This window comes from Miniopterus natalensis, chromosome 3, assembly GCF_054644295.1.
Source record: "Miniopterus natalensis isolate mMinNat1 chromosome 3, mMinNat1.hap1, whole genome shotgun sequence".
Lineage (NCBI taxonomy): Eukaryota > Metazoa > Chordata > Mammalia > Chiroptera > Miniopteridae > Miniopterus > Miniopterus natalensis.
The window spans coordinates 67720442-68008799 of NC_142083.1; the positions used below are offsets into that span (position 1 = coordinate 67720442).

General features: G+C 41.4%; 2 protein-coding genes across 5 annotated transcripts; both read left to right on the top strand.

The window, feature by feature from the left end:
• The first annotated feature begins 1871 nt into the window (after positions 1-1871).
• On the top strand, positions 1872-29178 carry LOC107540893 (zinc finger protein 474). The gene is made up of 3 exons (XM_016217754.2): positions 1872-2980; positions 25905-26085; positions 29027-29178. Exons 1-3 carry the CDS (start codon positions 1955-1957, stop codon positions 29176-29178), a joined length of 1359 nt encoding a protein of 452 aa, XP_016073240.2. The 5' UTR covers positions 1872-1954.
• A 67909-nt stretch (positions 29179-97087) lies between these two features.
• On the top strand, positions 97088-236449 carry SNCAIP (synuclein alpha interacting protein). 4 transcript variants are annotated; one of them, XM_087815512.1, is made up of 12 exons: positions 97088-97205; positions 172799-172901; positions 185073-185145; positions 203375-204243; positions 205869-206048; positions 211328-211441; positions 218973-219098; positions 222726-222895; positions 225539-225631; positions 226177-227245; positions 228480-228550; positions 235829-236449. In XM_087815512.1, exons 2-12 carry the CDS (start codon positions 172842-172844, stop codon positions 235911-235913), a joined length of 2910 nt encoding a protein of 969 aa, XP_087671638.1. In that variant the 5' UTR covers positions 97088-97205; positions 172799-172841; the 3' UTR covers positions 235914-236449. The 4 variants fall into 4 exon arrangements, with proteins under 4 accessions (XP_087671638.1, XP_087671639.1, XP_087671637.1 ...); XM_087815511.1 differs by lacking the exon at positions 97088-97205 and adding an exon at positions 97722-97806; XM_016217761.2 differs by lacking the exon at positions 97088-97205 and adding an exon at positions 98312-98387.
• The last annotated feature ends 51909 nt before the right edge of the window (positions 236450-288358 follow it).

Genomic DNA, 288358 nt, shown 5'->3' on the forward strand with positions numbered 1-288358 from the left:
TCAGACCTTTCTTGGCACTAAAACACAGGAACTGGGTACAGATCTCAGAGCTCTTTCGGTCCTTTATCGAGCACAAAGCCCAAACGGAATTTTGATGTTACTAGCACTGCCATCCTCGCTCTGCCCGAACTCAAGTGTCTGGCATGGTCTAGTGTCTGTGACTGGAATGGACGCTACAAAGTCTCTACTCCAGGTCCAGGTCATCCTTCAGGAAGCAATGATGGTCCTAAGACTTCTGAGAAATAATCCTCCTTGGGGCTAGATTGTAGGGCCTGGGTAAAATTTTCTCATGCCTTTCCCCAAGGTAAAATCTCCTAGGCTCCTGCCCATAAAGAATGAGATCTTATCAGCCCTTTCTGCTTTGTTTGGGAAGACCATTGGCCATGTTTTTATAAAAAAAATATTGTGGAAGGTAGGTAGATAGATAGATAGATAGAAATATATAAAATAAGATAGTGAGCACAATAGCTATTAAAAGACCATCAAAGTGTGAGCTGCTTTATCTCAGGGAAGATCTGCACATATCCCACCAGGAAGAGTATGGGCCTGAGTTGCCATACTTTATTAATACTCAATTCCCATAAGAAAAGTGGACACTTGGCCCTAGCTGGTTTTGCTCAGTGGTTAGAACGTCAGCCTGTGGACTGCAGGGTCCCAGGTTTGATTCCAGCCCAGGGCACATGCCTTGGTTGCAGGCTCGATCCCCCGGCCCGGGGGTCGGGGTGCGTAAGGGAAGTAACCAATCAATGTGGCTCTCTCACATCAATCTCTCTCTTTTTCCCTCTATCGCTTCCACTCTCTCTGAAAAGCAATGGAAAAAATATCTTCATGTGAGGATTAAAAAAAAATAGTGGACACTTGGTAGGTTTTATGCCCCCTCTGAGAGTTTTCATATTTCATAATACTCTCGTGATATTCACTGTTGAATTACTTCTTCTGTAGGAGTTGTTTTTTATATATATATATCTTTTTTGATTTCAGAGAGAGGAAGGGAGAGGGAGAGGGAGCGATAGAAACATCAATGATGAGAGAGTCATTCATCAAGCCCGCAACCCGGGCATGTGCCCTGATCAGGAATCGAACCCTGATCGCCTGGATCCTAGGTCGACCCTCAACTGCTGAGCGATGCCCGGCCGGGCTCTGTAGGAATTTTTAACCTTAGAACCTCAGACACTCAAGAAGCCTGGCATATTACTCTATCTCAAATAAAATATATATAACAAAAATATTTGATAAATTATTTCAATACAATTAGTTTCGCTTGTAATAGTAAGAATTTTATTTTTTGCTTTAAAATCGTTATTCTGAAAAGAGATTCCTGGGCTTCAAAGACCTGTCAAAGGGATCCATGGCACTATAACGCTAAGACTCCCTAAGGCAGTGGGAGGAGGTCTTTCACACGATCTGCAGTTTCATTACTCTAATTTTCACAGTTCTTGGTTCTCCTGCCTATGATCTCATCACCGTGCCTCTGATGGTTTGTGTCATATGTGTCTGTGATATGCCGTAAATGTTGATATTTTTCTGGGCAAAATACTAGTTTTAATACAGTGACAGTGTAATTCATAATGGAAGTTTTCTTTAAATTTATTTCAACACTGAAAAAATCCTATGTCCTAGTTGCTGTTTTAGCCAAAGAAGATACAAGCTTTTTAAAAAATACTGCTCTTTATCAACTTTCTTTCTAACAGATGTGTGTGTATGTGTGTGTGTGTGTAATAACTTCTTGATTTGTTTCCTCCACAGATCTTGGAGGTGTCTGGGGTTTGATGGGGACCTCGCAGTGCCGCAGACTGCCCCCTGCCCTGAAGCTCTGAGTCCTGGCCTTTAGGTCGGAGGTCCCGGCTATGATGTGGAACCCGGGACAGCCCACCTGACTAACTTCTGCGCTAAGAAGCCCCAGATGAATCTGGGCTCAAATCAGAGCAAGGGCTAGAGAAAGATTTCTTTGTTAATGGAAAGAGGAAAGGAGAAAAGGGTTTCCAAAAACTTGCCACAGACTTTCCCCAGTTCTAAAGAACCTGCCTTCCTTATCAACCAAGCCGTTCTGCCTAGTGACTCCTATTCTAACCTCTTGCCAGAAACAGAGCACGTCGATCCTGGTGAAAAAACAAAGACAAATACTAAGAAAAACAGACCTGGGACTGTAATACTCTCCAAACGGTCCAGTAAGAGAATGATGTCTGAAAGCCAGCCCAGCCCCCCCGTGATCCCGTCCCGCAGGCCTGGGTTCCAGATATGCTATATCTGTGGCCGAGAATTTGGGTCCCAGTCACTTGCCATTCATGAGCCTCAGTGCTTGGCGAAGTGGCGCATTGAAAACAGCAAGTTGCCCAGGCACCTGAGGAGGCCAGAGCCCTGCAAGCCACAGCCTGTGGGCGGCGGCCTCGGGTCCTGCCCTCTGCAGGCAGCCGATGAGGGGGCGCCCCAGGGTTCCCAGGCTCAGCTGCTGCCCTGTGGGTGCTGCGGCCGCATGTTCTTGCCAGACCGGCTCCTGGTTCACCAGAGAAGGTGTAAGCCAGAGGGTGAGGGGCCCACAGCACCAAACGCCAACAGCTCCAACAATCTTACTAGTCCCAGGAAAGCTTCTGGTGCCATCCCAGCTCGACCAAGGACTCTCATCTGCTACATTTGTGGCAGGGAATTTGGCACCCTCTCCCTTCCTATCCATGAGCCCAAGTGCCTGGAAAAATGGAAAATAGAAAATGACCAGCTCCCCAGGGAGCTCCGTCGGCCCCTCCCACAGAAGCCTCAGCCCCGTACAACGGGAGAGGCGCCGAGTCCAGCTCAGCTTGTGCCCTGCCCCAATTGTAGCCGGACCTTCGCCCCCGACCGCCTTCTGGTGCATCAGAGAAGTTGTAAAGCTCAACCAAGTGGGCCACACATTCAGAATTTGGCCTTTGGGAGTAAAGGTGGCCTAAAAGAATCCACTAATTTCAAACAGCAAAGGCACACAGCAGCACCCACCGTGACCGACAAGGTAATTCATGCCACATGAGATGCACTGGGCAGACCCAGGAGTGCATTCTGTCTCCAGGGGGATGAGAGAAAACGGACCCAGCATCAACTGCCTCAACCCCTAGAGTGGTTTCTTTCAATGCCTTATTTCTGCCTCAATGCAGCCTGTTCAAGTTCACCCCCTGTGTCACTCCAGAGGCTGTATCTCTGATGGCAAAGTAGACATGAGAACATCCTTGCCTGGTGGGTTCATAGTCCTCTTGCATTCTGTTGCCTAAAACAGAGAGAGAGAGAGACGGACTTCTTTCTTCCCTGACCCCTCCTACCAATAATCCTTGGGAGAGACTGTTATTTGAAAATGAGTCATTAATGCTATGTCTACATTACAGAGCTATAATTCCAGTTCCAAAAGCCAATATTTATTACCAGTTTATTTTAGTCATCTACCTTAGGAATTCATTCTTGGCAATGCTGGGTTATGCTGAGTTTATCTTACTAAAATAGAATCTGTGTCAAAAACCCCAAATGACTTTAGAAATAATTAAACACTGGATAACTTGCAGAAATAGATGTGCTCTGCGAACACGGTGTGTTTTCTGTTAACACTTACATGATTGTAGTATGTGGGGAATTAACCCCAGCATAGACGCCCAAGCAGCGAGGGGTGTGTTCATGGTTCTGGGAAGTGCTGGGTTCCTGCTGCTGGTCTGCACCTTGTGTTGGGGTTGGACACCACACCCTGACTCGCCACTTGGGCAATTGTAAATAAGCATGGCCCCAGGGGTTCCCAATTGTATGGTGAAGTGTTGTTGGGTCTTCATCAACCAAGATTGGGGAGGGATGCTTATGAAGGTGGCTACCTGCAAAACAGGGCATGGTCCATGGGCTTTGTCCTACCATTAAGCCAGGGGGGTGGATGTGCTGTCCTGTGTCACACCATACAGAAAGTCAGATCATGAGAATTAGGAAGTGGTCAGTCTTTTTATTCTATGACTTACTACTCGAAACGCCCACCTGCAGGGTTCTTTAAATGGACTGTTTTGGGGAAACTAAGGTTACTTAAGCTATTGTAAAGGATTAAATCAGAGGGAGTGTGTGAATGTGAGGGGATCTTTTATTTTTAACCCAGTTTTTCTTCCGTACTTTTTCACTGCATTGTTTTTGGCAAATGTCTAGTATTTTCCCCTAACATCCATGTTTAAAATGAAATCATTATGGACTTGCTGGTTTAGAAGATTTCAAGACAATGGCCCTAAAGCTGAAGAGTCAGACTAATGGAGGCTGGGTAAGTTTTCCGATGAACATTGAAGAAAGAATGGTTGACTTCTTTGCTGAATGAAAACCCAAACTCTTAAGTGTGGCATGGACTGCAGGCTGGTCTCATAAACATGATCTGTTTTTCCCATCTTCTGGCTGTTGTTTTTCTTCCAAAACATGTGAGGTCTGGATTCAAAGAGCAAAAGGATCGTGTCTCATGGTCACAGTCAGAATCTCTGTTAGTGTGTGACTTTCAGCCCTGCTCCCTGATTGTATGCATTTACTTCAAATGTTCTCATTACAGATCTTGAGATAGGGAAGCGTGTGGTCAGGATTCTTGGGCTTGTTGTTATAACACATACTTTGTGCTCCCAAGAGCGGAGCCAACAGGCGCAGCACAGCATGTTCTCACTCAGTCACGACTGCTAAAAGAGGCTGGCCTGGGCCCATGGCTTCACAAGAAGACACCTCCTGACTCAGGCAGTCGTCTGGAGGGGAGAATGTCATAAGGAGAGGTCTGCGATGGCCCTCCATGACTCGTGCATTTAGCATAGGGGGAGTTCATCGGAACAAGGGCATCTGGAGGACATGGCTGTGTCAGCGCACAGCCAACTCTGCTCCCAGACGTGAAAAGGCATGTGTCAGTGAGAAACTGGCGCCCACAGCTGTCAGATGTGTGCTGGCCTGTTTGGGGACCATGCAGGCTTTAGAGGAGGTCATAGAAAGGTCATCTAACTTAGGGTCCCTTTCATTGCCAGATTTAAAGCAAGCTTGGTTTAATTACAGTAGAGAAATACCCTCGGCTTCAGCGAGATTCTTGAAGCGATGAACTTTATTCCTTAGCTAAGAAAGATGTTTGCCGTGCAATGGTGCTTTTAGCAGGAAGGCTCTCCTGGGTACTCTTTTGTTTACGATTTGATTCTCTCTGTTGCTGTTTTTCTGTTACCATTTAAAATTTAGATGGTGCGGTGAGTCATATATTTTCCACCAAGAGCACTGCCCTATGCACTATTAGATTTCAGAATTTCATCTGCCTATGACGAGTGACATTCAGCTGATGATGAAGCACACGCATTCTTTTTACAGTTCAAACGTTTGCTTCATTCCTTCTCTTGTCAATTCTAACAATTTCCCTCTAGAATCCTTGATCTGACTTCTGATTGGAATCAATGATCTTGCCCAATGTTCTCAGCGGGCTCAGTCTTGCAGTGAATTCAGGTGAGGAAAATATTTTCAGAACCATGATCACAGTGCTTGGAAAACAATTCACTCCAGTTGGGCAACAATGACTGTTTCGCTGGCAGAATGAATTACCTTCTGCTCAGAATGTTCTTCCAACATAGATTGGCTCAGTTCTCTTAGGACACAGATGCTTCTGTCACCTTTCAGTCATTTCTAAACATAAACAAATGCCACTAAGGCAAGTTTTCTTCCAAGACCATGGCGGGCATTTTGCACTCTGCTCTGTAACCACTGGATAGGCTTGAGTTGTCCTGTCGCTTCCCATTTAAAATATAGGGTTGAATTCACTCCTGATCTCACAGGAAAGTTGTGAAGAATACTAAGCAGCATGTAAGAGGAATAAAGCCCTCAGTGTGGATTTTTATTTAGAAGGTGTGACTTTCCGGGGCTTATGGCTCTCCCATGATATGGTGTTACCAGCTGCGTTAAACGGCCTTTCTTTCCTCTAAGGAAAGCCTGAATAAGCAAAACCCAATTTAGCAAGATTTTAATAGTGGTATTAATCCCAGGCAAAAAAAAATTTATTACATCTTTATTGATTTCAGAGAGAGGAAGGGAGAAGAAGAGAGTTGAAACATCAATGATGAGAGAGAGCCATTGATCGGCTGCCTCCTGCACGCCCCTGACTGGGGATGGAGCCCCCAACCCGGGCATGTGCCCCGACCGGAATCGAACCACCATCTCCTGGATCCTAGGTCAATGCTCAACTGCTGAGCAATGCCCAGCCAAGCAACCCAGGTGAAATTTTGATCCATAATATGGGAAACCATAGATTATAATTTTGAATTTTAATATTGCATCTTTTTAGTGAGACCCTTTGATGTCTGTTTTAGCAAGTTTCTTAAGTGATGCTGAGGAGTATAGTAACAGAGGTCAGCATTGCTCCATTTTAATGTGAGTGGATAAATTTTAATATTTGCATTAAATATTTGGAAAAATATTTTCCTTTTCTAGAAGCCAATAGTATTTCATTTTTTTGGCTTTAGGCCCTTTCCAGCTAATTGGAACACAAACTGACAGAGTTAATGAAATATAACTACAAGCCAAAATAAAGCCTTTGTCTAAGTATCTTTTATTGGTTAGACAATACTTGGCGTTATTTCCTTAGGATTATGCTTGTAACATGTGAAACCTCTTTCTTAAAAATCCTTTACTATATTACAAAGTAGCCATTATTTGTCTTTAGGGAAACTATCTTTTCTATAAATGGTTATCTCTCTCAACATAGTTTTAAGACATCTAGATGATCAGGCTTGAACTAAAAGTCCCTTCGGATACCTCTTTAGTGTCTGGTGCTGCCATCTGGTGTTTTCTTTTAAAGTAATGCCTTCTACACTATCAAAAATATCACTGCCTTTCTCTTTGTGTTACTTCCAAATATATTTGAGAAGGTTCCTTTATAATACAAACTCCAGTTATTGAGGGCTTCAGTTACATATTTGGTTTAATGTTATAAATTCTGTTCCATGGCTGTCTCATTCTCTAGAGGCAAAACTCTCAGTAGGAAGGCCGCCATCAGAAAGACTGAGAAGGGCAGGATGGATGTTCTCACATTGTCAAAAGTTTTGTGTATGTATGGGTATCTATTGGGTAAGAAGTATTTGGAGTTCATTGGGAGGCATGGAAGAAAGGGAACTTTTTTGAATACTTTTATAATCATGAGTACTTTATATACACAATCTCATTTTAATCTTCATAATATTACTAAAAGACAGATGTCCTTTTACCCATTTTCCTGGTGAGGCAACTGAGATTAAGCAACTTGACCAAAGTCACACAGTGGATTTGGTACCGGGTGTAAGAGCCTGATCTGTGTAGTTCCAAAGACTCATTATCTTTTCATGTCACTGAGAGAGAGGTTTGTGTATGATACAAAAAGAGCATGGCTGTCTTGCCAGGCTGTGAGTGTTAAGTAGAACCAAGAGAACAGAAGTTTTTTCATTTGACAAATACAGTGGTACCTTGGTTTTCAAACGTCTCTGTTGACGAACATTTCGGTTTGCAAACGCTGTAAACCCAGAAGGAAATGCTTCGGTTTTCGAACACACCTCGGAAATCGAACAGGCCACACGGCTTCCGCTGAGGGCAGGATCCTGAGGCCCAGCTGTCAGCTGCTGATCCCTCGGTTTTCGAACAGTCTTTCCGGAACGAATTACATCTGAAAACCGAGGTACCACTGTACTTACTGTTAGACACTGGCTAGTTACTAAATATAGAGTCATAAAAAAGGTAGACACAGTTCTTGATCTCATGGAGACTTGTGGAGGAAATATGAAACAAATATAAAATTTTAAATTGTGATATGACAGTGTCTCTTGGTGGGAGTTTACATTCAGGATCTTGGGCCAAGAAAACCTCTTAGAGGAAGTGACACTTCGGCTGAGACACAAAAAGCATGAATGCATTAACCAGGAGTAAAGATGGGGAGAGGGGTAGGCAGGAGACATTCTGGCCAAAGGAAGCATGTGTGAAGGCCTTCAAGTAAGAAAGATCTTAAAATGGAACTAAAAAGTCCACAAGTGGCCAGAGCCTAATGGAGCAGAGGACAGGCACACAAGATAAAGCTGTAGAAACAGTGTAGTTCTTTCTAGCTGCTCTGTGGACATAGTGACATCAGCTTGGTGTCTGCAGGAATCCAAGTGAAAGCTGATGATGGCTTGACCTAGGGTATTGATAGCAGAGATGGAGATAAGGTGTAATGAGCAGAACTTGGTGATAGTTCGGATGTGGAGGGATGTGGAAGGGGGTCAAGGATGACTCCCAGAAATCTAATTTGAGCAACTGCACTAGTTGTGCTATTTTCTAAGATGGGGAAGACTTGAGAAAGGGTAGCTCTTGGAGGTTAAGATAAATAGTTCCATTCTGCGCATATCAAATCTGAAATGCTTATGAGATACCTAAGTGGGTCAGTCAAGCTGAATATATAAGTGCTTGTCAAAAGAGAAGCCTGGGCTGGGATATACATTTGTGTAGTATTAACATATATTTAAAGTCATCAGGGTTATAGAAATAGGCCCAGGCTGAGCTAAGAAACATTTGCATATTTAGGGATTCGAGGGGAAGGAGCTGGAGAGTGAGCGCCTGGAGACACTAGAGGAAAGGCTGGAGTGTGGTGCCACAGAAACCGAGAGCAGAGAAAATGTCAAGAACAAGGGTGTGGGAAAATGTGGAATGCTGAGAGGTTGAATAGGATGAGAGCCAAAAACTATCTCTTTGATTTGGCGATGTGGGTTTAGTTTGATAACCTTGGAAAGAACGCATTCAGTGTAGTGGGGGGGGGGGGGGGTTGCCAAGTGTACGGTTGATAAAGGCAGGATGTGGTTTTAGAAATCTGGATTTGAAGACTAGGAGAGAAAGAATGGGTAGGCTAGAAAGAGATAACGGGTTAAGAGAAGTTTTTTTTAAAAGCTGGGAGCTTCTAGGCTATATTTGAATGTTTAGGATTGGGATCCAGTGGAGACAGGGAGCTTGAAGAAGCAGAAGTGATACGGGGAAGCATGAAACGGAAGGAGAAATGGTTGCCGGGCGTGGGATCCGTTTGGAGGGCCAGGGGGTCGGTAGGAGGGGGCACGTTTTCATTTCAGGAAGGGGCTGGCTGCCGCGAAGGCAGGTTTGTAGGTGCTAATGGAAGATGACGGAGCTACAGTTTGTTAGTTTTTATCTTCTCAGTGAAGTACCAGGCAAGCTTATCAAGACTGTCACGTGAGAAAGGGAGAGAGAAAAGGTTCATTTTAAGAGTCAGCGTAGTCCTTTGTCTCTTCATGCTTTCCGTTAAACTGAGTTCCTGAAATCAAGGCTGAGGCTCGTAGAGCCCTTTACCTCTATGATTCCCAAACACAAGAATGACTTGGAACTCTTTGGAGGTGTCCGATAGAACATTCAGTGGGATTCTTCGGGGATTTCCACCCCTATAATCGCCTTCAGTGCCCTAGCTCACCTCCTCAGCTCTGCTGATGTCATGAATACCAGCCTCGACCTCACAAACTGCACCCTGATGATGCTAGCTGCTGGACCACTAATATCCAGCCCCATGTGCCATGTCATCCCCACTTGGTGCCAACCATGCCCGTGCATCAGGGCAGCATTTTAGGATCCCACAGCTCTCGGGTGTACTAAGCAGGACTTCAAGGTAATAAGGCCAGTTCTCTTCTGCACTGTTGTTTCTAAAAACCAACCCAAAGGAATCTGTACATATACAGGGTGAGGCGACAGTAGGTTTACAATTGCGAGTATGTGAAACAGAGTTTATTTTTGTATTATTATTTATTATTTGTTGTATTATTTTCCATGTGAACAGCTGTAAACCTACTTTCACTCCACCCTGTATACTGTGTGTGGAATTAAGCGTGTGTTGGGGGCGGGGGAAGTTACAAATCATAGAGCAACAGTATCACTAGCAAAGTTGTATATCCCCTTAATATAAACATTGAAGGGTAATACTCATCCATACAAGTTGCAGCCTAACATAACTATTTTAAAAATCAGGCTCAAGTTGTAATTACCTGTACGTGATGGGAGAGACAGAGGTAGATACAGCTACTTCTCTAAGAGCCCAAAGACAGAAGCAAAAGTATGTGGCCATTACATTGGTGCTCCAATATGTGGCTTTCTGCTTCTCCAGAAAGAAAAATACTGATTGGAGCCTCTGTGAGAGGAGAGGATCATATATTATTAATTCAGATATCATTCAGGCCTAAAATGAACAAAACTATAACATGCCATGCTCTCAGAGAATTAGCCTAGCTTAAATGATTTCTCATCTTCATAAACCTGCTTTTCCCTGTCACCCCCATCTCCCCGCTCCCAGTTCCAAATACATAGACTCCCATATTTTCTAGTGATAGATGCTCAGTAAATCTTTGTGTCATGGCTAAATGGATATACTTAGTTCTTAGAAATTCGAATTCCAAGGTCAACAACTAAAATCTCTCCCCAAATTCTTAGAACTTCACCAAAAGTAGTGCAGCACAACCTTAGAGGAATCACTATTGAAACAGAGGTGCCTGTCCTGTGACTAGACTCTCACTGCTAGACGTGAAGTTCAAGTTCAACTTCATGACCAGGTGGACCATTGAGAGGATTTGACTTAGGACGCCATCTCTTGCTTCCCCTTTACATTGTATAATTCACTTCCTTTTTATATCCATTGTCTCTTTCAAATATTAGCTCTGTGACGCTGTCTCATATGTAAAGCAATGTTTTACAAATTGAAGAAAGGCCTGATCAGTCCAGGAACTCAGTAAGTTTCCAATACTCTTGCTCCAGGCACCAGCTCATAGGCCATCACCTTGTCATTTAAGGTCCCCAAGAAGCTCTAACATCCCAGGCTACCTTTAAGTGAAGAAGGTGAAAACATAAAGGTATCACTGGTCTGAACCTCTAGCTTTGGGGAATTGGAGGCAGAGGGACAGGGCGAGGATAGGGAGGGACAGGGGTCAACAACTCTGATAAGGGAAAAAACCTGTCTCCTGGGGTTAGACTTCTTTCTGGACTATCTGTGGTGATCCCTCCCTTCCTCCCTCCCTTTCTTCCTTTTTATTTTTTTTATTGGAAAGCTTATTTTCTCAGCCTTCCCTCTGAGTTGGGGGCCCTTTGGCATATAAGTTGTAAACAAATCAGGCACTGGAAATACACACCTTCTAAGTTCCAGGTTCCCTTTTTCCCTCTCTATAGTAACTGGAAAACCTGAGGGGTTGTCTCAGTGTATGGGTGTTCTTGTCTTGCTCTCATTGCTCCTTTGTTACTTCATTTCCCCCTGTGACCTGGAAGCCACCTGACCAGGAGAGTCAGGCCTTGTGCCAAACAGGAACCAAATACCAGGAACAGCCTCTGTCCATGTTTTTCAAGAAGAGTCATTCTTACAAGAATTTGCAAAGAGATTTATTTAAACACCTTATCTTCTGATCAATATCATTCTAAGTGATCAGGGGAAAAAAAGTTTTTTCTCAAAAGAGAGCAGAAAAGAAAAAAAGCTTCAGCTAAGAAACCGTATCCCTTTAAGACACAGAGAAACTTATTTGGAATTTGTTCTTTGACTTAGCTTTTCCAGCTTTGTATCTCAGGATGTGCAATTAAATAAATAAAATGCAAGCATATAGTCAAAACATCAATATTTTATTTTTAAAAATCAGGTACTTGAATATTAACAGCATTTCCAAATGAATGGCCAATTCTTTCTTATTGTTAAAAGGAACAAAACAAAACTCCAAATCACAGGTAATGGACTCTCTAATAGTTGGCCAATAGGTTAGATTGGAAAAATTCTTTTACGTGGCATCCAGTGATTTCCAAAAACAATTTTATTTCAAACAACGATCCTTCCAGATGTGACATTTGAGTAAAATTGTTTGAAAACACCAGAAGTAAATGTGAAATACCGGTGGTTTCTAGACAATCAAACTCTGCAATTGTTGAGGTTTGAGATTGAGCTATGCAGTTTCCCCTATATATTAAAATGCTCTTTATACTTTGTCTGCATGTGTAGGACATGCCTGGGGGAATGGAAACTTATACATTCATTCTCAGTCAAGTTTGTTGAAATTGTGCTTTAAATGGCCACAGGCAGAATTCTGACTTTGGGAATGAGTCTCTGGTCACGCGGCCTTGTATTCTGATCTCCTTTGTCTTTCAGCACCTCTCTGCACCCTCCCCGCCCCTACCAACCCCCCCCCTTTTTATGGTTGGAGGGGTGTTGGGAGAGCCTGGTAAACCCCTTCACAGAAATATCTCTTGTAGGATTATTGGCATTTGAAAGAAGATAAGGAGAGGGTAGTGTTGAACCCAGTGGAATGAACCTTTGAGGTGATGGAGAGAGAGCATTGTAAGGATTTTGCTGGTTTCTCTCAAATCCCACTCAGTGGCTGACTGTGTGGCCTAGAGCACGATGCTCAGCTGACCATTGATGACTTTACCCCCTGTTTCTAGAAGCAGCTGGAATCAGACAGACCTGGAATCGGGTAATAGATGCCCAATGAAACCACCTGTCATTGAGCAAATTATATAACTTCCCCAGCCTCAGTTTCCCACTGTGAGAGGTTAAATGAAAGAATGCTACAAAGGGCCTGAGATGGTATCTGAGAAGTCCTCACTTGTCAGCTCCTTCCTGCCTGCCTCACAGTGGCAGTGCGCAAAGACCCACTGTCTGAGTGAAAATCAGCCTCACCACTTAGTAACAGCTCTGGGCCTCAGTTTCGTCGTCTGTAAAATGGGGGCACTGAGTCTTGTCCAGAGGATTATGATGAGAATTATTGAGATAAAGCACAGTAAGTATAGGGCCCAACGCTTAGAAAGGGCTGGGCAATTGTTAGCTACTATTTGGTCAGACATTTTCACTATTGGAATGGTCACAAGGATTTCTAAAGAGCTTTGACTCTTTTTGCCTCAAGGATGGGGAGGAACACTTTTCCTCTTACTTCCCCATCCAAACTTTCTGCATTCTGTGTATGATATGCCCTGTGCACTTACCACAGACATTTCAATTATTTGGCCTAATAGAAAGGATCAGCAGTGTGGAAAATCTAAAACAGCAGCTCAGACCGAAATTCTTTTTTTTTTTTTTAAATACTCACCCAAGGATATATTTACTGATTTTAGAGAGAGGGGAAGGAAGAGAGAGAGAGAGAGAGAGAGATTGATCGGTTGCCTCCTATGCTCACCCTGACTGGAATCCGAACCCACAACCATCAGTGTACGAGATGACGCTCTAACCAACTGAGCCACCCGCCAGGGCCAGGCCTAAATTCCTTGTTTAATTTTGTCATGCGGAGAAAAAAACACTTATCGATGCAATGACATCCATTCTGACAGCTGCACATTCACATATCTCCCTCAGACCCTGGCAGGAAGGGCTCTGTTTTTGACAGCCTGGTATCCAGCTAGGAGTCAGGGAAGCAAGAAATACTCCACCAAATAAGTAACTTGAGGATTAAATGGTTGTTATGTGCACGTCTTGGAAATCAGTCTCATTCCTTAAAGTAGGCGCTTCTGTTGCCTAAGGATAGGCTTCAAGCCTCCTGTCAAGCTCTGTTGTAATTGCCCAAGTGCTTAAATTCAAAGACAGCAGGGAATTTTCAGTGTGACAATCTCTAATGCCTCACTGCATTTTTTTTTTTTCTAAAATACCTCTCCTACTACCTGGCAAGCTGTTTTAATTCCAGTCAGAGAGTCAGGCTTTTGACTCAAAGCACCTACTCTACAGGATATCCCAGCTAAAGCTTCCCTAGATAGGTAATACACCCCTTTTAGTCATAGGTACATTCATGCAAATTAACGTAAGTTTGGGTCATTTCTTACAAATAAGATATAAGGCAAACACTTTTTATTGGAGAAACAAGAGGGAAGAGGGAGTGGGAAAATTGGCTGCTCAAAGTCATAAGCTCAAACACTTTCAGGGCTGGGCAGGTTGAGTATTAGACAATAGAGAGTGGTGGAGCCTGTGGTATCCTGGGGAGTAAATCCCACCTAAAGATATTCATGCATAAAACTTTAAAGAACATTGTGCTGGTCAAGGAAAGCATGCCTGTCTGTTGGCTGAAATGGCTGTTGGTCCATTAGTTACAGCCTGAGATCCAAGAGTATGGGGCAGAGGGAGGTACTTCTGGTGGTTAGCCTGGGTGGGATGCTCTAAAGAGGACAGCCTCTGTCATAAGGGAACCATGAAGGGACCCACATACTTATGTAATAGTTGTGTGCAGGAGCCACTGGCACACACACTTCATGCCTGAGTATAGGGTAACTCACCCCAGCTGCCAACCCATTTGGATCACTGTGGGAGTCTCCAAAGACAATAAGGCCATTCCTGTGATCAGACATCTGGGAGTCAAACCTTCTAAGAAGTTTGCAGGGCCACAAAAAGCCCAGGAGCCTAGAGAGGTTCTACATCTGGAGAGTAGTTTTCAGAATGAATCCATTTGAGTTCAAACATACCATTGGGCAGAGAAGTCAAGAAAATGCTTCTTCCACTCAGCAGGTCCCTTTCTCACCCTGCCCTGTTTCTTGACTGATTTCAGGTGGAATGGGCTCTGTGCATGCCAAACAGGGATCTGGCTACCTGACTTACTATCCCGAAAGAGCTGAGGAAAAAGTAAGAAATAGTTCCCAAATAAAGGTGGTGAGTTCAGTACGGTCATCCCCACTGTGAGGGCCAGTTCCCGGTTCTGAACCTAACACAGTGCCTGGCACATTGCCTACAACCAGATGATTCCTCCTGAGCAACAGCAGCTGGGCTGCGAGTGTCCTGAGAGGCGGTCTTCCCTCCAGATGCGTTTCCATTCAGTGTAGGCCTCAAACTCCCGAATCACTCTCAGCTGTGTTTTCGGCATATGTCTCTGAGTTCTTTCTGCTCCCAGTGCAACTTAAGTATCAATATTTAGAATCCCATTGCTTTATTGGCTTCTGTGCAGTTGAAAAATGTCTGATTCAACCCAGATATTTGTAGACTGGCCATACCGCGCTTGTTACCAGTCACGCTCCATATGGGAAACAAAGTGCCATTAACACACAGGGCTGGTTTTAGGTGGAGTCCTGAGATGGGGTAAGGATTGTCGTGCCTATGTCTCCCGTGGCCACCACTGTAAAACTTTGTTTGCATCTTTAACCTGTACCATACAGATGAATGATCACAGCTGGGTGGTTTGAAAGTGTGTTAGGTGGAGCACCTTTATCTAATTTACTCAAAATCATGGTTCAAGCCAACCGGGACTATTCCCTTTCAAGATGCTTTCTCACTTCTGGGCTCCTTGATTCTTCTTTGACTCTTAGGTTAATGAATGAACACAGGGTATGTGGCTGTTTTGATGCAGGAATTGTTATAATGAAAACTAAAAAACAACACCATTATACTTTCTGCATTTTGTTTGTTTCCAAGCAAGGTGAGAAACATGTTACTTAGGGGAAAGAGCAGATATTTGCATATGTATTTGGTAATAAAAAAAGTCACCTTTTATATTTTGACATGGCTGCTTGGGCAGAGCCCACTGAAATGGCCCCCTCAAAAAGAACAGGCCAACTGCTTCAATGACAGACAGCAAATAAATCAGCAAACTACTGCCTCCCAGTGAGCGAACTTGGAAGGTTTCCTCTCTGTTCCCTGGGAGTAGCAGATATGTAATTGTACTTGTGACCTTCTAGAGCCAAAACTCTCAGCTCTCTCTTCCTGAGGGGAATGAGCCTAAAGAAAATAATTTGGGGCTGGAAGAAGGTCAAGGACAAAGCGGAGGAAAATATAAAGGAATGAATAGTTTGAGGCAAAGGGACCCTTTCAATATTTCTGAAATCAACTGAAGAAAGCGATTCACTGACCTTTTTTGTCTTTTGTGCACACACGTGCGCGCGCATGCACACACACACACACACACTCATATCCTAAAGGGCCATGAGGTTTCTCTTACTGACAGATGAGAAACCGGTGTCAGTTATGTTTCCAGCAGACCCGATGCCATGCCCTGGGGCACAGAGGAATAGGCCTGCTCCTCACAGCGTCCGTCTCTGCTGCGGGGCTCAGGCCTACGCTCCAGACCTGCCCTTTTCTGGATGGAATTGTATGGGAATGGCATTGCTGCCTCATGTACTTTCTCTGGCAGAATTTTAATGTTGGGGGGGTGGGGAATTCTCACTAAAATATTTTCTCATTTTCTTTTCCAGTTTTCTTCCATGTTTTTTTTCCTTTATTTTCTTTTTTTCAACTGGAAAGTTTCTTGAGAGACAAGTTAAAGGTTTAGAATCTCCATCACTTAAAATTATTCTCTAGTTCCTGGCAAAAGCCACTCGGACATATTATTTGATTTTGGAATTCCATCTGAGGATGTGCACTGCTGACTTGGAACCGGCCGCTCCTCACGAATGCGACAATGCAAAGCACTCCCCCAGCCGGGCCTGCTGGAATGGTTTTTAATCTGCTTTACTGAGAAACTCTATATAAACAATAAACTGCCTCCATTACACACGGGCAATCAAGGAGCTTCGGCTGTTTTATATACCTGTTACATCGCCACCATAATCGAGAGACAACCATTTCCATCACCCCCAAAACTTCCTTACCCCCTTTATTCCTCCTTCCACCTCCAGCTTCCAGGCAACCCTTGATTTGATTTTTAATCACTACGGCTTGGTTTGGATTTTATATACAGTGGTCCCTTGGTTTTTGAATGTCTCCATTGATGAACATGTTGGGTTATGAACACCATAAACCCAGAAGTAAATGCTTCGGTTTCCGAACACGCTTCAGAAGTCGAACAGGCCCCGCGGCTTCCCCTGAGGGCAAGACCCTGAGGCCTAGCTGTGGGCTGTGGATGCCTTGGTTTTTTAATGTTTCAGAGCTCCAACAGGCTTCCAGAACTGATCACATTCAGAAACCGAGGGACCCCTGTAAATGGAATCAGAGAGTAATGTACGCTTTTGTGTCTGGCTTCCTTCAGCAGAATGTTTCTGAGTTTCATCCATGTTGGTGCAAATAACAGCAGTTCTTTCTTTACTGCTGAGTAATGGTCCATTGGATGGTGGTATTACACTTATCTATTTATGATGTTTCCAGTTGTATTAGTGTTATTATCATCATTGAGAGTTCTTCAGTCTCTTTCAGTACAGGCACAACTAGTTCTTGTTTCTTGCATACGGACGAATCAAGATGTTTTAGTATGTGAAAACTGTAAATTGCCCCCAGCTTCTTTCTTGACCTGATTCTGTCTCATAGATATTAAATCTTCAACCTTGCACTCAGGTCTCAACAAGATCAAGACACTTTACTTTTTTCATCGCCCTCTCTGCCTGACTCCCACAACAGCACAATACCTTAATGTGGCTGATGTAGCAATCTTGACATAGAAAGTACCAGCTTCTAGGCCAAATCCCTACACAGCCACTGAACCATGGCTAGCTTCTAATGACATGAGGATGGAGTCTGGGGTCAGGACCAAGGTGGGAAGGTTGGAGGACACAGAAAAGATGCCAACACTGACTGTGCTCTCAAGGTCTGACCTGTTTCAGTCCCATGCTGAACAGACTGATTCTTGCTTTCACACTTCCTCTAATCAGTCTTTTCACTATGGACTCAATAGCTTTCATATTAATATACTAGAGCACTATTGAACAGCTGTTGAATAGATCATGTTGTTTACTTGAGGGGGTCCTCCCCACATCAGTACTGTTCTACCTATTCAATAAAACCACTTCAAATATCACCCTCTTCACTGGCTGCTGGTCAAAACTTCCCTTTTTTCCTACTTCTGCCTCCTATGGCACTCTGTCTTCCTATCATGGCACTTACAAATTTTGCCCTCTAATTTAATTAGTAGTTTGAGTGTTTGTGTTTATTACTAAAGAAAGCTAAGGATTGGAATTCCCCATAACCTCCAGCAAGATACAGGTGCTCTATTTCCATTTAAGTGCTTGTTGCTGGAAGGAGCAGATGAGTAAAGTCATGGAGACAGGAAAGCTGAGGACTGTGGCTTCTAGCTTGGGGAATGGAGCTGAGTTCGGTGTGGCTAGCAGACCTGTTTGCTTCATGGGGCTAAGGTTGGGCATGAGTGAAGTCAGTATAAAGTATTTGGCCTTTATTCTGTAGCCATGGGGAACCACAGAAATTCCTGTCACATTAGACAGGTCAAGTGTGCACAGAACATAGTGAAGTGCAGAGGGGAGGAGGGCAGGTGGGAGGCTGGAAATGTACGGTGATTTGTCAGTCCAGCCGCAATGAGTAACAAAGGACCCAAGGGATAGTGCAGTCGAGCCATCTCCCAAATTATCTTTTTGGCTGCCACTTTCAACACATGATGGCTAATACCATATGGTCCCATTTAGTTATTTGTGAATTTATTTTTTGACTAATGCAACCAAGCCAAGAAAACAAGCCTGAACAAAATTAAAATATCTACAAGAGCTATATTTAGATTATTTTATGGTTGAAGCAGACTCATGCTAAATCCTGTCCTCAGATTATTTTTCCAGGCCCTTGTTACTGCTTTTTAAAGTATTGGAGCAGAATTCTAGGACTTCAGTTGAGTTGCATCATACAAGTATCTAACTGATGTATATTCAACTATGCACAGTTGACACAATAGAATAGTATATTTGAATAATATAATTTAAGATACTATAAATATTTTCATTTTGCATTATACTTTTATTTTATGCAATGCAAAGCTGTGTTCATCTCTAATATCATTTGTAATTTCAGTGACTAGTTAATTACAACATTAAACTGTATTCTATACAAAGCCTCGACTATCATCTTTTATCAGTTCAAGGAACTTTCAGAAAGTTACTTGGGCTCCACTTGATTTTTCCTTTTAGGACTAATTTCTGCTTAAGTTTTGACTCTGGAGTTTACTTTTAAAAATTATTTTATTATTATTATAAAAATGACACAAATTCATTATAAAAACTTACGCCACTTGGAAAGTATAAAAATTAGCATTAAAATTACCCCCAAATTAGTTTGACCTTAGTGAATATCATTCCGGACACATCCCTATGTAGTTAAACATATATATAAATTAATAGACATGCAGATTTTTTCATAGAAGTGAGATCTTCATATCCAAGTTTTTGTTAATAGAGGCTATATTTAATTTTATTGAATTTGACAAAAATAAACCAAAGTATAATTGATGATATTGCAGAACTTCAGAAAAATATTTTTTCACTAAAAGAATATTAGTTTTTAAAGGGCCCACTAAAGTTAAAAAACAAAGATAAATTATTAAAGGATTTGAAATTTTTAACTCCATTTTTTAATTTTATACTGTTTTAATTGACTGTTGGCCATGAAAGGTCCAAAGAACTTAATATCATTAAAATCTTTGCCTTGCCAATTTTTATAAACATTTTTATTTGTCAAGGTATATTTCTTTTATATTCTCTTCTCTAACCATAATTCCTATAGTCATCTTGCCTTGTTCTATATTTAAATGAATTCATTGGCAGTCTTATAGTCACAGCTTCAATATTGCTGAGCAATCTCTTGATTGCTTAAAATTTAGTAGTTGATTTTTTCAAAAAGGAATGGAAGCAGCCTGGCTGGCGTGGCTCAGTGGTTGAATGTCACCCCATGAACCAGGGGGTCATGGTTCAATTTCCAGTCAGCGCACATGCCTGGGGTTGTGGGCTCGATCTCTTGTAGGAGGCATACACGAGGCAGTCGATCAATGACTCTCTCTCATCATTTATGTTTCTCTCTCCCTCTCTCCCTTTCTCTCTCTGAAATCAACAAAAACATTATATATATATATATATATATATAAAGGAATGGAAGTAGAGTGACTATATAATTTATTGACTAAACAGGGACAGTTTAGAGAATAAATGACAATGGGTATAATAGGGACTGTTTTAGGCAAAGCAAGACTTAAGATCACCCTAAAGCCAGAAGTGGTGTATTTCATAAGTTTCTACGTGCTTCATGTCAGTACCTTTGAGTCATTTAAATGGTGCCAAATGGCTCCTTATACAAAGGCACATCTATTTGGAAAAAACATTTGGCTCTGACTAAAGGCCCAAAAGCTCACTTCCTGGAGTTAATGGATGAGTTTTACAGAGTCCACCAATCATTCAAAATTATATCCATAATTCTGTATACGTGTGTATTTTTCTGGGGAGAAGATCATAGTACTCATTAGGTTTTCAAAGGGGCATATTGCCCATAATTATCACTTACTAATATCTATTTCACATCAAATCCTCAAAAAGCTACATCTTTTAATTGTGTTCTCCTAACTGTCCTACAAATAATATTGCACAACTATAATCTCACACTATTATTACTTAGTATGTACTGTGGGGTTAATATAAGAAATGACCAAATGTAGAGTGTTTCTGATCTTTTATAAAACTGCTAGTAATGACTTCAATTTTAATTTCAATATCTCTTTTGTTATGATTCATGCAATAATAGTTAATGTTAGAAATATTTTTCCTTCTAATCATTATACTTTCTCTATGAGCTCTATTTGTTATTGAGTTGTGTAGTTCACTGTGGTTCCCTTTCAGCCTAAGTTATCAGGGAGGGCAACGAGAGCTATTTGAAGCTCTCTGAAATAGGCGTCCTAGTCCAGTTTTATGGAACTATGTCCATTCTTCTTCCAGCAACACCCCTTTTAAGTTTGTTCACCAAACCACCCTCTTTCGTGGTCTTTAGTCTTTCCCCCGCGCTTTAATGGTGGTATTATAGCTATTTTTATTTATTTATGTATTTATTTATTTTAAATATGCCTTTATTGATTTCCATGAGAGGAAGGGAGAGGGAGAGAGAGAGAAACATCAGTGATGAGAGTCATCGACTGACTGCCTCCTGCATGCCCCCTACAGGAGATTGAGCCCACAACCAGGGCATGTGCCCTGACCAGCAATTGAACCTCGATCTCCTCGATCATAGGTTGATGCTCAACCGCTGAGCCACACTGGCTGGGCTATAGCCATTTGTTTTAAATTGTAAAAATGAATGGATGGATGACAGATCATCTACACTAAGTAGGAGAAAAGTTGTTAAATGTTCACTTCCCTTTGCATTGCACAGTCCTGGCCTAAAAGATTGAACACACGGTGTTCCTGACAGAGAAAAGACATTAACGGAAAGAAAAAAATGCTGCATGGAAAGTAAAATGGTAATTCCAATAGTGGCCAGCAAAGTGATTGAAAACATATGAAAGTTAGTGGATTCGAGTTGAAAGAAATGCACACATGAAAGCTTTCCCTGAAGCGTTCAAGGGCCTCTGTCTGTATCCAGCCTCAATAGACTTTCCCAGGAACAAAGAATAACCGCAAACTTGTGATGATCCCCAATAAATTTTGTGTGTAGGGCATGTGGTTTCCCTCTTCCCAGAAACAGTTCACACCTGACATAGCACTATGTCGATTCAGGATTGACTTTTTAAAAAATCTTCTACCTCAGTGTTAAAAACGTAGTACCTCTCCCCAAAAAGATCTGAAATGCTGACAGGAAAACTGTTGATGGAATCTTTGGCTCTGTAGGAACTTCAGACTTACCCGCTCCCCCTTTGCCTTCCTGCTATTGCACTTTCCTGGAGCTGGCAGGCCCTGGCAAGGTCCCGTGCAGGCAGATCCTTGTGCAAACCTTCCAGGCCCAGCCTTGCTCTGTTAGGCTGTGTCCCAAGAAAGGCCTCTGCCCCTTCTGCCAGGCCTGTGGTCTCCTCTTCCTCCCCATGCCCGCACATCCGCTTCCATCTGAAAACGGGACAGAGACTGAAGGGGAAAACTTTGGCAGTTGGGATACTGGCAAGAGCCACAAGTTGGAGCTTGTTTCGCTTTCCCTGGAAGTTTCAGATTGACAATCGTGAAATTAACGAAAAATAGAAGAGGGTCTCTTATCTCTATTCAGACCCACAGGGATTCATTCTTCTCTTCTGCTGTGTCTGGGCTGCTCGCACTCCCCTAGAGCATGGCTTAGGAGTGAGATGTTCAAAACCCAAGAATATGGAATACGTTGCAGGTTCAACTGCAGTTCAACCACAAATACAGAGCACGCGGCATGCTTTGGAAAATGTAATATAGAACATCTTAGACTTTTTATGGCATTAATTTTCTCCCACATCCCTTTAAGTTATTTTGTGCATGTCTTCTGGCCTCTGTGTCTGCCTGTTTTCTTCTAATGTCTCCTTCCAAAAGAAACCTTTTGACAATGTGACGTGAATGCCTTCATTTCTGACCCGTGCCATTTATTTCACTTATATGCTTGGTTAAATACTGGATTTGGCTCATACTTTCCATATGGAATTTTAATAAATTCATTACTCTCAAAGCAAAAAGAATAACCTCATTTTTAAGCTGAAAAACCTGCATTTAATTAATATTTCAAGTAAATAAATGTAAAAAATAGTAAGAAACTTTTGGATATTTTGAAAATTATTGCTTCTGCTTAATTCTTTCATTTAAGTCTTGAATTCCACTAATATTTTAAGTCACTTTTTAGATGTTAGGTGCTAATTGGCTAATAACAAGGAAGGCTTAACAACTATTTAGTTATTTTGATTAATCCAACCTATTGCCATAACTCAGGACAGAATAATAGAATAAAAATACTCTACATCAAATTAATGTGTTTTTTAAAAAACTTAGATCCTCAAGTGAGTGACTTCATTTTCCACTTTGCTTGGTCAATATTAATTGCGGATTTGCTCATCTAGAATCTGTTCTTTCTGCTTGGCTGTGCAGAAATCATGTTTTTTCTTCTAATTTCAATCATCCTCTGTGCCCCCTCCACTGCAGGTGTAGCCTCCAACAGTCTTAGTTAAAAGCAGGCTGATTCTAAAACACACTTTACCATGTTTTATTTCCCCAAAGAAGACCACACCACCAACTTAATTTCTGCTTTCATGCCACCCAGTGCTACTTAAGAACATACTGGAAAAGGTCACTTAATTTCACTAAAATTTCTTGCACCTCAACACACCTGGGTCTTTTCTATTATTGGGTACGTGTTCTTCCCTCATTAAATCACTATTACACTCCTCGCAGTGCCCGATCCCAGTCTTTTCCCCTGTTCTTTCTCTCAGAATTTGAATCTCTTTGTGCTCTGAAGATCCCTTTGCCTCATTCTTAAAAGACTCAGTTCAGCTTCCTGAGCTCCACGAGTGGCTCCCTCTCTGCAGCAACCTCTCCCTAACTTCATCCATTTCCTATTCCTTCCCCTTCCTCAGAGGCTACCGTTGCCAATGACACCTTTGATTACATCTCCTCCTGCCTCCTCTGAGGCCTTTTTAAAACTGGTTATTCCTTTCCTCTTAGGCCTGCAGTCTCTCTTTCTGCCAAAGACACTCCTGGCCTAAAAACACCACCACAAATCTTTCTTCGAGGCTGCTTATCTCTCACATTTCCTCTCGGCAAATTTTTTGGATGTGCATTCCTCTTCTCCTCTACCTGATGTTTATTTAACTCCTAAAAATTTAGTTTTGTTCTTACACTCCATTGGAACTGAACTCTCAAAAGTCACTGATGTATAATCTATATTTGGTAACCAAAGCTAACGATCTTTTCCAACCCCCATTCCTCACTGTAACATTTGACACCATCTTTCTGGAAATCAAAAGTGTTTTCAGAATCCTGAATGGAGTTGTTTTTTGGTCTCCATTCCCTGGTTCTTTAACAGCAAACTTGAACCTTTATCTCTTTAGACTTCCATTTCCCTTGCCCAATCTTGTAGATATTCTCCCAAAATTTTTTCTCCAAACAAACTCTATATACTGCTTTTCTGGAATTTTCATGGTTTTAGATGTCTTTTCTGTGTGAACAGTTCTGAAGCCCATCAATCCTGAATCACAGGCCTCTATTTTCTGTTTAGGCTGGATTTATTCATGTTTAAATTCTACTAAGTGAAACGCAACAGGTCCAAAACAAGTTCTAGATTTTCCTTCTTCCCCAACCTGTCTTTCTTGATGGCCCCCTTTCAGTCGTCACATCACCCTCTTTCTTGTGACCTAGAATCAAACATGGGTGTTCTCCTGGACCTATGATTTCATTACCCCCAGAGCCATGAGTGTTCAAGCTGAGATATGCGGCCCTGCTAGCCTGTTAGATACATTACAACTGGGCTAACTTTCTTGAAATGCAATGATAGGTTATTCCCCTGCTTAATGGTTTCCTATTATTTTGGTTTTCTTAAATAATTTTTACTTGCTTTTTAATCTCTCAGCTTTAATTTCCCATATATTTATGCATTCTCCCTACCTTTTCCTCTAGATCCTTTAACATAGAATTATTTAAAATAATTATTTTTAAAATAAGTATTTTAAAACCCTGATAATCCCAATATTTAGGCCATACCTGGATCTGGTTGCACTCAAGATCTGACAGTGATGGACCCTAATTTCTGTGTGTGTGTGTGTGTGTGTGTGTGTGTGCGTGCATGTGCACACTTTATAATTTTGATTGAATGCTGGACATTGTAAGATTCTGAGGTAAATTGTACTTATGCCCAGAAATGAGCATGGCTGTTCTGTCAGGCTGCGAGTGTAAGTGGTTGTGTCAATGTAGTCTGTAATTTAGCAAGGTCTGGACCTTCTCTTTGCTTCAGTTATGTTCAAAATACTATAGCCTTTAAATTCCTCCAGTGGTAAACTGCCTCTGCCTTGTACTTAGTGTAAGGCCTGGAGCCAGAGGGCTCCTCCCAGTCCTCCTGCTGCACCCTTAGGCTCCTGTGGACCCGACATGCCTGCACCAGAGTCCTTCTTATCGTTACGCCCTCCAGCAGTAGGCTGCTCTTATCTGGCATTCAGTGCAGGGCCTGATTCTCTACCTCTGCCCTCAGATTTAGGCAGGCACTGTGTTCTTGCCTTGGCAATGGTTTCTCTCAGTGCTCCTGCCTCTCTCCAGTGTCACCCGGTCACCTCCTGTTACTGGGTTTAAGACCTGGTAGATGCGAAAGCGGGGTTCACAGTGGTCTGTCCTGCCCCTTTATGAGGCAGGCAATTGCTGTCCATACTCATGTAAAGTTGGAGTGTGGGGTGTCTTCTCTTGATTCTGCTGATCCACCATCAAACTTAGGCAGTCCCTTTAGTTCATTAATTTATCTTGCAACTTAGAGTCTCCGATGGGCTCCAAAATTGTGATTCTGCAGGTTACCTGATTTGGTCTCATTGTTTAGATGGAAGCAATATCTCCTGTAACTTTCAATATCCTAGACAGAAGGAGAAGCCCCCTAGTGCATTTTGTCCTTAACTCTGCCTTAGATTTCGTTCTCCCAGAGGACAGATGCTAAGAAAAGAATTTGAGTTCAAGTAATTTATCTAGGAGGTGATCCCAGGAAACCCCAGGAAAGCAGTGGGAGGAGAGACGGGGAAGAGAAGGGCTCCTACATAGTGTGTTAATGAGCGATTGGGCTGCAGTCCCAGTGGGGACCTCTGGAAGACTCTGGAATCAGCCTTAGGGAGGAAGCTGGACATTCATCTAATTTCCACCTGTAACTGATCAGCTGCTCTCCCTATGTGTGGAGCCTGCTCCCGGTCAGAAACGGCAGAGAAACACAGAAGCTTGCATAGAAAGTTGTTTACATGAGAGGATGTGGGCAGGTGTAGCACTGTTACAAACTCTCCAGTGGCACTTATCACATTATTTCTCAGACACATGGGTGTACCAGACCCTGGTGTTTTTGAGAGGATGATTCATAACTAATTTATCATTGAATTCTCCCATCGTGGAGGAGAATAGTCAGAAGACAATATTTATTAAATGAAAAAATATATTTTATAAAGTACCAATATATAGAATTCTGCTTAGCTCATCTTTATTTTCTATCCTTCCCCCAAAAATTCACATTCTCACCCCACCCAAATTACTCAGATAATAGAACTTGGTTCTCTTAATTTCCAAAAAGGTGAACTTTACCAGCCTAATTGGAGTTTTTAAGAAACATATTGATTTTTTGGCTAATTTGAATGCATTATAACTTTAAAATCTAATTTCCTAAATATTACCTAACAGGCATTTTCTGTTATTTGCAGCCAACAATGATTAGGCGTCCACCAACAATCATTTGCTACATTTGTGGTCGTGAATATGGAACAAAATCTATTGCCATTCATGAGCCACAGTGTCTGAAAAAATGGCATCATGAAAACAACTCGTTGCCTAAAGAGTTGAGGAGACCAGAACCTAAAAAACCTGAAGTCAGGACCATTACTGGTAAGTTTTTGAACGAAAAGACTTCAGTGCATAAGGAGAGACTTTTCTCTCTAAACTTATAAGAGTAGAAGATATTCTTTTTCTCTCTGGTTCACACAACTGAAATCAGCAATATTTACTGTCTTGGCTATAGCCGAATAGGAAAAATAGTTCTGGAATGCCCGCCCAAAGTGTTGTCTTCAGATGCTGAGACATAAAGACACTACATCCTGGAAAAGCTATGCAAGGAGAAGAACCCACTGGAATTTACATATTTCTCAAAAGTTACTTTCGTATATATCAAACATAATATTTAAAAACCATGAAGCTTAAAAAACCTTTGGGACATCTGGTGACATGTTTTCAAATATGAATGCATCTTAGAGTTTGTAGAACAGGGCTACCAAACTCAAATGCTTACAGGGTCTACTAATCAGCTTCCAAAATTGAATAAATTGGTCCATGCATGAAAAAGGGGACAGTGAAGGCTATGGTGAGCTGGAAAGTGCTGGCTCCCTCTAAAGTAGACAGATGCTGCCCGGCTGGCGTGGCTCAGTGGCTGAGCATTGACCTGTGATCCAGGGGATCTCGGTTGGATTCCCTGTCAGGGCACATGCCTCAGCTGCAGGCTCAGGCTCGATCCCCGGCAGGGGGCGTGTAGGGGGCAGCTGACCTGATGCCTCTCTCTCCTCATTGATGTTTCTATCTCACTCTCACTCTCCCTTTCTCTCTCTGAAATCAATAAAATATGTTTTGAAAAAGTAAAATAAAATAGAGAGATGTTGCCCTGTTCCAGCTGGTGTTGTCATTAAGAAATTTAGCACAGTGTGGTCACACCTTTCAAAAATCAAAAGAAACTGAAAATCTAGATATCTATATGAAATGTCCAGATTTTTAAAATTTTGCCATTGGTACTTTGTTAAGCAGTACAAAAGCCAAATGAAAGTGGAACTCCATTAAGCACGCTGCATGACCTTGTTACGGAGCCTTATGCATTTCATTTAAGGTATGAGAATAAAGTAGTTCAGAGAATATTTTTGCCATACAAGCTCCGACTTTCTCATGTCTACCATTGTCATATTCTCAGTTGAACCCCTAACTCCCTTCAAAAGAATATCATTCTTGGTTTAAAGAGGAGTATTATTTAATTCAGTCATTCTCCCTATGTAGCCACAAAGTTGCAGAGCTGGAAGGTACCTTGTAGGTTATTTAGTATCATTTAGTCCAAAGCACTTATTAGAGATGTGACTAAAGAGAATTTTTAGCAACCCACGGAATGGAATTTAGATCATCATAATAAATTTCTAGATGCTTCCAGAATTCAACTATTCACAGTTCTTGCTTAGAGAAGGACTCTGAGTAGAGATGGGAAAAGAGCTCAAGATGAAAATATCCATCCACTGAAATTAGAGCATTTGCCTACAAAGAGATTGTTTGCCTTACTGGAACTCTCCTACCGATTCTCATTTGGTATCAAAAATGTGTTTCCTTCACTTAATATGTATAACTTCCTCTGCTTGAGCATAATTATCACAAGTCTAGAAGAGGTGAAAGAAACAACCATTTTGGAAGCCCTGGTGGGTTCATTCTTCTGCTATTGCCTACAGATGGAAAAACTAGGCCCTATAACTGCACCCCCTGTAATTTTCCTGTTGGCCTTGGGTTGTTTTTGTTTCTGAAGAAGTCCTTCGTCTCTAGGCCAAGAGAATTCCCATTACTACTCCACCTTGTGGACTTACTGTAATCGTAGAGTTCAAATAACCCTTCCTTCAGACCCAGAGTCAGAGCCCTCTGTGAACACTTTTAGAGGTGTGATGAATCATCTTACAATGAATACTCTGGAATTTTTAGTCCATATTAAAACTTATGAGTAAGAAGAAAGTCAGTGCCTTTCTCTTTGCAACAGTTTTCAAAGCACTCAAAAACACTCCCATATCCTATGTAGAAAGTGATACTTTATCCAGGAGAAATACTAGGTTTGCTGTAGTTTACTAAATTTTCCATGAAGAAAAAAAAAATAAAAAGAATATTAAGAGTAGGCATGTTAAGGAATCTGAGGTTTGCTATGGTTGTGTGAACCATTAGACAGAAATCATCTGAGAATTGCCTGGGCTTTAACGAGGAAATATATGCTATGAAAATGATAAAAAAAACTGTTAAATATTTTTGAGTGCCTGGCTACACTTTGGGGGCTTATTTTGGGAGACTCTAAGACATAGTCAATTTAATGTACTAAAGTCATTCTATTTAAATAAGGTTCATTAAAGCTAAATCCCACACTGTTTCTCTAAAACAAAGCCATATGCCTTTTTTCCTGCACTCTGCCAGCGAAGATTATACATCTTTCAGCTGTCTCCTTTGTTTTCCTAAGGGCACCCCTTTTCGTCAGATTAACTATTCTGTTTTCATTCTTCACTTTAATTACTTAAGGAATCTCTGAGTTTATGGCCTTAAAGACATGATAAATTTTTATGATATAATTTATCTTAAATTCACTCTCAACTGTCAGTGTTGGCCTCTAAAAACATTCCACTGAAGGATTACGGAAGGGGAAAATACAAATACATGTTCCCTTTCCTATGTAAGTTTATATTTAGAGTCAACCGAAAGAAGGCCAAAAGTTATATTTGCAAGATAATGCGTGAGCAAAGATGTTAATAATTAGTAAAGAATGCACAGCATAGCACAAAACAATGTCTTTCCGTTTTAAAATCCAGTGTGTGGAAGGCCTCTGGTTCGTAGCTAACTTTACTCAACCCTGGAGTGAACAGCACTTTTTTTTTTTTTTTTTTTTGGCCAAAGTAATAGGATTTGTTTAAAAGCCTCAGTCAACAGGTATTTCCTGAAAATGTTTTCCATAAAAAAGTAGACTATGGTTCTCCACCACGAAAACGGGCCCATTTCACCTTTCTCTTTCCCCTTCCTTTCTTTCTTGTTGTTCCTTTGTTCTTTAACTTTGCAGCCAAAGGCTTCTACGATCTCGATGCCTTAAATGAAGCTGCCTGGACAAGTGCCCAGAGCCAGTTGGTTCCCTGCAACATCTGTGGGCGCACCTTCCTGCCAGACAGGCTGATTGTTCACCAACGATCCTGTAAACCAAAAGTCGCCAAGTAAAGCCCTTTCTCCCTAGGCAGTGCTGCAGGAGTTAAATCCTTTGGAAAGAGATTTGGGTATGACGGGAAGGATCAATGAAAAGTGGAATGGATCAAAGGCCGGCTAGCTCGGGAAGCCCCAGCGTGCTGGTGGCATGCGTGTGACCACCGCATGGGGGCAAACGCTTGTGCATGTCACACTGGGGGCCATGCATGGCACACTTTTGTCAGAGTCACAAGTGGGCTGCCCTTCATCAGACCTGGCATTTTTGTCTCAAGGAAATTTCAGAGCCAATTGTTCAGAGCCATATTTCTCCCATTCTATTTTCCTGAGTGAGATTTTGAACCTCACAATCGGGACTATTCTTCAGTGAACAGAGGATTTGGGTGGCAACTTTGGGCAATTGCTTAGTCCCAGGCAAAACTGGATTCCTTCCCATCCCTGTGCTGATTGAAATAACATGCCACTCCCCGCTTCCTCTGATCCAGGGAAGTGTTTTTCATTGAGCTATTGATTTGGAACCTTCTTTTCTCTAGAAGATCATTCAATGGGAGAGACATTCAAAAAAAAGCTGAGGACTTATAACACTGGAACCATATCTAACGCATATTCTCTTACTAAAAGTGAAAAAATGCAACAGGGAAATTTCAGAACCAGTGCCAGCCTCATATGTCAGGAGATTACTGCAGTGCGATTCATCAAATGGGTGGAGGCCCCTTCCTTCTATAGGAGAAGTCCAGCGAAAGTTCTCCACGCCCTCGGAGGGGCTTATAGGTGTTTTATTGTTGAGGTCTAAATGCTGCCAGGAAGTGTTGTGCCTCCCCACCCAAGGGCCATGCACAGTAAGTGGGTTGTGAAACTGCTCTGTGTTTTAGAGTCCTTGAGTGTGGATAGAGGCAGGGCTGTCCTGGGAGGAGGCCAAGGCCGGGGAGCTGCTCTGCCCAGGAAATTCTGCTCCCCCAGGCAGCGCTGTTTCGTCTGGACTCCCAGCAGTTTTGCTTGAGACCTTTGTTCATTTTATGGCTGAATTTCAGGGCCATTCTGGATCCACTAGGTTCCTGCAAGCTTGCATTCATAGCCGTGCACAGCACAGTTAGCCCCCAATTGTACAAGCAATGTTCCACCTCATGTTTTGGTCATATATCTCTGAATTATAAAAGGTTAGGTTAAGAGAATGGTGCCAATCACTCAGTTTTTTTCTGCCTGTTCCAAAGGAAGCAAGAGATGAACTTTTAAAAAAGTCTTTAGATTTCCCTCCAAGAACATTATCATCTTGTGAAAGACATAGCATTTAATAACTCACAGTAGATGGTTTAGTTTTGCTAACAAAAGTGATAACATCTAATATATAGTAATTATACTGTGGGTCAGGCACTGTGGTTAGTGCTTCCTATACATCAGTTTAGATAAATCTTATGTTAGCCCTACATGCAGATAGCAGAATCCTTATTTTACACATGAGGAAATGGATACTTAGACTAAACAGTCTCTCTGGGTCTCACTGAGCTTGAGCTCAGGGATGGAGTAGGAAAGCAAACTCAGAACTGTTGGAATTCCAAACCCATAATCTCATCCATTGCCATTTATAGGCTAGATACCACCATTAATTATACTAATTAGACTAACATGAACTGACAAACGTGAAAAGGTTTGTACAGTGTTTAGCAACTACAGCAAATGGGAAAGTTAGCCTGCTTACTACAGTTGCCCGCCTGTCTGGATTTATCCTAAACAGAGGTTAAAACAAACATTTGAACAGTGTGGTATTTCAAAAGACACTTCTGCGTTCTGCTAATGTCCAAAGTCCAATAGCAGGGAAATAAAGAAAAAGTTCTGGCCTCAACTTGGAAAAGAATTGCCACTCAGGGTTTTAAAAAGAGGCTCTTGGGCACTTAGCTTTCACAGAATGACAAAAGATAAAACAAACCAAAACCCCCTACTTTATCTGTAGGAATGATCAAGCCTGTGAGTACTTAAAGTGGTGGAAAAAGATGAGCTCTTGTAGGAATTGTGACTCCAACTGTGAGCCAGCATGAGGTCCATCTGAGGGCTGCCTGAGGGACTGCATTTCAGGTCCCCCTCCTCTGGCCAGAAAATATTCCATGGAATTAAGTCTGGAGCAAGCTCCCTTCTAAGTGCTAACCAGGCTGATCCTGTTGAGCTTCTGGGATGAGACAAGATCAGATGTGTTCAGGGTGGTGTGACCCTCGCTGTGTGCTTTGGAAGGGGTGGTGGCAGAAGAAAGGGGGCGGCTGCTTCCGGGGGGGTCTAGCCCCTGGCCTAGTGACCCAGGGAGCTTAAAGGCAGCCCAGTGAGGTTGATGACGTTTTTAGCATAAGAATTACACAGAATTTCTGTCCTGGACTCCTGTAAAGCCAGTGGCTTGCTGGCCGCTGCCCCCCGAGGTAAATCACTGAGACAGTCGGTGTTTCCCAGTTTGGCCTGTAAGTCCCAGTGGACAGCACCACAGGCCCCATTGGCGTCTCTGCTGTGGGGCCCTGGCACCTGCAGGGGCTGTTGTTTTCACACATACTCCCTGTCCTGGAAGCCAAATAATAAAAATAATAATGATAAAAGATATAAATCTGGAGGAAGCTCAGTTGTAATGACATCACTCTAAGAGTCCCCACCATTATCAAGGCAAGTCAGCAAAGTCCCACCATTAATAGCACAGAGCTCACCTGCTCTCTGCCCACTGCCCTCCCGTCAGCTCCCATCTGTGCAGATCTTTGTATTCTCAGAAGAAAATGGTTCTGTTGACAATGGTTGGCACCTCCATGAGCCATGACTTTGAACCTTGAAATGGTTCCCTTAGATACTGTCCTAAATGATAAAGAGCAGATACTACATGAAGGCCTCAGAGCTTTTACCCTCACCCAGGCAGTTTCTGATCTGGGATGTAATGTTGTTACAGGCATCAACAACAATGTCATTCCCTCACGGTCTATTAACTGGTGCTGCACAAACTTGAATTGAATTCTCCTCTAGCTGAGGTTATTGGAAGAATTCCAGGACTTTTTGATGCTCATTTTGTGTACTGATTTCACATCAAAGATGCAGGGCATATCCTATAAAAAGGGCCCACTGGGGACTGAACAAGCATGTCCTAGGAAGGGGAACAGAAAGAAAGAATCTACTGTGAGTAAGCATGGACATCTGTTAGAGCTCCATATGGGAGGTTTTCAGGCAGCCTTATCAAGCAACCTTGGAAGTATTTCCAAGCGGGGCCCCAGTATTTCCAAGAATGGCTCCCAGATGATACTGCTTCACCCTGAGTCCTTCATGGAAAAAGAAGCTGCTACTGTCAAGCAGACCCATTTGTGAACAGGGGAGAGATTGAGGGCAGATATGCAAAGTCCGGAACCCCTGAAAACCCGAAAACAGCCGTTGGTCTTTGTGTACTTGTCTGCTTCCAACATTAGTAGCATTTTTTCTTCATACCCTTGTCTAAACCAACTCATATGGCTTTAATCCAGTATCAGATTAAAGGGCAGGAAGTTCAGCCCTTTCCCTTCCCAATGCTGAGGGGTCCATTCCCTCTTCTGGCGATGGTCCATCTTCTTTTATCATTGATTACTTTCCTACTGACTCACTCTCTGGCCCACATGAACTGCTGTGCCTGTTTCTGCCCTGCCCACTCTCTGTGAGCATTGTGACCAGAAATGGAAAAAAAAAAAAAAGATTTCCCTGCACTTGGAAGAAACAGCACAAATGAAAAGCAGTCGAGTTTCCAGTGGGGGCCAAATGGGGTATTATAGAAAGAATGTACACTGGGTAAAACTTGGCCCTCACAGGATAGTACACCTTTATGCTCAGCTCTTTTAATATTTTGTTATAAAAATGTTTAAATAGATACACTCCCAGGGAAAAGTTTCATGCTCTCTATATCCAGGCAAACATAGTTCTTGACATCCCACTAAGATTGAGTTTGAATGGTTTAAATTTCAAATACTAGTTTTTGGGTATAAGAGGAAGATGGTGGTGTCAGGGAGAGGTGCTGGGTGCTCTGAAAATGCCTTTTAATTCTACTTCTAGAAACAAGATTAAGTCAGCCTGCTTATAATCCACCTGCAAGTGTGATAAATAAACCTGACCTAGGCTTTGGGAGGGCTGGGTCCTATCATTGAGTTACACTGATCACCCTTCAGGCCAACATTTCTCATATGATTCTTAGTTGAGAGTGTGTTAAACACAATGATGGCCCCCAAAGATGTTGATTCCCCTAATCTCCAATACTTGTGACGATGTTGCCTTACACGGTAAAAGAGACTGCAGATGTGGTTAAGGTTATGGGCCTTATAATGGGAAGAGAATCTGAGATTGTCTGGGTGGGCACGGTCTAATATAATGAGTCCTTAAAAGAAGAATAAAAAGGAAAGATAAGGGTGAGAGAGATGGCAGCATCAAAAGGATTGAACACCCCGTTGTTGGTCCTGAGATGTAGGGAACCATGCGCAAGGACCAGAGAGAAGCCTCTAGGAGTTAAGGGCAGCCCCAGCAAGCTACCAGCAAGGAAACTGGAACCTCGGTCCTGTAACCACGGGGAACTGGATTCTGCCAACAACCTCGATGAGCAAGGAAACGGATTCTCTCCGGAGCCTGTGGAAAGAAATGCAGCCCAGCCAACAACTTGTTTTTATGTGTTGAATCCAGCGTTGAACTGCTGACCTACAGAACTATAATAAAATATATGTTTGTTGTTTAAGCTACTAAGTTTGTAGTAACTATAGACAACTAGCAGAAGAAGCACCTATGTGGTATAGGGTAGGACCAATAAAACTTTCTATTGATAAGAGAAGCAGAGCCCTCAGCTCCATGAGGGATGCTGCCCACCTCCACTGCTTGCATTAGTGAAGGGGGACCATAGCCAACAGTTGGGCAGAGAGCCCAAGATTTGCTACCTCTGAATACACAGCTGTTGTCCAACATGTATAAATTCTGGATGTAGATATTTAATATTTAATCACTGTAATTTTAATGTTCTGTCAATATTTTCAACCATAAAATGGATTCTGTCATGTCTACATACTTGTTTTCAAAATGAGTGGACAAATGCAGTTGAATTATTTGATGATTGACTTTTAGTGCCAGTGACCCCATAACCTCACCCTGCCCACCTATCTCTCCTTTCCATGAGCTACAGAAGGAAAATACCTGCATAAGCTGAAATAGTAGATGGTAATTTTTAGAGGAATCTCTAAATAAGGTACTGACTGAAAAATAGTCAAAACACCCAAACTTTGAAAGTGCTGATATGGTGTGAACAAATCCCAAAGTTATGATCTTCACTAGGGGTTTTCTGAGGGGCCATGTGCACATCTATAAAGTATGCTGGACCATCAAATGAATTACTCAAAGTCTAGGGAAAGGGTGAGCCAAAGCACCTGATTTGAGGACCAACATTTAGCAAATGATCAAGAAGAAATTTTCCTTCAATGCCTTCATCTCTCCTCTTTGAACCTTCTGCCCTTCCCCTTCACTCTTTAAGATTTCTCCATATCCCACCGTTCCACCTTCCACTGACTACTGCCCAGACTTCTGTTTCTGTTGGAACAAAAACTCAAGTGCTCCATCCTCTAGATATTCCCCCATCTCTCCCAGTCTGCCCTTCAACATTTCACTGCCTGGGTCTCTTTCTCAATTCTTCATTAGGTATTTCATTAAAAATAAATGCAAGAAATTCATCTATGTTAAGGCGGTTCATGGGCAACTATGGTTTAATGTGTTATCATCCTTTTCAGGTGATACAGTTTTAAAAGAAGTTTCCTAGAAGTATTATGTCTTTATCCAAAACAAACCATGTGGTGAAATTTTAGACAAAATGTTGAAGTGGAAGTCAGGAAGGCACAGGGAGTGGGCTTCTTCTTGACCATTAGTGTCCTTTATCACAATAACAAGGCGCCTCTGGTAATTCCTCATCTGAGTCAGGGCATCTCTAATAGAGTATCCATTAACAGCTTGCATTAAGGTGGGCTAGCTGCTGTAACAAACAGACCCAAAACAGTATAATGGTTTCAATAACATGGAAGTTTCTGTCTTGCTTTGAAAAGAGTCTGGGGCAAGTGAACAATTTAATGACATGTCCCTCCTTCATGAAATCATTCAGGGCCCCAAGCTGATGAATTCTCTGCCATTTTCAATGTGTGACACTCAAAAGTTGCCCTGGGAGGTCCCCTTTCAGCCTAGCCACAAGGAAAAAATAGCATGGAGTTACACATTTTGCAGGTTTGTACCACCCAGTCCTGGAAGAAATGCTCACACTCATCAGCTAAATCTCAGCCACGTGGTGTACCCAAGTGCAAGAGAGGCTGAACACGGTGTTCTCACTGCAGCAGCTGGAGGTAGAGGTGAATGGGACTTGGAGGATCCAGTAGCAGCCTTGCCGTGCACCTCAAAGGGAAAGCTATCCTTGGCTTTTTGTTAGGGGACCACTTTCCCTCTTGTGGGAAATTGACAAAATTTGGGCACAAACCCAGGAGGACAAGACACTGTTCTTACCATCAAGGCAGACAAGATTGATAAATTAAGACAAAAAGAGTGAAACTAAAAAAATTGCAGCCATTTTTATATATCAGGGAGAGCAGTATCAATTTTTGAAGGAATGATTTTTGTTGTTAATTGTTTGAGTAAACACTTTTAAGGGCATTTTAAATATGCAATGTTTAGCCCTCGGTTTAGTCTCCTGAGGATGGGTGCAACAAAGAGGAGAGAGACAATTTTGCAAAACAATGTGAATGGCTACCTTCAGAGTGGGTAGAGCTCCAATTTGGGGGAATTATTGAGTACACACTGGCTTTTCATCCTCTAGCTAAGGCCTGTCAAAAAATAAATGGGAGTTTTGGACTAGGTCAAGGGGAACTCCCACTCATAGGAAGAGAAACTGAAACTATAGCAGCATGTCAGCAAGACTGAGGTGAGAGGCAGCAAGTAGGGGACTCTCCACATTGGGATAAGGCTGGTGGATTTAGGAGCAGTGATCACTGTAACCAAGTTTTAAATGTTCATTTCCTGCATTCTAATTATATTATTTTCAAACCTTCAATCTGCACTATTGTTAGCTGTGTTGGGGTGTGGGGTGGAGTTGTGAAATAAGAGGGGAGTCAAAGAGAGAAAGCACTTGAAACTGCACGGACCATGCCAAGCGGCAGTTAGGAGCAAAGGATGGCAAGCAACAGCCAAGGCAAGTGCATACTCTCCGGTAATTCTTAGAATCGTCTGAGTAGAGAACTGGGATTTCTGATATCATCTAATGGGGGCTTAGATCTTGGTTATTTGGCTGGTAAAGAGGTACGCAACCCTGGAAGGCCGGAGAACACGGGGATATGGTTAAGCATGCTCCAATTAAACATCAGTGAACAAGCCGAGACCGTGCGTAACTGTGACAAGCGGTGGTGTATAGCCTCTAACTCCAGCAGCCAGCACAGATGAGAGAACCGCCGCTGTGAGGAAGACCTCCTAGCAGAGGGAGGCTGGAGCTGGCCCTGCAAGGATGAGCAGGTAGAGGGAGAAGTAGCACGAAAGGACACTGCAGGGAAGAAAGCCACGGACCAGCTGTTGGTCTGCTCCAGCAGTTGTCATTGGTATGTTTTGTTTTCACTCTAATTGGCTTGCTTTTCTCTATTACTCCCTGGGGTTTGCCCACAGGATTTCTTGATACCTTGATAAGGCATGTTACTTGGCCTGAACCTGGCACATTTTCTAGACCACAGCTTCCTAACCAGTGTGCCTGTTATTGATGTGCTAACACATGAATGTCTTTGGCCCTTCAGGCTGTCTTCCAGGGCCTGTGGTGCTCACTTCTGGCTGGAAGCAGCCCTACTGGCTAATACTCGTGTGCAGTACTGATAAAAGCATTTTCTAGATGTGCTGTAAAATGAAACGCAGTGGAAAGTTCTACATTCTTTATGTTGATAAGTGATATTGACCATGGGGAAGATGAGTACAGAGCCTTTAGAGTGTTGGATCAACGTATAAAAAAAGCTTAAAAAGTTATCAAAGTTCATGTTTTAGTTGCTTGCTCTGGCTAAAGCTGCCTTTTTTCTCTCTTTGACATGCTTCCCTCCCAGCTCCTATCACCAATGTGCTATTTTCCAGAGAGCTTAAGAACCCAGATCCAGAAGGTGGTAAAGCAATTACATATACCTCTTCGCACTGAGAGAGGAAAAAACCTGTGTGCAACTGGGGCAGTCGGGCAAGGTTCCCACTGGGTTCAAAAGCAGGCATGTTGTGTGTGGTTTCCGGGAAAGCACCATGAACAGCAAGACAGAGGACGGCTGGGGCAAGGACAAAGGGTGCCTGCAGGATTTGTGTGCAAGGAAGGTGAGGGCCAGTGATGGTGAAGAGATCAGAATAACCACTGGGGCTTCATTGTTCCAAGCCCTCAGCTTGTGGCAGGTGCCAAAGCAAGTTGGACAAGTCGGATGACTTGTCTGTTTTTGTTCGGGAGGGCATCGGATAAGAGAACTTCTAGAGGAAAAGTGGGGTGAGTGAACTTAAAGGTAGGAGGGTTATACATGTGCTTTTGCCATTTTGTTCCTACACTTGCCCTTCCTAATCTTCACTCTCTCATAATCTCTGCCTCTATCCCGTTTCCTTTCTCCACTTCTGCAGGCTCCTTTCACGCAGCTCTAGCCGTAGGCAGCTCCCGCCAGGAGAGGGCAGTGTTCAGAAGCAATGAGGCTGGAAATTCTCACAGGCCGGGCCAGGCATCACCAGGCAGAGGCTGGATTCTCATTTTCTGTTTCCTGTGGTAACAAACTATAAAAGGGACATGAATATACTCCTGAAGTCTTATCAAGTGACTTTTGCAATTGCCTCTCTCAACTTTTTAAAGAAATAATCATAAATATTTAGGGTATAAATATCAACTTGGCTTCATAACAGGCCATGCTTTGGCCGGTTCTGATGAAAGTTACAGAATATAGAATGCAAATATGTAGATATTGTGAGTGGTTCAGGCAAAACAGGTGCTTTGCTTAAAGTATGACTGTTTGGCCTTGGCTGGATGGCTCAGCTGGTTGGAGTGTTGTCTTGTACACCAAAGGTTTGGGGTTCGATTCCCGGTCAGAGAACATACTTACATTGGGGGTTCAGTCCCCGGTCGGGGCACATACCGGAGGCAACTGATCTATGTTTGTTTCTCACATCAATGATTCTCTCTCTCTTCCTTCTGCTCTCTAAACATATCCTCTGGTGAGGGTTAGGAAAGAAAGTATGAACTGCTCGTACTATGCAGTTGGCAAGTTAAATTTGATTTCTACCCAGTTTTATTTTTCCCCAAAATTATCATGCAGGTCATTTATTAACTTTCTCAATAGATATTTCCTGAGCGACTATAGGGAGTCGTGTACTGACTGAACAATGGGGAGGTACAGGGATGACTGCAACAAAAAGAGATACTGGGTAGTATAAATGGGTGGCATGGGCTTGAAAGAAACTGGATATTTGAAAAGACACAGAAGTTCTAAAAAGGGAAACAATGGGAAATAAAGAGGCCACCCACCCCATCCCTAGGCCCCGTAAGATGTGGGATATGGGAATCGGACACTGTCCTTAGGGACAGCTAATAAGATTTATTTAGAGTAAGAAGAATTCTTTTGGCCATTTAGATTGAGGATACAGGGTATTCTGCTGATAACAGACTATGAGGCAATAGAGAAAGGGTTAGAGTAGGGATCTGGGAGCCTCAGGAGGGTTCCACCTGTGTGGCCACACAGAGCTCCACACTTAGAAGGGTCCCATGCTTGGTTACTATTACCATTTAGAAATTCTTATTAATTTTTGAACAAGGGACCCCACATATTCATTTTACATTAGTCACTGTAAATTATGCAGCTGGAGGTCAGGGATATGTGGAAGTCTGGGTAAAGTAAAACTGGGGAATTTACAGGCCTGTCTGTGGCTAAGGGTCTCCATGAGGCTCTGGGAAGCTTGAATTTCTGGCGGGGTTTAAACAGGAATGTAATTCCCAAGGAGATTAGTACTGATGGTCCTTTAGGGAGTGATGGTTCACAGTTCTAATTAAGGAGGGAAGCCTGGAGAGCAGCAGTGTTCTAGGAGCACTATCTGGTCGTGGGTCAGGAAAGGTCGGTCTAGCCCGGATGGTGGGACCTCGCTTAGGTTTACAGGTTCTTGGTGCTCAGTCCTTGTCTTTCTAGACTGCACTATAAAGTGTGGTGCGGGATTAAAAGGAGCCTCATGGGCCCCCCTTAAATCCCACTGTAGGCAATGCCATATCTGAAAGAGAGGTGTCTTATCAGGAGCCATATGGCCAGTCCAGCATCTGACTATGGTACAATGTGTTAGACTTTTTCTTTGTGCTTTCTGAGTATAAAGTGTAGCTTAAAGACCTTTCTCCCTCACCGAGATAATACAGTACTTTAAATTTGCTCTAACAACTTTTATTTTTTTATATATAGACTTTAATTCATCTAAGATTTTATTATTATATGGTGCATAGTAGAGATGTAACATTTTTTGTTCAATGAAGTTCTCCAGTACCATTAATTAGCTTATCCTATATAAAAATGGGGCCATTTTTGATGTTCTATGCCATTCTATGGATTGGTTTTCCTATCTCTGCAATAGTATCCACTGTGTACATGCTATATCTTTAGAGTATATTTTGCTATTATACAGCAAAAGCCTGGTTCTTTTTCCTTTTTTTTATTTTTTGGTTCTTCTTACTTATTTCTTCTTCTAGATGAATTCTAGAATGAAGTGTGTCAAATAACGTAATTCTGCTAAGGTACTGATTTGCATTGAATCAAACTGATACATTCTCTTAGGAAGAATCAACACTTTTACCATATGGACTCCATTCAGGAACACAGTGTGCAATTTATGTTTAAAATCATAAATCTTTAACCCTGAAATCCATTCACCCACCCGTGCTGATTTGTTTTGCCAATAACAGTCTGTTTGCATGTCTTCTACTTATCTGTGGAACTGTTGGCATCTCCCTTTTCATAGCCATGTGTTTTCAAATAACTCTGAGGGGGCAGTAAATATACATGAATTAAGAGTTTGAAGACAATAAAAACTTCACACAGAAATTTTCTAACTACTAGGAGCCCTTGTTCATTTCTTAAATCCATGTTATTAAGTTGAATTGTTTATTTTCTTAAGTGCTCTAGAAAATATTTGCGAAGTTTTGCCTTAGACCCTGAAGATGTCCACATCCATAGTTCCTCTGTAATCCGATAGTTGAAGTGAAAAGTCATGTGAAACTAAATGCAGCCATCACTGCAAATCAATATGCAGTTGGGAAAGCACCCTGCATAGTTCACTCTACTTCTCAGAAAACAAAAACCTTCAGCAATACCCATCTTGTAAAATGAGGATATTCAGAAAGAAGAAAAATCACTTCTATTCAGCCAATTCACTTATTACACTGTCCAAGGCTAATCAAGGCATGTGATTAATAATATTCCCTTAAAATTGCATCCTGGGAAGTGTTTTCACTTAGGTTTAATGAAAAACACTTGGAAGCAATTGAGTGCTGTGGAGAAGTAGTTAGTTATGATCCTTGTTTATGAATTAGCATGAGTTTAAAGAGTAGCTGATGCTGAAGGCTAAGTTTTTATTTCTTTCATAACAATGTTCCATCTAAACTGAAACAGAAAGATTGACAAATGTCAGAGGGCCGTTAGCCTGGCAAAGAAGCCAAAAGCCAAGAGATTTGGAATCAGAGATGGTGGCCTGGGGAGCTGAGGAAAGCGTGGAGCCCAGCAGGTGGCAATAGAGGCTCTCCTCTCCCCTCCACGTGCAGGCATTTAAAGTTACCCAGCTTCTTAAACCGTCATGAAGACAAACCTAATTTCAATTATCTATGGTCTCCTTGTTGTCATGGAAACAAGAATAGGAGTAGTCGGGGTAGACTAGGAGAAATGAAAGCTTGGACATAAAATCTGAGCCCTTGAGAAGGACTTTGCTTTCCCGAGTCGCTGCGGACTATTATTCATAAAGAACAGGCATGTTTTAATAGCCTCTGTGCATGTTACCATAGGAATTTTTTTTAGTTAGAGAGGGACAATAAAATTTTAATCATCAATAGTTTTCAGCTTAATAGTCAGGCTCTTGGCAGACTGTTTGGTATGGCTTATTTGTTCAAAGGGAGCTCATTGCAATGCTTGAACTACTAATGACTGTTATAAAAAGCAAAAACTTTCAAACCCCTAGTGTTTTCTTGCAGAACATGGAGAGAACCGAGTGTTACAAGAAGGATTTGGGAAAGGGATGCTTCTACACTAGGTTGGATTAGTATTTTCAGGTCACACCTGGAAAAGAAGAGATTATTTGAATAGGTGTTTCTCAAAGATCTGTCTTGAAAGAAGACAGACCTTTCTTTTAGGGTCTTTACTTAATTTTTAAATTATACTTGATGGAAACAGCATAGACTTTGAAGCTTACAGCTTGAATCCGAACCCCACCTCTACTAATTACTATCCATGGGATTTTGAGTAAATTACCCATCCTTTTTGTGCCTCAGTTTATTTATCTGTAAAATGGAATTAATATTAGTATTTGCATCATGAGGTTGTCAGTAATCAATGTTAAGTACTGTGATACTATGATTTATAACAAGAAATATGTATTTGGTTTTAGTCTCTCTTTCTAGCACAGAGCTCCTATAAAACCTTGGAATTTCTTAAGCGACTAGAGCCAACAAAGGTGTATTTTGTTATGTTAATGAGGCAATTTTGGGACTAACACTAAGGATGGGGGCTGGTTGCCAAGAGAACCAACCGTGTGATTAGAGGGTTGGACCATTTAGTCCCACCTCCTGACCTCTAGGGACGATAGAGGGGCTAGAGTTTGAATCAGTCGTCAATAGCTAATGATTCGTGCCCATGAAATGAAGCCTCTATAAAACCCCAAAAGGATGGCATTGGCGCTTCCAGGTTGGTAAACACTCAGAGAAGCAGGGAGAAGAATCAGCCTAAAGAGAGCGTGGGGGCTCCACGCCTTTTCCCAATACCCTGCCCTATGCATGGCTTCCATCTGGCTGCTCCTGAGTTATATCCCTTTATTATAAGCCATTGATCTGGTAAGTAAAATCTCTTTGAGTTCTTTGAGACGCTCTGGCAAATTTAATCAAGCCCAAGGTGGGGGTTGTTGGAACCTCCAATCTATAGGTGGTCAATCAGAAGCACAGGTGCTAACCTGGACTTTGGATCGGTGTCTGAAATGGGGGGTGGGTAAAGGCAGGGTGGGGTGAGGGGCAGTCTTATAGGACTGAGCCCTTAATCTGTGGGATAAGACACTATCTTCAGGTAGAGAGGGTCAGAACTGAGTTGAATTGTAGAACACCCAGCTGGTGTCTGAGAATTGTTGCTGGTGTGAGACACCCACCCCACCCCACCCCACCTCACCTCACCTCACCTCACCTCACCTCACCTCACCTCACCTCACCTCACCTCACCTCACCTCACCTCACCTCACCTCACCTCACCTCACCTCACCTCAGTGGAATTAGGTGCGGAACATTTAAACGCTTAGAATGGTGTCACATAGACATACTCAACAGACATTGGCTATTGTGGCAGAGACAATTAGTGCTCAATGCTTATTCTGTTACATAGCTCAGAATCTGCAGTTAGATTAAGGCCATGTGCCTAATTACAGCCAATGAACTGGAGCAGAAGGATTGAGGCAGTTAGGAGCCAGTGTGCCTTTGAGATTTCTCTTTCCCTGATGAAGAGAACTTAGAGGCCACATGTTCCAGATGGTATAGCTCCAAATGGAGGAGAGCCACCCAACCCTCATCAGGGTGTGAGGAGAGAGACAAATAAATTGTTATGTCACTGAGATTTCAAAGTTAATTTATTACCATAGCATAGCTTCACTATGTAAGGAAGACATAAGATTTATTAGAGTTTCTTTATAAGTATTGTGAACTCTAGATAATGACTAATAAAACATTGAGATAAAATAAGTAGCAGACTAACCTCTAGTTCTTAATAAGCAGAATGTAATCTCCTTGAAAAGAGGGCTTTTATCTATCTTATTAACCATTGAAACTGCATTACCTAAAATAGTGTTTGCCACATAGTAAGTACTAAATACATAGTGTGTGTGTGTGGGGGGGGGGGGCTGTACATTTTTACAGCACTCTTCATACATTGTGTAATACACAAGAAATTGAAAGCATGGTCTTTGCCCTCAAGGAGTATATAATCCTAATATACCTCAGCTGAAGAGAGCCATCTGGGCCAAGGCCTCATTCTCTTTTCAGGGGCAACCCATATCCAGTGATTGATTGATTCTAAGGTGTAAAGGCTGGGCTCTTGTCTTAATGAAAAGATAGTTCTGGCCCAGTCGGAGTGGCTCGGTTGGATGAGCGTCCTCCTGTGCACCAAAAGGTTGCCGGTTCGATCCCAGTAGAAGTGAATGACGCCTGCAGAAGGCAACTGATCTATGTCTCTCTCTCTGTCTCTCTCTAAGCATGTCCTCATCCTTGGGTGAGGATTTTTAAAAAAGACAGTTCTACCAGGCTTCCCCACCTTCATGGTCCCCATGGGATTGTCAGAGGCCTTTGTTGTGACTGTATCACAGCCTAACATCTGTCTTTGCCCCAACTTGCTACCCTCACTTCCCCACAGGCATCAGGCATCAATTCCCAAAGTAGGTCTAATGCTTCTGCACACCCACCTCCATCTCAAAATTTGCTCTCTGACAGCGAGGGAGATAGTGAGGTAGTGAGGATGAGACAGGCTTACGGAGGGCCACACAAGCCAAGAGGAGCTAGACTTGTTGGAGTAAGAAAAAAAGAGTCACTAATGACTTTTGAGAAAGATGATGGGGGCCTGGGAAGGATGTGGCCTAGTAATGGAATGGAGGGTAGGTGGAGGCAAAAATCACTGGCAAGAATTCTGCTAAGTGTCACTGGAGCCCTTTAGTGTAGTTCTACTCTCCAGACTCCAGAATATTTTCCTGAAATGTATCTAGTACTGTGAAGTCCACTTAGGACTCTGAGCTACAAGTCTAATGAATAGAAGGGTATGAAATTTCTTTCTTGGCTCCACTGCAAGTAGGATCATTTAACCAGAGATGAGCTTGAGTAGCCTGAGTTAAAGGCAAACTCAAGATTTCTTGAAGAAAGTCAGCATCTGTGACCTTCCACAGTGCAGAACTGGGACTGTGAGGGAATGAGCCCCTGAACAGAAGATATGGCCCTCTGTGGAAAACTGGCCACAGCTGTGTCATTCTCACCAGTCTGCTCTTAGTGTTCAGAGGTAGTATTGGCCACAGAATTAAAAGCCAGCTAGCTGCTAGGGGTATTCTGTCGGAGAAAAAGAAAGCAGAGCCAGGGCAGATAGCCGAGAGGAGCTGAGCAGACGTAAGAAACTATGGAAAACTTGTTGATTGCTTGTGGTAATGTTGTCAGATACAACTTGTGTATCATTGAGGATCTTTTCTCTACACTATTAATTAGACGTTTTCTCTCTCCCCAGTTTCTTTTTACCTCATTATTGTTTTAAAGATGGTTCCAGTGGCGTTGGGAGTACCAGGACACCATATCATAGATGCTGATTGCTACTAGATTAATGCTCATTGGGCAGGAATGACATCCAAATCTAATGTTCTCAATGGAGTCTTGGAAAACTATTATTTTGATTGTAGCAGTTAGAAGTGTTGATTAAATATTTAAATAACTTTGGGGGAAAAGGGTTCTCCTTTTAAAATGTTTTTATAATGGGGCTATTAGCTCAAGTGAGCTTAGCATGCTGTACCGGTGGTCCCAGACTGATGGAGGAGATGTTATAAGATGTAAATGAGGGAATTTATATATTCAAAGGAGGGAGCAGAGATGGGACATCCTAAGGAAGGAGATGAGCAATGAATGGAATTGATGCTAATGAGCCCAGTTGGATGGGAATTATCTGCCTTCTGAGCTCATTCAACAAACATTTCTTGAGCCCCTATACCTTGTGCCAAGCACTACATGGGAATGTGTTTGGCCAACTTATGAAGAACTGGAGCTGGTAAGGCTTTCTGAATTTAGAAAAAGGGAAAAAGGAAAAGAGGCAAAGGGTTTGGAAGAGAACGGAAACTGATAATTAGGTGAGCTGAGTCTGGACTGAGTGGCCACCCTGAGTAGAATTCCCTTATGAGTTTCAGAAGTCACCAGCTGAGTCAGGCCATGGATCCTGTGACTTCTGGGAGGAGAGGCATCTATGGCATTATAAGGAGTCATTCGAAGAGTCTGTCTTGGAGTCAGGCTGCCTGAGTTTACATCACAGATCTATCACTACAGTCATTCGGCTTTGGCTGGGTCCCTTTATCTCTCCATCCCTCAGTTCCACATCTGTACAGTGAGGTTAATAACAGCACCTCATAAGACTGTTGCTAGAAAGGATTCATGTAGGGTGCTCCGCTCAATACCTTGCACTCTATAAAAAGTCCTTGAGTGGGTTTGCATGTGTTCTATGACAGTGGACACACTGTGCTTGGGGAGAGATGTCACTGGTGAAATGAAAGGGGAACCTGTCCTTGGGATTTCGTCGTTTCTAATGCCTTCCGAAAGTTCCCTCGGGGTGGGAATGGACAAATCACCCAGCACAACAGCCTGAGGAGCAAAGCTAGGATACATTCATTCTCTCTGGACTCATTTATCTCAGGGCAGACATCCATACAGACATGTAATTTCTTTTCTCTTAAGTTTATAGCTTATAAAATGTCTTAGCTTCTGATAGACTGCAGGTACCTTCTGGTGAGACTTAAGCAATTTTCTCAACTTTTGCTTAATAAGAATAATTCACTCTAAGTGCCAAGTCGGCATAAATAGTTCCTGACAGATGAAACAGTTTATAAATCCTAGAGAGCTTTCTACTATCCTTGAAAAAAACCTTTACCCATATTGTCTGTGTGCCCTGAGGGCCCATGCTAGGGGGAGGGCTCTCACTCTAAAGAACAAAGGTAGGCTTCGGTTTATAAAAAATAAAAAAAATAAAAAAAAAAAAAGCAGGCGTAATTGTCCTGCCCCACTGAGGCTCCAAAACTTCAAACTCTTGTTCGATTTTAGATTAAGTACATCATCAAGAGGGAGAGTGCCCCAGATTCCCAGGATTCCCACATCAGCGTGGCTGGGTCCTTGCATGACAGCTGACAGATGACCATTCTTGTTTTCTCTTGCAGCCTTGCAGCCTCTGACATATCTGAATTCTTGCTCTTGTATCTTCTTTGAGAATAAATAAAGCAGCTGCCTGTTAAGCAGAGCTAAAGTAAATTTTGAAAGCGTTATTTTGGCTTTCAAAAGCCCCAAATAGGAATAAAGTAAAGAGAAGTGATTTAACTTGCCCTAAATGGCAATATACTCTGTCAGGAGAGGGGAAGAGCATATGTTGGGCTTTTCTGCCCCCACCGGTGGCTCCCGCCTGATAACCCCAGCACAGTGATGAAAGCGCCGTTCATCTCCTGCCCTTTCTTCTCAGCTGGACACCTGGCTTTCCAGCTCCTCACTCATCTTATTCTGCCTTCCTGAGGTTAGTGTGTGAGCCTCAGAGAATACTGGAGGTTACCTTTGTGTGCATCTTTGCGTATCTGCTAACTTAATAAAGGCCTTGGGGAAAAAGCTTCCAGAGACTTGGCGTTGGGAAACAATTCTACCTGTGTCTCTCTTGTCTCTGCACATCTTGCAAAAGAGATACTGACTCTACTTTCTTCTCAGCCATATTTCTAAGGATGTTTGTATAGTGAACAGCCATGGAATATATGGTGTTTCCCCTTGGAGCAAAGTGCAGACGTGTGCACTGTGCATTAGAAAAGATTCTGAGTCCTTGAGCTTAGGTGCCTAACCCAGTGCACGTCCAGCTTCACTGTGACTGTCCTTGCAGTGTCTGTGGGAACTGAGCTCAGTGACGAGCATAGTAATGTTGCTGCTGTGTGTAATAAACTGTTCTTTGCCTCTGATCCAGGAGTCTTGTGTTTTCTGCCAGCCTCCATGAAACTGTGGCAAGCTAATTTGTATGTAAATTGAAATCTCAGACCCTTTCAAGTTCTTGACACGTAGTCCCAAATTTAAAATGATCCCAAGATACTCTAATGTACAAAACCCCTGTGAAGAATTCTTAATGCGTTGACCACTGTGATGCTAAACCAAATTGCTCAGCACGCCCCACGATGTTCTCTCTCAGAAACGTATCCTGTGTGTGTGTAACAGTGGCTACACTCAATCACTATTTTTCTCAGATCATTATTTCCAGAACCTTTTTAAAAGTTGGCAAAAAATCATTCAACTTTCAGACTACTTTCTAAATATTATCAGATGTTTGATCTATGCACTGAGGATTAAGGCCCTGTCAATGGCTGGGACAAGCTGTGTTTAGTGAGAACACAAAAGTTTTCTCTGTTCCCACTGCATAGATTAGCCTAGTCATTCTACCCATTCATTTATTCAAATCAATTTATGCCTTAACTTAAAAATATATTTCACAGAGATGACTAATACAGGCACATTTCTGCCTTCAAGGAACTTTTATGTTCATGGGAAATAAAATACTAAAAATAATTACATGAAAATATTGTCATAAATATTATAAATGAAATAAATACTATGAAGTGTGATAGAGAATATAATGGGGAATTTTTTTCTCTCAAATTTCAAAAGTACATAGATTTTCAAATAAAAATGATACAAAACTATAAAACTTTTTAAGTAATTGAGATTTTTTAAAATTTTTATTTTTGCCTTGGATCTTGCAGGCAAGTAAGACATAAGAACTAAAATATATGTTCTTCTCAATTTTACCCAAAGAAGAAATTGCTCCGTTGACAACCTTTGAGGAGAAGTTGAAGCTTGTTGGCCATTCTGTAGGAATTAGAAACTGGAGGGGGTGTGAGAAAAGAAGAGGCATGTTTCACTTCTCAAATCAGTCAAGTAGACTTAAGACCTGAAAGAATTTTCTCATTCCCAGCAATGTTTTCTAACTACCTTTAGGTGACTCCAGCCTGTGATTATAAGCACCTAATCTGTTAAGTATTAAATTAGTCCATTGAAATAATGAGAAAGAGGAGAACACACAGAAAACAGTGGTTAGTTATAAATACTCTAAATTAAAATTTTAGAAAAGCAGAAACGGGGGAGATTTTCTAGACAAACCTCAGCTTTATTCAATTCACATGTTGATTTGAGCAGAAAAATTGCAAAATAGCAGGGTCAGCTGGAACTCTAAACCTGTGGGGACAGGCTTTGTATCTCATCTGCCTGTGCCTCTCTCTGCATGCATGTGATGTATGTTTATCTCCTCGATTTTCTAAATAATTCAAACCTGTGTGTTTTAATTTGTGAATTATTCCAAACTGTGCAGATAATTTACTAAAATCTGTACTTTTGCCTCGTGTTGGCAAGGTTTAGTCATAAAATCCAAGAAATGAAAGCTTATTTTTAGGTGGGAATGAAGAAAGCATGGGATAGGGAGAGATTTAGCTGAGGGATAGTTAAAAAAAGAAGGTATTATTATGTTCATCTATATTGAAAGAACCTAATCCAATTGAAATTCTTCTTTTAAGGTGGTGCCAGAACAGGATTTATTTTTCTTTGTAGTAATGCTAGGACTTGAAATAACTTACCTAGTAATTAGTTACTTCATGGGAAAGAAAAATCTCATTTGTGTTTGCATTACTGAAAATGAAAGCCAAGAAGCCAAGATGTGGTAGATCAGTTCTCTTCGTCTGTCAGCAATGGTAGATGTTTATCTCTGTTTCTCCGCGAACGCGGCATGTATATCTGGATGAGACTGAGAGCTTCTGCCAAAGCACGCAGAACCGACCCTTGCTGTGCAGCAAGCGCACTGCTCCCAGCTATTGCTTCTGGCCCGGTGGACCTCGCTATGCTACACAGCTCATTTTGGACAGGGATTGTTCAATATGATTGCCCCTTGCTCTTAAAAGCACACATTACAAATTGTGATAAGATTGCTGGTTTCCTTTCAGAACACTCTCAGAAGAGTGTGTTTTCTCTAACTCTGTTGGTAGCACAAACACCCTCTCTCCTTCAACATTTTAATTTTATGAGAGTTTTAACAGTGGCCTTCAAAATCAAGGAGAAGTTCAGAAGGCTGCACTCTTTCATTTCTTTATCCCCATGAGGGAGGGAATCCTGGGGCGAGGTACGGGGGGGGGGGGGGTAAAAGGCCTTTTTGTGTAAGAAGCAAGCCTTTATTATATTGCCTGTGTTTGGAAATATCCACAGGGTGTTCAATTTCTTCCTTCACGTCCAACACTGGCAGTGTCTGGCACCTAACAGTAAAATTCTGGGGTTTCCTCTTCAGTCTTGGTAACTGCTGCTACTTCATCTGAATTACAGTTTATAAAATAACATAAGCAACGAGCTCATATTGTATTAATAAAGGAAATTCTCCTGCTGGATCCAAGTCAGTCTCACAATGCCTACACAGAAAACAATTGCAGTGGGTTTATATTGGCATCCTTCGTCCTATCTATTTCTGCAAGAGTAGATCTAAGTGATACTGCCTTGAGAAGTTTGTACACAGTAAGCCATTTCCATTTAATGACAATGGAACCTAAAGCAAATATTTTCTTCTTTAGAAAGTTATTCTACAAAGATTTCCATTGACAATTTGAAGTGTTGTGGCTCAGTGAGGGATTATAGAAGCTATGCCTTTGGTTGTGTTTTTAAGTGGAGTGAAACAGGGGCTCTTGATGGTCTGTATGTTCCTCGTATGTCTCCTAGTGTTATAAATACAGAGACATCTACCTCCAGGACTGGTTTTTAGACTAGCTACATCATAATCAGTTTGGGAACTTTAAAAATAATACAGATTTGGCCCAGCCGGGCGTGGCTCAGCAGTTGAGCGTTGACCTAGGATCCAGGTGATCGGGGTTCGATTCCCGGTCAGGGCACATGCCCGGGTTGCGGGCTCGATCAATGACTCTCTCATCATTGATATTTCTATCTCTCTCTCTCCCCCTCCTTTCCTCTCTCTGAAATCAATAAAGATATATTTAAAAAAATAAATAAAAAATAAAAATAAAAATAATACAGATTTGAAGATACCACTCCCAGGGATTCTTAGTCAGTTGGTCTGAGGAAAAGCTTTGGAATCAGTTTTTTGTTGTTGTTGTTATTTGTTTCTTTTTGTTTATTTTTTTAATTTATCTTTATTGTTGAAAGTTTTACAGATGTCCCCCTTCCCCACTCCATTGATCCCCTCCACCATACTACCCCCAGGCCTTCCCCATGCTATTGTCTGTGTCTATGGGTTTTGCATTTATGCATATAAGTGCTTTGATTAATCTCCCCCCCCCCCCACTCACCCACCCACTCTGAGATCCCCCAGTCTGTTCCAAGCTTCTGTGTCTCTGGATCTATTTTGTTTATCACTTTATTTTGTTCATTATATTCCACATATGAGTGAGATCATGTGATACTTGTCTTTCTCTGACTGGCTATTTTATAAGTCTCTTACTCAATTTTAAGATATGCCATTTTGGGAAACATTTTTTAAATCCATGAGATACTTTAGCTACTTTTTCCTATAAGGTTTTTCCATGAAAACCTGAAGAAATCAAAAAATGACATCTGATCATGCCAAAATAAATGTGCCAGTGCTTTTTTGTTGGTTTTATTTTTTTTCAAAGAGACTGTTTTGGTGGCAAAACACTAGATTGTTTGGGAAGAACCAGCTCAGGCCAACAATGTAATTTGTCAAATTTGTTTTAGCTACCCTCAGGCCCTCTCTTTGTCCATGGTTACCTGGATGTCTGTACTAGTCAGGATAAATTAGGTTATACCATGGAAACAAACAGCCCCCAATTCTCAGTGGCTTAATACAGCAAATTTTATTTACTATGGATGCTACGGATCCATAGGATTGACCTTGGCTCTGCTCCACGGTGTTTTCCTCTGGGGCTCAGGCTGACAGAGCAGCTCTGTCTAGAATTGTGCTGGTTATTGTGGCCGAGTGGCATGGAAGACATGGGAAACCATGAACAGGCTCTTAAAGCTTCTGCCAAGGGAGGGTCACACAGCCTTCCGTGAACTCCTTGGGGAAGGGTGTAAAATCCCCCAACAGGAAGGGATAGCAATACTTGAGATTCAAAGTGCACCACATAATTCTCTTTAGAGTATAAATAGTGCTGATCTTAAACCAACAGAAAACAAGTATCCATTAAGTACCTACTGTGTCTCAGACACTGGGACTACAACAGTAAATGGAAAATACAAAACCCCTGAACTATGGGGCTTTCATTGGAGGGGTGGGATGGGGGAGTAAAAATATTTTTCTCTAAGGAAAAATAAAGCAGGATCAGAGAATAAGAATGATGAGAGTGTTGGGAGTTCTGTTTAGACAGAATACTCAGAAGTGTCCTGTGAGATATTTGAGTATAGAATTTAAAGAGAATGGAGTCTATTCCAAGGCCTGGAGGAGGAGATTTTGAGACAGACCAGCAATTGTAAATGTCCTGAGGCAGAATATTTGTTGCCTGATAGGACCTACAAGAAGGCTAAACTGGATAGACACTTCCATTCCAAAAGGGAGAAATAGGCAAAAACAAACAGGTAGCAGGTCTTAAATAAGTCCAGACTACAAGGTAAATCCTGTGAGATCTTCAAGCTCAAGTGTACTTCCCTTTGGTGTGATGCTCTGCCCTCCAGGTCCAGGCCGGGCAGAGGGCCTACCTTCCAGACACTGCGGGGCAAGTCCCACCTTGTGTGGATCTTGCCCCAAAGCTTTGCCAAGCCAGGTGGGACTCCCAAGGCTCTGAGAAGCCCCACCCCCACTACTTTGACCCATTGAAAGTGAGGTGATGGTCTCCCCTTTTGGAACTAAGGAGGCAGCCCCAATGATCCCTAAATCGCCTTCAGGGATAGTCTCCCCGTATCTTGAAGAACTACACACATTCTCAGTCAAATAGCTCTACATTTCTCTTATAAAATCCTAGAAGTTCAACAGTCTTTCTTCATCCTTCCCATCTCCTTCCTCTTCAGTTCAGGCTGGCAGTTTTCCTGCTGAGGTGGCTGATTAAATCCACGGTGCACACATGTTCTAATCTCTATACCAAGGGGATGCTTGGCCATGCCCTCAATGTTCTCTCCCGAACATAGTTTCTCATTTTTTTGCAATATAAATAGACTAGAATTTTTTTCAAAATTTTAGGTTCTGCTTGCTTTTTGCTTAACTATTTCACCTTTAAGTTATTTCTCTCTTCTCACATTTAATTATAAGCAGCCAGAAGGGGTCAAGTCACAACTTCAACACTTGCTCAGAAATTGTTTCAGGTAAATATTCTGTTTTATTGCTCATGAGTTCTACCTTCCACAAAATACTAGAACAGAAGTACAATTCAGTCAAGTTCTTTGACACTTTATAACAAGGATGGCTTTTTCTTCAGTCTTCAATAATACATTTCTTATTTCCATCTAAGACCTCATCTGAATGGCCTTTCGAGTCCATAGTGCTACCAACATTCTCTTCAGGATGACTTAGGGCTTTCTCTCTAGCTCTCCTACTCTCCTTCTGAGCTCTTAACCAGAATCACCCTTAATGGTCTGTTCATAGCAATGTAGGCTTCTAACATGCACCTCAAAACTCTTCCAGCCTCTACTCACTACCCAGTTCCAAAGCTACTTCCACATTTTTAGGTATTTGTGATAGTAGCACCTGACTTGGTATCTTAGTCCATTTAGACTAAAACCAAATATTATAGACGGGGTGGCTTGTAAGCAATATGAATAAGACATTTATTTCTCACAGTTTCTGGATTTTTGATTCTCTATACTGTCCCACTGACCTATTTGTCTATTATTTTCCAATATTTAGCAATGCTATATTAAACTCTTTTTTTAATTTTATTTTTGTTTAAAATATTACAGATGTCCCTTTTTCTCCCCAATGACCCCACCCCCCTCCCCAGTCCCTCTCCCCACCATTGTCCATGTCCTTGGGTTGTGCATATATGTGTATGAATTCTTTGGTTACTCTCTCCCCCTCCACCCACCTGCCCTCCTCCATCCCTCTGACATTTGTCAGTCTGATTAAACCCTTTTTGATCATGATGTATGCTATTCTTTTCATAAAGTTCTTTATTAAAAGTGCTAATGTTTTCTGTAACTGAGTGTGGTAATGGATGTTAACCAGATGCACTGTGGTGTTATTTCACAGTATATACAAATATTGAATCATTATGCTGTATACTTGAAACTAATAAATGTTGTAGCTCAATCATACCTTAAAAAATGATAATATCTTATTTAGGGTTTTGCATCTAGTTTTTAATAAAAATGTATATTATGCTCCCTTTCTGAAAAATATTCTAATCTGATTTTGTAACAACCATAAAATATTCTTGTCCTGGCTTTTGACTATATGTTCCACGTAGTCTGTGCTGCTAGTCTATTCTACTTTTAATTTCTTGGTGCACTCTTATTAATTTATATTTCTAGGAAAGTAAATTTTTTATATTTTAAAAATTACTTTGTGTAAAAATGTTTTCTTATTTTAAAAAATCCTGTATTTATAGTTTTGATGTCTTTATCATTTAATGTTTTTTATTCTTGATCAGGTTAGTAGAGGTTTATTAGATTTTATTGGCATTTTCAAAGAGGCAACATTTGACTTTATATATATATTCTATTGTGTGCTTATTTTCTAATTAATTTCTATTTTTATCTTTTGAATCCTCTTCTTTCTTTGGGTGTATTTTTTATTATTTCTCTAGTTCATCTTGACTATTTGGTTTATCTATATTTAACATTTATTTATTAAATACTTTTAAGCCTAAATGTTTTTATTATTATTTTGTGTATTTTGAAATTTGAAATGAATAGGTTTTCTGTTTTGTTTTCTCTCTCTTTATTTTTATTTTTCTATTCTTTAGGAGTTTTTTGTTTGGTTTTGTTTTATTGCTTTTTTTTTTTTGGTCTACTTTATACATATATTTTTGTCTACTTGTATTGTCTACTGATAAAGGTTTATTAAAGTCTCCCAAATTAGGGTGTGCTCATGTTGCTGGACTAGTCCCAGCACTTACACCCCAAAATGCCTATAGATTTTACTCAGAGTTCTAGAGAGAGAGAGAGAGTTGGGAAAACAATACCTTAATGTAGGGATTTTCAACCGGTGTACCACAAGAATTTTTAAAACATGCAATACCTGATTATTTAGCCAGGGGCACTGACCTCTTTTCCCTTAGACTGTCAAATAAAAAAATGACAACAGCCAACACAACAGTAGCCATCCAGTGTGAATGAATCAAAATTATACCTTTTTTTGGTCAGATCAGCAAAAAATATAATATGCTTTTTGATGTGCCATAGAATTTTAGTAATTAGCTTACGTGTGACATGAGATGAAAAAGGCTGAAAATCGCTGCCTTACTTCGATGCCTGTTGCTTCAGCTCCTTACTTCCCTAGCTAGAGCCAAATCAGCAGTACTCTTGGCAGGCCAGACCCTCTCTGGGGTAACCGTTATGTAATTAGTGAACAAAGCAGTCTCTCTATATATGACATTTTTTATAAGATTTCCTTGATGTGATGAAGGAAATTGGAAATTCCCTGGTGAAAGTCTTTGTATACACTCTGAGCACTCATTTACTTCCATAAGATGCAAATGTCTCCTCTGTTAAAGAACCAAACAACTTGCCAATAGTACCTCTTTTACACGGGAAGGAAATTTGACTTGTGAAGAGGTTGAAAATGTCACGGCTTCAGAGAAAGTTTTCCAAAGTGAACTATAATTAAAGTGTATTATAGTTGATAGAATGTGTTCATATATGCTAGATAATTTTATACTAGCAACCATTCTGTGACTAAAGTAAAAAAGGCATGACTATCATCACCATTCTGATGGATACCATGGAGTACTAGAGATCGGAGGTGACTTGTTCAAAGTTATACAAGTGGCTCGTGACAAACTCAGTATTGGAATACACATCTTAGAACAGCAATTGTCAAGTTACTTACCCTTTATCTAGCAGTTTTCTACAGTCCTTTTTTTTTTTTTTTTTAATCCTCAAGGGTATTTTTTCCATTGCTTTTCAGAGAGAGTGGAAGGAAAAGAGAGATTAAAAACATTGACATGAGAGAGACACATTGACTGGTTGCCTACCACATTCGGGGATCGAGCCTGCAACTGAGGCACATGCCCTTAGCCAGAATCAAACCCGAAACACTTCAGTCTGCAAGCTGATGCTCTAACCACTGAGAAAACTGGCCAGGGCAGGTTCCTATAATCTCAAGACTTGATTTTCATAGGAAATTGCTCCTTGGATTTCAATTCATGTAGGTGATGAAATTTTGGAAATGAAGAGTGCTTCAGATGGAGTTGTTAAATAGATATTGGTTGATTTCATTGGAAATGTGCTGGATCTCTTCCAGTCGCCCCTCCATCCTTCTGCAATGATCCGCACACCAAGAAGCTGACTTACACTCAGCATCCTGGGCTCCCTCATCCCGTGAAATGTGTTAGGGTTGACCATGGGAGTGCAGCCGGACACCCCACAGAAGAAGAGAGTGAGATTTGGGCATATATTTCCTTTCCCTTCTTGCAGGTTAATTTGGGCTGCCATGTAACTAAACTGAAGATCTCAGCTCTTGTCAGGGGCCTTTTCCACCCGCTCCATTTTTTCCCTAGTCCAGTAGTAATTTCCACCCCTTACCCTCTCAGGCCTAGGGTGGGAATGGTTCCCTAGTGTTACTTTCCCCAAATACTACACCATCCCTTGAGGTTTCTCTATAGCTTGCTCACACCTTTGTAAAGCTTTCTTTTTAAACAATCCTCAGATTTTCCCACTTGAATTTGCCAGCTGTTTTTTTGCAAGAACCCTGACTGATAAAGGAAACAAATTACTCTTAATGTTTTATAGCTTAAGTAAAAAGAGGTGGGGTTAAGGGACAAGTTTCCTAGCCAAGCCAAAAGCTATTCGTATACTAATATCTGATTACTATGGTTTTGGAAAGGAGTTGGTTCTTTTAATATATTCTTCATTGGGGATTACATATTTTCTGGACCAAAATCATAATCAGATCCAAAAGATTTCTAATACTTTATATATTGTTAATAAAATTTAATAGTAACTGGGAAAAAAGAGAAAAGGAAACAGCCCTTCCAGTTTCCAAATCAGAGAGAGAGAGAAAGTGCAGTGCTCCTAAATCACTCTGTTTCTATGCAAGCTTCTTTGCCATACCACCCTAAGAAGTCCCTTAGAAGAGTTCGAGTCTCCTGATTCTGATTCTTTGCCTAATTAAAGCAGTCATAGGGCACTGCAAGGGCTCACTTTCCAAAATTCAATGTGAGAACAGAGTGGGAATGTTAATTACCTGTGAGCAGAGGGACTGAAACAATACATTTCCAGCAGGCATACATGTTTGCATGTGGATTCACACACACACACACACACACACACACACACAGCCAGAAAGGAAAACCTGCAGAGAAAATGGTATGATTCTCAGAATTCATTCGGTGCTTGGGGACTAGACGGGAATGGAGGCTATTACTTTCCTTCAGAGCCAGAGCAGGGTGACATGCTGACGTGTCTGGTATTTTCTGCCAGTTGGCCGTAATTTGGGTGGGTGGGAAAATGTACTTCACTCCCATTCTCCTCCCTTATTCCCCTGCCATGGGTTAACTTTTAGCATAATGCCATAAAGAATATCATAATTCAAACAGTAAGAAAGGAATCAAGCTGCCTAAGCGCTTAATCAATACAAGATAGGCCTCCGCTGTCAAACCGGAGCGGAGCGTTACCCTCCAGCGGCTTGGCTTTCCTGTGGTTTGTCCAGGAGTCGGACGGGCTACATTTTCCTCTTCTGCATTTTAATGAGAAGGGGCCTGAAAACTAAAACATAATGACTGCGGTCACTGAAGGCTGGAACGTAGCGCAAAGCAAGAGCAGGTTATTTGTATTAACAATTTCGTTTTGAAGTCTCTCTGTTGTCATTCGAGGTAATGAGATAAAGGGGTCTACTAGAAATTTAAGTTTCAAAATCTGTGTTCTTGAATTATTATGGATTGCTGTTTCCTTGGTTCCATTTTTAGCAGTGTAATATTTCCTCGGACCACCAACTTAGAGGTACAAGCATGGCACAAATTAATAATAAAACAATTTGTATGCCAGCCCTTCTAGGTTTGGAACAAGGGAGATGAGAGTAAGCCCTTAGAAATTAAAATTATGATTGCCAAAATTAAGATTTTTTCCCTAATTTCTCAAAGTGAGTAGAAATAGCTATACTTTAAATGAAAATTGATATATTGAGAACCACAGATTTAAACACATTCTTCAAAACTGTAACTGCAATTGCTATTTGAACTTAAAATAGTCTTTTTTTCTCAAATGTCAAAGGAGATAACGGCAAAGAAAGAAGATACAAGGTTTTAAAAGCAGAAAATAACATTGGTATGCCAAAAAGTCTAATATATTGGCTTAATGATAAAAGTCATGTCATACTGATCTAAATAAATCAAATGATGGAAGAAACTTTATCCTAATATCAGGCAAAGGTCAATTCAAGCTGGAAGTCTTATATCACTTTATGATACAGGTTAAAATCTACAGAGAAGTTATAATTATTCCTTATTTTTAATTAGTAAAAATATGAATAAAATATAAAATTACAGAAAAGACATATCTATAAGAATACAATAATAGTAGAAGGTGACACCTCATGTTCAATTATTTATGGATAAAAAAGGCAAAATTTAAATACAGTATATTTTCATAGTAAAATGTATGATAGTAATTAATAGATATTCATATGTCAAATATCAAACCCTAGACACAGAGAAATGCATCTTTTTTCCAAGCATCCACAGATATTCAGAGAATTTATCATGCTTTTGAAAGACTAAAACTACTACTTTCCCAAAAGTAGAAATACTATGGGCAACATTCTCTGGCCCAAATGCATTCAATGCTAGAAGAAACAAACAAGAAAATTAGAAAACAAAACTTCTGTATTAAATAATTCTCAAGTTAAAGGAACAATGGAGTCACAATTACTCAATGTCTAAAAAATAAGTGAGAAAAAAATTTAAAGTGCATAATTTATATTACTAAAAAAGAAACAATGGAAATAAGTAAATAAGGTGCTACTTGTTAAGCTAGAGAAACAAATACCAAAATAAACTAGAAAAACAGAAGAAAGAATGTTTTAAAAATAAGAGGCAAACATCCGTAAAGAAATAAATGATAGACATTATAAATTCCAGACTCGGTTCTGTGGGTGAAAAAAATCAAACATAATTATAAATAAATTGTTTACTAAATATGAGAGAGAACAAAAGAGAGAAATAACACAAATTTATAAAATAAGCAGTGAAACGGGGAATTGAAGCCAGATGATGAAAAAATCATCGTAAGAAAATCCTTTGCTAACTTTATACTAAAAGCTTTTCCCCCCAGTCCTCACCTCAGGATACATGTTGTTAATTCTCACCCGAGGATATTTTTCCATTGCTTCTCAGAGAGAGTGGGAGGGGGAGAGAGAGAAACATCGATGTGAGAGACACCGACTGGCTGCCTCCCGCACTCACAACCAAGGTACATGCCCTTGGCCAGAATCGAGCCCAGACCCTTCCGTCCTCAGGCCGACGCTCTACCACTGAGCCACACCAGCCAGGGCCCAGGATATGTTTTCATTGACTTGAGAGAGAGAGGAAGAGAGGGAGAGAGAAACACTGATTGACATCATTTAGCTGGGGGACAACACTCCAACCAACTTAGCCACACTGGCCAGGGCTGTACTAAAAGCTTTTAAACCTTGGTTGGTTGGTTTGTGTGTGTTTTGTTTTGTTTTGTTTTTCCAGGAAGAAGTAGATCACAAGTTGTTAAAGAAATAGATTGCAAATTGTGAATGTTGTCAAATTTTCAAAAAAGCTTCTGACACAGAAGGTGTCTTTGGTAATTTTTTTTTTATTTCTTCCAAGAAACAGATTATTCCAATATGATTTAAATTTGTTCCAGAGCAACATAAAATAAGGAATTCTTTTCAAATTATTTTATGACACCAGCATATGTGTGATAGTAACATAGAACAGATTTTCTCTCTCTCTCTCCTCCTCCCTCTCTCTTTCCTCACAATAACTCTGATTGATATATTAGCAGAGAAAATTTAGCAGTACATTAAAAGACTACCACAACATAACCAAGTGGGATTAATTCAAGAATGTATCTAATTCAATACTGGGAAATGCATTGATTTCTTTCAATCAGACAAATCTCATTGATGCCAAAAGGTATTTGATTAAATTTAGGAGCTGTTCTTAACTTAAAAAAAAATTTTTGATCTCCCCAGAATTATAAATAAAAAGATATTCTTATCATAATCATAATCTCAGTTTGGCAAAAATGAAAATGTTATATTCAAAATAGTAAATAAAAACAAAATATATATGAATAAACTGATAAAGAAATATTAAAATTTTAAACATTTTAAATTAAAATTAAATGAGCAAAACATTCTCTTTTAACTGTACAAATGTGATCTTCTAATTAATATTTTGTCATCAATATTATTACATTTACTAAAGAGGCAAAATAGCCAACTAATTTAAAAAATTTATTAAAGAACATGAAGTATAATTTAAGAAATGAAAATATAGGGTATCCCCCAAATATATATATATACTTCAGCAGCTGATAGCTGTAGATTCTATTACATTTGGAAAATGAAATGTATTTTAATAAACACTGCCTTTATAGTGTATATACATTTTTTGGGACACCATGTACATGTCATGTTTTAGATTACAAAGACTTAATATTTTAAGGCTATTTATCTAGTCACTGTCTTCAAGATAATCTATAATATCCATGTATTTTTATTTAATATTGAAGCAATATTTTCTTGGGAACTTATAAATTATTTTAAAATTAGATAAGTGAAAAATCCAAGAAAATTTGGAAGGACTAAAAAGAAATAACTATAATTATCCTACTAGACATTAAAATTTATAAATTACAATATCTAAAATAGAACTGCTATAAGAGGCACAGAAATAGTCTGAATTGAAACATAATAGTCAGAAATGGACCCAGGGATATGTGATAGTTAAGTATATATGATAGGATGGCATTTTAAATTGGTGAAAAGATAAATAGAATTTCCAATAACATGTTGGGGCTACTGGCTAGACATTTGGGGAAATGAAAGCTGAATCCCTTATGGGAAAATAACTTCTAGATGAATCAAGTATTTAAATGTGTATTTTTGAAAAGATAAAGAAAGAAAGAAAAAAAAACCACACAGAATATATAAGAAACTATAAGAAAATATGGGTGAATAATTTTATAACTTTAGAATGGAAAAAATCTTCCTAAACAATGTAAGTAATTCAGGATCCATAATTAAATTTTGATAAGTTTGGTTACATAATAATGTAAACTTTCTGTGTCATGAAATAAATTTATAAAGTAAATCCAAAAGCAAAATACAAGCTGACAAATATAGGAGAAAGAGTTTGTGTGTTTAATATAGGAGAACTCTAGCTTATCAACAAAACAGTGAACCATTCCATCAGAAATATGGGTAAAAAAATAACTGGCAGTTCAAAAAAGCAGAAATACAAGGACTGATAAACATGGAAAATACTCTCAGTAATAGAGAAATGGAAAAGAAATTATATATATTATTTTTCACTTATGAAATTAGTAGATGTTTATGTGACTGTAGGGAACACTGAAGTGTCCAAGTCCTACTGGTGTGAATGTAACTCTATAGATTTCTGGAAGGCAGTGTGGGAGTGTGTATTATATCTTAAATTAGGTACCTTTGGCCTAACAACTTCCAAAAATTTATCCCAAGGAGATCATTGTATAGGTTAAATTAACATATATATGTGAGGATTCTCTTTAATGTATATAAGTAATTTAGAAATGTTCCGCAGTATGAAACTGATTCCATTAATTATGGTAAAAATTGTAGAACCATCACATATCCAATAAAATAACAATATAGATCTGAATATAATTACTCAGAAAGATGATCATGACATATTTTTTGGTTGAGAAGGTTAAAAATAGTAGGTAAAGAGTAAACTGAGTGTGAAATTATATATAATAAGATCCATCTATGAAGATGTACACAAAATATACAAACTTTTACCACCATGTATTAGTTATATTTCCCTTGATTACAAGTAATAAGACCCATCCAAACTGACTTAAGCAAAAGGGGAACTTTTGGCCCAGATGGCTAAAAAGCATAGAGTTTTGGCTTGCTTTCAGGCACATCTCTTTCCCAGCCTTCAACCAGGGACATCAGAAAGAGTCAGTTTTCCTCTCTTCCAAGTTTCTGCTCTGCTGTTTCTGTGGTGGCTCTATTTTCAGAGCGATATGTCCTCTCGTGGTAACAAGATGACTGCCACAGCTTTTCCCTCTCCTCCTCTCCATGTCAGCACTAATATGAAAGAAAGTCTTTTTTCTGATTACTCAACTGAAAGCTCTGGGTTCATTGGGCCTGGTTGACTTGCCACATGTGCCCATACCAAAATCAACCTCATCTAGAGAATGTAAGATTCTTATGGCTTAGGCCTGGGTGTCACATGGTCCACCACAGATCCACCATACCCACAGGTAATACAGGATATACTTATAGATGGTAGCCTGGGGGTTGAGTATGGTAGGGGGAGAGTGGACGGGTCTCCCTTAGAGGAAATTGGTGGTGTTATTATGACCCGGAGAAGGGTTAGGTGGGTGCTCAGCTACTAAAAGAACAGAAGTTTGTCCTTTCACGATGATGTTTCTGAACATATTTATTTCCTGCTGCCTACTTTCATGTGTTGCTTGAGAATTTCCAATTTTTTAATTAGCAAAAACAATGAAAAACTATTAACATGCATCATTTTTATATTTAAATAATACATCTATCTTCTATATAAGTAATATAGGGAGATATTTATTTCTCTAGTTCATGCTATGTTTGCTCTTTTGTATTTCTGCCTTGTCTTTCACTTATTTTTCTTTCCTGTAGACTTTTCAGTAGTACTTCTTTCGGTTATCTTTCCATAGCTGTTATTCAAGCTTCCAAAGTCACGGCATAAGAATCTGGGCAGAAACTGAAGCTATTACCCTGGGAAGTGTTTCAGAGTAAGAAGTGTAGAAGTGAAGAACTAGGTGGTAGCTCCAAAATGTTAGAAGGGTGCATTAGGGGACTCATTTTGAGGTTATATTTACATGGCAAGCATAATTTTTACTTTGCTTTCAAGTTCCTGTGCAGTTGTGGGAGGGAAGGATGTCTTTCCAAAGCTTACTTGATACTGCCTTTGGTGAATGGTTTATTTAGATCAGTGCCTCAAAATACATTCATGTACTCGTGCATCACCTAGGGATCTGTTAACATGCAGATTCTGATCCATATGTTCATATAGGGGCCCAAGATTCTTCGTTTCTCACAAACTCCCAGGTGGTGGTAATGCTACAAGTCTATAGGCCATACTTTGAAAAGGGAGGTTTTGAATAACATTTTCCTATCTATTAAGTAAAAACTTAAGCCAGCTGTAATCTGCATACTTTTTATTAAAATTAGAAATATATGAAAATATACTTTAAAAGATTCCAGGTTTATTTGTATATGCTACTATTTTTCTATTTAGAGCTAACTTTTTTTAAAAAATCAACAAAATTTGATTCTATGTTACCTCATCTTAAAAGAAGGCAAATGCTTCAATTCTCTCCCCCATTCTCTAATATAAAATCCCAAATCTGTTTTTACATTAATTCCATAAGGAAAAAAATGCTTTCTTGCCTTCTTAAATGCTATTTTTCTTGTTCTGAAACCAAAGATTATGCAATTCAACTTTGAATTACACTGGGATTGTGGAAACTCCTTTCTTGTTTGAGATTTTGAAAATGTGCTCTGTCAAGGGCAAACTCAAGATCCATGGGTTTTTACTTTACTGCTCTGATCAGTAGGGTTAGTGAGGCGGAAGGAGCAAGATGCAAAGAGCTTCCCTGGGGGGAGTATTTGAAAACTTAATATTCTCAGTTATGCGAAATGGTGGCCCTTCTCCCTCTGGATCCATGTGACCTTGGGCAGCAGACACAGCCTAGTCCACTAACAATGGAAAGCCCAAGCCACTTAGCCTATTGGAAGCCAGTTTCTGTGGCTGAGTATGAATTCACTTTGGGTTCCAAACATTTTTAGTGATTTTTAATAATGCTTATGTTTTTAAACTTCCCATACCCTCTCCAACTCCAGGGCTAAAATGGATGGAATCTGAGAATTCAGATTAAGGGTGGGAGTCTGCCTTGTTCAGGAGGAGTGTGTGTGTGTGTGTGTGTGTGTGTGTTACAAAACACCCTCTCCACGCCTCCACTGGTTTGTGTGCCTTTCTTTCAGCTTACCCCAGGAGTCAGACTTGCTTTTGGGGGCTGTAGTAGGCCATTCCAAAATGGTAGCTCTGCTAACATATTTACTTATGCACAAGCATCCCGCCTGCCCTTGAATCCCTCTTGTTTTTGCAGGTAGCCTCCCTGCGCGGTGCGCCCCGATGCCCTCCCGCGGGCCCTTGCCGCCACCTTACTGCACACGGGCTCCCCCGTCTTCTGGGAGCTTAGCTGGGCACCCAGGCTGTCCCCGCACCTGCAGCAGCCCCTGCTCTTCTCCGACCCCTCCTGAGGCCCCCTGGCTCGGTGCTTCCCCTCCCTACTTCCTGGGCTCTGCCTCTGTGACAGTCATTGGCACTTGCTAGTAAGAGCGATATCATAACATAAGCATTTATAACAACAACCAAAGCTTGTTGATGAAGAAAAGTATCACCAAAACCCACATGTATTTTTGTCAGAGACATAGAGCTTTGGTAACAAAAATATCTCATAGTAAACAACTTCTTTTTATGGTAAAATCATGACACTTGTTTGGCAATGGATATTGGTGGACCATTGGTGCAGGCAGCCAAAGTCCTAATTAATGTGTAGGTTTAACCTTTAACCTGGCCCCCAGAGCACAGAGACCCCCACAGTGCTCTCCTGCAACTTGGCAACTCCTCCCCCATGTCCTTTTCTAGGCCTCAGACACTTTGGTGCCTGGGGACTGTCCAGGAGTTGTGGAGTTAATGCCTCTAACATGGTATATAGACGGAGTCTTGCATATGTATGTGACTAATTTTTAAATACATAAGGAGAAAATTTTTTAAGTCCATCGGTTTGGAGGTATAAAACTTAAGCTATGGCAGAAAACATAAAGGATTCCAATATGTTTTGAATAACCCATTTCTCCTAGAGCATCTGGCAAACATAAACTTGGAAGTATGGAAGAACCTCTATGTTAACAATGGCCACTTTCCAAAGAACTGTAAGGGACATATTTTAAAAAACAACAACAACAAAGCACAAACCACAGTCATCTGCCACAGAAGTAATGAGTGCGGGAATTAGAAAGGCTGGTGATAATGAGAGGAAGGTTGTGCCTTTATGTCCTGCCAGTGAGAGCCAATTTAATGAAACTAGGGTTTAATTAGAAAAACAAAGATGGCTTTCACTTCTATTTTTAATTTTGTGGATGTAAAAGTAAGCCTCAGAAATATGACAGAACCAAATAAAGGCATCAAATAAGAATAACTGAAACTTATTTTCTTACTCCGGTTTGCAGGGGGGTTGGAGGGTTGTAGAGCAGAGGATCGCTTGGCAAGCAATAGATAAATATCAGCAAACTGAAGTCCTTGACTTTGCCTTAAGTGGCAAAATGCAGGATGAAGACAAGACTGAAGGAGGCTGGGTTGTATATAAACATGGAGGCAATTATTGCTCTTATTTATTGGCTTATAAAGCACATCTTGCTTAATACAAGGTGCTGTACTGGAAAACAGAAAGTCCATTAAAACCCCAAAGGGGAGACATTCTGAGAGCTGAAATCCTACAGGGTGTACTTTCAGAAAAGAAAATATGATCCATAGATCTATGGGTATGAAAAAGTTTTACCAATTAAGAATTATAATTTCAAAATAAACACTGTACTATGTGCTGCATAGCAATAATATGTTAAACCTAAAAAAAGAATTTATGCTAAAGCATTAAGAGAAATTAAGATATTTAAAATCTAATTTATTGTTCTTACATTATTTTAAAACTGTTTTTCTGGGTGAGAGATGGTGGGGGGAGAGGGTTGGGGAGTATGGTGAAAGGAGTTACAGAAAGAGAAGTGCCACAGTGGTTAAGTCAAACTCAGTTAGCTCAGAAACTCGGTGGGAGGTCTATATCATATTTTTTACATTTTGTAATAAATCCCAAATCATATTGGTCTTCTTTCTTCCCCCTAAACTGGCAACTTGATGTGGCTGTGTTCATCTACACCCAGTCTAAGTGGGCATACGCACAAACCAAAAAGTTTAAAATTTTTTTGCCTGTCTCCAGGATCTTTTAAAACTAATTTATTTAACTTTACATCATCATTAAGAAAGATTATTTAAACAGAGGCACAGTCTCTTCTTTGAATATCCTACCCTGGGACTAAAATTAGCAACGAAACCCTTGAATTTAAACCATTCCAAGTTTTGGATCCAATCGTATTAACCTTTCTACCAGTTTTCCTGCTCAGTTTAATCTGATAGCCCCAAGAGATGGGTTCTGAAGGAATGCTGAGCTCTTGGGGAAGGAAGTGGTTAAGAAGGAAGAAGTACATTTCTTGGCAGAGTTTCTGAGCATGCAGTGATCTCGCTCAGAGCTGGGGTAGACAGTGCCTAAAAAGCACTATATCTAAAAGTATAATTTAGAGGCCTCTAAAGACTTAGCAGCTCTAAAGTACCTATAGTCTCACCATAAGTTTACTCATTAAGAATACGTTTGTTAATCGAACATTTTGGTGAGAGAGGGCACCTATCTCGTGCAGAGTTTTGTGTTTGGCATTCATATAAGGTTGGGGTGGGGAATGGAGACTAAGACATGGTCTTTAATTTCAAGAACAGACCCACCTCACATTTTCCAGGCCCTGTCAAGAATGCAAATGGAAGTCCCCATACCATATGTCTAAATATTTTAAAGCCATAAATTACATTTTTAAACAACTTCCTTAAGATAGCCTAGATATACAAAAAGTGTGTGTATTTGAGGGATACTACATGATGTTTTGGTATATATATAGTGAAAAGATCACCACAATCAAGCTAAATCACTTATCCATCACCTTTACATCGTTACTATTTTGTATGTGTAAGAGAGAGAGTAAACAAAGACACTAAATCTAAAATATAGTATATGGGAATGCTAAAGGTCAAAAATAGCCACAAATCTACAATTAATAGAACAATATGGTATTCAGAAAAGGGTAAACAATCAAGGGAACATTGTAAAAAATTCAGAAACAGGCCCATATCCAAAAGGACATTTGATTTGTGATAATAATGGTCCTGCCCAGAGCGGGGTAAGGGCAGTCTTTCCAATAGGTGGTGGTGAGTCAATTCGGTATCTATATATGGAAATAAATGAAATTTGATACCCAAACATCAATTCCAGCTAAACTGTAGATCTAAATGTGAGCAGTAAAGCACCAATGCTTCTAGAAGATAGTATGGGAACATCTTTCTGAACTTTAGGGATGAAAAGATCTTTTACAACAACATATAAGTATTAACCATGAAGAAAAAGATTTATAATTAGACTTCATAAAAATTAGCTTCTGTTTACCAAAAACTTCATTAACAGTAAAAAGTTAAGCCAGAAGATATTTTATATCATATATATATATATCTATATATATATCTATATATATAGATATATATATCTTGCAGGATTCATATCCAGACTATATAAGGAACTCCTAAAAATAATTAAGAAAAATACAGATTACGCAAAAGAAAATGGGCAAGAAATTTGAGTTGGCACTTCACAAAAGAGAATATCCAAATGGCCAACTAATGTGGACATGTGTTAAATCTGTTAGTCATTAGGGAAATGCAAGTCAAAACCCGAATGAGGTATAAAAACACATTCACCAAAGTGGCTACAATTTTCTAAATGATTATCAGTATCAAGGGTCGGTATAAGTGTAGACCTCTTATACTTTGGTGATGCAAGTGTGAATTGGTACAACCACTTTAGAAAACTTATTTGCAGTATATATTAAACCTGAAAAAAAAATCTTATTCAGAGACCTAGTAATATAATTCCTAGATGTATACACAACAGAAATACATATGTGCATCAAAACAATGGACAAAAAATGTTCATAGCAATAGCCCCAAATTGTTTATCACTAGTAACAAAGATAAATATATTGTCATATAGTTATACCATGAAATGATGTTGAGCCATGAAAATACACTACAACCATATGCAACAGCATGGATGAATCTCATAAATATTACATTGCATGAAAGAAGTCAAAGAAAACAGCATATTATATTTTATAAAGTTAAAAAACACAGAAACTAATCTACGGTGCAGATGTATAGATGTGGCTACCTTTGGGGTGGAAGAGAAAGAATGACCCAAATGGAGCATGAGGTGGGTGTCCCGGATGCTGACAGACCCTCTACTTACGGATCTAAGAAGGTCACTGTGTAGAAATTTATCAAGTTGTACAGTTACGATTTATGTAGTTTTGGCAAACATTAAATACTTTGGATACCGGTGTTTAAATGCTATGAAGAAAATGAACAGTGATGGAATATGGAACAGGTAGGGGCGGGGGTCAGGGAAAGGCTTTCTGAGGAGGTGACACATGGGTGAGTCCTAACAGATAAGAGAGAGGCACACGGGTGGGGAACACTGTGTGCCCCCTGCAAAGGTGAGTCCCTTACCTCACTGTCACAGATACAGGGTAGTTTTCTGCTTAATTCACCTTGTCACCTATCAAAGAGCAACTATCCCTGACACAGAATAGATGCATTTGGATAGACTGCAGGACTAGAGAAGACAGAAATAGGAGATGCTGCCCGGGGGATGCACATGTTTGGGGAGGAGAAACCTGAGAAGAGAGCCCTGAGACATGGCATGAGAGCCCTGACTGGGGAGCAGAAACGGGAGGGATGACAAAGAAAGGACAATTATGAACCCAGTCTTGGCTGCCTTCATAACTTCACCCGGCTTACTCTCAGAGATCAAGTGCTAGAATCAGGGCCAGAGCTATCAAGAAACAAAATGACCAGGAAAGAAGAAAGCATCTAAAAGTTAGTTGCAAAATATCTAGTTACGTGTGTGGACAAGATACATGTGTAGACCTGTTGATGAGTTCACATGAGCAAGCCCACGTGAGGGAGCTGAGTGCACAAGACATACATAAGTCGGGCTTTACAAAGGAAAGACGGAGAGGAGGGGCTCCATTAATAAAGAGAATGTGAAAATTAGATGCATACGTTTGACATCTGGAAAAAAATTAACCATTTTGTAGACATTTGTCACCTTTTAACAAAATTGTTACATGCGCAATAATTAAGAGCTAATGGGTCAAAAGGGGAATGTAATGAAGATGAAGGAAAGTCTCCTGAAGGTCTTCCTTGGTACCATAATTGATATTATGAAGGAATTAATTAGAGTCACATTCAGAAACCCTGACAATGCCAAAAAAAAAAAAAAAAAAGGAAAGAAAAAGAAATTCATGTTACTGACGTTCAGTAACATTTTTGCATTATTTGGAAAGTGCTTGATATGTTACTCCTCTGCATAAGTTGGTTTTCCACACAAATCTTGAGTATAGATAGGTGTGTACATGCTCTTAGGCTAAAAACTTTATAGACAGAAGAGAGTGAAGATACCAACCTTCTGAGCATCACATCACCACAAAGACATACAGGTTCACACACAGCTAACTGCCTGGTATTTGAGAGAATGCTACGGTGTAATTAATCAATTTTCCTCCGCAATTGTTATTCAGTTATTTGTTGTGCACAAAAAGGCTCAAAATAGGTTAGTTTGGGTAGTAGACATGGTCTGAAGAAAATACAAAATCCAAAGAGAGTTCACAGAGACTTCTAAAATTATCACAGTGTTAAACAATAAAATTTACTTGTCCAGGTGTGAGCCAGATGCTGTAAGATTATTTTAAGGTACTTTCTCTTCTGCAGAGACTTTTCTTTCAACATATTTTCAAGGATTATATATCGATGATTCACACTTGTGTTGAACACATTCCAAATTGCCCGTGTAGGAGTTACGTCTAACAAAAAAATCAAACAAAGGCTTTTGAAGATTTATTTTACTGGTTTTTCTTAGGAGTCATTTATTTTCTAGCATTTCAGAAAAAAAATCTGAAAACAAGTAAAAATATAATGGAATATTACAATTATTAAAAAGTAGTCAGTGATATTAACTTAGAGCTTATAAAGCAGTAAAAAAGTCATCAGACATATTTTTATTTATAGATTCCTTACTACATGAAGTAATATCTCATTACAATAAAAGACTTTCTCTTGGGGCAAACAGGTCTGAAATAGCTGAGAAGATAAATTTGATATCATAAAATATACAAATGACAAACCCATTGTCTTCAGTAAACTTACATATGTGTAGCCTAAACATAACAAAAAGACTAATAAATATATAATATGCATTTTACGGTAGGGTTGAACAGAAATAAATTTTATTACACTATAGGTAAAACTAAAGAAATATTTGGACTTCTTTCCCAAAATTTCCCAGTAGGCCTATGTCCTAAAAATAAATGTTAGAGAAATGCAGTATACATTTATCATGTAAAAACATAAAGCTGTGAGCGAGGCTGTGACAGGTGTCTTCATGTCACAGCAGGGGGACTGGTACGAAGCCTAAACGGGAACACCCTTGATGTGCACTGGCACATCCATTATCTAGAGCTGGGGCGCTTTTCTAGGCCAGCTGGGTGGACAGTGCTGGAGCAGAATCCTCCCTCTGACTGTTCTTACTAGTTTCCAATGACTGCAGCAGAGAAATTTCACCTCGTAGCTTTTCCTGTCTAGGAAACAGCGGCCTCAGGGGAATAGCCATGGCTCTCAGCTCATTTCATCCCTGCCAGAGATGCATTTGCCAGACGTCTCCTGGGAGAAGCTTCTGTAGGGTGTCTAGCACGCAGCTCTCATGACTGCACTCGGCAAAATCTCTAGGACCACACCCGTGGAGACCCTTCCCAGATAAACAGCCCGCCCCCGCCTCATCCCTCTGCCTTCTACCATTTCCCCATCTCTGCCTCCTCTGCGTCTGGGCTCTTCCTCAGGGGCCCATTTCTGACCTCTCAGTCTGATTCTTTTCTCATCTCTTGCTCTCCTCACCACCTTGGTGTCTCCCCCTTGGTCTCTATTTCGTTGGCCGCTTCCTCTACTTCCTCTCCCAGGACCCTTCTTTTATCCTGCCCCCCTTTCGACTCCCCCGGCTCCCTCTCATCTACCTGGGGTATTCCCTGGGCATGGAGGCCTCTCTGAGCATGTTCTCAGCAGAGCCCATTTCAAACACACCTCACCCTTGGCCCAAGCTGACCCTTTGTATCCCAAACACACCATCCCCTTTCGGAAGGTAGAGTGGGTTAGACAGGTAGGCACCTGATAGGAAATCAAATTCTGGTTGATTTATTGCCATCAGCAACACATTTAGGCCAGACTGTCAAGGGCCTTGCCTTTTCAGTCTCCTATTTTTAAGGCTTCTGTTTGATTTATGCTTAAATCCAGTAAATTGTTTTCTGCAAAATAGGAGGCCAAAAGCTAATTTTATGTCATTAAAATGAAGACTGTTCCTTTGAAAATCTGGCCAGAAATATTGGTGGAATTGCTCTATTCATCAAGGCTCAAAAGACCAAGAGAATGCACATCTTTAGGGGGAAAAAAATGACAGTGTTGTGGCTACAATCTAATGATTTAGATAGATGCTGGAGCCAGCAACTGCTCTCACTGTGATGAGTTAGCAGGGCTTGCATTTCAGAAATGAAATGGCTGAGGCAAATTCAGTCTGAAGTACACAAATGCATCATCTCCTCACTACTGTTGTACCATCTCTAGGAAATAGTTCAGGGTCAGACTCCAGCAAAGAGGGCCCCTTGGAGTTCTGTTGGCGGGTGCTCTGCTTGGGGTGAATGGGAACATGGCCCCATGTACCCACAACCTTGGAATGTAGACTCCCCCCACCCCCAAATAATATTAATAGCTATCTGATAATGAAAACTGAGCTACTGGGTTATGTGCCCACTTTCCCCACCCCCTTTCAAACTGCTAACTGTTTGATTCTTACACTGTGAATTCTCTTATGATAAAAGCAGGAGTTAAAAATAGTGCTTGTCTGTGTTGGTCTTGACAGAATTTCAAATGAAGCCAAATTCTCTGCTCCTGCTTGAACCAGACATGAAGTTATCGCCTTCGTGTTTCCTTACTGAATCCTGTCAGCTGTTTCATGATTCCCAATTCAGCGTATGAACATGGCATTCTTTCTGTGATTACCCCAAATTAAAGTTTACATTATCTGCTTTTATTTCAGATTTTCGTATTGGATGAAAGAAGCATACTTAGCATTCAGTGGAAATTATGATAATGAAAATGACCCTAGCCAGCCATCCTGGCCCTAAAAATATGTGGTTTGCTAATTACAAAAGGGGAAAAAAAAAGATCCATTATGACAGATTAAATCTTTATCTCTTAATGGGCAGCAAGCTCAGAGTTTCTTTGTCTGAAGGGTGTCTTCAAATCAATGGTTCCCTTTGTATCAGAGTCCAAGGAATCTGCTTTTGTTGCTTTACAAATTCAATAGAAATTTCTAGCACTATAAGAAATATTTTTAAATGGGTAAGGGCACTATCTGAAAATGAAAAGAATACCAGTTAATTGTTTAAAATGTGTCAGGATCTAGTTTCAAGTTTACACACACGTGCGCACATGGACACACACACACACATCTCATAACATTTACATTCTCCCAAATGATCATAGAATGTTCACATTGAAGAGGAATTTAGAGATCAGCCAGTGGTTCTCAAGGTTAGCTAGAGTCAGAAACACAGAGAGGCCTTGTGAAAACACAGTTGGTGGGTTCACCCCCAGAATTTCTGATTCAGCAGAATTTTCATTGCAACACTTACAGGTGATGCTGCTGCTCCGGTGACTACACAGTGAGAACCCCTGACCGTGCCAAGCCTCTTGATTTACAGACGAGAAACCTGCACTGTCAATACATTGCCCAGTGCTAAGCATCTTGTGAGTGGTTGTGGTAATAAAAGAACCTGGTTCTCCTTGCTCCTACTTTCAGCCTTGCTCTTCCACAGCACTGCTTCTCAGGCTCTAATGTGCATGCAAATAATCTGGAGAAAGAATTTGTGATTCTGCAGGTCTGGTCTGAGACCTTGGCTTCCACTTTTCTATCAAGCTCCCAGGTGCTGTACTTGAAGCTGGACCACAGATATACTTAGAGTAGCAAGGTCCTACGCTGTGCTATGCAAAAGTGTTGTCTTCTTTATGTTAATTACTTACACTCAAAAAATGTAGACCAGATTTTTTCTAATATACTTTATTTTAGAACAGTTTTAGGTTCACAGAAAAATTGAGCAGAAAGTACAAAGATTTCCCATATACTCCCTCATCCAACCCCAAGCACAACCTTGCCCACTATCAGCATCCCTCACCAGAGTGGTACATTTCTTACAACTGATGAACCTACACTGACACATTATTACCCTAAGTCCATAGTTTACATGGGGGTTACATTGCATGTTCATGGGCTTTAACAAACATATAATGGTTTGTATCTACTATTATAGTATCAGACAACATAGTTTCACTGCCCTAAAAACCCTTTATGCTCTTCCTATTCATCCCTTCCTACTGCTAACCCCTGGCAACCACTGATCTTTTTTAGTCTCCATTGTTTTGCCCTTTCTAGAAAGTCATTGATTTGAAATGTTACAGTATGTAGCCTTTTCAGTGTGACTTCTTTCGCTTAGGTTCCTCCATATCTTTTCATGGCTTGATAGCTCATTTCTTTTTAGTGCTGAATAATATTCTGCTATCTGGAGGTACCACAGTTGATTTATCAACTCCAGTGCTGAAGGACATCTAGGTTGCTTCCAAGTTTTGGCAATTATAAATAAACATCCCTCTGCAAGTTTCTGTGTGGACACACGTTTTCAACTCCTTTGGGTAAATACCAAGGAGCGCAATTGCTGGATCACATGGGAAGATTATGTTTAGTTCTGTAAGAAATGGCCAGATTGTCTTTCAAAGTGGCTGGAGCACCTTGCGTTCCCAGAAGCAACGTGTGAGAGTTCCTGTCCTCTGCAGTCTCACTAGCATTTGGTGTTGCTCAGTGTTCCAGATTTTGACCATTTTGATAGGTGTTTAGTGATCTCTCATTATTTTAATCAAGTCTTTTGCCTGTTTTTAAATCAGTTGTGGGGTTTTTATTTTGAGTTTTAAGGGTTCTCTTTACATTTTGGATATTAGTCCTTTATAATACATGCCTTTTGCAAATGTGTTCTCCCAGTCTGTGGCTTCTCTTCTCGTTCTCTTGATAGGTATTCATTTTTCAAGGCAGAAGGCCCCATTTCTTGCTTAGGTTTTTATTCTTGCATAAAGTTAAGCTTTACTGATTGGCACTAATTCTATATTAAGGAAGTATGTGGATTATTAAAAATATCTTTTAAATGACCATTTTGTTATTTCAGGAGGAAAATGTACTCTGAACACACTGAATATTTTTGTGGATGTGTTAAAACGATTTTAGTGAGTACTTATTAAAAAGCCATTCCTAGCTTGAACATGTATCCATTCATTCAAGAGCTTTTGTGACAAGCACTTTCCCTGTGCCCGAAACTTGGAACAGGAGAGTCATAAGACCCCGTCTGTGCCATCAAGTGCAGTCAGGAAGGCAGGTGTAAAACGAAGCGCGGAGGGGCCTGCAGTGGGTGTCAGCGCGGCGATATGCGGGAGTGGAAAGAGCACTGGCGGGAAAGGGCATGTAGGGGTGCTTCCAGAGGAGGTGGCTTCTAAGCTGGATGTAAAAGTGCCCTGGGAGTTTGACAGATTTTGAGAGGGGGGAGGATGGAGAGACAGACGTTCCAGACAGAGAAGCCATAGAACTTCAGGCTCTCAGGGGAAAGGCCTGGGGACAAGCATCGAGGAAGGCTCACACTTAGGAAGATGACTCTTCAGAATAGAGGAAGGGCATCTTCAGGGCTAACTCTAGACTGAAAGATACTGGATGGTCCTGTGCCCCAGCAGATATAAACAATGAGCACCTAGCTTTTTAAAAATTATTGATTTTTAGAGAGAGGAAAAGAGAGAGAGAAACATCGATGTGAGAGAGAAACATCGGTTGGCCGCCTCCCACATGCACCCCAACCAGGAGTCGAACCCGAACCCCGGTCATGTGCCCTGACTGGAAACCCAACCCGCCACCTTCTGGCATGTGGGATAACCAACTGAGCCACACCAGCCACGGCGTGCCTAGCTTCTTATCAGTTTTGTAGTCTATAGAAAACCCAACACATTGTAGCTCAACAGGACTAATTGTCGAGGCGGGCACACTGGCTAAAACCTCAGGGGTTCATATACATTTAAAAGTTGTAATTTTAAAAACACTATCTCTCTTAAGTAATTACAATGTAAACCAATCTATGATCATCCATTTTAAGTGAGCTATACTTTTAAGCAATCCAATAAAACAGAATCAACTGGTTTGACTGCAAGCTTTAAGGGGGCAGGGACTGCAAGTTAATTTCATAATCTTTTAAAGATTAACTAGTATTTTTTACTTTTATTTTGCCCTTTACTTCTTTTAAAACTTATATATGTTTTTTAAAGAAAGGTCTTTTCTTTCTACATTTATTCTCAACTTAGCTGAGTTGCAAACCCCTGCTCTTTTTGGCAGCTCACTTCTCTTCAGGGAGCGATCTTTCTCTGACTCAGACATTTCTGCCTTTTCCCCTCTCTCGTGTAAGACCTCTACCTAAATTTTCCAGCTATATTTAAGCTAAAATATCCCTTCTTTCCTGTGTGGGTAATTCATTCCTCTCCAGTTTACTTTCTACTCTGCAGTTTTCCTGTCCTTCCTTGAGAGAAAGTCCTTTTATAGAACTTTCTTAGCTCAACATATCTGTGCACAGTGATTTAGAGTTATGTTGCAAGTTTTCCTCCAATATGACTTTTTAGATTAGGGAAGAATACTTGTAAATACCCAGACTCTCTTCAAATGGAAAGTTAAGTACGACTTGAACTATTACCTGACAATTAATTGATTTTTCTGTTTTCTATCTAAATTTTTGTCACCGTGAACAGTTAAATACTAAACATTGTTATCAATTTAAGAATTATTCAGTATTTACAGTATTAACACAGTTAATTCACACCTATGGACTGGCTACCATATCAATTCAGAAATTGTTAGATTTTAAAATGAAAAATATAAATATAGAAAAAATACACTTTTGACACCATTAATCAGAAGAAAGAAAATGATAAAGAGAAGAGCATTAATCAATGAAATTTAAAACAGAAAAACAATAGAGAAAAATCAATGGAAAGGAAAACTGATTCCTTGAAAAAAATCAATAAAATTGATAAATCTCTAGCAAGAATGACAAAAATAAAAAGAAAGAGAAGACACAAATTACCAATGTTAGGAATAAAACAGGGGCTATCCACACAGATCCTGCAGACATCAATGATACCAAAATTAGATAAAAACAATACAGCAAAAGAAAACTACAATCCAGTATTTCTCATGAACTTAAATTAAAAAATCCTCAGCAAAATATGAACAAATCAAATCCACAAATGTTTAACAATAATTATATACCACGACCAAGTGGGATTTATTCCAAGTATGCAAGGCTGGTTCAACATTTGAAAATCAGTCTACCATATCAACAGGCTAAAGAAGATCATATGATCATATCAATTAATGCAGAAAAGGCATTTGACCAAATCCAACACCCAATCATAATAAAAACTCTCAGCAAACTAGGGATAGAGGGAAAACTTCAACTTGATAAAATGCATCTACAAAATACCTACTGCTAATACCATACTTAATGGTGAAAAGCTCACGACAAGGATGTCTACTCTGGCCATTTTTATTCAACATAGTACTGAAAGTTCTAGCCACTGTAATGAGAAAAAAAGGAAGGAGGGAAGGAAGGAAGGAAGGAAGGAAGGAAGGAAGGAAGGAAGGAAGGAAGGAAGGAAGGAAGGAAGGAAGGAAGGAAGGAAGGAAGGAAGGAAGGAAGGAAGGAAGGAAGGAAGGGTAGCAGTCAGATAGGAAACCATTTACAAGCATGAGTTCTGGTGGGGAGTCGGGTTTAGGGATAACAGCACTGAAGTACCAGGAATGCTTGGGTTTCCTGGTGGTGTCTAAAGAAAAAGAGAAATGAATACTCACCATCAGAGGGCAGTGTTAATAGATCGTCACCAAAGTCAGGGTGAAGATACAGTAGATGTCAATTTCTTTCACTTTGTGGCTGTTTGCACTTGCTATCTATTGTTAATCCTCTAAAGAGCTTAAAAGGGGTGTTAGGGTTTTTTCATTTGCATATTATTTAATTTGGGACATGCTTTTTGATGTTCATTTATACAATTTCACATTAGATGGTTAGTGAAGTCTTAATGTCAGGCAAAGTGCCTACTCACAAATCCGAACTTTTTCTTTCCCTGTCCCCCCAGAATCGGGACACCCTGGTGTGTGTGTACGTGTCGGAAGGAGTAAATAAAGGAAGGTGATCATATCACATAGGAACTATTGGAAAACTGCTATTCAATTTTCTTGAAACTCTAAGAACCACTTCCAATAACTAAAAAGTGATTTCCATCTTAGTAAAAGGTAGCTAAACCACATTTAATGAGCCCTGCGATTGTAAAGCAATGTTCAGTTTGACTGTGAGTGTTGATCATGTCCCAAACCTAACTGAGTGATCCATTTCTTCAGATAGTTTTCAAAAGCTCAGGTTTTGAATTTGAAAAAGTTTTATACAATAAAATAGTTGGCCATCATTATTCCCCGCCTCAATTTTAACTAATGAGTGACATAATAAACACAACAAATAAGTAAGGTCTTGAAATGTGAACACAAAGGCCCTTCACACCCCTCCCTGTTCCTCTTTTCTAATTCCGTGGAGGTATTGTAGATTCATAAAACAGACCTGTTTTAATCAGCACATTTCAAAAAAAGAAACATAGTTAGATCAACAAAGAGTGTTTTTAATTTAGCCCGATGAGCTGAATTTCAAACAGCCATGTAGATAGGAGACTTGAGAGTCATTTTCTTACACACACTCACACACACACACACCACTACCCCTTTGATGATCACAAAGCAAACTCTTGTAATCACAAGATTGCAGGACTGAACTCCTTGGGAGACATGCCATCTAAGAACCCACAACTTCAGAGAAATTTAATTACCACGTTGCCCCATGGAGCTTACCCTCAACTCTGATGAGTAGATTTCACGTTAACCTTATAAACAAAATGTCTAAACTCTTATTGCTCAGAATAAAAAAAAATTAAAAAAAATAAAAGACTGTACATTTTCTCAAGTAATCATCCCCAAGATGAAGAATCCCCAAAGAAAACAATGGTTTATAAGTTGATGTGAGAATGTCAGATAGCAGATACCATGCAAAAATATTCAGTATGAGGTTTCTTCTTCATGGGAAGGCCCAGTTCACTCACCTGAATAAACTGGCCTCTGATATACACCATGAGTATGAGGCCAAAAATTTCTTCCTCAGGTAGTACTTAATGTGCACATGATGCTGGTGTTTCTTGGAATAGCTGTAGTTACAATGATTTTAAAGCATGTATAGCATTTAAGTACAGTATTATTCAGCACAAAGTTTTAAAGCATCAGTTCTGAATTATGAATTGTCCAACACCAGACAAATCAGCCCACACGAGCATGCCTGACAATTGCTCTCGGGGACCAGATTGGTAACTCTCTATCCTGACACTCTTAAAATCTATGATTACCTTGGTGTCCAAGTACGAACTGGAAGGTAGTTAAAAACAATAGTAAAAGTAACACAGGAGACTAAAGAATCCAGGGAAACCAATTGTTCTGAATCTTTATCTTTTACAAGTGTTAACAGATTGGAATTGTGGGCTTGTCGTTTTTGGCAAGCATGTTTACTTTGTACTGGTGGAAATATTTGGCTTTGCAAAATGTGTTTGAGTCAGGTAGACTCGTAACTCAGGCCATCCATCACTGGAGTAATGTCAGGACTAGAATAGTTTGGCAGGTCGAGGAGAACATGAATTTCCCAGGGTATATAGCAAAGAGCAGTCCCTGAATGAGCAGGTATCTGGGGTGGTACCACACGGCCCATGTGCTAGGAGCAGCTGCGGGCTATTGTCTCCTTCCCCACCCGGAGGCACCTATCTGCAGGTCACAGAGTGACTCAGACCTTCCGGACTGTGTACAGGACCACAATAGCCTTGCAGAGGGGGAAGAGGTGCGCTGAGGGTCTGAGCTGTTTGGAACAGCCTGAGCAGGTGGGCAATTCTACTCAGTGCTGTGCTGGCCGGTCCCAGCCCTCTCACAAGGCAGGTGAGACATGGTCCAAGCTTAGAGTGTCTCCCACAAGGGTCAGGTCACACCACTCACTCCCCCAGCAGGAGTGGCCATTCTTTTCTGATACATGGGACCGTGCCGTGCCACAGGCCTAGCCATGTGGTGATTGTGAGTGGTGGTGGGGTGGAGGGTGAGTGTAGATGACGACAGAACACACATTTTCCTCTGTGGGTAGAACTCAGTGTGCATGGCATATCCCCAAGCTGTTCTTTGCATCTGTTTATCATCACTCACATAGATTAAGACTTTGCCTACATACATACACAAAGATCCTCCCTTGCAGGGGGCAGCCAGGCCAGGTGCAGCATTTTAGGAAGTCTGAGACAATTTATTGTCACAGGATGCTGCAACGTTGCTGTTACTGAGCAACAGGAAACAGGATAAAGATGCACCCTTTGTAAACTACACCTTGAGCACCTGACCCCAAGTCCTCTGTTCCTGCACTCACTTCCATTCAAGCTAGATAGCATGGAAGTTTGGCAACCAGCTGATCCATCTGTGCTGTCACAGACAATACTAATGGTTAGTTAGGGTCAAAGGTGACAATATCTAAAATATCTTCCCATTCTCTTGGACCTGCAGGCTTTCCTTATGCTTAAAGCATGCTTGGCCTTTCATTTATATCCTGTTACTACTGGGGATGAACTCCTGATGTAAGTTTCCAGATATTTAGGCTCGTGGTCAACTCCTTCCACCAGGTGCTTTACCTGTCCCCATGCCATTTGTTTTTGAACTGCCTAGTTTCTCTTCCAATGTGTCAGGTTTGTATTTTCACAGTTTATGGATTGATGCTTCCCCATGGCCATCTATGCCCATCCTGTCACCTAGTCACTGGAGCACAAGAGAGTAGAATTCTCCGCTATTCCTTTGAGACTCAGACCCCTAGTGTGTGGTTTGGAGCCAAGAGTGGAGGGAGACGTTCCTATTAATAGATGAAAGGTGAATTTAACGGAAAGACTATTTAAAGAGAAGCTCTTATAGCTCACACATAAAGCTGGCCCTTCAGTCCCCAGTTCTGGAGTGTCTGGATTGAGGAGCAAGGCTGAAGCCCAGCTGCTTCTTATTTGGCTTGCAGCAATAAACTTCCCCTGGAAATGCTTGCGTTTGAGATGTCACATGGTTCTCGATGCTGAACAAGCCTTTCTCTTACTTGGCTGTTTTACATGCAAAATATTTTAAGTGAGATATACATTAGCTTGGAGTACCTTCATTTCAATCTTTTAAGTTAAAATTTAAAAATAAATAAGAAAGACTTGTTTTCTTTTGCTTAATTAGGAGGGGCTTCCTGTACGGCAAAGGGGGTCAAAATGTTTCAGCTTGATGCCAAGTCCATCACTGTTATTGTTCAATGATTTTTCTTTCTGGTTATCTTATGTTTTTGAGATCTAGGCAGTTTTACATGTAAAAAACAAAAAAACTAAACTGTTTTTGAAAAATAATGCTAGAAAGAAGGAAAAATGCACTTATCTTTATGAAACCTAAACCCAAATATCTTAAACTGATTTTTCCACCTAATTTCTCAATCTGTTCCTAAGAGTATAAATATCTAAATTTCTTTATGTGCATATTTGAATTAACTCTGTACAGTGTCTAATTCTTGAACTTGTGTTCTCGGGTAGGAGAACCAACTCTAGCTTTTGCCACATGCTGAGATTAATGAGAGAGAACTGAAGGAAAACAGGATTCATTGGTGACCCTGCTTGGAGAGCTTCCAATTTCCCTCACTTGGCTCCGGAGATTGAGTACCTCATTCTGGACAAGCTCTTCTAGGACAATCACAGATCTGTGATCTATTTTGATAGGAGATACAGGAGGGGGGGTCTTTGTGGAGACATGGTATTTGAAATGTCTGCCCTAGCGTTAGCCCCAAGTTTCCAGCCTTCTGGAGCCACCCTTTCCTTTAATATCCTTCCCCTGTTTTTACAAATCTCCCAGAGGGATCTGTGTTCCTGCTTTCTCTTTCCCTGAATCCCTGTGCCCGCGTGGCAGCCTACCTAGCCCTTCCACACTCCCTGTTCCCGCTCTGGGCATCACTGGGGGCTACCTCGCTGTGCGAAGCTCCGGGGCGCCACTCACATTGCCGGCTATGCGAATGGAGTCCTGCGCAGCACAGCTGAAGTAATACATGTCCCTGGTACCCGGCCACATCGCTGCTGAAAACAATCTTCCCCTCCCCGGCCCCCCCATGAGAAAGTACCATTAATTCAAGATAAAAGTCTCTTGAAGACGTTGTGGCTAATAGACAGTAATTACATCACAGGGTGGGGAATCCTTTCAGGCAAAGTGGGGGACAGGGAGGGGCTCAACTTTCATAGACAGACCCAGGCTGCTAAGGTATTTTCTTTAAAAAAAAATTAATGAAAAGAATTCTGCCTTCTTACCAAGCCTTTGCCTCAAAACGCTAAAATGACAGGTATTTTTATGGTCTCTACAGATTGAGGAGAAAGGAGGGAAGGATGAGTTGAGACCATAGGGACAATTTAGGACAATGGCAAAACCCCAAAGTAAAATCCCTGGATTCATCCCCTAGGGCCATTTCTCATTATGTATTCAGCCTTTCCCCGACTGAGTACCAGGGGAAAATACAGCTTTCAGACGGTTATATAGAAACAAGTGCCTCTTATCTATCCAGTGTCAGCCAGTTGTTTACTCTATTGATTTGAAAATCTCCCTCCTGCCTTAGGTCTTTCTCACATTGCCAATTAGCTTGTTCCTAATGTCCTGTCGCCAACATTAAGATCCCCTGGTGAGGGATTTATAACTGTAATTGCATTTCATTATATTTTTTGTGATGTGAAGTTTTCCCCTACCGTGTAATTCTTCTCTCTTGAACATAAACACATTTAATTGAGCAAAAAGCAAATAAATATTTCTTGTATAATGATTTATAACAGCTTAACTCAACCCAAATCAAAGTTTACAATTATTCTTTATTCTTCAAATAGCTACCTCACTGAATATAAAATGAACTAACGTTGTACATATATATTTTCTTTATGTTGTGCTAAAGCTAAATAGACTGAGTACAGGTCTTCACCTATGGAAAAATTAGAAGGTATTGTGTTTATACATAACAGTGTCCAAAATAGTTAAGTAGCCAGGAAAATCTATTCTTGCTAATAGAATATTAGTTGGCTGCTCCTAACTTCCCTATAAAAGAACACAGTGGGAATAAAAAAATTCGCCAGAGAATGACCAACTGAATTTACAGAAATGTTCAGAGAAAATTTTGCAGTCTGTGAAACAAATTTTCACTCATATTTAAGAAATACAGAGAAATAGGTTACCTTCATAAGAATTCAGATTAACTTCTCCCTGTGATCTCAATAAAAGGTCGCTTACGTCACCTACTGCATTTTCAGTGGCTGCTTGGAGAAAAAGATTGAAATACTTCATAGAATCTACCCTATTTAAAGAAAAAAATTATAATATGAAACAGCAAATTTGAAGGAGTCAGGAAATAAAAAGGACTGCGCTGAAAAGATAACAGACAAAATAAATAAATGAATGTGTTCTTCAGTTGGAACGATGCTGCCTTCTTCATCCCAATTTGACCTGACGTGTGTTTCTTTTGAGTTCCTTTGTTGAACATAACACACTTGGCATTTAAGTGAGATGCTGCAGAAGCCGTTCGCATACTTGATCACTGGCCTGCCCTCTAAAAGACGGGTCGCCCGGCCGGGCGTGGCTCAGCGGTTGAGCGTTGACCTAGGATCCAGGTGATCGGGGTTCGATTCCCGGTCAGGGCACATGCCCGGGTTGCGGGCTCGATCAGTGACTCTCATCATTGATGTTTCTGTCTCTCTCCCTCTCCTTTCCTCTCTCTGAAATCAATAAAGATATATTTAAATAATAAATAAATAATAAATAAAATTAAAAAATAAAAGACGGGTTAGCCATGGAGGGGGTGGAGCACAGGTGTGAGAAAAGCATTCAGGGAAATCCACACCTTTCTAACAACAAGATCTTTCACTGCCTGTCCTCTGGATTGCCTAGAGCCTGCCTCGTGCTGGAGAATGCTCCCTGGCACAGCCACCTTCCCCTGCTGGGGGAGGCGACCTAAGGACGGTGCAGTTATAGTGCAGCTCTGTTAGGACAGACCTTGAATTCCCTGTCAAAACGGCAGATGGCAGAAGGCCAAGCTAAGTTGCTGTGGTAGGGAGCTGCCTCATAATGTGTCTTGAGTTTCTAAAAGCAACCCTGTCACTGAATACCTCCCATAAGAAAGTGCCGTAAAGCCCCACCACAATGTTCGTCCCATTTGCACAGAGGGGATCCTAACCAGATTCAGGAGGAGGCTCTTAACTGCACATGTTACCCAAGAGATGTACCCACCTGTGACCTCACTTGTATAATTTTATCAGCTTCACTCCAGATCCCGTTAGGATTTAGAAGGAGTGGGACACGAGACGAGTACATTTTGGTGGCAAGCTTTTGGTGGAGACAGAAAAGTCCGAGAGGTGGGACACAGCCCAGATCTAAGAACAAAGCATCATCCTAGACAGCCCAGGCCAGGGTGGGGAGAGTTGACTTCTAGAGGTAAGGAAAGTTAGGGCTCATTTTGAGAGCTAGAGGGCAGTTGAAAAGTGAAATGAGTTTGTTGGTACCAACCATGAGCTTGGCCTATCCCATAAGTTTGCTGTCAAGTACTAGCCGTGGGGAAGGAAGGACCCCTGCTTTGATGGCAGCCACCTATGACTCATTGATGACTGCCAGACAAAATAAAACAACAGAAGACCCAGAAGCCTGGTTGCCCTGGGCTTCAGACGTTCCCCTGCATTTCAGTGTTGAACTGGAACCTGCTACCCCTTCATCCTCTTTGTTAGCAAAGAAGCAGGGCTTGCTGTTTTCATTGGCCAGTGTTTTTTGGCCAAGTATCTGCTATGATAGGGGATTTTATTACAGAATCATCTCACGTTATTTTGTTACTTTTTAAATGGAACTGAAGAAAACGATAAAGCAGAAGTGAAAGCCAACCCTGCTGCCTCTCTGGGGTCACAGGCAAAGCACCTGCACATCCTGTAGAGCTCAGGTTATCTGAGAAAAGGGGCTGCGCCTCCGTCAGCACATTTTTATCTCCCTGCTTTCAGACATAAAAACGCCGGTGGAAAGAAAATTAAATCAGGTGATAAACCACCACAAGAAGGGATTGTTTTTTCAAGTTTTCTTGCTGGGAGAAGGCCGAGGAAAATATTACAGGTCATTGGGTCAGGCTTCAGTAACCTGGAACATCATAAACTAACCCTCACCCCACACTCCCCAAAATGGGGGGACACTATCTGTAGGTTTAATAATGACGCCGAAACAAAGAACTAGATTATTTTTAAACTTCTGCAAGTTCCCTTGGAAAGGAATTCAAAGTAGAAGGTAAAGTAAATGAATCCTGTCCACCGGGCTGATTAAGGAGGAGCAGTTGTGTAGTCAGTCCTTCCAGGGCTCCGATGCCCCCACGGTGTTCAGAAGTAGAGGCGCTTGTAAACCTCTTGATCTAGACAAATGGACAACAGACATCTGTCTGAAGGTGAAGAACTGTTTCACTAACTGTCTTGTGTGGTAATTGGCAGAAGCTGACAATAAAAATGGTGAGAGATGTAGGTTAAGAGGCCAGTCATCTGCCGAGACCGGTGAGCCTGGAGCGTGATTTGAATGTCATGCACCAAAACGAGAGAAAGCGATTGTGCCTGTGTGACTGTGGGTGTAGATCTCACCCACCCTGTGTCAGATAATTTATGTCGACGTTTCTTCTCATGTCGAGCTTCAAATCATGCCTCAATGCTGCCCGTTTTATCACATCCAGTGTGTATATACATAAGGATGTGTGCAACATAAAGGTTTTAATCATAGTTTGTGATTAGGAGACTGCTACAACAATAATAAAAGTCATCATCATTTTAAAAAGGCTAAGAATGTATCGAAGATTGTTTACTGTATCATTGGATCTAATAGCAAAAGCAAATGAAAAAAACTAGAGACAGACTAAATGTCCTTTAATACGTTGAAATATGAGTCAGCCACTAAATAAAATGAGGTGGACCTATATGTTTTTGCATGAAAAGATGTCCATAAAAAACTTTTAATTGTTAAAATAAAGAATTATATTAGTTCCGTATTTTATTAAAAGAAAAATTTTTTTTTGATATATGCAAGGGAAAAGATCTGGAAGAGTACACTCGAAGACATACTTGAAGAAGAGGTTTGAAAAGTAAGATCTTTATTTTTTTAATGAATTGACATCTTTACTACTTATATTTTTAAAAACTGAGTATACGTTAGTTTATTAATTTTTAAAAATAGCCAATACATTTTTTATTTATACAAAGGAAAAAGAAAAAACAATATGGAAAGAGCTGAGAGGCCTGGTTCAAATATTCACGCTTTCGCATGCGTACTACCTCCTAAGCCAGGAACAGTTAATTTTATTGCAATTTTTTAGCTGGTGTCCAATTGTAGTGGGTAAGTTAAGATTGATATTCGCTTTAGAATTTCCACCTGTGCATTTGTGTGTGTGCACGCGGGCATGAACCAGTGTGTGTGTGCGCGTGTGTGTGTGTGATTTCTGCTAACACATTGAGAAAAAAGGAAGAGAAATGATCTAATCATTCCCAGTTTTCTCCTTCCATTTTGGGAGACCCTCATTCTTTTTTCTTTTTCCTTCCTTTCTCTTTTTTTTTTTTTACACAGTTTTTATTTGTACTTATACCTAGCATATTAGTTATGAACCTTTTGATTACAAGAGACAGAAACCCAGCTCAAACTAGTTTATGCTGGAAAAGGAAGCCGAGTGGAAATCTTGTGATCATGTAAGTAAGAAATCCAGGGGCTTGAACTTTTTCACCAAGATTTTCTTTGTGTCAGGCCTCTCAGTATTGCTTTTCTCTATATTGGCTTCATTCTCCATCAGGCTGTCCCCTCAGGGTAGCCGAGATGGCAGCCACAGCTGCCCTGGCCTTACATTACTCTCAGGGAGGAATAACCTAATAACCCCAAGAGAACAAGAAAGATTCTCTCTATTTCAGCAGCTCCGACCAATCCCCCCATCCCTGTGCAGCCGCTTTGGCCAGAGGATGAGAGACTCTGACTAGCTGGTCGTGGTCACGTGCCTGACCCTGTGGCAAGGGAGGCAGGTCACACAGTAAACCAATCTATCAACTGAGGAAGGGGAGTTTCCAGAAGAGAAAGATAATAGCTGTACAAGAAGAGACAAGACCTGCCAAGCAGGCCAAGACAACAGATCTACACTAAACGTGGGATTTAAAATGTGTTGCTATTTATATGAAGCAGTAAAAGAGCCTCCCTCACCTTCTTGGTCTTCCTGAACTCTTAAAAGTTTCTCCTCCTTAGGTTTCTGTAAGTTCTTTTAAAAACCTCTCTTCGGATTGGAAGAGGACTGCCTGTGTTTTTCTTCCCTTGTGTATCCTGTTATGAGCAAAAGGCTTTTGGTTTGCCCAACTGTCCTGTCACTTGCTTTCCAGTGATTTACCTCAAAAGGAAACTGGTAAAAGAAAAAAATCTGATTTTTAAAATACCTTATTTGATTAAGGGGAAAGAAAATGCACCGTTTCAGACAGGGTTTTTAAAAGTCTTGAGCTGGCGAGTTATTGCATAAAAATAAGTTATGTTCTTTTTCCCTGAGCCAGCAGCCCTTTAAAAAAAGCAGGTGTTCCGGATACTAGAGATGACAAACAGCTTTATAACTTACACAAGGAAGAACAGAGGACACTGAACTCCTCTGCCAAGTGTTAAAGCCAAGGGCAAAATATTCCAAAACGGACTTTTCTGTAACCATTTAAAAACAGGGGAAGCCAGAGGATTAGTAAAACAGTAAGTGTACAGCCTGGTCACTTTGAAGCCTGACATGTTAGCTAGTTTGCTAAGGGCATATACATTTACACAGATCTTTTCAAGGGGAAAGATTTTTCCTCCAGCCAAGTAGGAAAATACAATAGCATTTTCTCTATCCTCAGCTCATCCTAAGCATCAACATCTGCTGCACAGTGTACGTGAAGTGGGGCTGTGGTCATGAAGTTTGCAGAATACACACTGGGTGCCCTAACCCCAGATTGTAAACGCTTATTTTCCGCTGTGTTGTTCTTTTGGATGGAGGGAGAGGGAGGTTGGGTATAGATATGGAGAATCATGCATGCTCTCCTGTTTTAAAAAACACAGTATAGCCCTGCTGGTATGGCTCAGAGCTTGAGCATCGACCTATGGTCCAGGAGATCCGGGTTCGATTTCCAGTCAGGGCACATGCCCAGGTTGTGGGCTCGATCCCCAGTAGGGGGCGAGCAGGAGGCGGCCGATCAATGACTCTCATCACTGATGTTTCTATCTCTCTCTCTCCCTCTCCCTTCCTCTCTCTGAAATCAATAAAGACATACTAAAAATAATAATAATAAAAAAATAAAAGACAGTATATTCTGCAACCCCTCAATCACTGGGCGCAGGATAAAGTAGTGATTTGGGATTTTTTGTTTTGTTTTGTTTTGTTTTAATTCTTCCAGTTTCCTTCTTTGGGAGCATCTACAGAGCACATCAGTAATTTTCTTCCAACACTTATCGATGTACCTTCTACCAAGCATCCATTTTTGAGTACTATGTAACTGTCACATCCATCTGTTACCTTCCCCCTAAACCCATAGCTGGCTAGCCACCTGTTTTTCCTTTGACATCACTGCCATCCATTTTGACAGAACTGTTTAGAATGGATGTTTAGGGAACAAATATGACAGAGGTGATTTTTCACATTTCCTAGAACAGAGCTGTCAATAGAAATATAATGCAAGTGAAATATGTGATTTTAAATTTTGAAGTAGCTGGATAAAAAAGTTACAAGTGAAATTAATTTTCAATATTTTATTTAATCCAGTACATCCAAACGTTATACAATTATTAATGAGATCTTTTACATTCTTTTTTCTGGACTCCAGACTTTGAAATGTGGTGTGTCTGTTACACTTATAACACATCTCAGTTTGTAGCAGCCTCAGTTCAAATGCACAATAACTACCTCTGGCAATGTGTTGAACATTGAAGCCCTGGAAGGACCCTGTAGGCCACACTTAAATTATTGGTTGTGGACTTGTTGTGCCTTTATATAATACTATGTAGTTCTCAGTAGTTCAGGATGCTATGAACAATAGAAATGTTTGGGATTTTTTCCAAAATCCCTGTTTCCTCAAATCTTTACCAAGATTCCAGGTTCTCTTCCCCTAGTCAATCTAGCTGCTAAAAGCCATTGCCAAGGTCCTGGCAGAGTTTAGAAAAATGTGCAAAGTTAGAGCTGAAGAGAAGTGCTCCAAATTTCTAGGTCATAATTCTTAAGCTAAATTTTATATCAAATAACAAAATTTTTAGAATATGTCTGTCTGGTTGTTTATGACTCTCATAGACTTTTTCATCACCTTCATGATTTCCTGCTACCTGACTTGCTCTTAAGTGTACTTTGTGTTCTGATCTCAATTCTCCAAGGTTTTGGAACAATTTGTCTCCTTTCCACCTCGGCTGCATGCTTCTAATAGCACTGCTTGATCCTCGCACCAGGGAGGATGCTGTAGGAGCTTCAAGTTTCTCAGAAGACTGGCTTCTTAGGGATAAGCCATATGCAGGAGACTGTACTCACAGATGCTTTGCAAGCACTTAATATGTCAACATTTCCACTTGTGTTTCCCTAATGTACAGTTCATGGTGTTGTTGATGATTGTTTTTGTATGTATGTGGTACCAGTCCAAGAGGAAGATTGCATTGACTCTCCTTAAATCACTTAGTTATTTGAGAACTACTCTGCACGCTCTTGGTCCTGAGTGGTAGGTGGATGGATACTCAGCAGTCCACACTGGGTCTTCTGCCTGGAACTATTCTCCTCTCACTGTTCACATGGTTGGTTTCTTCTCATTCCTCAAACCTCAGGGGCCTTCCTCGATCACCAAATATTAATTAGATTCTCTCTTTGTAAATTTTTCCACAGAAATCTGTTTTTCAGCCTCATAGCTCTTCACAACACTAAGATATACTTGTTTATTGACTACATATGAGGGCAGTCTGGTGTGTCTGTTCTGTACACCCCAAACATCCTAAACAACTAGCACAGTACACAACATGTAGCAGGTGCTCAAAAAATATTTGCTGAATAAATGCATAACAAAGTACTTTGCTTTTTCCAAGAACTTGTGTTTTTCCATTTGTATCAGATTAATGGTGAACACATCAAAGTCATATTCACAGCCCTAGAGTTAAAATGCTGATGCTACTCCTCTCACTAAAGATGTTTCATTTTTTAAAATACTCAATCTATTCCTGAATTGTTAATCAAATCACCATTGGAGGTCTGGGAAGAAAGTGAAGTGCTGTTTACAAAAAGTTAAATATCAAATTAGAGGATCTAAATCTTTAAAAATCTTAAATTGCCAGAGAACCAATCACAGTACTTAAACTGGAAGGTTTTCCAAATAACATTTCACATAATCTAAGTGATTATAACAAAAGTAGGGTTGTGGACAACTATACCCAGACCATATAGGAATCCAAGATGTACTATTATTGTGGTTTAAGGAGCAAAGAATTCCAGGGCTATTTAATGCCATGATACAAGTAGAGAAATAGAGCTATTTACAGCCAGCGAGGGAATACTCAAAACTCAGCTCCAGAGTCCATATTGCCGATGAATTCACCAGGTGTCACCAGCTTGCTAGAGTTCATTTATTTAGCAAATACTTATTAATACTCTTAATGTGTTCTATTTTAAATTCTCTTAGAATATTAGCCAATTTAATTATCATGATGATTCTTTGAGGTAGGTACTATTAATACATCATTTTGTAGTAATGGAAACTAAGGGCACATTAAATAACTTTGGAGATGGTAAGACATGAACATGGGATTTGAACCCAGGGAGTCTGACTCCCAGGTTAGTCACCTTAACCTCTATACTCCAGAGCTACCTTGGACTTTGAATTTAGTCTATCAACAGTTACATTTTTCTCTATTCTTTCCACAATCCACCTTTAAAACATTTCCCATAATTTATAAGGAATGTTGTTGTTGTTTTTATCAGCAATCAGCTCTTCTCATCCAGTTAAATATATATATAGCTTTCCTTTCCTTGCTGTCTTCTAAAAAGGACCAAATGTCCCTGCGTCGAGGAACTGGAAACTGGGAGCTATAAATTTGAGAAAGTAAGTAAAACTCACAAGACAGTCATATCTAACAAGACTGAAAACCTTATTTAATTTTCAAACCTAGTCTTTCTTCCTCAAAGCTGTTTGGAAATAGGATTTATTCTGGTTTAGAACAGTGCTAATTATAATTACTTATGCATTCCATTCACTGACAGCTTTCTTCTGCTACTTAGGGCTAACCAATTCTAATGCCTTTGCATGGCTTAGCCAAGGGGGAAAAGTTAACCCACTAGAAGCTGCTTAAAAATAAGGGACTAGTACATTATAGCTTTAATCCCCACAGGCTCTAAATCCCTTCATTTTATTTCATAGCCATGGGCATCCAATTATCTCAAAATGCATGTTTTTGGTCATAAGGTAGAATAGGTGAGTTAAAGGTGAATAACTTGTAAAGACAACAGACCTCTGAATCCAAGGGGATATAAATCATAGTAATATGCAAAATCATTATCAAGAGGAAGGAAGGAGATTTTGTAGTTGCCTCCAGGACTAGATACAATTAAATACACAGTAGGATAATCAATGATAAATAGTCAATGAAGTGTGTTTTCATAGGTCTCACATTCTGCAACTATGGCAAGTCCATGTGAATGGGCATGGTGCTCGGAAGTTGACCTGCATTCCTCTTCAGGTCATTTAGCCACACTCAGCTGACCTGAATTCCTTTTTGAAACAGCCTAATCAAATTCATTGCAGATATCAAAACTTCCAGCTAGAGATTTAATCTGTGTTTATGCACATGTGTGAAATGTCTGGTGTCTAAATGTGTCCTTGCTTACGGATACTCCATGCTTACAGAATATGAATTTCACAAGACCGTCCAGCCATAGCTTTCCAATCTTAAATGAATTCTCTCTCTCTCTGTCTCTCTCTCTCTCTCTCTCTCTCTCTCTCTCTCCTTCCCTCCTTCCCTCCTTTGCAAATGGAAAGAAGCAAGATAATTTCCAGTGAGGATCAGACTGCCCCAGATAATATTTGGTATTATGCACATGGCCTGTATTAGGGAATCATTCTGGGAGGGAAGGTACAGGGCTCCTTCCTAAGAGGGTCTTTCTCTCTCTCTCTCTCTCTCTCTCTCTCTCTCTCTCTCTCTCTCTCTCTCTCTCTCTCTCTCTCTCTCTCTTCCCCTCTCCTCCTTTCATCTCCTCTCTACCTCTTTCCCTCTCCTAAAAAGTCTTTAAGCCGTAGGAAATATCCATTGTTAACAGCACCCATCCTGGGCCTCCACCTTAGAAATTATTTATCTGTCCTATTGGCCCAAGTTGGAAGGTAGTGTAACCCAGCAGGCAAATTACTAATTTGAAAGCTCTGGAAAATATATTAATCCCATGGTATAGCATAGAGAATCTGGCTGAGTATTTAATAGCTAAGATATTATACGCAAGTCATGTTATGAAAGCACGTATGCTGACCATTTGGCAATTTAATAGCATTTTCATTTATTCCTAAGTTGAATACTCTGACGTAAAAGGGCTATTCATTTCACTAATAGAAAAAAAAAACCTAAGAAAGTTGAATAATAAGGCTGTACAATTTGAAGGATTTTTAAACACTGCTCAGTTATTGTGGTAGAGTATTAGGTATTTCCCTTACAGACAAAAATGTTAGGTGTAAAAATTTGCTTAGAATAACCATTTTTTGGTTAAATAACAGATCCATGAAATCAATTCACATCAGTTACTAGGGTAGGTATTAATGAAGATGGAAAAAAGAGACTAGAATCCAAAGGAGGAAAGGATGTATCAAAGACAAAAACCAGACAAGTAAGATGGATTTGATTCAGGGTCTTGCAATAGGGAGAGCACCCTCAATCTGACCGTCACAGTGTTTCTGCAGGGTCATCTTGCATTAGACTTTTATGGGGAAGAATAGACAAGTTACAGGTGGGGTGACTTACAGTTGACATTGTTTTGCAATCAGAGGAAGTCTAGGTCAGTTAGCTGAACAGGAAATGTTTTTCTGGGTCTCGAAAGTTTCAGAGGGACAAAAAGTTCTAATCTCAGCTATTCATTCATGAGACAAAGAATGGAAAATTGGAGGGTCTGTGTCTGGTCTTGTCAGCATGTTCAGGCAGAAAGGAAAAAGTCTGTGTTTGGCCTTGACATAGGTAAACAAGAGAGTCATCTGTGAATCTTATGAAGTCATGAGAAAGAGTGGGCCTCCAATTTTATCAAATACAGGGAGGTGGCTCTTTGCTGCAAGCCATTTCCGGGAACACAAAAAGGTGGGGGCATTTCTCAGCCATCGCTAGTTTCTGGGAGCACGGGGCTCAGGCAGATTTCATCACGTTCATGGCAACCGGACTCAGACTGGAGGCATCAGTGGACAGATCGGGAGATGTGATACCACCCAAGGGGAGTCAATTCAAACAGATTGGAAAGTAACAAGCTATCCTGGGAGGGAAAAGGCTTTCCATAAAAAAATACTTAGGGAAAAGCGACCTGTTTACAGACAATGTGGGTGGAATCACTGGAAAAAAAGACCAATCCACTGGGCTTAGGTTGCTGCAGAAATACCACTTTTAAACTGAAACTGGTTTGCGGATGAAGCTTAAGACCATCTCCCAAGGCCAAGGTGAAGTGTGAGCCCAAGTAAACCTCAGGTAGAATTAAGTGCTAATCTGCAAAATTCTGGCTATTAGGTCAAAGTAAGTGTAGTTAAATCCATTCATGAAACTTATATATTGCCGGCCCAAATGGAGTCTGATCCAGATTCCTCCAGGTATTCCAGCAGCTTCACAGATGCACTGTGCTGTCTGCTGGCAACTCATTATAGAAGAGGAAGGAGCACAGGAGAAAAGATCATGGCCCCAAATCATTTGATTTACCAAAAACCCTTTAGCCCCTTGTGGACAGTATCTTTGTATTTTTGCCCCACGCTGCTTCAGAACACAAGGCAAGACATTTAGTCATCTGATTGTATTTTTGTACATGGTCTAATTGTCTCCATTTAAAAAACTCTCAAAAAAAACAACAAAACTTCTAATAATCTGTAAGAATAGGTTAAGCACAGTAATAGGATTAATTGGAATCCCAGGATAATCTCGGTGAATCTGATTAACAACCCGTAACATTTCTCCTATACCAATTTTTGTTGTTGTCGTTAATTTTCACCCGAGGATATTTTTCCACTGATTTTTAGAGAGTGGAAGGGAGGGAGAGAGAAACATCGATGTAAGAGAGACACATCGATTGGTTGCCTCTCAGTGGGGCCAGGGATGCCAGGGATCATAACTGCAACCCAGGTGCATACCCTCGACAGGGATTGAACCCGAGATCCTTCAGTGTGTGGGGCCCATGCCCTAACCACTGAGCCATGCCAGCCAGGGCCCCACTTTTTTATTAAAGCTGCTATATTATAAGCCGCTACACTGCTGGATTTGAATTTCATCTCCCTCTCCAATTCTAACTTTATTAGAAGTGCTAAGATGAAGCAAAACTTGGCTAAAACTTGCCCTAACAGGAGAGAAAAGAGGAAATATTGAAGGGAAAAAAAATCATTGGCAAGGGAAGAGATGACCGTAGAAAACAGGTCAGGTGAGGAATGCTAAATTCCTAGTCACACTCAGCTCAGGCACACAAAGACACACGGAGGCTCCAAGACGAGCACAGTCTAAAGAAGAAATCAAAGACAGGGGAGGCATGTAGGTGGAAAGGAGGTGGAGAGAACATGTGATCATGTCCTATAACCTGGTGGAAAGCTGGGTAAAACCAAATATTTCTATAATCATTCCTTTCTCTGTGAAACTCAAAAATGTTCAAAAACTGGGCTCCTAATTATTGTTAGTCACATTTTTTAACTCTTGTTTTTTTTTATTTCAGAATGTAAAACTGCTATAGAATTTATACTTCTGTTCAGCATCTATTTCTGTTTAAGCTCTATGGCTTTTATGTAAAATACTCAACATTTCCTCTGTTTTATAAGATCTACAAGGACATGTAATATTCATACTTCCTCAGCTTATTATTTACCAAATATTCTGGGTATACTGTTGGAGGCACTTCCTTGTCCTCTTGTGATTGGTGGAGCCACATGACTAGTTCTGGCTAACGAGTTGAGGGCAGAAATGCCTCACATAACTACTGAGCTAGAGCATTTAATTCTTGGCATAAGACCCTCCAGAATTCTCTTTCCCTCACTAGAGTGACCAACAATATTGCTGTTAGTGGCTGCTCCATTAGGCTGGAATATTAAAGTGAAAAGACATGAAGCAGAGTTGCAGGTGACCTGAAATTGTTATATAGTGAGAGCCAGACATTTTTATTAATCTATGAAAGTTTTGGAGTGGTTGTTACCACAGCATAACCTAACTTATCCTGACTGATACAATCACATTTACCTAAAAAGTGTGATCTGATTCTTGATAAAAATACCTTATAATTACTTACATACATTTGCACAAGCAAAGGAAACAAACGACTCCAGGATAAAATAATAGTCTGGCCCAACCGAACTATATAGACCCCAGCCAAAAATCAGACAGAACATCAATGAGAATAAACAATCTGAGCCTTTAATATTGAGTGGGATATTTTCTTAAGCAAAATCTACACTTAAAGAATAGAACAAAAAGATCTGCCTGATCACTGTCAGTGTTATAGCAGGTTTATCCAATTTTTGTAGCACAATAAAGATATATTATGGAAACTGGGTAAGATGATGGAGGCAGATGTTTAATTGTAATAATTGAATGAACAATTTCATGGCAGCTCTTTCACAGATGATATACAGTGAAATGTACTGCTGTACTAATTATTTTCAGTAGTTAATTCTTGAGTTTAAAAATGTGCTCAGCGTTGAAAATCTAAATGTAAGTACTGCGAACCCCCTTGGCATCTTGATGGGAAACGACAATGGAATAGTATGGGATAAGAAATGGATATGAAGCAGAAATATACTAAGTGCTCTAAGAGGTGCACACTCCCTGTTGCGGTAGACATGAGTGGGGGATATTCTAAAAGGGGGTAAATGGTCCAGCAGCTGTGGCCACTAAACCATTCCATTGTTACTAAGCTATAGAGGCGGTTGCTTAATTAGAAAACTGATTATCAGAGACTGGTTGGTAGTAAGAAGCCCCTGGACTAGGCAGAGCAGATTTTTTAGTTTGATAAAAACCCAGGAAGCTGGATTTCCTGCTGTCCAATCTAAAATTTAGCAGCTCTATTTCAACCCAAGTACTGCTATATCAATTTGTAGCTTATGATTTGGCAGGAGTTTGCACAGGAGAAGCAAACCAACAAACAGTCTAAGCAAAAGCAAATGCCCAGCCTATGTAGGAGAGTGGATATAAGCATTTAAATCATGGTGTAAAAATAATCATGGAAACAATGATAAATATGTAATCAAAAACATGTTAGAAACAGAATAAACCATAACAAAGAAATGTAAAAAAAAAAGGACAATATCTGAAATGACATCTCGGAGATAGCTCTTTAACTCTGAGGCATGCTATTCCTTAGGCTATGTAGAAACCGAGAAGTTTCTTTTCAGGGACCACCCATTTTCTGTATATGCACTATAATTGGGTCCTTGCTTGTTGAACCATTTAAATTGAGTTTACACCTGGCTCATTGTTAGAGCCCATAAATGTTTAGAACAGTTGGAAGGAGATATCCATTTATAATTCTTCAATAAGTTACTCCTTCAATAAATTAAAATTTGATTTTTAAAAAGCAGCCTGTCAAAACACTTAAGTGGCCCTAGCTGGTTTGGCTCAGTGGTTAGAGTGTTGGCCTGCGGACTGAAGGGTCTCAGGTTTGATTCCAGTCAGGGGCACATACCTCGGTTGCAGGCTCAATCCCCAGCCAGGTTTAGTCTGGGAGCATGTGGGAGGCAACCAATCGATGTGCCTTTCTCACATCGATGTTTCTCTCTGCCTTCTCCTCTCTCTGAAAAGCAATGGAAAAAATATCCTCGGGTGAGGATTTTCTATATATTTATGTATAAATGGATGACAGTGAAAGTATGTTGCCTATAGAACATGCCAAGGGTGACACCAATTCTATGCATATCTATTGGATGGAAGCAAGATGTGCTTTTCTCAGAGTTTACACTAGGAAAAAAAAAAAAAAGAAAGAAAAAAAGAAGGAAAAAGCATTTTTATTTTAACCAGATGTGAACAAATTAAACCCAATATTTTCAAGTATTTTTAGTGCCATATGATGTCATCTGATTTTATATTTTCTACTGAGGGATAATGTGTGTTTTTAAAATTGTGAAGCCACTTCCCATGTATGTACTTAAAATCTTACATATGATAAATTACAATAAACAAATTACAACACTGCAGAACATGCTCTTGGCTGTTTATGTCAAAAAAAAGCAGAGAGAGAAATTCAGTTTCTCAATAGGAAATGGAATTAAAAGCATGTGAATGTCTTCTGCTGGCCTTTCAGGTGGTCCTCATTTCAGTGACTATAGGTAACTTTGGCTCACAACGATCTTGTCCAAATGGGTCCAGGGCAAGGCTGGCCCCCCACCATGCCCACCTAATAGTACAACTGCATCTTTCCTGAAATACAAAAGAGCAGCCCGTGGACTCCAGAGGCACTGCGTGCAATGGCACACTACTCATCCAGGGGACCCCAGGGTTTGAACAACCAGGTCCTTCCTTTTGTATGGGTAACCTACTTTCAATGACTGGCTCACACATGATACACATCCCCATTCTCACTAATCCAGATGGTGCTGAGCTTCTCAGGGTCGTGGGGGCCACTCTTGTCCCCTGGAATGGGCCAAGGCAGGCGGATGCCCCTCAACAGAAGGACCAGAACTTGCTTCCTCACGCTGTTCTCCGAGGCAGCACCAGGCCAGCAGCCACATCCTGGAGCAACGGTGTCGCCCCGAACGGCTCTGCCGAGCGAACTTCCTCGAGTCATCTCTCCTGGGAAAGAGATTTCTTAAAAACCATTTAAAGCTTTCCAAAGGGCAAAAGCGAGATGGTCGTGAGCCAGCGTTGCCATAAGTGCTTCCACTCTCCCTGAACTCATTCGGAAATAAGGAAGGAAAGAGACAGTCATCGCTGCTGGCTCGCCACCGCCTTCCCCAGCGCGCCCCCGCTCCCCGCCCTAATTAAGAAGACGCTGAAAGTTAATAAAGTGGTGTCTTAGGCGTTGTTGAATTAAAAAAAGCCATTATTTCAGGCCAAAGTCGTCTCCATCCACCACCCACACTGGAGCACAAAACCTTCTGGGCAGAACCCCCTTGCCCTTCCCTCCTTGGCGAAGCCCTCGGGGGTGGGCGCGCGGGGGGGGGGGGGGGGAGGGAGAGGAAGGGGGGGTGGCAGGGTTGGGGGCTGAACGCTCCTCGCCCACGCAAAACACTCCTCCAGAAGCTCTGAAGCGCGGCCGTGTCCCGGGACCGAGCCCGCGCTCCGTTCCCCCGCCCGGTCTCTCCGCCGGGTGTCGGCTGGGTCCCGGGAACGGTCTGCGGCCAGTGCGGCGGCGGCTGGCGCGCGGGTCCCGGTGAGCGGCGGTTTCGCGGAGCGCGGCGGGCAGGGGGGCGGCGGAGAGCGAGGGGCGCGGGGAAAGTAGGCGGGGAGGGGAGCCCAGGCGGGGAGCGGCGCGGGCGGCGGAGGCAGGGGCGCGGAAGGTGGAGACGGAAGAGCAGGTTCGCGGACAGGCGCCGGCGGGGGGCGGGGGTCGCGGGCGGGCGGGCGGCGGGGAGGGAGGGGCGCGGGCCGGGCCCGGGGCGCCGCGCGGGGCGGGAGGGGCGCTGTCAGTCAGGCCGAGCGGGGAGCGCCGGCCGGGGGCGGGCGCCGGGCGCGCGGCAGCGGGAGGGCGCGGCGGCTCCGGCAGCCGGGGCAGTGGCGGCCGCGCCCCCGTTCCCGGGGTGCGCTCAGCGTCCCTCCGCCCCGGGGACTGCCCCCGCCCGCGCGCGCCCTTTGGGGGGCCGGGGAGCAGCGCCGGCGGCCGGCCGCATTGTGACGTAGCGGGGCCGCGGCAGCGCCTCCACCGCCCGCCCGCTCCTGCTGCGGCTGTTCCCGCTCCCGCCGCCGCCGCCGTCCGTCCGTCCGTCCGTCAGTCGTTCCGCGCTCGGGAGCCGCGGGCGCGCCGGGCGCCCCGGGTGAGTCCAGGTCCAGGGCGGGGCGCGCCGCGGGGAGGCAGGGCGGCGGCGCGGGCGGCCGAGCCTCTCCAAGTTTGCGGCGGGCGACTCGGGCGGGTGTCGCCCCTGCTTCCCCAGCCCACGGGCCCCCTTTGTGCCGCGAGTCCCGGCGGCTCCGGTAGCGGCCGCGACTCTGCAGGAAGGGTTGGGGGGGGGAGGTCTCTATAGTAACGGCGGCGGCGGCGGCTTTCCCCGGGGGAAGCGGGTAGGAGCCCCCGCCGCGGCTGCCGAAGCGCTGTCCTTCGCATTCGCCGGCGTCCTGTGCTCATCCTTGCTGCCACCTCGGACCTTCTCGGGGACGCGGGTGGGCAGTGCCGCGGCTCCCGCGAGCTGAGACGACGGAGGGAGAAGTAGTGGTACCAGCAGCAGAACCGACAATAGTAATAGCCGCCAAGGAGGGGCGCCCGGGTGGCTGCGGCCCCGCGCGCGGGTCGCGTCGCCCCGTCCAGCCCCGCTCCCGCCGCCCCGCGTCCCCGCCGGCTGTGTCCGTTTGAGCCGGGCACGCTTCCCTCTCGGCCTTCCCTCGTGATGACTTTCAGGTGGTAAGCGAGGCGACCTGCTCTTTTGGCTATGGTCAAATGCCATGTTTTGTTTATTTCATTTTTATGAAAAGAAAAGAGGGAAAATTACGAGCCATTGCTGGCAGCCATACAGTTTCCACAGGAAATACTAGCGTTCTTGGAGGAACACGCTACTGCTCGCAGGGAAGAAAGTCTTTAGGAAACAAAAAAGGCAACAGCATTGTTGCTCATTTTCAATGCACCGCTAGGAGAGGGGAAACGTGGTTGTTTTTTCCTGTGGGAAAGCTGCTTTCCTTGGGAAAGTTAATTAAGGGAGCTCACTGGCCCTGTCCGTGTTTTTCACTTGCTGGTAGCTGGGCTCCGGTCCTCTTGGCTGTTACTGACAAGTGTCCATCAAAGAGCCGGGAGGAAGGGAGAGCCACTGCAGGACAGTCTCACCACACACCACGTGTTGTGGAGCCCGGCCAGGGTGCAGTTTGCAAAATGAAATAAGGGCTGTCTGGGGAGGTTTATGAGGATTACATGTGTGCAGAGTCTGTCAATTCTCCAAGGTGTCACTCTAAACACGTAATTTCCAAGCACGGCTTTCCTTGCTGATTCTGCAGGAAGGCAAAAACCTATTTCTCTCATTGTACAGCAGACATCCCAGTTGGGAATGGATTGAAATCTGTATTTCATTTGTAAATATTGAAATTTTAAAAGGCAGAAAGACCAAGGTGTGGGAAAGCAGTATGCTAATGTGTTCACATCGGGGAAAGAATGTCTGTTGGGTATTTCTGATGCATCTCAATGTTAAATTACATGCAGCAGGACTGGCGTGCAGGGAGACACCTTGAAGATGTCCTTAAAACTATTTGTAAAAGACGTTACATTTTGGTACCAATCACAGAAGTCTCACTGGAAGGATATACTAACTGAAGATTGCTCATAACCAAACATGTAGGAATTCCCATGGTCTAGAATCGGAAAGAAAAAGGTAATGCTTCTTTTAAGAATCTTTGCGTAGCTCAGTTAGAAATAACATAAAAAAGGGGATATAATTTTGAATATAAACTTCATTTTCTCCATAGGAAGCATTTCATGAGAAGAGATTAGACGATAGATTTGAAATGATGATGCCTTTGTTTTGACACCATGTGGTGACGTCAAAAAGGTAGTGAGCAAAGCAAATGGATTTCTCTGTCTACTATGTCGCAGCTTAGCCAATTCCAGGCAGTGGTTCCGGTGCAGGTGTACAGTGGAAATGCAGAACAGAGGCCAAGAAAGTTTGTGCGTGCTGTTGTTTTGGAAGGAATCGTAGCAGTACTTTACTGCTCTTAAGAGGAGGGAAACCCACACAAACATCTAATACAAACAAATGTCTTTGATATTATCAGAGAAAGCCTGGAGCTGTTTTTTTCTTGCCAGATTTAAGGCATTTCTTGTCAAAGGAGGAAAGCTCCCTAGGAGCAGGTGCACCATTATGAAAAACACGAGGGAATTCCTCTATTAAATGCAAAATCTAATTGAACGGCAGCAAGGAGAGAGTCAGTGACATTCTTAGAATAGAAGCCTTGTTTTTGGCAGTCTGTCAGATTAGGGTTGCGAACCACATAGGAGAAATATGTGTCATGGGAGAAAAATAATATCCTGGTGAAAATCAAACAGTTGCTTCTGTGAAACTTTTACCCCTATGTACTTGTTTCTCTGTGCCCCTTTTCATTGGTTTGCAGGCTCACTTGCGAAAAGTAATTGTCTGAAAATGAATCAATAAAATAGTTCTTAGTATGATATATGCTATGCATGATTTTGCACTTTATAGGTTAGGTAACTAGATTTTATATTTTATGGTTTGCATCTTATCAGATCTTTTTTAAAGTTTTAAAATCAATGATCAAAATATGCATTGAAATGATGAATGTTAATTGATAAGATTGATAGCTGGGCCCTGGAAAAGTACTAACTGATTCCTAAATAATCATTCTGTATTCACTTTGTGTGTAGGTGAGATAAAAATACATAAAATGCACAGTCTCCTCACAAGGGACTTAAGGGGGGAAATAGGACACATAAAAAATTAAATAATGATACAAAACATGAAAGAAGATATTTTAGGATTGAGTCCCCAAGATACTAATTAGTAATTAAGAGGAATTCCTAGGAGAAAGTGACCAAATTAGTTTAGATGTTTTATCAGTCATCCTTTGCTGCATAACAAATCACCCCAAAAGTTGTTGCTTAAAATAATGACTACAGGCTATGATTCTGTAGTCAGAAATGTGGGCTGAATTCAGCTAGCTGGTTCCTCTTCTGGTCTTGGTTGGATTCTCTCAGGAATCTTCATTCAGCTGATGGGTTCGCTGGTGGCAGGATGATCTAGGGTGGCCTAGTTTATGTCCGGCAGTTACTAGGTGTGGGCCAGGTTAACAGGTGACTGGGACATGTGCCTCTCATTCTCTAACCTACTAGCCTGGGCTTCTTTACATGGAAACCAAGCAGTATTCCAAGAGCAGCAGCCGAGCAAATTGCAGTTCAAAAGTGATTGTTAAGCCTCTGTTTGTATTGCATTTGCTACTCTCCCATTGACCAAATCAAGTCATGAGGTCACCCCACATTCAAGGAATGCCCAAAGACCCCACTTAGGAGAGGGAGCTGCAAAAAATTGTAGTCATTTTTGTTCAATCTACTACATGTTTGAGAACACTTTTTCTAGCAAATGTTTTCTGCTGAGGAATGGTGTATTGTGTGAAAAGAGAGATAGGTGGAGCCTGCTTGTAGACAGCCCAGAATTGAGGTTAGGGAATTGCCCTGTAAATCATTGTCCTGTAATCTTTGTTCTGTAAACCATGGGTAGAAGAGAAGTGACACAGGGATAATAAAATTTCAGCCATATCCTTCTGCTAGTGGCACGGGATGGCTTGGAGACAGTTGACTGGTGGCAGAGTCAGCATACCATTGCTGGGAGGTGAGGAAGACTCTGACAAAGCTGGAGGCAGAGAGAATGGGAAGGAAGGGATCCTTTTGGGAGATCCCATGTTTAAGACTGCGTGACTGATTGTAGGGGGTTAGTGAAAGTCTAGAGTCAAAATCATTCTGAGATTTAAAAAAGTGTAAGTGACTGAAAGAATGATTGTGCTATTGTGAAGAATAGAGGAATTAGTGAGTGATTTATTTGGGGGGAGGAGAAAAATTCAGTTCCAGAAAGGTCGATTAAAAGAGATAAATTGAATGTGAAAGTACTTTATAAGCAGCAGAGTATGCTACGAATGTTAGCCATTGCTTAGTGTTTAAATCACAGCAGATTGTGTATAAATTCCTCTAGTTGTAAAGCAACAGAAAATAAAATGCAATGTGGAGGATATTGTAAGGGTCAAAGGAAGTCAGAAGAACCATTCTCGGGATGGAAACGGAACTACTCTGGGGGTCTGGGGAGTAGGAACTGATGTACTTTTTCCTGAGGCACAGCCGGAGGTCTGCCCTTGGACTGCTCTGCCCTTGGACTTAGCACAGAAGGAAAGAGAACGCTTCTGGCATACTCTGAGTGGCATGCACACTGCTGAGCCTGAAGCATTGATTGACAGCCCCACCACAACAGCACTCAATGGGGAGTAGGTAGGTGCTTCCTCAAAGGACATGGGAGCATTGTTGTCAGAAGTGAGAATATACATACGGTGGCAAAACCAACAAATGCCCACCAGGGATGGACACTTGAAGATTTATTTGGGCCTAGCCACTGGGAAGCAGACAGGCCAGGAGGTGACAATTTAAGCATATTTATATAGAGGTGCCGGTGCATTAACAAAGGTTAAATCCATGCTGGTGGTGGGTTTTTCTCATGGAGAGAGAGTAAAGAAAGAAAAGAGGGCCCAGTACAATGTGTCGTCCAGGCTCCTCCATAAATGTCAGTAGATATTTTATGAGAGGGGAGAGAAATTCAAAACATGTTCTGTTTTTTCACCTAAGGGCTCAGTTGAAGTGCTGCTTCACCAGCCCAGTTTTATAACTGGCCAGTCTGAAATTCAGGTGGTTGTCTTAACATCGAGTACAGCTGTTGGGCCAGACAGAAACACCTGGCCTCTCTAACACGGTACAATTAGTCTGAACAGCATACACAGCTGCTCTTTTTGGAAGGGCCTTGGATGGACCAGCTCAAACCAAGCATAGAGTTTTATCATTTTTATTGTACAAGTCTAAGCACACTGAAGATATTCAAGAAATGTTAATGAGTGAATGTGCCATTGTTGGTGCAGTAACATTTTCTAAGGCAGCCTGGCTTGGCTTTTCATTATTTTTGGTAAAATTTGCTATAAAGTCCCTAAATGCCATGTGCAGATTTAAATGTTTTAAGGTACTATTATCACAGTTATGTAGGTTTTTATAATCCACCACTCACAAAAGTAGCCTTTTTTTTTTTTTTTTGAAAAACAATTGTCTTCACCTTTTGCCTTTGTCAAGACTCTTGGCAGCAAGTTCCAGAAATCCAGTCTGTACTTGCTCAAGTAGCAAGGCGCCATATCCTGGCTCCTGTTTGGGAAAAGTTCAGAAAGGATCGATCCACTTCTGATTTTCCTCTCGTCTTCATGGTGGTAAAATGGTCCTCAGCAGCTTCAGGCTTAAACCCTACAGGAAAAAGGAATAATTCAGGATTAACTTTCATTAGACCACTTTGATCCTGTGCACATGCCTCAACCAGTCCTTATGGCCAGGGGTTTGGAGCCTTTGGGAATGGGAGGGTGGTCTGTGTGAGGAGTGGGTGAGAGCTGGAGGAGGTACATGGGAGTGTGGTCAACAACCCTCTTAAACCAAATGCCCTGAGTACTGGGAAGGGGTGGTTTTTACCAAGGAGATATTTGAACAGAGTGGATGCTACGCAAGCAGAAAAAGTAGATACTAGTCCATCTGTTTCCCCTGGAGGATATTTCATCCCTCTTAGTAAGCTCCAAGGCTGTAAACCTGGGAACTATCCTGATCCTGTCTCCTCCCTTCCCTCTTCCACCTAATCAATCTGCTGACTGATCGGGGCTTTCTGCGCATCTCTCAGTGTTACTATTTTTCTCCTTCGGTTTAGCCCTGCCCTGTTTCACTCTTTCAAGTCATCTCTAAAATGCTGCCCCCAGTCTCTCTGCTGCCAGGCCACCCTCCTCACCACCTCCTGAGTGCTCTTTCTAAAGAACAGGTAGGTGAAATTGAATCATGAACCCGTGGTCAAAAGGTACAAGCTTCCATTTATGTGTAAATAAGTCATGGAGATGTGACATACAGCATGGCAACTATAGTTAATAGTACTGTTGCATATTTGAAAGCTAAGAAGGTAGATCTTAGAAGTTCTCATCACAAGAAAAAAAATTATAACCATGTGTGGTAATCAGTGTTCCATTCAGAACCTCATGGGTAGATACAGCCATTCAAAACCTCAAAGCCCTGGGGGTGGGGAAAGTCCAGGCTCCCGACCATGGGTTCCAAGGATCCTCATGATGTGTGGCCTGCCTCCTCCTGTGAACTTAGCAGATGGAGAGGAGGGAGGATGTCCAGTGAAGGCTTCTTCTAGTTGTCAACATCATCCCCATGCTTTGCTGGCCTATATAACACCAGGATCCCCAAATGCTCCATATTGTCTTTCATTTTCATGCTTTTACGTGCTGTTGTTTCTGTGGAATAGTTTCTTTTTGTCCTAGTAAACATCTATTCCTCCTTCCAAATTCATCTCAAGTGTTGCTTTTTCAAGAACACCCCTCCTCCCCAGCCCCTGCACCAGACTGGACCCTGCGGTGCAGTGCTGGCTGGACTTGTCGGTCTCTTCCACTGCTCTGTTCTCTCTTCTCTGCATATCCCTGTGCTTCTCACATAATATATGCTCAGTGACTTTTAAATGAATGAATGAAAAAATGTGTACTGAATCTTTAAAACCTTTAGGATTTTAAGGTGATTTCTTTTTAGGTTTATTCTATTTCTTTTAACTTGATTCTCACATTTGCAGCTCAGTGTTGGACAGGATGGTAGGTTCTCTTTGAAGTTGCTACGCAGACACTCAACAGTGTTCACAACTGTTGTGTGCTCTTTTCCTCTTCAATCACTAAGAGAGACCTTAGGAGAGAAACTGAAAAGCATTAGTGGCCTAAAGTCCATCTCGAAGCTAGAATCTATGGCTCAAAACTCAGGTGAGGAATAATTTTTCTTCCTACCATAAAGAAGGTATTTATTAATAATTAGTATTTATGAGGTGCTTACTCTGTGATGGGTGCTTACCAGATGCCGTACAATTATTTTCCTATTTAATTCTCACAGCAGCCCCAGGAAGGAGGTGTTGTCACTATCACTCTTTTTCTTTATGAGGAGACTATGATTAAAGAGTTGAAGTAGCTCTCTTGCCACCAAGCTTCCCCTTGCCAGACATTGTGGAGCCGCTAGATGCTCATCTGGGTTGATGAGTAGAGTCATTCTTTGGGCTCTTCCATTTCATTCATTATAATTTTTTTGTTTTTGTCCTAAACTGCAATGACCACCTCCTAAGAATGAAACATCCCAGCTGCCTCCCTAGGCCACTGATTATGTCAAAAAGACTATGAAAAAGATGCATTTAAAGAGGTAAGAGCTGCAGTCCTATCATTGAAATTAAATGAATTTCTACTTTAGAAATCCCTGTCCTATTCCTTTGGTTCTGCTGTTGCCAGATATAAAGGCCTCTTAAGAGCCTGTGCTGCAGTCTGTAACATGTAGGCCTCTTGAATAGGCACAGAAAAGGTTTCCTTCTGAGGATGGCTCAGAAAGTTATTCGATACATGAAAGGAGCTAAATGCTTTGGAAGGCACAGAAGCTCAATACTTTTTAACCTGTTTTCAGTCTGAGAGCCTTTTGAGGTTCTGATGTAAGCTATGCATTCTTCCCTTAGAGAAAAAAAGGGTGTACACACACATATTTGCATGCGTGCACATACACACGCCACTTTGAATGAGTTTGGGGTGTTTCCAGGATCTGTTGAAGCCCACTTGTGGATTTCCTAGGGCTCCATAGACTCCAGGTTAAGGACCTGTTTAAAAACTGCAATCCAAAAGAAACATAGCCATTGTTGAGTGTTTACCATGTATCACATGTAACCATTTATTGAGTGTTTACCATGTGCCGGTCCTTTTTGGAAAGTACACTGTTGCTCACTAACCCTCCAAGACGTGCATTATGAGCCCTGTTTTAAGCTGGGGAGAGTGAGGTTCAGAGAAGGAGGTGAGTCTCCCAGCTGCCAAGTGGTGAGAGTGGAATTAAACACAGAACCCAGCTCTGCATCGCTGCTACTTCTCGCCGCCTCCACGCTTGTTCATCTCACCAAGCTGGGCATGAGACCTGCGCGAGTGAGATTCTGGGCCTTTGTTAGTCCTGACTTCCCTCAGCCATCAACGTCCTTGTTTAAAGTCAGTCAAGGGTCTCCTTCTGGCCAAAGAGCCTCCTGGAAGGTCTCCAGCTCACTGTCCTCCTTCGCCTGTCACAGCTCGTCACATGCAGATAATGTCATTGGGGCAATCCAGCACAACTGCTTGACCATTCCTAGATGGGTTCCCAGCTTGTTCCTGAGTGCCGTCTACACATCTGGAAACTTTAACTCAGCAAATCTATTCTGAACAACAAAAGTGACTGCAACGTCTCCTTTGGAACCTGTCCAGAGACATTTACTTGGGACCTGCTGTGTTTCCGGGTCTGTGCTGGGATCTGTGGTCACAGCAGTGAGCACCCAGGTGTTCTTGAGCTTGTGGCACTTCCATTTAGCCTATATCTAGCAGACAAGGGGGCTAACAAATAACTTAAAGTGTGAGAAGTTATAAAGGACATCAAAAGGATGTATTCTGCGCGAGTTTCTATTCTTGCGCAGCTTCAAAGTTCTAGTGGCAAACGTTTGTCTACTTCTCTATCCCTGTCCTCCCTCCCTTAGGCTGTTTAGAGCACTTCAGGCTTCCAGAAACTTGGCTGACAGAGTAACCGGGACACAGCAGCAGAGCTGTTCATCTTAGTCCCCGCTTTGTAGATGAGAAGGCAGGATGACCAAGGGACTGGCCTTAGGTGGGGTGGAGACAGGGCTAACTAGGTAGTCTGGTCTTGGGCAGAGAATGGCTCTCCGTAAACCACAGGCTGCTGCTGATTTATTCACGATGTGATGGTTGTCATTGTTTTGGGCCTTTATGTTGCGGTCGCTCTGCTGCAAATGAATGGGCAGGCAAGCACCCTCAGGCAAGCGCATGCCAGCCTCTGCCTCCTCGGCTCAGCAGCCCCTGCCAGGCTCTCCTGGGTGTTGTCTCTTTTCTCATTCTGGTCACTTCTCCCCACCCGCCCACCTGCCCGAGGCAGCCTCCCAGGTGTCCTCCCCCAGTGTTGTCCTGTGACTGCTTAGACCAGAACTGGCTGCTAGAAATAACAGGATCCATGAAAGTGAGCGACATAGGTAATGTCAAACTGTCTAGTAGGCATATTAAGAAAAGTAAAAGGATACAGGCAAAATAATAATGTATTTTACTTAACTCAATATATCCAAAATATTAGAATTGCCCTGTTAATCTATATTTAAAAATCATTAACCATTCTTTGCATTCTTTTTTTTTTTTTCAAATTCTTTGAAATTTGGGCTGTACTTTATTCTTAACTCAGACTAGCCACACTTGCAATCCTCAGTAACCACGTTAGGCTAACGGGTTCCATAGTGGTGGACTGCAGGCTTGGGCTCTGAGGAGGACCCTGGCCTCCGTCCCCCTCAGCTCTTAGCTTGCACCTCTGCTGTTGCTTGTGCAGGTGGTGGTGCACGTGGCTGTCTGTGCTCTCAAACCTGGCTCTTGAGGGTGGGGCATGCTTCTGCAGGCCTTCACTTGGCGTTTAGAACATTGGAAATGCATTAATCAGGGAGGGGGATTCATTGGTAACCCCAGCTTCTGAAGGGGTTGGTTTGTGGGGGCTCAGCTCACCAACTCTGGAGCCTATCTTTCAACCCCTGATGCTGTCCGGTGCCACAGAACTGCGTTTGAGTCAGATGGAAGGAGAGGAGGGCTCTACAGTCAATAGGAACATTCTAGCCTAGAATTGTACTGAGCCTCTACGGGTCTTGTTTAGCTTTACGTTTTACCTCTTCTAATATTAAATACTAGAGAAATGTATCTGCAATCTAGTAGGTTAAATTGTAGTGGTCTTATTTAACAGGATGGCAAAAAAAGAAGACAGACCAGACAACAAAAACTAAACTCATCCACTGAACAAGCCTTCTACTGAGATTACACAAAAGGCCAACTGACATCTAGAACATAAAGTATATGAGGAAGGAAGAGCCTGCACCAGGGAGCTGTTGGAGTCATCATGATGGGCTTTCTCTCTTTCCACTGGTTTTAGATCATCACTATCCCCCAACCCCCGAATGGGAGATTCATATCACGAGTAAATTTCCCTTTGCACATATAGTATTTAAATTTTGCAAGTGCTTCTAACCAACTAATGTGCTTGCTTGTCTACTTTACCCCTAATGATAAATGTCACTTAAAATAATTCCTACAACCAAGTCTCAAAGATTGGTACTGCCATAAAACCATAACCACATATTCAAATAAATTCAAAGTTTGAAAATGGAAGAAAATACAGGAGTTTGATCTATTAAGTCATATAAACATTTTTAGAAGGGATTCTTGTCTCAGAAAAGGGAATGGTGACCTCAGACCCACTTAAAGAGAGTGCTGAAACAGAAAAAGGAATTAGACTAACCCCCATTTTACCATTTTTTGCCAGTGTCAACCTGGAAAGCTCATTGACCTGCTTGGGGTTTCTGTTTCTCAGAGTGCATACAGCTGTCAGTGTGTAGGAGGACGATGAATGAAGTCTAGAAAATGTTTCAAACAATTCCTCCAAAAACTCTTTGGAACAGTTTGAGGGCAAGGTAGCTTGCCAATATTTCTGCAGAGTCTGAAAAGTTAGAAAAATCATAGCATAGCATCATACAGTAGATAACTACACACTAGCCATGCATAAGTAATTTGTAGATCTTTTTAGTAAGTCGGAGATGGTACAAGACAGACAAAACTTTGCATCTGTTGGCTCCAGTTCTGGGAATGCTGCTTTCACTTTTGAGTCTCTTAAAAAAGAACTTGTGCCTCTCTGTGGCTGTAATAGACTTCTTCCAACATGAAGGCTCTGGTGTGCTGCGTTGGTGTAATTGAAAACCTATAAAAAGGCTGAGAGCTACTTTTGAATTGGCTCAGTGAACTTGGACTGGATTTGTCAAAGTGGTGAAAGGTTTAAAGGAATTTTCGTAAATGAGGTCTCCAAGCTGTGTTTTAACCAGAGAATTCCAATGAACTCCAAGGCCTGTGAACTTGGGGAACAGCGCCTCAGAGAAGAGCAGCCGTATCAAGATGGAAATAAATGATTCATTTTTATTCCCCCGAGTTCTGCAGACATAGGCACACTTAGCCGCTGATCATCATAATTTAGCGGTGCTGTTGCGCACTAAAAATACAATTTAAAAGTCTAATCTTTAATTAAGTTGAGTACTCGCAGATTAACATGGTTACAAATCTCGGGCACTGGATGTAGCACAGTGTTTACTCATGTTGCTAGGAAATAGCAGAGCTCTTTGCGAGTCACAGATTGATTTGCTAAGAGAAGGGATGTGAGCTTCTCCCCGTAAGGTACTTGGTTGTTTCTTCTTTGTTTTGTTACATGATGTGTGTAAATGCATTTTATGCAGCAAGAGTTTTGCACGTGTAGAGCTTTTGCTGGCAATAGAAAGCATAGGAGTGGGTACCTAAGTGAACATTTGGAGGATATTTGAAATAGTGATTTTTACCTACAGCTCTTGGATAAAGTAAGCATTATGAAATATTTGAGTTTTTAATGAAATGAATTTTTCCATGTGTTAGAATTATCTTGTAAATAGATTCTTCTTTAAAAGATAATTACAGTGAGGCTAACTGATGGTTTTACATCCTTGCCATTAGTGGAAAACTGTCAAATTGGTATAGATATTTGATTCAGATTGATGGTTTTCCAAAATCATTTAAACTTGCATGTAGGAAATCAACTCTGCTATTCTTTTTTTCTTTTTCCCCTTTGGAAAACCTCACTGCATAACACATTGTATAATAGTTTTTAAAAATGCAAAGCTAATGGCTTGCACCGCATGAACGGGAGTAGCTATGCCAGCTCCATTGCCTTGTCCCTGAGAAAGATGAAAGATTTTTGTGTGCTATTTCAGTCAGGATCAGGCATGAGAGTGGCCTCTCCAAGCTCAAAAGCAGAACTGAGAAAAATCCTACAGGGACAAATTCCTAGTTGATCTGTTTGAGGCTGGCACTTGGACATGGGGCTGATATTTCAAAGCAGAATCCCTTCCTAAGAAATGGAAAAGAGCAGAATACTTGATTAGTTTGAGGTGCATCGTCAGGGTTGGGATGGCTTGTGCTTATTACAGGATTTTATCCTGTATTCGAGCTCAGAATAACCAGGGGAGTAGGGGAGGGTGCTATTGACGGGCAGGATTGACTGCACTCAGGATACATGCCCATGACCTCTCTTGGTAATTAGCACACTTTCAACTCCCCTCTGGATAATGATTGACTCCTTCCTGTAGAAAGCTCGTTGTTGATTTTGGTAAGAATTGTTTTCTCAGTCTTACCTAGCACAGCTCCAGGTATATACTGTATGATCAACATTTGTTGGTTGAATAAATGAATCCTTCAACAGGTCTTGCAAGTAAATCTATTAATAATATAAGACCCAAGGCTTACTTACTCCATTGAATTAAATAGAGGTTAAGGGCTTGGCTTGTCTTCTCAAAAGATATCATCATGTTACCTATGTTATTTACATTCAGAACGTCCCTCTGAGGCAGGATACTGCCAAACAAGTGGGCAAAATGCCATGCAATGGAAAGTTGCACTGCTCAGCCGCTAGTTGGACTAGGTGATGGAATTGTAAGAGGCCTGACACCTGCTTTTGTAGAACTTTTGATGCTAGAAGGGAATTGGAGATTTGACAATAATGAGGTCGAAAGATAGGATAGCAAAACTGACACACAGGTTATAAGCTTCTTGGGGTGGTAATTCTTTCCTATCATTCTCACTGTCTCCCAAGACACCCAACAGCATGTTTATAAATGGCATGGAATAAGATGGTAGGTAGGGGGCAGAATACCATCCTGGTTTTGAGCATGGACTTGAACCTCAGAGCAAGGCCTGGCTCAGCCTCTTTCTGTGTTTGTGACCCCAGGCAGCTTATGGAACCTCTTGATGTTTTGATTTACTGCTGCTTTTGCTAACAAATATTTAGTGATTACCTCATTTATTCAAGGTAAGTTTTGGATTTTGGGGATAAAATGGGAATAGTGGATGCCAGATCCACTGTCTTCCTTTCCCTACCTGCTCTGTGTGCTGAGATGTTTGGACTGAATCAGCGGGATCCTTTGTTCTTTGGCTCTGGATGGGTTTGGCCATTGGGAGGCATCAGTAGGAGGTGCAGGAAGAGAGTGTGAACTATTTATTCCCTGGGTTCCCTACTTTGCCAGATCACCTCCCGATACAGTAGGCTGCAGCTCCTGACATGCAGCCAGCTCCCTGAGACTGCTTTATGAATTCTGGTAACTGTGCCCTCCTCCAGACACTTCACACTGGTAACGCTTCCCTGTAGTCTCACTGGCTCACTATATCATCTCTTCTGGTTTCTCCAAACCCTGCCCACACCTTTGCAAATGCCTCTCTAGTAAACTACCCTCAAATTTCACTTGAATGCATCTCCTGTTGGGAACCTGACATCAGTGATTACCTGTCTGAGGTCATGGTAAGAATGACATGATTTAGGTAGAATTTAATACAATGATTGGCTCATAGTAAGTATTCAACAAGGTTAAGTGTTATCATCATCAGTTTTGGTGGTTTTGTGTGCTTTTTTACAAAATAGTGGGTTTGCCATATTATTACATTTCTTTCAAATTTTAAAAAGATAAGAAACCTATACTCCTACAAATGTTAAAAATGGAAAAAGTGAAACATATACTCAAGGGCTAAAGTCACAGTGCTTTGGTGGCAACACTAAAAAGTGAATTGAAGATTTTTTACCTTGTTTCTTTGTACAGGGTACACAGTCACCACATGGCTGCAAAAGAAACTTGCAACACCAAAGTATTTGGTAAATTAAAACATAACCTACTGTTATAATTGGGTATACCTAATGTGATTAACCCTATTCATGACCACTGAATAATAATTGGTTTGAATCATGGACGGTTCAGCATCTTCATTTAATTACTGGAAGGGTGAGGGCTAAGCATTTTCACATTTATACCCTCTTGGTAGTTTCAAGGCAGATGATTCTTAGGACTGACTTTCTTGTGGGCTACTGAGGGTAGATCTGTTTATTTATAATCAAAGCTGATTTAGGATACCAGCCCTATGATGCTTTTATGGTAGATTTTCTGCATATAACACATTTTTCTAACTTCTGTCTTAAAGTCCTCATTCTTTAGTCACACAAAATAGGTCACTCTGTTATATTTAGTCATCTCATCTATAACTTATAGTACACCCATGGAACTGTCAAGAATGAAGACTAAAATTCCTGAAGAAGGAGGGGTTGGTTTGAAAAAGAACATCCAAGAACTTCTTTCCATTTTGTGATAAATTTGTCATAGTTGTTGACATTTCAGACCACATCAATGTATCTTTCATTGTCTTGGAAAAATTGTATAAGTATTTTCTAACTAGAAAGAAAATGAATTTCAGAAATGTCTTCTTTCTACAATTTAAGTAGAGTCAAGGGAAGAGTAGCTATTTGAAAGGCCTTTTGATGTCAGTCCAAATAAGGATTTATAGGTTGTCCCTTCTGTGAGCTGAGTAGGCAAAAACAAATATCCTGTTGCCAGGAGAGCCAATGCTTCTAGAAGGGATGATTGCCATTGAACATTTGGGTCTCTCTTTATTCTTCAGCATTTTCTTTAAAGTCAACCCAGGTATGGCTCCTGTCTCTTTGTTTATTGTAAAGACTTCATTTTTCATATATTGGGCACTTGAATATAAACTTTATCCATCGACCATCTATCATCTATCATCTATCTGTGTATTTCTATCTGTCATCTATCTATCATCTATCATCTGTCATGTCTCCTCTTTGGGTTGTCCTTTCTGGAGGAGATACTACACCAAAATGCCATCATGATCTTCCAGGTGATCCTCGTGAACCCTCCTGTTGCCTCATGCTAGCCTCCTACTTCTATTTAGATTTCATCTCTTTCCATTTTTTGCCTTGAGTGAAATACAGTGGCATTTTCATTGAGAGAAACTAGTATATTCACAGTAATAATTATTCTACATGATTCCACTGTTTTCACCACATCAGTTGGGTCAACATGAGTTCTAATCTCATGGGAATAGAAAAAATTCTTAGTAGAGCACACGGAAAATATTATATTACTCACCCAAGAACCTTCTGTGGCAGCTCACCAAGCAGAAGTCATCAGAGGTTGTTTAATTGATGGTGTCTGCAGATAGAGGACACATTACTTGATGCAGTCATTTTATAAACAAACCTTGGCACCTTTTCCTGTGCAGATGCAGTCTTTTCCTTCTAGGAAGGAAAATGTTTCTATCTGGTGGAGAAAAAGTTGTATATCAATAGTACAGGCATGGATCAAGTGCTTTAGTAGGGAGGAGGAGGGAGCTATGTTCCTGGAATCGAGAGGAAGGTGGTCAGATTATCAAGGGCTTCCCAGGAAAAGTGACATTTATTTAGAGTTAAAGGCCAGGTGGCTGTTCACTAGGCAGAAAATTTAGGGGAGGGCACTGGGTTCTGACAGACTTGGAAAATTGTATTTTGATGTGACTTCACAGTAAGATATATGGTGTGGTGTCCCAGGAGATAATGTTAAAAGGATGAGTGGAGCCAAATCTTGATCCATTTCCCACTGCAGAAAACAGGAGCTTATAAATCTTTTTCAATGAGTGATATTAATAAATAACCTGGCATAGGTTCTTGTGTCATCCATTCTCAAGGCTTATGCTTTCACCTGTCTTGGTGACTTCCAAATTTTTATCTCTAGCCCTGAGCTAGAAATCCTCTCTGTCTTCCGGTCATCTGCATTTTGACATTTCATCTACTCTCACAGTCTACACCCGAGAAAATAAATTTATCACCTCTCCCTCAAAATCTTGACTCAGTGTCCCAGTTTCTTAGTTCAGTGAGTGGCCCTGACTTTCAAGGATATCATCCATAACACTCCCTTCTCTTAAATCCCTCCTCTCCAAGTTGCCTTATTTATTCAGTTACTCTAAACATTATTGTTCTCTTTTCATCCCCCTTTTTAGTATATTTATTCAGGTTGTCATATTTTTCCCCTTTGATTATTGCAGCAACCTTTTAACCCAGCTCTACCCATTTTTGATCAGTTCCCTCACTGTTACCAAGTTGATCTTTGTAAAACTGATTGCATCAGTGACTGTGCTAGTAAATTTTTAGTGCGTTCATTGCCAATTGATAAAATCCCAAATCCTTAGCATGACATAAAGCCCTTATGATTTTGACCCTGCCCACCTGTCCAGCCTCCTGAGTCCCATGACTTAACCTCTTCCCTTCTCCAGACGTATGAAACAACTTGAAGCTCCCTTAAATTTCCAGTGTATTGGTGTGCTGGGAATTTTCCTGTTCTGTTCCCAGTCTTCTTACCTTGTCACCTCACTCCTCCTGATCTCTGTCTCCACCAAAGTGAGGGTAAGGCGTTTCCACAACTGTGTGGTGATAGATTGTTTACTTTCCTTGTCTCCACTAGACTTCAGGCTCCTCAATGCCAGGCACCATGTCTTATCGTGCCTGCCATATCCCCAGTTATTAGCTTCATGTCTGGCAGATAGTTGTAGCAAGAATAATAGTTTTTACAAAGCACTTATTATAGACCAGGCAAGGCGCTAATTTATTTACATTCATTATCTCCTTTAAAGGTGAAAAACAATCAAGCTGTGCTTTGGAAGGAGAACATGGCAGAAAAGCAAAGATTGGGCAAGAGAATTGTTACATGGAGTTCAGTCAGGACAGTCTTTTAGCAAAGTGAGTGAGAATTTAAGAGATTTATACTAAGGTAGAGACAGTAGAAATCGAGTGAGAATTTATTATAGTGATTTCTAGAGATTTGGATGGATGGATGGATGGATGGATGGATGGATGGATGGATGGATGGTTGGATGGATGGAAGAAGGAAGGAAAGAAAGGAGGGAGGCAGGGAGGGAGGCAGGGAGGGAGGGAGGAAGGAAGGAAGGAAGGAAGGAAGGAAGGAAGGAAGGAAGGAAGGAAGGAAGGAAGGAAGACTAGAAAGCCCAGCCTGAGTTTTTTAGAACTTCTTGTGGAACTTGCTTTATTTAACTTACAAATATTAATAACTTAAGTGCAATAAGTTTATTAGGACTAGAGGAGCAACTATCTAGGTGAAATAAACCTTTCACCTGAAACTTAGAGATTGTCAGTAGAGAGTAATGGTTAAAAGTGGGGACTCTGGAATCACAGTGCCTGGTTTGAATTCTTGCTCAACCATTTACTAGCTTTAGGACCTGGGACAAATTACTTGACCTTTAGAATGAAGGCACCTTCATTGTTGGGGTGTGTTCATGATTAAATGAAAAAAGAAAAGCATGTGCTACTGTAGCATGGTGGGATGCAGCCAACACTCAATGAAATACGGATTTACCTCCGTGTACAACCTCATTCCTTAGCAACAGTGGGAAAGGGAGCAGTTACAGTGTTTGTACTTCAGCTCATGTTTTCGATTGGCTTTCATTATGTTTTGCAGATGTGTTATATATAACAGGAGAAATTTTACCTTGTTTTATATGAAAAATGACAACTGTGTATACTAAAATTCACTCCAAGGAACTTGGTTAGGGTGCAGCCTAAGGGCAGTGGGTTTCCCTACACAGTTCCTGAAAAAGTCAGTGAGGAGAATGAATAAATGTTACTGGCGAACATTCACTTAATGCACACAGTGTGTTAAAATATGGTACCCAGTTAATTCCTGTTCAGTGGGAAGCCTCAAGTTCATCGGTTTTGAATGTTCGTTAAGCAGTCCCTTTTACTAGTCATTATTTTAGCTATTTACTCCAAAGTCTTAACAGGAAGAACCCTTAAAATATGCTATTTTCCAAATGCTCAGAAGATATAATTAGTCCCTATATATTTCAAGGTAAAAGTATTGTGACCTTAGAATTGCCAAGAAGTAAAAATATATATATATTTGTTGATTTAGTGGTTGTCCAACTGATAATGAACACTGAGTGCGTAAGCGCCTGTGGTATTAACCTTGTGAGGCTCTTCTGCTTTTGTAGCTTTGACTTCCCTGGTGTGTGTGTGGGGGGGAGTTCTTTTATGAATAATAGACTCAAAATATTTGGTGTCTCCTCAGTCCCCTGCCATCCTCTGTGACTTTACCTCATGCTATTTTTTCTGTCACAGCTCTTACCCCAGCTTAGCCTATCCTGTATTTACTTGCTAATTTATTGTCTATCTCTCACCCCCCCCCCCCATGTAAGCTGATATGTGGATGACTTTTCGTTGTTCATGATTATTTTCTTTTAACTTAGCATAATGCCTGGCCCATGCAGAAACTGAGTAAATATTTGTGGGTTGAATAAGTGTACAGATATAAGCTGTGCTTAGTAAAGAGTCCTAAACAGGCTGTGCTGCCAGATGAGTATGTTTTTGTAAACATTGTTCGCTGAATATAATGTAACACTTGTTCTCTGAAAACAAAACAAAACTGGGAAACGACAAGGAAATATCAACAGAAAATTTCAAAATGACTCTTCAGCTCTGAGACAGTGATTTAACATTTGGGCGTATGATCCCTTTCATGTATTTGATATCATAATTATGTGTCATCCTGGAGAGATGATTTTGTAGCCTGCATTTTTTTCACTTATCCTGTATCATCAGCATCTTTCTATATTTTTACAGAAGTTTTTATACAGACATATTTTTAAATGTTGGAGTAAAAATACATTTCTCCCACCATCCAAATAACAACAAAATAATGAAAAGCAGGGAAGAAAATCCACCTATAACGAAACACATCATTTGCAACAACCCTCAAGCACAAACCTTGAGGTACACCTGCCAAGCCTGTAACGTTCAGATACAGGAGAAGGAAGACATAAGAACCTGTACTTGTCTCATCATCTTGGACCTTGAGCAAGACACAGATTTCCTTCTGTCAACTGATGGTTGTTGGCACCAATTCAATGCCAATAGGAACCCCAGTGCAAAGAGGGAAACTTTATTCAGTACAGAAGAGCTCAGCTGTGAAACAGCATGGCTACAGAACAGCTCGGTTATGATATGGAAAGGCTGTGCAAGCAGCACAGCTGTGGGGCAGCTCTGGTGCCGGTCCTGCTCTGCCTGGACGGCTCTGCTCGCTCCTTTCCAGTCTGATTTGCACGGTGCTGGTCCGGCCCATTGAGCTCCTGCAAGACGTCTCTCATCTCCAGCCAGGGAAACACAGTCTGGCGGAGGAAAGGGCACGCTCAGAGCCAGAGGGGACCTGTCTTATATGGATGGAAGTCCCTGCCCCTGGTCCTTGATTGGTTTGTCCTCATGCAAATGAGGACTCCAGATCTTAGCAGTTTGATTGGTTCAAAAGGCACTGCTACCCTGATTGGTCAGAATAGAACCTTCTGGCCCGGCCGGGCGTGGCTCAGCGGTTGAGCTTCGACCTATGATCCCGGCGATCAGGGTTCCATTCCCGGTCAGGGCACATGCCCGGTTGCGGGCTTGGTCAGTGACTCTCTCATCATTGATGTTTCTATCTCTCTCTCTCCCTCTCCTCTCTCTGAAATCAATAAAGATATATTTAAAAAAAAAAAAAAAATCTTATAAAAAATAAAAAGAATAGAGCCTTCTGGTTGGGTGGAGCTACGCAGCTCCAGTTGGGTGCGGAAAGCCTCAGCCCTATTGGTTGGAATGAGATTGCAGGGACTCCTTTATGAGGGCTGCTCAGGTGGCAGGAACTGTGCAGGCAGGCTATTCAGTGCAGGCTGCTCCCCGAGGTGCAGTTTGCTTGCAAGGCCCTTGTGTAGAAATGGCTACTAGGCTCTGTTTTTTCAAAAAATTTGAGCCCAGTTAGCCACCAGGAACCCTTCCTAGTAGGTGTCTTCTTTCTCAGGGTTCACGCTTCAAATTAAGCGCATTGCCATAAAGGACATGGCCAGTGTTCCTTGAATTATGTGACAAGACCTAGAGCTGTAGATAGATGTGGGAGAAGTTGGGAGTGACTCTGTAACCATCCAAGTGTTGCTGTTGAAAGGCAGACGAAATGGAACTGGAGGAGAAAGCATGCTCCTGTGCCATGCTAATTTTCTGCCTTGCCTGCTGGCTGAGGGAGCCTGGTGAAAGCGAAGTGTGGAAAGGAGCAGGCAGCCATTAGTGAAGATCTGCTGCGAGGCACACTAGAGCAAGCAATGGCAGGAGCAGGGGACAGAAGAGAAGGGCTTTCTGGAAGGGCTAGCCAGGGAAATGCATTACTCATTTCAGACTCTGAGACCATACTGACTAGTACTCTAAGACACTGACTAGTATTTGGTGAACTGAAAGAGTGAATAATTTCTTCTCCCCAACCTATTTGGTAGAGAGACATGGCCACTAGAAAGAAAATAACCCATTAAGATTAGAAATAAGAATGAAATAGCTGAGCTTGTACAAACTTTGCGTAGTTTACAGAAAGAGGTTAGCACAGAGATAGGAGCCATAAATCAAAGATTAAGCAACATGGCACGAAAGGGCATGTGTTTCTGTAACTGTAAAATGAGCTTGGCGGCAAAAGGTGAAGCTGAGCTGTTCAAATTGCCAGAATGTCACTGTTTATTTATGAGCAAAGATAAAACTCATTTTTAGATAAATGACTAAATTGAAATACTATAATGCATACCATTGAAGTGCTGTATGGTTTAAAAATGTGACTATAAAAATGACACATTATTATGGAACCTATTTGTGGGTTACATGTTTTCCGAGTTCTATCTCCTCAGTTTATTGAGTCCCACTAGGCTTTACTACAGCCTGCCTTTTGTGGACAGTACAAAGGAGTTACTGTAAAACCACGAGCTAGTCCTTTCTACCTCACACAGCCCTGAAGAATCTCTGGAACTCTTAAAACCAGAACTGTTATTGTCAATGATAATATTAGATGAAATAGAAATAAACGCACTTAATTGGCAGAGACCATACCTGGTTGACAAAAAAAGCAGTGGGCTCTTCAGCACTCAAGTGCATGCCCAGCTGGTGTGGTTCAGTGGTTGAGCATCGACCCATGAACCAAGAGGTCACCATTTCGATTCCCAGTCAGGGCACATACTTGGGTTGCAGGCTCAATCCCCAGTAGGGGGTGTGCAGGAGGAGCGGATCAATGATTCTCTCTCATTGATGTTTCTATCTCTCTATCCCTCTTCCTTCTTCTCTCTCTACAATCAATAAAAAACACTTTAAAAAAAACCCTCAAGTGCATATGTAATTTGCATCCTTATATCCTATATTCTAGCTGTTCTACCATTTCCCTTGAGCACACACACTGTGGTATCTCTGCCAAATTTAACCGAGGCAGGGCTTTTATGATACAGGGTGGGGCAAAAGCAGGTTTACAGTTGTTTGTATGGAAAATAATACAATAATAAATAATAATACAAGAATAAGCTGGTTTGCATGTACTCATGACTGTAAACCTAGTTTTGCCACACCCTGTATAACTCATTAAAAAAACCAGTGCAACAGTGCATAACAGCACAGTCCTGCATTTTGTGTGCCTTGCAAGTTATGAATGGAAATCTACTACCAATGTGAATAAATCACATTTTACATTTTATCATAGGCCACAGTGGGCTGATATATTTGGAGACAGATGACAATGATTCAGAAATAATGGGGCAATGGAATATATGCTATGGTGGATGTGAAGGATGTGGTGGCCACGAGAAAGCAGATCCATATGGAAACTGAGCTTTGTAAAGAAGAGAGAAGTTAATCAAGAGGATGGGTCAGGTAGCAATGTGAGAGGATGCCATAGTGGGCTAGCATTCTCCAGAGAGGTTATAAGAAGAGGAACTCAAGGAAAGTGAACATAGAATGGCAACCTAGTTATAGCAAACACAAACATACCATGTGCAGGCACTGTCCTAACTGCTTTTCATATGTCCGCTGATTGAATCTTCGCAGCAACCAGTGAAGTAAGAATGATTAACATCTCCGCTATACAGATGGGGGGGAAACGAAGCATAGAAGTGTTAAAGTGACTTGCCCAAGTCATACAGCTAACAAGAGGCCCAGCTGGGATTTGAACCTGGGAACCTCATATCCAAGCCTACGCTCTTGATCATGACACTATATTGTCTCTTTCAGACATGGGTGACAAATTAAGATAATTTGTGAGAGTTTATTGTATGAAAGAGTGAGTTGGCAGTCAGGACTTGTTCAGGGTCAACGTCTGACTTAATTCATACTCAAGACAGTTACAGCAGAGAGGTGAGGAGTAGAAGAGGGCACATAGGTTCATGTCCGTGGACATCAGGTAGTGAAACTGAGTGAGGGAAAACACAGTGGATTAGAGAAAAATAATAGCAAAGCCTCATCTAGGAACTTCGTATTCAGATTAGAAAAATTGTTTCTTTTAAAAGTTTTATTCTGCAATAGAAAAATATCATATCAGATACTGTGCAACTTTACAGAGGTCCTAGATTAAATAGCATATGAAATATTTTATTGTTACTACTAAACAAATGAATAAACCACTGATTTTGGGTAAGTGTTCAGTAATTTGTGAATGATTCCTTCAATTTATGCCTCTTGGACAAAAGTGATACTGATCTATAGGTATGGACATAGTTACTGCAGTTTTCAGGAAATGTTACTGAATTGCCAGAGATATTATTAAATCAGTGTAGATTTGTCTGGGAGATACTTTTAAATGCATTTGACAAAGCGCCTTCACTTTCAACAACTAACATAGTTGAAAAGGTGGGAGGAAGACTTCTAGGCAACATAAATACACATTTTCAAGAATTTTTCCGTTTCTTTTTTATTGACAATGAAGGTATTGTATGATCTTATTTTAAATAGAAACAAACCTAATGTTTTAGCATTCATCTTTAGTGGAATATAGTTGTTAAGGGAGAAAACAGTTTTATAGAGAAGTTTGAGTTGAATGATTGCCAAGGACCCAAAAGACAGGCTACTACAGATGCCATATCTGAGGGATTGTCTCTACAGTGTCAAAATAACTGCTTAATTCGATTAACCAATCAATTCCCTGATTAAATCGGTGAAACTAATCATATGGCTTAATTAATCTTTTTTCCTCTCATCTTCCTCAATCAAAAGTGCCCATTTGTAGTTGTAGAGAAAGCAGATACCCCAGCTCTTACGAAGAATAAAACGTGTTTCAGTTATGACAGTACAGGAAGCCTGACCCTGGTAACCTTTAAAGTATACTGAGTTTGGGCAGATGGTTTTATGAGACTGTTATACATGAGGTTCCTGATGGTTTTTGTTGTACATCAGTTACCCTAGGAAACAGTCTGGAGGAAATTAGAGAGTTTCCTTGGGGTCAACACCTGTGGAAGGAGAAGGAAGCAGATAATGGGCAGAAGGAGAAGTTGGGCTCTGATTCAGTCTCGCCAAAGGCCTCAGCCACCTGTAGTGGGGGTTCTTCAGCAGTGTCCCGAGTTGGGGCGGGGGGCCTGGCCCGAGCAAGGCCATGCCAGCTGTCATTGGATACAGCAGGCCCCTGCAGGCTCTGTCTAGCCAAGGGCAATTCCCAGAGAAGGCTGACAGCTAAAGGCTTTCCTTCCCAGCAGCCGGGGGAATAAGTCGTTTGGTCTTGAAAGGGAATCTGGGTAACACACAACAGTACCTTCTATAGTAACTGACTAAAATATTTTGAAATTTTAAGAAAAAATGGAAATAATAAAAAAATCTACATTTTATTGTGGACATTTGAGTTATACTGTATAGAGTTATCACAGTAGTCTCATTTGTACAAAGGAAATAAAACTGAAGGAAATTTTGCTGCCTGAGCAAGCCTGTTTTGTATAGAAAAGGGGAAGAGGTCATATATTTAGTTACGTACTGGTTATCAAGAGAATATATGTTTGTGTAATAGATAAAATGAGTTGACTAATAATAGATAAATAAATTGAGCCCCTGTATTAGCCTTAATGTCAGGAACTTAACATATTATTTAATCTGTGTAACGCCCCTGTGAGGGAGATACTGTTGTCCTGATTCTACTGGTAAACAGACTCAGAGAGGTTAAGTGACTTGTCCAAGATCACACAGCTACTTAGTGGTGTAGTCATGACTCTAAGCCACGTCTGCCCAAATCAAAGTTCTTTTTCTTGGTCCTATACTGTGGTGTTGGTTCTAATCCTTGAACTTTAGCCAGAGATTTTCTGTTTTAATAGGAAACTTTTCACCCTCGTTTTAACAATGTTTCCTTGTCCAGCTTTTTGTCCTTAAAAAACTCAGAAATTTGACTTTAAACTGAATGTGTATTGCGTGTGATTCATGCCACAACTTCTATATGTAAAAGGCAAGTCTTCCCCCCACCCCCACCCCCCACTTTAGCAGGACTGTAGTGCTGATGACAGTGACCCAGCGACCTATGAAGACAGGTCCATTCTGGGATGACTTCTGTCCTATACCTCTTGCCCCCATTTAATAGATGATTTGGAAGGTAATGGAAATTCATGATGCTAAAATGTGGTAGGAGCCAGAGGTGAAGCTGTTTCCGAATCCCATGCTTGAGTCCCCCTTTAGTGGGATTAACATGGGGAAAGAAAAATGTGTGTATATGTATGTGTATTAAGTACAGAAACAAACTAGCCTTTGAATGACCCTCCATTGTAATCACCTTATTTATTATGAGCAGATTCTGGAACCAGTAGAAAGAAATCATTTGAGTGGCTATTAGGAAAAATATAAGTATATACATTTGAAGTATGTGACATTTGAAATGAATGTACACCTCATTTAGATTAGAATAACTTCCCGTGGGCTTCCCATTTGATTAGAATGCCTGAGCTACAGTGTATTCTGTAGTCTGCGAGAACATGGTCCACTGATCCCCGCGCTGAGTCAGGTTACAAATGACACAATGCTTGCATTGCTCTGTGAGTGTTGACTTCCTCTGGTTGTTGACAGCACAACTGAAGTAGACAAGGTTCTCTTGTTCCTTTGCTCATTTTAATAGAGTACTACTTGGGTCAGATAATCCAGGAGAATTTTAAGGTGTTTGTCAGATTTTCATATAATATTTTATCTTCTGCAGTAAAAAAATAAAAATAAAGGAATGAGGAGAGTCAGTATAGTATTTGTAGTCACATATATTCTTTGATATAATGAAGTAAATGACAATCTCAGCCTGAAGTATTTTATGCCTTTTCTCAAGCAACTATTACTTTATTCATTTGCCTTTGGTTTTAGCTCAGTGTTCATTTAATGGAGGATTTTGAGAACAGTTGGGTGGGACAGATATTCTTGCGTGATTGATTCAGTGTCCCATATATATTGTGTAACTGCATTATAAATTATTTGGAACTTTGGTATTAAAAACAGATGACAATATGTTTGCTTGCTGAAATGTAGAAATAAGGATATCATTATATAAACATATAAAGATATTAATGCATCATGAACACATGCATGTGTGTGTGTTCATTAGCAGGTCAGCTTAAAAGTACACATGCAAAATTTATCAGTGTTCATGTAAATGTCTGTAAGCCGGATCATACTACTCACACTATAGTCAAGACCAGCTAAGCATTTATTGTTATTGTTCTGGGTATTAAAATGGTCACAGGACTACAGTAATACCATTTCTATACCCACATACATTAAGTTATGCTGACACTGACAACTCTAACAGTTTCTGAACGAGAATGAAATTAAAGATGCCTTCGACTTCTTTCTTTTCCCTTCAGTGAAGTCAGAAATCAAGTCCTAATATCATATCTTGAGAACTCATAAATGTACAGCGGTTTAATAAAGACTTTCAGGTTTCAACGTTATTTTAGATCCCGGTAGTATTAGAATGAGGTTTTGTGTGTTATTTGAGTCTGTTGGCCCAAGTCTTCAAGGGAGTGCTCATTTCCTAAAACCTCTTTATGGGCTAAACATAAGAGTTTATAGCAGGATTCACACGCACCTCTGCCTCCAGGGCAGGGACCCTAAAGTCATCAGCGCAGAGGCAGGAAGCGCTTGGACACCAGCAGGGACTTGGCTGTTGGACGGCGGGAGTGTGGAAGCTGGCAAAGCGAATGGGTAGGTCTGGTGTGAAGGGCACAGCTGGGTTTGTGATCATGTGGGAAGGCAGTGCCACTTTCTCCACATCTGATTTTCAAGGGAGGACAGAAATACGAATGTTTTTGTAAAATTCCTTATTTTTAGAACACCGAGTGGGCCAAATCAGTCTCTCATGTGTGCTGCATGTGGCCCAAAGGCCTCCAGTGTTCACGTTCCCCTCTGAGTCATGGGAAACTGGAGTCCTGGGTTGTCTTCCATTTTACGTACCTGGGTTGTCAATATAGTTTGAGTGGGAAACTAATGATCTTAATAGAAGCTTCAGAATAAAGTCAAAACCAACTTCGGTGAGTTTAAATTTTCTTCTTCAAGTGTGAAAAATACAGTGGACCCTCCAGTTTTCTTGTTTAAACCATGTATATGTACTTTTGGCCAAGAGGAGGCGGGGGAGTTGGAATCCTGTTTCATTTGGAATATTGTGTTTTATTATTGATTGCTTCAAAATTGGATACCGAATTTCCTCTTTCCCACTTGTCTCTCACTATGAGATTTCCTGTCTTGATTCCAGCCTTTGTGGCCAGCTTTTATCTGATCATTTGTCTGTCTGATATCCTTGATATGTTTTTATAACATTTTTAACAGAAAGTGTAAGTGCTATTTATGGAAAGCAAGCCGGTTGGCGGTGAAGGGTCTCTTGTGATTTCTCAAGTTGTTTTCACGTTCGACTGATACTGGCTCCTAGAACAGAAGTCTGGGAACTAACAATGAATGTTAGCCCACTGAACATAGGTTTCTTTCCTTTCCAAGTCTGTCTGCAGGGGCAGAGAAAAAAGATGAATGAGAATGGAAAATAGATGCTTGTAGCTGAGCAGGAGGTTAATTATATTAATTTCAGACTCAACCCAGCTTGAAGACAATATAATAATCTATAAAAAATGGAATGCCAACAAGGAGCCAAACTACTATTACCTCTTTTCTTTTTAAGAGCACAATATGTTATAGCAATCAGGAGCTCATAAATTGCCCTTACAAGCAGTTTAGAAAAAGACACTGTATAAAGCCTACTTAGAATTGGAAACTGGGGAGATTCTTTTCCCGGTTGCACCTGAGGTATTTTTGCATGTGTTGATTTCTCAGTGGAGAACATGGGAATTCTGCTATGCTTCTCCAACATGTGATGAGTGAGGAGGGGTCAGGATGCAACTGAGTTATTTTAAATACTTGGGGGCCAAATGTAAACAGTACTCTGTAGTCATGTTCCCTTGTTGTACATGCGACTACAGGGAACCATCACAGTTCCCCTCATTTATGCTAAGATACCTGGTATTAAGAAGTAAGTGGGGGGTGAGGATGGGGGTATGTAGAAGGGAGTGATGAAACATTCCAGTTTTTTCCAACACAAACCCCTCCCTTCCTGCACCAGGGAAGCTTTGGTTCCTTTCCTTCATCAAAAATACTAAGAATCACCAGGTCAAAGACTGATGAGAACTATTGACACCTGGAAACAAAGGAGTATTTTTCAATATACTTACAGCAGCCATGAAAATAATTTAGAAAGTTGATCTGCCCTTAAAGTTCTCAGCTTAGTAAAAAATTGTGCAAAATATCCTTAATATTTAGTATTATTTTGTCCTACAAACATACATAATCATGTCAGTAACTCATTAAATTATGTGAACACTTATATTTCATGACTGCAAAGAAGCACATGATCCTACAAGTCCTTGGAAATTTTAAAGTAAATTTTACTACCTTTTCACCTGTGTCTCGACAAATTTATTAGGTACTTGCTGATGGTGAGTAATACCTGTTTATTAAGCTGATTTTCAGGCTGCTTACATGAGAGCTTTCATAAATTAGCTTTAGTACCTTAGGATTTAAACTTAAACAGAGATTAGGCATTCATAAATTGAATCAAGTGATCATGGACTAAGAGGGAAGAAAAATGTTTTTTAATGCATTTTTGGTTCGCCACCCCTCCCTTTCTTCTAATTCCAGGAGCCTGCTTTACCATAGGAAAACCTATATTTAGAGTTAGAATCTCTAGTGCCAGAAATTTCTACTTCATGTCTTGGCTAACAAGCGAGGATAATCAGCACCTTGTCTCTCTTAAAACTGGCAGGTACATTTTTAAAGTGTTGAAAGAGAAGTACACAGGGCTTACAGGTTGAGCAGTCTCAGTTCCCTGGCCTCCTGATGATTTTGAAACTTAAGTTGTTCTCAGTTGTCAGGATAATGCACTGTGGTCAGTTAAATGAATTGGCTACTTTAGTCATCAGTATTTTCTAGCTAATACATAAAAATTGGAAACACGTACTCTGCAACATAAAAATCAACATTATTCATAGCAATGTTCATTTTGTATAGTTTTATGGTACCTTTACTAAAAGAAATAATTTCCCAGCTTGGTAAGCCTATCAGCTGTTCAGTATATTAAAAAGGCAAGCCATTCAAAGACTCCAATTTAATCTTTAATGAACCCAATCCCAGGTTTTAAATTAACTGCCTCAATTCAGACAAGTGCAGCAAACCACCAGTTTATTTTGCACTTTTACTTGGAAAATAATAAGATGGTTTATGCCTTATGCCACTGTTTAAAACTGTGGTCCCTCCAGTACCTCCTCAGAAGATCAGTAAGAGCCTTCATTTCTTGGGGTTCCGTAGGAAACTTGATTGTGTTTGGACAGGCTCCACAATCTGGAATCCACCCCTAGTACCTTGGAAATGTTCAGTAGAAGGAGATACTTTGGGGTATGGTGGGAATACCCAGCACTTAATAAACAATACCCTGTCCTGCATTTAGCTGCTTCCAAAAGCCCCTTGTTTCTCATATACTCACTCCTTGATTATGTCATAGAATCAAAAGTTAAAGGAGTATAACATAAACTTTAAAACAGCTTTTCTCGTGAATTTAAATAAGTATACTTTTTGTCTTCAAGCCACCCTCTCTCTAGGCGAGTGGAACTGACAGTTCTGTGGATGTGCACACGGGATGCTTTGGATTTTCACCCTGGTTGCCCATCAGCTGCATGCTGTCACACTGATCAGGCTGTCGATCATCGGCCATCGATATTAATGTACTCAACGTTATAATTTTTTTAGTGTTTCCTTTCTTCTACCTCTTTCTTCTCCTCAGTGGTCTATCCACTGTTGTGTTTTACCCAAGTACTTGGGTCAAAGAGCAGAGAAGACTGAGCAGGGTGGTTTGGGGAATGGAAGAACCGAACCAGCACTGATCCATTTCCTCCCAGAGGGAGTCACTGCTCCCAGTGCACAGGTCCTCAGGTGACGTCCACAGGGGCGACAACTGTAGGCTTTCAGGGCCCTTTGTTTGGCAAGCAAAGAGCTGAGGTCTCTTACCACAATTCAGATCGTTGGGATGAATTTCAATGTGAAGAAAAGGCAGAATCATTTCACTCCACATGCAGCTAATTGCATCACTAATAGCTGTCAGTCACTATTGAACCCTTATGGAGTGCCTGGTGAAGTGCAGGGACTCTCGGTGTCGCCTTGTTTAATCCTCATGACAGTCCTAGGCAGAACGTTGATGATCATTATCCCCAGATAAAGAAACCAGGGCTTATGGAGAGCTTAAGGAACTTGCCCATGGCTATTCTTCAGGTAATTGGTGGTAAAAGGGCTCAACCTTGGCTCCAAAGCTCATGCCCTTAACTTGGCCGTGTGTCCTCCCAGCTGTCTCATTCACTCACCAGTATGTACGTACAATGCATTCCACAATGTTAGCTTCTGCAGTCTGTCACTGGTTTTCACGTGACAGTGTGATAAGCAGGCATTGCTCTTTTCCCGGTGGCAGAATGTTTAAAGATATATTGCTCTTAGATGGTGTATAAGGGATTTTTGCAATTGATATGTGAAACTCTATCTCTGTGTTTGCCTTAAGTAAGAAACAAAATAGAATGTCTTTTTCTTCCTTTCCTCTTCGACTTGTGATTACACTTGTATTGGAAGAGATGTCATGACAGATGGTATCTTAAAATAGTTTTCGCAAATCTGTTCACGAGTTAAAATTATAGAAGTCCTTAATACCAACCAGATTTTTCAATGACACAATAAGAACTGACGATGTTAATGTTGAAAACTACTTAGGTGCTTAGCTCTCAAACTAAATTAACCAAGTGCTATTTTCTGCATGCTTCTTAGTTGTGTATAGCTAAATATTTGCATAGGGAACTAAACTCCAGCAGTCAACTAGTTTTCTCATGTTCTCCCTTCTCTCTCTTCTCCTAACAGTTGTCATTGTCTGAAATCTTTCATTCAGATGCAAACTCCTCGTTAGTGTAGGAATGCATTCTAATTCAATAATTTGAACTGAGGACTGTTGAAGTTAGTGCAAATTTTAATTGCAGGATATTTGAAAGAGCAAATGTATGTAATCAGTTATTTAATCTGAAGTAATAAAATATTAGGATATCTTGCTTTAATGAATCAGTGAGACTTCTAAAAAATAAGCTCTGCATAGTTATTTGTAAAGGGTTTTATGCCATTGTTTGTTTTCTCTTAGGTAGGCATTGGGGGTTTAGGGGAGGCCAGGCATGCCGCATTCACCCTCTGTGGCAGGGTTTCTTTCTAACCTTGTTCTACTGACATCTTGGGCCAGATAATTTGTTGTTGTGAGGGCTGCCCCTGTGCATTGTAGGATATTTAGCATCATGCAAGTTGCAGCCTCCTCCCAGTTGTGACAATTTCAGAGGGGAGAAGGGTGAGGGGGATTGGGAGAGAATAACCAAAGAATTTATATGCACACAGACAATAGTGTGGTGAAGGCTTGGGATGGGGCAGGGATGGGTGGAGAAGGGCAAATGGGGGGGAGGGGGGGAGACATCTGTAATACTGTCAACAATTTAGAAAAAGAAAAAAAGGGAAATGTTCAGATATTGCGCAATATCTCTTAGGGGCAAAATCACCCATGGTCTCAACATTGTTTTTTGATTCTCCAAATGAGAAACCACAGCTAGGAGGGAACAAAACATTAGCTCTGTTGATGCTGAAGCTAAGGTGGGGAATAGGGCTGAAGCCTAAGGCCAAGATGGGTTTGTTTTTCTGTTCTTTTCAGACACATCCGCCCAGGTGTTATCTTACCAGGTCTTCCACAAGCACTCTATTCAACAATAGCGTAACCTTGTGACTAACCCTGCTCTGTTAATCCTCCCAGCCCCCTTTTCAACCTGAAGTTATACGTTTAACTGCGCATTATCTTCTTTCTCCTCCAAACGAACGCTAGGAGACAGAGGAAATTGGTGTTTTATTCAGTACTATAAACCCAGAGCATAGATCAATGCCTGGCACATCATTTGTAATTCATGAATAATTGTTGACTAAATGAGTCGATTAGTTAGAGACACTTGCTATAAAAAGGTAGAGAGTGAGGATATTAAAGATCGCAAATGTAGCTTAAAATAAATTGTCTTACGAAGCACAGCTCCAAGTATGATGATTCTACCTAATGGTTTGAGTAGTAATGATTCCATAATTGAGATTTAGGTTTTCCCCTCATCCGATGTAATTAGTTTTACTAGAATCTATTTTTCATGTCAAGCAAACAGTGGCTTCAGATGAGAGAAAGCTTTGAGCTATAAAGAAATGAGAGAAAGCCCAGATGATGCCTGAAGTAAGAAAACAATAGGAAGATACCAACACTTCTTACAAAAGCATTAATTGAAAACGTGTCAGGAAAGCAAAAGGTTGTCATTCGATGGTTCCACTGGAAGGTATGGAAGGACAAGCCCAATACTCCTTCAAATGATTGTTCTGTACTTTCAGAGCTAACAACTGAAGTTTGGGATTTTAAGCAAATAATTTATTCATTGCGAGTTTAAAATTTTTATTTTATATTTTCAAAAATTTACTTGTTTTGTACTCAATTTTTCAGCTCCCTAAACTTAATCAATTGCAGGTATTTTTAAGTGGTATTACACTGTTGAGTTGAAGTAGTCATCTTTAATAGGAAATGTACATTTCGTTGTAAAGATGGGACACAAAACCCTTGGCTTATTTATAGGGCCCAGAAATGAATGAGCTAATATGCTGTAAGCTTAGCAAATATATGTTCCACCAAATGTGTTTTGGTCTTGAAAAATTATGGACATAAGTAGTGGCAAGGTGAAGAATGCAGCCCTTGCAGGCTGTGTACTGAACACCAGTGAAATTTTAAATGACAAGAATTACCATCCTGGCCATGGGCAGGTGCCAGTATTCACTGGTATCACTGAGAAAAAGGGCTGTGGCAATTTATCTTTCAAAAAATGTTAATATCAAATTTATTGCTGTTGGATAATTAGAGTGCTCTCATTTGTTTCTTAATTATAATGCCTATTAACTATTTCAAAGAACATAATGTTTCTTACTTTTAAATGTAGGGTCAATATAATTAATAAGAATATTGGACTTGGGGTTTTTTTCCTCCTTTCCCCATATCTGCCTTATGAGATATACATAAAAAAATAACTGAAAACCCTTCCGGTGTGGCTCAGTGGTTGAGCTCGACCTGGGAACCGGGAGATCGTGGTTGGATTCCCGGTCAGGGCACATGCCCGGGTTTTGGGCTCCACCCCCAGTAGGGGGTGTGCAAGAAGCAGCAGATCAATGACAACTCTCTCATTATTGATGTTTCTGTCTCTCCCTCTCCCTTTCTCTCTCTGAAATCAATGAAAACATATTAAAATTAAAAAAAAAATAACTGAAAAGTGCAAGGCAGCACCTGTTTATTATAGATTTGTTACCAAACTGGAAGAACTGAAGTAAACATTCTCTCCTATTCCTTTATTTGCTGTGGCTTGGAGAGCAGTTGAGTCACTCAGTCTCACCCATCATGTTAGTGGTAGATCCTAGACTGAGTCCTGGCTACGGTGACCTCTGTTCAGTGTTAGTCTCACCTTCTGTTTATGGTGTCATATGACCACATCTTATCCTTTGTGGACCATAATATTGGTCAACACCTGGATCCAGGGTTTTTTGTATAGTTTCATAATGATGATGGGATGAGTGGAGGTGACCAGGAACAAAGAGAGAAAAGAGTAGAGGGCTGCCATTCCCTGAAATTCTGTCTGATAGAACATTTTAGAAATACGTTCAATCAGTTGATGTATTAAGTTTGTGTTAGGAGCAGAACATTGTACAAGGCGGTAATATGGGTACAAAGATGCTATGATCTTGCCCTACTCTCCAGGAACACATGCCCTCTAATGATTTTCTTCCTTGAGATGGTGCAGTACAGCCCAGAGCCACACATCTTTCTGGCATGTTAGAGACTGAAGAAAATCATGCTCCTGTGACTTTTGGATACTCAACAGGACGGCATGGTTTGGCTCATAACGTTTTTGTGGTTCTTTAGAATTCATCCTCTCAGAGACCTTTTTAAAAAATCAAACGTGTATTTCATTTATTCCATGATTTGTTCTATGTGGATTTATATTTTCTAAGTACATTAACATCGCTAAAAGAGGTTAAAAATAGGATTCCCCTGTTAGAGATGAGGGAATAGAGCTTGTCTCAGGTAGCTGATGATTTTTCCAAAGCTGAAATCAAGTTTCCTCTTTTCATTCAAGTAGAAGGCAATCTGACCAATAAATTCAATTATGACCTATCGCCTGCAAAGCAGAGATTCATGGATTGATAGAGTTTTAGAGCTGTAACATTATTAGAGATGCTCTCTGGGACAGCTGAATACACACCTAAAAACACATTCTCCTTGCAATCATTGAGTAATAGGACTTGCACAGTCTTCTCTAACTTATTGAAATTTGGGTAAATGAAAGTAGGGTTGAAATGATCTGTATGATCTATTTTGACATGTCCAGTTCCTAGTAGTGTTAAGCTGAGCAATCAATTTTAAAGCCTTTTAGTAGCCATATAGAAAGTAATAATTGTATTGACTACTGAGATATTTGAACTGCCGACTTGTAATAGAAACTAATGATATGGATATAATGAAAGCAGTTGTCAATGGATTGTGTATGGCTTTTTCAATCATATTAACTATAGTGCCACATAATTAGAGCAGAGTTAGAGACAGGTTTTCCAGGAATGATTCCCAGATGTGAGTGAGCTCATTTTTATCATGAGATTAGAGATAACTCAATGTTTTAATGTTGCTGGAGCAAAAAACATGTCCTTCAATAGACCCTTCAAGAAGCCAGTGTTATTTAACGTTCTTCATTTTATCCACAAATTATTTGAAGAGGTAGACTATGAATTTTTTGTCATCCATAATATATTACAGCTTTCTGGAAGGTCTGTGTGAGAAATGCTTTTCAAAGCTTGCTGAGATAAAGTGGCTAGCACAGCATCTGTACCGCAAGGAACATCTGTTTACCAGCTCTGCTTGCTTTGACTGCTTGTAGGAGCGCTTTAGGGAATGAGTTTGTTTTTTTTTTTGCTTGAGGCAGGCTACAAAGATAACAATGGGTGTGTGTGTGTGTGTGTGTGTGTGTGTGTGTGTGTTCGCGCGCGTGCACATGTGTAGCCCACGCTCAAATCATAAGCATAGCCACACAAAAATATGTTGTTTCTGCAGATAATTTGAGAGTTCTTGATACTTTCACATATGTGTAGATACCCTCAATTTGAAAAAAAATTAAATATCAATTTTCCTTTGTCTCCTTTATAATTTCTCAATTTCTAGAAATGCTTTACATTTTTGTATTGATTTACAGAGAGAGAGGAAGGGAGAGGGAGAGAGAGAAACATCCATGTGAGTGCATAACATTGATCCACTGACTCCTGCATGCCCCCTGCCGGGGATGGAGCTGCAACCTGGGCATGTGCCCTGACTCGAAGTCCAACCAGTAACCTTTTCATGCCTCACTTAAAAATGCTTTACATTTTTAACTAAAATAAAGCTTTCGAAATGGCACCTTGGAATAATGTGCACCCCTTTGCGTATTTAAGCAGTTCTGTTTGTCTTACTTGTAGAATATTGTTAAAAGAAGTATCTGATGCTTTTTCACCTAAAATATAACTGTGAACTTCTTTGAGGGAGGAAAAGTTGAATTTGGGGAACATTCATCCTGATTTTTGCTCTAATGCTTTTTTTTATTAAAAAAATAAATACAAGTATTTCTCTTCCTATTTCACCTCTTTTCTCAGCCTTTACGTATTGAGAATTACCAAGCATGTTATGAGCAAACAAAATTATAGATATTTTGTTTTTTACCAGATATAGAAACCTAGCTTTCACGTTCTGGACATTGTGGTCTAGAGAATTAATGCTGCTCGTTGCCTGATGTTCTTGAATAAGTGGTGTGGTAACAAGAGCCCCCATTATTTGAGTCCTCCCAGTTTAGTTACAAGGTGAGCTGTCAGAAGAGGAAAATATTCACTGATGAAATGACTAATTATAAAAGCAGCCTTCTAAAACCACATTAAGTTAATGTTTCTATTGATAGGTTTAGGGCCGATTATAAGATGCTTAAACAATTTAATACCAACATATACAATGCTAGAAATATAATGCACATACAATTCATATAACAAAGCAAACTGCAAGAAATCTTTAATTCACAGAAGTCGATGATGGAAAATTGTCCGAATGAATTATAAAACCATGATAAATGAGGACACAGCAGCCATTAGACCAATAAACAGTTTAAAATAAGAGACCAAAATGGGTAGGGGCGCAAGGAGATGTTTCAGATGAGAACTGTTTCAGAGTCAAAGGATGAGAGAAACTCTTGCGGAAAAATGAGGATTTTCAGTATTTTTTGCAATAATAGCTCTAATGTTGTATAATTTTGTCAGAAAAATTACCCCCCCCCAAATCAACTCTTGATTCAATCTTTATTTCAGTTCAAAGTCACAATGATAGTTTGTTCCTTATGTGAATTTTAAGGAACTTACTTAAGATAATAACCCACGTGATATTTCTTACTACCTCTATTAAAATGTGGGCTGGGCCTGGCCGGGCGTGGCTCAGCAGTTGAGCTTCGACCTGGGAGCCAGGAGATCGAGGTTCAGTTCCTGGTCAGGGCACATGCCCGGGTTGTGGGCCTGATCCCCCAGCAGGGGATGTGCAGGAGCCAGCAGATCAATGACTCTCATCATTGATGTTTCTATCTCTCCCCTTCTCTCTTAAAAAAAAAAAATGTGGATTGGCTTTTTCCTCTTACCAAGTTTTCTGTGATAATGAAAACCTCCTAAATAAAGCACCACCCTCAGTTATCAATTACCAGTAATTATTAATAGAATATGCATTGCTTTTTCTTCCATTTATTTATTTTTTATTTGTGTATTTATTTATTTTAATCTTCACTCAAGGATATGCTTTTTTAATTGATTTTTAGAGAGAAGAAGGGAGGGGAAGAGAGAGTGAGGTTGCCTCCCATACACTCCCCTACCGGGAATCGAACCAACAGTCTAAGCACGTACCCTGACCGGGAATTGAACCCACAACTTTTTGGTGTGTGGGATGATGCTCCAACCAACTGAGCCACCCAGCTATGGTTTGTTCTTCCATTTAAAACCCAAATTATTTGTTTGTCTCTTCTTATAATATTAATTTAGCACAGTAATTCTCAAATCTGGTCACACTTAAAAAAATACCTGAGGAATCTTTAAAAATACTGATGCCCACATCCCATTCCCAGAACAATTAAATCAGAATCTCTGAGGCATAGAGGCTGAACTATTTTTGAAGCTTCCCACGAGGTTCTAGTCATTACTACCAATAACACATCAAAAAGGTATTAAAGCTTCCAACAATTAGCTTTACAACCAAAGAAATGAAAATAGATAAGATTTTTCTCCTACTCACATGTATTGAAAATATCTAAGGTTTTCCCTTATATAAGTCAAATTAGAAAAAATAATGATAGCATGTTAGGTCTTTAGTGGCAAGAGATTATTCTTAAGGAAGACAACTCATTTCTGTACGTCTCCTTCCTCTTCTGTTTTTTGTTTGTTTGTTTTTTACTGATTTTTCTCTTTAGAGAAAACATCACAGACCTATTCATGTTCCTGAGAGGCCGAGGACCTGGCCGGCGGGGCCTCACCACGCCTCGCTCCTCTGCCTCCGGGCTGCCCACCCCCGGGCACCCTGCGCTGGCCACACGAGTGTGCGCTTCATTTCCCCAGCCCGCCGTGCGGCCCTGGCCCTGTGCTTCGGACCGAGCGTTGCCCTCCCTGGGGCTTGCTGCTGGACCTCCTGGCACAGCCCTTCCCGCCAGCTTGTAGACCACCCCCGACTTCCACAGCCCTTTGCTCCCCCGTCAGCTGAGTTTTCTTTAGAAAGAGCAACTGCGTGGTATTCCTCCCTACCTGGATATTATAATTTGCTCATGCTAGATAGACATTCAATATGTTCTTACCGAGTTAGGAAATAATGGTGGGGAGAATCCCAAAGTTTCTTTCAACTGTAATAAAAGTTTACTCTGTAGATTTATTTCAAGAGTTGCATTTTCTTGGTCATATCATGTTTCTACATTTGAAATAAGTTATGCATGGCAATATCTGAATTCAGGGGTCCATCCTAGCCGAAAAGACTTGTAAATTCATAGATAAGATTGCTGATCTTTATCTTCTAGAGGGAAGAGATATCAGATGTAGTTGTTTAAGTTCCTTTCAAATATAGATAATTTCTTCTTTTTTCTTAATTCAGCTTCCCAGAACTAGTTTCAACTAAAGGAATGATTATTTTTTAATTGGGATGACAGTTTAAAAAATATTATTTTTTTTTCAGTAAACAGTAAATAGCTATTGTAATTTAGATTTGTGCATTTCTTTCATGTACAAAGAATAATAACTCACAGTGTATAAGGATTAAAGAGTTTTGCCTGAATCATTGTTGATTACTAGGAAAATTTTATAAATTGCCTTTCTGTATTTTAGCTCAGACTCTGACTCATAGCTCATCACTGACCAACCTTAATTACAAGGGTTTTTGGTCATCGACCATGTTATTTTCGGTTTTCTTTGTGCTTATGTGTGCAATGAAGCCTGGGGGTCACATGATGTGCATGACGGGGTCATTAGACTGGCCCCCAAACCTCTCTCAGGCTGCTTCCTGGCACAGCCTGACAAAAAGGTGCGTCCTAGATGGAAGATGGAATGAAAAGAATATACAAGATGAGGTCACGGTGTTCACGGGGAAGTGAGGAAAATGGGTGGGAGTGGTACTAGGGGATTTTTTGAGGCTTAAGAAAAGCCAGATACCAAAGACCATGTAATGGCTAAGATTCTTGTATTTATTCTTGCTTACAGTTTTGAGTGCTGTTTTCTTTCTCTAATCCTAAAGAGCTTTGTTGGAAACATTAACTATGTGTCTAGCACATGGGTTGCTGTAACCCAGATCTTATTTTATTCTGTCTCTGCTATAGCTCCAACATTTTTCTGTCGACTCAGCATATTTACTTTGTGTTCTCTTGGATATAAAAGTGCTCCTCTTTTTCATGTTTTTGTTACCCTGTCTAAATTGTTTTGTGGTATCTGGTCTCTTCATTTTACATCTTCTTTTCCCCAGTTAATAGGTATATTTTTTAATGCCAGAGGGAAATTAAGAATGTGAATTGATTAAAGACATATTATTTCTTCTGTAGTGGTTGTGTACTTAGCACACCAGTAAGCAATTCTTTATTTTTTCGTTGAATGTCCTTAGGACTCGACAGGCCTGAACAAAGGGCAGTAATCAGCAGCATGCATCATCTTCTCTCTGTGTCGGGACCCAGCTGTAACTGGGATGTTTGTACTGACCTCATCGGGGAAGGCTGGCTGTTGAGGAAATTTGGCCAACCCTAACCTGAACCAAAAGAGCTTGTATAAAATATGTCAGCTGTGTACCAGAAGACCAGATGATTGCCTTGCTCAGAGGGAAGGATTGTTAGTGATGAAGGTCTCTTGTTTCCCAAAAAGCATGATACTGTGACCTCACTCACTGATATCCTTCAGGAGGCAGGCCATGTCTGATTCATCTAATAGCTGTGTTGGAAGCAGCGAGGCTTATGAACCACAGGCAGAGTGCGATTTTCAGAATCTTGGATGCTCATTGTTTGTCAATGAAGTTTTCACAAATGTGTTGAATTGGTAACGTGTCATATTTTCAGTGAAAGTCACTGATTATCTTTTTGTATCTGTTCCTCTCATTAGATTTCACCCAAATGGTCCCAGAAAAATTGAGTTCCTTGTATATCAGTTCTGCATTGTCATCAAAGATTACGTCATGACTTGCATAAAAATCTCAAAGATCTTTACAAAGTTTCCAGTGATTTTTTTTAGCTATATGTTTTTAATAAACCTTCTTTTAAAAAATGTACACAAATGCACTAGCTTCTTTTAAATTATTAACATTTCTATTGAGCTCTCACTAATAGGGTTAAAATCCATCTTTTTTGTGTGGCTATGTTGTCTTCTCTGATATTGCATTTTCTACTTCTCTTACTGAAGGACAAATTGCAAATATGGGATTCCAGTGATTTTTTTTTTTCATTTGCAACAGCCTGTGTACCATAAGCATTAGAAACCTTTCTTTATGGTTCTGTGTAGGAATGGCAAAATAATTGCTCAATACAAAAAGATGTTCTTGGAGGTTTTTAAAAAAATGTTTTTTAACCTCTTTAAAATTTTGGATAGCTTTTAAAAAGTATTTATAGATTTGCCCTTGCCAGGTAGCTCAGTTGGTTGGAGCACTATCCAGATACACCAAGGTTGCGGGTTGAATTCCAGATCAGGGCACATACAAGAATCAACCAATGAATGCATAAATTAGTGGAACAACAAATCTTTCTCTCTCTTTCCCTCTCCCTCTTCCTCTTTCTCTCTAAAATCAATAAAAAAAATTTCAAGTATTTATTGATTTAATATTAATGCACTGCATATTAATATAAACAAATACTATTATTTTGAGATAAAATTTGACTTCATGGACCTCCATCATTCTAATGAAGGACAAAACTTGGAAATTAATTATTATTTTCCCTGATTTATCGTATCTGAATCTGAAAACAAAGTATGAGATTTTTTTTTCAACCTTGGAAGTTTGCTCAGTTTTGATGGTCTTGTTTCCTTGGTTTGCTAATCAGCACTTACATATACAAAATCAAAGATTATTCTTTACTTCTTTGTGATTTTCCTACATAGCAAAACTTTTTTTTGTCTAAGAAGCACTTTTTTTTTTTTTACCTTATTATATTTTTGATTATTTAAGGGGGAAAAAGGCAAAAGTTCCTCATTTATGAAAGAGCTGTTTCTTAACTGTATTATTCATTTCTGATTTTTAAGAATGTTTTCTTGTAACTTTGATTAAATAAGAAATCAAGGGTTATTTGAAAGTCATCCTTGATCCTGTCTTAGTGAAGTATCTGCATTTCCCAGAAAAAAAAAAAAAAAAAAAAAAAAATATATATATATATATATATATATCTTTATTGATTTCAGAGAGAGGAAAGGAGAGGGGGAGAGAGAGAGAGATAGAAACATCAATGATGAGTCATTGGTCAGCTGCCTCCTGCATGCCCCCGACTGGGGATCGAGCCCGCAACCCGGGAATCGAACCCTGATCAACTGGATCCTAGGTCGATGCTTAATGCTGAGCCACCCCCAGCTGGGCTCCCAGAAAAATTTTTGAATCTTACCTTCCAAAATTCAGATCCTAAATACCAAAAAAATAAGTAAATTGTCAGGATGTCTTTTATATTTAAAACAATTTTTTGAGATTTCACAGAGTCACTGGAAATATCATAGAGATTTATACTTTCATCTGATAAAAAGAAGTACTAGAAACAGTTTTGTTTGAAATGATACTATACTAGCCCCCCCTTACCCATTGGGTATGCATTCCAAGACCTTCAATGGATGCCTGAAACCACACAGAGGACCAGACCCTCTATATGCTGTTTTTTCTATACAGATCTATGATAAAGTTTAATTTATAAATTTGACACAATAAGAGATTAACAATGACTAATGATAAATACAATAATTCTAACAACATACTGTAATAAAAGTGATGTGAATGTGGCCCCTCGAAATATTTTATTGTGCTGTAGTCACCCCTTTTCTTGTGGTGATGTGAGATGGTACAATGCCGTGATGGGGTGAAGTGAGGTGAATGACATAGGCACTGTCATGCAGCGTCAGGCTATTATAAGGGTCACTTGAACACAAGCACTGATACCTCAAAAGTCGATCTTCTAACTGAAGCGGCTAAGTGACTAACCAGCGGGTAGGGCATAGAGCATGGATACGCTGAACAAGGGGATGATTCATGCCCTGGGCAAGATGGAATGGGTTGGCACAAGATTTCATGATACTCAGACCTGCATGCAATAGAAAACTTATGAACTGTTGATTTCTGGAATTTTCCATTTAGTATTTTCAGATCTTGGGTAACTGAAACCTTGGTACGTGAAATCACGGAAAAGGGGGAGGAAGACTACTGTATTAGGAAAGTTCTTGGGGAAAGTTGTCTAATAAGAATAGTCTCTCAGCCTTCCCTATGCTCTCTGAATATGTTGTTTTTAATATAAATATTTCAGAAATTGTATCCTTTATGGGAAATCCCTGGATATTTGTCAATTCCCCACTTTCTATAATATTTTAATATACTTCATTTTTTTTAGAGCAGTTTTAGATTCATGGCAAAATTGAGAGGAAGTTACTGAGATTTCCCAAATACTTCTTGCCCTCACACATGCATAGCATCCCCCAGTATCAACACCCCCCCATCACAGTGGTACATCTGTTACATTTGGTGGAACCCACATTGACACATCATTATCATCAAAGTCTGTAGTTTGCATTAGGATTCATTCTTGGTGTTGTACCGTTTATGGGTTTTGAGAAATGTATAATGCCATGTATCTGTCAGTACTGTATCATACAGAAGCGTTTCACTGCCTACACATACTCTGTCTCTGCCTATGCCTTCCTCTCTCCAGGTAGCCTTTTCTTGCCTACTATGAACCTTGTGAAAAGAACCAGGCTTTTGAACCCTCACAGTTACAAGCCAAGAAAGATCATTGTGGGCAAGTAACAGAATATGTAAGAAGACAACCGTGGATTCCTTGAAAAGAGGGTATGAGTCCATTCATTCAACAAATATTTTCTTTTACCTTCATGCATATGAGTTATAGGTTACTCAGAATCACCTTGCTTTTCAGATAAATATATGGTTAACCATAGTTGATATGCCATAGCTGTAACTAAACAATTAGAACTGTAGACTCTTGGGAACCTTATCTAGAACAGTTCTGCATCATCACCAGCTCCCAGTTACTCACCACCAGTGGATGCAGAACCCCACCGACGTGGAAAATCCTTTAATACACATGTAGACAAAGATGACATCATCTAGACTCTATCTACTTATGGTTCTGTTCATTACTATGATCATTTTTATTGCCCTGGGTATTTCAAAAGTAACTTATCTTGTATACTGGGTTAGTTATTAGCGTCAGTAGAGCTAGAAGGAATCAGCAGTTGCACACAGCACTGTGGGTGAATCTCCCAACATTATGTCGAGCAAAAGAAGCTCAGCACAGGAGTATACACTGTGCGATTCCATTTGCATAAAATTAACAAGGCCAACCAGTCTATTGTGTTGGAATTTAGGATAGTGGTTACCTAGGGTTGGAGAGGCGGCAGTGACTGAAATGGGGCTTCAGTTTGTGAAAATTCAGTAAGTTGTACAATTATGATTTGTGTACTTTTCAACTAAAAGCTTAAAATAATTGAAACAGTTATGAGCTGTTTGAGGGGAACGACAACTGTTGTAGTTAAAGCCAGAATAGGACTGAGAGCCCAAGATAGGGTGGGGTGAGGGTGAGCAAGTGTGAAAACCACTGCTGTAACCCAACCACCACTTTGTAGCTGAGGAGAGACTGAGTTAACCAAATTACACAGCTACTTGATGACAACACACACACACACACACACACACTTGTATATATTTATATATATGTGTGTGTGTGTGTGTTTGTATGCGCATGCACGCCAGGAACCAGACTGATGCAGCCAGACCCTGGTGCAGCCAGACCCTGCCCTCCGAGTTTAGAATTCAGGTTTTCAGCTGATTCATTTGTATGACCGGCCCCACCTCAGTAGACATTTGCTCTTCCTTGGTTCACATTAATCTTCCTGTTTCTGAAAACTGGGTACAGTATTTCTTTTTTTTTTAAGGTGCAGACTAGCTTTTCCTTTCCCTTTCTGTGACATCTTTCGTTGTGTTCAAGGAAGGATGTTGTGAGAATTGAGTGCAGTTTAATATTCCTTTCCAAGAGACCCTCTTCTAGGTTGGCTGTGATGAGAGCAGAGAGGATTCTCTCCCTGCCCTCCTCTGGGCTTGCAGACTGTCTCCATCATTTCTGTGGGAGTAAACTCCTTCACATCACTGGGCTCCCAGGCTTGTCATTTGATCAGGCTCTCATCTGCATGTCAATGAGGCTTAAAGCCCATGGAAAGAATTAACTGGTCTGGGATGTTTATGCAACTTTTCAGCAAAGGCAATTGAAAGGAAAGTTGCTCTGACTGAGCTGATTGTCTTGGAGCAGATCTAGAGTGAAGTAATCATGTTAATATTATGTGACTCGGGTTATATGATATTTTCAATAATCAGCCTAGTAGGAGTTTAAACATGAGCAAACACACAAACTAATCAAAAACAGTAAATGCAACATCCCTTTTAAAGCAGATCAACTGGCCTTTTATTTATTTTTATACTTTTATTCAGATGAAAGCATAGGACAAATTCAGCTTTCTCTCAGGGTTTATGAACCATGTTTTGTGTTGCACTGTTAAACCAACAATATTAATTTTCAGTTGTATTTCTTTTCCTTTAGGGCTAATTAAAGAAAGCATGTTTGTTTTTCTAGGCATCACTCCCAAAGCTGAAAGTGCCAGGATAGAAATTCTGGTTTTATGTTCCAGAAGGATGTTTAAGTTTTGAGATCATATAATCTTTAGTAGAAAATAAGTATGTGTGTGTGTTGGAGGGGGGCATGTGCTCTTTGTTCAAGAGTTCAGCTTCTTGCCATAGACATTTCTAGAGAGGTAAGCAAATTCCATGCAAAGATTTTCCTGTACCATTTCACAGGTAACTAAACCACAGCAAATTCAACTTAGATTTTAAACTATGTTTCAGGGTCTATACATTTAATAGCTATAACTCCTCAAAATGTGTATATTCTGTTTTGTTTGTGTTAATGACCTTTGTATAAGGATGGCTTCCCCTAAAAAATAAACAACAAAAACTTGAGAGAGCTTGATTTTTAAGTTCTTTCAAACTGAAAAATAGTAATATTAGATCCTTCATGATTTTCCTTCTGAGAAAAACTAAAGCCACCCTGTGCCAATAATGGTACACAGTGAACCCCCACCCTATAAGGTGATCAAGTTATAAACTCAGGGCATGAGGCAAAAATTATGTCTAGTCAAAATGACCCTTGAGTTCCCGTTAAATTGCCCATAAAATCCACTTTCCCACAAGCCTCGTGCTGCCAGTTTTCCCTCCAGCACTGGAAACGGCGCTTTGTCTTTGTTTGAGCATCAGATGAGGTACGGCCCTGCTATAGGAAAAAGTAACACTAGAAGGGCACCCGGCATGGTAAGATCTCCACACCATGAAATAAATGGGAACCAAATCAACGGGTGTAACAGCTAAATCTCCTGTGGAGTCCTGTGTTCATTAACAGGCCTATCTACTCACTGAGAGAAATGGTGAGTGGAGTTTCCTATACTCTGTCAATTGCTTTCCTTTCTTTCTCCCTGACTCTGTAGCGTAGAATTTAAGTTAAATGCATACATGTTGTGATACCACCTTATTTATGAAACCTTTAAAGGGCTTTTCTGTGCATAACACATCAATGGACACAGGAAAATATGCTGTCAACTCCAGGTTAAACACTTGGAAACAAGTGTAACGAGAGATTTAAGTGGTCTGTACCCTGACTCTCCTACTAGATAGCATTTGATTATGGGTTAGAATGACTGGTTTTGAAGGTGGGTGGCATGTATGCATGTTTAAATATATGTAGATTGTGTTTAACACTATGCCAAAGCATGTTTTGGCAACAATAAAATGCAAGAGTTGGCTTCCTTTTTAAAAGGTCATTACACAGTTTATATGCCTAAGGTTAAATAAGTTCTTTTTGATCAGACTGAAATAATTGGACACATTTTACACACACACACACACACACACACACACACACACACACACACGAATGGGCTTCCTAACATGTGGATAAGGGCTTTTCTGGTTTGACTACTGGGAATTTGAGCACCTTTTTTTTTCTCTTACTGTTTAAGGGTTCGAAGGTCATTCCCTCCCCAGAGTCTAATGATGTTGGGATCGGCCCTACAGCTGACTTTGGAGTCACCCTCCTCGATCTCTCCCTTTCCTGCTCACGTGCAGACATACTCACCACATGTCATCCATCACCAGGCCTGCTGGCTCTGCCCGCGTCTGGCACTGCTGTGGCCCTAGACAAGCCCCTGGAGCATCAGGCCTGACGAGGCAGTTCCCTCCTCACTGACCGCTGTTTCCACTCTTGCCGTCTGGTCTCCAAATAGCTGTTTGTCTGATCTTATTAAACATAAATCAGCTCAAGATACTCTCCCACTTGAAGCCATTCACTGGCTTCCCTCCACATCAGAGTAAATCCCAGACTCCTTCTCATGGGCCATAGGCCCTGCCTGCTCACGTCTCTCGCGCGCTGCTCTCTGACTTGGTCTCCTCGTACCCGTGTCCTCCCCTCCGCCCCGGTCGCCTGGCTGTGTCTCTCTCCTCGCTTACTCTCACCTCAGGCCTCTCCCCCCACTTTTGTGTGGCTTGATGCCTTTCCTTGTGCAGAAAGAGGCCTTCCTTGACCCACCCGAATTAAAGAGCCCAGCCTTCTTCCTCCTAGTCACATTCAGCCTGGTTTCCCCCCATTATTGCACTTCTCCAAACCTGAAAATATTTTATATACTATTTATTTATGTATTGTTTTGTTAATCCATTGGTACTGTGCTGTCCAATACAGTAGCCACTAACCACATGTGGCTATTTAAATTTAAATGTGATAAGTTAAAATGGAATAAAATTTAAAATCTAGTTCCTCAGTTGCACCAGCTAGTGGCTACCATATCCGACAGTGCAGATACGGAACTTTTCCATCATCGCAGAAAGTTCGACGGCGCTTAATTAAAATAGGAGTTCCCTGAGGTCAGCCAGCCTGTTTCGCTTGTTCACTGTTGAATGGCCAATGGCCATGGTGCCCAAGAAATATGAGTGGAAGGAAGTAAGATGGAAATAGAGGGAAGAAAGGAGGGAGGAGAGGGAAGGGAGGAGGGAAGGAAGGAAGAGTCCTGTATTTTTCAGGAAGCAATAAGATATCTTCATCACTTTGAAATTTGTTTCCAATCCTTCCATACCACTAAATAGTCTTGAATTTCAGGATTAAAAAAATTAAAGTGTTTCTTAATATGTAAAAGGGACTTGGGAGAAATACTTAATTATCATAATGGAATCCTTTCTCATTCCCCTCTATCTGCCATCTTTCCTCAACTTTTTAGAGCCTCACGTCGGGGATTCCAATTTTCGAATAAGGACATTATGTGACTTCCAGGCAAAAAATGCATTTTTTTCCTGGTCTCTGTTTAGCACAATAAACCATTTTCCTCCCTTTATCTTCAGGATGTATGTACAGTGTTTTTTCTCTCACTAAGGCCACAGTTCCCAAAAGTTAGAATATGGAATGTGTGTACTTGCAGGTTCTTTGTGTAAGTTTTCTGAATTTACCTTGTTGGAAATCGTACTTTTTCAGCGTGTCCTGACAGTGTATGAACTTGCTGCTCTCTCTATCACACTGAATTGGCGGGGTCTGCAGCAGGCCAGGGACTGGAGCTGAGTGTTGATTTAAAGCAGCACTTTCCCTCTGGCTCCCCTCAGAGCTAAGACCCTTATAAATTGTTGCTCTGAACTTTTGAACTCAGAGAAACTTCTGAATATATGTAATAAGCAGTAAGGTAATCCAGAGCTTAGAATCTGTGTCTTCCATGTGACAAATCACGTCTACTAAAAATAAGTTTTATTCTTGGCTTCTAAAGGTTTTCTTACAATTTATTGTGCTGAAACTTATCTGAAACCTTTATCTATACTTCATAGAAGGTCTTCAAAAAACAATTTTTAATACACAGTTGTCTAGATAGGGAATCATTCCATAGAGTAGATATGAAAATTATTTTCAAATAAGAATGCTTTCAAAAATAATAATTGGTCATTTTTGTTTTGTTTTAAGGCATAGAAATAAATCATTTAAGCTCAAAATAATTTACCAAATTGTGTTTTCAAGCTTAGATTCTAGAAATTTATTAGATTTGAACTATGAGAAACATGTCAAACATTTACATTTTTGAGTAGATTTCATGTTGAATGTTCTATTACCCTGAGTAACAACATGAGATGTTTAGCTTTAATAAAACAAACATGGATCCACTATGCCTTTCTCCAGAAAGCTTAAAGAATTAGTGAATACTTTTATTTAATAAGATCTTATGAGAGAGGTATAATAGCTATTAGTGGAAAGTCATATTAATTTTATTTTTATTGGAACATGTAAAGTATAATATGTCTTCAAAAGCTGGGTGCTGAGCAGCCCATGAATCTGTTGACTTAGAGATCAAGATCTTGGCTTCTAACATGTGTTGCTGGCCACAAATAACAATGCCTTCAGCATCTCAAGAGGAGGATCCCATGCTGCAAGGATCCCTGTGGAACGTGCGAGGGCTGAGAGAACCTACTGGATTTGAAGGACCTCCTTGTGCAGTCAGGATTGACCATTTGCACTTGTGGTGGGGCTGTTTTGTGCAAAAGTGGGAAAACATTGTTCCAGGAGCACCTGTAACCACTTTCTCATGGTTCTTTTTGTATTTTAATGTCTTGATGTCAGAATTGCTTTAGACTCATTGAGACCTAAATATTTAGTCACATAGCCAGCCATTCTACTCAAAACAACATTGCACAATAGGCAAATGCATAAGAGCACTTGCAAGTGCTTCAGATGTCTGTAGCTGCACCGGCTGGACAGAATGCCTGGAACCCTTGGAAGATGTGCGTCTTGTATCTTCCCAAACAGGCTGCCCAGCCAGGACCAGAAACTACATTTCAGTTTCTTTCTTGTGGAGGATGGTACTGAACACGGTTGTATCAGCAGCTGAATTGAAAACTGCTGGTTTCCACCAACTCCAGCGTCCAGCACCAGGTCTACTGTCTCCTCTGCTTCAGGTGGAATGACCTTAGGCTCTTACTTGATATGGATTATAATCCTTTCTCCACCACTTACTTGCTCTGTGAACTAATAATTATGTCTTAACCCACGTCTCAGTTTTTCTGTCTCTAAAGTGGGGACAGTTATATCAACTTTGCAGAGTTGTTGTAACTTTTAGAAGTTAGGCATGTAAAGTGCCCGGCCTGTGGTAGTTGCTCAAAAAGCAGTACTGTCTCTTTATCTTCATGAACTTCATTAGATGGAACTTTACTTGGAGATGAGAACTCTTTTTTTTGGACTACGTTCAGTTAGCACTTAAGTTTTATTTTGTAACGTCTCCAAGTGTACTCCATGAAAACAAAGTGTGATTATATGAGCCAGAGGTCCTCATTATCAGAGGATAGCCAGGAGAGGAATAAAAGACCACTTACACACAAAAACTCACAGACACAGACAAAAGTACAGCGGTTACTAGAGGGAAAGGGCGGTGAGGGAAAGGGTAAAAGGGGGTCAAATATATCGTGACAGAAACAGATTAGACTTTGGGTGCTGAACACACAATGCAATATACAGATGATGTATCATAGAAATATACCCTTGAAACCTGTATAATTTTATTAACCAATGTCACCCCAATAAACTTAAAGTGAAGTCACTACAATCTGCAACATGTTTTCATAGTAAACAGTAAAACAAACAAACACCAATTTGGAATTCGTCTTGAAAATTTAAACTGAAATTATGAAAATGAACCCATTTATGCCTATATTTAATGAGATTTACATTAGAGCTTTAGAATGAATTTACAATAATTTCTTTCAACAAAATTATACATTCATATACAACATTTTCTGTTTGGTGGTGTGGCACATAATTATGGTCATTTTCGCCTTCCCCCCATAAATGTCCTTGGGCTTAATCAACTTACCCAAAGCATCTTCTTTGTCAAATCATTCTCTTGTGAAACATCTATTACACCACCACCCTTGTTGATATGTTTCTGAAATTACTAACCACTCCAACTTTTCTAGTGACTTGATGTGTGTTTAAAGCAGTTACTCAACATCACTCTTTCTGACTGTGTGAATCCTGCCTCTTTTGAAAGCTTTGCAATTTCATTTCCAGTCCACTTGCGTTGTATTTGTGTTGCATTAAAGGCAGGTTTGAAACCTCCCACAAGCAGTGGGACTAACTTCCAAAAATGTTGATTTAATGAATACAGAGAGATGCTACTTATAAGTAGGGTGGGAGGGGTTTTATGAAGGGGTGTTAAAATAGCCAATTTATGAATATTTTCATGTTATGATGACTTTTATATCCCAATGTGGCCTTAAAACTGTGGGAGGTTGGATAACCAGGCCTCCCTGGGTAGAATTATTGCCGTCCCCTGATAAAGAGCTGTATTATGACCCACACATCCCCAGCGTGATCTTTTCCAGCATGTTTGCTCATGCTGTCCCCTGGGTTTTCCAGAACAGTGTTTCATATCAGTATCATTTGATCTTCTGCTTCCACATAATCAGTTCTTAATGACAGGCCATGCTTCCTCAGCCCTGAATCAGCACAACCATCTTTTAACTAGCAAAGATTTTAAAAATATAACCCTTGTAATTTTCCACTACTGGAGGATGGATCCAGTTTTGAACAGCTGAAGATGGAAGATAACATGTGTCAATGTTCTGAATTCCAGATGTGGAGTCCTGGTTTCCTAATTAATCATCAGTGACCCTGTGCCCTGAGTGATTTTGCTTATCATTGGAGATATTGTCCTTGATCTAATTAGGAGAACAATAATAAAAACAGGAACAGCTAACATCTGTTTGACACTGCTCTAAGGACTTTGCCTACGTGATCTCATTTAATCTTCATAGTACCCTCAAAGTGCCCATTTTACAGATGAAGACACTGGGTCTCCGTCACTTAAATGCCTGTGAACATTGGGTCATGGAGTAGATACCTGGTAAGAGTGAGATGAATCTGGATATTGCCCGCTGAGGTAACAAGATTATCAGTATGGATCTGTTGGAAATTCAGGAATCTGGGTGTTTTCTGACCCCAGAAATGGAGCAAATGGAAAGAATAATGGTGGTAAACCAGGTTTTCCTCTTTTAAGCTCAGAGATAAGCAGAGGAACTATAGCATTGATTTGAAGTGAATTGTAGTGGATTAAAATGGAGAATTTAATACTTATCAGTAGAAATGGAATGTTTGAAGTCAGAGAGCTCATAGGAATGTGTGCACTGATTACCAAGTGCAGAATCAGATTAAATGGGGGAGGAGGAAACTGGAGAATGTCTACATTTCCACATTTCACTAGATAACATGAATGACATAAGCCAAGAACTCGACTGGAGTTTGACAAATGCAGCAGAGGTCCAACTGAGGTTGAACTGAGCACGAACCATACTCAGTGGCCTTGGCAATGCCCCCTTTCCCTTGATAAGGATATAATGATAACAAACACATTCAGATAAATTGCATAGTTCACGACACCTGCTCCAGCTAGCTTTACCTGGGGGGATGGAGTTTGAGAAGTTCAATAAGGGTTTGAGTCCCATAAAACTTGGTCAAGAAGGAAAGAATCTATGTTTAAAACATTGAGCTTCCAGGTACCAAGGCTTCCATTGTTTTCTCACTGACTTGGTTGTATTTAATGCCAACAGTTCAAGGAGTCACATGTTGTCTTGCCTGTTCTACCAGTTGGCATTGCTTCCTGGAAGGAACTTGCTCTGGAAGTGACAGAGCTCCTTCTCCTGAGACCCTGTGTAAGCTGGCTGATATTGACAGGGTTCTGATGGTTGAGTTTGGCTCCCGTATGTTGGCTCACCTGGAAGAGGCAGGCCCAGGAAAACGGAAAATGAGTGTAGGGCTACTAGAGTAAACTCCAGTCTTTATATTGAGGACCCAACATGACTTAGGTACAGAGGGATAAAGGAAGAAAAAAACCCCCAAAATCACTATTTTTGATAGCACCTGGAATAATACTAGAAACTGCTGAAGAGTTATAAAACATCACTTGATTGATTTAAAATAGCTTGAAACTGAAAATTTTCATAAAGACACACACCCCATATAATGCATCTGAAAAAATAAACATCTGTCTTCAGCTTCTTATTGTTCAGATATTTGACATAGATGTGAGACTTTGGATGCATATTCCAAATAATTGTATCCAAACAGGTGTATTATTTGTACCACCATGTCCTTTGCCTCCTTGTAATGAGCATGGGACACCTGTGTTTTGCATGTCTTGCTAATGAAGTCATTTGGACTAGGTGCTTTGGTATGAATGTATGGACAGCTGCCGACTTGAGGTCAAGTTGCTTTAATGGCAAAAATTAAGGTTTTTTGGTTTTTTTTTAAACTTATTTCACTTCACTTATTTTTATTACTATTGTTTGTTTGTTTTCCAATACATTGGAAAAGTGTAGCTGCAGAACAACTCAGGAGACCTGCTGTCCTCTTCCCAGCTCTGCCATTAGGAAGCTGTGTGGCCTTTAGCAAGTCACTGGGCCCTTCTGGATCTAATTTTCTTAATTTGTAAACTTGTAAGAGTGTGCTAAATAGTCAGTGATTTTTAAAGACTTTATTTTTTAGAGAAGTTTTAGGTTCACAGAAAAATTGAGAAAGGAAAGAGATTTCCAGTATTCTTCCTGCCCCCACACATGGGTAGCCTCTCCCATGGCCAGCCTCCCCGAGCAGAGTGGAACGTTTATTAGGGTAGATGAACCTACCTTGGCACATCTCAATCATCCAAAGTCCATAGCTTTCCTTGCGGTTCACTCTTGGTAGTACACAGTTTATGGATTTTGACAAATGTATAATGTACTCAACATTATAGTATCATACATAGTATTTTCACTGCCCTGTAAATCTTCTGTGCTCTGCCACTACTTCCACCCTCCCCCCCCCAATCCCTGCAATCACTGATCTTTTTACTTTCTCCATAGTTTTGCTTTTCTAGAATGTCGTGGAGTTGGAATCATACAGTATGTTGCCTTTTCAGATTGGAGTCTTTCATTTAGTAATATGCATTTAAGATTCCTCCGTGTCTTTTAATGCCTTGGTAGCTCATTTATTTTTAGTGCTGAATGATATTCCATTTTCTGGATGTACCCCAGATTATTTATTCACCCACTGAAGGATATCTTCCTGCCTTCCAAGTTTTGGTAATTATGAAAAAAGCTGCTGTAACCATCCCAGTGAAGGTTTTGCATGGACATAAGTTTTCAACTCCTTTGGGTAAATACCAAGGAGTGCGATTGCTGGATTGCATGGTAAGAATATGTTTAGTTCTGTAAGAAACTGCCGAACTCTCTTACAAAAATATGGCTGTACCCGCCCAGCAATGAATGAAAGTTCCTGTTGCTCCACATCCTTGCCAGCTTTGCTGTTATCAGTGTTCTGGATTTTTGCGATTCTAATATGTGTGTAGTGCTATCTCACTATTGTTTTAATGTCCGTTTCCCTGATACCATATAATAAGGAGCATCTTTTCATATGCTTATTTGCCATCTTTATATCTTCTTTGGTAAGTTGTCTCTTAAGATCTTTGGTACATTTTTAAATCGGTTGTTCACTTTCTAATTGTTGAGCTTTAAGAGTTCTTTGTACAGTTTGAATGACAGTCCTTTATCAGATGTGTCTTTCACAAATATTTTTCTCCAAGCCTGTAGCTTGTCTTCTTACTCTCTTGATACTGTCTTTCACAGAGCAGAAGTTTTTAATTTTGATGAAGTCCAGTTTATCAATTATTTCTTTCATGGACTGTGCCTTTGGTGTTATAGCCAAAAAGTCATCACCATACCCAGGGTCATCTAGGTTTCCCCCTAGATTTTATATTTTGCATTTTACCTTTAGGCCTATGATCCATTTTGAGTTCATTTTTATGAAGGGTGCTAAGGTCTGTGTCTTTATTCTTTTGTATTTGGATGTCCAGTTGTTCCAGGACCATTTGTTGAAAATACTTTCTATGATCCATTGTATTGCCTTTGCTCCTTTGTCAAAGACAGTTGACTGTTTTTATGTGGATCTATTACTGAATTTTCTGTTCTGTTCCATTGATCTTTTTACCTACTCTTTCACCAATACCACACTGTCTTTCTTACTTTTAGTAAGTATTAAAGTCAGGTGGTATCAGTCCTCCAACTTTGTTGTTCCCTTTCTGTATGGTGTTGGATATTCTGGGCCTTTTGTCTCTTCATGTAAATTTTAGAATCAGTTTGTCAGTTGGATTTCTAGATCAAATTGGGGAAAACTGGCATCTTGACAATATTGAATTTTCCTATCCTTGAACATGGATTATCTCTCCATTTATTTAGTTTTCCTTAATTTCATTCATCAGAGTTTTTTTTGTTTGTTTGTTTTAAATATATCTTTATGGATTTCAGAGAGAGGAAGGGAGAGGGAGAGAGAGAGAGATAGAAACATCAATGATGAGAGAGTCATTGATTGGCTGCCTCTTGTATGGCCCCTACTGGGGATTGAGCCTGCAACCCGGGCATGTGCCCTGACGGTGAATCCAACCGCCATCTCCTAGGTCAATGCTCAACCGCTGAGCCACACCCAGCCTGGCCATCAGAGTTTTGTAGTTTTCTTCATATAGATATTATATATATTTTATTAGATTTATGCCTAAGTATTTCATTTTGGGGAGTGTTAATATAAATGATGTTTCTAATTTCAGATTCCTCTTGTTCATTGCTGGCATATAGGAAAGCAATTGACTTTTGTATATTAACCTTATATCCTGCAACCTTGATTAGATCCAGGAATTTTTTGGTCAGATTTTTAAGATAGATAACATGTCATCTGCAAATAAACACAGTTTTATTTTTTCCTTCATAGTCTGTATACCTTTCATTTCCTTTTGTCTAGTAGCATTAGATAGGACTTTCAGTACAGTGTTGAAAGGAGTGGTGAGAGGCCTTGTTCCTGATCTTAGTGGGGAAGCTTTGAGTTTCTCAAAATTATGATGTTAGCTGTGGCGTTTTGTAAAGATTCTTCATTAAGTTGAGGGTGTTCCCTTCTATTCGGTAATTTTTGTAAGTAGTTTTAGTTTTCAGTGGCTTTCTCCAATGAAAGGAAAGAGAATAGTAGTTAAAAGAGGCACATATAAGACGTTTGGGTAAGGCTAGAATTTGAATATAAAGTGAATCTCAGAAGAACCCCTTTTGCATGGTGGATTTTTTCCCCTTGGAATCCTGCCTTCTTTGTTGCCCTCCCCTGACCCTTGGTCAGCCTTGTTTTGTGTGTTCACTGTTGTCAAATGTCCATTTTTTCTTACATTTTCCAGTTCTTCATCTCGAATGTTTGGAACCGTGGACCCTAAATATTTTGGAATAATGGCTTTGATTTTATGATAGATGCCCTTCCCCAAAATGCAATATATCCTATATTTATTTTAAAATATTAAACTGTGATTTGTGGTAAGACTCGCTATAGTACTGGTGCAGGACATTTTGGATACCTTCTGTGGCTAAGCCAAAGTTAACTTCTTATAAAAAGATTCTTCTTTAACTTACTGACTCATTCAGTGAACTTTTCCATGCATGCAACAAATTCTCGAGTGCCTTCCATATGTCAAACTTCACGATGAACACTCTGGATTATGGTGAACAAGGCAAAGAATTTCCTCGTGAGGGGGGCAGATGTATGAGCAGATAATAATATTGTTATGGTGAGTATATTGAATGCAGTTTGCTCAGGAATTTTGTACAGAGGAAGAGGCAGGTAGGTAATCTAAACTTGAGCTCAGGTGTAGCAGTGAATGCTTCCTTAGGAGTAACCCCTAGGTCTGAAAGGACAAAGGAAAGAGGTCTGCGATCACCTACAAGTTAGGGCTTCTAGAACAATGGAGAATGATGCTAATGAGGATGCTGCCTTATAGGTGCTGATAACATACGGGAGACCCTGCCTGTGACAGAGCAAGGCTGTGTGTGAGGGAGGGCGAGAGGGAAAGAGAAGGGGAATGAGAGAGGGGGACAGGGGGAAGGGGACGGGGAGGGAGACTTACTCTTCTTCCTGCCGTCTAATCTTTCATCGCAGCCTGACCTTGGCCAGACCTAATAGGAAGTCAGTCAGCTGGCCAAGGACCTTGGGAAATACAGTTACCTGAGAGAATAGGCCAGTGACTGCACCATTCATTGGCAAATGGGAAGCCAGTGGTGGGGGTTTGGGTTCCTTTGGGTGGTAATGAGGGAAGGATGTACGCAGAGGCCAGTGTCAGCCAAAACCCTAGGACAAAGAACAGCAGGAACTATGCACAGAATCTCCGTCAGTGTCATTGGAGTTTCCAGTGTGAGTCAGAGATTGGTAGGAGCTGAACTGTGAGCAGGCACGGGCATGGTTGGCTCTGTGTCACTGGTGGAGGAACTGGCCACCTGCCCTGTAGGCAGTGGGAAGACGCTGAAGCGTCTTCAGTAGCCAAGTGACAAAGCCATCTTTGTGTTTTAAGTCACCTGAAGAGTTGTGTGGACTCAGAGAGCATTTTTGAAAAGGCAAAAATGTACTAATTTCCTTGCCTTTAGTCTTGTCCTTCTCAAATTAATTCCAGCAAAAAATGAGAAGCTGTAATAAGAAAATGGTAGGAAGGGTGAAATGATAAAAATTCAGAGGAAAAAGAAGTAGAAACAACACTGTGATGGGTTAAGAAGCCAAAGGAGACAAGAAAGTGGCAACAGTGAATGGAGATGCCTCTTTTGAGAAGCTGCAGCGAGAGGGGAGGAAAGATGGGGTGGATTTTACTTGTATGGTTGGTATAGGTTGTCGGTTGCTTGTGGTCAGGTGCAAAAAGCCAGAGATGGGTTAAATCTTTAGAGGATGGAGTAGAGATAGAGACGAAGCGGCTCAGGGATGGACTCGGGCCTGGAGAAGGTTGGGGGTATTTTCCGTAACTGCTTGCCAAGTAACTGAGCTTATGCTGCAGACAGTGTGTTTAGAATTTCAGTCTTCTGCAGAGAGCCCACGCAGCACCTTCCAGTTACAAGCATAAAACACCTCTGTGACTATCTGCGTGACTTTAGGAAATAAATACAAAAACTGGCAATTGTGTAAACCTTGCAACCTTCAGACTGAGCTCACAATTTCATTTGACTCTATGATTGCCTGTAGCTGCGTGCATAAACATAAACATATACATGCATACAAACATATATGTATATGTTTATATATGTGTGTACACACACATACACTTGAATACACTTGTACACACACGCATGTGATGATATATTTCATTGTCTGTGGGGAACCTGAGGTCAGAGCAGATAGGACTTGACAGACCTTTCACAATCTACTTGTAATTTAACCCAGGTCTTCTGGCTTCAGATTCCTAGGGGCAGATTTTGTCACTGTTACAAGTTTGGCCTAGAGAGTGCCAGTGTAGGCACTGCCCCCTCCACTTTGCTTCTTGGTTCACCAGGCTTTTCAGCCTCAGACATCTGAGGCCTCTGCTCTGGCTCCTCTAGTGTTGGAGGTGCTCAGCGGTTTCCAGTGCACCAGAAAGTATGCCTCTTGGTAGGGGGAGAGGCACACAGTAAGATAGGACCACCGTTGTTTAATGATTACTCAACTTACTGACTATAGATAAGAGGTTTTCTTACAGACCCTGGGAAACTGGAGGATGTGTTGCAAGGAGGAAAACAGGGCTGTAAAAATGGACCTGCAAGGAGGAAAACAAGGCTGTAAAAATGGACCTGTCTAAGCTCGGATGGGTCCCATTGCTCAGAAAAGAAAATACATTTTGAGAACAAACCAAGGACGGGACACAGTTTGACTTGGTTGCTGTGCCTGGACCCTGACCCCCTCTGGGAGTTTGCCTCAGGAATGCTGACCATCCTCCTGTCTCAGGAATGGGGGGAGCTGTTTTAACGTATTAGAAAATTAACTACCTCGTTATGAGACTTCAAGATCCTGGAAGGAGACACAAAGACCATGAACCCTGCAGTCCCTGTCCTGCTCCCTTCCCGCTTGCATGTGGCCTTTCTTCCTTATGCATATATAATCAGCTGGCTAGTAGGGAGGTGAGAGCAGAATTTAAAGGATGACCTGCTGCTCTCTCATACTGCCAGCATTATTGGAATAAACACTATATATGATTCAACCCTGTCTCTGCTTAATTTGGTTCAAGTAGTGACAGGTGCCTCGTTGTATCCGATATCATTCTTACGGTGGGAGCTTCTCTCCTCCCAGCCTCCTGTGTTCTGATACGGAGGCTTCCCCAGATTCTACCCTCAAAGCTCCCCTCATGTAGGCTCTTCCTTACCATGTACAGCAAGGAAAGGCACCACTGGGCTCCTCCTACTTGCAGACATTTTCTTTAAGGCCTGATTCTCAAATTCTCTCATCTCTCTCTGCTACCCAGTTTCTGCCAGTTTTTGAATTTAGTATCTCTCCCCATCCCTGCTCAAGGCCCTGCCAACCCACTGCTCTTTGGAGCCACACAAACTGGGTGAGACTCCTGATTCAGTCATGTACTAACTGGAACCAACTGAGCAAGTTACTCAGCCTCATTGAAACTAATAATACCCCATAGGTTATGATGAGGATTTCAGAAAAGAAAGTATGTGAGGGGTCCAGCTCAGGGCCAGACTTAATCAATCTTAGCTCCCTTTCCCCCACCGGAGTGGCCTGGAGCTCTTATGCACGTTTCCCAGCACTGAGCACGCTAATATAATTAGCAACACTAGTATATCTAAAAGGCAGTTACCATTTAATTGCTGGGGCCCCAGCCAGCCTGGCGTTCCTCTTCATTCACTTCTAATTTGGAGCTGGGGGTTTTAGTCTTACCCTTGGCTGGTCACAAAATCACTGCATTAGAGAGAATTGAAAATAACTTCAGGCAGTCATTGATTACAAGATAAAAGACTTGGCGATTGCCTCCATTTTGTCCTATATAAAAATGCAAATATCAGTTTGCTCCTGGCCAGGGACCAAATCAGACAATTTTAAGCAGCATCTTTCTGTGAATTATTCTTAGTAAACTATCGAGCTTGGTTCAACCAGCCTGCTCTCTGGAAGGCGTGCCCTCCCCCATATGTGCTATACTGATCTTCATTAGAATAAATTAGTGCTGTTGTATAGATTCAGCCTCAGAGTCAAGTTTCAGGCATCTCTTCTTAAAAGACATTTATTTATATTACATACACAATTTAAAGGAGTAAATGCCCTCCTCTCGGGCTGCAGTTTGTTTATCTTTGCGCTACTGTGAGAACCTAACGCCCAGAAGGCGGTGTGCTTTACCTCTACTCGGACCCAGCGCTGGTAAAGTGGCAGCAGGCTCTAATTGAGAGGAACCCAGAGAACTCTGAGATTTTGAATCCGCAGCTTTCATATCAGAAGAGCACATGTGCGTTTGACGAAGCCTAGATCGCCTTAAACCACACGGAAAGCATTTACATCTGAACCACTTTATATGTGACTGGGAGTTAAAGTAAATTCTAAAGAACTTCAGCAGTTTGTGATTTGGAAAACAGCCTGGGCTGTATACATTCCCCCTTAGTTCGTTTTCTGTTAAATCGTATGCCAAAGTAAATGGAAGCTGTGGAGAACCTTTGAACTCCTTGGTTCTCAAATGACCTCAGTGAAGTTGGATTGGCAGAGCCTGTGTTTAGTGTCCCAAGGGGGATTTTTCTCTTTCCCCTGTGAAGTGTACACATGACCCTTACCTTCCTGGGTGGAGAATGCAGCATTGCTTCCTGGGCCCTCCTGGCACTGGGCCCTGTCCTGAGAGATGGGCTTTCTGCCGTCAGGAGCTCAGCAGTGCAGCTCTTGGGGATCCTTAGAGTGGCACCCAGGTTTCTTGGCACCTCTGCTTCCCAATTCAGTCAGCTTTGCTTTTCCCTGTCCCTTTCCGTTTCAAAAGAGCTGTTGAAAGCCAGAGGTCTGCAGAGTTCAATGCCAAGTTTTCCTGCTGGTTAGGGCAAGTGGTTTAGCTTCTCCAAGTTTAAATTTCCTTTTCTGTGAACTAAAGATTAAAAGTAGTTCTACCCACATGAGTCCCTCTCCTGTCTGACTTTTATTTTTGTACTCACAACCAATTTATTACACTAATTATTCTTTACTTATTAATTTTTAATAAATAACTATTTAAATATATCTTCTAATAAATGACATGATATATATGTGTATGTATCCATACACATAATATAACATAATATATATATAACTATGCATATACATCACTATATTCTTACAACTAGACCATATACCTCTCGAAGGCAGGGACAATTGCTTCCATTGCTGTGTATCATCCTTAGAGTCCAGTGTCGTGGTGGGCACAGGATAGGTTCTCAGTGGACAGCCAGCTGAGGGCAGCCTTACAAAGGTAACTCCTTAGCCCTACTTTGCCATCAATCAAGCCAGTATTCACGAAAATTGATTTTACTTCCCTTACATTTTAATGTATGTTAGTCCTCTAGTACAGAAATAACCTTGTAGGGAGAAAAAAATCACATCTATTTTACACTTTGCCCTAATGCAAAGGAATATATTACATGTTCGCTGATCCTTTGAATAACAGATGTTTATGTAAGCCTGTTTTTTTTTGGGGGGGGTTTACAAAACATTTTTTTATCCTTTTAGCCCTGAGAAGTCAGTATAACTTGTCATAAATTGTTACTATTGGGGCACATTTGAGAAATAACATCATGTAGACAATTTCTTAGTTCATTATCCTAAAATTAGATCTCAAATTAGAGTGGGTTTTGTGATGTCTGCTGTTAAGGTGGTTCTTCACATCTTCCCTGCTCTCCAAATTCACCCCAAGCAGTCATTGTGCCTCTGTTTAAACACGGTCAGGAAAGGGGTGGGGGGGTGGGCTCACAACTGCTGGAAACAGCCTTTTTCTGTTTCATGCAGAACGTTTAAAGATCTTCATGAGACACAGAAGTGTCAACACCATCACATGTGTTGTTATCATTGAAGGAGAAGGGAGATGCCTAATTGCTATCCAAAAACATGCATGACTTGCGTATTGTAAACCTGAGCACACTCTTCTCAAAAGGAGTTTATTATGGCCTCTGTATGTTGAGTGCACCAATTGTAAGTCATTAGGGCAAGATCAAGAGTAGTCGACAGAAAATCCGCCATCCGACAGCATGTGTGGAGAGGCCGGGAGGAAGAGCTGGTGGTTGTGGAGTCAGTCGTACCTGGCTTTGATTCCTGTCTCCATTACTTGGTAGCTTTGAGCAATTTACTTTTCCTCTCTGGCCTTCTGTTTCCTCATCAGTGAAGTGAGCATGTTATTAAGGATTACATGAGGTGCTCCCGGGTGAACGAGGCTGTCCCTACGAGGGAAGGCTAGTGCAGGTTTGCCCCCCTGCAGACATGGGGCACAGAAAGTCAAAACAGAAGTCACCCCCAAAGAAGATGACAGGCACCCTGGAGACCCAGTTCACCTGCCCCTTCTGCAACCATGAGAAATCTTGTGGACGTGAAAATGGACCGTGCCCATGATACCAGAGTCATCTCTTGTACCGTGTGCCTAGAGGAATTGCAGACACCCATCACGTGTCTGTCAGAAGCAGTGGATGTGTCTAGCGATTGGGTAGATAGATGCCTGTGAGGTGGCCAGTCAGTAGCAAAGCAGAGGACCCACCCCTTGGCAGCCCTGGTGCCATGGACCCTTGCTCGCTGGGTATCAATCCACAGACATTCCTGAGGTCCAGGGCCCTCACAGCCCCCGTGTGTGCGTGTGTGTGGAGTGGCTATGGTTAAGAATGTGTGGCTGCAAGTGTGGCCATGGGGTCTGCTCATGGCCAGGATGGGGGGATTTGAGGGGTTGCTGGGCTCCATGTGCCTGAACTGCATCCTTTGACTCCAAAAGCCTTTGACTTGCTCCCTCTTTCGGCCCCTGACCTCCTTGGCTCTAGGGCCCTGGCTTCTCTAGGGGCCAATGTCCTGCCATCCTGGGTGAGGGCAAGCCCCGCAGAGACAGCCTCGGGACCCTCCAGCCTCCTCACCCACCTCCCAGCACCTTGCCCATTGAACTGGACTGCCCACCCTCCTCTGCCTTTTAAGGACTATGGCCTGGGATTCACAACCACTGGCCCCTCGGCTGGGCCCCAGCAGAGTGGCCTCGATTCATGTTTAGTTGCTTTTATAGAGAAGGGACAGGCTGTGTCAGGGACAACTGTTGGTCAAAAGCCCTTAAATAAAACAGCCAATGCCAAAAAAAAAAAAAAAAAGGATTACATGAGGTTATAAAGCTAAACATCAACATAGTGTCCGTCTCAAATTGGTTTTAAATAGATGGTAGCCAATATGAGCATTATTATTAGTTACTATTACTATCTTGTTATTGTTAATTGTTATTGTTATCATCATCATTGTTAGAAACAGCCTTTTTGACTGGCTACAGTTGACACCAAGGTAATGGGTACTTCTTCTGAAAGAAAAATGTGGCATGGGGTCTCTGAAGTGGTTACTCTCTTAGTAGCCAGTTCTGGATAAAGGGTTTAATAGGAAGTGTCAGCCCTGTAGGATCATTCTCCCCCAGTGGAATTGTGGGGCCCAGCTTTTTTACCTGCTAACACTGCCATAAACCTCTTACATATGCCCTTACTTAAAGGGTTAGTGGGTGCCAAATACTGATTTTATCCTTATGTAGATTAAATATCAATTTTTTTATCACTCTATTCTTTCTTTTTTCAGGCTAATGTTGTCGTCCTAGTAAAACAATTGTCCTTTCCCCCCAAAAGCCCTGATTTATAGCATTCACTCATTCCTATGGTGTAAATACTCCAAGCACACTCAATTTCAAGCTCCTATCTTGAAGTCACTGACCACAGAGCTGGAAAGAGATGTGCACAATTGCTCAAGTCTGTGAACGCTGGCTCCAGTATGCCACTGGGTGGGCTGGAGGGTATGTTGTGACAGTATAGGATAGGATGATGACTGACAGCAAAAATTCCAAGCAAATACAGTAAAGGGAAAGTAGCTTGTCAGGATGGGGGTGGTTGTCCCCAGAATGGATCGTTATGACATGCTTAGCCAACAGAATTCATACAAACAGTGAGTGAATGCCAGATTACCTGAGCAGAGTGTTTCAGTGCCATTTTTCTGTCCTTGCTCTGTGCTCTCCAATCATACTTAGGACATAAATCTTTTCCTAGCCTCTTATGCTCTCCGGGGAGGGGGGTTTCCCTAATTATTGTCTTCCTTTCTTCCTCCCTTCTTTGTTTCTTTCTCTGCTGCCTTCACAAGTATTTTCTATCACCTTTTTTGTAACACCATCACTTGAAATCACCAGGACAGGTAAGAGTATTCCTGCTTTCCAAAAATGGTAGAGAAACTAGAAAACTACTTCATAACTTTCTGTCATGTTATTACTATCATTGATAATTTGTCATTTTTTTGTTTTGTTTTGTTATTTGGAAATCTTAATTGCCATTCAGACACACCCACCTCTTTAATTTTTTTTTTCCATGAGTAAAGAGGGTCACGTCAGCTGCTGGCCACCTTTCCTTTGCTCTCACAAATTTTACATTATTCTCTCCCTCGTGGTTGATGAAAACCCTATGACACTGTATCTAGGAGACTGCATTGTAGTCCTATAAGTATAGTTCTGAGAACTTTTAATTAAGTGATGACACCTAGAACTTTCTCATCATAGCTAAGTCCCCAGAGATGATAAAACAGACTCCTCTTGGGAAGCCGTTCTGTTTTCCGCAGCTCCTCACTGGAGCAAGCAGAAATCTCTAACAGGTCATCTTTGAACTGTTAGGGCGACACCACATGAAGATTTTGCCAACATACAGTGGATTAAAAAACCACCGTTCTTCTCACTAAAGACCCCTTACAAGCTACCCAATTGCCTACGGACTTAAACTGAATAGAAGTCCTTTGATGGCTCACTTGCCATTTCCCATGAAGCCCTCTGCGGACCTGCTTGAGATCTTCGCTTCTGCCGCCCTCATTCTTGTGAGTGTGGTTGGAAACCTGTGTTTATTTTACTCTACCAGGAAATGCATCACTGGGCGCTTGCAGACATCCTTTCTCCTGATTTTCAGTCTTATATTTGTCCACCTCATTAAAAACTTGGTGGTGAATGTCATGAAAATTGTTTACTCTTCTGGTTTCATGCTGGAGTCAGCTGGCTGCAAGGTCCTGCACTTCACGGCAGCCCTGACGACTTCACTGGCCATCTGGTTCCTGTTACACTTCGCGTTGCTCTACCTCGGGAAGCTCTACCGAACTGTGCATCCCTTGGGGGGGGCTCAAAGCCTGGACCAGCAGAAGCATTCCTTAAAGGTGGTTGCTGCACTCTGGGTGGCTGGTGTGACTGTGTACATCCCAGTGTTGATTTATACTAGAAAATCAGAATTCCTGGGTGCAGGGAATGGTACACACCCCTTGTCCAGTAACAGAATGTACTTGGATTGCCTGACTGACTTTGGAAGCAAGCAGGTAGAGTTTTACTATGGGAAAATATTTTTGGTTCTCATTGATGTTCTTCCTTTAGTCATCTTGGTCTTGGTCTGTTTCTGGATGTCACGTCTCCTTTTGGAAAGAAAGAAGATGACATGTGGTGACATGTGGATTAGAGACAATGACTCAGAAATTCTTCGAGGGGCCAAGTTCAGTATTTTATTAATGTGGCTGATTGCTCCACTTTGGATTTCTCACTTTATCTTCATCTGTTTCTTAAAAGACTTGGCAGCTTGTGTCTTTTTCCCAGCTGTTCTCATAGCCCTCTCTTCAGGCTTCTCTGCTTTCAGTCCTTTCCTGCTTATGTTGGTGAATTACAAAGTGAAGTTGGTGTCCTTCTGTGGTGCTAAAGAGGAAAAGCCTACACCACAGCCTGCAAATGCTGTTCTTTCTCCATATGCTTAATGGCAAAGCTCGGTTTTAATCAGTGGGCAATGAGCTCCAGCATGGAAGATGCAGCTAAAGTTTCTATGGCTCGCATCAAGAGACCATTTCTGAAAGCAGGACTAGAAGATGATTGACTCCTTCCCCGAGAAGATATATAAGCACTAAGTCATTATAAGTTGAACACAAATAGTCATCACAGAATTTGTTGTTTAGGGCAATACTAAGATTGTTCATGTAGAACTTATAAAGTAACTCAACAGTGATCACAGTCTGGATAGGAACTCAACATAAACAGTATAGTAAGTATTTATTCTGTGCAAGGTATTGTGTTAAAAACAGCATATTGTTCAAACTGTGAGTCACACTTCTTAGCTGAATTCCTAACGGTAGCTAACAGTAACCTTGTGTCTTTCTTAAAATCCTTTACCACATTGGAAATGCATAACTTAAGTATGCACTGTGCAGTTTTTGTGCTTTTGATCATGGTACCTCACCCAAGATAGAAGTGTATTTTGTTCATTTTCCTTCCTTTAAGTGTCTTTAGTAAATTGGGGGTAGATAAAAGCACTGGATTAAAGAATTAGTGTTTGGTAAATGATACTCTCTGTATATGCATAGATGTGCAAATATTTGGTTACTATAGATATTTAACTCACTATGCTTGCTTAATATCATAATACCTAAATATCAAACTACTCTTTTTCAGAAGAAAAAGGGTACTTTATTTTATAGAAAGTTTATTTCCTCTTTTGGCTATTAAATCGGAACATTTTAAATGGAAGACTTGATAAAATCTTCATAACAATCTGATTTCTGGATTTAGATTCAATAAAAATGAGCACATAATAATTATAATTTAAAGTACATGGGCAGGATTTTATTTTTTACAGTTAGCCAGTGTAACCATTTGGACTGCTTTAGATCCTATGAGTAAATATTTTAAATATTTTATGATGCCTACATGTTGTGTAAGCATTAAATTTTAAGCCAATTATTACTAGATTCTTGCATTTTTTACATTTTCCTTCTTTATTATTGCACATAAGATTTATTATACTGTAGGTCTGGTGACTGAATATCCTCACATTGAGATTCTTGCTCTAAGAAGGCTTCATCTAAAATTATAAACCTGGATTTCATTAACAGGAGAAACTTAGAACATCTTTGCTCCCATGAAGTTCTGTGGAGAAAGGAAATTTTAAAGAAACCCAGGCCCAAATTTTGTAGGGTTTTGTAGGGCAATGCACTAGGAATTAAACACACACACACACACACACACACACACAGACTTAAGACATTCTGAGGTTTCTGGGTGGTCTTCATGGGAAATGCTTAGTCAAGTCCACTGAGGCAGTTTAATCAGAAGGGCACTAGGCATGGATCCTGCGTAATGAAGTTACCATCTGTGGAGATGCGGGGTGTGGGCAAGAGGTCACCATCTTTTAATTAAGTGCAGATGTAGCCAGGCCTGGGACAAGTCATTGATCTTAGGTAGTAGTTCTCAGATGTGGTTCTGGAACCAGCAGAACCAGCATCACCTGGGAACTTGTTAGAAATGTACATTCTCAGGCCCCAACCCATTGAATCAGAAGCTCCTGGAGTTGGACCCAGCAGTCTCTTTTAATAAGCATTCTGGATGATTCTCACGCACGCTGAACTTTGAGCACCACTGATCTAGCATCGCTCTGTAGTTCAGTCCTCACAAACGCTGAGAGGTATAAGAACAAAGCCAAGACGACCGACTCCTGATGTAGTTAGTCTTTAATGCTCCCCATGCATATTGCTATTATGTCTACTTTGCTCTAAAATGCGAATCAGGATTGTAATCTGTGCTCCATACATTCTCAATAATAATTGCCAAACAAATCCACTGTAGAAATCAAGCAATCTTTGCAAAATCAGGAGCAAAGCATGACCACTTCAGGTGTGCCAAAAATTTGGAACTTGGATAGTTTCCTGTACATGACTGTGAAAGGGATCCAGTTCCCAAATTATTCCATAGTTCCTTTCCAGAAGCCAGTGCAAGACACAGTTGGCGTAAGCCCAGGCTCAACTTCCTAGTGCTAGAAATGTTTCCTTTTTCTTCCCAGATATTTTCTTTTTGTTTGGACCGCATTACGTCATAGTTTCGTCCTTGTGGAATCAATAAGTTTCCATCTACAACAGAGAGTAAATCATACTCTCATTGAATGAGCAACATTTCCGTTTTCTTTTAAAAATTATTTTCCCTCTTCTTCCTCCCCTCCCTTCTCCCCTCTCCTCCTTTCACCTCCATATTTCATTCGTATTCCTGGTGGGATCAGGATGGTTGATGAAATAGGATAAGGGAAGTTCAACAGACTGTCATGCAGAGCCCTGGAGTGGGGTTGAAGTGGGTCAGGACTGTCCTGAGGTCCTGGTTTTGCTTCAGAGGTATTTCCACTGCCATCTCAGACTGCACAGAATCTCTGAGTTAGAAGGTCATCTACTTCTTCCCAATGCATGATCCTCATGCTTCTCCCTCCGCAGATCCCTCCAGACCTCTATATGCAGTTTCTTACTGGTGTGGTTGTGATCTCATAGACCCCCCCCCACTCCACTTCAGCCCATTCCAGGTGTCAGTAGGAAGTCTTTGCTGAGACCAGTATCCCTGAAATTTCCTCTAAGGTCTACCCTTGAAGTCACATTATCCTGTTGTTACCCTAAAAGGAGGCCTGGCCCTTGGCAGCTCTGCTTAGGGCCAGCATGGTAGTGTGAGGGGTTCTTGACTTCACGCAGGAAAAAATTTCACAACACGAGTCTAGATGACTGTGAGGGAACGTTTATTAAAGCTGGGGACATAAAACTAAAAAAAGGGCTTAGCATAGAAGAAGCAACAGGGGAGCCTAGGCTGGGCTGCCTTAACCTCTGGGAAGTCAGGGAAAAGGGTCCTTGGGAACAGGTTCAGGGGACTGGCCTGTGACAAGCTGCCACTGCCCATTGCTCCCCAGGTTGCAAGTTTCGTGGGGTCCTTTAGGGTTTAGGAGGTGCATTCCCCTGGGGGAAGAAGAGGGAGAAGAAGGGAAAGGGAATGGTGGGGCAGGGGGCGAGGAGGTTCCCGGAGGGAGAGCATTCCACTCTCTGGGGCCTTTGTCTTGAGGTTTTTATTTCTCTCTTGCAGGCGGGAATCTTAGGGGAGGGCTCAGGGGAGGGATCAACAGAATATTCATCAGTTTTCTAGGTGTGCTGCTTCAGAGTCATGGTCTCCACTGATTGGGCAGTGTCAGGGCAGGGTGTTAGTCATTGCAGCTGGCCTGGTGTCCTCCACCTGGTTTTGCTGCCTTTCTGGGTCTAGAGCCTAAACACAAATGAGACCTAGATGACCTTCTGTATCTGCTGTAAATTACTCTGTCACTTTGTTTAGCTATCTATCTCAGTTTCCCGATTTCACTTGTCTTGGTTTACTGGCCTGTCTCACCTGATGGCTCTTTAGGTTCTTCGGGCAAGAGAAGAGTGCTTTTGTCCCTCCAAGTTAGATATTGCCTTAGCTATGCTACATGAGACAGGTTTTCAACCATGGACTATCCTGACTTTCTTATTCTGTCTAGGAACATTCCAGTTTACCGGTGGCCTTCTTAAGAAGCAACATCCTGAACTGAACACAGTATATTTTATCTTGTGTTTATGTGTATGTTTGTAAAAATTTTTTCTATTATACATTCTTTTTACTTCTCTTGTGCAGCTACTGTGAGCATGGTTTTTTTCCCCCTTCTTTCCAAAATAATTTTAAAAATTAAATTCACTTTAAATCACACACATACGCACACATACCAATTGAAAAGTACCTCCACCCCTAGGCTTAAAAACTAAGTTCTTTTCAAGCTCTGAACTTCTAGTATAATTTGGCTCATGGGCAGTATTTAGATTTTAGAAATAATGGAATGACCTCCAAATCATTTGCAAGAATGATTTGTAAGAGGCCAACCTTTATAGGGATTTGTAAGCAATCCTCGTCTCTAGAATGAGTTTTCTAGTACAGTGCTATCTTACTTGCCCTTTTAATAAAAGACAAGGAGAGATGGTCATAATTAGATTTTCTTTGAAGATGAAGTTGAAACCAATTGGCTATGGAATATACTGTTTCAAAGACTAGTTTAGGGGTGTCTATAGGTAAGGTATGTTAGGGACACAAAGGTCTATACGCTTTTCTTCCATGATGATGGTCACGTCTACCATTTCTATTTAGACTTTGCCATAGAGAGGAAAGAACAATTCGTTTGGAGTTACAGTTGGTGGACACCAAAAGCAATACAATTCAGGACTGAGGATGTCTATGGAATTTTGACCTATAGGGTTCAAAGACATGCCTATGTTTCAGAGAAATCTGGTGGTGGGGAGGGTGAGTCAGAAGAGCTCTGGCAGTGGATTGGGAAGTGGATTGCCTCAGCTTGTGTTATCCCTGCTTAGTAGTACATAACTTTGGCCAAAACATTTCTTAGTTTTTCCATCTGTAAAATAGTTAGAATATGACCTCAAATCACAATACACTCCCTCTGCCTTTTTTTACAGAATTGTTATAAATAAAGTCAGGTTAAAAAAAAATAGTGAAGGTGATTTGAAAAAAATAAAATGTTTGACACATGTAAGGTGTTACTTTACCAATAAATGTATGTTTATTGCAGTTTTGACAAGCTGAAATAAGAAAGAAAAGCAAATTTAACATCAAATCTCTTGGCTGTGTGTTTGAGGCAATTACAGAACCTCTCTGAGCCTTGGTTTCCTTGTCTCCATGAAAGATACTATAATAATATTTGTCTCCCGGGTCTTTGTAAGACATAAATAAGAGAGTATATGTAAAAGCACCCAGACCTAGATCCTGGTGCAAAGTTTTGCTTCATGAATGTTTCTGTGGGCATCAAACAGGAAATATAACACCTCCTCCCCAGGACCTGGTGCAGGCTCGATATATTACATTTGAGTCTCCTGTGTGATAGCAAACATTCACTTGTATTTTCTCCAAACATGCCGGAGAATTTGATATTCCAAGAAGATGGGCTGTGGGTTTTGGAACTACTTCCCTTACCACCCCTGCGTATCACCCCAGCTTGACCCTCCCTCTTCAAGACCCCTTTTTTTTTTTTTGTAGATAAAAAAGAGCAATGGGTGCTAAATCGATGTTCTTCATCTTTCTAGAAATTCTATTTCAGAATTTTCACCTCCAGACTTTCCTCAGGCTGTAACCGTGACCAAACTGGAGCCCACTGCTTGGTGTGCTCTACTGAGGAATGAGATGTGGTTATCCTTCGGTAGTTTAATTTACTTGCAGCGAGAAAGCTCTCTCTCCCCAAAGGGAGGCTTAACCGTTGCTTATATACACTTTCTGGTTATATATATGTTGATTTCTTTTTGGCAGTGGGCTCAACTTACCAGGTTGGGGTCTGGTCAAGCTCATCAGGTTACAGCTGCATCTGTAAAATACTGTGCTGCATTTTAACATAGCAAGAATAGCATTTAGTAGGAACCGCCCAGACCTTGAGACCCTTGAGACCCTTGTCCTATCTAAAAATTACTACCTGAGACACTTCCTTCTGCCCCTACACCCCCCTCACCATCCAGACCCTTATCCCTCGGCTTTCAGCTTAGACCTCACGTCTCCTAGGCAGACTTCCCTCCTCTCCAGGGTCTAGGTTACGTGTCTCCGACTCCTGCGCGTTTATTTGTCTTAGCCAGCGCTGCATGATATTGTAACGGCTTGTTCTCTTGTCTGCCTCCCTTGTACTATATGCCCCATACAGGTGTGGAGAGTAGAGTACGTCTCATCCAGTACACACAGGAATATTCCATAAGTGAAGAAGTGGGTGACATCTGCACAGCCTGGGCTTTTCCCCGAGACCCTCCTTTGTGCTTCGTGGCTCTCCTCTAGCTGCCTCTTGCCAGTAGAAGTTTTTTCCTCTATCAGTTTTTTCCTTCAGGACTAGACATTTAGCGACTGCCATGCTTCTGGCCGCTGTTGAATCAGAGAGTGAAAGAAACTGAATCCAACATTTGGAATGAGTTGCTTCCTTGCCAGCCAAGCTACTGAGCCAACTGGGGACAACATTTCATATATTACACTTCTTTCCACCCAAGCATCTCAGTACTTAGTCTGTGACTTTTTAAAAGCTCTTGTTCTATGTTAAAGAAAGTCCAGTATCTATGGCTTTCCGACTGAAAAGTTATCCCAATACAAATTTGGCTGTGTGTGTGCGTGTGTGTGTGTGTGTGTGTCCATGTGTAGGGTGTAGGGAACTGCTCTGTTTTCCCAAGTATTGGCGAATTAGAGAGTAAAGAGAGAAGTTGAAATACAGATCGATTGAGGTTACCTCATCACCAAATGTACTCTGCTCCTTTATTTTGACAAGCCTTAATTTACTTTTAATTACGGGGCCTCCTAGTTTACTGGTAAATGTAGCAACAGTGACTTTGGCAGCAGAGGAGAAATCTGTGTAACACGAGCCTTCAGAACGAGTCCGTGCTGACTCCTTGTAAAATGGAGTGAGGCAATTCATTCTAAGAAGAATTTCAGTGGAGCAATTTATGTGATATGTGGCTGCAGTCACAAATCAGTAAGCCTTTTTTTTATGAGCCAAGCACACCAGAATGTGTATGTTAAAGGAGCGTAGTTTCTCAAAGAAATTTTGTTGGCCACGCCAAGCTTTTTCCAGTTGATGCTGCCATTAACCAACAGATTTTTGGAAGTCTCCATTTGGAATTATTTTCAGAGTCGGTTTTCAAGTCACAACCAAAAAAATTTTTAAATATTACCTGGAAATCAGACGACGAGAGGGAGAGGCAGGCTATTTTTTAAATTGCTTGTCTGCTTTTATTATCCAGTAGGACTTGGAGTTACTTTGAGCTCGTTCCCAAGTTGAATCTTCCCTTAAAGGAAGCTTTTGGGCCATCACTGAGGCCACTCATGGGAAGGTGACGTGGTGCTGATAGACCCATTAGGGCTGTGAGCCCCTCCCACATACTTTAACAGGCACTGGAGGGACTTCTGTTCTTGGCAGTTTATCAAAACTCAGTGAGAGTAGGAAAAATCCTGCAGACCTCATGTACAGTTGATGCTGAATATTTAGTTATTTGTTTTCTCGAGCCAAACATCAGTTTGGAGTTTGGGTAACATTTCTCCCAGTAGACGTGCTTTGAGCCCATCAAAAGAAGGGAGGCAGTGTGTCACCAACAGGTTCTGCACAGCATACGGGCCCCACCCCCTAGCCCTGTGTCTGCACATCCCTTCCGATTTTCCTACCCAAATTAGTAAGAGCTAAACCACTGGAAAATATTTCCTCTACCTTTCTCTGTTCTCACCCCCTGCCCAGTCTCCATCTTCACCGCCACTCACCCCCTATAAAACCTTTAAGCACACAGCATACCTGCTTAAGTAAATAACAAATTAAAAATTGCCAGCATCAGTGCAGAGAAATTAAAAGCCCAACTGAGATGAAGTGGAATCATTTCAGTGGGTTGACATGACAGTGGGAGAAGGTAGGCAGACCTTGGGAGAGCGATGCTGGGCGGGAGGGGTGACAATGCAAACGAAAGCCCCTGGGACCTCAGTGAACCTGGGAGGAGTGACTGCCGCTTGTAGGGCCAGGGCTGACAGGGTGGGCGCAGCACAATTTATAAGTGACTGGGTCCTGAGATCCCAAGCAGCCCAAGGCCAACTACGATGCAGAGCAATAAAATCTCATGTAAAGGATTTTAAGCTGCACTGCCCTTTCTTGGGAGGCTGAAAAATATCTTCACTTAGGCATAAACCCACTCTCCTGGGCCTTGTGTAAGGCTGGTCCCCTTGTGTCCAAGCTGCTGGTCTGGCCGGATGAAGGATGGTTTTGGTGTTTTTCTGAGCTTACACTTGGCACACAGCTTCCCCTCTTCCCCTCTACTCCTCTACTCACAGCGACTTCCCTTTTACTCTATTCGCGTGTAAACCCGCGGCGCCAATCACAAGGCACGGGCCCTTCCTTCTGCCAGTTGTGAAGTGGGGGGAGACATAATCTCTACCTCGAAACGTTTTATTATGTTCCTGAAGGTTTTCCTTTCCTAGTACTATGAGGCAGAATGAAGGCCCTGTAAGAGCACACATTGCAACATGCTGGTAGTTAATTTGTAAGAAATTTTATTTTGTTGCTATTGTGGTATGAGAATTTAAAACAATCTTAGAGTACAGATGAAGTAAACAGTATTTGGCAGGAGGCACCAATAAGAAAAAAGTGGGGGAGGGTGGTACTTACTGTTTAATACTAAATTCCTTGAAGGGCCCCACACTCAGATGCCCCACAGGCCAGCCAGGGCCGTCGGGGAGGAAGGCGGGTGGGCGGGGCGGGGCGGGGCGGGGAGCAGCCTCCCGGACAGTAGGAGCAGCTGTGGCCCCGCCGGAGCCAACTCTCGTCACGGGGAGCGCAGACCTGGGCTGCAACAGCTTCAGATATTTTTTAAGTGAAGCCAGAAATCCAGAATTTAATGTGAAATCACCCAAGGTCTACGTGTTGGCAACCGATCTGATTATTTTTAAAACACTGTTAGGGCCAAACACATCACATCTGTGGGCCAGACTCGGCTCGCGGGCCTCCGGTGTGTGCCCTCTGTAGCCGTGCGTTCCCCCGGAGCCCCTGTGTCCTTGGTCAGAAACGGGGCTTGCTGGCCCCCACCGCGGGCCGGCGTGCGGGGTGGGATGGTGCCAGCAGAGCAGGGCGAGAAAAGTGCCCAGGGCCTAGCTCAGCCCTTGTCAGGTTGGATTGTTTCCGGCCGCCGCTCTAACCGGACCTCACCCCTTCCCATCGTATGAGGAAGGACGCGGCGATGGCCATGGGCCTCACCCTCAACGGGAAAGAAACAATTAATGCTGGGAACGTGGCTGGGATTGGGGAACCACAGGGGGATTTTTGCACATAATCGGGACGAGCAAAAGTGGCACCTTGCAAGAGAGGCCATTGAAGCCAGGCCAAAGGAACTGGGCCGTAGACTAAGGCATCTTAGAGGAGATGGCTGCACGTGGAGGCCCCTCAGGAAGTACACGAGGATCCTGGGTGCCAGGAACCCCTTAGCCTGAGGCTGGACTGTCCCACCCACTGAGAGAAGTATGAGCGGTGGCCAGGTCTTCCTGCGGTGGCCTGGAACTGTTGTGACTTGTGTTCTGGACTAAGGAATAAAGAATCGCACTCTCCAGGTCCACATGTAAAGATTTTCTGCTTTAATATCATGATTTATATTATCCACTGGATATGTTCCATGAGAATGGCCACACTGGAGTGTATGTTGCTCTGTATATTGTCAGAACATCTCAAACAGGGGCTCACTGATTATTTGTTAATTTGCTTGGTTAAGATGTGTTCATTTGAATTTTGCGTTTAGTTTTATGTTTCCATGTATGTAAAGATCCACTCCATCCCCGGTGTGATGTGTGTCTCTGTGCTCTGCCTCCCCTTGTTTCCATGTTTCTGGTGCTATTTTGTTTGTCTGCACCCCATCCTATGCCCAGCATCCTTGTATTCACCAGAGCCATGGGAATAGTCTGTAATTCAACAATTCATTGTGGAGAACAGACTTAGTGCAAAGAAATTGGATTGGAAGAAAGTCTGTTAGCTGACACGCTGGAATCCGGAGAGCCTGGATTGTCTCAGAATCCACCAGAATGGAAGGGAACATTATTTTGAGTAATTTGCAAGGACTAGTGTGCGTGTTTTTCTCTGAAAAGCTTCGAGAGGATTAGAGGAAAAGTGATATATTTTTTGTAACACGTACTTTGCTCCTTTTCTATAAATAATAAAATTTCTGGCTATATATGTATTTTTATAAATACAAATTTGCTTTTATTTTAAACCTTGCTATGATTTTTCAGAAGAACTTTTAATATTTATTCTAAATGGATAATCTCATTTGAATATGGTAGTAGGATTCCTAATCCTTTCTTGGACCAATTCTGCATCTGCTATAATTGAAAAAATATAAGAAATGGTACATGCATGTGAGAAGGGAAGGAGAGGAAACACTGAAAATTAAATCAAATGATGGGTTTGAAGTATGGGATGGCAAGCAATTTCCCCTCCTTTCTTGTAATTCTCCTATTTGTATAGCTCAAAAAAATAAAAAATCTTAAAATGAGAAAGCAATGCCCTGAGAGTAAGAGTTCCCTTTAAAAAAAAAATAGATACTTTTACCTTCCTGATCTTATATAAATGAGCTCGTTTTCACTGGCCTAGATTTATTTTCACTTTCCAATACGTAATGTATTCCTTAGTCATTTGCAAGGTACCCGATTAGAGGAAAAAACAGGTTAGTCCTCAAGTCAGAGTATGGGAGGCCGCCTTTGTCATCAGGAAGACGGGCTGTGGGGAGCGCAACCTGTGTGGATATCCGAGAGCTGCTCCGGGGAGCCAACCGCACACGCAGGCTCCGCCAGGAGGCCTATATTTCTGTCTCGGCGTCTGCGGGGCCACTGCCACCGCCAGTGGTGATGATGATAAGTGATGGGCAAATGAACTGGGAGGGCATGTATCTCCCCGACAGATGCGAGGCCCGGCCGGCTGCTGACTGGGCCCTTCCTGGCTCCTGCTTGGCCCCTCCGGCACCTCAGGCGGAGCTGCGAGGGGCAGGGGCAACGCAGTCATAACTCTGTGGTTTCAGTCTGTCCTTAGGGCCTCTTTTCAAATGCTTTCTGAGGAACGGACTGGAGGTTGTGCTCCGAATTCTGAGACACCCGTTACCGTTGGTCCCTGGGTGTCTGTCTCGTGTGACTGCTGCGGGGATCCGGCGTGTGCCGCTCTGCGCAGGCATCCAGGGATGTGCCCACACAGGCAGTTGACTGTGGCCTTCCTAAGATGTCAGGGCACCGTCCCCCAAGTCCTACTTCCACCCAAGGCGTCGCACGTGCCAGGTGTGGGCTGGCTCGGTCCCAGTATGGACCACAGGGGCTGCGTTTGACCAGAGTTGGCGCTCGGGAGAGACATGAAGGCACCAAAGAAGTGAAGCAGAGGCCCACAGGCACCCACTGGGGAGCCCCCTGGGGGCCTGGGGAGCGTGCATTTCTGGGAAGCCAGGCCGGGCACATGGGAACAAAGGAAACGTGCTCGAAGGTGGCATGAGCACCAGTCACCTTTTCCGTTTGTTTAAACATAGATACGATTTTTGTTTCGAGAACGACTAACCTTTGGCCTTTTATTTTTCCGTCTTGTCCAGGAATTTGTAAGTATTCAACCTTACTCAAAATGTGCAAAGAATAATGATGGAAGCCCCTGAGTACCTGGATTTGGATGAGATCGACTTCAGTGACGACATGTCCGTAAGTGTCGCTGCTTGGAAGTGAAGCTTCCAGGAGGCTCTGCCGTCACCGCGTGGGCTGCTTTCTGTGTTACAGTCCCTGTGTCCTAACCTCTTCCAACCACATCACAGCTTGACAGCAGACATCCTGTGGGGCAGACAAAATGTGGTTTGGGGATCTCCTGGACCTAGAAGTGAATCCCACTTAATGGCATGTGCGCTTGGGCGAGGTTTAACCTTCCCAAGCCTCCCTTTCCTGATCTCTTTCATTGCCCAGACTGTTCACTGAGTACATTTATGAAGGGCCTGCAGATACTAAGCACTTCACAGAGTTACTTCTGCACATAATTAACCCTATTCGTGTCAATTCCTTTTATATGACTGGCTGTGGCTCAGCCAGCATTCTCTGGAGGTCGTATGCATATGGACTGAAGGACGGCCGAGTTAGTAACTGATGAGCAAAGAGGAACCCTTCCAATCACTGTGGGTTTCAAAGCACAGGTTGGATGCTTGTTGGAAAAATTGAGGAAGAGGCTTGCATTGATGGGGACTGGACCGGCTGACCTCGGAGGCCCTGCTTAACCTTGTAATCCTGCAGCCTATTGAACTTCTCAGGACTCAAGGCTGCTCCGAGTGGGTCCTCTGCATGCCCCCTGCTTAGCTGGCTGTGACTTGTCCAGGGCCACACAGTCACTTCTGCCATGTGTTGGTCTCTCACGCCCTCCCAGCCAAATTGGGCTCTCAGAGCATGTGATGAGAAGGTTGCTGTTTCTGAGCGAGGCATATGACTTTTCTTCTCAGAACCTCCAATGGCACTTTTTTTTTTAAGAGAAGTAAGCCTTTTTTTCCTTGTTTCACAAACAAAGCTGGCCGAGCTGGTTGCTTTTTGGTGATTAGTCAAAGAGACCAAATCCCGTATCTTCCCCTGACTCCCTGGACTCCTCGGCCTCACGCTTGGCCGGGGCGGCAGCAGGAGCCGCGGTGCTGGCAGCAGCCACACAGGCAGACGGAAGGTTTCTGACCTTACTTTTCATTGATCCCTCGTAGCATAGAGCTTTGGGTCACAGCTAGAAATTGACTCAAAAAAATAAGCTTATTTTAATGTGCCTCTGGCTACAGCCTTAGTCTCTCCTTTACTCCTCATCTGAAATAAAATCCAAACACTATGCAATAATTGAATCATTGGGACGAGTTTGATGAGTGATCTGATTTAACCTTGGATGAGTCTTTGTGCCAGGGAAAGGTGAGTGCAGCTTTCCCATACAATTTTATCAATCCTTGTGAAGGCCGAGGTGAAGTGAGTTTCTTCCTTTCTGCAATATCTTCTTGTCTGTCTGTCTTTTTCTCTCTTTAAATTACTGTGCTGGACTTAAAAGTGTTCAGAGCATGGTCCTTGTATAACCAGTCCCATCAAGGTACTTTGAGCTGAGTGGGGAAGAGCAAATAGAGTGAATGACAGCTTGAGTAGGTGCCGGGAGGGTGGAAGGTGTTTCAGGAAGGGAAATGTGTGTTATGATTAGGAGTTTCGCAGTAGCTCTCTGAACTTTGCTGGTGAAGTTGCATTTTAAAAACATAGACTTTAAAGGCACCAGTCTGGGCTCCAGACTCGCTCTGACCTTTGCTGGCTGGAGCACATTAACTTCTCTCTGAGATACCCACCTAACTTTAAAGGTTTTCTTTTCTGTGTGTGTGGCTTTTTGTTGTTGTTGTTGTTGTTTGAGGATTGAGTGAAAAACTAAATGTGAAGCACTTAGCTTGGCACACAGTAAGTTGCTCTTAGAAATGGTAGCTTTTGTTATTATTTCAGTGAATAATACAATAATATTTATATGACCAACGGTGAAGAAAGAACTCGAGGGAAAAGACCAGGCATCATGTCAAGACTTTTTTATTAACACTGCAATAGAGCAGTTGTGTTTACAGAAGAGTCCTCTGGCAGCAGCCCATAATTTTGATGAATTAGGAATCTCCACTTAAAAGATAATAAAATATATTAAGCAATAACTATAACTGTTTAGCAAGTTGGGATGCAGGATTGTGCAATGGTTGAGTTTCTATAACTTGACCACTCTGAAAGATAAATAAAGACATCCATCTGTAATTGTGTAACTGCACTCCCCCCCTCCCCCTTTAATTATGTATCTGTTGTTTGAATCTTTGACCCACATTTAAACTTTTATCAGAAGGAAATAAGTGAAGGTTCGTAGAATTGCTGAAACAATAATAATGGCCACCATTCATTGAGCACCTGGTGTGGGATAGGCATTGTCTTGTTTAATTCTCACAACTACCCTCTGAAGAAGGTACTTATTATTATCTTCACTTTACAGATGAGGAAACTGAAGCATGAAACAAGTTACATAATTTGTCCACAGTCACCCACTTAGTTAGGAATACTTTGTTTCCAGAATATATACTTTTAGCCACAATACTTGACTACTTCTCCAAGACCAAAATAGTCTATTGCAGTGGTCTTCATAAGGACGATTTTACCCACCCTCCAGGGGAACATTTGGCAATACCTGGAGACATTATTTTTTTATTTTTTTAAATATATTTTTATTGATTTCAGAGAGAGGAAAGGAGAGGGAGAGAGAGAGATAGAAACATCAATGATGAGAGAGTCATTGATCGAGCCCACAACCCAGGCATGTGCCCTGACCGGGAATCGAACCCCTATCGCCTGGATCCTAGGTCGGCGCTCAGCCGCTGAGCCACGCCCGGCCTGGCCTGGAGACATTTTTGATTGTCATAACTAGGAATATGCTACTGGCACCTAGTGGGTAGAGACCGAGGATTCTTCTAAACAACCTAAAATGCACAGGAAAATCTCCTCCAACAAAGAATTATCTGGTCTCCAATGTTGATAGCACTGAGGATGAGCAATCCTGGCATATATATGTATATATATATACACACATGAAAAACTCAAGAAGTTCGAATTTGGCAACCTCTATAACATGGTAGATTATTTTATTATAGTTTAATCCAATCCAAGTTCATTATCTTAAATGTGCCTGAATCATGTTGTTCTCACATTTCATGGGAAAAGCAGTAGAGATAACCTCTTAAATATTGAAATAGTTGTTTTCAGCCAGTTTAGGTAAACTAGGAGCAGTAAATGTCACAACTGTTTTAGGGGCAAAATGGAGACTATTCAGATGCTAACATTGAAAAATGAAGATGTGTTCAACTTGCTGATTTACTGGCATAAAGAGAAACATAGTCTCCCATAAACATGCCTTTATTTTTAGGATTCCGTAATCCTCCATCTCCCCCAGCCCTGAGGCCTCTTTCCTGGTTAAGTGGCAGAGAGGGGAGGGTAATGCACAATACATTTGAAAAAGATGTTTACCAAAAAGATGCCTGAGTTTAAAACTGCTCTTCTTCCTCTCCAGCTGTAGCCCTCAGCTTTCTATTTTACGATTTTTCCCTTCTAGTCATGAGCCTGGTTCTTGATTTAATTAAAACACAAGCTGTATAATGGTCCGAAAAAACAACTAGAACTTTTCTGCCTTTACCTAATGAGACAAAACACAGAAGGCACTTCCATTATTTTGAAGTTTCCCAGACTTGAAAATAATGCTCATCCTTTGCAAAATGAGGGTTTAAACTATACATTCTTGTAATCCTGCCATCGCAAAGGGCAGGACATTGCGCACTGGCTGCAGATGTGCGAGGGGGAGATGACGACACACGTAAACACAGAGGGTCAAAGTAGGGCCTTTCTGTCACTGCAAATGGGTTTACAGATTTCTTCATTCCTATGGAAGCCAGAGCCCTGTGTCTGAAAAATGAAAAATGCTCTAGAATACTATTGTACCCTGGGGTTCTTAGTGGCCGTGGTGTATTTCATTAAGAGAGGCCAATTTGCTATTCTCAGAAATAGTATGCAAAGGACTGAATAAAGCAGAGGCGGAACCATGGATCCACTGAAGAGCCTGACTCATCACAGTCAAATGTTGCCCATGCCACACACTGCGCTGAACCCTTTAAGTCAGTTATTTTGTTTAAGTCTCACATCCACTCTGCAAAGCGGGCCCTCTTTTAATCCCCTGTTCGGCAAATGAAGAAAATGAGGCTTAGAGATGTTGTGTGACTTTCGAAAGGTTACAGGTAAATAAGTGGCACGGTCAGGACTTAATACAGAAATCTTTGACCACATGACTCCCCCCCTTCTGAGTAACTTCGTTGAGTTGAATGGACCGGTCATCTCACCCATTATTATCCTCAACTAGGCCCTGGAGCAATTGCAAATAGCTTCTGAGCACTAATGTAGTTGGTATATATTATTAATAAATAAAATAAAACAAGCTAAAGAGAACTTAGGCAAATCTCTTAATTTTATTGTACCTCAACCTTTCCACCTATAAAATGATAATAATTATATCTACTTATTGCCCTGGTTATGGAGAAAATTTGAAATTTTACATATATGTATGTACAGAAACACATACCCCCATATTTATATGCATACACACATACACATATGTATACACACACCTAAATGTACATACACATGTAAATACACACATGCTTATGTGCACACAAACAAATATGATGAAGGAAAATGGTCTGTTCCCCTGCACAGGAATGTTTGCTTTGCTGTATCGGTGTGAATGCAACTTTGATGAAAGTTGACATTTTTGGTAATTGCCTGACCTACTTTGTGTGCAAGTCAAAAGAGATCAAGATAAATAAGTGTCCTTCCCTTCGCCCAGGCCCTTGAAACCTAGAATAGGAAGTAGCGCAGAATTCAGTGGATTCCTTTTCCTAAGGTGCTCGAACCACCATCTGGTAGAAAAATAAATTCTATGGCAAACAACTCCCACTTGCAATGAGTTTTCACATTTCTCCATCCTACAGATTGGGCATCAGTTGCACTAAAATATTTGCCCTCCTCTGTTTTGGGTGCACCACCTTTTACTCAACTCAGTCCACAGATACTTCCCAGATTTCATTACATTTTCCCAAAGAGCCCTTTCACAGCAGTGGGAGACCTTGAGAAAGACAGTTATTGCTTCTCAGGTGGACTCAGGCAAAGGGTTGGCAGGTAAAGAATATAGCTTTTGCCCTGATTTGAGATGTGATAAAGAGCACAAGGATATCACAGCTACAGAGAACCTGGCCTCTCCCCCCTCTCTAGCAAGGAATCTGCCTGAGTAAGATCCTGTTATACATTCTTCTGTGCTTCCTAAAAGGTGACCAAGACTTTCACATGCGTCTGGCTTCCTCAGTTGCTTCTTGTCTCATCTCTCAGCCCTGCCTCTCATTTCTTCCTTTCCAGCCCCTGTTATCCAAAACCTCACACCTTGTTCTAATTTCATACGTCATTTGTCTTATCTGTTTTTCTTAACCCCGGCCAGGAAAGGAATTAGGAGTAATCTAATCCAGACAAGATAAATTACAAGTTCATGTCCTATAACTAATATTAGAGCCCAGGACTAGGACCTAGGTCCCTGACTCCAAATCTTGGAATCCCTTCCTAAGAAGTTAGAGAGCAACTTTACCGGTAGGATGTTTTCCAAGAAGAATGGGTGACTGTCAGATTTTTATACTTGCTCTTCTCTTACTCTGTAGGTAACCCTAAAAGTTCTTATCTTGTCCGATAGTCATAGCACTTGCTAGATTGATGATGCAGGTCATTTATACAAATGATCTCATATGCATTAACTAGATTTTATACCAACCTACTCAGCAAATACTTACTCAATGTTTACAGTGTACTAAGCATGGTTCTAGGCTTGGGATGAATGACACAGACTTGTCTGTGTTCTCACAGAGTTTGCAGTAAGTACCCTATAATAACACATGAGCAAACTATGAAATGTCAGGTTAACTTGACGGTGGGTCGCATTTAATTACAATATCGAACTCCATCCTTGACAGGCAGTTTTTATATTCTGATGGTGATTGATTATTGGTTCACAATTAAAACTAGACCATCATTGAAGTTGAACAATTATTATGTCCAAGCATCTTCCCTACTGCAAGATACATTTCTTCTGTAATTCTTTTGTAATCTGTAATTTTTGTCTCAGTAGTTACCACTACTTTGGCTTCGTTTTTCAATGCTCACTTTTGATGCTTTCCAATTTAACTAATAATGATAATAGTTAACATGTATTGAACACTTACTACGCATCATATACTGTTCCCCATGTTTTACATGATTAGCGCATGATCTTCGCAGCCACATTCTGTTGTTGATATGGTTATTACCAGTTTTACAGAGGAAAAAACTGATATCCAGAGGTTAAGTGACTGAGATTAATGAGCCAGAAAATGACAAAGCCAGGATATAGTATGTGTGGTCCAGCTCTAGAGCCCATGTGTGTCACCGGTGCATTGAAAATGGCTTCTGCTGGGCCCCTTGGTCACCTCCGGCCATCCTTGTCCATCTAGGTCTCTTCTTTCATGAACACTTCTCACAGAAGAAGGGGGCCATTCAGTACTGTGATCTCCCACCTTAACTGACGTGGAGCTTCGCCCTTTGCCTGACTATACATGTTAGCATTACAGTAGAGTAGTTCCTTGCACACTCTATCTACGGTCAAAAAAGAGTTACTGAGTTTTCCCAAACACCAACCACAAGCAATGTCTCAGCATAGAATCATATAATTTATTAATTTTGAAAGAAAAACCTCCCAGAAAAATAGGATAAAAACAAGGAGCCAAGGGCAAAAATCAAATGTATTTGCCAATAGGATTATTTGTAATAATTTTCTTTAATGGAGCCTGAATGGTGGGAAGAAAGGTGTTTAAGGCAGACTGGGAAGGATAGATGAAAGTGGAGATCACCGGTGTCTGTACCATGTAAAGGTGGGGGTTGACATCGTGGGAGTCTGTGCGGTCACCTGTGAAACAAGGAATGTGGAAAGAGAAGAATGTTCCAAGGGAGGACCTGTGCAGAGGTGAGTCTCGCATGGTCAGGGAGAAAGAGTCTTCTACACAAGAGATTGGGAAGAAGCATTCAGAGAGATGGGAGGACAACTAAGGGAGCCACAAGGGGTGAGGGGTTTCAAGAATTTAAACAAGGAGAAGTGGCCAGTAGTGGTCAATAGATCACTATAAAGAAAAAGGTTGAAAAGTGCCCACTGGATTGTCCGGTTAAGACTCACTGGCGACCCTAATAAGAGCAGTGCCTGCGAGGGACAGAAGATGTGGTGGTAGAGTGATGCAGAGGTAAAGGTGTAAAGACAAAAACCAAGGCAATTCTTTTTTAAAAGTTGGCTGTGGACACGAGAGCAGGAAAGTCCAAGGTCAGCTGGAGAGGCAGCATGACTTGAGGTGGTGGGGGGGTGCTTGTTTATTTTTATGGCGTCAGAGCAGAGAGCCAGTGTTGAGACAGTGGCCGAAGAGGAGACCTGGGCACAAGCAAGAGGTAGCAATGAAGGGGTGGACTGTTAGGACCACGTCCTCAGAGGAGCCGTGAAGCAGGACCTGTTACAGAGGGTGCGAAGTTAGGACGCCTTCCCGAACTGGACGGGCAAGCCATAGGAGAGATGGTCAGAATTTTAGAAAAATATTATGTTTCTGAAAATCTCATTTCAGCTGTGTATCTTTCACTACCAGCTTTGCTTATATGCATTTTTGTCATTGGATTGTGTGCCTGTTGAGACGTCTGCTTGAAGTTTGGAAAGCTGTGTGAAAAGTCATGAACTTCGGGATGGTTGTTTGGATGGCTGGCCTAATTGTTTCTTTTGGAAACTTCATGGGACCTTCGTTGTTTAAAAGCCTCTAGCTTGAAAAGGTGCTTGGGATTTTAGTTCTTTCATTTTCTGTGGCTCATTACCGTTTGAGTAATGTCTGCTTGTTCACCCAACTGGCTCCAGCTTTCAGGAGTAAGGGCCAAAGCTGTTCAGGCCTGAGCAGTATCTAGGGTGGTCAGAGATCCCCACAGTCCGATGCAGAAATCACACGCCGTTATTATGAATCCCATGTATGTTCAAACTATTTTGCATGGCAGAGTGACAAAACTGACTGGTGTAGTCTGGGATGTGTAGGGTTGTCTGTGTAGTTTGCAAAGCTAAGTTTCAGTGTCAGCCCTTGGCCATGGATTCTCTTGGATGAAGAAAGACCAAAGAGAAGCCAAATAACGTGCTGAGACAGGCTGAGCTCTTCTTCCTCCCCTTTCCAGTCCCAGCTCGGGCAGCCTCTTCCTGCCTCATTAACTCTCACGTCTTAATCTACTGAGCTTAAAAACATGAGTGGAATGAAGATGAGAGGGAAGGGCTGTGGGACACACATGTAAAACAGGTTGGAGAGAGGAGACAAGAACATCTAACATCACTTTACAGCTTGCAAATTGACTTCACTTACATTCTCCTGTATGATTATCTGTTTGATAGGTAAGAAAACTGAGCCCCGGAGATAAGAAATGACTTATTTGCCCAGAACCACAAAGTTAATAAATGTCAGAACAGGGACTTGAATCTAGATCTTGCTCCAAAACCATTGTTCTTTATACAAAAGGCTAAGATATCAGCCAGCACTGTTAACATATTGGAAGTGTTTTTCCTTTTAAATATACTATGATTACATTGCTAGACTTGTAATTATGTACTTTTTCTAAGAAGATTAGTGCTATGTAAATATTAACTACTATCATTATTACTATTATTATTATTGTCACTAAAATCATGGGCTACATAGGGGAATTCATTTTTTTCAGTTCAATAACCTAGTATTTTGGTAAATAAAATATTGTCCACACCCTCAGGAAGCAGAGAAAGCAGTTATGTAAACACATAGCTGAAACATCATGTGACGGGTTCTGTAATGGACACATGCCTCAGATAAGGAAATATAGAGAGCAGTAGTTCTTGAACTTCAGCACTTGAGTCACCTGGATGGCCGTAAAAACACAGATTGCGAGGCCCTGCCCTCAGAGTGCCTGAGATGGGGCCAAAGAAGGTGAATTCCTCACACATTCCGAGATGGGTGATGCTACGCACGTAATGTATAAGTCAGAGGTGTTATCCTGCCCCCCAGGCGCTTGTGGAAGCCAACACCAACGCATAGGAAACCACAGAGCGTAAAGCAGGGCAGCATTTTAACCAAGGGCAGGGAAAGGTAAGGTCAGGAAGGGACGCAGCCGTCAGCTAGGGCTTCGCGGAGGAGGCCGACACCAGCTGGCCTTGCAGAACCGTTCCATTTGCCTGGCCAGAGGAAGGCAGGCGGCGAGGAGGGCCCTGGGGTAAAGGAACGGAGCGGGACTAAACCGCCAATGCACAGGAGCGTTGAAGAAGCAGGGGCCGCTGGTCACCCTTCGGCAGGAGCTTTCCTTGAGACATGATGGAGGAGTGGAAAAGAAGTTCGGGTCCAAAGGGCTGTTTCCACAGGGTAGCCTCTGGAAGTTTTTTTAGAAAACGGATAAACGAGAGCAGCAGATGCTTCCCAACTATCTGCAAGGCTCCTCTCCTCTCTTGTCACCCAAAGATAATCGGAATCAAGGGGTCAGAATACAAAGGGTTGGGTTGGAGGCAATAGACAGGGAAGATACATTGGGCTTTGGTCCCGATAGGGCCACAGTTACAATAGTTGCTGCCCTGGGAGCAGGCCATTGTCCTGAGAATGGGGTTGGCGATCTGACAGCTCCGTATAAAAGGCCATCTGTCGTGTGCTGGGAGGCAGGCCTGGATGGCTTCCCTCTCAGCCCCCAGGTGGCCGCGCAGTGCGTTCAGGCGGGGGCGGCTTCCCCGGTCATATGCTCATTCCCATATTTGCAAATAGGAAAACGATTTTGCATGCTGGTTGTGTGAATTGTGTGTTTCCTCTTCATCTCTTCACATCACAGCTTAATCATCTTCGCAGCATCCCTTCCGTACTTCACCGAAACAAATCCCCAAGTTGATTTTTTTCTCTCAAGGAGTCTTTATAAAGAAAGATGGGTTTGTTCACATGGGAAGTCATTGCTGAACTTGCCACTCCATATACCCTGACAGTCACCCCAACATTTCTGACCAATGCATCATCTTTTTCTTAGATGGCTGTAGTTTTTATTTCCATTACCAGGAGCAGCGCACGACTTTTCCTTCAGGGGCATTTTCCCCAGAGGTGTGCCCTCACAGAAGTGACTCCCTGTGTGACCGTGGGTGGAGAGGCAGACTGCATGGGTGACGCAGGTTGAGGCAGTGGATGGGCATCGGCTAGACTGGCCTCTGCCTATCGCTCAGTCCCCACACCAACCAGGCAGCCGTGCTGTTCACGTTTAAACCTCATCGAGTTAAAAGTTACAGCACGCTGTGAACCTTTGAAGTCACGTGGAAAGAGTTGAAGGCACAGCTAATAAATCAGAGATTCTGACATGCTTGACTCTGGGTGGGAGTGACAGGATGCGTGTGGCTGGAAGTACAGATAGCAGGACACCAGCTTAATCAAATACATCTCTTTAAGCCCAGTGAGCAACCTTATTGAATTTTTCATTAACTGTAGTTAAACACAATCAATCTTAAATTTCCTCTTTCTAAAATTGTGCTTTGGAAAAAAAGCAAAGAGTGTGGGGGGCGGGGGGCGAGAGAGAGTGTATAAGACTTTGCCAAAGGGTGCTTTCATGGGGCGCATGGCAGCCAAAACAAGAGGCCCGATTTTAATTGAATTATGGACTGTGTAATTATTTAACCTGTACCAGCTGGTCTCAGGAAGCTACCAGATTCTTTAGAGACCTTGTACTTGGCTAGAAACATAAGGTACCTTATTAGTAACAAAACAACAACAAAAAGTGCCTTCTGTACCTGTGTTACCTCCAGCCCCCAAAGAACATAATGTAGAAGGGGAAAAAATCCTTGAAGCTCACTTTTGATTTGTCATGTACCCTCTCTGAGTACATGACACCATGAGTGGGTTCGCTAAAACACCTGTAGTCTCTGAGGAATGGCCAACACAAACAGGATGTTATTGCATCAGACAGGTAAGAGTAATTTCTCTAATTAGTCATTTGAGATTTTATTTCTCACTTGCAAGTACTGGATATTTAATTTGTTTGTGATATGAAATTGGCAAGCTGACAATAGCTACAACTGCCCTTCCCTCTGCCTTGCTGTCCTGATACCCCGTGGAGAGCACTGGGAGGTCCCCATTCTCCATGTAGATGCTCTGCTTCATCTATCAACAGCGAGCTAACTAAAGTACCTTCTTATTGACAAATGTGTCTAATTATACATTCCTCACTTGTAATGCTACAATAATCCTAATGAGTTTCCCATGACCATTTTTCTTTTAGATTAAATGTTTCTTCTCAATCCCCCCAAATTTTGCAGCAGTGAAGTAATTCATAATACATTCTCATTTACATAAGAATGTGTTTCCTAAAGGTACAGAGCAAAATAGTTCTAGGAAGCTGCATTTTATGAATTAAAATATCGTTGAAGATTGCCCCTTGATTAAAGAAGTTCATCTTTTTATTTTGTTTTAAAACACCCTTCTCTAAGGAAAGATTGATTGGCACCAAGTGTAGTTCCCATAAATCATAGCTATTGATTTTACATTTGTTTTAGCTCTTCTGATTTTATGCCCCCTCATGTCATAATTTGTCGTCTTGATAGCCAGCCCCTGAGTTGGTGTTGGGACTGAACAACCTGCAAGGTGGTTTCTTTCAGTTTAGTCTAATCTATATGTGAAACAGATGAGCTTTCAAACACAGAACCATGCTCCTCTCGCTTTTAATAACATTACCCTGGTATTTCCCACGGCGATTACAGATTCTACATGGTAAAATCTGCGGCAAGTGGCAACGTTAGAGATGTTTGTGTAGTCCAATCCACATCGGCACAAATGTGGCTCCTGGCTGCTGCAGGAAGCTGGATGCGTCTCCCCCTGGCTTTTCACACATAGATTTGCTCTTAGGCTTCAGAATGCAAATACAATGGCCATCTTCTGTAAATTTTCATGGTCAAAGCATTCTTCCATCTTCCACAAGTAGCGGAAGCGATGGGACATAGAATGTCTGCTGGATACACAGCACCTTGTTTGCTGAGGAAGGGCCATCCAGCCCTCTTTTTAATCTGTCTGCTTAGATGCTTATATGTAGAGAGAGCCCATTTAGGGTAAAATTAGCTAGACTTTCTGAATATACATATTGCACTCAAATATCACTTCTTGTGTTTTGATTTTTCTGGCCAATTTGAGTGACTGTTATGCTCTCACTTTAAGTTGTTATTTTATACCCTTTCTCCTCTGGCTTCCCATTTAGTACTCAGTCACATCTCTCAAGACCATCCCAGAACTGTGCCGAAGATGTGATTCGCAAAACGAAGACAGATCAGGTAGGTCTCGCTTCTCACCTCTCCTCCTTGACCTGGCTTTTGGAGTGTGGAAGCTATTTCCCCTCACATTGTTTGCTCCTGCTTTCTGTTTTTGTTTTTTTTTCTTCTATGGTTTCTCCACTCACTCCCAATCTCAACAAACAGATGCTAGGTCATCCTTCCTAGGCTGACAGGACAGGGAGGCCCTAATGAGGACACGGCTGTATACAAATAAATGCAGGCGATCATCTCGACAGCCCAAACCACAGTATACGCAGCAATTTACTGAAAACCCGAGAAACCATTGGTGACAAAACATAATGATGCAGGCGCCAATGAAAAAATGTTGGATGCATTTGCTACCCATATGGCAAGGCCAGCTTGGGGGATGGGGCTTGGCCCAAGTCTGAAACCCTATCAGGGATGCGACATGCTAGAATCTGCAGTACGGCATACTGTAACAGTTAAGATTAAAGCAAAGCTTTGGAGTTTAATAGTGTAAACTAAACAGAGAATTATGGCATATAGATGAAAACCAGCTGGTTGACCTTTTCTCCTTGCATATCCCACCACCTCCAACCAAAAAAGTACATTCTGGCTTGTTTTTCCCCTCTTTAAATAAAATTAAACCTCCTTCTTTTCCCTCTGTGATGGGCAAAAATGAAAATTAAAAAAAGGATATTGATGGGAATGATATCGTGGCATCAAACTATGAAATGATTGTTTATTCTTTTTCTAAGTAATTACTCTAAGGCATTACCATTAACCTCGCCAGAGCCAGACCTCCTCGGATAGTAACTAGAGCCCTGAGAACCATGGGTGGTGGAAGGCTTAAGATAATCCTCGAATTATGTGTATCGTGTTTAAATATAAATAAATGGTCCTTACCTATGCAGCTACTAGACTCCTAGGCCTTTCTCACGGAAAGGACTTGTACAAAACTAATTTACTTTTCTCCTGGCCTGTTTGTTTTCTTTTGACATTTTGCTTAGATGAAACAGGGAAAATAATTAGTCTTTCTAGGTTTGTTTATCTCTGTGTTTTTGTGTGTGTGAGTGAAAGTAATACTTCCATGTTTGGGTCAGAAACATCATAGAAGCTGGTTTTAAAGTTCAAGTAAAAGTTTTCATTTACTTTCAGGTTTTAAAAAATACGTTTTTATTTCAAACATACTCAAATTTCTATTGGATTTAACAGAGGCTTTGGCCATAAGGCTTGTCAGGATGTGTCTCCTTAAAAGGCATTGGCTGGGTTCTGAGTTGAACCTCTCTAACTGCAGTGGACAGGTCGCCAGCCTCAGAGTCAAAAGATCTGGGTTCAAGGTAGCACTGAACCATTTATCAGCATATGAGCCTATGACTAATTTATCTATAAAATAAAAAGAGACTTGTTCTGCCACTGTTACCAGACTATTGTTAGGATCAAAATTAGGTAATCTACCTGAAGGTACTTTGTAGATACAATATTTTTTCATTAATTTGGATTGAGGAGTAAGGGAGAAAAAATAACAGTAAACACCAGTATTGCTTTATGTGTGTGCTAGGTATCGTTGTAAGCACTTTACTAACATTAGCTTGATGAATCATAAAATCCCTGTGAGCTAAGCTCTAAGATGTTTGTATTATATAGATGGGCAAACTGAGACACAGAACAGAGAAGTTAAATATCTTGCCCAGAGTCACACAGCAATGAAATTACAGAGCTGGCGGTCAAACCCCAGAAAGCCTGTCTCTAGACCCTGTCTGTTCTCTTGTCCATGCTGTATACTACTTCTCAAATAGCTGGACTTAGTGGCATGAACTTAATTTTAGGTTAGTATCCTTTTAAATCTTTAAAAATCAGTGTTTTTCCCCTCATCGATTAAGTAGTGAATTTCTTTTTTCTGTTAAATAACTGCTCTTATTTATCAAGTTAAGTGACTTAACTGAAGCTTTTAAAAATAATTTTCCCTGGGACTATTAATTCCATTTTCGCCAGGTTACGTGACTTCTGGCCACTTCCACTATGGGTGATGTTAGACATTTCTTCTCTGGTTGAGAAGGAGGCCAGTTTCAAGTTCAGAACCTTTAAAACTTCACCCAGAACATAGACCCAGTGCTCAGCAATAATGAGACCTGATAGGAAATGGATATACAATGAAATAACTCTCAATGTAATCGCATGTACAGTCCAATTTGATAGACCATTTTGAGGCTGGTAAACCACTTTCTAAAAGAATGGTCCTAGAAAAAGAAACACATGAAGATATCCACCTCTCCATAGCATTGTGTAGAATGATCTGTGGGCTTGTTTTAAAGAAATTTCAACATAGAAAAGTTTTCACAGCCAGTTTCAGAAAGAATTGAGGCATTCTTGATGAATTCTATGGGCATCCAGATGTGGGAGCACCACCACCTCCGGCAGCCCTCCAGACTTTGTGTCAGATGCCTAGGAAGCCTCTGCTCCAGGGTGTTTGCAAATTTCCCCCCGTATTGTGGTTTTTCCAACAGGTGGCAGCAGCAAGCACATCGGCTTCAATGTGGAACCCTCTCTAGGGAAACTTTCCCCGAAACCTCCTGTCACTTAGAATTTAGACACCTCTCTTTTCCTTTCTAAAGTTTAAGCACTTTCTGCTTTGTGTAGATTGTCAAATGGTAACGTCCATCCCTATATTAACAGGTTCTGACCAGAAGTTCTTAGATGCATTTGTTCTTTTATTTATTCATTCAGCAAATAATTGCTGAGTGTTCTCTCTCCTGGGCACTGAAGACACAGTAACAAGACATAGACAAGGCCCCCACCCACAGGGTGCTTACATTCTAGGGGGCGACAGGCAAAAGGCAAAAGGCAAGTAAATGAGTAATTATACCAGATCATTTCAGAGAATGATAGGAGGTGACTGGAGCCATGTGATACAGTAACTTGTAGGAGTTGGGGAGGAGACTTGCGGGGGGGAGCAGGCAGTGTTAGTAGGACCCAGCCACATGGAAACCAGGGAAGAGCACTGAAGGCAGAGCAACTAGCAAGTGCAGACCATCAATGAGCTTCCCATGTGTGAGGGAGAAAAAGGAAACCAGTATAACTGCAGCGTGGTGATCACAGTGACAACGAGGTCAGGGTCAGCTCTATAGGGCCTGTCCATCACGTATGCGGAGCTCAGATTTATGCCAGTTGCTGGGAAGAGCACCCCGGCAGGAGTCCAGTTTTTCTAAAATCCTATTACCTGGAAAGAAGCCTCAGCACATAGAATCGTAACTCCCAGGAGAAGAAGGGACCCTGAAAATCATCTAGTCTGAGAGTGAGAGCAAGTGAGGTTGTCAATAATAAAGCAAATGGGTAAAATGTTGACAACTGATGCATGTAGATAAAAGGTATGCAGTGTTCTTTGTACTATTTTTATTTTTTCAACTCTTCTATAAACTTATTTACAAATGAAAAATTTAGTTATTTACAAATAAAAAGTTTTTTGAAAGTCAAAAACATTCACGTAGTCCAAAGTCCCTCAGATCTTTGAAGGCGATCCTATTGTCCTTCCGTGGGCTCATCCAGCTGGTACTTCATCACCTCATGAGGCTGCCCATCCTTAAAATTAATTGTTTTTACTATGGCTAATAATTTATTGAGGTGACATTGGGTAATAAAATTATATATAGGTTTCAGGTATACAGTTCTATAATATATTGTCTGCATATTTCATTGTGTGTTACCTACCCAGAGGTAAAGGGAGTCAAACATATGGTGACTGAAGGTTAATATTTTAGTTCAGCCCAAATGAATGTCTCTCAAATTTTCATCCCTTAATCCTGGTTCTGCCTTTGGAATGATAGGTAAGGACAATCTGTCCTGGGCACAGGTGCCACTAAGCGTTTGGAGATGGCAGTCGTTCTCAGTCTTGTCTTCTCTAGGTTAAAATTTCCCTTCAGAACTTTAAGTGTATCCTGTTCATTCTTCTTGCCATCTTGTGGATGATTGCAGTTTGTCAGCCTCCCTCTTAAAAGTGGAGCATCCAGAACTGAACCTGAGTGTCTCCGTGTGTGGTCTGATCAGAACCTGTCAGCTCCACAGGACTCACTCACCGTCCAGGTCAGCCCCCTGGACTCACCACCACCTTATCTGCCTTCCCAAGAGGCTACCAAGATAAGACACGTGCCAGTCCTTTCCGCCTGTCTTTCAAGTGTTCTGGGAGGAGCACGTGTGGCAACTGAGCTCTGTTGGTGGCCCTTGGAAGCCCCTCTGTGGGACATACCCCAGGATTCACTCCACTTCATCCCCAGAGCCTGGGCCAGATGCACAGTGGGACTTGCAAGGGGCACATGGTGGAGGCTGACAGGCCTGGGCAGGGTCCCTGCCCCTTTCACCAGCTCGCCGATGCCCGCGAGTGCTCCTCCCCTGGCCAAAGGCTTTGATTCCTATAGAAATCTCCATTTTCCCTACACAAGAGTATTTTCAGTTGTTCTCCATCAACTACACTACAAGTGGGTTTCAAATTTTGTGAGAAATTAAGTTTTGAAAAGAAGCGTGAAGGCAGCAGAGATACCGAGAGATGGCAGGAGGGAGGTGAAGAAAGAGCTAGAAGCTTGAGAACAAATTCCGCTTGTCCTTGGAGCTGCCCCGGTGCTGTTGAGTCCCAGTCATTTCTTAGGGGTGTAGTGTACCTGGCAGGATGCCAGGTCCTCTGTAAATAGCTTATTTGTCCTCAAAATAGTTCTCTGAGGGAGGCCCATTATTATGCCCATTTTATTGGTGTGGAAACTGAGGTTCACGAGGGTAACTAGCTTGGCCATAGTTCTAGAGCTAGCATGTGCCTTTGAAACCACATCTGCTGACTCCAGAGCCGCTATAAAGTTGAGCCAACTGAAGAGTAATTTTAGCCCAAGGATTGTGGGGCAAAGGATTAGCAGCATGGAAGTTGCATGTGAAAAAATTTACACCTCTAAAGGAAAGTTATTTGTGACATGTTTGCATGTATCCTCTGCTTAATCCCTGCTACTCATGTAGAAAAGTGGGCAACACAAGACAGCGGGTGTTAACTCTGCTGTACAGTTTCCCAAATGAGCACTAAAATACGTTATGTTCACATACGGTATTCAGATCAAACATACTCAATTACGTTGACTTTGAGTTTTTAAAATTAATTAGACATTCAAATGCACATTTGTTTCAATCCTTGGTGCTTTGAATGTCTTGTGATTTTTCAAAATATGTATCTGCTGAGCTCATTGTATCATTTTCTTATGAAAGGTGGAAGATAAATACTAATACAACTTTGCATCCGAGAACTTAGATGCGCTGAGGTTACAGCATTTGGTTATATTACTGTAATAAATGGCCTTGGGATGTGTTTGAGAAAAGATTCTGAAAGAATGTACCTACATTACACATCACTTGGATGACAGTGATTAAGGGAACACAATGCTTTTCAAACCTGGTATCCGGTAAAAGTCATTCTGGATATGTATTTAAAAGCATTACACATTTGCTGTATTTTTAGTCCCTGTGCATGTAAATTTTGTGACAAACCCTGAACTTTTGAAAATAGAGTTCTAAAATTTCCAAGGATTTCAGCCAGCACCAAAATAATAAGTTGACATGAAATTTATCCTTTCATCGCTGCTGTGACATAGCTGATGATTCTAAGTATATAAACCTCCTGTTTTCAATTTTATTACGGTTTAATACTAACAGCATGAAAGGGAAGGCTGGCACGGCAGTTTAAATGGAAAATCCTGCTGATTGACCCATTTCACATGATGTAATATAAAAGACTCCAATGGATAGGGAAACACATTTTCTAAGGTCTCAATCAAGAAAGCAAACACTGCAACCTAATGCGGTAAAGAATCTAACATTTATGACGAAACTCTCAGTTAATTTAACAAGAGTAAAAATTTACATACAGTAAAACATCTAGATGAGACAGCCAAATAAAGCAATTATTTTTATTTTTATTCAACAAAATTATAATTATATAAGTGATATAATTCATTATAAGAAATGGAAAATAAAAACTGCAATCAACCCTGCCACCAAAACCAAATTACTGTATTTCTTCCCAGTATATTTTTGCTAGAGATTTTTTTGTTTGTTTTTTTTTGTTTGTTTTGGATGGTTGTAATCATAATGTAAGAACAATTTTATCTGTTACTTTTTCCGTTGTTAGAGAATGTGCATGGCCATCATTTCAAAGGAACCACAGAACTTACTCCTGAGGGAAGGGCTTCCTTTTCTGGCCTTAAATCATTAATATTCTGTTTATGTTTCTAAGAGAAAGAAGAGACGTCATTTTGGGGAAAGATGGGAGCAAGTGGTGATGGAAAAGTTAAAATTAAACTCTGGTAGTGTCAAAAATCATAAAAGGGGCTGGATGTAGCAGAACTTAAACACGTTGCATCTTTGCCCCCTTCTTGCTTTACTTGAACATTTCTTCTCTTTATTTGACCTTAGCTGTAAGCACCACAGCTCCCTGGTGTTCTAAAAGGCTAACAGCATTGTGGAATCAAAGTCAGGATGAAACAGACAGTATTAGAGGGAGAGCAAATTTAGGGGAAGGGACTCACAATCTCCTCTCCCATCTTTGATTTATTTTTATTGGACCAAAGAAACATATGTCCCACCCTTAAACAGATAGAAAAATCTCTTGGTAGAAATGAATTCAAGGAAATCTGCAGTAAGGAAGGGTGAGAAAACGGAAGTACTGAGAAGAGCGTTTAGATGGGGAGGGAAAGAACTGAAACACAGGGACAAGGGAAAAGTATCTGTCCCCTTGTTGAGGCCTCATAGTGACTTCCCTCTCAGAAGTCTCAGTCCTGTCCTAAGAGAGATGTGGTTTCCTGTCCCATCTGCCCAGTTCAAGGCTAAAGTGTGAGCGCATGGCAGTGGGAGCTTTCTAGAATCTCTGACAGCACCTCCCATGTTGCTGAAAGCATCTCCTTTTTCTTTGTTTCTCAATATTAAATGGGCTCTGTCTTCCCATTTAAATGACCCATTTGGTCCACATATCTCCTTTGCCCTGACTCTTCCCCTAAAAGAAGTCCCAAAAGAAACTGAAGTAATAGAAACAGAATCCTAGAATCTCATAGTTGAAGAATCCTCAGAAAGTCAAGAGCCTTGACTTGCACAGAAGCCCAGACCCTGCTATGGCGGTGCATCCCTCAGGCCCGTGCATCTCACGGTGTGGTCCGGGACCAGCGCCAGCACCATCAGCATCTCCTGGGAGCTTGTTGGCGGTGCAGACTCTCAAGAAGCACTGACTTAGGCCACCTCACTGCTAATCTGTTGTCCATAGTAAATCATGGTGGTCTTTCCTAAAATGAAAATCTGACCATGTCACTTGATGCTCTTAACCAGGGAATGGTTTCCCAAGATGGTTCTCAAGATATACAATGGGAAACACTCTTATGTGCCCTTCAAGACCCTGAGTGATTTTCTCCTGTGTCAACAAGCCATTCTCCCCTGCTTTCTGCCTGCCAGTCAGATCAAGGAACCTCCTTCAGTTCTCTAGGTGTGCTGTGTGCTTTCACATGGGGATGCCCTTCTGTTTCTCTTTTCACCTCCAAGTTCATCTCTTCAGGGCCTCTTTACTACCTAGACCACCACTGTCCAATGGAAATATAATGCAAGCCATTTACATAATTTAAGATTTTCTATTAGTCACATTAACTTAATATCTTTCATTTAACCCAATAAATCAAAATCATTATCATTTCAACACCTACCATTAGCTAAGTTTTAAGTGCTTAATAGCCACAGGTGTCTAATGGCTTCTATTGTAGACAATACAAGCTTAGATTATATCAATACCCCCCCCCAACTTATATTACTTACTAGCTCTCTATACTTTTCCTATTTAAATATCTGTTTTAAAAAGTATTAATAATATGATGTTGGTTTATTATCAGTTTTCTCTGGTAGACTAAATAAAATTTCTGTAGCGGTAATTTTGTTCATTATAGTATCTCCAGCACCTGGCCCTGGTGCTAAATACAGGGGTGGGCAAAGTAGGTTTATAATTGTGAAACACAGAATTTATTCTTATATTATTATTTATCTATTATTATATCATGTCTTTTTCCATACAAACAGCTGTAACCCTTTGGCCCTCCCCTGGACATATCGAGGTATGTGGATGGGTGAATGTATAAAGAGGTGAAAGGAAACCTTGCTTCTTTGGGTTTTGTATTATAATTGAGACACAGGACATACCTTCTCTTCACTTAGTTTGACAACTTGACCCTTCAGTTATCTCCCCTTTTAGCTACACCATCAGTGTCTTTCTCTGTATGGGGTCATTACCCTCATCATATACTTTCGAATTATTTCCTATCTTAAAAACACACACATAAGCATAAAACAAGCAAACAGTACCCTTTCTAGTGGCTTCCACCCTGATTCTCTGCTGCTTCCTCTCCCTCCACCCCCTGGTTTACAGCCAACCTGCTTCAAAAAGATAAGGGAACCTTCATCTCTGGTCTTCCTCCTCCCATTCACCATAAGTATCTACAGTGTGGCTTGCACCTCTCTGGCAACGGTCGCAACTTCCAAGTTGTCAAATCCATTGGCAATGATATTCTCATCTTTCTTGGCCTCTTCCCACTATTTGAGACCTGGCTACGCCTTTCTGGAAACATTCTTGTGTCTTGGTTTTGTGATTCCACCTCTCTCCTCGCTTTTCTCCTAATACCTAATACTCTAACATTTCCTTGGTCTCCTTTGCAACCCCTTCTCCTCTACTTGGCCTTTAAATATCTGAGTGCGACTTAAGCATTCAATAGGACTCTGTCTCCTCTCAGTCTCCATGTCTCTTTGGGTTGATACCTCATCTGTCCTCACAGCTTCAAGTGCCACCTACACACTGCTGCTCCTCGCCTCAGCACTCTGAGCCTCCTATGTAATGGCCACTCGGTATCTACAGGACACGTCTAATGGGATCCTGAGAAGGAAGCCTTGAATCTCTCTCTTCAGCCTGTTCCCCCTCTTATACCCTCCCCCACCCCCAGTAAAGCGCTGGGTTTACTGAAACATCCACTCAGTGGCTGAAGCCAGAATTCTCCCTCCAAATCAACTTCAATCTAAGTACCAGGCCCCTAGTTGTCTATGTCAAAGTGAATCCCCATCTGTCCACTTCTCTTCATCTCAATGACCACCAGCTCATCCAGGCCACCTTCATGCTTCATCTGGGTTCACAGCCATGAACTAGCCTCGCTTTTCTGTTCACCACCAGCCCTTGGCCACCCCTATTTCCCACAGAGTGGGCAGAAGGATATATTTTATAATGTAAAGCAGATTCTTTCATTTCTCTGTGAAACCTCCCCAGGGATACTACATTTCAGTTAACATACAAACCAAACACTTTGTTGTGGTCAATAAAATGCCCAAATGAGCTGGCTCCTGACAACCAGCCCCAACTTCATCTTCGATCGCTTTCAGCCTGGCTCACCCTGCTCTAGATATAAGAACTTTGGGCCCGGCCAGATTCTCTCTTGCTTTAGACATTTGAAAATGTACTTCCTTTCACCCAGATCCTCACAGAATTATCTTTCCTCTTGTAGTTTTCCCCAGATCCTCACATAACCAGCTTCTCAGTCTCTTGGTCTTAGCTTAAATGTCGCCTCCATCACGAGACTTCTAGATCACCCTCTGATCCAATACACTGCTCGTCTCTTTCAGATCACTTGGCGTTTTTCATTTCTTATCCCTCTGTATACCTGCTTTGCTGTTTGGTTCTGCCATTGGGGCAGGAGTATGTCTATTTCATTACCTCTGCACCCCTAGAACCATGTGCACCGAAGGCATTCAACAAGTGTTTGTTGAATGAATAAACCCTGTAGGGGTATTTTAGCATTCTGCCAATTACTTGAACACTTCTGAACAAGCTTTATTGTATTCTTGCGTCTCTAACTTACATTAGATAGAGATTGCCACCTTTAACCACTTGAAGGAACTGGCAGCTGAAAGAACAGATTCTCAGTGATAAGGTGATTCTGAATTTAGGCTGGTGCACTAAAGATAAACAAAGCAGGGATGTTCTTCTACTCAATTATTTCTAAGAAAACTTGCTATTAAAAAGCATTTTCCTAACTGTGCTCCCACACAGAAGCTTCATAGTCAGTGGTTGCCAAGATCTAGGCAGAGAGCACAGTTTGGGATTTAGGTAAAAATGAATCCGAAATGAGTACAACCAGGTTTTGCCCCGGGTTGCTGGAATCTAATTGCCTACGTGTGACCCAAATAGAGAAAATGCGAATTGCATGTTTAGGAAATAATTTTTAAGATGGTCCTGCAGTGTTATTGAAAGAAGTCGGAGTCAGGGAACCTCAGTCCAGGTTGAGAAGTCAGCTATGTAATTTTCCACATAACACTTAAAATCCCCTGGGTTCTCATTAATTTTCAAGTAAGAATCCATGAGAACTCATTCATTCTCCAGAGTTCTTGTGAAAACCCCTAAGAAACATAGACAGCTTTATAGCAATGTATTACATTAGCAATTCTAAAGTGTTAAGTGGAGGAAATTTTAGAATTCCAGTTAAGAAATATCATTTTGAGGAAGTCTTAAACTACATATAAGCCTTTTTTTCACTGGGTATACTAGTGCCTGAGAAGGGCACACCGGCCTGCACCGGGAGACGGAGGCAGGGTGGCTCCGCCGCGCATTTGCCCTGGGACCGGTGTCTGTCCGCACTTGGCTTTGCTGCACCTGCCCTGCTCCCCCCGCAGCCTTGGAACCCAGAACCCGCCCGGCCCGGCCCGGGCAGCAGCCGCCTGCGCCGGCCAAGACGCAGAGCAGGCTGCAGGCCAGTGCTGGTTCTTCCTCCCAGTTCTCCTCCCGCAGGCGCTTAAAGTGCGCCCATCTCGACACGGAGCAGGTTTCACAGACTCCCCTCTTTGTTTCTCATAGAAAATAGAATTCATTTAACTTCTGGCAAAAAAAAAAAAAAATAGGAGAACACTCTTGTACCCTGAAGACAGACCCCCTTTTCTTTCTTGTCTTGATGTCTAAAGCTCTATTTCTAATGTGGATATATATTTAGAAATAAAAGAACAGGCATTTGGGGAGCCGTCAGGTGGAGTTAGGGAGTAGAGGGTAGAAGATAGAAATTCTTCAGTACTCCCCCCGCCCCGCCGTCCCCCGCCTCAGCCCAGCTCACACTCCTCTCCATCTGCCTCTTGCTCTCTCTAAAAAGGACCAGTGACTTGCTCTTCTTTGTCTTTGACATTAGATCAACACTGTAAAACATCGCCACCTTCAGTTAAAACTGGTAAGTGTTTCTGCGCTTTCCAGAAACCAATGGAGTTTGCTAACACTGCAGAAAACACAGGGAGCAAGTCCCTCCATTTCTGCACTTCTCTGCTTGATGTCTCTTGATGTTGTCTCTTTCTTCAGTTCAGCACAAAGAGCGAAGGGAGGAAGGGAGGAAACCTGGAATGAATATAAGACTTAATCCACTTGAAGGTTTTGCTAATGTCAAAGTGAAGGTCAGCATACTTTTTAGATGACAGAATAACTCCAAAACCATGTACTTTCTTCAGATCCACCAATTGTTATTCTATGTGAACTGTACTTTTGAAGCCCAAAGGTTTAAAGTTGTCAAAATATCGAGTCTGATTTCATGATAGAACATGCCGTTTTGAAGTATCTTTTCTATCCAGGGTAGTAGGGGCTTGAGTATGTCTATGAATATTCACAGACCAGAAATGGGTGCAGATGGGGTGCCAAGTTAAGTGAGCAGGTCTCGACAATTCTGGGCAGAACTGGCAAAAATGAAATGTGAATCTGATACTTGCAGCAGCTGCTTGATATCAGTAGCCACTTAAAAGTCAGGAAATTTAGAACCAAATCGTGAATCTTTTCCAATAGTATTTTATGTCTTATTGTGAATAAATCATTGATCGATATTTTTATAAATACAGTAATAAAGTCCTCTCTACTTCCCCTGCAGGCTCACAATACTCTCAATAAAGGTTCTGTGGCACCAGAGAAAGTGCTGAGCAAGCAGCCCCATGGGAACATTTCAGAAATGTGCGTTCCTGACACACATTCGTTATTCCCAACATTATGGCCTGAACACAACTCTCCAATCCAGAGTTAATGAAAACCTTTCTTGGATCAGGTTACAGTCTAGGACGAGACAGAAGAGCATTCAGCAGGCAGTCCTCACTCAGACTCCATTCCCTTCTTCCTATTGTCATGAGATGGTGTAAGTCACCTGTCACCACTTCTTCTAGAGCCCGAGGTGTTTGCAATGAGTGGGCCCACTAGAGACTTCTGTTTACACTGGGTTAAGGAAACTCATGACTCTAGCATTGGCACCCCTCATCTTTCATCATGTCCCTCCCTTGGGTGTAAAAATGGAAGGAAATGGAATACTGGAGAACTTCAGAGATATGTTTTTGAAGGTGCTTGGGTTTCCAGTAGCTATAGATGTGACGTGTGTTGTTATGTACGTTTAAGGCAGTTGCAGTCAAAACTGACCATTTTGTTTCGTGGCATATAGAATTCATTTAATTTTTAACAATAAACAGTAGGGAAACACTATTTTATCATAGAAGCATACCCCTTTTCTTTCTCTCCTTGATGTCTAAAGTTCATATTTTCTAGCATGAACGTGTAATTCCATATTTAGAAGTAAAGTAAATAGGCCTTTTGGGAGCCAGCACTGACATGCAGTCTTGAAAATTGGATCCACCGTTGCAATAGCAAACTGTACATTATCTTCCTAAGAAAATACTAATTTATCAGTCCCAAGAGCCAAAGAATTGTTCTGCGTCAGCAATCAGGTTAGCCTCATAATTATAAATTTGTAAGGATCTGTTGAAAGACGTGGATCCAGAAGAATTATAGTGTTTCATAGTGAATCACTCAGAATGAAGAGCCCTGTTATTTGTAGACATTCCATACAGTCACAGAAATTTGAGGTGGCTCAGGTCTTTGCCATCATGTGGCCTAACTCCTTTATTTTACAGACAAAGAAATCGCTACTTAGAACTTATAGGAAATATATGGAAATGCTTCAGTATGCAGCGCATCCTCCAAATGTCTGAACATCTTCAATAGCTTACCCACACTCTCTTTGAAATAGTAAACACAATTCATGTGCCCAAAATGTGGCAAGAGTGCCTCATCGTGACAAGACTGCTATTTATTTACTATACTTTGCATCTTCAGTCTAGCATATTCCTTTCTTTCCCCTTCCTCCCTCCCTGCCTTCCCTCCTTCTTTCCTCCTTCCCTTTCTTCCCTCTCTCCTCTCTTTATTTATTTATTCATTAAAAGATTTAGGCACTGCGCCCCAATATCTGTGAGATGCTGTGCTAGACAGAGGGCTGGTTAAAAACACAAGTAGGTTTACAAGCCATCTTAGCCCGCGAGGAAGTCTCAGGAGAGAAGGTGAGACAGATGCATGAGTGAACAGTTGCAACAGAAATTTAGAAATGCCCAACTCCGTGTCTGGCCGAATATCATCAGGGCACTGAGAAGCAAGGCTCCACAGCTCCCTGGGAGAGCCAGAGGGCGTACACCAAGGAGACAGCGCCGGGGGAGCCTTGTCAGATGAGCCTGCAGCTCAGGCAGAGAAGGCAGCAAGGGGACCCCAGGAGAGGGGAGATTCACCCAGGAGCAGTGAAGAAAGAACAGTTGGTCCAGAAAGGATGAGTTGAGCAATGAAAGGGCAAGGAAAATGTGTGATGTGGGAATGATGGGTGCCAAGGTGAGAAGGTAAATTAGAAAGTAAATGAAAGAATTGCTGTATACCATGCTGAAGAATTTAGCTACTATCCTGAGTTTCCCAGACCTCAGTAATTCCAGTATTATTTCCACAACATGCATTACATCCCGTGCCTGCCCCTGTTATTTTTGCTTTATGTCTAACACTTGTACTATTATTTATTTAACATGTTTTTCAAAAGTAATTTACTTTTAAACACTTGTTTTTAAAAGAAACTTTATGTCAGTGTTGCCAATAGAAAACCAGTGTCCCTTGCAGTAATTTTAAGGTCTTCATTAAAATGAGTGTGATGAAAATAAAACATTTCTGTTAGGACTTCACCTATGAAAATTTCTGAACCTATAGCCTATAGTCTCATTATTCCAAGGGGAGATTATAAATTTTGGAGAGGAGTTAAATTCATTGTCAAGCCCTTAAATTAATTAGGAGGGAGGAAGGTGTGTAGCTTCCTCACTGTCTCAGTGAGGGGTGTTTAGCTGTGGGCCACCTTAGATATGGCAGGGACATGCATCCCACGCGAAAGGAGCTCCTGTTTTAGGCAGTCCAGGGCCACCTGAGGTTTTTGAGCTAAGAAGGGACAAAATCATACTTACCTGAAGAGGGGTAACTCAGGACTGGAAAGGGAGACCGAAAAAGGAGGTAGAATCTTGCGGAGGCTGGGCAAGGGCCCCGGGGTGATCCCAGAGTAACAGGACGGAGAAAGGGGATTTGGGGAAGATTTAGGATCAGGCCACAACAGGACTTGGTTCCTGAGGGATGAGGGACAGGAGTCAAGGGAAGAAAAGGGTGAACCAGGCCTTGGAGATGGATTGCTTGAGAGACAGTGTAAGCTTTAGTCATGTGATCCAGGCCAGGTTTAGCTGGAATGAGGACTGTGGTTAGGGACATGGGGGGGGGGGGGGGGGATGAGGAGGGGAGGGGAACAAAGCAGGCAAGACTGGAGAGGGCTAAGACCCCTAAATCAGAACATGCTGCCTGCCACAAATACTTGCAATTCCTAGGCTCATAGTAAACACTCGGTGAATAAATGTCAAAGTGTGGATGGTCAGCAGGCAACTGGGAATATCTTGCTGGTGATCAGAGACATTCCAACGGCCAGTTCGATTGGAAGAGATAATTGTGGCTGATAAATCAGCCTCAAATACATTTCTATTCACCCACTGACCATTTTAGAAAATCAGCAGACAGATTTAAGGTATATTGGACATGTTTACTTTCGTAAGATGTTAAAAATGAACCCATTCAACCAAAAGTCATTAGGAACCTACTTAATGTAAGGCAGTTTTCTGGGTGCTTTGAGGGATAGAGAGATTAATCAGACACAGACCCTGTTCTCACAGAGCTCGTAAAGATCTAATAATAGATACAGTTTTCAGGGATTTAAAGTTTGTCAACATGTGAAGTATTTATTCATGATTCTCAGAAAACAAATTCAGCCTCAAGATCTTCCTATTAACCATAGTTAGTCTGAGCTTTGTTTCCATGTATTATAAGAAGTTTATTATGGTGTTGGGGGTAGAACAACAGTGTAAATGAAATTTTTTGTAGATTTATAGAATTAGAAGTGAAATTGTTGTCAGTTATTAATAACCCTTTTTCTTGCATTGTGCTTAAAATACCCATTTACCCAGCTTAGGAGAAATAAACCGATTAAATTTTATCTTATGCACGTAATAAATTACTATGATATAATAATAAATTAGAGTATGCTCATGAAGACCTGTTACATAATCCATTTCTCACGACTGGGATTTTTAATCCAGTAATCCAGACAGAGACTAGAAAGTACAGATTTCACTTTTGGCCTAAAAGAAGAGTCATACATTTGAATAAGGGGAAGGAGAAGCCTAATGTTGACACCCGTTCTTCAGTTTCTAGACCCTTGTGTAGAAAGGAGTGTTTTCATAAGACTCAGACAGAATTCATTTCCATAGAGCGTTCCTAATGGCTCCTGTCAGAACAAAACAGCTGGGGAACATATGGTATCCATTTCCCTGTATCACTTGGAAAAAATTTCACATGTAAATAAAGCCAACATAAAAGAGTAGCCCTTTGAACCCACGACCTTATGCAATACATAAATATATTGGTACAATGCACTCGTTGTGCTGGCCCACTAAGTTATGTGCCTTTAAAAATTCTTTATTACATCCTGAGATGCACATTTTCAAGACGTTCCAAAGAAATGAAGGTAATTGGCAAGAATATTAGCAAACACCACCATCTAATACGTATGTATCTTGGAAATGTGAAGGAATATATATCTCACTATATTTAAAGCTTTTCAGAAAATTGATGGATAAAATTAAAGGCGTATTTACACATTATAAACTCTATGTCCATTATCTCTGACATTTTAAATAAGTAAGTAACCATGTGTTCTTGAAAGGAAGAGAGGAAGGCTTGGCAGAAATTTCGGGCAGACGTTAGTTTTCTCATAGCTTTATATTTTTAGGGAGAAAAGGACACATAAAGGATAGAAAAACTTTTAAATGTATAATGGACCAACTGGAATTAGTCGTTGCCTTTTGCATATTTACATTTCATATATAACTTTAGAAAATCCAGCTCTTACTGGTAATTAGCGCTCCTCTGAATTTATCAACAGAACTTCTTTCCCCTGTGAAATGAAGCTGTAAATCCCTCGGAAGGATGCACTTTGGGCCTTTAAAAAGAGGCTTAATGTGTTGTACAAAGTGAGATTCAAATCCAAATACTAGCATTTGCTAATTGTCTGCTCCGTGCCAAGCACTGTGTACAGCTAAGAACCAGAGCCAACAAAACGGAAGATAAACAGCAGCTTAAGAGCATCTAGGTACCTTCCTTCCCTTCTGGAACATTCCCTGTTAATACCTGTTCCTTACTAGACAGAATCCAGGCCTCCCCTCATGGCTTATAATATTCTCTCCTTAGATTCTAAAATGCCAGAGCTAGAAGGGCCTCAGAGGAGGACCGCGTAGTGCAGACCCTCTGAACCCCCTGCAGAATCGAGGTCCATTTGCAGAAAGCACTCACCGACAGTTATACGGCATTCAGGCTCAGAACACCCCCTCTCACCTCCTTAGCTTGGTTGCAGAGCTTCTCTGAATCCCTCTGAACACGTCGTAGCAGGAGGAACACTGGTCAGTGGTCTGTATGTGGGGAACTTCTAATAACCCACTTTCGCACCCAAAATCAGTGGCAGCCAGGGACTCTTGCAGAAATTATTAACCTGGGTATTCCCCCGTCTCTTTTGTTGTGCCCAGTAACAAAGAACAGACACAAAAACGTGTTTTTTGATTCACGTTTTCCCACGTGCTATTGTCCTGGAAAGGGCAGAGAGATGAGAGGTCCCTGGTGGAGGGCACGTCCCGAACCCTCCTGCCTTTGCTGGGGAATGCTGTAAACTGCGTGGACGGGGAGTAGGGACCCATCAGTCGCTGGCTGCATGTTTCAGGGGTGCTGGGTCATCTGGCATCTCGTCAGGGAGCGTCCCAGAGAGGAAGCGCTATCATCCTGGCCAAGGAGACGTGTTGCTCCACCGTCCTGCACCCGGGAGGACTGGGTGGCCTTCCATACGCGGCTCGCGGGGCGAGGCGGTGGTTCTTCCCTTTCACCAACAGATGTGTTGCTGTTTCACGTTATCGTCCATCTCAACCAGATACGCAAATGCAAACCATACAGTGTTTATCTAAGCTTTGAACAGAAACCAGAAAAAAAAAAACCCAAAAAACTAGCCTGCCTCACCGTCCCTTTGCAGTGTCCTCTCCTGTTTGTTTCCAGCTTTTGGGACAGTGACTGGCAGCATGGACTCTTAAAGAGCTCGTCGCGCTGTGAGGTGTCTGAGCGCTCGGTTGCTGTCATAGGCCGGGAAGCCCTGTGAGATGCCCCGAGCAGTGGTTGAATGGGATCCTCAATCAAGTGTGGGGGGAACTCAGCTATGGCTTATCTCCCAGGGTCCTGTCAGCTCCTGACCACTGCATTCCTCTCTGATCTTCCCCTAATCCATCCGACAAATCACCCAGCGAATCACCCAATCGCTCATAGTGTGTTTGCTTAATAGTAAACAATTTACCCCTTCTTTAGACAGGACTTCTTAAGCATTCGGGGTGTGCATAGGCGTGTGTGTATGTGTGTGTGCATGTGTGAGTGTGTGTGCCTACATCTCTTCTCTCCCTAAATTCGTTTGGAGGTTCATTTCACACAAAGGACCCGATCCTCCAAATCTGCTCTTCGGGGTGGTGACAAGTATTTAAGTACTTGCCCAGCAGGTGTAACTATCCAGTGAATAAACCTAAATATCTGTCTGGGTTTGCTTACTTTTGCTGTCTGCTTTCACCATTACCACTACTTTAGTTAATCCTGGGCCAATATATCATAACTTTCTTTTATCTTTCACTGTTTTCCAGTGTTAAGTATGAGCTCTTTGTTTTACGATACAAGTTCTAAGTAGTCCCCTTACACAGGGGCTTACTTGGAGCATAACTGGAGTGGACCATGTCTGCCTGCATGGCCAAGATATTTTCAGTGTTTCAATTTAATAGTCTCCTCTTTTGATTTATTTGAAAACAGTTTCTAGCTCTGGCTGGAATTGCAGTGTCTCCACTCTTATTACAAACACTCAGAAGCCCACAGGAATCGCTGATGTGTACAGTAAGTTCCGCCCAGTGAAGCGAGTTTCCCCCCTGAAACATCAGCCAGAGACTCTGGACAACAATGAAAGCGATGACCAAAAGAACCAGAAGGCGGAGTACCAGAAAGGGGGTGATCCTGACGCAGACCCCCAACCGGATGAGCTCAGCCCGGGAGATGGAGAGGGTGCCCCCCAGAGTAAGGCCGCGGAGCCCAGTGCACTGCTGGGCGAGCTGGAGCACTATGACCTCGACATGGACGAGATCCTGGATGTGCCTTACATTAAATCCAGCCAGCAGCTTGCCTCTTTCACCAAGGTGACTTCAGAGAAAAGAATTTTGGGGTTATGCACAACCATCAACGGCCTTTCTGGCAAAGTCTGCTCTACAGGAAGTGCTGAGAACTCACCGTCCAGCATGACACCGTTTTGTGTTCTTTCTCCCGTGAAAAGCCCTCATTTGAGAAAAGCGTCGTCTGTCCTGCGCGACCAGCCAAAGCTCTCCACTGAAGACGCAGAGAGCTCGCCTCCGCCGGTGAAGTGTGGCTCTGCATTTGAGCCTGAAACCCAGAGTAAGGACTTCCTAAACAAGCCCTTCAGTGATGCTCCCGGCCGGAAAGTTGAGAAGCCCTTGCCGGACTGCCAGCTCAGGGCCTTCCACCTGCAGCCCCCAGCAGCGGAGCCCAAGCTGGAAGAGCAGGTCGGCGGCCTGAGCTGGACCAGCTCCCAAGGCCCCGAGGAAAGGACTGAGTATCTGAAAAAAGTAAAAAGCATCTTGAACATTGTCAAAGAAGGACAAATATCTCTCCTGGTAAGTATGATCTAATTGGGTGTCCATACAAGTCATTCAGCGACTTAGCGTATCAGCTTCGTTAGTTAGTAACAGAGCGGAGATGCATTTGTTCCCAATCTTGTTGTCTTGTCTCAGGTGATTTGACTTTAGAGTTTTAAAATAAGTTAGGAGGTTAAGACAAGGAAAAACAAGTGACTGTGGAGGGAGTGTTATTTCACTTTAACTTTGCATGACTTCAACTGGAATCAGGACATTTAATCTAAAACAAAAACAACAGAAAAGCCCAGCCCTTTCTCTAACTTGAATCTTAATGTCTTTCTCGTTGCTTTTCTAATGGTTTCCAACGCTCTCACTCACTTCTTTGCGGGGATGTCAGTTTCTTGCTGAAGGTGGACCTGCCAGATACGTGAACAGAGGGTCTTCTGTTTTATCCTGAGCATTATTCCGAAGAGTTGGGCCAGGATGTTTGAAAGTATTTGCAGATAGCAGCTTACCCTAGAGCTCGGTTGCTCTCTGACCCACATGGAGCTGTTACTCATCCCAGCTCGGCTTGTCTAGGGAGCACGAAGATGCTTTTCTAAAGAACCTAGACAAAGAGTAAAATGATGTAAGAAAAGTCTGTTGTGCGTAGGCTCAGAGAGCTGAATTGAAATCACACTCCATCTGCCCGCATTGTTCTTTTCTGGCTTCCAGACTTGGATGAAACAGTAGCGAGCCTGGGCTAATACTATGCTGTTAATTAAAGTCTCATTTAGGAAAATCATCACATCGTGGCAGTGTGATTCTACTTAGGGTCAAACCATGCATAGAAAATATAGTGTGCTTGCTCTATTATCACAAATCTTATTGCTGTAACAGGATGATATGATTGAATAATTTTACTAAATAAAGTAATAACTTATTTCTCCTGAGAATGTCTTTTCCATTTCTGTTGGCTCATCTTCTCTACTTCTCTTTGGTTCATTTCTCTTTTTTTTTTTGGTCCTTCCCACGTTTTCATGTTTCCCAAAGGATAACACCTCTCAATTTACCAAACAGTCTTGATCAACCACTGTATACTCAGGGGATGAACTTCACTAGAGGTGAGAAAAACCAAAGGCAGGTAGCCTCTCAATGCCCCCAGGAACTTGTTTGGAGATGAAAGTGTCCAGAGGTACCCATGGGAGCACTAGTTGCAGCAGTCACCGGGTAGCTTGCATTTGAAGCCAGTTCTCCATGGTTCAAGGCAAAGCAGATGGTTGAGACAAGTAGTTCATTCTTTCAGCAAACCTACAACAGGGAAAATAACACAACCTGGCCCTCAGGACTTAGCAGTGGAGTGGAGGAAACAGACAGGGAACCTGCCAGTTATTATAAATGTCACAATTGTGTACAAGCCAGCTTGGAACCTCCCCAAGGTTGCCAACCCATCCCTGTCAGAGTGTCTCACATAAAAATAAGTCTCTGGAGGTTCTAAGGCATAATATAACAAACACTGTAATGGAAAATCATTAGAATTAATAGCCAGGAATTATTACACCCTGATGACTGCCACCAAAGTTCCTGGAAGCTCATCTCTTCTTCCCAGCCCCCAGAGCAAAACCCCCAGAGTGTCTTGTTCTGATTTATTGACTTTAGTTTTTCTCTTCCTCCTATTTGTACAGCCACACCTAGCTGCCGACAACCTAGACAAAATTCATGACGAAAGTGGAAACAATCTCTTACACATCGCTGCATCACAGGGCCACGCAGAGTGTCTGCAGCACCTCACTTCTTTGATGGGGGAAGATTGCCTCAGTGAGCGAAATGCCGAGAAGTTGACTCCAGCAGGCCTGGCCATCAAGGTGAGTGCTTAGGAGCTAAAAGTTAGGTTTCTATTGTTTAAGATTCCTAGTGGGCTAAAGTGTTGGGATGGAGAGGGGGAGAAGAGTGATACACCAAGCTATCAGCAAATGAACATGTTATACTGAAGAGTTCAGTCATTTCAGTCACTAACTGCCGTGAGATGTTGAGACTGCATTCCAGTTGATTGTGCAATGAGGGCAAGCTTCGAGTCAGCTAATAAAGAGAAAGGGAAAGGACCTGTGGCAGTGCTGAGGACTTTTGTTACTCATGGGGACTGCAGTTTAGACTCTTAATCACACCTGGATCCATTGGAGACTGTTGCATTTTTTCCTAACGTGAGTATAATCAACAAGGCAAGTGAGAGCAAAGTGTGTTTTCAGGGATGCTAGCCCTCAGGAGTATTTCAGACAGTGACATGGGCTTCTCAGGGATCATATCCGAAGTTTAAATGTCTTCAAGATCAGGAGCTGTTCAGAACACTCTTGCCGAGTGTAAGTTTAGCTCTTGTGGAGCATAGTATGCTCTCTGTCAAAAACTGCACAAATGAATGCCGACTGCGATAGCGTTAAACCCTAGAAACTGTGACACAGGAAAACATCATCTTTTATAGCACTGCAGTGAGTGCCTCTGTAAAATATATAACACATCGCTAGAAGGTTAGCTATTAAACTGAAAGTGCTTTTGAGGACTTTGACAAATAAATGTGGAATTCAGTCATATTTATTAAGAAGCTAGGAATGAAGTTTAGGGAACTATAATACATCTTGTGCTTCTGCATATGTACTTTCCATAATAATGTCTTCTAAAAGCTGAATAATCATAATTTTTATTAATGTAATTATACTGAAATTTATTAGGGGAACTTGCTAGTTAAAGAATTCTACTTATGAAGTCACTAAAGACCATATAACATTTAAAAGCAAGCAATTGCTGTGTTACCCTAATATATCTTTTATGACTATCTGAATTTTTATATCTTTATTTGCCATTCAGTCAAGTTTTATATATTAAAAGTTGTTTTTTTATTTAGTTTTACTCAATGATAAGGTACTATTTCAAAGATCGTGTAAAAAATAACTTTTGAGTAAAAGAACAAATCTACAAGCCCGGTGGATATCATTTTTCCTTAGTTGTGAATGGAGCTATATCAGATTAAGAGCTGACCTGCAGGCAACCATCCTGAAGAAAGAAAAATCCAGTGTGAAGCCGAGGTTCAGCGTAGTTGAGTTCAACAATATGTACCAAGTCCAGAGGGTACTGTGTTAGGTGATGGTTAATAGAAATTTGAATGAGACATAATCCCTTTTCTTCAGGAGCTGATAGCCTGGTGGATAAGGCAGATAAATCATCAGTAATTCAAGTGCACATGGCAAATTCAAGACCTAATCCTATGCCTGGGTCCTGTGGGAAGATAGGGGCTGGGGCAGGTCATCAATGGGCACACGCCAGGGATGAATAAAATATTCTTGCAGTGCCAGTGAACATTGACGTTAAAACATTAAATGTTTTAGTATTTATAAAATATTTATAACTTATAATGTATAGTTTTCCTCATTGATGGTAGATTATTGAATATATTCTAACTACATAGTTGGATGAAAAGGTTTTTTTTTCTTAATTTGTATGCCCTAGTCCTGTTTTGATAGGTTAAGAACCTTTAGAGTGGGAGAGTACATAAGAAACTTAGTGGTCATTAAGCCAACCCTGGGTATAAACTCCTTCTGTGGTATTAAGTGTTATTCGTTCTTGAACTGATTATTGCCATCACACAATCAGCATGCAAAACTTAGCACTTTTTTGTTTTGTTTTTTTAAATATATTTTTATTGATTTCAGAGAGAGGAAAGGAAGAGAGAGAGAGAGAAATATCAATGATAAGAGAGAGTCATTGATCTGCTGCCTTCTGCATGCTCCTTGCTGGAGATCAAGCCCACAACCCGGGCATGTGCCCTTACTGACCGGGAATCGAACCGCAATCTCCTGGATCATAGGTCAATGCTCACCGCTGAGCCACACGGGCTGGGCTGTTTGTTTTAATGAAGAACACATACAAACACATAAGACCCAAAAGCTTTTATAGCTGTGGCGTCCCAGGCTTTTCATGCTTTCCTTCTGGACAATGATTTGAGAAATGGAAGTGTTCTTCTCTGCCTTCATTGAACCTAGATTTCACAAAGGCAATATTTTGTAACCGGCACCACCACCTTTAGAAGTCTGTCCTGACACATGTCCTACTTCAATCTATTCAGTGTAGTTGGATGGATATTAATGCAGAGAGAGTCCTAAGGAGTCATCATTTTCTGTTTCAGGACTTTATTTTGAACACCAGTAACTGGCTGGCGGTGTTTCACCTCATTAAGCAAGGCTCTGACAGCCCTGTTGCCATCAAAGACGGACAAACTTGGTGAAATGGGCAGGAGCTGCTCAGATAATATGACTTGGCTGACAGGAAGCAGAGTCAGAGATAGGGTATCAGATACAAAGATTACCTGAGAAAAAGGAGCTTTGAAGTCCTACCAAGGCTTAAGAACATCTCTCTCCCACTCGTAAACTCCTTAAATGGAACATAATAAATTCTTGCCAGTTACATGCAGAATTTATTGAGTGTTTTCTGGGAGACCCAACACTAGATACTGTAGGAGTTCAGAGCATTATTGAGTGCCCTTTGGAAAGAAAGATTTCTATAAGGAGAAAGCATTGTGTTTTCTAAAATGGGACTAGAACAAAAAATTATTTTAGGAGATAGACTGGGAATGAAATTACTTTAATTCCTTTTTCTCATTCAGTCCTTCTGATTAAGCTCCAAGAGAAAATGTTGGTCTGGTGAGAAAAATGACTTCAAACACAACCTGTTAAGATTCCTTTTTAACATACAGTGAGTCACCCCAAGCTTAGAGATTAGCAGGCAAAAATCTCCCATTAGAATTTAATAACATTTTTTAAAATTTTCTTGGTATTTCTAATAATGGCAAGTGATATTGCTTTCAAACTTATACTAGTGATATATTTCTCTTTGCCTTTCCAGCACCATTTTATTTATTTGTTGCGTTCTTGAATAACTAGACCTAATAGACATGTTACAAAGCATTCTACCCCAAAACAGCAGAATTCTTCTCAAGTGCACATGGAACATTTTCCAGAATAGACCATATGTTAGGTCATAAAACAGGTCTCAATAAATTAGAAATGATTGAAATCATACAAGGTATGTTCTTCAACCATAATGGAATGCAATTAGGAATCAGTAACAGAAGGAATTTTGGGATATTCACAAGGATATGGAATTAACTAAAATAATCATTGTATCAAAGCAGAAATTAAAAGGGAAGTTGAAAAATATAACCAACATTTAAGGATGCAGCTAAAGCAGCACTTAAATAGGACATTTATAGCTATAAATGTCTATGTTAAGGAAAGAAAAAGAAGAAAGATCTCAAATCAATAGCCTAATCTTTTACCTTAGGAAACTAGAAAAAGAAAAGCAAACTAAATTCAAAGCAAGCCGAAGGAAGGAAATTTAAAAATTCAAGTGGAAATAAATCAGTAGAAACTAGAAAAACAATAGAGAAAATCAACAAAACCAAATTTAGTTCTATGAAAAGATTTAAAAAAGTAATACACCTTTAGTTAGACCAAGAAAACAGGCCCAAATTATTAAAATCAGAAATGTCGCCTCTTATTTCTGTGTTCTGTGTAAATACCACTTCATATAAATTGTCCTGCCTCGGAGATGCTCTGTATGGTTCCCATTCCTTTCCTCACCCAGAGGGAATCAAGCATATTGAATCAAGCAGCGTGTGTTTTTTAACCCTGGTAGGAAACACTTGGCATGTTCAAATTGCGTAATTTAAGGAAAATCAATAAGGAAGGATTTACATACAAGAGGAGGGCGGGTAGGGTGTAGGGAGCCCACAAAGGAAAGTGCAATAGCCGGGTAACAGCCAGAGCGCAGTGTCACCCCATGCAGCTCAGCGCCCCCTGGCAGCAGACCTGAAGGAGGCACCAGCAAGCCGCTCGACAAACACGCAGTTGTGCCGGATAGTCCGCATGGAGGGAACAGACTCTGCGCGGGCACAGTTGTGAGCTGACTACTGAAACCCCGTAGGAGTAGGTGGAGGATGGGCAGACTACCTCGTCTGGCTTTTTTTTGAGTAGACTTCCCTGGCTTCATGCCACAGTCACTCTTCTGTGCTGAGGTCGCACACTGTGCAAGCCAGGGAGCAGCTGAATGTCCCGTGTGTCTTAGAGAGTGTGAGTGTCCCAGAGAGCGCTCTGCTGCCTGAGCTGATGGGCTTTGTCTCCTTTGATCTCCATGGTACGTTTATGAGGCAGGTACTACTCACCCTGCTGTTTCACGGAGGCCAAAACTGAGTATCAGAGAGGTGAGGTAGCTTGATCAGGTCTTGTAACTAAGTGGTGGATTAAGGATTTAAATCCATTCCAAAGTCTGGGTCTTAATCAATAGGTTATATATGTCACAACCACCCCCAGGTTGCACAGTGTAGGATCTCGGTGCAGGAGGAAAGAGCTATTGTGGGCACACGTCAGGGAGGCTTCAGGGAAGGTAGCACACGGGCCAGTAGAATAGGATTATTTTCTCTTTCTTTATTTTGGTATTCTAACATTTTAACTTTTCAAGGGGGAAAAAAAACCCTATTCTTAAAGTTAATGGATAAACAAATTGTGATATATTTATGCAATGGAATGCTTCTGTGCAATAAAAAGGAATAAGCTATTAATATAAGCAGTAGTCTGGATAAATCTCAGACGCATTATGCTGAATGAAAGAAGCCAGATGTGAAAGAGTGATAGAAATTTTATGGTGATAGAAATCATATCAGTGGTTGCCTGGGGCAAAGGTGATGGGGGTGAGAGCAAAAGGCTAGCAGAAATATTTTTTGGTGGGGTGATGGAAATGTTCTGTATCTTGATTGGAGTTGTAGTTCCAGGTGAGTATGTATTTGTCAAAATTCATCAAATTGTGTACTTTAAAAGTGTATATCTTATAGGATGCAGATTATTCCTCAATATAGGGATTTTGAAATAACTGATGAAAATTATTAACATGTTCTTAAGTAAATTCTACAGTTGGTTTAGGGCCAGAACCACATATCAGCAATATAATAGGTGCTATATCTGTGTCATAAATAAATTAAGCCTGATACAAACGGCAAAATTCATATGATTTCTCCCCTTGGTAAAATTACTCTCTCTGAGCTATTTTCCAAACCTGAATTACCTTGAATTTCTTTGTTTTTCTCTTTTTTTCTAAATTCTAGAATGGTCAGCTAGAGTGCGTGCGCTGGATGGTGAGTGAGACAGAAGCCATTGCAGAACTGAGCTGTTCTAAGGATTTTCCAAGTCTTATTCACTATGCAGGTGGCTTTGGCCAGGTAGGAAGAATTTTTAAGTATCAGATTTATAAGCAGTCATAGTCATCGTAGTATTTTTAATGAAAAATGTTCTAAAACAACCCAAATATTTCATAATAGGATATTAGATAAATAATGAAGCTCTATACATATGATGAAATTTTACAGGAAAATGTCCATCATATAATATTTAAGTTAAAATGTCTGATACAAACTGTTCCTGTAATTTGGTACCAAACTTGAACTCTGGAGAGAGAAAGAGAAACAGATAATAAGACTAGAAAAAAACTGTGTCACTGCTGTTTATAGTAGTTATTACTCAGAGTGCAATTACATGTGGCTTTTATTGTCTTTTTGTATTTTTCAGTATTTTCCAAGCTTTCTACAATAAACACATTTAACTTCTGTTAAAAATAAAATTTTTTTTTAATGATTTGAGAGAGAGAGATAGGGAATGGGGGAGAGGGAAGGGGGAGAAGCGTCGATTTGTTTTTCCACCTATCCATGCATTCATTGATTGCTTCTTCTATGTGCCCTGACTGGAGATTGAACCCCAACATTGGCAAATCAGGACGATGCCCTACCCACCCGGGCTCTAAAAATAATATTCTCAAACCTGAAATTAAGAAGAAAATATTTAGTAAGACATTAATGAAGGAAGCCTCCCTCTAGTAAAGATGAATGAGCACACTGACTAGATGAGCCTCAGTTACAACCAGTCTCTACAGCAGGAAATCTCAGAGTGAGTAATTGATAGACGCAGATCACAGTCCAGTGCATGAGGTGAAAAATCATCACTAACTCCCTTGGAGGGAATTAATATAAATTAGCTTTAAAAAAAGTTGGAACCATAAAATGCCAATCTCATTCTTTAAAAAAATAAAGTCAGCACTATATTAAAATAGATTCGATCATGTTTGTTTGTGGCAAAGAAAATTGCTTCTCATGCAGATAACCATTTCCCCTTTGGCTTCGTAAACTTTCCCCAGTGGCAGTAAATTGTGGTATTGTCAACAAGAGATTATGCTTTCTCAAGCACGACAATCTCAAGTTTAAAAAATTGACTTGGAGAATATTACCACAGTCTTTTTTTAGTGGGAGTCTTTGTGACTTCAATTAAAATATGTATTAATACGATACACTGTTTCCTATATGCACCAGGCGCCGTGCCATTGGAATTTGTGTACATTATCTACTTATTTCTTAAAACAACCCTGTTAGATCATGTTGTCTTTACCCCCATTCTATAGATGAGGAGACTGAAGAAAGACAGTAAAGCGATTTGCACATGGTCTCATGGCCAGTAAGGGCAAAGCCTCGATCTCGAGTCCTCTGACTTCGGGGCTAGATTCTGTTTTGTCTCTCTCTGTAATTTGTGTAACTTGCTCACAGTGGCATTGATATAGCTGCAGAAGTCTTTGTTACCCTTTTATCTTACAACACACTGTAGTGTATGGAGTGCCTTACACAGCTCATTGAGGAAGCTAGTACCTGTACTAAATTTAGAAAGTGAAGAAAGGAGCAGGAAGAGCATATAAAATTTGTAAAAACCACTGTCTTTGAAATGATTACTCCATTGTGTGTGTGTATTATACAGCCATGGTATCCTACAAACAATCACAATAGCTAATAAGTATTTGCTAAGGATGCCCCCCCTTTTTTTGCTTACACTGGCAAAGAGCTGAATACAATTTTCAAATGATTAAAAGAATTGAATCACTGCTAATCTTTTAAAAATAGTTTTCAGTATAAAACAGAACTTAATTTATTCTCAAATTGTCAGAAAATTGTTTCATGCCCCTGATTTGCTTTGCTTGTGTAAAGTCTAACAAGGAATTTCTGTATTAGTGGAAAGGCTGCCTGCACTTCGGGTAGAGTTTGCCAAAGAAAAGGAGGAAAGGATTGCATGGCTGCTCTGAGACTCTAAGTCAATAATTGGGCATCCGGCATCCTTTGTCTTGGGAAATGTTGCTTATATATGCCGGTTTCTCTGTTCAACTCTCACAGCAGGTTTCTCATAATTTGGAAACTATTGGGATAGAACAAAAGACTGTGGTGCCCTTTCTGGGACGGGTTGGGTGATAGTGTGGCCCACTTGGCTGAACGAGAGGAAAAGATGGAAATTCGTGACCCCTGTGAAGAGCGGTGTCAAACATTTGCTTCATGCTAGTATCAGTCTTCAGGTTGTTATTTCAAGCTGATGAGCATTTTTAATGACCTAAAGTACAGCTCTGAGCAGGGCAGCCCCTCGGTGCCCTCCGGAGAGCATTCCTACCGCAGTGGAAAATGGAGAAACCTGTTAGAACCGTGACTTCTGTCCAGCCATCCTGCATCCGCCACGGCCACTTATGTAGCAGATAACCTGTGGAGATGCTGGGCTTGGATCCGTTACAAGGCTAATATTTTCACAAGGAAGACTGTTATTGAACAGTTTTCTAATGGATTCAGCACATGCAAGTTTTTCTACATCAAGCAGGCACTTGAGTGTGCTCTGGTTTTGTTTCCTCAGTAAATACATCTGAAAAGGATAGTACCGAGGAAAATTCCCCTCTTGGTTTATTTTAGTTGCCCTCTGCCCCTCATATAGATTCTTAAAGAATGGGCTCCATTTGACTCTCAATTTGTATCTTTTTTCTTGTAAAATTTACCTTTAAAGACTCCAGGACCGCAGGGTAGCCAGCAGTTTTTAGTGGTGTCCTGGAGTGATAGATCTTTGGGTGATGGGAATTGATTTTCCTCATCTTGACACATGAAGTCTCAGAGGGTGCAATTATTTCATTGCCTGATTGTACGTAGCAGAGCCAGCCAGGGACCGTGAAGGTGAGAGCATCGGGGAGACTCGGGAATGAGTGGGGGTGTCCTCGGGAGGCCTGCTTTGCTGTCCCCTGAGAGAGATGCTGCTAGTGAAACAATTGAGACAGAATTGTCTCAAGTCCAGGTTACCGCCTGTGTAACTTGGACTGTTTTATTCATCCACGAAGGTTCAGGTGGCCTCGTCCGGGCTCCCAGCAAAGCTCTCACCCTCGGCTGCCCGGGGCTGCAGCCTGGTTCGCGGTGGCCGCTGCGTCAGCGGGCTCTGTTCTGTTCAGCTGCGGACCTGTGATCATGTTGTTTCTGAAGCATTCACGTGACTTTTAGTCAAGAGGTCCTGCTGCAAAAACAGCCTTCATCATAGCAATGAGCATTTACCAAGAATGCCTTGGCCCATGCTCTGCTGTTCATTCTCTGTTTTAGAGTTTGCCCTGATGCAGTTTGGGGGGTGGGGCACTTTTTGAAAAAAAGGAAAGGCTCAGCAATTCCTAGGCCTGGTCATGAACAATGACAGGCATGCTGGTGATGGGGAACGCTTCCGCAGGCTGTGTTATTGTTTTTCCACAGTTTACTTTAAAAAGGGGAAGTATTCCTTTGACTTTATTGTTTCACCATCATGGGGTAGAAATAAGTAAACAACACTGTGAGTGCTGTGAGTGCAGATGGAAGCAAAATAGAAAGATGTTTGATTAGCATGAGCATCCATCTGCTCTCCAAGGTCTGATCTTTGAAAAAGCATAACCGACGCAGAGCCCACAAGCCCACAGACTGATGGGCAGGTAACTAGGACGCCTGCGGCCCAAAGGGCATAAAGGGAGAGTGTCCTTTACGGAGCCAGGGGTCATGGAGCATTGAGCAGTTGTTGATATTCATACGCAGAAGACAGAAAACAGTCATGGAGAACATTGGCTCCCGAGTCAAGTGTCTGCAGTCAAGTCTTAGCCCTACCACTTCAGTGGCCTTGATACACTTATTTTTTTTAAGAAAAGGTCTCCCTGGACCTCAATTTCTTCATCTTTAAAATGGAAATAATGGAACCTCCCTCACAGGGTTGCTGTGGGGACTGTGAGAAAAGCCACATGAAGCGCTGCCCATTGTGAGCACATAGTAGACACTAGATAAATGTTGGCTATTATGATTATTGGATACCTTCCAATTTATTGTTTTTATTGCTATCAATATTATTTAATTTATTTCACCATAAAAAAAATATAAGAGAAATTTACCAAAGAATGATTTAGCCCTTAACCTAATCAATTCTTAAATGTACTTTTCCCCCCCAGATTTTACTATCTCTGAATTCTACATTTATCTCACAATAAATGACATGAAATTATCTCTAGCCACTTATTTTACATTTTAACATGTCAAAAGCAAAGCAAATCTTATAACTGATGGCATATTAGATTTGATTATCTATGAGCACAGATAAAGCTGTCTCCCTCAGCATTTATGGTTGCATCAAAAACTGCAGAGATTTTATTCACACCAGTAATAAACCTGTAGCATACTTTTCAATTACATTTTGTTAGACTCTGTTCATCAAGAGTCATAAATTACATGCATTAATTGCCTGTTTAAACAATTGCATTGCCTTTAGGAACGCACAAAACACATTATAACAGGTTACCGAAAGCATAGAACATTCCTAGAAGATGAAACTGGTAGATGAAGGAAGTCTTCCGTCAGTAATGAAAGTCGAATTGATATTGGTAGATGGGTGGGCAGATGGATGGAAAGTAAGTTGGTGAGGCATTCTGTAAAACAGAAATAATACAGAAGAGCCTCCATCCATGTGGCTACACTGGATGCTCTCTGAAAGCAGTACTTTTGGGAAAATGAAGATCTGAAGTTAAATTCTTCCTTTAGCACCTTCTCCCTCAGCGGTGGTGGGAACAGGTAGGTATGTGTTGAGCACTAAAGATCTCAGGGGGAAGAGGTGGACACCATTGTGTATGTGCATATATAGCACACATATGCATTCATAAGGGCTTAGTTGGAGAAAATAGCTGTATTTTTTCTATTATTCTCACTAGATATTTGTTAAGTTTTAATTGTTTCAATTGTGGGACAGTGGATCTCTGCAATGAAATCAGAGCAGAAAGCAACTTTTCTCTGAAAGTGGATGCTCATTGCTTTTACCAAAAGCAGGAGATTCTAGCCATCTCTATGTCCATCTCAGAAATCCCAAATGTTGGTTGTAGAACTGGTGCATAGCCATCTAGACCCTTTTGGTAGTCGCAGAAGAGATTTCTGTTTCCATATAACATCTCAGTGATCAAGCCAATGACATCTCTTTTTATTAAAGTAAATTTTCTGATGCAGAACACAAAACTGAATTTGAGGTACTGGGCAAAGACCTGTCTTATTGTGAACAATAAAATAACGGTTCTTTCTTTATGTTAGTCTTGCATATCGAATTGGGTAAGATCTTTAATTGCAAGAAGAAAGAGTTATCTACACCATCATATGGAGAGAAGGCAGGTCATTGTAACAACATGGGCCACGCCTGACTTGGAGAGCCATCAGGAGCCAAGGCAACTCTTGCCTCACACAGACCTTGTCTTGTTCTCCCAGATTATCAACCCTACAAAGTCCTACGTTCTTTCCCAGGTTTCCACAGGGGGAAATTCCTAGTCATGTGAAATGCAGTATTCCATTTTCTACAACCCCATTACTAAAAGTCAACACACTGGAAGGACATTTTCTGTGCAGGTGGGATAGACATAACCACTATAATATGTAATTGAGTCTGAAAAATATGAAAATATGCCTGACCATAAGGTACCTATAAAACATTTCTAAATATCTTGAACTCCTCTGAACTTTACTTACTAAAGAAAAAAAGCTCCTAGACTATCAGAAAATAGACAATTATCTTTTCCAGTTATCTGATTTGTAAAATAAAGGTGTGTGAGTTGGATGACTCATTAAAATCTCTTGCACTCTGCAATATTATGATTCTGTAATTTTATATCATGGAGTGAGTAAGCCAAATCCCCACAGGCTTGAGAATGACCCGCAGGAGATGGCGGGGCTCCCCTTTTCATCTGCAGGGTTTCTGTGGCCTGCCCTTTTGATATTTCTGTCTCAGCCATGGACTTCAGACCAGGTGGTATGTCCTTTATCCTGAGATACGTCCACTCATCAGGACCCTCTAAGGAGTTAAGATCAATCACATGATGCAATCATCTGTCTCCAAATAAAAATAACCTATTTTTTTCCTACTGAATTAGGAAAAAGAAAGCAAATTGTTCTCCCTTATGCATGTAAAACATCATTTGCTCTGGTTCAAATTTCATCTCCAACTTTCCCCAAGTTTGCCTCCGAAGAAGAGTATTAAGCCTATGGGCAGAACCTTATCCAGATTCTAACTCCCAACCTGGCCTCCAGGCCGTGTTCCACCTCATGCTCTAGGGATGTCAAGGGTTTCACTTTCTACAAGGTCTGTGTGTTTTTGCAGCTAACACCCTCTCTGCTTTCTCTGGGTGCATTCTTGGTAGGTTGTAGGCATTGATTACATTTTTCTCTTCTTGCTCTTTAGGGGTCTTACCCCCTGCTTGCTCATGTGGAAAAAGTGTGGTGCAAATGTTCGGTCTGTCCCTGATGTCCCAGATGCCTTCATAAACAGTGCCCTGTTCCCCACATGACGGGGAAACATTAAAGGAGTTGGCTGTTTTTATCCGACATTCCTCTAGCAGATTAGTTGGCATGTTCAGAAGGTGAAGGCAAATTTAATCCAGAAAAGTATAAAAGTTCATGACCAGTCCGAGCAAATAACTGGAAAAAAATCCTTTAAAAGGCTAAGGAGAGGTTCAAGGCTATTTCAAACACATGATCATCTCTTTAAATGTCAGATTCCACTCACTAAACTTTGTGCTGTTGTTTTTACCACTCTCAGGTTTTTTTTAACATTTTATTTAATTTTTAAATTTTAAAACAGTGAAATCCCATCCCCCTGCGTTCTATCTGGGCCAAACACAACATGAAAATACCACAAAGACTCAGTGGGTAAAATGCAGACGGATTATGGTCACACGCACCAACAGCTCTGTCTTTGCCTTCGAAAGCTTGTGTTCAGAGCTTTAGGTGCCCTCCTTTTAACATGGAAGAGGAGAAAGCTTTGCCTTTAAAACGTGACTGATACTTGGTCAGAAAAATCAAGAGGGTCCTGGTTTCATTGTGCTGAGGTTATCTTATACTCGGCAACTCGAGGTATTGCCTCCTTTTGTCAACCTGTCGCTTGCAGGAGCTTTGTAGTTTGGAAGGCATGTGGAAGCATCATAAGCTTAAAAGTAGAAACTAGCTGTCTCAATAGCTTGAGGTTTATAATAATATTCTTGGAGCCTACACACAGTATAACAAAGTAGCAAAAACACTGCCTTGGAATCAAAAGACCTGGATTCTGGTTTTCACTTTGGATCTGTCTAGCTGGGTGACTTTGAGGAGGCACTCGCACTTTCTGCAAATCGACTTTCCTTTTTCTATGGAGAACAAGTAAGTAAAACCAGAGCAGGTCAGAGATTCCTTCTGCTCATAGAAGTCTTTGAGCATCCCTCCTTCATTGACTTCTGTCGGAGATCCATGGGTTTTCAGGTCATTCTGCACGGGAATTTTCTCTCGGGATGGTTAGCGTGGTTATATCCTATCTTCACAATTTTGGAGTTTTGTTTTCCTCTGATTGTATATCAGATTTCTCCACATCATATTCCATTAATTCCAGCCCTCTCTGTGTTTATAGGAAAAGATTCTTCTGTGGCTTCTTCAGTTTATGCAAGAACAGGGCATCTCGTTGGATGAAGTGGACCAGGATGGCAACAGTGCGGTTCACGTGGCCTCTCAGCATGGCTACCTGGGGTGCATACAGGTACACAGGCCCTGCTGCTTCGAAGAGGGAGATGAGTTTACCAACTAATCAAATCAAATAAAAAGGAAATTTTGGTCAATGGGAGAATGGATTAAATTGGCTTTTTCTATTGTAGTAGATAATGAGGAATTATATTGATATTTGTATTTCCAGAAATCCACACAGATATAGGCTGAAGAGCCCAATAAGATCTCCTTGAATGTCACAGGATGTTGAAAAGGCTATTCCTTCTCTCTCAGCATTACTTTAAAACCCCAGTGCTGAGGACAATAGACATTAAGTACCCCCATGTTCTCAAGACAGCAGGAAATCATCACGAGACTAACATCTCTCAGTCTCTCAAAGGGCAGACTGTTCTTGCTACCATTAGCACACTTCTTCTCAGGTGTATGAAAAACAGGACAGATTTTTAAAGAATGGGTTAGAGGAATACTTTACAGAAAGGAACAGTAGGCTAGAGAGTGTGCTGTAGTCTTCCCCCTTTTTCTGTGGCAGGACTGAGCTTCTCCAATGCATTCAGAAGGGCCCAGAATTGATTACAGGAAGGACTCAGATATCGATCCCCTCAGCTCTTGGGCACACTAGCCATGGCCTTGGTTGACCAGCCACTCCACCCACCAGCCTCAGGTAGCCTCATCTGCTTAGCCGAGCGTGCCTCACAAGTATTACTGTAATACCTATGTGCAATGATGTGAAAAGGTTGGGTAACAGGGCCACAGGACAGGGGCAGGTGGTTCTTCCCCCTGCCCCAAACAACAAGAGGGACATCCAAGAGGGCTGCTTAGAGGACAGGGTTCCGACAAGAGGTGCCAGCATCTCATCCCTCAGCCAAATAAAGAGCTGCCTGTAGCTGAGCCAGACCCGGGGCCACTGTCCTAGCAGCACGTGGTAGGAGAGCCCAGTGAGGGTCTTCATGCAAATGGAAAAACCACACAGACCTCTTCACCCGGAAAAAAGTGGTAAGGCCCTGAGTGACAGAGCAAAGAGAGAGGATAGCTGAAGAGTAGGGGGAGAGCAGGTGAAGGGGAGTGACAGTGTGAAGAGACGAAAGGCCTTGAACTGGAAACAGGGTTTTAGATGTGGCCTGGAGTTTAATTTATGGACAGGAATCATAATTACCAGAATCAGACCAATCACACCATTCTCATCATTGAAAATGACCCAACACCTAGGGCTTTGTTCCCACCCCTCGGGCATCGCCATTGACAGCATGTGGCTGACAGCCAAGATGAGAGAAAATACTTTTACTTAACAAGTTCACACAGTTCAAATGCATTATGTGTACACAGCAACTCTAAGAAAGCAACACTCTTTTTTCCTTATTATGTGTTGTTTCTTTTATAGCAAACTTAATGTGCTCGTTTATTTAACAGGTGCTTATTGAGGTCCTACTGTGTGCAAAGTAGACTATCTGATAGAGAAAACTGGGCAACGAGAACAGGAAAGTAGAGAGGACTTGGGAAATGACATGGGAAGGTATGGAAAAGCTATCAAGTAAAAGGCAAGAGAGAATTATTTTTTAAAGCAGAGAGCTCTCATTCAACTGCTCGTTGGAGAGCTAAATTGATAGAAAATATTCCAAGTTTTCAAAAGTTTCCCCACTATTGTTGGCAAAAAATAAAACTTCTAAATTAAGGCACCTAGTTGTAAAAGGAGTGATGAGAAATGAGAGAGTGTAGAAAAGAGAGAAATGTAAATTATTACCAGGATCTGCAGAAAGATGAAAGGAGTAGCATTATTTTTTGTGGATGAAAAATAATTCAATAAAAATGGAAAACTTTGTTTTTCCATTGAACAAAACACTTCAATATTTAATAGTCTTGAAATAAACTTTTTTATCAGCTAATAAATGACGAAAGCCAAAGAAAACCAGCTGATATCACCAATTCCGTTTGAGATTTTGGTTATTTTTCCTTTTAATATGTGAGGAGAGGCAGTCTGTCCTTTCAGAACATTCATCACTCCACTTAACACAAATGATATTTTTGGCACTGGATACCAGGGATGTGGAAACTTGGATAATCTTGGAAGCCGGTCTGTACACTGGGTGTGAGATTTAAAAAAAATACAAAGAGACTGAGAGTAGAAGAGGGAGTGAGCAAGGTTCCTTATGAGGTGAGAAGGGGACTGAGTTTGAAAAACATTGGAAAGAAAACTGCAGAGGCCTGAGTCAAGGGAGCGATCAGAGGGCGTATTTACACTGAGTCTCTCGGAGAGCTCAGAGGGCTGGGGCTGGCCGAGGTGGTCTCCGTGACTCTTGGGGGGGGGGGGGAGTGACTTTCTGGCAGATTGACCTTTCATGGTGAGTGATCATAAACCGAAAGGAAAATGAAGCTCCTTAATGACCTCTGAGTCTAAGTAGTCTAGGAATTTAAAAATCACAAGTATTGCTTGTGGGGAAAAACATTACCTATTACTGAAATAAATCCAGAGGCCTACAATCTCATGTTGATAGTGTCAAAGAATATGTCAGATTACGGCAGGGGATTAGTATTGGTGTAACTGCTTTTGGTGAAGTCTAATGTCATCACAGTATAATGAGAAATAATCTGGATTTGGATTTTTAATTAATGATGTCAACCATGCTCCATCAAACCGCTCCTCTACTAATGATACAGTGGCCAGATTCCATAACTTTTTGCTTACTTTTAACTATTAACATTTACTCCAAACCAGTTTAAAGTCTCACTCTTATTTCTGATTCAGAATATTTTCTTCCCCAACCCAGATTAGACACAGGGTTCAAGGGACTTGGGGAGTGAGGCATGATCAGCCTTTTTTTTTTAATCCTTACTCAAGGATATGTTTCCACTGATTTGAGAGAGAGAGAGGAAGGAGGAGAGAGAGAAAGAGAAACCTTGATGTAAGAGAGAAACACCGATCTGTTGCCTCCCTTATGTGCCCCTACCAGGGATTGAACCCGAAACCTAGGTATGTTCCCTGACCAGGAATTGAACCTGCAGCCTTTGTGGTGCACCAGACGATGCTCCAACCAATTGAGCCACCCGGCCAGGGCTGAAGTACCCTCCCATTTTTAATGGGGGTAATAGCAAGCTCACACCAAGCTCCCTCTACAACGTCTACTCAATCTATGGGACACATCCACGCCATGGCACATGGTGGGAGTAAGGGCTGCTGCCCAGCCTCAGCCATGTCATTTCACCCCAGTTCTTTTTGTCCTTGATCGGTTAGGCTCAGCAACAGATCAGATATGCTGCCCAAGTAAGTAGGCACCGGTAGACAGAGCCCCCCTCTCCCCTCCTGATAGGCACCCCTACTTTACAAGCCCACCCACTGAAAGGGACAGAGCCTCTCATCCCAGACACTGCCCTGCACCCCTCATAGAGGACAGGACCCTAAGGATGGCAGCAACCTTGTCCCCTCCCAGCCTCCTTCTGAGACGGGGGTGGGGTGATGGTAGTAGGGCTGGCCTTCTGCGTCCGAAGGGAGGCGCCTGGTACCGGCTGCTGAAAGCTCGCCAGATTGCCCCACCCTGTCCTGTCACAGGCTCTGGGGATTGATTTTGGAATAACAGGAAACGTTCCAGTCAACCTTCTGTTACAGTCATTAAAAAAATATTTAGAAGGAGGTCCTGATACGACCGCATGTCTCTGCACTTTCTGACAGACCTTGGTGGAATATGGAGCCAACGTGACCATGCAGAACCACGCGGGGGACAAGCCGTCCCAGAGCGCAGAGCGCCACGGGCACACCCTGTGCTCCCGGTACCTGGTGGTGGTGGAGACCTGCATGTCCCTGGCCTCGCAGGTGGTGAAGTTAACCAAGCAGCTGAAGGAGTAAGTGCCCAAGTGCCCGTTTGCTTCCTGAGGCCGCCCTGGCCCGTCGTCGCTGCGCTGAGGTGCCAGCGGGGGCTTGGCAGGCTCCCCACGCGGTTGCACAAGGACCTCCTTGCATTCTCCTCATCTTTTCTCCCTCCGCCCAGTATCCTCACAGCCAGCGTTCACGCTGAAGATGCCACCTCTGCAGAGGCCAAGTGATAAACAAACAAGAAAAATGCAAAACAAGCTCTCTAAGCAGAGAACTGAAGCCACGTTGGACAAAGAGAGGGGGCCTCTCTCTCTGCATTCCCATCTCAGGGCCAGATCACAGGGCAGGGGTGGGTCACAAACACGGGCTTCATCTCGAACTTCTGTCCCTAATATTTTCTCAAAATGAAAAATATATAGTTGGGAAATTACAGACCTTTAACCTGCTAACCATCACCAGTAAATTATTACAAAAATTAATTGGATGATTCCTGAAGCCTCAGAACATAAAACTCTTAGCATGATGTTGCTTAAAACACTCTGTCGAGTTACAGTCAGTTCTTTTGCTGTGAACTTATTAAACGGACACCCGTTCCATACCTAGATGTCAGGGAAGCATTCTGGGAGGTTGTCATGATAGGCTTGAAGAAAGGGGACTGGAGGAGAGGTAGGTGTCTGGTGGGTTGAAGGATTAAGGAGCAGACACCTGCCTGAGACCGAGGTCGGCCCTTGGAAAACACAGCAGTCAAGTTAGAGTTGCCATAGTGGAGAGTGAATCACTAAAAATCAGAATCAGTATCTGAAGTAATGTTGACAGAATAGAAGGATAAACCTTAAAAATTAAAATGTAAAGGAAAATTATGAAGTCTTTCAAATTATAATATATATATATGTATATATATACACACACACATTCCTCTTTTCCTTTTGAAAATATGGCCTATGCTGGGTGGAAGGCCTTAACTGATTACAAGTGTAATTCACACAACCATATGACAAGGCCTTGGACCCCCTGGCTCTTCTACAAGCTTGGGGAAACCTTGATCTCTCTACTTCTACTGTCTTGCCTTAGAGGTACAAGGCTCTACATCCCTTTACCCCACTCCCTACCAGTACATAGAATACTCTCTTTAATGAGATTAGCCTTTTAATAGAGAAAATATAAAATAATATTTTAAAATAATATGGTTCCCCCCAAGCATTCTTCACCCAGTTCCACAAAACTCCCCTGGGGCAGGTGAGCTAAGTGACCTTGAAGGGCTGGATGTAACTGAAGGGAAAATGCACACAAATTCATCATTAAATAGGTTATCTTCCCACAGCAAACATTTGTACACGTCTTTTTGTGCATGTGTAGGTATTTCTAAAATTAAGTTCCTAGAAAGGGACTGGCTGGAACAAAGGGCATACATATTTAAAATGTTGATGGGTGTTGCCTTATATCCTTCCAAAAATGTTGTGCACATGTCCACTTCCCACAGTAGTGTATAGACGTATCTATCAAGAGGAAATTTTAAATGATCTAATAGAATGCTTTTCCTAAAGGGTCATACTTGGAGAAAAGATCACAAAACATTCCCTCCAGTCTGTGTACCACAGAGCCTGAGAGGCTTTCGTGAGCTTTAATAGCTATTTATTGGTGAACTTTTCAAGGTCAGGGTCTTGGCTGCTCTCTCTGTTGATGATCCTGGGATAAAATACTTGTGTATGCTAATAAACAACAGTTCTTTCACTGTGTCCAAAGCTGAATGCTGTGAATAGTTATAGTTAAACCAATGACAAGATAAAATAGGACGGGTTACATGTAGACACTAGTCCTTTACTTACCATGTGCCTCAGTGAGGTTGGCAAAACTAGGAATGAACAGAGAAATCCACTTTGTACAGCCAGGGCACACTGTACCTTCCAGGCCCCAGGGCAGGAGGAAAAATGTCAAAGAGCAGTTTTTCCTGTCAGAAATTCAGAGAAGGAGACACACAGGTGCTTAACCTATCAGAATACCTTTACCACTTCTAGTTAATGAACACAGTTACTATTTAGAAATGGCAACTTTAACCTTCGGCTCTGTTAGAAATCCTAGTCTACAAGCCTAGGTATTATGGTTTGAATTGTGGCCCCCTCAAAAAAATAATATGTTGGAGTGCTGGAGTTCTAACCGGCAGTACCTCAGAGAGAGTGACCTTAACTGGGGGGGAGAGATTTTTCTTAAAAATGAGATTATACTATACACAGTATTTGGTATCTTCCTTTTTACTTAAAGAAAGTAAAGTACACTTTATAAAGTATTCTTTCTCTCTCTCTCTATATATATATATGTGTGTGTGTATATATATATATATATATATGTATATGTGTGTGTGTGTGTGTTAGGGAAACTTTTTTAAAGTTTAAATAAATATTCAAGTATGTTATCATTTACTCAGTCTTATTGATGAGTATTTAGATTACTTACAGTTCCCCACATTATGAATAATAAAATTTACACCTATTTTGGGTGCTTTTGATTGTATCTTTAGGAAAATTTCTGAACTGTAAAGATAAAGATTATGCACCTTTGTGAGGCTTTTGAATTTATTGCAATTTATTGTAAATTATCATGAAAACATTTACTCCTACTGATTTATAGTAGGAGCTCTGTACCAGGCAGCTCATTGTCTTGGTTTGTTTTCCCAGACAGACAATGGAACGTGTGACATTACAGAACCAGCTCCAACAACTCCTGGAAGCCCAGAGATCCGAGGGCAAGTCGCTCCTCTCTTCACCCAGGTAATGCCAGCAGCATCGGGGGTTAGAGTTCTCACGTCTCTTAGATCTCTGAGCCTTCTTTTGGACTTTCTTTTAGTGCCTTTTAAGAAGATGACAACAGAACACATTTTAGTTTTATAAAGAATAAGAAATAGGTATCGCAGGGAAAAGGCTCTGGACCGAGGGTCCAGTGACCGGGGTCGATGTCTGGCTTTGCCGTTTCTTTGTTCCATGACTATAAACAAGTCACTCACTCCTTCAGAGTCTTTGTGGGAATAAGTATATGTAGGTTGTTGAAGATGGGATCGGTTGTGCAAAAGTGATGTGTAAATAGTAAAATAGGAGACAAATTTAGTCGTAGTGTAAGGTGTGAGGCATACTATACTTTGGTTATGGTCGCCACTATTGAGCATCTGCAAATTGCTTTGAACAGACATTGATAATTCTTATTCCAGTCTTACTGATCTGTAACTTATTAGTGGCAATAAAGGCCATGCTGTGACTTGTAGCCAAGTCATTTTAACCCAGTAGGAAATCATCCCATGTGTTCTTTGTCTTCTTTCCAGTTCACCATGCTCCCCAGCCTCCAGAAAGTCGCAGTGGAAATCCCCAGACACAGATGAAGAGTCTGTAGCCAAAAGCAAGCCAGGAACCCAAGAGGGGATGCAGATCCTTGGAGGCCTGTCAGCATCCAGCCGAGCCAGGGCAAAAGCGAAAGATGACGATTCCGATAGAATCCTTCGCCAGTTGTTGGGGAAAGACATCTCAGAGAATGTCTGCACCCAGGAAAAGCTGTCCTTGGAATTCCAGGACATTCAGGCTTCCTCTAGAAATTCCAAGAAGATCCCTCAGGAGAAGAGGGAACTGAAGTTGGCCCGGCTGAGGCAGCTGATGCAGCGGTCCCTGAGTGAGTCCGACACAGACTCCAACACCTCTGAGGACCCCAAGAGCACACCCGTGAGAAAGGCCGAGCGGCCCAGGCCGCAGCCCATCGTGGAAAGTGCAGAGACCATGGACAGCGCAGAGAGCTTACACTTGATGATAAAGAAACACACCTTGGCATCGGGACGCAGGTTTCCTTTTGGGATCAAGGCCTCCAAATCTCTGGATGGCCATAGCCCATCTCCCACCTCAGAGAGCAGCGAACCAGACTTGGAATCCCAGTGTCCAGGCTCAGGGACCACACCCCCAAACCAGCCCTCTGGCGACCCCACTCAGCCCAGCCCTGACAGCACGGCTGCCCAGAAAGTGGCCACGAGTCCCAAGAGTGCCCTCAAGTCTCCATCTTCCAAGCGCCGGACATCTCAGAACTTGAAACTCAGAGTCACCTTTGAGGAGCCCGTGGTGCAGATGGAGCAGGCTGGCCTTGAACTCAACGGAGAGAAGGACAGAGATAAGGGCAGGGCCCTCCAGCGGACCTCCACGAGCAGCGACTCCGGGGATCAGCTCAAAAGGCCTTTCGGAACCTTCCGATCCATCATGGAGACTCTAAGCGGCAACCAGAACAATAATAATAACTATCAGGCGGTGAGCCAGCTGAAGACCTCCACACTGCCCTTAACCTCACTTGGAAGGAAGGCGACAGATGCCAAGGGGAATCCCACGGGCTCTGCCAGCAAAGGAAAGAATAAGGCGGTGAGTGCTGTTTGAAGGATGTCTCTTTTTTCCCATTGAATTATGTTGTTCTTGACACTATAAATTGTTGACCTTTGCCACCTTGAGGTAATCCCCAGAAAAATTCCAAAGGGGTGCATGGAAAGCCAAATTTCTGTGTTTCTAAAGAGATACGTTAGAGTACATACTCTTTGCTATTTGTCTGGAAAATACTCTGAGAAAAAGATTAAATAAATCACAGGAAATTACATTCTGGTCCCTAAATTTACCTAACTAGTTTGATCCTTGAGTATTAGGAGTCCTAGACCACCAATTGATGGGAAATCAGGTCCTTCTTTGGCGCAGATTCTGCCTCAGGAAGAGTTTGTTTTCCTCATGTGACTGGATAGTTTATTCTCAAGCCCAATTAAAGAGCACATAAATAGAAACTCTATTTCTAAAGACTTAACTATTCAACTCTGGAATGATCTTTACAATAAATATGCCACAGAGACCTCCACACTGGCATTATACGATGCAGAGCCCTACGTGTGGATCAGGAGGCTAGAGCAGTCTGGGTGCCTGCCAGTACATGGGATGGCAGAGTGTGCCATGAACTACATTTCTTAATTGCATTTATTGGAAAACTGCACTATAATCTGTGGTTTAAATCCAGTGAATAAGAAATATGAGCATCTTTTTAGGTGATGTTTCTTGTGTGCTCTGTGCATGCCATGCCCTCAAAAATGGTAGAGCAGCCAAAATGTGAAACTCTGAGGAATGAAAGGACCCAGAATATCTACCATGTAATCTAGAGAGTCACACCAGCATAATTTAGTATTTGGTACAAGGTAAAAATCCCAGGGAGGTCTAAGAACTGTCTAATTCTTTTTTTTATACCAAAATCAAGTTTTAGTTGATATCGCTCAAATTAAATGAACCCCAGTTGATCTCCACCATGAATTGTCTTTGTTTTAAAGGGCTGTACCTATATTTGTTTCAGTTAGAAAAGCCACACTCGTGCCCCAAACACCAGGCCCTTGGGGTTAAAAATGTCCAAACTTACATTGCTCAGATAAAACTATTCCAAGTAACTTGATGGGTTCTCTTGCTCAGGAGTATGAGAATTCTCTCAGTGGTTCCCCATGCTCCTTAAAGCGTGTACAAAGCTTCTGTCCTAGTCTGCTCTCTCTCCTGCATGCCTCCTGTTCATTGAGACCTGTGCATGTGCTGAGCTTGCTGCATGTTTTCAGATGATTTTTAATTGCACCTCTAGGAGATGTCCAGCAGCTGCATCAGCCTTCCTTCTAACATGCTGACTGAAGAGCATCTGCATAGCTGTGCACGGTACGTGGGGTAGGGGACATGCAGAACAGCAGTGCTGGGCCTTCACTTGCAATTGCATGACCTTTTAAATCATGGTCCTGGAGCACCTTTAGCAGGGCTGACACCAAGGAAGAAGAAATGTACACCTCTTCCCCCAAAAGAAGCAGGCAGGCTGGTAACTGGACCTTAGAGAGGGAGCAAGTGCCCTATAGGAGGGGCTTTACTCCAGCAGCAGAGGGCCGAGGAGTCCACTCAGCTCACAAACATGCTGTTTCCCAGTTGACTTTGGCTTTCAGTCTTTGTTTTCATGGAGTCAAGTACCAAGTAAGTATAGAAATTAAATTTCCTGTCATGGGTGGAATGAGTCAACGTCCAATCAGAATCAGAACTTTGAAGCAGAGCTGAGGTTTTCTTTCATGGTTCATCATAGACGGAAAGCTCATTTCATCACCATTCCACTGCCCTTGGGACAGCTAGGCCCTGCCATTCTGAACTTGCTCCAGCTTAGCATTCAGAACCACAGTGCCAGTCAGTGTCTTTCTCAAACAAAATGTTTCCAGTTCAAAAGTACATGGACTATGTACATGAAAGGATCCCGCTGGAGGTCACAGGTGGCTCAGACACCTCCTTGGGCAGAGTCCTCCTGAGGCATAGCTATGTTTAACCTCCCAGCGGGATGGGCACCGCTCCCTGATGAGGCAGGGAGAGGAGGGAAAGCAAAGCAGTGGAGGGGGAGTTGATGCAGGCAGTGCCTCCTACTGGTTTGTTTCAGAAGAGTTAAACACAAACCCATTGTAAAAGGAGACTGTCACTTTTAAATCACTTAAACTAAATTTTTACAAATCATTTAAGTTAAACAAATTCAATTTAATTTAAATGAATCATTTAAATTAAAAGTATGACACGCCTTTTAGCCCACTTCCAAAATCCAGAATGTTTGTGTGAATATATGTGTGTGTGTGTGTGTGTGTGTGTGTGTGTATACATACATATAGTTATACGCATGCAAATGAGTGTATGTGTTGTGGGTATGAATTTTAGTTCCAAATGCTAAGGCACAGGAAATGCCACTCTATCCCCCCCCCCCCCCCCCAATTGAATGTAATCTGCTCCAGGTCTCTAGAGATTCAGGCCAGAGGAAAAGTAAATCGCAGTCATTTTAGTGGGTGCCCCTAGGGGTCTCATTAATTCAGTACATTGAAGGAAGTGCCTTGTATGTTCGGTATTTACTGGTCACCAGAGTTCTGCTTGGGTCAGGCTCACATGTTGCCTAAGTCTGGACTACTTTGGCCACACTGGGGCCAGGAATCTTGGTCAGAGCTGACAGCCCAGTGCTTGAATGGGAAGAGTTTGATTTCTGTGATAAACAGAAACTAAAAAATAAAATACTGGCTCCTTTCCCAGACATTCACATTGGCCCACTTCTGTTTCTCCCAGCCTACCTTCCCTACCCATATACCCTTCTCTGTGCCCATCTTAGGTTGGATGGGTCTTCTGGTGCCTAGAAAATTCTTTGGCCTTAAACGGAAGTCCCCAGTGATACCCCGAGGGAATGAAGTACAAAGACTGGCAAACTCTTAGGGGTAAGGGGTGGGGAGGACCTCTCATTTCTTCCAGGCTCCCATAGCACCTGGAAAAAAGACTAGTAGAATCACAGTAGATTCTCCTGCCAGAAATATTTCATCCTGCCTTTTTATGAGCAAGGGAACAAAGCTGAACAATCTATTACAATAAGATTACAAAAATCAGAGCACAGCACAAGGGTATGGGGCTACTTGGGTATCTGACTTGAAGTTAACACTTTACTACTCAGTTAAGGCACACGTCTCCTGGAGGCTCAGTTTTGAACCTGTCAGATTCATGGGCTTTTTGTGTCAACAGAGTTTGATTTCCATGATAAACAGAAACTAAAAAATAAAAATATTCAGTATATTGAGGTAAGCATCCTGGCCACTTCCCCTCCCTACTTTATAAATTAACCTGTACTTTATGATGTTTTAAGTTTGACGCATGGTCCATAGAAAGTGAAAATCCACTACTTTGTTTGTGCCAGAGAGGTGAGGTTTCTCTGACTCACTCATAATCACCCAGAGGCAGAGAGAACCAGTCCAGTTCACTCCTTAAAGTAAGGATGGGTATCTCTTGCTGAAATAAGGATTCCTCAGAGAAATTAAAACTAGCCTGGGAATATGGGCATGAAAAACACCTAACTCCAGCACCTGCTTCCTTTTGCCTATGGGACCCATAGAAAAAGCATCCCATAGAAAGATGCAAGAAGGGAAGGAACCCAGGTGTCCATCTATCAGTGATGGCTTTACATCTTGTCCCAAGAATTTGATTGAAGACCAAATGACTCCTCTCAGGTAGCAGGGATTGCCCAGCATCATATACCTTAGAAACCAATGGCAGTCAATGGGTTAGAGGGGCTCCAAACACTATGCCACTGAATGGCCCTATCAGTATAGCCTTGGGAGGGAGAGTGGACCCTCATTCCAGGCATACACTGGAATCACATTTTAGTTCCTGAGAAATTTTTATTTTTCCTGGTAAGTGAAAAATGAGGGCAATAAATACAACATTTTTTAAATGTCAGCTCTGTGAGGGGGTTCTGTTTGCTATTTATTTTTCTAAATTGGTCACAGCTTGATAGAAAGAATCTAAATTTCTTTTCAATGCCTTTTAAAATTAGATTCAACTCTATTACTTTGAACAGCTTTCCCAGTGTGTTTCAACTGCAGAGGATGACTTTGTTTATAACAATCAGATTTATCTTTACTTTTTCTTATAAAGGACAAATTGGTTTTGAGTTATTACAACTCCAAGGGAATGTTTGCAATTACTTGTCTTAAAATGTCAATAAGACATTCATTTCCCAGAGTTTAAGTCTATCTGAGATCTGTAGCAAATGAAATGAGCATTGGTTCCAGTTCCAGATAGGCAGAGGGCATTAATCCTTGCCTACCACCATTCACACCCTCTCTGACCACAGTGGCACTGTGGCCCGAGGAGTTAGCATCAGGACACCCCTAACCCTAAGACCAATGTGAGAATAGACTCCTTAAAGAGACATTAAGCAATAAACACCATCAGTATGGTTTTCATTGCAAAGGAGTTAGCCATACTCAGAATTATGCATCTGGAGTCAAGAGCTAGCATCAAATATTTTATATAGATATCAAGGTTGTTCAACAACCACTTCAAAGAGAGTGATATATTTGGCCTGAGAGCTTGTGGCAATGGTTCTCTACTGGGCCCAATAAGAGATCGGAGTTCAGGGTACCCCGCCCCCACCATTGGCAAGCATGCGCGAAAAGCGAGCAAAGATAAAGACTTTGGGAAAGTAGAGATGGGGCCCTGGCTGAAACCTGAGCCAAGCGGAGCGTACCTCTCAACGCCACTGAGCTGCATTTCCAGAATCACGGTGGAAAAATGCAGTCGGCACAGAAAGGAATTCCTGACCCTGCTGAGCAAAGGCATCTTTGCCGTAATTTCTCTGGATATAATAAAATCACATTTTAATCTTTTCTTAATTTTTTGACCTGGAAGTATTTATTTTTAACCCAGGTTCTTGAAGGGGATGATTATATAAGTAGTCATAGGTGTGCTTCCAAGGCTATCTGAGTATGTACTGATTGCTAGTTCTAGAGTGCATGGGTAAGCAGACTGTGCCCTCTGTGACAGTTCAGAAAAGCTTGTTCAAGTGCTAATACTATACGGACAACAGTGTGGTGACTGGGGGAGGGTGGAAGAAAGCATAGAGGGGATAAATGGTGATGGAAAAATTAAGTCAAAAAGGTAAAAAAATAAAGTGCTAATACTAAAAGGGTATTTTGTAACACTAGACGTTAGACTTTATGCTCAAAAGCTATAGTTTCAAATTCTAAGCTATGATCTGAAGTGTGTGTGTGTGTGTGTGTGTGTGTTTTCATTTCTAGTTTACTAGCTCTGGGGTCCAGAGCCAGCCAGTCAGGAGGAGCTGATTCCTGACTTGAGGTGATTGCCTTTGCTGCAGAAACCCATATTGCCTGCCTGGCCTGGCCTCCTTCCTTTGCACCTGCCGGTGTTCCCCAGGTGTTCTGTGCTCCTGCATAACTCTAGACTCCCCCACCCCTACCCCTGCCTCCCTAGGGTTTAAATTAGTTTCAAAGAGAAAGCCTGTATTATATACTGGAGCTTTGTCCATATGACTTGACGGAAGGGAGGAGCCCAATCTTCAACCATTTCTCCAGATTCCGTTAATTGACAGGTTCTCCTCTGAAATGGGCCACAGTTCTGCATTGCCGCCCGCTGTTGCACAGTAGAATCTTCTTTGTAGAGTAAAATGTCCATGTTATGGGGAATAGTTAAAATGACCAGATCTTTCCAGCATCCAAGCACAATTTAGCAAACTCTTTCTGAAAGGTGCCAGAGCTCTCAAGATTGATGAGAGCGTGATTCACAAGTGGAGTTTCTTTTTCGTAAGCTCTTAGCACCCTCTGGGAAAAGGAGAACGCATATTCCAGCACAGGAAGGCAGTGAGTTTAGTATCAAACAGAATGAGTTGAGACACGGAAAGAGCTATTACCACTAAGATCCTATGTTCTGTCTTAAAGCACTGCCTTCAGAAGGTAAGAAATGAACATGTGGAACACTCATGAGCTATAGGCAGGGGTGCAGGGGGAGACCCGCTTTGGAAACTAAAAATCATCCCACTAGAAATACATTCTTCCAGCATGCTAATCTTGGTTTAAGGGTAGTCAAAAAACTTAAGAGCAAACAACTCCCTTCACCCAACTCCACTTTCCTTTCCTCACTCCCCCAGGGCCTGGTTTTGAACTGTGTAACTCCAAAGGGGATACAGGTTGTATTATGTGTCATAACTGCCCCATATCTGCCACAGCTGGGATACCTTTGTAAACTAAAAGAGCAGTGCCTGTCTGTAAACTCTCTTAAGGCTGGAGTTTTAAAGAATCAGCAAGTTACTTGAGGTTTAAAAGTACCAGATAGAGACTTTACCCAGACACCTTCCAGTGCCTTCACCAAGCATCCTTGCTCCAGCCACAGTCATTGGGATTTTCCCGCCCACCCTGAGGACCATACAGATATGTGACTTTCCTGGACTCACATTCCCGGGTTGCCACCGCTCTCATTTCAACTTCTTCAGCTCTAAGCCACGCATTTTGCTGTGCCAGAGTAAGACGTGGTCCCTTCATTCAGCGAGATCATAATCAAGAGAGAATTAAAAGAAGATACAGTTAAAACATGGTAAATCCCATGAAAGGTATGAGAACGTCATGAGAGCAGTGACCCTTTATAGCACTACTGCACCCCCATATGTACCCCCAGTGTCGAGCATGGTGGCTGGCACATGGTAGGGGCTTCATAAATATTTGGAGAGAGGATGAGCTAAAGAGAAGAAATGGAAGAAGAGGGAAAAAGCAAAATAAAACAAAAAAGGACCGAGGCTGTCATCCCACAGAAAAAGGGGTCAGCTCTAAAGTATAAACCGAGGCCTTCTGATCCCAAGTCCACCTACTGACATGGAGTGTCAGTTTGGGTACTTTGAGTACAGGTTTTCATTCTTTGAAGCAGAGTCTCATTTTTTAGTAGAAGGGATTTAGAGATATCCTCTCACTAAAGCTGGGAAGGAGACCACAAAAGTAGCAACGTCCCCTATTGGGTTATCAGTGGAAATGTAATGCATTCCCGTGGACCCTGTTAGACTCACCCTCTAAGTCACTGTCTGGGTTATGGAAAAATGGAATCCATGCTTAGATAAGCCAGCAAATTCAAGTACTTGAAAGCTGTTATTTAAATTCAAGCCTTTTCTTCTTTCCAATTTTGGTCACTGAGAAAATGATTTTATATCCAAAAATGAAATCAAGGACAGCAAATTATCTAAATTATTCACACCAGAATTACTCAAATATGTTTGTTCTTTAGAATAATAGTAATTCAGGACTAGGTAATTGAAGGGTTCGGGGATGCTTGAATTAGTCTGATTGCATTCAGATAAATGCCTCAAATTAACATTTTACTTGGTATACATTCCGCTGTAATTATTCTGGATTTGTCCTGCAGAAAGTGTTCTTTTTAGTGTTTTTGACCACAGCATCCCTTATATTAAAGCAGAAATACTACACCTGTCCATTCACCTTCCTGTTTCTGAAATATTACTGGCATGTTGTCTGTTATCATCTCCTCTCCCATTTCCCTTTTTCATTTAGGTTTATACCTGTTTTATGTCCTGACTTTTTCAGCAGTGTTGTTTTTAAAGAAAGGGCTGATAAATGTGTGTATTTAATCCACCATGTTCAGTTGTAAGTCCTTAGAATATCTTAACCCGCTGGGTTTTTCTTTCATCTTCTCCCTTTCTTACCCATGGACAACTCTCTAAAGTTCTATTCAGAGGAATAAATAAAATTAAGAATTATAACTTTCAGATTGTGCCATTAATCAAACATTTACTAAAACACTAAGAATAGACCTCACAGTGTTTGTAAGTGAGCATGATTTTGAGGCCGTAAGACTCTGCTTGGGTTCTCCATCCAGATATGCCCTCCTGCTAGCAAGGACCGCCACCAGAGACAGCTCGGTTTTGTCTGGTGTAGCGATGAGAAGGAATTGGTAATATGGAGGCTCGCCCACCCTCAGAAGGTAGCTCCTCTCTGGAAGATTTTATACCCAGAATGGGACTAATATCCCATGAAAATGACTCCATCTACCCAGAGGGAAATTCACTTAAAAAACAAAACTGTTTCAAGGTTAGAGCTCATACTTCTTTCCACAGACTTACTAGTATCACATATTGAGGGGAAACAGCAGTACTGTTCCCTAGTTTCTTCTTTCCCCTGTAGATTTACCTAGTTGTGATCTTCTAACATATACTCCTCAGTAATCACACACACAACGAAAAAGCATCTTCTTTAAACTCTTCATAACTATTAAACTTATTGCAGAATAAAAGGTGTCACCAGTGAATCCATGTAAATAAAGTAGAAATATCTCATGTTTCCACTAGACCAGCAGTACTATCCTTTCTATTTTGTTTGTGATAAAATTCATTTGCCTGGATTCTAATCAGCGATTGGAATTGAGAATTAAAAAGTGTTCACTGTGTGTGTGTTATGACATGGCTCTTTTATTTTCCAAAAAGTGGTTTATATGAAAAGAGAATAATTTGCCTACTGGAATGAAGTGTTCTTCAGTGTGGTTTGTGTGAGGATGATTTTCATTTTTGGTCAACTGTTTAGTGGTATTGTCTTGTAACTTGACCATAGTTTTATCTAATTTTGGCCTCGTGGTTTCTCCTCTGCTTAGGCATAATGACATCAATAGAAAAATGAAGAAATCCTACAGTGTAAAGCACATTGCTGAGCCAGAGTCCAAAGAACTCTTCTTGTAAATCACTTTTTTTACTATCTCTCATTGCTGCCCTTTGGATACCTTTGGAAACTGGACTCTCCTCTGTGGAAATAGAACCATGAGAACAAAGCCTCACCAGCAGAAGAACAGAAATCAGGATGCCTTAAATTTATAGTAGGAGACTATAGAAGACACATTTTGGGGTGATATTTGTATATATAACTTGTTTTTAAAGAGATGCTGTTTAAAAGCATGACTGAGCAAATGGATGTTTTTAAGATTGGGTTGATTCAACCTGCCCACAGGACATTCACCAAGCCACTGATGTCGTTTTATATTTCACCAATTGCATGAGTGTTTGCTAATGTTTGAACTTCCCTTTCCCCATAATATGGGCAGTTTGGGCTCAGCATCTCCATGAGACGAGGCCAGTGGCATTGTTTCCTGTCAAGAGCGTTTTTCTGTCATTTCTACTTTTTGTATAAAGGAAATAAAACAATGTTAACAGCCACCTATAAGCTTGGGACACCTACTTTCTAATAAATCTGTGATGCTCTGATTTCTAAGGGACTCAGAGTATTTTGACTGCTGCTATTTTATTTCAGGAACAAACTGCCCAGTTTAGCTGTTTTCCCACAGGGATCAAGTAAAACATTCCAGTTTTCATTAAGTACTAAAGGATCAGACAAGTATATAAAATAAGTCAATTCCTCTGTCTTTTCAAATCACAGTGTTGACATGAGAAAACACTAATGACAACTAGGGATTTAGCCCCTTCTTGGATCACTTTTTTCTACCTCTAGCACATTATGAGGCCTGTCTAATCCCTTTAGGAGACAGTGTGGAGCCTGCATTTATAACAGCCCTATTGAAGTAGCTTTTTCAATCCATGTGAGCAGTAAGTTCCATGAGGTTTCATCCTATCGTGTAAAAACACATTTCTGTTGAAACTTCAAGAGTCTTATTTTCAAAGTGTTGGCAGAGCCTGCCTATAAGAAGCCCTATCAGATTTTAGTATGAAAGTACAATACATTCTTACCAGCAGGAAAGAGCACTGTATGCTGTGAACAGTTACTAGCAGTATTACTGCAGTCAAATGTGGACCATTCTAGACAAAATAGTGCTTGAGCTTCTAAGAGAGAATATATGGCAAGCACACATGAAATAGAGAACCCTGTATTTTCTGCTTGGTGCAGAGGAGGTGACGCTGGAATCACACCAAGAGCCAACCTTTGGGACTTAGTCCTAGAAGGGGGCCCACGAAGGAAGGAGACCCAGAGAGTGCTCTTTCCCTCAGAGGCCCCAGTTTTGTTCTTAGACTGTGTTTTAAACTTGAAAGTTGAACTTGGGCTGAGTGTTCTGCAGAGTTTATAAGCCAGACACAGAGTTCCCAATGAAACATAGCAAAGGAAATCTCTAGAGTCTGAAAGAAATAGATGCTACCTCAACCTATAAAACTCTGGCAATTCGATTATTAATACTAGCATTTTAAACACCATGGTACTAAGCAAAGGAAGGCAAATAATTTTTCGAAAGGTAAAATAGGAAAGTTGAGCAGATTCAGATGAGCCAGACTGCAAGACAATGCATTGTATGTTTGATGATGTTGCTAGGACACTAAAAATGCAGGTGCTTAAAGCATAGGGATAATACCTTTACCGTCCAAGTGCCTTATGAAGCAGATGAATTGTTTGCTTGAAATTCATAGAAATGATGTTTTCCTAACCACAAACCTAGTTTTGTGCAGAATTTTTTTTAATGAAAACAAACTCTTCTTTCTTTATAGAAATCAATACATTCACATGTTAAAAAGTGTGTTTCCTTTTAGTAAGCAGAGCTTTGCGGCCCCTGCCCCATTCCCTCCCATTGGGCTAGTAAAATGGGAGAGCACTATCTTCATGCCTAATTACATGCAGCAGAGCAGGAAACAGCCCCATTGTAAAAAACTATCACAACATCTGTCAGCATCTTTTAAAGATGGGCTTCTTTAATGTCACTAAAGGGACTTGTATTGCCAAAGTTCAGCACATCAAATTAAGAATGTTTCTTAGAAACAATAACAAGATACCAAACCTTCACCACTTTGAATGGATCAAATTCCAATTATTTATTCTCATAAAACAGTCTCAAGACCTCAAACCTTATAAGAAAGTTCTAGATGTACATAATAGAGATGGGAGTGGGGATAAGATGGTCAAAGTGTATCTTTAAGTAAATCTTGAGGATTGTTTTGTGTGTTTTTCCCTCGAAGTGAATATTCATAAGCAACATCCTAGGACTAGAGGTCCAAGCTAGAGGAAATGAATATAAAATAAATATTTAAATCATTCCTTGAAAGACTCCCTGATACAGAATAGGTTAAATGTTATTTCTTCAGATGCCACCTTTATTATTAATGCTGAGCTAAGTTGATAAAGCAAAGTAAGGATAAGGAACTCATTGCAAGAAGCTTATTACCATTTCCCCCCATAGAAATAGCGTTCATTCTGTCTATTGTCCGTAACTCTCCATTTATTGGTAGGTCTGTCTATATGTCCTGTGTTATCTCTGGTATTATTTTCCTTTATTCTTTCACTATTGTACAGTTTCCTATGACTTTTCAAGCACTTGATTCCTGTCTCGTATGAGAACATAGGTTTGTTGATATTTGTGTCGTTTCTTGCAGAGGATGGTTAGTAATTATCTAACGATTTTTCTCAATACCCTTATATTCAGTTTTTTCCTTCTCATTTCTTCCCCTTTTTTCTTCTTCCACTCCTTTCTCCTCCCTTTTCTCTTTCCCTCTCCCCTGCCTCCCCTTCCTCCCTCTCCCCTTCCTCTTGCTGTCATCTCCCCTCCTTGTTTCCCCCCTCTCTTCTCTGCCCTCAGTTCCCAAGATCTCTAAACCCTTTATATAGGAACATCCTTGGAAGAAGCTGGCAAAGGAATTGCACTAAATAGAAATGTGCTGGACCCAATGTGTACAATGACAAGTAAATCACCTCTCTCTTCCTGCCAGAGCCTGTAAGTAGAAAAAGCATCTCTCTAGATGTGGATCTATCAACAAACTCTGACTGAGCCCACACCTAGAATGCAGCACTCTCCTTGGATAAAAAAGCCCCAGACATGGGCATCAACCACAGTGGGGCCTACAAGGATAGACAAGTCTACCAAACTGTGCATGGGGAGGGACTTGTGAAAATAAAAGTATTCTAGTTGGTTTAGCAGTGGTTCTCAAATTTTGCTGCACATTAGAATCACCTGGGGGAGCTTTTAAAAATCTGATGCCCAAACTGACCCCCATAAAAAATAAATCCTGCTCTCTGGGGTAGAAGACAAGCATTAGTGTTTATAAAAAACTAATTACCCTAGGATTCCAATGTGGAACCAAGTTTTCAGTCCAGTATCTGGCTACTCAAAGTGTGCTCAGGCACTGTCAGCATTGGTATCAGCTGGGAGCATTTTAGAAAAGCAGAATCTTCTGGTATTTGCCTGGGTCTTTGTTTTATAATTTTATGATGCCGTGAACTATCTATTGAGACAATATTTGAGAAGACAGTCTGACAAAAGAAGACTCTTCCTCAAGGAGAGGGAAGAATGGTATGCCCCTAAACCTGCGATGGGGTATAGAGAAGGTGCTATTTGGTGTTTAGGGAGCTGTCATTGGACATATGACACTCATGTTTATTTAATGTGTCTATAGGTTGAAAATCGCATTCAATACTATTACTTCAGATGTAGGACATTTAAAAGTCATAATTATAGAAAGTGAGACATTTTCTGAATGAGATAGGTAGAAGACAGAGCAATAATTTTTTAATAAAGGATGGGGTCATTGCACTTCTATGGTTAATCATAATGGGGCTAGTTTCAATTATTATTTCTCTAAATTTCCTAAAATCTATGTTCATAGAAGTGACATCATCAGAAAATTACCCATCTGGCAGTGGCATAATCAAGACAAAAGCACACCAAAGCAAAAGCTAAAACCTACCTCCCCGGTCACCACTGCAGGGGCTCCCCATAACATGCCAGCAAGATACACGATATAGTTCATGACACCCCCCCACACACACACACACACACACTGAATTCCTACCATGTGCACAGCTCTGTCGATAGAAATGCAACCGTAAATCTATGGTAATCAAGGCTTAGTGATTTTGATGAAATGTGCAAAGTCTACATTAAATGGGATAAATTTGCGAAGTAGAACAATCTGTTGTGGTGTTGTGCTCACATTTATGTTTATATTTTATAACTGTATTTATCTTTTCTTTCTATGGAATTTGTTCTTGCAGTTGTTCAGTTAGGACCAAAGAAGAGAGAACTTAAATTCTATGATTTGCGGTCGGCAGTGCTGGTTGCCTTCGCACCATCTTCCTCCCTTTCTTCCTAATCAGAGGAGGTGGCTGGATGTTCCCGGGGCAAATCACTTCCCCAGATGCCCTTGATCAGGAGTGGTCATGGGACTCCCCTCTGGCTAACGAAAAGTGCTAGAATCAGAGTGATTTTTTAGAAAACTTCGTGAAGGAAGACGCTTAGTGGCCCTTATCTGTCACCCTTGGCCCTTCACCCTTCGTCCTCTATGGGGCGGGGCAGCGCCTCTGCAGCCATGAGAACAAAAGTACCCAACAGAAAAGGAAGAGAAAGCAGAAGAACTTGTCTCTGGGAGCAGCTGCATAAGCTCTGGACTGTCCTACATATTATTTGAGCTCTTTTCATTGACGAAGTCACTGACATCTGGCTTCTGGCAGGAGTAGCCTAATATAGAATCTAATTGATGTTTTCATCATACAGAATAAAGAGTATACATCCAGGTTATTAAAATAAAGCAACATTTCACAAATTGTATCCTATCCACCACTCAGTCTAGGAGATGTTTGGCTGTTCTCCGGTACTAAAGTATGTTTTGCTAGTGTAGTAAACAGTGCATACAAAATTCTGTAATAAATTGTGATGCATGCACCCTTCAGAAACAAAAGGCTTATTCCCCAGCTGCTGGCAGTGCTGCTGCCCAGAGCCCTCAAGTATTGGCCCTCAGGGAATGGCCCTTGGCCAAGGACAGCCACCTTGCCCAAGAGCACACCTCTTCCCAGGGGCAGCCTGTATCCAATGGCTGGTCAGTGTGGGGCTAGGCAGGCCTAGCCTTTCACCCAACTCGAGACAACTCCAAAAAGCCATCCCAGTGCCAGAGCTTTCCATGGGTTTGGCCAAGCTTCTTCCTCTGCCTTACCCTGCTCCCTCCCCAGCCCTCCCATAGGTGTTGACTCCAAAAGCCATCCGTACTAAACTTCCGGAGCACTAATCTCAAGGTCAGAGTCTACTTAACTAGGGAACTCCATCTGTGACAGCATATCAATATGTTTGAGCCTTGAAGTATCTCAGAGTACAAAAGAAACTTGTGTAATTGCTTTTGGTGCTTAAACTGATCTGTAAATGGGAGGAACACTGTTTACATCCCCCACAGTGGTTTCTCAATATGAGTGTGGGACCTACTGGAATCAATTTTGGATCATTGTACATAGACGGAATTTAGACTCTTCAGTGTTAAAGCAAAATGTATGTTCCAGGGCAGAACTATTTAGCCAAACTTCAAAGAAATGCAGCCAAAATTATATTCTGTTTGGATACAACTTCATTTGTTTGCTAATGTCAAATTGGTACTTAATGTAGTAGTCTGTGGTCATTATGGCTGTAACAAACCGTTTCCAGGGTAGTTCCATAGGCTATCAGCCCACATGTAATCCATCCACCTCATTTCACTGCTGATGGTGAAGCAGCATCCTAAGTCCCTAAAGAAATGTCATCTCTGAACTACGGCATTTATCAAAAATCAATATAAGAAATACCCACACAGAAAAAAGTTTCTGTATATTTTTTATAAAACTTATTGAAACCATCATATGTTTAAGAAGCCAATGGCTCTATAAGGGGCCATAAAATAAATTCTTCTTAGACTTACTGCTAGGGGAGGAAAAATCTGCTCCCATAGAAAAACTGGCATGTTTCTTTTTATTAGCTAATAAGAACCTTATATTACTTGTGTTTTCCTTTTTGTCTCGCCTGCCGGGAAAAGGTCAAAAGCAAAGTTTGCATTCAATCTTGGTGGTGACCCTTAGCTTCATTTTTTCTAGCACACCACTCTCACTCAAACCCACCCCCTTCCTTCATTCTTACTTACTTATCCCTCTTTAATGGTTGTAACACATCTGTGTCTTCTATTATAAGCCACCCCAAGACCTTCTTCTAAGATAGACTGAAATAAATATAAATGTTCCCATCATTTTTTTCCCACCTACCCCCCCTTACCAGCTTAATCCTGCCCATTCTATTTAACTGATGTTGAAACCCACACGGGTTGTGTGTACAAGGCATTGCTGATTCAGAGTGTAAGACAACGGTTACCTTCAAGTTGCTTGTTGTCTTTTGAAGATGGGAATTGTCGCATCCCCACCTATGTAAGGTGCAAGACAAGGGACAACATGTGAGGTGGGGAGTTGGAGGAGGCGGGCTGTTGTTGAGAGAAGGGAGACATCACTTTTGGTTTGGCCTAGACCAGGTAGGGACCCTGTAAGGCTCCCATTTAATAGAGGCAGACAAATATAGTACTTAGATACAATGACTGGCTACCCATGTCCCCATGTAATGCAATTAAGTGTATAAATGAGAATCACAGATCTGAACACTACATATCCACAGCCAAATGGCCTTACTGGTATCTTGTCCAACTCAGAGCATCTTGGAAAGTGCTGAATCCGTCCTTAACTTGATCAACAGTATTTTCCAAACCACAGACAGGCAGGCAGAGATTCCAAAGCGAGTTCTCCATTTTATTCAACTTGGGTTCTTGCTCTAACCTAGACCCAGCACCTTAGTCCTAGACTCCTAGGGCCCCGTGCCAGCACCCTGTATTCCTCCTGGTGGTGGCCATGAAGTTCACCCCACTGAGCTCTTCAAAATCCTGCTGTGAGGAGCACCAGCAGCTCTATTGTGGCCGTCACCCCAAGGACACACTTCCCCTGGATTCCCTTAGCCAGGTACTGAGCAAAGCAGAGGTATTAGAGCCAGGATATGTCTTCCTCCCAGGGGTCTCTTCTAAAGGCCAACTATGGACAACTCTGGGACTCCCATAACCTGGCCAAAACTTTCTCCAAAGTGTGCTGTGGTCTGAGGTGCTTCCTGCCCCATTCCTCCTTCCCCCGCCCCTTTCCCAGGTGTCAGCCCTGCCTCACAGTCTGAAGGCGCTGCAGGCTACTTCTGTTCCTCCCCCTTCATCCTTCTAGGTACATCCCTCCCTAAATCCCTCGAACATCTAATCCCAGTTTTTAAATTTATCTTTATTGTGGAAAGTATTACAGATTTCCCCCTTTTTTCCCCGTTGGCCCCTTCCACCCCGCACCCAACCCCCCCCCAGGCCTTTGTGGCTGCCCCCGGAGGGCCTTCACTGACACACCCCTGACCCCCCTCCTCGTTTCTCTCCACCCTATTCCAGGTTCAGCCACCTGCCGAGCTGAGCGCTCCGCCCGTCTAGCCTTTCCTCTCCCCTCTCGCTTCTCCCCCTGCTATGTACGGTGGCGGGGTGGAGTGAGGATGGTGCTTAGGATCCTGAGCGGGGCGGTGGTGCAGGTCTTCTCTCATCTTGGCAAAGATGAACTTAGTGCAAGTATGTATGTTGCCTGTAACTTATGCTGAGTCATTTTTCCTTCCCCAACTTGAGTTATATCACAAAAAGCCATATTCTGTTCCCTTATGTCCCTTAAGTTCCAGACTTAAGGACCAGCTCTTAGCTCAGCGAGAGAGAGAGGGGCCAGCCTGGCAGGGAGAGATGGCATGTGATCGAGGGAAACTCAGCCTGCAACACGGGTAAATGGTACCCGAATTCAAAGACAGTGATCAGGGAGAGGTGGAAGAGAGCTTCCCTTTCACATCAAGCTTTGCCGGCCTTTCTCAGCACGTGCCGTCCCTTACAGGTAAATAACTCACACTCCCCCACCTTAGGTTTCTCCTTCACATCATTTTTCTCCACGTTTATGTTAATTTAGCACAAAGGGCCTGTCAGCAAAGTACTAAAGTTGTCTGTCATTATTTGCAGCATTTATTTCCTTCGCATTCACCTATGTTGAAAGAGATGGATTTTAAAAAATAAACATTTAAAAATTTCACAAACTTGCTACAGGCAGTAAATAACAGGTACTAGGGAGTAAACATTAAGTTCGATTGAAAAGTCACTAGCGGCTATGTTATTCATGGTGCTTGTCTTTTTTTGGCCCACGTGCAAGATCTTTGCGCACAGCCGATTTCCAAAACCTGTAAGGACTTCAAGGAGAAAGGAACTGTTCTCTCTGTGGCTGGTCTGAATGAATTCCTGGCATCCTGGTTATAAGCCTCCAGGTTTATCTGGATCTGTACACACATCTGCTAGAAAAATCCTGTGATGTCACATTGCCAACAATGGCTTGATTGTAATGATATATCTCCAGCAGGAAGCCATTCATCCTTGCGTTTCAGTGATCGGAAGGGAAACAAAGTCCTTCATTCTGCTTTTTGTACAAGAGCAGCATTCCCAGTGCATTCCCAGCTATGTTCCTCCCCAGATTTAACCTTGACAGGTAAGAAAAATCACACCTCCAATTCTAGGACCCTTTTTCTAGAATTTACCTTGGCCCAGTGGACACTAAAAAGTAGTTAGTATAGCCCTGGCCATTGCGGCTTAGTTGGTTGGGGATCCTCTGTGCACGGGAAGGTCAAGGTCAGGGCACAGCCTGGGGCTGCTGGCTCAGTGGGGTCATGCAGGAGGCTGTTGATCGATGTTGAGTTCTCATATTGATGTTCCTCTATTCTCCCTTCCTCTGTCCCTAAAAATCAATAAACTATTTTAAAAAAAAAAAAGTCGTTACTTTCTTTGAGTATCCTTCAGCCCCCTCCTGGATATGTTTAAAGGCCTCCCTCCCACGCCCCTTTGGTTTTCCAGACGCACCACAAACCCTAAGGAGCACCGGGCCTGCACTACACAGAACCTTCAGAACAGGGTTTCTTGATTGGCTACCTAATTAAGAAAATCTCCTCGCCCGCAGGAAACTAAGTTAAAATAACATTGAGGTCCGTCCCTAAGCCCGCAGAAGAAAAGAAAATTAGAAACCAGGGCTGAAAATGTCCTCTGTTGTGCAATGGGTATTGGAGGATGGCCGTCAGATGAAGTTTCAGACACGTATTAACATTTTCCTAAGCACAAGTTCAGACCACACTGTCTCCTGAATGTTGTAGGTTTGGCTGACGGTACTTCCTGGAGGATTACCTTGTTGGAAACTATTAGCTTTTCCGATTGTAAGGTAAGAGAGCTCACCCTTCTGCCTGTCAGGAATAAACACATGGAAAAGAAAAGCATGGTACGCTGGGCAGAGACCTGAGAGAGCAGCTGCCGCCCAGTGTTCCTGGCAGTGGCGCATGCACATCCTTCCCACGGAGGAGAGCCTGCCCTTTGTTAAACCTCCAGAGAATGAGATTCCATCTCCCTCTCTGTATTTAGTTTTAGGTTGGTACAACCATTAATGCCAGGCATTTCCTATTCAGGCCTCCTGTTTCTGCGGTCCTGCCTTCTTCCCAGAAACATTGCCATTCACCCTGACCCAGTTGACCATGCCCAGTAGCCAATCCAGGGCAAATATCGAAAGATTAGGGATGAGTCAGCTCTGGAAGCAAATAACAGCAAGCAAGGAATTGGAGAGCATTATGAGTGTAAGAATTGGCACTTAACTTTTTTAACCACAATAGTATTAAAATATATCTCCCTCATAAAGGCATTTTTATTAGTATGCATGTGGTTCAATAAGATAACCACATGATGGAAAAAATAAAATAACATGGTGAGGGTAATATACAATTTGGCTGTTGACTTTGATATTTTGAATTTGATCATAATATGTACTTTAATCTTCCTAAGATTAGTCAATCTTATAACAAATATAAGAACAAAATATAACTTGTGTCAGATATGTTTTGCTTAGCAGAATTTGTGTGACATTTATATGTGCTACAACAACTGTAATTTGTAAAAATGAGCTGTATAATACAATAAACTTTGGAAAGAAAGAAAACAAAAAGGTGAGAACCACTTTAAAGCTAATAAGTTGCTCATATTCCCCTTGACCCATGGAATAAATAATCACAAAGAACAGACTTCTTAGGGTTATACATCATCTTGTTGGTTTATTTATAAAAATTCAATGTTTAAGTCACCACACCAACAGCTGGCACGATCAGACAACTAGTGAGAGAGATCCTTGAATTAATTTAGTACATCTAAAATCTAGTTTAGGTACACCCCTTCCCACGGCCCTCACAAAAATCTGTCACATTGGAATTATCTGGTTTATTTCTGTATTAGTGTGTGATATCTAATATGGCTAGTTTACATGGCTTACCATATTTTCTGGGCGTGTTTATAGGAAAAACTGCAGATTTACACAAGGTTTTGGACATGTGACTCATATAAACTAGAATAAGGGCATTGTTGCTAAAACCTGAGGCTGCTTTGAAGCTTCATCATAATGTTCTTGGGAAACCATTAAGCAAAATGCCCCGAAGGGTAGGAAAAATTGCACTGAGCAATAAAATGTCAACAAACGGCAGAATTTGAACATCAGGCACTTTCATCTAAACATGCCCTTCTCTCCTTTCACTTGGCAGGGGCTTGGCTTTTAAAAAGTAATAAACTCTAGCACTCCAGTTGACCTGGGATGTGTTTAAGAAATCAAATCCTAGAGCCAGAAGCATTCTGACCTTTCATGTGGACTCCCCAACTCAGAAAAACCATAGAATGAGAAATATAAACAGAAAAGGAGAACAGAAATTCATGCCTCAATTGTGTAGGTCTTGGATTTTTCTTTTTTAAAGGAAGGTACACAACAAAACTCTTGGCCAGAAGGAACAAGCTTAAATCTGTTTAAACAGGTGTCCAGGACTCACTGTCCCATGAACAGCCGATGACTATAATCATAGCACAGCGGAAGGCAGACATGAACAAGGAAAACCTATTCATCAGCCTGTGTAACCTTTACAGACCTGGAGCAGACGGTTTGGTCTCAGAGCAGGGTTGCAGTCAATCAAGAAATAGCATCCCACAGCCAAAAGTAATTTCAAAATAACTCGAAACCTTTACTTATGTTTCTTGAAAGCCATAAAGGGGATACAAATTCAAAGACCAGAGCAGCATTTACTAAAACCCCGTGAGCCTTCTGCCTCTCCACCTCACACTGTCTGCCTGCCAACCCGGAGCATTTCATCTCACAGTTCCCCATGACCTCTTTCAACACAGCATTCTCCTTCCTCTGCCTTTCCTCACCTTCTTTTTTCTGTATCACTTTAGTTTGTAGATTGACCTCACCTCACTCCCAGCAGAAAAGAATCCTTATTTTGTAGGAAGAAAAAGAATAGGGGAATTGATGTGGTAATTGGAGCATTCCCTTTGGCTGGGTAGCGAAGGGTAGGGGAATAGCCGGCGAACATCCCACATTAATAATTTTATCTCAACGTAACTGTGTCATGAATTAAAAACTGATGGGTGAGGTATCTTCAATATGCTCTTAAAACTGAGACCTGAAAAATTGGAGCAACATCATGTTTTCATAGTTCTAGAGGTATTGTTTGCTTAGAAAAACTCATGTTTATTAAAGCATAGAGATGATCTCTGTTCCGTGTCTCAGAAAAAGTGGAGTTTCCTTTTGGAAGTATAAATCTGATAGGGTACCAAATGGGGGTCTAGAATGTCTTGGAGAAAGAAGCAGAACAAGACATAACAGAATACTAGTCATGGACACTGGAAAACACCATGTCTGCATGGAGAGGCCGTTCCAAAGAATCGCCACATGGTTTGGAATGGTAAATCAGGGTTTGCCTAAACATGAATAACATTAGTTTTCTAAAATGTTCTTTTCTATCAAATCAAGGGCTGTGAACCCAAATACCTGTAAGCATCAATCTGTATCCTAATCAATGGCAGGGGCTGTATGAGAACTATGCTGAAATGGAAAGGGCACATGTATCTAAAGTAATTACTTCTTTCCCACTAATTCTTATCATGTGGGAATGCTGGCCCAGTGTTGCCAGATTCTCACCCCCTCAATTTTATTTCATTTTTGTGTGCCTGTGTGACTTGGCCACTTTTATTGAAACTGCTAACGAGAGGAATTCAAAGATGCACATATTGTTTTCAGAAATTTAAAGTCTCCTGTTATTGAAGATGATTAAGAAAAATCGCTGGATGAATTCCTGATGGGAGTTTTGAGTCAGGTGGGTTAACTAGGTTTCCTTTCAGGTCTTTTCTAAAGTGTCCGTGATTCTGTGCACACAGTGAGCTTTCTATGGCAGCCAGTCACACGAATCATCACAATATGCATGTGCTTTGGCTCTCTGTTCAGCCTAAGTGGCTGTCATATGACATACTTCCTAGAAGGTGTCAACGTGGCTGTTACTGAAGGGACTGAGGTTAAATATCTTCTGTTTCCTTCTATTCACTTCGGCATGTCCTGATAAATATATGTAATCCATTAAAAAGGTCTTTTTGCTTTTCTTTATGTTTCCTTGAAACGTGTTCATTTAGCTTCCAATGCGCCCTCCTCCTTCACTTGCTCTTTCTAGCCTCTTTTTGGGCCATCCCCTCAATTTTAGATACTAGTGGTTTAAATATTTTTTGTCACTGTGAATGCCAAATAGCCACACCTATGAGTTGATGCAGTCCACAGACCACATCAACTCTGGGAAAAAAAAAATATTAACCAAGAAGCAAGAAATATATCAGTATTTGGTCTCTTCAGTATGAATATTTAATAAAATTTTCTGCAAAAAACATCTACCAACAAATAAAAAAGGCTTAGAGGAAATTAAGCAGAAATTTTTCCAAATAAATTAATTCAACCGTGTAAAAAATGTAGACTTAAGCCCAAGAAGTCAGTATGAAAATGGGAAACTGCCTTGAAAAAGGACATTATTACAAAAATTCCACTTATAGAAAATAATACAAAGGTTCTTATTTGCTCAAAGGTTAATATATGAGAATATTTATCACAAGAAATCATAACCGTGAAGAATTGGAAACCAAGTTATCCAACAATAGGGGCTTTGTTTCAATAAATTTTGCATAATATACCCATAATGTGCAAAATCATGCACTCATTAAAAAGGATGCTGAAGAAAATTATTTAATGGAAAGATGTTCTTGATATTGTTAAGTAAAAAAGTAGGTAATAAATATAAATAAAGTATTATTTCATTTTCTTATATGTTTATATTTTTGTATGTATATCTTTGGGTCAAAGAAAATATAACAAAGGAAATTAGAAAATAGTTTAAAGTGAAAACAATATATCAAAATTTGTGGGATGCAGCTACAGTAGTGCTAAGTGCAAACTTTAGATCATGATGCATATGTTAGGGGGAAAAAACATGTTTAAAATCAATTATGTACGTTTCCACATTCAGAAGCTATAAGAAGAAAAGAAGTTCAACCCAAGGCAAATAGAATGAAGGAAATAATGAAAATGAGAGCAGAAATCAATGAAAAATAAAACCAACAATAGAGAAAAATCCATGAAAACAAAAGCTAGTTATTTGAAAAAATCTATAAGATTGATAATCCCCAGAATAATCAAGAAAAAAAAAAAAAAAGAAAAGATATAAAACATCAATATCAGTAATAAAAGTCATTATCACTATAGATTCTACAGTCATTTTTAAAGATAAGAGAATAAAATGAACACTTTCTAACAATAAATTTGACAATTTATGAAAAATACACAAATTCCTTGAAAGACATAAATTACCAAAATTGACACAAGAAGAGATAGAAAATCTGAATAACCCTATATATATTAGAGTGCTGTATCAAATAAATAAACTAAATTTATGATTTAATAAAAAACAACTTCAGATCAAGATGGCTTCACTGGTGAACTCTCATCAAACATTTAAGAAGGAAATCATACCAATCCTTTCCAACCCTACAGAAAGTCAGAAAATAGAGAAGGCATATTTTTGAACTTATTTTTATTACCCTGATGTCAAAACCAGATAAATACAGTTAAAAAAAATGTGTGAAAAAAGAAGCCAAAAACTTTTAACAAAATTTTGGTAAACTGAACCTGGCAAGACAAAGAAGAGGAATACATTATGACCCACTGGGGTTTATTCTAGGAATGCAAGGTTGATTTTCACCATTTTTAAAGCATTCAATGTAATGTACCACAATAAGACAATAAAAGAAAACAGTGTATGATTATATTAATGGATATAGTAAAAGCATTTGACAAAACTTACTATTGAATGAAAACTTTTCAATAGTTTAATGAATAAAAACTTTCAGCCTATAAGGAAAAATGGAAACATTTTTAACATGATAAAGGGCATCATAGAAAAGCTTGCAGCTAATATTCTATATAACGATGAAAGATTTACTGCTTTCCCTAAGATTAGAACAAGACAAGGATGTCCCCTGTCATCACTGCAGTTCAAATTGTAATAGAAGTCCTAGCCAGTATAATAAGGCAAGATAAGCAATAAAAGAACTGCAGATTGGAAAAAACAAAACAAAAAACTAGTAAAATTGTCCTACAGATGACGTGACTATACACATAGAAAATCCTAAGGAATCTACAAAATAAGCTACAAGAACTAATAAGTAAATTTTGTAAGGTCTCAGAATATCAGGTTAGTAAATAATAATAAATTGCATTTTTATATATTAGGAGTGACTAATTTGAAAGTGAAATTTTTAAATAGCCATCTAAAAACAGACTATTTACGAATAAATTTAACAAAACACATGTAAACATACTGAAAACTAAAAATCATTGCTTAGAGAAATTGAAGACCTAAAAGGCAGAGAAATAAACCTTTTCATTAATTGCAAAATTTAATATTGTTAAGATGTCAATTGTCCCAAATTGATCTGTAGGTTCATTATAATCCCAATCAAATTCTTGACAGGATTTTATTTTTTAAAGGAATTATTAGCATGCTGATTTTAAAATGCATATATAAATTCAAAGGACATAAAAAAACCAAAGTAATTTTGGGAAAAAAGAAATAAGTTGGAGGATTTACAATCCCTGAGTTCAAGATTTGCTGCGAAACTATAGAAATCAAGACCATTGTATTGGTATAAAGATAAACACATAGATCAATGGAGCAGAATAGAGTCCAAAAATAGACCCATGCATGTATGACCGATTGATTTTTGACAAAGTTCCCAAGGTAACAGTGGGAAGCAGATAGTATTTTCAAAAAGTGACCCCAGGACAATTGGATATCTGTGTGGATGTGATGGTTAATTTTATGTGTCAACTTGGCTGGACCATGGTGCCCCTGAGATCCAGGATTAAGGATAAAATACTTTGATGGCAAAGTGGGAATGAGGGTGTCTGCTCTGGCTCTAAGTCAAGGTGACCCTAAGGGATTCTTACTACTTGACTTTTGTTAAATCACCAAGTATGTTTTTCTATAATCTGTGCCACTACAGACCATAAAAACTGTAGTGGTTAGGAAATCCCTTTATCTGAAAACCATTATTTGCTAGTTTGGTTTGATTAGAAAAATGTCAAAGATTGTACCTCCAAACCCATGAATATGAGGATATACATGAGGCTCGAAAGCATGCAGAGGGCCATGATTACTTCCTTAGGATTTCTTCCAAAGCAAGGCTTTATTGTCCCCTAGCTTATAGGGTAACTTTAGAGAAGTGTGTGTGTTCCTAATTCCTTGAATTTCAGGTCCTAGAACACCAAGTAAGACATCAAACCATTTTTCCAAACTCCAAATATTCTTTAGGCCTTCTTTGCCCTTTAATGTAACTGTTTTTAATCAGTTGGGCTACCATGAGAACTCACAGAGTGGAACTCTAGCTGGGGGAGAAAGAAGACAAATTTCTGTGCAGAGGAGTCCAGCACTCAGGGAGGGGAAAGATTTAGAAGGGAAAAGGCAGCAGGAGGACATCCAATAGCTGGAGGGCAATGAATGGGGTGGAAGGGAGGGGTGGGCTGGAATGCAGAATGCAGCCGTGACCTTCTCCGCATCTTTCCCGGGGCCCTAGTGACAGCTGTTACCTCTCAAACTTCTCTACATGTTGCCAAAAAGGGCACTTTGGAAGGTACAAAGCACACCTTCCACGATTAAGCCAGTTTCCACTGCGGGAACACTTAAGTCTTTTTTATATCTTCCTGATTCTCTCCAGTGAAAAAGAAAAAAAGAGAGGCAGCTCATTACTTCCCTAAACTTTCCCTCTTGCCAATATGACATTGACAGAATCCCCGTAATCTAGGGTCTCACAGGAACTCCAAAGTCCTCTTATTTTACTAAGCTGACACTTCTAGGATTTTAAAGACTCATAAAATTTGAGAACCAGAAAAGACATTGGAAATTGTCTAGTCCAACTCTTAATTTGAGGCATTTACTCATTTGTGCAAACATACGTATTGTAAAGCCTCTCCTAAGAGCCAGCAATCAGAGAGAAACGTACCCTGGAATACCACAATCTTCCTGGCTTACCCACTCTAAGCTGGTGGCCGTGAATTTTTCTGTGTAGGGTTGTAAGTTTTTTAGGTTAGTTCCTGTATTAAGTCCTTATATTGTTGCCATGTTTACCTCTTTGGACTATAGAGACACAATGCTAGGACTTAAGTAGTGAGTAGATCAATGAAAGTCCTGCCCCAGGTGAGCTTATATTCTAGTGTAGAAAACAATCAGGAAAAATGAGTATGTACTATAGCATCAGGTAGTGATAATAAAAGAAGGAAACGTTAAGTAAGGCGATGATGATTGAGAGGCTGCTGACTTGCCAGAGTGGTTAGGAAAGGCCTCTCTGAGGTGGTGACACTTGAATACCTGTGGAAATGAAGTAAGAGAATTAACCAGGTAGAAATCTGGGAACAGTATTCCAGACAAAAGAAAACCTTTGAGGTGGACATGAACTTTGCATACCTAAGGAACGGCAAGTAATCCCCTGTAGCTAACATGGAGCGAGAGAGGAAAGGAGACAAACCGTGGGGAGGCACAGGGCCTTGAAAAAGATACAAGAACAATGACAGTGATGTTCCCAGGGCAGGGGTATAATTTGTCCTGTTCCCACCACATTCCACAGAGGGGTTTAAAGGTAAATTAAAGTCACCCTAAGTTTCTGACATCAAAGTCTTTCTCTATTACATCACGCGATCCCAGTTATCATATATTATAAAGTAGACCCCAAGTGGAAGCGCAGATTGGCAGCAGGATAAATAATCCCCAAAAGAAGCAGAATGACTCATAAAATTTGAAGAGAAAGGTACACATTGAGAGAGATAACTGGAATTGTTTAAGTCATGAAAGATGTGATAGAGTCCTAATGGAATTATCTTTATTGTTTCCTAAATATATATATATATTTTTAATTAAAGGTATAGTTGATTTTGGTTTTACAGATCTGTAAAAAGAAGCCTCTGGAAGGCCAGTCACTCATGAGCAGTTTCGAAATAGTGAGCCCTCCAGGAACAACCAGAGAGGAGCCCAGGGGCCTGCAGAAGCAGCGCTGGTCTGTGGTCCGGGGCTGGGTCCAGCAGCAGGCCAAGGAGGTAGAATAAACTGGAAACATGGCACCTGTTAACTTGGGTCGCTGTCCAGGTCACAGATGACACAGGTAGTATAAATAGATGCTGCTTTCCACGAGGCAGACAATTTCTCATGTGGAACTATAAGAACCCTCCCTCTAAAGGGATAGCTGCCCAGCACAACTGCCCCAGAGTACAGTTCACTGAGAATAAAGGATGATTAGCTGAAGTTTAGATAATATGCTTCCCAAGAAATTAGTCCAGAAAGGTAAAATTCCAAGACAATTACAAATAAGTAAAAAGGGAAAAAAGTAACTCTGTATACTTTACATGTAATCATCTTAATTTTAAGCACTAACAAAAAGGTATACAACCTTTATTAATGAAAAAGCAGTCTCCTCACCCCTGTTAAATAAAAGTTAAGCAAATATACAAAGACTGTATAAGTTTGAAGGAATTCTAAAGTGTTTACCACGGACAGGGCCCCTATTGCTGGGTCCAGGCTTGCTGTCATGGACTTTCTCAAACATGCCGAGATCTCAGAATCTCCTCCCTCTTGCTCTAAATGGAAATGAAGACTTGATCCCAGTCGATCCTAAAAACCTATTTGGGCAAGAATCAACAGTGCCTGCCACTAAGTAATGAAAGACTTAGAGTTGGAGCTGTGTATTTTTTCATATAGGAACTGTAATATTTAGCAACTTAGATATAAATCTGAGAATCCAAAAGAGATAATATAAGGAATAATATAAGGAATTACTACTTACATGGCAGGTAGTGACTTAAAAAACTTACAACCCTACACTGAGGGAAATTCATGGCCACCAGCTCTGAGTGGGTAAACAGAGACATGTCTCTCTCTTTCTGGTTGCCTTGAGGGAGGCCAGCTGTGCCCCTTTCCTAGATGTGCCCTGCTCTCTCCACCAGACATGGAATACTCACTACGTAGGCAAATCTTAGGCTTTTGTTCTAAAAATACAGGGTTTAAGACACTGAGAGGCAATGGTTTTTATTGATCTATATTAGCTTGATATTTCAGGGAGCTCAGAAGAGAATTCTAGCAATTCAGAAGAATTCAAGTTTAGTAGAATGTTGCCTCACGAGTATTTATCTCTTAGAAATATTTAAGTTATTAGCTAACATGAGGCCTCTGTCCTTACTCCCTGCTTGACATTTCATTTGTCTCTCCATTTTTATCTCAAGGAGTTTTCTCTGAATAACCCATGCCCTGGATTCTCCTCTAAATTCCCAAAGAATGACCTGTGCCTCTCATTGGCCATTTAATATATACTATTCCATAGTGTTCTTCTTCCCTCCTTCCCTCCCTCCCTCCCTCCCTCCCTCCCTCCCTCCCTCCCTCCCTCCCTCCCTCCCTCCCTCCCTCCCTTCTCCTTCTTCCAGCTTCCCCTTCTCTTTCTCACTTATTCTTTGTGAACACTGTTCTAATCTCTTTTCAGTCAATTTTCTAATTTAATCTTCACAACTCTATTATCCATTCTCTCCCAATTCTCTATCTTGTGTATAAAGATTGCCTTACTCCACTTTGGATCCTAGGTACCTAACATTCATATACTTCCAAAGGAGTGCCACTTTGACCAAAATCTGTATACAATTAAAGTGTACACTTATGTTTGATGTGTGGCTCACTCCAGAATAATTGAACAATTAATTTTGTCATTCTTAGTTCCATTAGGACTATGTCCTAGGTTTCTAACCATCATCATGCATGGCAGGTCCAAAAGCAAACAAATTTTGATAGGTACGTAGATGATGATGATGATAGATAAATAGATAGATAGATGATAGATAGATGATAGATAGATGATGATATAGATAGATAGATAGATAGATAGATAGATAGATAGATGATAGATAGATAGATGATAGATGATAGGTAGATAGATAGATGATAGATAGATAGATAGATGATAGATAGATAGATAAAAGAAAAGAGAGAGGGAGAGAAAAAAGAGAAAGAGGCAGAGAGAGGGAAAGGAGGGAGGAGAGAAGAAAGGGGGACTGCCATATTACCGCATACTTTTGATTAAGCTGCAAAATATATCTCCTCTGTGTATGCCTCTCCTACTCCTCTATTTTTATAAATCAGCCAAGAGAGGAACATTAATTTCTTGAAGAATGCTTTCCAAAGTAATTGCAAGAAAATGTTCATATTCTCAGAATGAGAGAGAGGGATGTGGTGGGATGGTGGAGGTAGAGGCAGGACCTTCCTTAAACTCTGATCAGCAACCCTGGAAGGCCATTTTCTCAAAACTATAACTTATTTCAAGAAATGGTTCTCCCTTTACACACCATTTAAAAAACTTTACTACTAAATCTGTTTGTATCTGACCTAGGTCCCGAATCTCAAAAGCTGGGAATTCAAACCTTGGCCTCAGAAACCATCGGTGACCTACATGCTCATAATGGGAAGTGAAGGGGCGGTTCCAACCCCAGAACCCTCAGGAACCAGGCCGAGGTCCCCCGTGCTCACGGGGCTGCTGATTCCATGCTACAGGAATGTTGAAGATAGCGCTGTCCTGGAGAGAGACTCCAAACTGTACTTTTAGGTAATGCAATCCAAGCCAAGTTTCCTTATGTGGCCAGGGACAGAGCCAAGGAAATTTCTGTCAGTTTCACAGCTCTTCTCAAACTCTTTAGTCACCAGAAATCAGGAATTACAACAACAACAAATTATCTAGGAAAATGGACAGAACACTGAAATGGTAGCAGTAACAGCTGCCCTTTGAAGATGTACCACATGCCAGCAATTAACCAAGTTTACACTTTCCTAATTCTTAGAGCAACCATAAAAATATTAAATGGACAAAGATATCAGGACTAAACGCAGCTAAATAACTTCATGAGTGGCACAACCAGGATTAGGGCCCAGGTCTATCTCAGTGTTTCTCAACAAAGGGCAATTTTGCCCCCTAGGGAACATTTAATAATGTCCAGAGACATTTTTGGTTGCCATGACTAGAAGGTGTGCTACTGGCATCTAGTGGGTAGAGGTTAGGGATACTGCTGAACGTCCTGCAAGGCACAGGACAGCCCCACCACACAGAACTATCCATCCTGAAATGTCAATGGTGCCCAAGCTGAGAACCCTCACTCAGTCTGTCTGGTTCTAAGATTGACTTTGTTGCTTTGCAAACCATCCAGCATCTAGAAAGACATGGAAACACAGATGAGAGTGTGAAGGTGTGGCTGGGGGCAAAAAAGAATGGAGCCAAGTTGTTGGCTTGAGGGGGAGATTTCCATTCATTTGTAATGGAGAGATGGGGGTGAGCAGGGAACAGTATTCAAGCCAATAATTTCCCATCATTTAAATTAACTGTTCCTTTTGTTGGCTGGTGAACATCACCCAACATGATAGAAGATACAGAAGGCCTTGCCAATGGATCTGGACAAAGCCAAGCATTCCAGTCCAGGGAACTTTTCACTCTGGCTGCCTCCTGACCATCGTCTGTCTGTCTTGAGATTGATAGGGAAACCAAGGCAACCCATTAGGCCCACTTATCTCAGCATCCTTTGGCTGGCTGGGAATGAGCCCTGCCAATGTCTACTTCATCATGGGACTGCCTTGGGCTGTCAGCACTTGGAGCTGGGCCAGCAGAGGGCTGGGTGGAGTGGCTGGTACCAAACACCCAGGCCTGTTCTTGTCCTCCCCCTACTAATAAATGACTTTCTGAGCCCTGCCAACTCATGGATCATGGACTCCCTGTCAGCAGGACAGCCATTTTTCTATGCCTGATTGGAGCAGGAAAAACAGAAGCTTTCTTGGATTGTAGTTTAGTGTAAATGCTCTCTCACACATTTTCTCCATCATTAACCAGTCATAAATCAATCTACTAAGCAATCTCTTTACCCCTTGGTGAAGGTTTCCACAACCCCTTCTGAAATTGGGCTGTGCTGGAGGAATTGCGCAGGGAAATCAACATGAGCCTTCACACCTTCCCAGCACGCCTTCCCCTTTGCTTGCAGTCTAAGATGCAGCTTGTCCAGCGCCCCTTCCTTGCTCCTCTCACATTGCCCCCCAGATCTCTGTCCTTCCCCAGCAGAGCACGCACCTCTCTGTATCTAGTTGCTCCCTGGCTGGCCTGTGAGCTGGCTTGGGACTCTCTTACCCACAGTTTTATTCTCAACACTTAACAGTAGACCTGGTACTGATAAGCGGATCAGATTGTATTAGTGAAATAAATGGGAGTAATGTCTGTACAGATATCTTTTACAGTAGTTATCTTACTGTATCACCACTTTTAGGTGTCTGGCTCCTCTACAGAACAGAAAGCTCCTTGGAGGCGGGGGCCATGTCTGTGCTCCTTTGTTATCCCAATGCCTGGAACATAATAGGGGCTTGAAACAATTAATGAATCTAGGTTTGAAGCTATCCTTATATTTGACTTCTTACATCAAAACAAAGCACAAGACGTTACCCAAACTACATGTTTGTCAAAAGTCATAGAACTGGCAAAGGAGGGCAATTTTACTACATATAAATTAACTTAATTAAAAAAATTTGTTTATATGTTTTTACTGATTTGAGAGAGAGAGGAATGGAGAGGGAGAGAGATATAGAAACATCTATGAGAGAGAAACATTGATCAGCTGTCTCCTGCATGCCCTGTACTGGGGATCGAGCCTGAAACCCAGACGTGTGCTCTGACCAGGAATGGAACCACAACCTCTTGAGCACACTGGCCAGGCTAAACTAACTTAATTTTTAAAAATGAAAAGCATATTACAAATTTACCAGGAAAAATAAATTTCTTTTCTGTAATACTTAATTGTGGGCATTATAAAATTTAAAAGCAATTTTCTCCCTTAAAAATGTTATATAAAAAAATTGTTATTATACTTGTTATTATAGAAACAGCACTTCACCGTCATATAAAAAGAAACATTTCATAACTATCTTTGGATGTCAATGTAATCTTGATTCACACATGAGCTCTTAGTAAAAATGAAGCATTTCCAGTGAGGGCAACATTCAGCTGCAGACATGTCTTCAGAGAGTAAATGTTTATTTTAGCGGAATATCACTCTATTAGATTTGTTAAAATGATATGTGTTAGGATTCTTCATTTTTAAAAATTGTGTTTTGCCTGGGGGATTTATTTACGTCCATCCCAACATAACATCATAAAATAGCACACAATGAACCTATAGAAACAGCATTCTAGAGACATACAGACTTAACAGGGTACTATGTTGACAAAACATTTTCAAAATTGAAAATATTTCATAATTTTCCCCAAATCCCAAATTTTAGAATGGTACAAAATGCAAAGCCAGGGACCAGAGATCATATCTTTGGTACAAAGCAACAGAAATGTCACGGCACTTCATGCAGGCTTCTATGACCCTTTCAGCTCATGCCAGGATCGCCCATCTGTAAATCCTACTGGCATTTTCTGTTTATTTGTATCTGTTGAGACTGAGATCATCAGCCTAAGGCAGATTTTATCTAGGCCACATGTAGAATGAATATATTACAAGATTTTGTGTGTGTGTGTGTGTTATTTTGTTTGACTTGCAGGTTTGTAACTCATTAACATTTCCAAAATTGGCAAATTTCCCATACAAATGCAGTGTTCTCATTTCTCTTGAGAAATCAGAAAGGTCTGGTGATGACTGGTCCATATGCCCATGTGGTTGAAGCCAAATGGTGGTTGCTTTTTGCAGAAAGAGGCTGTGTCCTGGGACTTGTGTGTCTCCACAATCATTTGTGGTATACCCCACTGGCCTTTGTGGACTTCAAACATGAGACCCCAGGCCCTAAGGAATGTCCAGCTATATGCCATATTGTTGCAAACCCACTCAATGTGGGTGAATAGGCCAAAGAGATGGCTGAGAGCCTGCTGACTGACATTGTTGGACCAAAGAACTCAGTTGTGAGTGTAGCTAAAGCCACAAAGTGGAGGGAAGACTCACAGGCTTAGAGAATCAGGACATTTCTATGGAGGTTGCAGATGGCTGTAGGATGGTCTGGCCGACAGTGGACAAGTATGCCCCAAGAGGAGGCAACGACAATTGTAATTAACAATATTTTGGTATCATCTGGGACCTACACGTCATGATGTCTGCCAGGTTATGCTGTGGTGACTTCTTTCTACAAAGAGACCACATGGAAGCAGGGGCCCCATAAGAGTCATTACATCAAGGGATACAGGTGCTCATCAAGTCACCACTGTCATCTGCGGCTGAGGCAGGGGTCTGGCTTCAGAAACCTTCACCGAGACCTCATTTTGACAACCACTCATATCCTGTCTCGTACTGGTTCTCAGTGTCTGTTTTAAGTCTTCAATAAGAGAGTTACCTTCTATGACAAACTACTGTGTGTCAGTCAAACAGCATGCTCCTTATCTGTTCTAAGCTGAATCAGCAGGTCGTCTTCAATGCGTAAGTAAGACCATGAAGGCAAAGTGGCTGAGCAATAATGGTGGGAACTACCCTGGGGCAGGTAACAGTCAGCGTGGCCTCTGCTTTGCTCTCTGAGAGAGCTGGGACCTGTTCAGCCCCTGCCAGGCTGCAGGTTCCACAGAGAGGACACCCTTAAGATGCGTATCTGGAAGCATTCCAAAGTAACTACCAGTAATGAGAGTGGTACAAAGTCTCACCGGATTACACCTGAGGACAGTGTTCTCCATGAGATTTTGACGCTAAAAGACTTCAGAGGACAAGTCTTCTTCTGGAAATTGTATAGTTTCCGACAACTCCCACCGAACTATCAGAAGAGATTTGTTCTCCACATACACAGGTTTCTGGTAGAAATGAGCTCAAAGAGCCGTGAGAAGAAAGATTCTTCTCTTGGTGTAAGCACTGGTTTATCAGCCTTGCTATCATTAGCATACACGCTGCTACTAATTATGCCCTAATTTGTACTGCGCAAACATCTAACAATTCCTCCACCAACAGCTTTTCTAATTAGTAAGAACATCAGTGGCAGATGTGAAATTCGTGGGATGCGGAATGTAAAATGTTAATTAATTTTTTAAAACTTCGAAGCCTACCATAAAAAGCCTTTTCTGAGGAAACTTCATCTGATGTCCTCATTAACAGAGACCCTTTTCTTACCGTGCTACACCATTTCTGGATTCTTCTCTGGATGGGAGCGATTTGGGAACTTTATTAACTCTGAAATCATCGCTCAAATAGGACTGGGAATTGGTTACTGTAACACCTTTGGCCAAATATCTAACTCTCCTGACTCTGGTGATGAACAGGGCCCTGCCCCTCCCACCTCAGGGCAGTGTGAGGAAAACCATAAGAGGCTGTGGGTTTGTTGCAGCAAATGATAAGGGTCTGGGTCTCTTCTCGAGGGTTTCATCCTATCTCACATCCAGAAGCTCCCAAGACCCCTAGAGTTGCTCTTGAGAATTTGCGCATACCCCTTGGTGCAGCAGAATTGTCCCCTAAGATGCTCCAAGGTGAGCAGTCACTCTGCCCCCAGGTTTAATAGGCCTCCTGCTTCAGGGACCAGCTGGGGACCAGGTGGTCAGTAATTCAGGCTCACCTAAGTGAAAAAAGAGGCCACAGGACCTAACAGTGAGTTAGTCATTTTTAGTCACCCCAACAGCAAAATTGCTAGAAACAAATTCCTATCTCCGTGTGACACATCAAGTTCTCCTGGGAGGCAAAGGGGTTGTACCCTAGACTGAGGGCTTCCTCTGGCAGCATTTACTGGGTGCTTTCCCTGGGTGGTCCCATTACTCCATAGGCCCCAGAACTCTGTTGGGGTGGGGAGCCAGCTTACTCCCACTTTACAGAGGGGGAGGTTATAGCTCAAAAAAAAAAGCCAAATCATTGACACAAACAGCTAAAAAGTGGTGGAATCAGCAATTGACCCAAAGAGTCAGATTCCAGAATCTCCCAGAAATAGAAATTTCTAAATTCTTCTAGTGACCAAGATCTGGGGAATTTTCTTTTTTTGGTTTGTTTTTCGTATACCTTGTGCCCTCTAGGATCTGATTTGAAACTGTGAGCTGTGAATTCCTGTAAGGAAACTGACTGCTAATAGAGTACACCCCCCATCCTCCCCCAGCAGGAGGCGGCTCCCCCGGCCCAGCGCGTCCCGGGCCCCCCGCAGCGCAGCGGCCGGGAGCCCCGACTCCCCTCTCGGCTCCCGGCCCCACCTTCACGCCGCAGGTGAGGGGACAGGCGCAGCGCCCCGGGACGCCCGGCCGCTTCACGCAGCCGGCAGCGCCGGCCCGCAGCCAGGCGCTGGGACAGGGCACCGCCGTCCCCCGGCCGGCCCCGGCCCCCAACCGACGCTCCCGCGCGTCTCCCGAGGGACGGGGCGAGCAGGGCCCCCCGCGGGCCCCTCGGGTAACGCGCGAGCCGCGGCTGCGGGGCCGGGCGGCGGGCGGTCACCAGAGGGAGACAGAGCCTGAGGCATCGCGGGCGCCTCGGTTCTGCGGGGCCCTCGGCGGAGCCCGGAGCCCGCGCGAACCGCCGCGGACCGAACCCTGGGCTTTGCTGCGACCTCCGCCGCCGCGGGTTCTGCGTCCCTTTGTTCCTCTCTCTCCGCTCCCCCTCCCGGCCCCCTGGCCTTGCCCCTGCCCCCTGCCCCCTGCCCCCGCCCCCTGCCCCCTGCCCCCTGCCCCCTGCCCCGCCCCTCTGTTCGCGCTGTGCCAGGCGGCAGGAGCGCTGCAGAGGGTGCCCACCCGAGGGGGCGAGCGGGGCGGCCTGTCCCTGTGCGCAGCGCCCCAGCGCCGCAGCCCGAGGGGCCCCCTGCGCAGTTCCCGCGGCTCCGAACAAGTTCCCCTTCAGCTCCTCCCTTTACCGTTTATGTGTTGAGTTGGTGGATTTTGGTCATCTCTTATGTGCCAAGGGTTGGGCTCGTTGGAGGTTTTAAAAATGAATTAGATCCCTCTCAGGGGCCCCGAGTTCAGAGAGGAAGGACACATAGAGCAGCACACGCGATGGGAAAGTGGGGGCCTCTTAAACAAATCCTCAGTGCTGAGGCTCCTTACCATGTTCGCACACAGACATCACAGGCTTGGAGCTGAAACAAGAGAGAAACGATATTTATTATGAGCTTTGGTTTTCCATATTTATTAGGTCATCGGATTCCCAAACAATTTTTATGACTCAGAAAGCAAGTGTTGAAGGAACTCTAGCCAGCGTATCTAGTTTAATTCTAGTCTTGTTTGCTTCCTGACTCTTTAGATAAGCCTTAGCAATATTACATTCACATTTAGCTAAGTATATATAATTTGCAGAAGTCCGGGTTGCTTTATGTGAGACATGTTCATGATTTTGATGGTGCTTCTTATTTTTTGCTTTATTTATATGTTTACCTGAGGCCCTTTTTCCTCCATAAACAAAGCTATTTGCTTTGCTGCCATTTCAATGTTTCTGGGGATATATTTTTTTTTGCCACCAGCTGTTTATCAGTAGGCGAGTGCCTGCACTGGAGTAAACCATTCTCTGTAGTCCCATATAACTACTTAGCTCTCAAATCTTAAAACAACAGTTATAACTCCTTTGCGCCTGGTGGGGGTTTTCAGGTAAATGGGAAGGATGATCTCTCAGTCCTTATTTTGCTTCACACCCATATTTTAGACCCAACTCATGGTTTTTCATCCTGCTTCTCTGATTTTTTATAAGAGCAAATGCCAGTAACCAGAACTGGTCAAGTTATAATCCAAATTGTAGAAACCTGCTTAGAGGGAATCAGGAATTTTCTCCACACCTGTTAAATGGTGGTTTTAACACTATGAAGGTATCTGGTGTGAACCTGACTGCAAGCTACTAGAGACAGGGCCTCGCCCCGCAGCAGGCGTATGATATAGATGCCAAAGTCTGCTGAACTGACTGTGCTCTTTAATTCTGTTTTAATAGATTTCAGGACAGTGAAAAATAGTGGAAAGAATTTTAAAGCATTTGTATTATTATTTTACTCAAAAAACTCTGACTATTGACTTCCTTTTGGTCTCTATAGTAAGACAACTGAGACCCTTAGTCTGAGCTTACGTTTATTTCTGGTGCCATTTTAGAATGCAATCATTAGTACTTTTATTAGTAAGCATTATATTCCTAAAGTGTTTCTTTGAACCTGAATGTCAAGGGAAATCTAAAAGGAAACATTTTATCTATGAGCTATTTATTAGTTCTCTATTACTGAATAACACATGGTCCCAAAACTCAGTGACTTAAACCAACACATAATTACTTAACAGATCCTGTGGGTTAGGAATCAAGGCACAGCTCATCCTGGTGCCTCCAGCTCATGGTCTGTACTGGCTGAAATCAAGCTATCTCATTAGTCATCTCAAGGCTTGACTGGAGGAGTGTTCACTTCCAGACTCACTCAGATGAGCCTCAGATGCTCTCTGGATGCTGTTTGAAGGCATCAGTTTCTTACCCAGTGGGCCTCTCCAAGGGGCAGCTGGCTTCCCTCAGGGGAACAAGCAGCAGAGCGAAAAAGTGCACAAGACAGAGGGATCCGTTCTTTTGTGAACTAGTCTTAGTGATATGTCCTCACTTTTCTATTTGTTAGAATCAATATACAGTTGTGCGTATATTTATAATGTGCATGTATAAATATATATATATATGCACATATATAGATGTGTGTGTATATACACATAAATATGCCTACACACACACACACACACACACACACACACACACCCCACCCCGCCCATAAGGGTTAAATTTAAATATTGTCAAAACAAGATTCTCCTTCTGATGAGGGAAGATGTTTCCTGGAGCTTCATCAGTCTGCTTACATCATCAAACACATTCTTTTTTTTTTTTTTTTCAATTTATCTTTATTGTTGAGAGTATTACAGGTGTCCCATTCCCGCCCCCCCCCCAGTTGACCCCTTCCACTTCGCTCCCACCCCCTCTCCAGGCCTTCACCCCGTTATTGACTGTGTCCATGGGTTATGCATATATGCATATAACTTCTTTGGTTAATCTCTCCCCACCCTCCATCCCCCTTCCCTCTTTCCTCTGAGATATGATCGTCTGTTGCATGCATCACTGTCTCTGGATCTATTTGGTTAATCAGATTCTTTTGTTCATTAGCTTCTTCTTAAAGAAGCCCTACAACTTTTCCTGTAGTGCTGGTCTGGTGGTGATGAACTCCTTTAGCTTTTCCTTGTCTGAGAAGCTTTTTATCTGACCTTCAATTCTAAATGATAGCTTTGCTGGGTAGAGCAATCTTGGTTGTAGTTCCATGTTTTTCATCACTTTGAATATTTCTTGCCACTCCCTTCTAGCCTACAAAGTTTCTGTTGAGAAATCAGCTGACAGTCATATGGGTGCTCCCTTGTAGGTAACTAATTGCTTTTCTCTTGCTGCTTTTAAGATTCTCTGTCTTTAACCTTTCACATTTTAATTATGATGTGTCTTTCTGTGGGCCTATTTGGATTCCTCTTGTTTGGGACCCTCTGTGTTTCCTAGACTTGTAAGTCTACTTCTTTCCCCAGGTAGGGGAAGTTTTCTGTAATTATTTTTTCAAATAGGTTTTCAATTTCTTGGTCTCTTTCTTCCCCTTCTGATACCTCAATAATACAAATGTTGGGCCTCTTGAAGTTGTCCCAGAGGTTCCTTATGCTATCTTCATATTTCTGGATTCTTTTTTCTTTTTGGTCTTCTGGTTGGGTGTTTTGTGTTTCCTCATGTTCCAAATTGTTGATTTGATTCTCAGCATCCTCTACTCTACTGTTGATCCCCTGTAAATTATTCTTCATTTCAGTTTAGCCTTCATTTCAAATTGGTGCTTTATTATGTTATCGATTTTCTCAGTTATTTCCCTAATAGTCTGCTTAAACATCCTTATAAACAAAATTCTGAACTCTCTATCTGTTAGCTTGCTTGGATCTATTTCATTTAGTTCCTCTTCTAAAGATTTCTTCTGTTCTTTCCTTTGTGACATGTTTCTTTGCCTCCACATGCTGGCTGCGTCCAGGTGTTTGTTTCTATGTATTAGGTAGAGCTGCCATGTCTCTTGGAATTTGTAGAGTGGCTTTGTGTAGTAGGTGTCCTGTAGGGTCCAGTGGCTCAGCCTCTCCAGTCACCTGAGCTGGGCCTTCTAGGGGCTCCCCTGTGTGGGATGTGTGCACTGTCCTGTTGTAGTTGAGCCTTGGTTGCTGTTGGCATCCCTGGGAGGAATTGACCCCCAGACCAATCAGCTCTGAGGACCAGCTGCAACTACAGCCAAAGAGCTGCTGTGCTGGATCAGGATTTACTTCAGTGGAGCTTTGATGTTCACCAAGTGTGCCCCTTGAGTATGTCACTCGTGGATGTGGTAGGTTGTAATCCAGCATGGTCGAGTCTAACCACCAGGTGCACTGTCTCTGGGGCCTCCCAGGAAGTACAAAGTCAGCCTCTGGCAGTGCCTTGCCCGGGGCCACCCAGCATGAGCTACACAGCAAACCGTAGTTGTCCGCTACTTGTGCTGGGCTTGGAGGTGCCCAGGAGAGGCCAAGCTCTGAGCCAATGCAGCTGCCGCTAGTGCCAGGCCTGGGGCCACTTGTCAAGCCGTATGGGGCCCGCTGCTGCTTGTTTGAGAGATTTTAGGAAAGTCCTAAGCATGAGGCTCGAGAGGCCACTTGCACAGAAAAGCCCCTGGAAATGGCCTGGATGAGCTGCAGGTGGGGAGGGGCGGGGCCTCCGGGAATCACGGGGCGGGGCCAAAGGTGGGAGTCAGGTGCCGGCGATTCAAACATGGCGCCTGCCTGCCAGCTGTGTGCGGGGAGGACTCGCCACAGGAGCCACGGCCTCCGCCAGCCCTTCTGCCTGGGAGGAAGACGCCCCTCCGCCTCTCGCCCGGATCTCAGGCAGGTTAGTCCCTCCCCGAGTGTCCCTGGTCCTTTCAGGCTGCTGCCCGGCGCTGGGCCCCAAGGGAGCGTCCGAGTGAGTCCGTGCGCAGGCCCTTTAGAGGAGCTGCTGGGGCTCCCGCAGCCTCTGCGACCCTCAGGGACAGTCCCCGCTGGTTTCACAGCCCGGAGTTGTGGGGGGCCTCTCTTCCCGGCCCTGGAGCCCTGGGCTGGGGGCCTGCTGTGGGGCTGGGACCCCTCCCTCCTCTGGGAAACCTCCGCCGCTGACATTCCCTCCGGGGTTTAAACTGCGGCGTCGGTGTGGGCCTGCGGCCGTGTCTCCGGGATTCAGCCCCGACCCGCCCGCGTCTCCGCCCCTCCTCCTGGTCTCGGTGCTGCTTCAGGTCCCTGGTTGTGGGGCTTCTGTTCAGCCAGGTTTCAGGAGGCTCTGAGTGACGGTGGTTCTGGATTTTAGGTGTGATTTTGATGTGGTTGCGGGAGGCGGCGGGGACAGCTGTTCCCTATGCTCCCATCTTGTTTCTCCTTCAAACACACTCTTGATACATTGGTTTACATTTTCAGGAAGACTCTCTGCTTTGTAACATTTCTTGAGTTTAAAAATAAAATATTTACTTCTGTGAACTGAAGAAAACAGGCTATTGATGAGTTTTTGTTTCTGGGAAAGGTGAACGCGGCCCTCCTGTTTATTGGACAGCTAACAATCTGGGTGAATTTTCTCAAAGCCTAATCAGTGCATTTTTTAAACGTATAATTAAACCTTCCTGGGCAGTAAATACAATGTTATTCTGAGGAAGCACTTAATATTAATAACAATAATATTAATAACAGTACTAAATAGAGAAGGCAAATGAATTCTGGGATGGAGTTTATTCAAATGCCTTCAGCAGATATCTGGAGTCCAGTGCTCAGGAATCTTTAAGTTTTCCAGAATCAAGGAGAAGTCCAACAGTCAAGAAGTGGAATGATTTCCAAGGTTGCTATTGGATACATAGATCCACCTATGGCTATGTCAGGTACAAAGAAGGGTGGATGAGCAGCCAAGAATGAAAAATACTAATGGCCTTGAGAGCATCTGTGGCCTGCCCACTTTCACCATTCATCTATTGGTCATTCCTAGGGCCTCAAAGATCCCCCCACGAGTTGGCTCCCAGCCACCTCTCTGACTCTTTGCCTTGCCCCCTCCAAAGTCCAAGTGCACTCCTGCTTCAGAGCCTGGCATTTACCAATCCTTCTTTTTGGAGCTCTCTTCCTGTGGGCATCCCCAGGGCTTGTCTCCTATATGTCACTCAGTTCTCTTCCCAAATGCCATTTTTCAGAGAAGCCTGTGTATGTGTGTGAGAGAAAGAGAGAAAAGCTTTCTCTCTGTCAAAAACAGCATCCGTCACTGTCTAGCTCTTACTCTGCTTTATGTTTCTTCATGGCACATTGCTCCAGATAGATTATATCTTACAAATTTACCATCTGTCTCCCCCAACCAGCTTGTGCGCCCTCTGAGAGCAAGGAGTTTGCTATTTCGTTCACAGCTGAATCCCAGTAACATGGATCAGCATCTGGCACAGCAGCTACTCACTCAATTTTTGTTGAATAAATGACCGTGTTGAATGCTTTCTCTGTGCCAGACACGGGGGCCAGCATCTTCTATACATCATCTTCCGTAACCCTCACAAGGGCTGCCTGGAGGGATTCTGGTCTCCTGATCCCCCTGCTAGGGTTGAAGAGCACAAAGAAGTTAAAGCATTACCCGGGACTGCCAGTGACGTGAGCGGGTGGCTGGTGTGGACATGAGCCCGGGACTGTCTGAGTCTGTGCTCTTAACCAACCCACCTCTTCAAATGAAATGATTATACAAATACAGCCAGCCTTGCGGTAGTAACAGAAACTCGTGTTGAATTGTATACGTCACTAGGACTTTGCCTCGTCCCCACTGGTGAAAGCACCACCTAAGTACTGCAGAAAACCACACTCAGAGGGCGACTGGCAGGTTCCATCAGCACCGTAATTGAGATCCTTTCCTCCCAGGAGCCTCATCTTCTCTCTTGTTCAGGAAGTGAGCTATCAAGGAAAAGTTTGAGTGAATTCTCTCTAATTTGAAAATAAAGGGCAGAAAAGCAAAATCTCTTGGTAACTGCGGGAGGATTGATGGGAAGGATATTTAAAATAACAAGCTTGTTTCTGATGCCAGGAGAAGGCTGATGGATTCCAGCATCACCGAGGGCAGGTGACTGGCCCTGGGAGTGGAATGCTGGCAATTAGGTTCTCATTCCATAAGGCCTGACAATGCCTAATCTCTAGAAGGAATTTTGGAGATTAGAGAGCTTGTGCTGGTCTTGGGAATGTAACGGCTTTGTTTTGTTTCTTGTTCTTGCCATTTATTACCTGCTCTGAGTGGCAGGCACCATGCAATGTGCTTGCATGCAGTGTCTCCTCAAAACCTCAGTGGGGGCAGGAACTTGATATTGGTGTGTTCATCATTTAGAAACACTGACATTTGCTCAAATTATTAGTGACTGAGTATGTAGTGGTCAACTGAACACTATATGGGCCCTGGAGTTAGATGCAGGAGATTCTGGGTTTGTCTCTACAGAATGTGTTCCTAACCGGCCAATGTATGTAGAAGCACAAAGCCCAGGCTGGAGTCGCATGTGGTGTTGTATGTATGGGCAAACTGGTTCCCCACTGGACCTCAGCAGAGCTGGGAAGAGAGGGACTTCACCTAATGATGTCTATTTGTATGCTTGTGCACCTTTGGCTTGCATTCACTTGCATACCCCAAGTTTGTGGCATGGGCACAGTACTCACTCAGGTAGTGAGTCTTAGGAAGGGGGGATGGGGAGAGCTTGCTGGAATCTTAGAGGAGGGCTCCTGGAAAAGCAAAGGACTCTCTAAGACCCCCCTCTGAGCAGGCACACAAAGTTTTTAAAGACTAAGAATGACTTTCTAGTGAAATATGAAAGAAATAAGGACACAAGGGTGCCCAATTAAAAAAAAAAAAAAAAAGGTTGGGGTGGTCATAATCAAGAAATGCTGAGGTAGAAAGTCTAATGGCAAAGAAACCTTTAGCAATGAGTAAACTGCCCAGTGGCCCCTTTCAGTTCTCTCAGAAACCAGCAGAGTGCACTATTGTCATGTACATATGATTGTTCATGGCCAGCCTTGCTCAGCTTCAAGTCAGTCTTCCCATAGCAAGGGATTTGATGCAGGCAGGGCAGTTGAGGTTAAGGTAAAAAGCACTAGACTCAGAACCAGGAGTTTTAAATTTCAACCCCAGCCCTGCCCCTGGCAAGTCACTCTCTGGGAATCAGCTTGGGGTCCACCAAATGAGGGGGTGAGCAGGACTAGTAAAAAACAGCATTCTCCATTTTCTGAGTACTTCCTGGCAGTCGAACCCTGTGCTAGGCCCTCCCATCAGCAGGGGTTCAAATCCCACCTTTGCAGCACATTTAGTATGTGTGTGACTTGAGGTAAATTACCAGATTTAATCTCTTCAAACCTCAGTTTTCTTATCTGCAAATTAGAGATAACAAATCCTTATGGTATTATTCTGAGGGTTAAATTAAGTAAATATATATAAACCACTTAGCACAGCATCTGGTACATCCGTGTCCATAAATGGGAGCTCTCATCATTTACTAACTATTTCATCTTTGCAGCATTCCTACAAGGCAGTTAGTATATTCTTTTTTATTATATAATGAGGAAAATGAGGCTCAGAGGTTTGGGATGTAGCTATGGCGGCCCAGCCCAAGAGTAGCATCACCTATATCTGAATCCAGCAGTGAGCTTTCCACTACACCATGCTAAGTCTTCTTAAACATCACATGCTGTGTGCTGACAGTCCCATCTTTCGGACTATAACTTAGCAGTGGAAATAACCTGGGTGGCAGTGGAGACAGACCGGCATTCACAGGCTGTTTGAAGCTAAGCAAGCCTCCCCTAGGACCAGAACAAGCTTCCAGTGTAAGGATGGGTGGAGTGCTCTGAGACGGCACCAGCTGCTGGAAACTAAGCTCTTAGCAGTTTTTTCTTGTTTTGGCCCACTTTCTTTCACCCTTCAAAGTATGTGTTGAAACAAACTCTCTAAGAGGATATAAGCCGCATTTTATCTAAAGATCTCCAAAGGAGCAGGGTTAGTTAAACCAAGGGCTGTTGAATAAAGCCTGACAAAATGCCATTCCGGAAGTTTCTGCTCCACCAAAGTATTTGCCAGTGTTGGTCTTCATCCGTCAAGACAGATGGGACCTCCCGTGTGGGCAGGGGCTTTCCCTCTGCTGGACCGAGTCATGCCTCACTTGCCATTTAGGTCTGCTTCCATCTCCCAGTCTCGGTGCTCAGCACCCAACACATGTTTTTTCAATTCTCCCAACAACCCTGCAATGTTTGTACTTTTATCCCTTCTTGAAAGTTGAGGAAAGGGAAGCCTGGAGGAGTGGTGAGCCCCATAAGAACTGGAGATTCAAACTCAGGATTGTTGGGATCCCAAATCCACTGGCCCTTCCACCCCTCAGCTTCACTTCCTGGCCTGACTCCAGAGATGGATTCTATTCTGTGCCTCATGCAGCCCCACTTCTTTGGAAAGTCATTGGGCTGTATTTCGGTTCAGTTTGGTTTGGTTTTTGTAACCAGCATTCATTCTCACCCCACTTTTATATTTCCTACTAGGAGAAGCCCGACATACATTTCTATCTATTCCCTTGCTCCCAGATTCTGGATAAGATTTGCACTCTGGATGCAGTGAGGTGCATTGCATTGGATTTGGAAAGTGGACATGATCCTTAACCCCCAGCAGCAGCGGGAGAGGCGTGAGCTACAAGGGGAAATGTTTTGCAGCAGCCTCCTTGTTCTCCTACTGATAGCCACCTCAATACTAAGGTGTATTTGTGAGGCTGCAGTTTTCAGCAGGGCCCTGTCCTCTGGGTGGTGGCAGCAACTCCCTGACTCTGTACCACAGCTATGGCAGGGAGCCTGGATGCTAGCAGCAGATTCCTAGGCTTTTTAATAATTTTGTCGGCACTTAAATCTCTGCTTGAAGTTCTTCGCATTATTTCTAGTTTCCCATCTGATCCCTGAGCAATGTTATTCCTAGCTTCTTCTGCATGCTTTTCTTCTAAATGCTCCTTAAATATATGTATAGTCTTAGATTTCAGATCCACCCTTCTTTTCTGCTCACTTAAGACACTTCCAGGGATAGCACCTGTATCTATAGCTTCAGTTATAATCGATGTGCCAGTGACATCCAATGGACATTTCCAGCCCAGACCTCTTCTTATGAGCTCCGGTGCATGCAGCCAAGTCTGCATTGGACACCTTCATGTAAATATCTCACGTGTTTCCTGTTCCTGGTACTAATGCTGTACAGCAAACCATCCTAAAACATAGTGGTGTCAAACAACCATTTTATTATGCTCACAGATTCTGAAAGAGGACACCCAGGGATGACTGATCTGTAATGCACTATGTCAGGAACCTCACCTGGGAAGACTCAAAGTTGAGTCCACTTGGTAGTTTGGACCTGGAATCACCTGGATATACCTTCGCTCACATGTCTGGTGGTTGGTGTTCCTGTTGGCTGGGACCGCAGCTGGGCTGTTGGATGGAAAGCCTGCACAGGGCGCCTGCACATGCTTTGTCCATGTGGTGCCCATCTGGACTCCCCCAGAATATGTCAGCTGTGTTCTGAGAGTAAGCATCCCACGAGAGGAAGGTAGAAGTGCATGGAGTTTTGATGATATAGCCTTAGAAGTCACAGAGCATCAATTCCATCATATCCTATTGGTCACAGAAGACACAAAGGTCCACCCAGGTTTGGGGGAAGGGAACACAGAACCCCAACTCTCAGTGGGAGACATATCAAAGTCACATTGTAACAAGAGCATGTCATATGTGTGATAGAGTTGGGACCGTCTCTGAAAAATACAATCTACCATACGTCTGAAACAGCATGTTCAAAACCCAAATCATCATCTTTTCTGCCCTCCAAATATTCTTTATTCTTTACCTTAGTGAATAACATTATTCCTCAGTTGCTTGAGCCAGAAACTTAGGCTCTAGAATCCTGTTCTATTCCACACCTAGCTTTTACTCTAAAAGCTTTCTTGTAAAGGGCAAAGTGTTTTAATAGCCAAGTGATGTGTCCCCTCCCCAGAATGAACAAGAGATTAAATGTTAGAAATGGAAGGAAGATGGAAGCACTGTTTCCTTCCCTCTCCTTTGGGGGACAAAGCACAGACCGTCTCTATTGTGACCAGCAGCTTTTATCAGGTTTGCCTGTTGTCAGGACAGTGGTGTAGAGAGCTCTAAAAAGGAGAGTCCCAGGAAACTGCTTGGATCACTTTCTCCAATTAGATGGAGAAAGGGTGACCTCTTTTCCTATGGCAAACTCCAAGTATACTTGAAATAAAATGTGCAGAAATATATTTAATTCTTGTGAGAAGGGAAGGAAAGTCCAGGAAGTGTAACAGTGACTTGTAAAAATATTCTAAATAATTAGCCTTTGTAATACAAAGGTAACACAAACTTATTGTAGAAAATCTAGAAAACATTAACAAAGAGAATCAAAATCTCCCACAATCCCACCCCTCAGAGAGAATTATTTTTGATATTTTAATGTTTATCCTATCAGTTTCTCTCCTCCCTCCATCCCCCTAAAGTGTGTGTATGTGTGTGTATAACGATAGACTCAAATATGTTAACAAAACATGATCGTGCTCCATATATTGCTTTGTAACCTGAGTTTTTGCCCATTTTTGTAATTTTTACACATTATATTTCATGAAAGCATAGTATGTCAGTGTGAAGAGGTAGAGAATTTAACCAGTTTTCTGTCTTTGGGTGTCAGTGGCTTTTTAATGATAGAACTTTTGGCATCAAGACTGGATCGGAAGGAAGCTACTTTGGATGAGGGTTGTGGGGAGACTGAATAACTTGGTGGGTACAAGCCCATCCACTTCTGCCCCAGGTGGACTCCGGCAGCGAGTGCTGTGTTCAGAGCTCCTGCTGGTGTTGGCAGAGATTTTGCCAGGTGGGCATCACTACTGATGGATCCCCTGTCCAATCCAGCTTCCCCCCTGTCCTCGCTCAGGTCCCACTGTAAATGACCCTCTCGTCCTCCTAACTCTGCCTCACATCTGCTTCCTTGAGAACCCATTGACACATCCCCTCTTTTGAATCCCAAAAGAGCTCTTGTTTTCAGTTGGCTTATGGGTAGGATTGCCAAATAAGACATGGGACACCCAGCTAAATTTGAATTTCAGATAAAGTGCAAATGATTTTTAAATATATGTTCTATGCTACATTTGGGGCATACTAAAGAAAATCATTCATTGTTTATCTGAAAGTCAAATTTAATTGAAAACCTTGTATTTTTATTTGCTACATCAAGGGACCTACTTCTGGAGTCCTCTTTGTGCCTATGTAACTTTTCTCATCAACTAGATCATAAAGTTCTTGAAAAAATAAGCCCCAGATCTTAGAATCCTCTCTCCCTAAAGGCTTGTGGAGATATGCTCTCTGAGAAGGGGTGGGGAGGGTCCTTGAACAGATTCCACAGACCAGAAACCTCCCAGGAAACAAAGGCAATGTATTGTGTAATATAGAAAATTCACATGTGTACTGTTGTTTACAACTATCCAAATATTCCTTGGTCCTCACAAAACTCTGTGAAGTAAGCCCCTCTCAAAAAAAAAAAAAATCATTGTTCCTCCCACTTTATAGGTTAAAATTATGCAGAAGATTGTGCACAAGGTCGTACATAGGTGAACCAAGTATTTTAGCCATGTTTTCAGGCATTGAAATCCTGCAGCCCTTCCTTTCTATAGAAATGTAAAATATAATTTTACATATAATCGAATTTATATAACTATAAACATAAAAAATTATTCAATTGAAAGATATCCTCAAGTTAACTTTTGTTTAAAAACAACCCTGTTGCTAAAATAAAATGATAGGCTCATGGGCACTTGTAAGCTGAATGGAGAAAGATGGTGTTAAGGACTGAATGTTTGCCCCCCCCCCTCCCCCCCCCCCCCAGTTTATATGCTGAAGCCCTAATCCCCAGTGTGGTGGTATTAAGAAATGGGGCCTTTAGGAGACAACTAGATTTAAATGAGGTCATGAGGGTGGAGCCCCATGATGGGATTAGTGCCCTTATAAACAGAAGAAGAGAGTACATAGCTCTCTCTTTGTACCATGTGAAGACACAGTGAGAGGACAGCTGTTTGCAAGCCAGGAAATGGGCCTCACCAAGAACCAAATGTGCCAGCACCTTGACCTGGGACTTCCAGGTTCCAGAACTGTGAGAAAAAATGCCTGTTAGTTAAGCCACTCAGTCTGTGGTATTTTGTTACGGCAGCCTAAACTGACTAAAACAGTGAGTTTCTGGTTGTCTCTGAGCCTTCACCACCGCAGCACTGTAGCAGGGGACACTGTGGGGAATAAAGATGAATGAAGTAACTTTAGAGTAAGGTTTCTTTAAGTCTAGATGTACCCATCAGGCTATTTGCCAGGAGTCCACTTGTAGGCTGGCTCTGTCCCAGCATCCCCAGGTTTTTTACCATTTACATTTTCCAGAGGATGCAAAGAAATCAGGAGAAGCAGCCCCGCTCGCCACCCCTGAGGAGTTTCTGTCACGCACCCTGGGGCTTAGGCATTGTCTAATTTGAGCAGGTTGTCTAACTTTGTTGTCAGCATTATTATGGAAAAAGATAATTTCCTCCTTCCTTATAAATGCAAATTGCCTTATTTAAAAATAAATCCAATAGACAAAAGCATAAACTCAAAAAACATAAAGTGGGAGATGACTATTCACATTACAAAAGGACTTTTTGTTCAAATCACTCTCTTCTGAAAAATCTTTCAAACACCCCTTGTTCTTGACACAAAACTTTTTAATATGGCATAGGGCCTTGACAATCAGTGTTTTCTCCAGCCACTCCCATCTTCCAGTGTCCAGCACCCTTTGTTTAAATTTAGTCAATTACTAGCTTTTTCTTTAGAAATGCCACAAACATTTGTGCCTTTGCTCATGTTGTTTCTATGACTTGAATGACTTTTTCTCCATTTCCTTTGCTCCAGTGGGAACAATCTCCCTCACCTTTTAAACCCGGCTTGGTGTACATGTAGTATAAAGAGTTTATATGCATATATGCACAACCCAAGGACATGGACAATGGTGGGGAGAGGGACTGGGGAGGGGGATGGGACGGGGTGGAACGGGTCATTGAGGAGAAAAAGGGACATCTGTAATATTTTAAACAAAAATAAAATTAAAAATTAAAAAAAAAAGATTTAATTTTCAGCAGCTGGCTCCATCTCCCCCCAGAAAAGAGTTTAGCCTTGCCCAAAGAGAGGATCTGGCCTTTGCCCTTGGTTTCTGGGAGGCAATCTCTGGACCCTTGTCTCATGACTGGTAGGAGTGTCTTTATTTGCCTGGGGGCCTTAGGTCATGCCAGGTGGTCTAAGATTGTGATTCAGAGTGGGGGCTGGCCACACCAGATAGAATTTAGAAAGGGGGCTGACCAGAAAGCCCAACAATAGAAGGTAGAGTGGAGGCTTTGAGTAACTCAGTGTCAGTTGATTTAGAAACTGAGGTCAATCAATCATGCCTTCATGATGGAGCCCAGTAAAAGCTCAAGGTTCTGGGTGAGCTCTCCTGCTTGGCAATACTCCATGCCACACATCAACATTATCACACACCAATGCCAGGAAACTAAGGCTGCCCACAACTCAAGAAGGGGAGCAATGGGATCTCTGCATTTTGAACTTTTTCGGACTCTGCCCTATGTGCTTTTCCCTTGGCTGATTTTAATCTGTAGTCTTTCCCATAGTAAACTGAAACTATAACAGCTCTCAGGGAGTTCTGTGAGTCCTTCTGGAGGATGACTAAGGGTGGTTTGAGGACCTAATGAACTTGGAATTGGAATTGGAAGTGAGGGCAATGTTGTGTGGCTGGCATGCCCTCTGACTTTATAGTTGGCCAGCTCGCACAGAGTGACCTCCTCCAAAGAGGCTCTCCTGACTCCTCCAGAGCCCTGCTCTGGGCTCCAGATTTTTCATACCATGTAATAACACTTATTATATCAAGATTCACACTTGTATTCATTTCCTTTTGCTGCTATAACAAATCATCACAAATTTAGTAGCTTAAAGCAACACACATTTAATATCTTATGGTTCTGGGGACCAGAAATCTAAAATGTGTTACACTAGGCTGAAATCAAAGTGTCAGTGAGGCTCTTTTTCTTCTGGAGGCTCTAGGGGAGAATCTGTTCTTTTGATTTTTCCAGCTTCTAGATATTACCTGCATTCCTTAGCTTGCAGCCCCTTCCTCCATTCTCAAAGCCAGTATAATAGCATCTTCCAGTCTTCTATTCTCATAGTCCTGCCACCCTCTTAGAAGAACTCTTGTGCTTTGAAGAGACCCACTGAGATAATTCAAGGCAATCTTCCTATCTCAAGATCCTTAATTAATCACATCTGCAAAGTCTGTTTTGCCATGCAATATTCAAAGGCTTTGGGAATTAGCATGTGGATGTTTTGGGGGGGGGGGGGCATTACTCTGCCTACCCCAGTGCTTGATTTGTTTTATGCAAAATTCATGTCAGTGTTTTTAAAAATATCAAAAGCTGCCTATTTACATTAAAGTAACTAACAAGAATGATAATGATTTACTTAGGAATTATTGACAGAATCTCTTAATCTATAGGTAATGGCAGATATATTTATTGGTGGTGATAACAATAGGGTCACCATGAAGATCAGTTGAGACAATTCATATAAATCACTCAAAGAAGTGCCTTGTGCATAGAAACTACACAGTAATATCAGTTTATTGTTACTATTATAGCTATTATTGCTGTTACTATTAATATACATATTGATATGTAATGATGGGGCAAAGTATGGTAAAGGTCAAAACATCTTCCTACAAGAAAAAAAAAAATCAAATGTTTAGTATAGATTTTAAGAGGATACAAGATGCAATAAGGGGTATGAAAATGGGGAAATGACAAAAGTTGGAAGCATTTTATTCAGTTAAGAATCTCACCTTTGTGGTTCTGGCCGGGTAGTCCAGTTGGTTAGAGCATCGTTCCAATATGCAAGGTTGTGAGTTCCATCTTCCATCAGGGCACCTACAAAGAAGCAACCAATGAATGCATAAATAAGTGGAACAACCAATCTCTTTCTCCCCTCCTTCTCTCTCTCGCTTTAAAAATCAATTAATAAACTTTTAAAAAATATATCAGTTTTAATATATTGTGTATGGATTATTCAGAGAGGTCTGAAACCAGTTCTGAAGGAAACAGGAGGTGGAGGGATAGGGAACAATTTTCTCTGGTCCTGGCTGGGTCTCAGGCTAAGGGAGGAGCACGCCCCCTGTGTGAGTTGGGAATGGATACAGCTCCCACAGAGCTAATTCAGAAGCTCACCCAGGTCCGCCAGTTACTGTCCACCTCAATGGCTGTTCGAAGTCTAGGGGCAAAGTGAATAAGGGTAATGATGTAAAAGTAAATATAACACACTGGTAATTACTTCTAGTTCTGCCCTTTCATAAAACCTAATAAAATTGGACTTTAAATGTCCATCTTCATAATGCAGCTGTGATATGTTTGTTCTGGTATTACTTTTTTGTCTGTCTTGAATTTTTAAAAAAGGTTCATTTCATTGAAAAACAGTACATCTTTTATTTTAAGTGGGATAGAAAAAAATTGATTTTTTTTCCTAAGCCCTAATTGCAAACATGTCAAATAACATGTCACATTTAAAGGCTGTCATGGGAGCCAAACAGTGTAATTGTATATGGACAGTGCTATCTAATTTAGCTGGGTTCGTATGATTTACGAGGCTATTTTGCTATTGGTTGCATTATTTAGATCTTTGATAATCTCCTTCTTTCCCCCAGTAATCTAAATCTGGAAATTTTTCACTTTTGCATCAGGAGGTCATTTTTGTTGATCAAATTATCAGGATGCAATAGGAACTGAGCCCCTCCCACCCCAAAAATGATGAAGAAAGGAGAGTCTTTGCAGAGGATGATAGTTTACAAAGCAAGGATTGGTGTTATGAGTGCAGGATCAGTGGGAGAGGGCTTTCAGGAGGTTGTTTTGTGGAACTCTGTTGGAAAAAGTCATGGCCAAAAATTTTTTCCTCACAAAGCTCTTTGGTGTTGTAATATTTCTTAATATAATATAAATTCAGGTCAAAGTACTAGTTTGCCAAACTTAGATTGAGTTGTTACATTTTTAACACAATTTATTTTCACTAAGAATTGGGAGTAAGCCCTGGCAGGCGTGGCTCAGTTGGTTGGAGCATCGCCCCATACACCACAAGGTCCCTGGTTCAATCTCTGGTTGGGGCTCGTACAGGAGACAACCAATCCATGTTTCTCTCTCACATCAATATTTCTCTCTTTCTCTCCCTCTCCCTTCCTCTCTCTCTCAAATCAATGAAAACATATTCTCGGGTGAGGATTTTTAAAAACAAAGAGCTTACTTATTACTCATATACAGTTAAACCAATATTCCTGCTTATCAAATAGTTTTCCTTCACATGGTGATTCAGGGATACAAGATCCTTTCATATTATGGCTCCATCACCTTTAACATGTGGTTTCCAAGATCACTACAGGAAGAAAAAACACAAACAATTATCCGGGACACTGAAAGTGACGCACATCACTTCTGCTCACATTCCATTGGATACAACCTAATCAGAGAGCTACCTCTAAATACAAAGGAGGCTGGGAAACACGTATTAGCTGTGTGACCTGGAAGAAGAGAAAATGAGTTTTGTGATTAGTTTCTGCTACATATTTATTGTAGATAATCCCTGAGTGGGTAAATCTCACATTCATTATTATTTCTTTAAGATAAATTTCTAGACATGGAGAATAATTTTATTATTTTACAAGTATTTTGAACATGTCAGATTTCTAACTTTTCATCACATCCCTAAGAGACAGGTCAAATATGTTAGTGTTCTTATCAAAAACCCTAGTTTACATGAACTTGTTGGAAAAAATTGTGAATCTACAATATCTCTGCGCTCTCGATCATTTCTCTAATGATATGCCATTCATGAAAAGCTAGATGTCTTTAGATTAAATGTGTGTGTGCACATACATATGTATGTATATGCCAGAGCATAGCTAAATATACTGTGCAAATACATGTCAGTTATTTTTAGAGACATATTTATGTTTCTGTACCACAAAAGGACAATTTACAAAATTTTGGATGTCAGAGAGTTATTTTCTTAAATAAAAATTTATTAAAATCAATCAAATTTTTGATCTATCTCAGATCACTTAACAATTCAAGTAACAGCTTTGAATTTTATTGTTTCTTATTTATACAGAACAAAAGTTATCCCCAAAATATTTTCTACTCATTACTTATCCCTCTACTATTCATAAGCAACAAAAAATAACCACTACATAAGGAAAATTCTAACAAGGGTGAATATAATTTCCTGGAATCTAAAATATAAATTAATGTTAGCAGTGTTTAATATGTTAGCTTGCTTGTTTCCTCAAATATAGCATGGAATAAATTCATACCCCATGGAATTTTCCATTTGCCACTTCTTGAAAGTAATTTCCATTGGTTCCTCCCTACCTTCTCAGTTGTTCACAGATTTAATTATTGCATTTGCTTCTTTTTAACAATTTCTTTTCTGGCTTCTCTTTGAATGATTATGTGTTTACTTAAATTATTTATAAAATGGATACTTTTACACATTTACTGTATAGTTTTATACTCAGAACTGACTATGGCATTAACTTCCCTTCTGTATTTTCTCTTCAAAGTGGTGGTTAACACTTAACAATAATCCTGTCTTGAAATAGAAAATATGGCTCAGAGACTTGAACCAAATGAAATATCGATTCAGGTTGGAGAATTATTTTGATGTTTCAGTTTTGTTACAGTTCAGTTGTTTTAGAAAATATGTAAGTGTGGATTTAGTTTAGACTGGCTCACTGGGTTTTTTGTTTTTAATAGATTTGATTTATAGTTCTGTAAAAAGTGTAATATTGGGTTGGAGTCATAGAGGACACATTCAGCAAAATAGTTGTTTCCAATTTTGGTTCATGGGTCATTACAAGACCTTGGTGTTATAGCTATTTCCAGAGCGAGAGCATGAAGTTTGCACCTCACCATGGAGTCTTCCTCCAAGGGGACAATACATGCCACTTGCTCCCAGCACAATTGTAACCACTCGCAGTGGACCTGACATGCTTGCATGCATCCTATGTGAAATACGGTGATATCAAATGGCCTTATGTCGGGATTATTTGAGTTTAAACTATGACAGGATTTTCTTTTTATTTTTCTACATATGGATAGGAGGTTTCCTATAATTTCACATTTTAAACCTTTACAGCTTCCATTTGTAAACCAATTTTTTTCTTTTAGATTTATTTAACCACTCTGTTTAGTGGGTTACACTTTCAGAATTATAGATTTCCAGGTGACTCAATGGAAAGGCTGGTGTTCTAATCAATTCCATCTTTTCCCTCTTGTTTCAATGCAAAATGTGGTGAAGGGTGATCAAGTTATTGAGTATAGCTTTGGTCATATTTTTCCGGCCTAGGAATGTTTTATACAAAACTACACTTAAAATATTGGTAGGGTTGTCATTGGGAGGAACAATACTTAAGATGAAGGAAGGGGGCAAAATCCTCTCACCAGAAAAACTCTTTAAAGGCCGGATAAATAGTAAGGAGTGTGTTTAATACAACTAATTTATAGATAAATGTGGTGCCAAGCTAGAATACATTAACTAAGGCTTCAGGGTCTGTAGGTAAGATAATATATTGCTTTCATTAAAAAGCAATCTGCATGGACGATATCCACCAGCACTGGAAAGTCTGCAGCTGTCACCTTTATCAGGGGAACAAGAGCAAGCCACTACATTTTAATCACTGGAGTTTGTCAGGAACGAAAAACAGCCAGCTTCCCACAAATCAACAGACATGTATCCTGATAAGGGAAGTGCACTGGGAAAGGACAGCTACATACCACATGACACCACCTATTCTAGGGTGATCAAAGCCCAGTAATTGTTGAAGATAAATCTACTGGATTGGACGTTAGGATGAAACAGTTGTCTTTAAATGAAGCAGACACATACTTAGAGGAATTATCCATGACTTAGAACATGTTTAGATCAGAGCCTATTTTGCAGTGTGGGGAGGAACAGACAATCAGATGGCAGAGCAGGAGGCCCAGGCGTCCTCCCACTACACTTGTTCTGATGACTGGCTCCTGGCTATGTGATGCTCTGATTAAACTGAGAAGCCGTCAGGAAAAAATTGGAATGAGAGTCAGTCAAGACAAATATATCTGAGCAGATGCAACTTGGACAAAGGAGACAGGAAGGGGACTATTTCCTACCTGCTCGTGCCTCTCACGCTCGCACTTAGGGAAACAGAAAGACACGAGCCCAGTCCCAGCTGCCGCCCTTCCAACCCTGTTCCAGCTCAGCTGAACGTAGAGTCCTCACAATAGATCTCCTTGCCCAAGATGTCTTGAGAGAGTCTCTATGCTTTTAATGTAAGAACTTTAAAATAAAAAAACCTGTAAAAAGGTTACAAACAAAACCAAACAAAGTGGATATATATAAATACTACAATTTTTTTAAAGGATTCAGGCATCATAATGAAAAAGCTATGACATAGGAATGTAAAGTCAATCAAATGGGTTAGATTTAAAAATAAGAGTGCCTTGAAATCAATGCCATGGTAAAGATCAGTGAAGGGTGGGAAGATAAGACATAGGATAAACATGGTGGCAAAAAGGAGACCATTTACTCATAGGGCAGGAAAATGAGGGGAAACTGAACTCCGTCTTTGGAAGTCATCGAGGATCACAACCAAGGGGATTGTGATCTATTCTCAAAACCCAAACAGGATTATGGTCTCTGGTTTAAAGTACAGTTGTTGAATGCTGGCTTTCCAAATATTAGAACTACCTGTTAATAATACTAAACAGTTTATTTCTTATCAAGATGAGAGAACATAAACTGAAATTATTTTAATTGAGGTGAAATTCACATAACATAAAGCTAACCATCTGAGAGTGTACAATCCAGTAATCTTTAGTAAATTCAGTGTTATACAGTTATCATCTCTGTCTAGTTCCAAAACATTTTCTTCACCCCCACAGGAAATGCCATAACCATTAAGCAGTAGGTCCCCATTCCCCTACCCCCGGCCCAAATCCCTGGCAAGTACTAATCTGCTTTCTGTATCTATGGATTTACCTATTCTGGATATTTCATATAAATTGAACCATACAAAAGTGACCTTTGGTGTCTCGCCTCTTACACAGCACAGTGTTTTTTAGGTTTACTCACACTGTAGCCTACATCAGTACTTTGATTTTTTTTATGGCTGGATAGTAGTTCATTGTGTGGGTGTACCACACTTCATCCCCTGTTTCGTTGATGAACATCTGAGTTCTTGTTGTTTCATTGTTTGGCTATTGTAAACAGCACAGACTTGAGGGAAGGGCAAGCTCTGCTCTATTGGAATTTCGAAGTCGGGGTTCCAGGATGATCTTTCAAAGCCGGAACCTGGTCCTTTATTATGTACTAAAGGATAATTACGTAATAGTTTAGGATTGAAGAACTAGCAAGCATTGGAGGCAAAGGCTCAAAGAATCTTGGGATGTGAGTTGCCTGCTGATGCTTTTAATCAGAGAGTTGGTAGATCTTTCAGGAAATTTCTGTAATAAACTATCCAGTTATTTACTTGGGCAGCAGACTCTTGAAATAGTAAATGTATGCTGTTGGTGACAATGGAATAGTAAAGCATGTTAATATAGACAGCAAGCTGTGTGGTGTGCTTCTTAGACCACAAGAAATGAAAATACATAAGAAAAGAATGCAATTTTTGACATGTATCGGGGCATAACTGCTTCTGAACCATTTCAATCACTAAATTCTATAAAATAAATCATACCTATCAGTCCTTTGTGTCACAGCAGCATAGCAAATGGTCTGGCACAGAGTAGCAGCTTCCCAAAATCTCTGAGAGTAATAACATGATATTCTTGCAGTGGAGACTAAGCAAACATTGGTCTCAATATTTTATATATTTGGCCAGTAAAAGAGAGCACCACTTTAAGTATCTTAAATTAGTTGCTTCATATTATCTATGCCCATGGGAAGCTATTCTATCATTTAATAAACAATGATCCTTTGCAGTTTGGCCATTACCCAATTTCTAAAAGGATATGGGAGAAGTTGGAGTGTCCTTGCAAGGTAGGAGCTATAAAGACTAAAATAAACTTGGCAGCCAGGCTAAATATCCAATAGCTGATGCTGCCTGATGACACAGAGCATATTTATAATTAGAGTTTCCTGTAATTAAAGAAAAACTAACTGTAAAGGACTAGGAAGAAAAAATATTCCTGCTGCCTTTGGATCGATCGGAAAGAGTATTGCAAAAATAAAGACTTGTCTATGTACTTTCAAATAGAAATAATCAAAGCAAGAATTGCACTGTACCAGGAAAAAAAATATTTTGGCTCCACAGAGTGTATGTATACTTCTGAATCCTTGATACCTTTTCTAAGCCAGAAAGAGTGCACTAGTTTACCTGTGTCTAACAATGCCCATGGGGAAACAAAGTGGAATCGCTCCAGACCATTTGTCTTTGAAGAACAGTTGCTTGTTTCAGAAGCAAAAAGAATTACCTTTGCTGAAAATAATATTACTTCAGAGAGGTTTTTTTAAGGGGATATTTTATATGAGTCATTTGAATTTTTGCATTTCACAAATTTTATAAACCGTGGTAAGATATGCATAACATAAAATTTACCATATTTACCATGGTAAACATCTTTAGGTGGCCAGTTCTGTGACATTAATGCATTCATAGTGTTGTGCAGCCACCAATACCATCATCTTCAGAACTTTTTTCTCTTTCCCAGCTGAAACTGTACCCATTAAACAACTCTGCATCCTCTCCTTCCCCGGCTCCTGGCAACCACTTTCTATGGTCTTTCTCTCTGAATTTGACTACTCTAAGTACCTCACATACCTGGAATCACATAGTATTTGTCTTTTTGTTGCTGGCTTATTTCATTCAGCATAGAGTCTTCAAGGTTCATCCATATTGCGGCATGTGTCAGAATTGCCGTCTTTTTAAAGACTGAATAATATCCCATTGTATATATAACATTTGTTTTACCCATTCATCTATCAGTGAACACTTGAGTTGCCTCCAGGTTTTGTCTATTGTGAATAATGCTACTATGAAAATACGTGTGCAAACATCTGTTCAAGTCCCTGCTTTCAAGTCCCTACTTTTGGGTATACATCCAGCAGTGGATGCTACACCATTTCATATTCCCACCAAGAGTGCATAAGGGTCCCGATTTCTCCACATCTTTGCCAACACTTATTTCTGAGAGAGAGAGAGACAGAGAGAGGGAGAAATAGACATCCTAATGGATGTGAAGTGGTCCCTCAGTACTCTTAAGTTAAACATCTTGCTATCTTATTTGGTTTACTCAACAGTCCGTTCCCATTTTTTTTTGCTTTCTTTAATCAAATAAGAAAATAAGCTTTTCAAATGCAATGCGTGCCTTTAGTTATACAGGGAGAGAAAAAAAAAGTACACAGAAATTAATAAGACCCTCGGGTTTCTACTAAGGGGAATGACGATGACCAATATCGACTATTCAGAATACTTATACATATAACTGGGGAAATAATTTTAAGTTTAACTTAATCTTTCTGGGCAAGATAAGGTTGTGTCTCCTTAAGAAGGAAGGCAAAAGAATACTCCAGTCTCTAACAGGGCTCACAAGGTGTTGTAAGGGATACAGTATCACACCCTGTTTCTTGTTTACCTTGATTTTGATGTCACAAACAGAGTAAGCAGGACCATCACTGCATTTACCTGGAGCCTGTCACTAGGTTTCTATACTACCAGAAACTTTCTCACTGGTCTTGGGCAAGTAATTCCAAAGCTTTCTTTTCTGTACTTGTGAAATGAGGATATTGGAGTCTATTACCTCTAAGGTCACTTCCAGTTCTGGGATCCTTTTTAATTTGCAATAATCCTCAGTAGTTATCTACAGGGATAACATTTTAGAAGTAAAGAGTTAGGCAACAATCTTGTAAGTAAAAGCAATATAGAAAGTAAAACTAGTTGAGTCCATTCATATAAAAGAGTTTTCTATTTTATGTAGCTTTCTGTGGATTGAAAGAGATTACATAAACACACATCAGAATAGAGCCTATGACTTGCTCTGGTATAAAACCACAGAACTGTTTCATGATAATATTGATGATCATGGAAAAATCTGAATTTTATCATCTCAAATCTAGCTCTTTGCCATCCAAAGCCCTATTTTTCAGCAGAGGTTATGGGGTTTGAGTGATTGCTGGGTTATCTGGAATTCTTGGTTAATGAACATACCAAGCACCCTGGATAACTATAGGAAAGTTATGGGATTTCAAGTCAGGGGTGAATTTCATTCCCCAAGTGTCTAGACGTTGATTCTTCTTTGACTGTGGATACAAGACTACTAGCAGTTAAGTAGAGTCTCTTGAACAAGAATCCTGATCTTCTGACATGATTGAAATCTATGACTAAAATAGCCCAGAAATATCTAAATCACCAATTAATTGGAGGTTTTTTCACTAATTGTCATAATTCACGAAAACATGAAATTCAGTATCCTTTTGTTTGTGTTATTTCATAATGGATTACAACATATTGTTTATACACTAGGATGTTGGAGTGAGTAGGAAAACCACAACCCTGCTACCTATTTTGCACCCTTGGGCAAGCCATTTAGCCACTCTACCATTGTCTCAATATCTGGGCTGAAATGGACAATGGATATTTATGGAATGAATGCACATTTTGTCCCTATAAGACATTCCATAGTCTACTTGTGGTCATCACTGACAAATGGTTCTGGGCAGTATTTGGTCTCCTTTGGGTCATTTTTGATTTGCAGGGTGTCACTATGTAGCCTCTTTCTAGGCTTCTGTGTTTTCCACTCAGAAGACCCTTCTAAACAGCACATACCTTGAGGGCAGGAGCCCTGCACTCATCAGCACAACATTAGATATATTATCTTAGGTTGCAGCCTTATTTTTTAAACTATTCAATTACATTTTGACTGAAGTTTTTATGCTTAAAGGAAAAAGAAGCCCCATCCAAACCCCATGCTGTTCAAGGATACACTTCCCATGATTGTGCCCACTACAAACTTATGTGAGCTCTTGTGTGGTCCAGTGTGCTCAGGCTAAATCCTTTCCTTGATGTTACAAACTGAGGATATGTTCTAGGATATGAAGAAATACCTTTTGCAAAAGACTAGAAAAGTCAATAAAGGGAAATTGTGTATTACAAACCCATATTTAGGAGGAGTATTATACTCTGATATCCTGAATAGAACAAGAATTAAGTGGTTTTCTTTGACTACCATTTTCTCTTGGAATAAAAATCTCTATAATCCATCAACCAGAAAACTACTTAAATAACATCACCCGTCGTCTGTAGGCCCAGGAAAGAAGCCACATTGTCTTTTCTTTTTTCTTGTACTTTTCGAGAGAGAATCTGAGTATTTCATGTTGATTGCTTGATTGGCTGCAGAGGGACTCTTTAAAAATACTAAAAAAAAAAAAATCAGGAATCCAGTACAAATCAAACATAAGCTACTATCAATCATGTGCTCAGGGCATTATGTGAGGTTTTTACTCAGAAAGATGTCATTAAAAGTTGCAGAAATTAATTGGCGCCATTGAATGTAATGGCCTTTCCTGCCATAGTTTCTCAAATGTAAAGAAAAATTATGGATAACGTAAATTCCTCGTGGGATTCTTATAGATGTCTGCTTTGTTCTGTTATTGTTTATTGCAAATGTTATTACTGTGATCTATGGCCCTATCACGCTTTGTCTGAACTGCGCTGCTATCCTGCGGCCCACAACAGCGGAGGGCTTTAGTCATACGCCAAGATCGTGTTTATTTGGAAATTCTTTGCTTTTATATATTCTGAAAGTGTCTCAAGGTGTTCATTTTGTGTGTTTAAATTTTTATATGAAAACGGATTTGTTCTGATTGATTAAATATTGACTTACACCGTTTTTAGAACAACTCTGAAGCTTATTTAAGTTCAGGGTTTGTGTTCTTCTTTCCCAGGTTTGAATTCAGTGTAATAATGCCTATTACCCTGTGTGAATCGATGGATAGAGATCTGCAATCTTTCTCAATAACAACATTGGCTTAATTAGTAGTGGGTTAGAAATTTGACTCTTAATTAAGGCACAGTTTTGTATCTCTGAAAAGTTTAAGGAAAAGGAACTTCTTTTTTTGCATATTAAATGCTGTCTTCTACTGCATGACCTGTAACTCCCTAAGTTATATTAAATTTTTATCTAACGCCACTAAAAGTTAACCTTTTGCCTCCACATATCTTGAAAGCATTTGTGGATGCCTCATTATTCTTTTCTGATTCTATGATATAAGAGTCTAGAAATTTATGTAAAGGGACAGGATGCCCCTTGGAACATGGAATGAATTAAACTTACAATTCTACTTTGCTCATCTTTTGATTGTGTTTGGTGAAACTTTTAGAGTTTTTTGTGTTAAACTGTTTAAGATATATTTTGAAGATATTAATTAGTTGATATCATTTCAAATGCTGAAAAATCTATAATGAAAAGTTAAATTCAAGGTCAATATGGCTTCTTAGGTTCACATACTCCCTTGGTCCTGACACAGAAATGGTAGGGAAAAGGCTTAATAGGTGACTGTAAAAATTAGCCAAAGCAAATTTTAGCATATATAAAAATAATAAAACAAACTTTCTGGAAAAAAGCAACAATATTTTGTCTGGGGCTGTTTAATGATATTTAAAACCTATTAATTTCATGGCATGTTTGGGAAGAGGCTAGAAACACTGAATAACTTTATGTTTTAATTTTGTTGTTAATATCCTTACCTGAGGATATTTTTTCCATTGATTTTTAGAGAGAGTGGAAAGGAGGAAGGGAGGGAAGGGGGTGGATATATATATATATATATATAGAGAGAGAGAGAGAGAGAGAGGGAAAGAAACATTGATGTGAGAGAGACACATTGATTGGTTGCCTCCCACATGCACCCTGACCAGGGCT

Bases quoted from the DNA above. Each gene is read 5' to 3' on its own strand.
- LOC107540893 (XM_016217754.2), top strand. From the start codon at position 1,955: ATGGAAAGAGGAAAGGAGAAAAGGGTTTCCAAAAACTTGCCACAGACT. The intron at 2,981-25,904 runs GTAATTCATGCC...TGTTATTTGCAG, and splicing joins CACCCACCGTGACCGACAAG to CCAACAATGATTAGGCGTCC. The intron at 26,086-29,026 runs GTAAGTTTTTGA...TTAACTTTGCAG, and splicing joins TGAAGTCAGGACCATTACTG to CCAAAGGCTTCTACGATCTC.
- SNCAIP (XM_087815512.1), top strand. From the start codon at position 172,842: ATGATGGAAGCCCCTGAGTACCTGGATTTGGATGAGATCGACTTCAGT. The intron at 185,146-203,374 runs GTAGGTCTCGCT...ATTTGAAAACAG, and splicing joins GCAAAACGAAGACAGATCAG to TTTCTAGCTCTGGCTGGAAT. The intron at 228,551-235,828 runs GTACGTGGGGTA...TCCTCTGCTTAG, and splicing joins CATCTGCATAGCTGTGCACG to GCATAATGACATCAATAGAA.